This window comes from Mytilus galloprovincialis, chromosome 2 (assembly GCF_965363235.1).
Source record: "Mytilus galloprovincialis chromosome 2, xbMytGall1.hap1.1, whole genome shotgun sequence".
NCBI classification, from domain to species: domain Eukaryota; kingdom Metazoa; phylum Mollusca; class Bivalvia; order Mytilida; family Mytilidae; genus Mytilus; species Mytilus galloprovincialis.
In genome coordinates this window covers 59,016,369-59,295,097 of record NC_134839.1, presented here as the reverse complement: position 1 = coordinate 59,295,097, position 278,729 = coordinate 59,016,369, and the positions used below count along the sequence as shown (strand labels likewise).

General features: G+C 32.9%; 4 protein-coding genes, 8 long non-coding RNA genes and 158 other non-coding genes across 172 annotated transcripts in view; 85 read left to right on the top strand and 85 right to left on the bottom strand.

The window, feature by feature from the left end:
• The window catches only part of LOC143062329 (uncharacterized), a 10,684-nt gene extending 4,653 nt beyond the window's left edge, over nt 1-6,031 (bottom strand). The window contains exons 1-2 of the long non-coding RNA XR_012974691.1: nt 5,822-6,031; nt 2,207-2,252 (exon numbers count right to left, since the gene is read on the bottom strand). This is a non-coding gene — a long non-coding RNA (uncharacterized LOC143062329). The remainder of the gene's footprint in view (nt 1-2,206; nt 2,253-5,821) is intronic.
• Nucleotides 6,032-37,792: 31,761 nt separating this feature from the next.
• LOC143062328 (C-type lectin Cal-like) lies at nt 37,793-53,375 on the bottom strand. The gene is made up of 4 exons (XM_076234048.1): nt 53,032-53,375; nt 45,548-45,593; nt 39,632-39,713; nt 37,793-38,223 (listed from the first exon to the last, which is right to left on the bottom strand). Exons 1-4 carry the CDS (start codon nt 53,313-53,315, stop codon nt 37,997-37,999), a joined length of 639 nt encoding a protein of 212 aa, XP_076090163.1. The 5' UTR covers nt 53,316-53,375; the 3' UTR covers nt 37,793-37,996.
• An 11,691-nt stretch (nt 53,376-65,066) lies between these two features.
• On the bottom strand, nt 65,067-66,395 carry LOC143062327 (uncharacterized). Its single transcript, XR_012974690.1, has 3 exons — nt 66,315-66,395; nt 65,609-66,194; nt 65,067-65,232 (listed from the first exon to the last, which is right to left on the bottom strand). It is a non-coding gene; the product is annotated as an uncharacterized LOC143062327 (long non-coding RNA).
• Nucleotides 66,396-79,530: 13,135 nt separating this feature from the next.
• LOC143063985 (uncharacterized) lies at nt 79,531-89,920 on the bottom strand. The gene is made up of 2 exons (XR_012975153.1): nt 89,463-89,920; nt 79,531-81,773 (listed from the first exon to the last, which is right to left on the bottom strand). It is a non-coding gene; the product is annotated as an uncharacterized LOC143063985 (long non-coding RNA).
• A 5,280-nt stretch (nt 89,921-95,200) lies between these two features.
• Nucleotides 95,201-98,115, top strand: LOC143063986 (uncharacterized). The gene is made up of 2 exons (XR_012975154.1): nt 95,201-95,358; nt 97,364-98,115. It is a non-coding gene; the product is annotated as an uncharacterized LOC143063986 (long non-coding RNA).
• A 12,985-nt stretch (nt 98,116-111,100) lies between these two features.
• Nucleotides 111,101-111,182, top strand: Trnal-aag (transfer RNA leucine (anticodon AAG)). The gene has a single exon. It is a non-coding gene; the product is annotated as a tRNA-Leu (tRNA).
• Nucleotides 111,183-111,495: 313 nt separating this feature from the next.
• On the bottom strand, nt 111,496-111,586 carry Trnam-cau (transfer RNA methionine (anticodon CAU)). Its single transcript is given in 2 exon segments — nt 111,496-111,531; nt 111,550-111,586. It is a non-coding gene; the product is annotated as a tRNA-Met (tRNA).
• A 797-nt stretch (nt 111,587-112,383) lies between these two features.
• Trnal-aag (transfer RNA leucine (anticodon AAG)) lies at nt 112,384-112,465 on the top strand. The gene has a single exon. It is a non-coding gene; the product is annotated as a tRNA-Leu (tRNA).
• Nucleotides 112,466-112,778: 313 nt separating this feature from the next.
• Nucleotides 112,779-112,869, bottom strand: Trnam-cau (transfer RNA methionine (anticodon CAU)). Its single transcript is given in 2 exon segments — nt 112,779-112,814; nt 112,833-112,869. It is a non-coding gene; the product is annotated as a tRNA-Met (tRNA).
• Nucleotides 112,870-113,666: 797 nt separating this feature from the next.
• Trnal-aag (transfer RNA leucine (anticodon AAG)) lies at nt 113,667-113,748 on the top strand. Its single transcript has one exon. It is a non-coding gene; the product is annotated as a tRNA-Leu (tRNA).
• A 313-nt stretch (nt 113,749-114,061) lies between these two features.
• Trnam-cau (transfer RNA methionine (anticodon CAU)) lies at nt 114,062-114,152 on the bottom strand. Its single transcript is given in 2 exon segments — nt 114,062-114,097; nt 114,116-114,152. It is a non-coding gene; the product is annotated as a tRNA-Met (tRNA).
• A 797-nt stretch (nt 114,153-114,949) lies between these two features.
• Nucleotides 114,950-115,031, top strand: Trnal-aag (transfer RNA leucine (anticodon AAG)). The gene has a single exon. It is a non-coding gene; the product is annotated as a tRNA-Leu (tRNA).
• Nucleotides 115,032-115,344: 313 nt separating this feature from the next.
• On the bottom strand, nt 115,345-115,435 carry Trnam-cau (transfer RNA methionine (anticodon CAU)). Its single transcript is given in 2 exon segments — nt 115,345-115,380; nt 115,399-115,435. It is a non-coding gene; the product is annotated as a tRNA-Met (tRNA).
• A 797-nt stretch (nt 115,436-116,232) lies between these two features.
• Nucleotides 116,233-116,314, top strand: Trnal-aag (transfer RNA leucine (anticodon AAG)). The gene has a single exon. It is a non-coding gene; the product is annotated as a tRNA-Leu (tRNA).
• Nucleotides 116,315-116,627: 313 nt separating this feature from the next.
• Nucleotides 116,628-116,718, bottom strand: Trnam-cau (transfer RNA methionine (anticodon CAU)). The gene is given in 2 exon segments: nt 116,628-116,663; nt 116,682-116,718. It is a non-coding gene; the product is annotated as a tRNA-Met (tRNA).
• Nucleotides 116,719-117,515: 797 nt separating this feature from the next.
• On the top strand, nt 117,516-117,597 carry Trnal-aag (transfer RNA leucine (anticodon AAG)). The gene has a single exon. It is a non-coding gene; the product is annotated as a tRNA-Leu (tRNA).
• A 313-nt stretch (nt 117,598-117,910) lies between these two features.
• Trnam-cau (transfer RNA methionine (anticodon CAU)) lies at nt 117,911-118,001 on the bottom strand. The gene is given in 2 exon segments: nt 117,911-117,946; nt 117,965-118,001. It is a non-coding gene; the product is annotated as a tRNA-Met (tRNA).
• A 797-nt stretch (nt 118,002-118,798) lies between these two features.
• Nucleotides 118,799-118,880, top strand: Trnal-aag (transfer RNA leucine (anticodon AAG)). Its single transcript has one exon. It is a non-coding gene; the product is annotated as a tRNA-Leu (tRNA).
• Nucleotides 118,881-119,193: 313 nt separating this feature from the next.
• Nucleotides 119,194-119,284, bottom strand: Trnam-cau (transfer RNA methionine (anticodon CAU)). Its single transcript is given in 2 exon segments — nt 119,194-119,229; nt 119,248-119,284. It is a non-coding gene; the product is annotated as a tRNA-Met (tRNA).
• A 797-nt stretch (nt 119,285-120,081) lies between these two features.
• Nucleotides 120,082-120,163, top strand: Trnal-aag (transfer RNA leucine (anticodon AAG)). Its single transcript has one exon. It is a non-coding gene; the product is annotated as a tRNA-Leu (tRNA).
• Nucleotides 120,164-120,476: 313 nt separating this feature from the next.
• On the bottom strand, nt 120,477-120,567 carry Trnam-cau (transfer RNA methionine (anticodon CAU)). The gene is given in 2 exon segments: nt 120,477-120,512; nt 120,531-120,567. It is a non-coding gene; the product is annotated as a tRNA-Met (tRNA).
• A 797-nt stretch (nt 120,568-121,364) lies between these two features.
• Trnal-aag (transfer RNA leucine (anticodon AAG)) lies at nt 121,365-121,446 on the top strand. Its single transcript has one exon. It is a non-coding gene; the product is annotated as a tRNA-Leu (tRNA).
• A 313-nt stretch (nt 121,447-121,759) lies between these two features.
• Trnam-cau (transfer RNA methionine (anticodon CAU)) lies at nt 121,760-121,850 on the bottom strand. Its single transcript is given in 2 exon segments — nt 121,760-121,795; nt 121,814-121,850. It is a non-coding gene; the product is annotated as a tRNA-Met (tRNA).
• A 797-nt stretch (nt 121,851-122,647) lies between these two features.
• Nucleotides 122,648-122,729, top strand: Trnal-aag (transfer RNA leucine (anticodon AAG)). Its single transcript has one exon. It is a non-coding gene; the product is annotated as a tRNA-Leu (tRNA).
• A 313-nt stretch (nt 122,730-123,042) lies between these two features.
• Nucleotides 123,043-123,133, bottom strand: Trnam-cau (transfer RNA methionine (anticodon CAU)). The gene is given in 2 exon segments: nt 123,043-123,078; nt 123,097-123,133. It is a non-coding gene; the product is annotated as a tRNA-Met (tRNA).
• Nucleotides 123,134-123,930: 797 nt separating this feature from the next.
• Nucleotides 123,931-124,012, top strand: Trnal-aag (transfer RNA leucine (anticodon AAG)). The gene has a single exon. It is a non-coding gene; the product is annotated as a tRNA-Leu (tRNA).
• A 313-nt stretch (nt 124,013-124,325) lies between these two features.
• Nucleotides 124,326-124,416, bottom strand: Trnam-cau (transfer RNA methionine (anticodon CAU)). The gene is given in 2 exon segments: nt 124,326-124,361; nt 124,380-124,416. It is a non-coding gene; the product is annotated as a tRNA-Met (tRNA).
• A 797-nt stretch (nt 124,417-125,213) lies between these two features.
• Nucleotides 125,214-125,295, top strand: Trnal-aag (transfer RNA leucine (anticodon AAG)). Its single transcript has one exon. It is a non-coding gene; the product is annotated as a tRNA-Leu (tRNA).
• Nucleotides 125,296-125,608: 313 nt separating this feature from the next.
• Trnam-cau (transfer RNA methionine (anticodon CAU)) lies at nt 125,609-125,699 on the bottom strand. Its single transcript is given in 2 exon segments — nt 125,609-125,644; nt 125,663-125,699. It is a non-coding gene; the product is annotated as a tRNA-Met (tRNA).
• A 797-nt stretch (nt 125,700-126,496) lies between these two features.
• On the top strand, nt 126,497-126,578 carry Trnal-aag (transfer RNA leucine (anticodon AAG)). The gene has a single exon. It is a non-coding gene; the product is annotated as a tRNA-Leu (tRNA).
• A 313-nt stretch (nt 126,579-126,891) lies between these two features.
• Nucleotides 126,892-126,982, bottom strand: Trnam-cau (transfer RNA methionine (anticodon CAU)). The gene is given in 2 exon segments: nt 126,892-126,927; nt 126,946-126,982. It is a non-coding gene; the product is annotated as a tRNA-Met (tRNA).
• Nucleotides 126,983-127,779: 797 nt separating this feature from the next.
• Trnal-aag (transfer RNA leucine (anticodon AAG)) lies at nt 127,780-127,861 on the top strand. Its single transcript has one exon. It is a non-coding gene; the product is annotated as a tRNA-Leu (tRNA).
• A 313-nt stretch (nt 127,862-128,174) lies between these two features.
• On the bottom strand, nt 128,175-128,265 carry Trnam-cau (transfer RNA methionine (anticodon CAU)). The gene is given in 2 exon segments: nt 128,175-128,210; nt 128,229-128,265. It is a non-coding gene; the product is annotated as a tRNA-Met (tRNA).
• Nucleotides 128,266-129,063: 798 nt separating this feature from the next.
• Trnal-aag (transfer RNA leucine (anticodon AAG)) lies at nt 129,064-129,145 on the top strand. The gene has a single exon. It is a non-coding gene; the product is annotated as a tRNA-Leu (tRNA).
• Nucleotides 129,146-129,458: 313 nt separating this feature from the next.
• Nucleotides 129,459-129,549, bottom strand: Trnam-cau (transfer RNA methionine (anticodon CAU)). Its single transcript is given in 2 exon segments — nt 129,459-129,494; nt 129,513-129,549. It is a non-coding gene; the product is annotated as a tRNA-Met (tRNA).
• A 797-nt stretch (nt 129,550-130,346) lies between these two features.
• Nucleotides 130,347-130,428, top strand: Trnal-aag (transfer RNA leucine (anticodon AAG)). Its single transcript has one exon. It is a non-coding gene; the product is annotated as a tRNA-Leu (tRNA).
• A 313-nt stretch (nt 130,429-130,741) lies between these two features.
• Trnam-cau (transfer RNA methionine (anticodon CAU)) lies at nt 130,742-130,832 on the bottom strand. The gene is given in 2 exon segments: nt 130,742-130,777; nt 130,796-130,832. It is a non-coding gene; the product is annotated as a tRNA-Met (tRNA).
• Nucleotides 130,833-131,629: 797 nt separating this feature from the next.
• Nucleotides 131,630-131,711, top strand: Trnal-aag (transfer RNA leucine (anticodon AAG)). The gene has a single exon. It is a non-coding gene; the product is annotated as a tRNA-Leu (tRNA).
• Nucleotides 131,712-132,024: 313 nt separating this feature from the next.
• Trnam-cau (transfer RNA methionine (anticodon CAU)) lies at nt 132,025-132,115 on the bottom strand. Its single transcript is given in 2 exon segments — nt 132,025-132,060; nt 132,079-132,115. It is a non-coding gene; the product is annotated as a tRNA-Met (tRNA).
• A 797-nt stretch (nt 132,116-132,912) lies between these two features.
• Trnal-aag (transfer RNA leucine (anticodon AAG)) lies at nt 132,913-132,994 on the top strand. The gene has a single exon. It is a non-coding gene; the product is annotated as a tRNA-Leu (tRNA).
• A 313-nt stretch (nt 132,995-133,307) lies between these two features.
• Trnam-cau (transfer RNA methionine (anticodon CAU)) lies at nt 133,308-133,398 on the bottom strand. The gene is given in 2 exon segments: nt 133,308-133,343; nt 133,362-133,398. It is a non-coding gene; the product is annotated as a tRNA-Met (tRNA).
• A 797-nt stretch (nt 133,399-134,195) lies between these two features.
• On the top strand, nt 134,196-134,277 carry Trnal-aag (transfer RNA leucine (anticodon AAG)). The gene has a single exon. It is a non-coding gene; the product is annotated as a tRNA-Leu (tRNA).
• A 313-nt stretch (nt 134,278-134,590) lies between these two features.
• Nucleotides 134,591-134,681, bottom strand: Trnam-cau (transfer RNA methionine (anticodon CAU)). Its single transcript is given in 2 exon segments — nt 134,591-134,626; nt 134,645-134,681. It is a non-coding gene; the product is annotated as a tRNA-Met (tRNA).
• A 797-nt stretch (nt 134,682-135,478) lies between these two features.
• On the top strand, nt 135,479-135,560 carry Trnal-aag (transfer RNA leucine (anticodon AAG)). Its single transcript has one exon. It is a non-coding gene; the product is annotated as a tRNA-Leu (tRNA).
• Nucleotides 135,561-135,873: 313 nt separating this feature from the next.
• On the bottom strand, nt 135,874-135,964 carry Trnam-cau (transfer RNA methionine (anticodon CAU)). Its single transcript is given in 2 exon segments — nt 135,874-135,909; nt 135,928-135,964. It is a non-coding gene; the product is annotated as a tRNA-Met (tRNA).
• Nucleotides 135,965-136,761: 797 nt separating this feature from the next.
• Trnal-aag (transfer RNA leucine (anticodon AAG)) lies at nt 136,762-136,843 on the top strand. Its single transcript has one exon. It is a non-coding gene; the product is annotated as a tRNA-Leu (tRNA).
• A 313-nt stretch (nt 136,844-137,156) lies between these two features.
• On the bottom strand, nt 137,157-137,247 carry Trnam-cau (transfer RNA methionine (anticodon CAU)). Its single transcript is given in 2 exon segments — nt 137,157-137,192; nt 137,211-137,247. It is a non-coding gene; the product is annotated as a tRNA-Met (tRNA).
• A 797-nt stretch (nt 137,248-138,044) lies between these two features.
• Nucleotides 138,045-138,126, top strand: Trnal-aag (transfer RNA leucine (anticodon AAG)). The gene has a single exon. It is a non-coding gene; the product is annotated as a tRNA-Leu (tRNA).
• Nucleotides 138,127-138,439: 313 nt separating this feature from the next.
• Trnam-cau (transfer RNA methionine (anticodon CAU)) lies at nt 138,440-138,530 on the bottom strand. The gene is given in 2 exon segments: nt 138,440-138,475; nt 138,494-138,530. It is a non-coding gene; the product is annotated as a tRNA-Met (tRNA).
• Nucleotides 138,531-139,327: 797 nt separating this feature from the next.
• On the top strand, nt 139,328-139,409 carry Trnal-aag (transfer RNA leucine (anticodon AAG)). Its single transcript has one exon. It is a non-coding gene; the product is annotated as a tRNA-Leu (tRNA).
• Nucleotides 139,410-139,722: 313 nt separating this feature from the next.
• Nucleotides 139,723-139,813, bottom strand: Trnam-cau (transfer RNA methionine (anticodon CAU)). The gene is given in 2 exon segments: nt 139,723-139,758; nt 139,777-139,813. It is a non-coding gene; the product is annotated as a tRNA-Met (tRNA).
• A 797-nt stretch (nt 139,814-140,610) lies between these two features.
• Nucleotides 140,611-140,692, top strand: Trnal-aag (transfer RNA leucine (anticodon AAG)). Its single transcript has one exon. It is a non-coding gene; the product is annotated as a tRNA-Leu (tRNA).
• A 312-nt stretch (nt 140,693-141,004) lies between these two features.
• Trnam-cau (transfer RNA methionine (anticodon CAU)) lies at nt 141,005-141,095 on the bottom strand. The gene is given in 2 exon segments: nt 141,005-141,040; nt 141,059-141,095. It is a non-coding gene; the product is annotated as a tRNA-Met (tRNA).
• A 797-nt stretch (nt 141,096-141,892) lies between these two features.
• On the top strand, nt 141,893-141,974 carry Trnal-aag (transfer RNA leucine (anticodon AAG)). Its single transcript has one exon. It is a non-coding gene; the product is annotated as a tRNA-Leu (tRNA).
• A 313-nt stretch (nt 141,975-142,287) lies between these two features.
• Nucleotides 142,288-142,378, bottom strand: Trnam-cau (transfer RNA methionine (anticodon CAU)). Its single transcript is given in 2 exon segments — nt 142,288-142,323; nt 142,342-142,378. It is a non-coding gene; the product is annotated as a tRNA-Met (tRNA).
• A 797-nt stretch (nt 142,379-143,175) lies between these two features.
• On the top strand, nt 143,176-143,257 carry Trnal-aag (transfer RNA leucine (anticodon AAG)). The gene has a single exon. It is a non-coding gene; the product is annotated as a tRNA-Leu (tRNA).
• A 313-nt stretch (nt 143,258-143,570) lies between these two features.
• Trnam-cau (transfer RNA methionine (anticodon CAU)) lies at nt 143,571-143,661 on the bottom strand. The gene is given in 2 exon segments: nt 143,571-143,606; nt 143,625-143,661. It is a non-coding gene; the product is annotated as a tRNA-Met (tRNA).
• A 797-nt stretch (nt 143,662-144,458) lies between these two features.
• Trnal-aag (transfer RNA leucine (anticodon AAG)) lies at nt 144,459-144,540 on the top strand. Its single transcript has one exon. It is a non-coding gene; the product is annotated as a tRNA-Leu (tRNA).
• Nucleotides 144,541-144,853: 313 nt separating this feature from the next.
• Trnam-cau (transfer RNA methionine (anticodon CAU)) lies at nt 144,854-144,944 on the bottom strand. Its single transcript is given in 2 exon segments — nt 144,854-144,889; nt 144,908-144,944. It is a non-coding gene; the product is annotated as a tRNA-Met (tRNA).
• Nucleotides 144,945-145,741: 797 nt separating this feature from the next.
• Trnal-aag (transfer RNA leucine (anticodon AAG)) lies at nt 145,742-145,823 on the top strand. The gene has a single exon. It is a non-coding gene; the product is annotated as a tRNA-Leu (tRNA).
• A 313-nt stretch (nt 145,824-146,136) lies between these two features.
• Trnam-cau (transfer RNA methionine (anticodon CAU)) lies at nt 146,137-146,227 on the bottom strand. The gene is given in 2 exon segments: nt 146,137-146,172; nt 146,191-146,227. It is a non-coding gene; the product is annotated as a tRNA-Met (tRNA).
• Nucleotides 146,228-147,024: 797 nt separating this feature from the next.
• On the top strand, nt 147,025-147,106 carry Trnal-aag (transfer RNA leucine (anticodon AAG)). Its single transcript has one exon. It is a non-coding gene; the product is annotated as a tRNA-Leu (tRNA).
• A 313-nt stretch (nt 147,107-147,419) lies between these two features.
• On the bottom strand, nt 147,420-147,510 carry Trnam-cau (transfer RNA methionine (anticodon CAU)). The gene is given in 2 exon segments: nt 147,420-147,455; nt 147,474-147,510. It is a non-coding gene; the product is annotated as a tRNA-Met (tRNA).
• A 797-nt stretch (nt 147,511-148,307) lies between these two features.
• Trnal-aag (transfer RNA leucine (anticodon AAG)) lies at nt 148,308-148,389 on the top strand. The gene has a single exon. It is a non-coding gene; the product is annotated as a tRNA-Leu (tRNA).
• A 313-nt stretch (nt 148,390-148,702) lies between these two features.
• On the bottom strand, nt 148,703-148,793 carry Trnam-cau (transfer RNA methionine (anticodon CAU)). The gene is given in 2 exon segments: nt 148,703-148,738; nt 148,757-148,793. It is a non-coding gene; the product is annotated as a tRNA-Met (tRNA).
• A 797-nt stretch (nt 148,794-149,590) lies between these two features.
• Trnal-aag (transfer RNA leucine (anticodon AAG)) lies at nt 149,591-149,672 on the top strand. The gene has a single exon. It is a non-coding gene; the product is annotated as a tRNA-Leu (tRNA).
• Nucleotides 149,673-149,985: 313 nt separating this feature from the next.
• On the bottom strand, nt 149,986-150,076 carry Trnam-cau (transfer RNA methionine (anticodon CAU)). The gene is given in 2 exon segments: nt 149,986-150,021; nt 150,040-150,076. It is a non-coding gene; the product is annotated as a tRNA-Met (tRNA).
• Nucleotides 150,077-150,873: 797 nt separating this feature from the next.
• Nucleotides 150,874-150,955, top strand: Trnal-aag (transfer RNA leucine (anticodon AAG)). Its single transcript has one exon. It is a non-coding gene; the product is annotated as a tRNA-Leu (tRNA).
• Nucleotides 150,956-151,268: 313 nt separating this feature from the next.
• Nucleotides 151,269-151,359, bottom strand: Trnam-cau (transfer RNA methionine (anticodon CAU)). Its single transcript is given in 2 exon segments — nt 151,269-151,304; nt 151,323-151,359. It is a non-coding gene; the product is annotated as a tRNA-Met (tRNA).
• Nucleotides 151,360-152,156: 797 nt separating this feature from the next.
• Trnal-aag (transfer RNA leucine (anticodon AAG)) lies at nt 152,157-152,238 on the top strand. Its single transcript has one exon. It is a non-coding gene; the product is annotated as a tRNA-Leu (tRNA).
• A 313-nt stretch (nt 152,239-152,551) lies between these two features.
• Trnam-cau (transfer RNA methionine (anticodon CAU)) lies at nt 152,552-152,642 on the bottom strand. Its single transcript is given in 2 exon segments — nt 152,552-152,587; nt 152,606-152,642. It is a non-coding gene; the product is annotated as a tRNA-Met (tRNA).
• A 798-nt stretch (nt 152,643-153,440) lies between these two features.
• Nucleotides 153,441-153,522, top strand: Trnal-aag (transfer RNA leucine (anticodon AAG)). Its single transcript has one exon. It is a non-coding gene; the product is annotated as a tRNA-Leu (tRNA).
• A 313-nt stretch (nt 153,523-153,835) lies between these two features.
• On the bottom strand, nt 153,836-153,926 carry Trnam-cau (transfer RNA methionine (anticodon CAU)). Its single transcript is given in 2 exon segments — nt 153,836-153,871; nt 153,890-153,926. It is a non-coding gene; the product is annotated as a tRNA-Met (tRNA).
• Nucleotides 153,927-154,724: 798 nt separating this feature from the next.
• Trnal-aag (transfer RNA leucine (anticodon AAG)) lies at nt 154,725-154,806 on the top strand. Its single transcript has one exon. It is a non-coding gene; the product is annotated as a tRNA-Leu (tRNA).
• A 313-nt stretch (nt 154,807-155,119) lies between these two features.
• Nucleotides 155,120-155,210, bottom strand: Trnam-cau (transfer RNA methionine (anticodon CAU)). Its single transcript is given in 2 exon segments — nt 155,120-155,155; nt 155,174-155,210. It is a non-coding gene; the product is annotated as a tRNA-Met (tRNA).
• A 797-nt stretch (nt 155,211-156,007) lies between these two features.
• Nucleotides 156,008-156,089, top strand: Trnal-aag (transfer RNA leucine (anticodon AAG)). Its single transcript has one exon. It is a non-coding gene; the product is annotated as a tRNA-Leu (tRNA).
• Nucleotides 156,090-156,402: 313 nt separating this feature from the next.
• Nucleotides 156,403-156,493, bottom strand: Trnam-cau (transfer RNA methionine (anticodon CAU)). The gene is given in 2 exon segments: nt 156,403-156,438; nt 156,457-156,493. It is a non-coding gene; the product is annotated as a tRNA-Met (tRNA).
• Nucleotides 156,494-157,290: 797 nt separating this feature from the next.
• On the top strand, nt 157,291-157,372 carry Trnal-aag (transfer RNA leucine (anticodon AAG)). Its single transcript has one exon. It is a non-coding gene; the product is annotated as a tRNA-Leu (tRNA).
• Nucleotides 157,373-157,685: 313 nt separating this feature from the next.
• On the bottom strand, nt 157,686-157,776 carry Trnam-cau (transfer RNA methionine (anticodon CAU)). The gene is given in 2 exon segments: nt 157,686-157,721; nt 157,740-157,776. It is a non-coding gene; the product is annotated as a tRNA-Met (tRNA).
• Nucleotides 157,777-158,574: 798 nt separating this feature from the next.
• On the top strand, nt 158,575-158,656 carry Trnal-aag (transfer RNA leucine (anticodon AAG)). The gene has a single exon. It is a non-coding gene; the product is annotated as a tRNA-Leu (tRNA).
• Nucleotides 158,657-158,969: 313 nt separating this feature from the next.
• Trnam-cau (transfer RNA methionine (anticodon CAU)) lies at nt 158,970-159,060 on the bottom strand. Its single transcript is given in 2 exon segments — nt 158,970-159,005; nt 159,024-159,060. It is a non-coding gene; the product is annotated as a tRNA-Met (tRNA).
• A 797-nt stretch (nt 159,061-159,857) lies between these two features.
• Trnal-aag (transfer RNA leucine (anticodon AAG)) lies at nt 159,858-159,939 on the top strand. Its single transcript has one exon. It is a non-coding gene; the product is annotated as a tRNA-Leu (tRNA).
• Nucleotides 159,940-160,252: 313 nt separating this feature from the next.
• On the bottom strand, nt 160,253-160,343 carry Trnam-cau (transfer RNA methionine (anticodon CAU)). Its single transcript is given in 2 exon segments — nt 160,253-160,288; nt 160,307-160,343. It is a non-coding gene; the product is annotated as a tRNA-Met (tRNA).
• A 797-nt stretch (nt 160,344-161,140) lies between these two features.
• Trnal-aag (transfer RNA leucine (anticodon AAG)) lies at nt 161,141-161,222 on the top strand. Its single transcript has one exon. It is a non-coding gene; the product is annotated as a tRNA-Leu (tRNA).
• Nucleotides 161,223-161,535: 313 nt separating this feature from the next.
• Nucleotides 161,536-161,626, bottom strand: Trnam-cau (transfer RNA methionine (anticodon CAU)). The gene is given in 2 exon segments: nt 161,536-161,571; nt 161,590-161,626. It is a non-coding gene; the product is annotated as a tRNA-Met (tRNA).
• A 797-nt stretch (nt 161,627-162,423) lies between these two features.
• Trnal-aag (transfer RNA leucine (anticodon AAG)) lies at nt 162,424-162,505 on the top strand. Its single transcript has one exon. It is a non-coding gene; the product is annotated as a tRNA-Leu (tRNA).
• A 313-nt stretch (nt 162,506-162,818) lies between these two features.
• Trnam-cau (transfer RNA methionine (anticodon CAU)) lies at nt 162,819-162,909 on the bottom strand. Its single transcript is given in 2 exon segments — nt 162,819-162,854; nt 162,873-162,909. It is a non-coding gene; the product is annotated as a tRNA-Met (tRNA).
• Nucleotides 162,910-163,706: 797 nt separating this feature from the next.
• Nucleotides 163,707-163,788, top strand: Trnal-aag (transfer RNA leucine (anticodon AAG)). Its single transcript has one exon. It is a non-coding gene; the product is annotated as a tRNA-Leu (tRNA).
• Nucleotides 163,789-164,101: 313 nt separating this feature from the next.
• Nucleotides 164,102-164,192, bottom strand: Trnam-cau (transfer RNA methionine (anticodon CAU)). Its single transcript is given in 2 exon segments — nt 164,102-164,137; nt 164,156-164,192. It is a non-coding gene; the product is annotated as a tRNA-Met (tRNA).
• Nucleotides 164,193-164,989: 797 nt separating this feature from the next.
• On the top strand, nt 164,990-165,071 carry Trnal-aag (transfer RNA leucine (anticodon AAG)). Its single transcript has one exon. It is a non-coding gene; the product is annotated as a tRNA-Leu (tRNA).
• A 313-nt stretch (nt 165,072-165,384) lies between these two features.
• Nucleotides 165,385-165,475, bottom strand: Trnam-cau (transfer RNA methionine (anticodon CAU)). Its single transcript is given in 2 exon segments — nt 165,385-165,420; nt 165,439-165,475. It is a non-coding gene; the product is annotated as a tRNA-Met (tRNA).
• A 797-nt stretch (nt 165,476-166,272) lies between these two features.
• On the top strand, nt 166,273-166,354 carry Trnal-aag (transfer RNA leucine (anticodon AAG)). Its single transcript has one exon. It is a non-coding gene; the product is annotated as a tRNA-Leu (tRNA).
• Nucleotides 166,355-166,667: 313 nt separating this feature from the next.
• On the bottom strand, nt 166,668-166,758 carry Trnam-cau (transfer RNA methionine (anticodon CAU)). Its single transcript is given in 2 exon segments — nt 166,668-166,703; nt 166,722-166,758. It is a non-coding gene; the product is annotated as a tRNA-Met (tRNA).
• A 797-nt stretch (nt 166,759-167,555) lies between these two features.
• Nucleotides 167,556-167,637, top strand: Trnal-aag (transfer RNA leucine (anticodon AAG)). Its single transcript has one exon. It is a non-coding gene; the product is annotated as a tRNA-Leu (tRNA).
• Nucleotides 167,638-167,950: 313 nt separating this feature from the next.
• Nucleotides 167,951-168,041, bottom strand: Trnam-cau (transfer RNA methionine (anticodon CAU)). Its single transcript is given in 2 exon segments — nt 167,951-167,986; nt 168,005-168,041. It is a non-coding gene; the product is annotated as a tRNA-Met (tRNA).
• A 797-nt stretch (nt 168,042-168,838) lies between these two features.
• Nucleotides 168,839-168,920, top strand: Trnal-aag (transfer RNA leucine (anticodon AAG)). Its single transcript has one exon. It is a non-coding gene; the product is annotated as a tRNA-Leu (tRNA).
• Nucleotides 168,921-169,233: 313 nt separating this feature from the next.
• Trnam-cau (transfer RNA methionine (anticodon CAU)) lies at nt 169,234-169,324 on the bottom strand. The gene is given in 2 exon segments: nt 169,234-169,269; nt 169,288-169,324. It is a non-coding gene; the product is annotated as a tRNA-Met (tRNA).
• Nucleotides 169,325-170,121: 797 nt separating this feature from the next.
• Trnal-aag (transfer RNA leucine (anticodon AAG)) lies at nt 170,122-170,203 on the top strand. The gene has a single exon. It is a non-coding gene; the product is annotated as a tRNA-Leu (tRNA).
• Nucleotides 170,204-170,516: 313 nt separating this feature from the next.
• Nucleotides 170,517-170,607, bottom strand: Trnam-cau (transfer RNA methionine (anticodon CAU)). Its single transcript is given in 2 exon segments — nt 170,517-170,552; nt 170,571-170,607. It is a non-coding gene; the product is annotated as a tRNA-Met (tRNA).
• Nucleotides 170,608-171,404: 797 nt separating this feature from the next.
• Trnal-aag (transfer RNA leucine (anticodon AAG)) lies at nt 171,405-171,486 on the top strand. The gene has a single exon. It is a non-coding gene; the product is annotated as a tRNA-Leu (tRNA).
• Nucleotides 171,487-171,799: 313 nt separating this feature from the next.
• On the bottom strand, nt 171,800-171,890 carry Trnam-cau (transfer RNA methionine (anticodon CAU)). Its single transcript is given in 2 exon segments — nt 171,800-171,835; nt 171,854-171,890. It is a non-coding gene; the product is annotated as a tRNA-Met (tRNA).
• Nucleotides 171,891-172,687: 797 nt separating this feature from the next.
• On the top strand, nt 172,688-172,769 carry Trnal-aag (transfer RNA leucine (anticodon AAG)). Its single transcript has one exon. It is a non-coding gene; the product is annotated as a tRNA-Leu (tRNA).
• A 313-nt stretch (nt 172,770-173,082) lies between these two features.
• On the bottom strand, nt 173,083-173,173 carry Trnam-cau (transfer RNA methionine (anticodon CAU)). The gene is given in 2 exon segments: nt 173,083-173,118; nt 173,137-173,173. It is a non-coding gene; the product is annotated as a tRNA-Met (tRNA).
• A 797-nt stretch (nt 173,174-173,970) lies between these two features.
• Trnal-aag (transfer RNA leucine (anticodon AAG)) lies at nt 173,971-174,052 on the top strand. The gene has a single exon. It is a non-coding gene; the product is annotated as a tRNA-Leu (tRNA).
• A 313-nt stretch (nt 174,053-174,365) lies between these two features.
• On the bottom strand, nt 174,366-174,456 carry Trnam-cau (transfer RNA methionine (anticodon CAU)). The gene is given in 2 exon segments: nt 174,366-174,401; nt 174,420-174,456. It is a non-coding gene; the product is annotated as a tRNA-Met (tRNA).
• A 797-nt stretch (nt 174,457-175,253) lies between these two features.
• Nucleotides 175,254-175,335, top strand: Trnal-aag (transfer RNA leucine (anticodon AAG)). Its single transcript has one exon. It is a non-coding gene; the product is annotated as a tRNA-Leu (tRNA).
• A 6,819-nt stretch (nt 175,336-182,154) lies between these two features.
• Trnam-cau (transfer RNA methionine (anticodon CAU)) lies at nt 182,155-182,245 on the bottom strand. The gene is given in 2 exon segments: nt 182,155-182,190; nt 182,209-182,245. It is a non-coding gene; the product is annotated as a tRNA-Met (tRNA).
• A 797-nt stretch (nt 182,246-183,042) lies between these two features.
• Nucleotides 183,043-183,124, top strand: Trnal-aag (transfer RNA leucine (anticodon AAG)). The gene has a single exon. It is a non-coding gene; the product is annotated as a tRNA-Leu (tRNA).
• Nucleotides 183,125-183,437: 313 nt separating this feature from the next.
• Trnam-cau (transfer RNA methionine (anticodon CAU)) lies at nt 183,438-183,528 on the bottom strand. Its single transcript is given in 2 exon segments — nt 183,438-183,473; nt 183,492-183,528. It is a non-coding gene; the product is annotated as a tRNA-Met (tRNA).
• Nucleotides 183,529-184,325: 797 nt separating this feature from the next.
• On the top strand, nt 184,326-184,407 carry Trnal-aag (transfer RNA leucine (anticodon AAG)). Its single transcript has one exon. It is a non-coding gene; the product is annotated as a tRNA-Leu (tRNA).
• Nucleotides 184,408-184,720: 313 nt separating this feature from the next.
• Nucleotides 184,721-184,811, bottom strand: Trnam-cau (transfer RNA methionine (anticodon CAU)). Its single transcript is given in 2 exon segments — nt 184,721-184,756; nt 184,775-184,811. It is a non-coding gene; the product is annotated as a tRNA-Met (tRNA).
• A 797-nt stretch (nt 184,812-185,608) lies between these two features.
• Nucleotides 185,609-185,690, top strand: Trnal-aag (transfer RNA leucine (anticodon AAG)). Its single transcript has one exon. It is a non-coding gene; the product is annotated as a tRNA-Leu (tRNA).
• Nucleotides 185,691-186,003: 313 nt separating this feature from the next.
• On the bottom strand, nt 186,004-186,094 carry Trnam-cau (transfer RNA methionine (anticodon CAU)). Its single transcript is given in 2 exon segments — nt 186,004-186,039; nt 186,058-186,094. It is a non-coding gene; the product is annotated as a tRNA-Met (tRNA).
• A 797-nt stretch (nt 186,095-186,891) lies between these two features.
• Trnal-aag (transfer RNA leucine (anticodon AAG)) lies at nt 186,892-186,973 on the top strand. Its single transcript has one exon. It is a non-coding gene; the product is annotated as a tRNA-Leu (tRNA).
• A 313-nt stretch (nt 186,974-187,286) lies between these two features.
• Trnam-cau (transfer RNA methionine (anticodon CAU)) lies at nt 187,287-187,377 on the bottom strand. Its single transcript is given in 2 exon segments — nt 187,287-187,322; nt 187,341-187,377. It is a non-coding gene; the product is annotated as a tRNA-Met (tRNA).
• Nucleotides 187,378-188,174: 797 nt separating this feature from the next.
• Nucleotides 188,175-188,256, top strand: Trnal-aag (transfer RNA leucine (anticodon AAG)). The gene has a single exon. It is a non-coding gene; the product is annotated as a tRNA-Leu (tRNA).
• A 313-nt stretch (nt 188,257-188,569) lies between these two features.
• On the bottom strand, nt 188,570-188,660 carry Trnam-cau (transfer RNA methionine (anticodon CAU)). Its single transcript is given in 2 exon segments — nt 188,570-188,605; nt 188,624-188,660. It is a non-coding gene; the product is annotated as a tRNA-Met (tRNA).
• Nucleotides 188,661-189,457: 797 nt separating this feature from the next.
• Trnal-aag (transfer RNA leucine (anticodon AAG)) lies at nt 189,458-189,539 on the top strand. Its single transcript has one exon. It is a non-coding gene; the product is annotated as a tRNA-Leu (tRNA).
• A 313-nt stretch (nt 189,540-189,852) lies between these two features.
• Trnam-cau (transfer RNA methionine (anticodon CAU)) lies at nt 189,853-189,943 on the bottom strand. Its single transcript is given in 2 exon segments — nt 189,853-189,888; nt 189,907-189,943. It is a non-coding gene; the product is annotated as a tRNA-Met (tRNA).
• A 797-nt stretch (nt 189,944-190,740) lies between these two features.
• On the top strand, nt 190,741-190,822 carry Trnal-aag (transfer RNA leucine (anticodon AAG)). Its single transcript has one exon. It is a non-coding gene; the product is annotated as a tRNA-Leu (tRNA).
• A 313-nt stretch (nt 190,823-191,135) lies between these two features.
• Nucleotides 191,136-191,226, bottom strand: Trnam-cau (transfer RNA methionine (anticodon CAU)). Its single transcript is given in 2 exon segments — nt 191,136-191,171; nt 191,190-191,226. It is a non-coding gene; the product is annotated as a tRNA-Met (tRNA).
• A 797-nt stretch (nt 191,227-192,023) lies between these two features.
• Nucleotides 192,024-192,105, top strand: Trnal-aag (transfer RNA leucine (anticodon AAG)). Its single transcript has one exon. It is a non-coding gene; the product is annotated as a tRNA-Leu (tRNA).
• Nucleotides 192,106-192,418: 313 nt separating this feature from the next.
• On the bottom strand, nt 192,419-192,509 carry Trnam-cau (transfer RNA methionine (anticodon CAU)). Its single transcript is given in 2 exon segments — nt 192,419-192,454; nt 192,473-192,509. It is a non-coding gene; the product is annotated as a tRNA-Met (tRNA).
• Nucleotides 192,510-193,306: 797 nt separating this feature from the next.
• On the top strand, nt 193,307-193,388 carry Trnal-aag (transfer RNA leucine (anticodon AAG)). The gene has a single exon. It is a non-coding gene; the product is annotated as a tRNA-Leu (tRNA).
• A 313-nt stretch (nt 193,389-193,701) lies between these two features.
• Trnam-cau (transfer RNA methionine (anticodon CAU)) lies at nt 193,702-193,792 on the bottom strand. Its single transcript is given in 2 exon segments — nt 193,702-193,737; nt 193,756-193,792. It is a non-coding gene; the product is annotated as a tRNA-Met (tRNA).
• A 797-nt stretch (nt 193,793-194,589) lies between these two features.
• Trnal-aag (transfer RNA leucine (anticodon AAG)) lies at nt 194,590-194,671 on the top strand. The gene has a single exon. It is a non-coding gene; the product is annotated as a tRNA-Leu (tRNA).
• A 313-nt stretch (nt 194,672-194,984) lies between these two features.
• Trnam-cau (transfer RNA methionine (anticodon CAU)) lies at nt 194,985-195,075 on the bottom strand. The gene is given in 2 exon segments: nt 194,985-195,020; nt 195,039-195,075. It is a non-coding gene; the product is annotated as a tRNA-Met (tRNA).
• A 797-nt stretch (nt 195,076-195,872) lies between these two features.
• Trnal-aag (transfer RNA leucine (anticodon AAG)) lies at nt 195,873-195,954 on the top strand. The gene has a single exon. It is a non-coding gene; the product is annotated as a tRNA-Leu (tRNA).
• Nucleotides 195,955-196,267: 313 nt separating this feature from the next.
• Nucleotides 196,268-196,358, bottom strand: Trnam-cau (transfer RNA methionine (anticodon CAU)). The gene is given in 2 exon segments: nt 196,268-196,303; nt 196,322-196,358. It is a non-coding gene; the product is annotated as a tRNA-Met (tRNA).
• A 797-nt stretch (nt 196,359-197,155) lies between these two features.
• On the top strand, nt 197,156-197,237 carry Trnal-aag (transfer RNA leucine (anticodon AAG)). The gene has a single exon. It is a non-coding gene; the product is annotated as a tRNA-Leu (tRNA).
• A 313-nt stretch (nt 197,238-197,550) lies between these two features.
• On the bottom strand, nt 197,551-197,641 carry Trnam-cau (transfer RNA methionine (anticodon CAU)). The gene is given in 2 exon segments: nt 197,551-197,586; nt 197,605-197,641. It is a non-coding gene; the product is annotated as a tRNA-Met (tRNA).
• A 798-nt stretch (nt 197,642-198,439) lies between these two features.
• Nucleotides 198,440-198,521, top strand: Trnal-aag (transfer RNA leucine (anticodon AAG)). Its single transcript has one exon. It is a non-coding gene; the product is annotated as a tRNA-Leu (tRNA).
• Nucleotides 198,522-198,834: 313 nt separating this feature from the next.
• Nucleotides 198,835-198,925, bottom strand: Trnam-cau (transfer RNA methionine (anticodon CAU)). Its single transcript is given in 2 exon segments — nt 198,835-198,870; nt 198,889-198,925. It is a non-coding gene; the product is annotated as a tRNA-Met (tRNA).
• Nucleotides 198,926-199,722: 797 nt separating this feature from the next.
• On the top strand, nt 199,723-199,804 carry Trnal-aag (transfer RNA leucine (anticodon AAG)). The gene has a single exon. It is a non-coding gene; the product is annotated as a tRNA-Leu (tRNA).
• A 313-nt stretch (nt 199,805-200,117) lies between these two features.
• On the bottom strand, nt 200,118-200,208 carry Trnam-cau (transfer RNA methionine (anticodon CAU)). The gene is given in 2 exon segments: nt 200,118-200,153; nt 200,172-200,208. It is a non-coding gene; the product is annotated as a tRNA-Met (tRNA).
• Nucleotides 200,209-201,006: 798 nt separating this feature from the next.
• Nucleotides 201,007-201,088, top strand: Trnal-aag (transfer RNA leucine (anticodon AAG)). Its single transcript has one exon. It is a non-coding gene; the product is annotated as a tRNA-Leu (tRNA).
• Nucleotides 201,089-201,401: 313 nt separating this feature from the next.
• On the bottom strand, nt 201,402-201,492 carry Trnam-cau (transfer RNA methionine (anticodon CAU)). The gene is given in 2 exon segments: nt 201,402-201,437; nt 201,456-201,492. It is a non-coding gene; the product is annotated as a tRNA-Met (tRNA).
• Nucleotides 201,493-205,464: 3,972 nt separating this feature from the next.
• Trnal-aag (transfer RNA leucine (anticodon AAG)) lies at nt 205,465-205,546 on the top strand. The gene has a single exon. It is a non-coding gene; the product is annotated as a tRNA-Leu (tRNA).
• Nucleotides 205,547-205,859: 313 nt separating this feature from the next.
• On the bottom strand, nt 205,860-205,950 carry Trnam-cau (transfer RNA methionine (anticodon CAU)). The gene is given in 2 exon segments: nt 205,860-205,895; nt 205,914-205,950. It is a non-coding gene; the product is annotated as a tRNA-Met (tRNA).
• Nucleotides 205,951-206,747: 797 nt separating this feature from the next.
• Nucleotides 206,748-206,829, top strand: Trnal-aag (transfer RNA leucine (anticodon AAG)). Its single transcript has one exon. It is a non-coding gene; the product is annotated as a tRNA-Leu (tRNA).
• A 313-nt stretch (nt 206,830-207,142) lies between these two features.
• Nucleotides 207,143-207,233, bottom strand: Trnam-cau (transfer RNA methionine (anticodon CAU)). The gene is given in 2 exon segments: nt 207,143-207,178; nt 207,197-207,233. It is a non-coding gene; the product is annotated as a tRNA-Met (tRNA).
• Nucleotides 207,234-208,025: 792 nt separating this feature from the next.
• On the top strand, nt 208,026-208,107 carry Trnal-aag (transfer RNA leucine (anticodon AAG)). The gene has a single exon. It is a non-coding gene; the product is annotated as a tRNA-Leu (tRNA).
• A 313-nt stretch (nt 208,108-208,420) lies between these two features.
• Nucleotides 208,421-208,511, bottom strand: Trnam-cau (transfer RNA methionine (anticodon CAU)). The gene is given in 2 exon segments: nt 208,421-208,456; nt 208,475-208,511. It is a non-coding gene; the product is annotated as a tRNA-Met (tRNA).
• Nucleotides 208,512-209,303: 792 nt separating this feature from the next.
• Nucleotides 209,304-209,385, top strand: Trnal-aag (transfer RNA leucine (anticodon AAG)). Its single transcript has one exon. It is a non-coding gene; the product is annotated as a tRNA-Leu (tRNA).
• Nucleotides 209,386-209,698: 313 nt separating this feature from the next.
• Trnam-cau (transfer RNA methionine (anticodon CAU)) lies at nt 209,699-209,789 on the bottom strand. Its single transcript is given in 2 exon segments — nt 209,699-209,734; nt 209,753-209,789. It is a non-coding gene; the product is annotated as a tRNA-Met (tRNA).
• A 792-nt stretch (nt 209,790-210,581) lies between these two features.
• Nucleotides 210,582-210,663, top strand: Trnal-aag (transfer RNA leucine (anticodon AAG)). Its single transcript has one exon. It is a non-coding gene; the product is annotated as a tRNA-Leu (tRNA).
• Nucleotides 210,664-210,976: 313 nt separating this feature from the next.
• Trnam-cau (transfer RNA methionine (anticodon CAU)) lies at nt 210,977-211,067 on the bottom strand. The gene is given in 2 exon segments: nt 210,977-211,012; nt 211,031-211,067. It is a non-coding gene; the product is annotated as a tRNA-Met (tRNA).
• Nucleotides 211,068-211,859: 792 nt separating this feature from the next.
• Trnal-aag (transfer RNA leucine (anticodon AAG)) lies at nt 211,860-211,941 on the top strand. Its single transcript has one exon. It is a non-coding gene; the product is annotated as a tRNA-Leu (tRNA).
• Nucleotides 211,942-212,254: 313 nt separating this feature from the next.
• Nucleotides 212,255-212,345, bottom strand: Trnam-cau (transfer RNA methionine (anticodon CAU)). The gene is given in 2 exon segments: nt 212,255-212,290; nt 212,309-212,345. It is a non-coding gene; the product is annotated as a tRNA-Met (tRNA).
• A 798-nt stretch (nt 212,346-213,143) lies between these two features.
• Nucleotides 213,144-213,225, top strand: Trnal-aag (transfer RNA leucine (anticodon AAG)). The gene has a single exon. It is a non-coding gene; the product is annotated as a tRNA-Leu (tRNA).
• A 313-nt stretch (nt 213,226-213,538) lies between these two features.
• On the bottom strand, nt 213,539-213,629 carry Trnam-cau (transfer RNA methionine (anticodon CAU)). The gene is given in 2 exon segments: nt 213,539-213,574; nt 213,593-213,629. It is a non-coding gene; the product is annotated as a tRNA-Met (tRNA).
• A 792-nt stretch (nt 213,630-214,421) lies between these two features.
• Nucleotides 214,422-214,503, top strand: Trnal-aag (transfer RNA leucine (anticodon AAG)). The gene has a single exon. It is a non-coding gene; the product is annotated as a tRNA-Leu (tRNA).
• A 313-nt stretch (nt 214,504-214,816) lies between these two features.
• Trnam-cau (transfer RNA methionine (anticodon CAU)) lies at nt 214,817-214,907 on the bottom strand. Its single transcript is given in 2 exon segments — nt 214,817-214,852; nt 214,871-214,907. It is a non-coding gene; the product is annotated as a tRNA-Met (tRNA).
• A 798-nt stretch (nt 214,908-215,705) lies between these two features.
• Nucleotides 215,706-215,787, top strand: Trnal-aag (transfer RNA leucine (anticodon AAG)). Its single transcript has one exon. It is a non-coding gene; the product is annotated as a tRNA-Leu (tRNA).
• Nucleotides 215,788-216,100: 313 nt separating this feature from the next.
• Nucleotides 216,101-216,191, bottom strand: Trnam-cau (transfer RNA methionine (anticodon CAU)). The gene is given in 2 exon segments: nt 216,101-216,136; nt 216,155-216,191. It is a non-coding gene; the product is annotated as a tRNA-Met (tRNA).
• A 799-nt stretch (nt 216,192-216,990) lies between these two features.
• Nucleotides 216,991-217,072, top strand: Trnal-aag (transfer RNA leucine (anticodon AAG)). Its single transcript has one exon. It is a non-coding gene; the product is annotated as a tRNA-Leu (tRNA).
• A 313-nt stretch (nt 217,073-217,385) lies between these two features.
• Trnam-cau (transfer RNA methionine (anticodon CAU)) lies at nt 217,386-217,476 on the bottom strand. The gene is given in 2 exon segments: nt 217,386-217,421; nt 217,440-217,476. It is a non-coding gene; the product is annotated as a tRNA-Met (tRNA).
• Nucleotides 217,477-218,274: 798 nt separating this feature from the next.
• Nucleotides 218,275-218,356, top strand: Trnal-aag (transfer RNA leucine (anticodon AAG)). Its single transcript has one exon. It is a non-coding gene; the product is annotated as a tRNA-Leu (tRNA).
• A 313-nt stretch (nt 218,357-218,669) lies between these two features.
• Trnam-cau (transfer RNA methionine (anticodon CAU)) lies at nt 218,670-218,760 on the bottom strand. Its single transcript is given in 2 exon segments — nt 218,670-218,705; nt 218,724-218,760. It is a non-coding gene; the product is annotated as a tRNA-Met (tRNA).
• A 798-nt stretch (nt 218,761-219,558) lies between these two features.
• On the top strand, nt 219,559-219,640 carry Trnal-aag (transfer RNA leucine (anticodon AAG)). Its single transcript has one exon. It is a non-coding gene; the product is annotated as a tRNA-Leu (tRNA).
• A 313-nt stretch (nt 219,641-219,953) lies between these two features.
• Nucleotides 219,954-220,044, bottom strand: Trnam-cau (transfer RNA methionine (anticodon CAU)). The gene is given in 2 exon segments: nt 219,954-219,989; nt 220,008-220,044. It is a non-coding gene; the product is annotated as a tRNA-Met (tRNA).
• A 798-nt stretch (nt 220,045-220,842) lies between these two features.
• Trnal-aag (transfer RNA leucine (anticodon AAG)) lies at nt 220,843-220,924 on the top strand. The gene has a single exon. It is a non-coding gene; the product is annotated as a tRNA-Leu (tRNA).
• Nucleotides 220,925-221,237: 313 nt separating this feature from the next.
• Trnam-cau (transfer RNA methionine (anticodon CAU)) lies at nt 221,238-221,328 on the bottom strand. The gene is given in 2 exon segments: nt 221,238-221,273; nt 221,292-221,328. It is a non-coding gene; the product is annotated as a tRNA-Met (tRNA).
• Nucleotides 221,329-224,994: 3,666 nt separating this feature from the next.
• Nucleotides 224,995-229,833, top strand: LOC143062326 (cholecystokinin receptor type A-like). Its single transcript, XM_076234047.1, has 2 exons — nt 224,995-225,283; nt 228,471-229,833. Exons 1-2 carry the CDS (start codon nt 225,024-225,026, stop codon nt 229,240-229,242), a joined length of 1,032 nt encoding a protein of 343 aa, XP_076090162.1. The 5' UTR covers nt 224,995-225,023; the 3' UTR covers nt 229,243-229,833.
• A 1,825-nt stretch (nt 229,834-231,658) lies between these two features.
• Nucleotides 231,659-236,614, bottom strand: LOC143063982 (peptidoglycan recognition protein-like). 3 transcript variants are annotated; one of them, XM_076236461.1, is made up of 3 exons: nt 235,632-236,614; nt 233,460-233,654; nt 231,659-232,143 (listed from the first exon to the last, which is right to left on the bottom strand). In XM_076236461.1, exons 1-3 carry the CDS (start codon nt 236,521-236,523, stop codon nt 231,803-231,805), a joined length of 1,428 nt encoding a protein of 475 aa, XP_076092576.1. In that variant the 5' UTR covers nt 236,524-236,614; the 3' UTR covers nt 231,659-231,802. The 3 variants fall into 3 exon arrangements, with proteins under 3 accessions (XP_076092576.1, XP_076092579.1, XP_076092577.1); XM_076236464.1 differs by having other exon boundaries at nt 236,439-236,607; XM_076236462.1 differs by having other exon boundaries at nt 236,355-236,605.
• LOC143063984 (uncharacterized) lies at nt 236,607-244,626 on the top strand. Its single transcript, XR_012975152.1, has 3 exons — nt 236,607-236,719; nt 242,624-242,820; nt 243,783-244,626. It is a non-coding gene; the product is annotated as an uncharacterized LOC143063984 (long non-coding RNA).
• Nucleotides 242,489-249,884, bottom strand: LOC143063981 (uncharacterized). The gene is made up of 3 exons (XM_076236460.1): nt 248,121-249,884; nt 247,162-247,353; nt 242,489-242,908 (listed from the first exon to the last, which is right to left on the bottom strand). The coding sequence occupies exons 1-3, from the start codon at nt 249,079-249,081 to the stop codon at nt 242,586-242,588; spliced, it is 1,476 nt and encodes a 491-aa protein (XP_076092575.1). The 5' UTR covers nt 249,082-249,884; the 3' UTR covers nt 242,489-242,585.
• Nucleotides 249,885-250,900: 1,016 nt separating this feature from the next.
• LOC143063983 (uncharacterized) lies at nt 250,901-256,103 on the top strand. Its single transcript, XR_012975151.1, has 3 exons — nt 250,901-250,993; nt 254,009-254,130; nt 256,090-256,103. It is a non-coding gene; the product is annotated as an uncharacterized LOC143063983 (long non-coding RNA).
• Nucleotides 256,104-258,081: 1,978 nt separating this feature from the next.
• Nucleotides 258,082-261,519, top strand: LOC143062325 (uncharacterized). The gene is made up of 5 exons (XR_012974689.1): nt 258,082-258,236; nt 259,046-259,094; nt 259,538-259,659; nt 260,038-260,163; nt 261,365-261,519. It is a non-coding gene; the product is annotated as an uncharacterized LOC143062325 (long non-coding RNA).
• Nucleotides 261,520-270,336: 8,817 nt separating this feature from the next.
• On the top strand, nt 270,337-277,388 carry LOC143062324 (uncharacterized). The gene is made up of 5 exons (XR_012974688.1): nt 270,337-270,441; nt 271,481-271,603; nt 274,781-275,203; nt 275,849-276,169; nt 276,202-277,388. It is a non-coding gene; the product is annotated as an uncharacterized LOC143062324 (long non-coding RNA).
• The last annotated feature ends 1,341 nt before the right edge of the window (nt 277,389-278,729 follow it).

Sequence of the window (278,729 nt, the reverse complement as noted above, 5' to 3'; positions counted from 1 at the left end):
ACAATCTGGCATTATTGTTTATGATATTCTCGTATTATTGTCTTTCATGTTTGCTTATGTGCTTTGTCTTTATGTCTGTTGGTGTTTATTCGATACATCTAGCGTTGCTCTGTACTTATACATCCCGTAATTTGCTATTGTAAAAACTTGTTTGTTGCTTGTCTTTCATTTTTGCATTGTGCTTTGTCTAAATGCCGTTTTATGTTTTTTGTTACATATATGACGTGGCTCTATAGTTACATGTAGCTTATACATCCCGACATTGTGTTATTGTACAATGGTAAATTTGTGTATTCTTGTCTTTAATTTTTGCTTATATAGCTAAATATGCTATTTTGTGCTTCATTGTGTTTATTTTAGTGATTAAGGTTATAATGTTAACTGCTGAATATTTGACATTTTTACCTATGTCTTTGTTTTGTTCACGCATCGATGTCAATAGAATGGAATTAGATGCGACTGTCATACAAGTGAGATGTTAAGCTAGCTATAAAACCAATGGTTAAATCCACCATTTTCTACCTAAATGGCTATACTAAGTCAGGAATATGACAGTTGTTATACATTCGTTCTATGTGTTTGATTTTGCCATTTAATTAGGAAATTTTCCTTTTGAATTTTCCTCGGAGTTCAGTATTTTGTTTATTTTCCTTTTTTTTATGTGTTTAACCTTTTAATTTTGCCATTTGAATTTTTTTGTTGTTTTACCTTTTCCATTCTTTTATAAGATTAAATATTTTTATAAATTTTGTTGGCTGTTGCTATATGTCATTTTAAAAGAAATTTATTTTAACAGTTAAAAAAGTAGAGGTTTTTTGGTCTAGTATGGTTCAGACTGGTTGAGTATTGTTCAGACCTTTGGTTAAGTATGGTTAGACTGGAAAAAAAGGTCGAGTACATGTCGAGAATGGGTTAAGACTGTTTCAGACTGGTCGAGTAATAAGATAAGGGTCAAGTACGATTCAGTACAGTCAAGTATGGTTCAGACTGGGGTCGAGTAATGTCAAGTAAAAGTAAGACCAATTCAGACTGGTCGAGTAAAAATCAGTACAGTCGATTACAGATATAGGCCATTTCAGATTTTAATGGTTTGTAGTGATACATATATATGTATTTATTGCTTGTACATGTACAAATGTACATGCATTGCCATCACGAGGAGTAAAATTATTTAGCTTTGAATTACGGCATATTTTTAATTATATTTCTAGAGATCATTGGGTACTGATTTTATTCAAGTTCATCATGTTCATCTTCCAAATTTTTAAAAGACTGTCAAACACAAGCTAAATTCACGTTGCATGTTATGTTTTAAACTACTTCTAACAAACATATTAATAGGCCTGAAAATCATTTTAAGCATGACATTATTTCCGTTTGCCTTTTCCATCAAACACCAAATATCAATTTTACTAAACGTTAAAATTGGAAAGTTAAAGCGCTCTGTTTTATCAACTGAATTGCCAATTGAAATCCATAGATAATGAACAAATTAAGGTAAAACAATAAGAGATGGAGATACAAATGATAACAAACACCAAACATTTCCAACTGAAAAGTTGGGCAAAAAAATGCAAATAAAAACCGATATAGTGAAAAGAAGTGTTCCGGAAGGTTCCCATTACCAAATATTTTAACACAACAAATCATTTCCAAGACCGAAACTATAACCATTCAACAACATAATTTGATAATCTTATTACACGTATGTCTATAAAATATTAAGTTAAAACATAACAAATGGCCTTTAAGAATATAATTCATTGTACTATTTCATGACTCACTTTTTGGAATTTGAATTTGACCAACACCAAATACGATACTACTAACTAAAACCCCGATAAACATGCCTACGAAAATACAAAACATGACATAGTCGTATCAACATGTTTACACCAACTTAATGATGAAGTGCTACTTTGGTCTTCAAACAGCATCAATAATGTATGCTCCAAATTCTCAAGTGTCAAAGAAAAAAGGAAAGAAGGACAAGTTGAGACTACAGAAAATGGTCACGAAATATATAAATAGACACAATAATTCATTCATTTGTTCACAATTCCTTTTGGTGTGTAATTATAGTTATGTGCAATTTATTTGTATGTTATCATATAATTTATTTGTATGTTATCATATAATTTATTTGTATGTTATCATATAATTTATTTGTATGTTATCATATAATTTATTAAATATTATTCATCACCTCTGCATCTGGCCATGTTTTTAGTTCATTGACGAATACTTTGGATCTGAAAATAGAGTAAATTTAATATATAGTTTTGTATTTATCAGAGCTTTACATCTTTTGGTGTCTTGTGGACAGTTACCATACCGTCTTTATTTATATTTATACACATATAGCAAATAGAATTAACAATTTCAGTTCTTATTCTTTTAAACTTATCTAATCGAAATCTTGGCAAAAATAAAAACTTCGCAAATAAATTTTGAGTTTACAGTATTTGAATATTAATATTTAGTTAAAGAAATGAGAAACATGTATCATGCCTAAGATATAAATAAACTCATCATATAGATACCAGAACTAAATTTAATATATACGCCAGACGCGCATTTCGTCTACAAAAAATCCAAAAAAGTTAAAAAGACCCCAAAAAGTACGAAGTTGAAGAGCATTGAGGACCAAAACAATCGCACTCTGCCAATTATTTTACAAAAAGTATAAAATGATGGGATAAAAGTGAAATCTGAATTGAATCCGACTAAACATTTACAAATTGATCTTGTTTACTGAATAATATGTAACAAGATAAAGGACTATTTGGATATTATTGTTCACCAAAATGAAGGGGGAAAATGCACTATTGGTTAAATTTTCAGTATAATAATAAGTGATGTGGTAAGATTGCTAATGAAATAACTATCCACCAAAGTTCAAATTGAGTGGATGTAAGCAGTTATGGGCAACCGTGTGGCCTTCAATAAATAGAAAGCTAATACCATATAGTGGACTAAAAAAGGCCCGACTTAAAAAAATAATTTATTAAAACAGTTCAATTGAGGAAACTAACGGCTGGATTTATTACAACACAATTTACCAAAATCAAATTTAAGGACACGAACCAGTGAACTACAGACTACTAACTACTAACAGAATGAATGTTGCAGGTTTTAAGTTGTTAGTTTGCGCTCAACCCTCTCCTTAACCAGGGACATTGGTGTTACAAAAACATAAGATATACTACGTTTTAAACCAATATAAACATGTTTTGGTGTAGTTTTCCAAACTAAACTATAATCCTGAATGCATTGGATTCTGAAAATGCGAATTGAAATGTGTAAATCATACATCTTCTATGTCTGAACTTTATCTGTATCACACAGGGGATTCATTTTGAACAGCTTTCGCTGTATAAACACGATCAGAATGGGTTCGGTTGAATGAAATACAAAATATGGTGATTCGATACATTACAATCTTGAATCCCATCCCCTCCTAAATTTGTATTTTTTTCCTTTCAACATTAAATAGAAAACAAAATTAGTGTCTTTGATCTGCGAAAAAATGACTTCTCCTTGTATGACTGTATTCAAAACAACAACACAATACTAAAAAAAAACAAAACAATAGCAGACATTATATTCTATGTATTCGATCTTTTTTTTTGGTAATTGTAATATTGGCAAGCGAACAACATATACTTTTTTCTAGCCACTTGATAAAAATCAAGAGCTTATAGTTATGAGTCTACGGGTCCAAACAAGCTTTCTGTGTGAAATCTTTAGTTTTCCTTTTTGGATTTAAAAACTTATACCAATGGGAAAATTGAAAAGAAAACTATCCTATTGGTTTGGGGTAGATAGGTCATAGTTGAAGGTAACCGTTACTGAAAACTAAAACAAAATAGATAAATAAACACACAAGTTTCTTTCTTTTTTAAAATACAGCTTACACCAAATATATGATTTCAGGATGAGGAGGAACAAAGTTGGATTAAGGACCAATAGGCAAAGGTTCATTTTAGTAATGATCCTTTTTTTTGTTATTTGATTGTTGTTACTTAAAATACAAAACAAAAATAATAATGAATGCTTTCTCGATGAACACTGTCAATTTTTTTCAGGCCAAATATCTGCTCAATATAATTGATTGATTTTATATGTTCAACGTTCAGTGACAAATATAGTTTAAACTTGTACTTCAGGGTCTTAAAACTTTAATGTCTTTTGAATTTATCCTTAAGTATTCTAATCGAAATTCTGTCAAATTGTGGTGAGATTGCACTGTAAACTGCTCAGAGTCTGGAAAGACCAGATTTTGTGCTCGACAAGTATAATCAAGCACACATTTTACTCGACAAGTCTCGACATTGTTTCGACAGTACTTAACTGTACCCGACTATGGTCTCGATTTTACTTCATAAGTCTGATTCAGAACTTGATGTTCTTAGTGTAGTCTGAAATGGTCTCGACCTGTCTCGACTAGTCTCCATAACTATCTTGATTCAGTCTCGACCAGTCTCGACCAGTCCCGACTAGTCTTGATCTTCATTTTTGGTTTTGACTGGTCTAAATGAACCCATATAACTTAATTTAATATAGATCTAATGAAATTCCAGTTGATTTTGTAGTTTAGTACAAAGATATGAAATAACTCATTTGATTAATAGGCAAAAAAAGTATTAAATTCAGATAGTCAGCTTTACTTTTTTCTATAACTTTTTCAAATCAACTTGGATATTCATAAAACAATGCAGCTATACAAATTTTTCATCCAGCTCAAGCGTGTGTCTAGCGTATACCTGTACACTACAAGCACGTAATACATACACTACAAGCGCGTTGAAAACACTACAGACTAGATAAGTTTAAGACACGTTTAGGGCATGTTGAAATCGCTTCGGAGTCGTTCGGCTTTAACTAAAACGTATGCGAGTGTGTTTGTAACAAACACCCCATTATAAAACGTCCAAGATACGTCTGGAACGCGTCTCAAATACGTTAAAGACACTTGTTTCCTTCTTAGCGTGCATTCCATTTACGTAAGACAAACGCCAGGCAGACGCCCACATACGTTTCTTTAACGCTCGATAAACGCTTAGGTACGCTTCTCGTACGCCAAATACACGTAAAGCTCGTCGTGCACACGTTACAGATATGATTGACAGGTTGAATGCATCCAAAAATACTAGCGTATTGGCAGCGTACATGATTTTTTAACATGCCCGGCGTATGTCGGAGCTATACGCTGATGTGTGACGCCGGTATTACAGAATGCCAGGTGTTTAAGTAGTTTGATTTATTGTTGCAAATGGGTAAAAAGCTAGAATTTGCAGTTCGGACTAAATTCAGATAGTACACTTTAATCGTTTTATAACTTTTTCAAATTATTATCTAGTAAAATATGTACTCGATTTTACTGGTACAGCACAAACTCTGGTCTATTCAGACTCTGAGCAGTTTGAAGTGTTGGCACATGTATCTTGGAATTAGTAAGGAGACATTATTTCTAATCATATCACTATTATTTTTTTTTTTGAAAGCTTTTGGTTTAACCCAATCTTGAGTATGAACTCCTATATTACTTTGTACCTGTTTGGCTTTATAAATATTTTGATATATGAGCGTCACTGATGAGTCTTATGCAAACGAAACGCGCGTCTGGCTTACTAAATTATAATCCTGGTACCTTAGATAACTATTACCACATTCATAGTAAACAAGCTTTCTGAGATGACCAAGGAGTGTTGTCTATAAGTAGTGAATACAAGTCATTTATATAACAAAGAAAAAAACAACCTTAAATCAAAATAATTAAACAAATTAAAATGTGTAGATTTAGAAAAGTAACACTTACAATATCGTATGTAATACTTCCCAACCAGATGAGGCTTCTACGTCAAAATAACAATGTGTTACATTAAAATAGCATGCATTTGTCGCTCCATTATAACTTGCAGCACAACATTTTGTCTTCTGACATTGAAGAGCACATTCTAATTTTGATGTGGTAATGTATGTTGGATTTGATAAAGACGGTAATTTTGTGTCCTTTTTAATCATGAAATTCTCAACATTTTCGGCAAAACTATCAAATAAATATTCCATTAAAAGTTGAATACAAATGAAATAAAAATTCATTTTTTCTGTTCGTTTTTATCAAGCAACATTTCACAAATGTTTGACAACACGAGGAAACATATGAAGAAAACTTATCAATGTATTAATTATTGACAATAATTGAGACAAGTGTATTCAAAATCATTCATTTAAACACAGAACAACTGTTTTCAATTTAAATGGCGATCGAACACGTTGCTAAATAGTTGTTCTTGTCGATGCCAGGAAATGAAGTAGACACTATATAGTGGATTGTGGCTAAGTACAGTTCAATAAAATATAAAGGAGTTAACGTATGGTGCAACTTATGAACAGGTTTTCTACACTATATAGCCGTTCATATTGACCTGAACGTCTTCTAAATATATAGAGCGTTCGTAAGCATGAATTTGTATTTAAAAGCATTAAGTATTTCCGCTTCACTACGATGATTTCTACGTTTCTTATATAATGTATGGTATTGTATAACTAAATTAATTCTGTCTTTTGTACTTTGACTTTTTTAATTGAATTAAGTGCTGTTCAACTTGGATTTTCTTTGAAATTCTAGTCAAATATCTTATTTGTTTCTCACGGATTAAAATAACAAGAAACGTTTTGTGGGTAACGCTTTCGCTAAACTAGTTTAATCTTTTTGCTGAGATATTTCCTTTAAATTTGTTTTGTGTTTTCCTAATCAAGGGATTAACAAATTGCAATATGATTTACTATCAGCACTAGTCTGTTAAACTGAGTTGCTGTTTTTTTTTTTGCGTTAATCAAAGTGTTATGTTGAGGCAAACAAAAGCAAGAACGAAACTTAAAAAGCAGATTTCTAATTAAACTGGACAGGAAAACAGATAGTGTTGCACTAATTTAAAGAGGGGATGCTTTATCATATATGCTTTCATGAATCTACAACAAATTAAAGACAAAGAAGAACATGAAATTAAAATGAGTAGAACCATGCTTTCTCTAGATTATAAAAAAATGGTTCATTTATTAAATTAAATCAAATTTAAATATTTTTGATTACTAATTTTGTAATTTCAGGGGACAAATACTACCCCTTACTTTACTACCTGCTACTTTTCATCCCTTTTTTGGCACAATCTGAAAATTTTGGAAAAAAAATTATGATTTAGGTTTTTGAAGAGATGGTCGATGAACTAAATGTAATCAAAACCTATTGCTTGATATTAGCACCTCGTAAGTGATCCAAGACTGGTCACTAATTGTCCATGTACCTGAATGTATTACCAAAATAAGAAATTACTTCAGTTGTAATAGTTACTTAGAATGTGATTGACTCCAACGCACTTAGTTTTGGTACTATCAGTTTGACAGGACGAAATAAATATGCATGAGGTTAAAATATTAAAATTCATTATAAAATTTTACAAAGTGATCGCTAATTCATTATTAATGACATGAATTGCTAAGAAAAGTGCAAAACAATACACTGTATAATGGATTATATTGATACAGCAATTTATAAGTCAATGTGACTTTGTTTGCGGGGACTCATTTCTATAGGTAAAACCTTTATGTTCAAATATTTCAAGCATCAATTAATTTTGGTTTATTGTGATCATTTTATAAAACACAAAATACCACTTACTGGTTCGGTCAATGTTAATTATTGCGTAAGAATCGAATCAGCACAATATAAATTATGTCAGTTGTGAAATTCTTATATAACCTGAATCGATCACATGTTGTCTTTGTCGGTTTTCTAAGCTCTTTGCTCGTGGTTATTAAAGTTTTGTCGTGCAATCTTTTCACCCTGTATACAGTCGCCGTATCAAACTTACGTCTAGGCAGAATGTATTCTGTTTTCATTATATCTATTCTAGAATCATTGTTCGCATGGCACTAATTTCTTTTTCTTTGTATCGTGTGATGGCATGACAGATGGAATTACCATCACTTCTATAAAAATGAAATAAAGGTAAACATCAGCATGTTTTTGTCTCCCTTTCTATTGCATGTATTCAAGACCAAACTGGTAGGTGTTCAATGTATCAGAAATAACCTATAAATGAAACTCGGTGTGTCAGAACTACACGAATAGCACCGATCCACTAAAAGATATTCGAAAAATCTGCACTTTCAACAACACATGTGGACACAAACATGCATGGATAGTATTCACAAGTAATATCAAGCACTCAAGACAAATACTAGTTTAGTTTGATAAAATTCCTTGATCACTGGGTAGTAAAATTTAAACTATCAACAAAAAAAATTTGGATGTTCTTCAGATCTAACAACACGTGTTTAAACGACATAAAGTGGACATAGCGGAACGAAACATAAACCTGACCTGTAACTCATCATTGTATACCCACATATAAAAAATCAGCACAAAAGCTGAAGTCGTATAGAAAAAAGTCTGTATAACTGTGATTTTTGAAGTCCAAAACCTGTCATTTCGGCAAATATCAGTAGCGCAGAACGAAACTTACACTCCATCTGTAACACATCATGGTTAACTCACATACGAAAAAGGACAATTTTAAAATAATGTTTGTAAAGACATTTTACATGTCTTACATAAATATTAAATTTGTAGGCCTTATGTATCCTGGTAGTAAATTGGGTTGTAATCCGACCAACTTGACAAATTTGGACAAAATCTCTTATCTTCGCCTATTTGGGACGTAAAAATCAACTCTTAGAAATAAAAGTTTCACCCAACAAGTTCTATTTAACTAACATTTATCTTAAAACATGCTTTATCTTGTAGGAATGAACTTTATAAATCGTGGCCAAATGTGGTCCTTACAGAACTTACTCCTTTGGTCTACCTGTGGCACTTGTTGTTTTGCTAATGGTTAGTACAACTTCGCTGTTGAGCTAAAAAAAAAATCGTTGAAGAGCATTGAGGACCAAAACCATTGCACTCTGCCAATTATTTTACAAAAAGTATAAAATGATGGGATAAAAGTGAAATCTGAATTGAATCCGACTAAACATTTACAAATTGATCTTGTTTACTGAATAATATGTAACAAGATAAAGGACTATTTGGATATTATTGTTCACCAAAATGAAGGGGACAAATGCACCATTGGTTAAATTTTCAGTATAATAATAAGTGATGTTGTATGATTGTTAATGAAACAACTATCCACCAAAGTTCAAATTGAGTGGATGTAAGCAGTTATGAGCAACCGTGTGGCCTTCAATAAATAGAAAACTCATACCATATAGTGGACTAAAAAAGGCCCGACTTAAAAAAATAATTTATTAAAACAGTTCAATTGAGGAAACTAACGGCTGGATTTATTACAACACAATTTACCAAAATCAAATTTAAAGACACGAACCAGTGAACTACAGACTACTAACTACTAACAGAATGAATGTTGCAGGTTTTAAGTTGTTAGTTTGCGCTCAACCCTCTCCTTAACCAGGGACATTGGTGTTACAAAAACATAAGATATACTACGTTTTAAACCAATATAAACATGTTTTGGTGTAGTTTTTCAAACTAAACTATAATCCTGAATGCATTGGATTCTGAAAATGCGAATTGAAATGTGTAAATCATACATCTTCTATGTCTGAACTTTATCTGTATCACACAGGGGATTCATTTTGAACAGCTTTCGCTGTATAAACACGATCAGAAGGGGTTCGGTTGAATGAAATACAAAATATGGTGATTCGATACATTACAATCTTGAATCCCATCCCCTCCTAAATTTGTATTTTTTTCCTTTCAACATTAAATAGAAAACAAAATTAGTGTCTTTGATCTGCGAAAAAATGACTTCTCCTTATATGATTGTATTCAAGACAAAGACACAATACCAAAAGAAACAAAACAATAGCAGACATTATATTCTAGGTATTCGAACTTTTTTTTTGGTAATTGTAATATTGGCAAGCGAACAACATATACTTTTTTCCAGCCACTTGATAACAATTAAGAGCTTATAGTTATGAGTCTACGGGTCCAAACAAGCTTTCTGTGTGAAATCTTTAGTTTCCCTTTTTGGATTTAAAAACTTATACCAATGGGAAAATTGAAAAGAAAACTATCCTATTGGTTTGGGGTCGATAGGTCTTGGTTGAAGGTAACCGTTCTGAAAACTAAAACAAAATAGATAAATAAACACACCAGTTTCTTGCTTTTTTAGAATACAGCTTACACCCAATATATGATTTCAGGAAGAGGAGGAACAAAGTTGGATTAAGGACCAATAGGCAAGGGTTCATTTTAGTAATGATCCTTTTTTTTTTGTTATTTGATTGTTGTTACTTAAAATACAAAACAAAAATAATAATGAATGCTTTCTTGATGAACACTGTCAATTTTTTCAGGCCAAATATCTGCTCAATATAATTGATTGATTTGATATGTTTAACGTTCAGTGACAAATATAGTTTAAACTTGTACTTCAGGGTCTTAAAACTTTAATGTCTTTTGAATTTATCCTTAAGTATTCTAACCGAAATTCTGTCAAATTGTGGTGAGATTGCACTGCAAACTGCTCAGAGTCTGGAAAGACCAGATTTTGTGCTCGACCAGTATAATCAAGCACACATTTTACTCGACAAGTCTCGACATTGTCTTGAAAGTACTTAACTGTACCCGACTATGGTCTCGACTTTACTTCATAAGTCTTATTCAGGACTTGAAGTTCTAGGTGTAGTCTGAAATGGTCTCGACCTGTCTCGACTAGTCTCCATAACTATCTTGATTCAGTCTCGACCAGTCTCGACCAGTCCCGACTAGTCTTGATCTTCAATTTTGGTCTTGACTGGTCTAAATGAGCCCATATAACTTAATTCAATATAGATCTAATGAAATTCCAGTTGATTTTGTAGTTTAGTTCAAAGATATGAAATAACTCATTTGATTAATAGGCAAAAAAAATATTAAATTCAGATAGTCAGCTTTACTTATTTCTATAACTTTTTCAAATCAACTTTCATAAAACTATGCAGCTATAAAACTTTTCATCCAGCTCAAGCGTGTGTCTAGTGTATATCTGTACACTACAAGCACGTAATACATACACTACAATCGCGTTGAAAACGCTACAGATAAGTTTAATACACCTTTAGGGCACATTGAAATCGCTATGGAGTCGTTTCGGCTTTAACTAAAACGTATGCGGGTGTGTTTGTAACAAACACCCCATAATAAAACGTCCAAGATACTTCTGGAACGCGTCTCAAATACGTTAAAGAAACTTTTTTCCTTCTTAACGTGCATTCCATTTTACGTAAGATAAATAGGCAGACGCCAACATACGTTTCTTTAACGCTCGATAAACGCTTTGGTACGCTTCTCGTACGCCAAATACACGCTTAAAGCTCGTTGTGCACACGTTACAGATATGATTGACAGGTTAAATGCATCCACAAATACTAGCGCATTGGCAGCGTACATGATTTTTTAACATGCCCGGCGTATGTCGGAGCTATACGCTGATGTGTGACGCCGGTATTACAGAATGCCAGGTGTTTAAGTAGTTTGATTTATTGTTGCAAATGGGTAAAAAGCTAGAATTTGCAGTTCGGACTAAATTCAGATAGTACACTTTAATCGTTTTTATAACTTTTTCAAATTATTATCTAGTAAAATATGTGCTCAATTTAACTGGTACAGCACAAACTCTGGTCTATTCAGACTCTGCGCAGTTTGAATTGTTTGCACATGTATCTTGGAATTAGTAAGGAGACATTATTTCTAATCATATCACTATAATTTTACTTGAAAGCTTTTGGTTTAACCCAATCTTGAGTATGAACTCCTATATTACTTTGTACCTGTTTGGCTTTATAAATATTTTGATATGAGCGTCACTGATGAGTCTAATGCGGACGAAACCCGCATCTGGCTTTCTAAATTATAATCCTGGTACCTTTGATAGCTATTACCACATTCATAGTAAACAAGCTTTCTGAGATGACCAAGGAGTGTTGTCTATAAGTAGTGAATACAAGTCATTTATATAACAAAGAAAAAAACAACCTTAAATCAAAATAATCAAACTTAGACAAATTAAAATGTGTAGATTTAGAAAAGTAACACTTACACTATCGTATGTAATACTTCCCAACCAGGTGAGGCTTCTACGTCAAAATAACAATGTGTTACATTAAAATAGCATGCATTTGTCGCTCCATTATAACTTGCAGCACAACATTTTGTCTTCTGACATTGAAGAGCACATTCTAATTTTGATGTGGTAATGTATGTTGGATTTGATAAAGACGGTAATTTTGTGTCCTTTTTAATCATGAAATTTTCAACATTTTCGGCAAAACTATCAAATAAATACTCCATTAAAAGTTGAATACAAATGAAATAAAAATTCATTTTTTCTGTTCGTTTTTATCAAGCAAAATTTCACAAATGTTTGACAACACGAGGAAACATATGAAGCAAACTTATCAATGTATTAATTATTGACAATAATTGAGACAAGTGTATTCAAAATCATTCATTTAAACACAGAACAACTGTTTTCAATTTAAATGTCGATCGAACACATTGCTAAATAGTTGTTCTTGTCGATGCCAGGAAATGAAGTAGACACTATATAGTGGATTGTGGCTAAGTACAGTTCAATAAAATATAAAGGAGTTAACGTATGGTGCAACTTATGAAAAGTTTTTCTATTATATTGCCGTTCATATTGACCTGAACGTCTTCTAAATATATAGAGCGTTCGTAAGCATGAATTTGTATTTAAAAGCATTAAGTATTTCCGCTTCACTACGATGATTTCTACGTTTCTTATATAATGTATGGTATTGTATAACTAAATTAATTCTGTCCTTTGTACTTTGACTTTTTTAATTGAATTAAGTGGTGTTCAACTTGGATTTTGTTTGAAATTCTAGTCAAATATCTTATTTGTTTCTCACGGATTAAAATAACAAGAAACGTTTTGTGGGTAACGCATTCGCTAAAAAAGTTTAATCTTTTTGCTGAGATATTTCCTTTTACTTTGTTTTGTGTTTTCCTAATTAAGCGATTAACAAATTGCAATATGATTTACTATCAGCACTAGTCTGTTAAACTGAGTTGCTGGTTGTTTTTTTTTTTTTTTTGCGTTAATCAAAGTGTTATGTTGAGGCAAACAAAAGCAAGAACGAAACTTAAAAAGCAGATTTCTAATTAAACTGAACAGGAAAACAGATAGTGTTGCACTAATTTAAAGAGGGGATGCTTTATCATATATGCTTTCATGGATCTACAACAAATTAAAGACAAAGAAGAACATGAAATTAAAATGAGTAGAACCATGCTTTCTCTAGATTATAAAAAATGGTTCATTTATTAAATTAAATCAAATTTGAATATTTTTTATTACTAATTTTGTAATTTCAGGGGACAAATACTACCCCTTACTTTACTACCTGCTACTTTTCATCCCTTTTTTAACACAATCTGAAAATTTTGGAAAAAAAATTATGATTGAGGTTTTTGAAAAGATGATCGATGAACTTAATGTAATCAAAACCTATTGCTTGATATTAGCACCTCGTAAGTGACCCAAAACTGGTCACTAATTGTCCATGTACCTGAAGGTATTACCAAAATAAGAAATTACTTCAGTTGTAATAGTAACTTAGAATGTGATTGACTCTAACGTACTTAGTTTTGGTACTATAAGTTTGACAGGACGAAATAAATATGCATCAAGTTGAAATATTAAAATTCATTATAAAATTTTACAAAGTGATCGCTAATTCATTATTAATGACATGAATTGCTAAGAAAAGTGCAAAACAATACACTGTATAATGGATTATATTGATACAGCAATACTCAGTCAATGTGACTTTGTTTGCGAGGACTCATTTCTATAGGTAAAACCTTTACGTTCAAATAAATCAAGCATCAATTGATTTTGGTTTATTGTGATCATTTTATAAAACACAAAATACCACTTACTGGTTCGGTCAATGTTAATTATTGCGTAAGAATCGAATCAGCACAATATAAATTATGTCAGTTGTGAAATTCTTATATAACCTGAATCGATCACATGTTGTCTTTGTCGGTTTTCTAAGCTCTTTGCTCGTGGTTATTGAAGTTTTGTCGTGCAATCTTTTCACCCTGTGTACAGTTGCCGTCTCAAACTTACGTCTAGGCAGAATATATTCTGTTTTCATTATATCTATTCTAGAATCATTGTTCGCATGGCACTAATTTCATTTTCTTTGTATCGTGTGATAGCATGACAGATGGAATTACCATCACTTCTATAAAGAAAGAAATAAAGGTAAACATCAGCATGTTTTTTTTCATCCTTTCTATTGCATGTATTCAAGACCAAACTGGTAGGCGTTCAATGTATCAGAAATAATTTATAAATGAAACTCGGTGTGTCAGAACTACACGAATGGCACCGTTCCACTAAAAGATATTCGAAAAATCTGCACTTTCAACAACACATGTGGACACAAACATACATGGATAGTATTCACAAGTAATATGATGCACTCAAGACAAATACTAGTTTAGTTTGATAAAATTCCTTGATCACTGAGTAGTAAAATTTAAACTATCAACAAAAAAGAGTTGGAATTTCTTCAGATCTAACAACACGTGTTTAAACGATATAAAGTCGGCATAGCCAAACAAAACATAAACCTGACCTGTAACTCATCATTGTATACCCACAAATAAAAAATCAGCACACAATCTGAAGTCGTATAGAAAAAAGTCTGTATAACTGTGATTTTTGAAGTCCAAAACCTTTCATTTCGGCAAATATCAGTAGCGCAGAACGAAACTTACACTCCATCTGTAACACATCATGGTTAACTCACATACGAAGAAGGACAATCTTAAAATAATGTTTGTAAAGACATTTTACATGTAAGACATTTTACATGTCTTATATAAATATTAAATTTGTCGGCTCTTTGTATCTTGGTAGTAAATTGGGTTGAAATCCGACCAACTTGACAAATTTCGTCAAAATCTCTTATCTTCGGCTATTTGGGGTGTAAAAATCAACTCTTAGAAATAAAAGTTTCACCCAACAAGTTCTATTTAACTAACGTTTATCTTAAAACATGCTTTATCTTGTAACAATGAACTTTATAAATCGTGGCCAAATGTGGTCCTTACATAACTTACTCCTTTGGTCTACCTGTGGCGCTTGTTGTGTTGCTAATGGTTAGTACAACTTCGCTGTTGAGCTAAAACAAATCGTAGATTCAAAACTGTATAGTGGTATATTATCGCGGGGGGGGGGGGGTAAAGTTTCGCTTATTTTCGCGGATAGAACAAAATCGCAAAAATAAATTGCGCCAATTTAAAAGTGTACATACAAAGGTGTTGATAAAAATTATTTCATATACTTTTTACCGCGAAACTAACCCGCTATACGGTTTTTCCTATCTATCAACTGTATTTCATCTGCATTAGAATATGTGACATTGCTCGGAGTTCAGTATTTTAATGATTTTACTTTTTAATATACATTTATAAAAACAAGTTGTACAGGTAACCGATCTTTTTTTATTTATATACAGGTTCCCAAATTGTGTATGGATTATAAAAGAGAAAGCAATGTTAGGGAGAATTTTTTAACAGAATATTGCATAAGATAGCTCTTATAAAATGTTGTTTGTATTGCTATAATACAAAACAGAAAATTTTAACTATGCAATCCTTTACAAAATTTATTTATCCGAAGCAAAGTATTAAAACAAAAAATCTATATTTACACATTATATAGAATGACCAAATGAATGATGAAACAAAATCTTTGACAAATACGTGTCCAAGACTATTTTGTGATCCAAGATGGCGGAAATTCCATTCACCACTAAAGTATAACTGATTGAAGAACATGTAGTTCTATTTAGACAATATTCAAGAAATTTTGTTTGAATCTTTTAGTAAACCTATTTCCTTTCAGGCCATAATACTCAGATTCCGAGTCGACCAGACTTTGGTCTTACTCTAAATACTGTATGCGTAGCGAAGAAGCAGCAAGTACCAATTTTTAAGTCCTGATTTGACCAGATCGACTATCTAATACTTGACCTCTTGCACGTAAGCCGACTTTCTTTACTGACCTTATTTAGAAGCGAGTCGTCTTAAATGAATCCAAATGATGACTGACATGAACGAATCTTTCAAACCAGTTTGTCAGGGCATTTAAACGTCAACGCTGATGAACAATTAAACAATCTAACGCGGGATTAAACAAATGTCAGTTTATCTGATAGGATACATTACCGATAAACAATTGATATTATATGTTTAAACCATTGCAAAACATTTAGAACATCAAACTGTTCAAGCTATTATTGAGGTATTCCACTAAATATAACTAAATACGTTACTTTATACCGACAGACAAATAAGGTAGTACAAATTATATCTGATTTGATTTTACACTAGGTTTATTTGCGAAAAAGGTCTTTTTCAATCTCCAATAGATTTATATCTTCTTCTACAGATAATTACAAATTTGTATTGTATATATAAACATTATTATTAATTTTTTTGAAAGGCCTAAAATGCCAAATATTACTCTTTAAAAATTCACAAACAAAAATAAAATATTTGCAAAATTGTGTTGAAGTAAAACATGAAATTTTAAACAAATTCTAAAAAGACAAATAATGAAAATAGAACCCTTGATACTAGCAAAATTGAGTTGAAATTAATATTAAATTGTTATGAAAATAAAATAAGACTAAATTTCTAAAATTAATCACATAACAATACTTGAGAAAAAAAATACAAAAAAATGTTTCAATTTTGCAATTTGTTTTTTAATTTTTTTTTCTTCATTATTTTGTTGTATTAAATATGAAACAGACAAGCAACAGAATATACAAATATAACATACTTCAACAAAAACTTTTTTTAAATCAAATGTAATTTCATTCATAGGTAGCAACTTTCCAGTTGGACAGTGAACTATTTATTTACTTTGTTTTACGGGTAGTTTAGAAAATTCAAGTACTTTTATTCATTAAATATTGAGTTGTAAGTTTCTGTCCAAGTTTGGTACAAATCCAGGATAGTATAAGAAAGTTATTAAAATTTCAAAAACTTTAACAATAGAGTGAATGTATTGTATCCTGACAGAAAAACAGAGTCCTTTTAGAAGCAAAATACGGAACAAATGTTTTTTGTTTTTGTTTTACAAAGTTTACTTCTGGGTACTATTTTTATGATCATAAGCAAACTTCTATCCAAGTTTGGTAGAAATCAAGAATAGTTTAAGAAAGTTATTATCAAAATTTCAAAATAGTTTAAGAAAGTTTTTATTAAAAAGTTCAAAAACTTTTAACCACAGAGTGAATATCTGTGGACACCGCCATCGCAAACGCCGACGGAATGTAGTATCGCTATGTCTCGTTTTTTTTACTAATGGATAACAACATGACACCAGTTGCTTGTGCAAATGCAGCATCAATTCATATCTTATAGTATGACTTTGAGGCAATAATATAAGTGAAATTTGTCTTATTTTCTGAATGTGTTGGAATTAATAGTGAACATTTAAAATGTATATTTTACATGAGTCATTATCTATGAAATTCATGAGTTTCAATAGACTAGTGGTGTGTGCCATTGTATTTGAAGGAATCTATTTTACATAAAATTGAATACTTTTATCATATATTTCTATATTATTGCTGAAATAAAAATTCATAAAATCCTTTTCCCCCCATTATTTCATTAAACTAATTAAAACTTATTCCTGTATGAAATAGAGATCCTCAACACACACAATTACCTACATTTTCACTAGTACTTGTAAAAGAAATTGTATGTTGAGTAAACATCAACGCTAGGTTTAAATTGGTTGTAGATTGCTTAGCCCAAAATTAATTTATGTTTTTATAACAATTAACCTGTTACAAATTATTCAACCTATGCCAATATTTTTTCACACAACTTTATACCTAAATATCAAAATGTTGGCATAGGTTGAATGAACCTTAATAGTATAGATTCGCATATCAATCAAAATACAAATTTTTGAAAAACAAATGAATGGCTTCATTGATTATTAAGTTTATCTACTATATACATGTTATAAATTGATCTGATTTTAAAAGCAGCAGATTTTAATCTAATTTGATAAAACATAGAAGTTTTATCCGTGACATAAAACCGGTAACCCTTCTTAATTACAAAAACATAAATGCAAAAGGAATTTACTGATGTTCTAAAATTGATATCAAACATTTCTTTTTATTGTTCTGTTCAATATATTTTCCAGTTTTTGAAATGACTTGAATTGATCAAAAACAACTCGAAGCATTATAACCAACAAAGGGAAATACGAATCGGTTTGGATCTTGCGTTTGTGTGGACAAATCTTTAAACTATTTGCCTTGATATACATGTATATATATATATATATATATATATATATATATATATATATATATATATATATATATATATATATATTGATAAACAGTTGAAATGTTAATAAAGGTGAAATATGTGCTAAACAAATAGCAAAATATCCGTATCTAATGTACCTAAGTATACCAATGACACACTGTGACCAAGTCGCTAATTGTTTTCATTATAGTGTCGTTACCTTTTTGCACAAAAAATATAGTTACATTTAGTCATTAACCAAAGATGTGTCCCCATTACCTTTTACTTTTATCATCTTCTAAACTGCACTATGTGAAAAACCTATTACGCAACTAACGAAAGAAAAATTAAAGTCAGGGAATTATATTGGTTTAGTATCGCCCTTATTCTACTCTAGCTGTAGTTGACGAATCAAGTTGCGGCCATCGTTGTGCTTCAACTCAATATCTCAATTGTCTATATGCTTAACAACATTTTTATTTGAAGTCAAGAAGTTTAAAGCGTACTATCCGAATCATTTTGCATAAAATTCCGCCCAACCCGCGATAGAGACCGTTTTAAACTTGCTGTGAGGTGAACGTTTTGTTGACTTTAAGATGAAGCACAGCTATAAATACGTGGTTCCTGTGCTTTTTTTAGTGTTGTTTTGCTGTGCATGTTGTATTGTTCTAATTTTGTATCATGGATGTATACCCCACATCCTTTGTTTTTCTAATTTCTAAATTAAAAAGAAATTTAAATTTTCTTTGTTACTTCAAGTAAGTGCGCTTACCTCCAAATCAAACCAAAATATGATTAGAATTACTAGGTTTTGGTTTAGTATACTGTAGACGGACAAAACATGCATTAAACTTTATTGATAAATATATCCCATATCAAATTTTATGTTGAAAAATATAGATAACAGTAACTATGGAATATGTAATAAATATCGGGTATTACAAATTAAATTTCTACAGCCCATAAAATGCGATTTTTTTCAAACATTCACATATCACAGATAAAGTTGTATGTGTATGCACATTCACGATCATCCCATAGAAACCTAAGTGATACTGTGAATTTACAGTAGACCAAGCAATGTTGGTTTCCCTGATAGTTGTCTGGTCTTCCTTCTCCCCAGGGCCATTCCTTATCGGGGACCGAAATCTCCGTGGACGAGGTATTCCATATCCATTTCCCTGAATCAATATGGTGATAACCGCCAATCCAGACATAAGTACTGTTTATTCCTTAAATAGAAATGGTTAAACAAGCTATGTTTTAAAAGACAAGTTCAAGAAGTTGAAATGTTAAATGGTACAGGAAAAAACACATATCATATGTTCACTTAAAATGCTATTTTCTTATACTCAGTTATATGGTTTATCTATAATAATTCAAAATATTTCCAATGTAAAGGATGACTGAATTAATTTCAAAATGAAAATCTTAAATTACAAGACAACAATAATACTATAATAAAAAGCAAACGAATTTGATAAACTTTATTTTCCTTTGAATAAACGCCCATAATCTGCATCAACTGCGACATCGTCCCCGTTAAAACATAAGAATCTTGAACATTCTGAAACAATATCAATTTTCTCTTCTGATCGGATGAATGTACATTTTTGTCTGTTTTCTAATACATATATACGTATATACCTGATATCAAGTTCAGGATGTATTCATGTTCTGCAGTACTTTTCACCTCAGCAAGATTACCGCCTATAGTAATACAATGATTCTGTAATGATAATCGGATATATTTGAACAGACATTCGATGATAAATACTACCACTGACAAAGGTAAATTGTCATAATATTCTGCATTATAGAAACAGTTTGCAATTTTAATTTGAAGATGATATGCGTCTTTGTCACTGAAGTTTTCGAATTCAAGTTCTAATTGAAATATAATTTATTTAGAAGTTTATGAAGGTTTTTTTCTACAAAATATTGATATGAAAATGCGGTAGTATTGACAATGAGACAAGTATATCCAAAACAGACTCTTATTACAATCGTGTCTAATAGTTTTAAATTTGTGCACACAGGACCATATTCTATCCTACATAATATATGGGAAGCGAAAATTACTTCGCTTCATATAAAGTTCAGTTCAACAATTAAATTGAGTCGAATGCCATTTTAAATTGAGGTTATGTTTTAAAGAAGAAATATTTGTTCGTAAAAATAATTATGTTAACACTCTTTTTAAATACCGAAGTTAAAATAAAACCCTATTAAACATTAAGACACAGGTTTCCCTTAACCAGTCAAATCTTTTGTCCTGATGGAATGAGTATTTGCAAAATTAAACTGATTGAAAAATATCGTCAAATATACCAGGCTTATAATGTTGTACGTCAGCCAAGCGTTTCGCCTACACAACCCTCATCTTGACTATCAAATCAAAACAGTTTGAAGCCTGGTCAAATATGAAGTAGAATAGCATGAAAAACGAAATATTTCAAAATGTTGGTCCAGATAGGATTAAGCTATTTATATGTGAGGTAGGAAAACCTTTAAGAAGTGATTTGAACGATTTAACTAATTATTAAAAAAATAATATGAATGATCAAGGATATTTCATGTAAACACTAACATGCTGACTATTGGAGTGGTACATTTATAACAGAACCCTTAGGGATGAAACGACCACCAGTAGTTGACCAACGAAGAAACACATAAACTCGAAACATTTGAAAGCAACGTACTAATGCATAAATACTTTTAAAGGGCACTAGCTGTCAAATTCATGGTCACCGATTTGACTCAAATTCTTATATTTGATTATAACAATGTCAAACATTTATCCAAACTATCAAAAATTTGAAATAAACAGTTTACAGAGCATGGGGTAGATAATATATAGGTTTGTTTTGTATGTATTTTAGTCCAGACGCCATCTAATTACCTATCGATTTGAACCCAGATGACCATATAAGCGATGTAAACATACATAAAGATATGATTAGATTAAACCAACACGTGGAATTGGATTTTTATAGGTCTGTTTGATTTTATTTTATAGGCTAAAAATAGATGTTTCTCATTGTTTTTAACCGTATAAGAATGATTTCATGTGCATCGAATTAGAAATCAACTGATTTACTGTAGTTTCACTTTCATTGTTGACATTCGTTTTCTTTAGATAACCAGTACACGTACAATGCATGCGTTGTCAATCTCTAGCTAGGGGTTAAATTGAAGTTCACATGAATACGGATTTAAAGAGGTCGACTCATTCACTTGCAAGTGAATTAGTAATTATCAATGTTTCTTAGCGTAATTTGACAAAATTGACCCTTTTTGGCTGCAAAAAGCGAATTGTTATTTCACTATTTCACTTTCATTATTGATTGAACAGAAAAAAATCAAACTTTAGATTTTTTTATATATCTCGTAGCTAGTGCCCCTTTAAGATATTTAGATATTATATAACAGAAAAAACATTAAATAAAGAATAACCAAATTAATTGCAACTTAGGTCTACTTTATCTGAGTGAATTAAAACCCTATTTTCTTAAGAAATTTCTAAATTATAAACGTGTCATTTAGAAATGAAAATATCATTATTATTAATTGCTGCATCCAGAATTTTTTGTATGTACTTTCATCAGTAACGCTCAAATTTAAACATTGAAAGCAAAGGATGTTTAAGATCTAAACATGCGAAGAGCTATAAGCTCATATGACCAAAATGGAGCTAAAATAGCCAAATTCATCTAAGGCATATTTTTGACATTTTTCCCTTTTATGTTTGTTAGTTTTGTTCAACGTCACTGACAGAATAATGGAATTTTATGGGACTGTCATAAAAAAAAGTAAAACAAAAAAATACTGAACTCCAAGGAAAATTTAAAAAGTCTCTTATCAAATGGCAAAATAAAAAGCTCAAACACATCATGGATAACAACGGTCATATTCCTGACTTGGTACAGGCATTTTTTTTTTTATGTAAAAAATGATGGATTGAACCTGGTTAGCTAAACTTCTCACTTGTATGACAATTGCATCAAATTCCATTATATTGACAACTAGCATGAACTAAACAAACAGACATAATAGGTTAAAATGTCAAAAATAGGAGTACAGCAGTCAACATTCTGTTATCATCTTAATCACTATAAAAAACAAACAAATGTGACAAAGAAGCACTAAAAAGGCATCCATCTAATATAACAACCTCATTTTGTTTTTTTGATATACGATTTTATTTGTCTATGTTCAATCCACCTATCAAGAATAAAAAGATTTTAAGTACTGAGACCGAATCCTTACGCTGACAGACGTAGAATCGCGCGATGACGTCACACATGTGTATATAAAATAATCGTGTCGCTCCATGTATGACACGATGCATAAGTACAGAGTCTCGTCACATGTATATCAAAATCTGACTTTACAGTAACAGTAATATTAATAAAGACAAATAAAAGAATACTATGAAACGTTATTAAGTTCATAAACAACGTCAGTACGCAAAATCTTAAGTGAGAGGTTTAGCTACCTATAAAACCAGGTTTAATCCACCATTTTTTTACATAAAGAAATACCTGTACCAAGTCAGGAATATGAAATTTGTTTGATGTGTTTTTATCTATTAATTTTGCCAATTTAGATTAGGGACTTCTGTTTTGATTTTGTTTTTTAATTTTTCCTAAATATTTTATATTTTCAAAGAGAGTTACTTACCTTTGTGTCTTTCCACGACTTTTTGTCTTCAATGAGCACTTTTTTACTAAAACAAAAAATTGAAGTAAAGTGGTTTTCCTGAATAATATATCGTTTTATTTATATCTTAAGCTCTAAATATTTAAACAACATTTTTTTTTCTTTAATTTATCATAGCGACCACCTGTCAAAACGTTGTTAAAAAATGATATGATTAACACGTTAGAACCTAATATATATTTTATTTTGTTAGAAAAGATAAATAAGTTTCAACTTATATACCGACTATTCATATTATAAAGTAATATAGCATTTTTTTAGAATCACCCAAAAATGTATTGCCCCTTTATTTTACACACCAAATTTAACGATCGGGCTTAGAATTGTTTGTTTGCAATGTTTTAATAGTTTCGTTTTATGTTGCTCTAGCCTTGGATTTATTTTAATGTTCGATGGAAGTCGATACTTAACTAAAGTTTATATTCATAGTGATTTATGTAAAGCTTACCAGTAATATAAATTTTCTATTGATGTTTTTTTAATTAGATTTACCAAAGACGGTATTATCTACGTGTAGATATTTTAACAATATAAAAAGCCTTGTACATTTCGATTGTTATTGTCATACATCATAAGGATTTCTTCGATCAGAGTTCTAATGGAAAATAACGATTTGTTTTAGGTAGACGAAGCAATATAAACGAAAAATCGTTTTTAAACTGCCAAAAGAAACGGAAGTCCTTTGAACTACTTACGAAAGCCGTAACTTTCATGTTCATGTTTACTCTTCTAAAGAATTCAACTCAGCACTGCAGTGCTCATATTGGATATCAAAAATATTTCTTCTTGTTGTATAAGAAAGTCTACGATACATGCTATAAATAAATATGCATCCATGAAATGGAACACACATTAAAGATTTTACTTGCAGAAACTCCAGATCATGAAATCACACAATGAAGGCGTAGAAGAAACGAGAAACCTAGTGACAACGATGGAAGTCTGTCACCACCTTAAATGGCTATAAAGCTATGGACGGTTGGTAATCGAGTGTTGTAATTGTGCAACTTTATATACTCACCCACCAAGCGAAAAATCGTAAAGTATTTTCAAGATATCATTCATTTTCGATATCATCAAATAAAAAGATGTCATCCGATATAAAAATAACTGTGTAACCCTTTTCTTGTACAGCAAGCATGCATGTAGAGTACCCTTACAATTAAATGTAGACCGTTTTGTTCACACATCATCGTTAATATAATGGAATTGTTAGTAACTGTCATACAATTGATATAGGTTAAACTAGCTATCAAACCAGGTTTAATTCAGCATTTTCTACATAAGAAAATGCCTGCACCAAGTCAGGAATATAACAGTTTGGTGTGTTTGAGCTTTTGATTTTGTCATTTAATTATGGACTTTCCCATGTTAAATATCCTCGGAGTTTAGTATTTTTGTGATTTTATCTTTTACATAACTTACCAACGAAGAACTTGTTCCTATAAAGTAAAATAACAAACATACCGAAATCCGAGGAAAATTCTAAAGGGAAATTCCCTAAGAAGTATAACCATATAAAACACATCGATGTTTGGTTTGATGGGTGACGTTAAATAAATTCTCTGTGGAGATATAAATTTACTTGAGTAAACTCATGTATCGCTGCATATACAATGTTATAATCATTATCATCGGGTCTCTCATATTTTTGTTACCTCAATTTTTTTGGTGTTATGACTGTCTAAATATATTTAGTTCTGAATATTTCTTTGTTAATGGATATAACTTACATATGCATCTCTTCATTTTCCTTTTCATCAACGTGTTATGGGGAAGTCATTTTTTACTGAGTTTTCTTAATTTTACATTGTGGGAAGGTACATTGTGTTGATGTACTTATTACACTCCTTTCAGATGATTTGTATTAAAAAGTCAGATTAACCAAATGAATGCATGCAGTTATACGGAACTAAGTCCTGTGTGCACGTATTATTGACAAATGATATTTTAGTCAGTGATTGTCGATTTCAAAGTTATTAACTTTCAAGTTTGTTGCCGAAGTTTACAGGATCTTCCCATTGATAAACAATAAACACAGATCATGTGACAATGAGTGAACTAATAGAGCCATCCTATTTTATATTTTTTAAATATTTTCCATGCAATCCAATTTGTTAATTAAACAGTGTTCAGCCGATTTGTTGTACTAATATCAAATATTTTTGGAAAGGAATTACTAGTTATTTCTATTTACCTTTCAGTGCATGTTTGTTTTTATTCTTTCATCACGATTTTCCACTCCAACTTGCGCTTTCATCTGGCCGAAATTCTTAGGATAGGCATTGTAGTTAAACTCATTGCATGGTTGCAAATGTCGTAGTAGAACATTTATGACGATTTTAATAATATAAAGGATTTTCGTTTACAAGAAATTTCACGTAAACTTGTTTTATAGTAAACCATAGCTATTAAACATGATTGATCCACTTTTTAAAAAGTTTACATGATAAATGAATCTTAATTTTCTTACATTATCCCCGTCAAAGCAGTTTATTTCATAATTCAAAAGAAGGAAATCCTTAAATTTACCTCGTGCCTTTAAATTAAGAAACAGCAGTGGATTTTAATCTTTATATATTATTTACACATAGAGTGGTATGAAGCAGATACCTACTTTTTATGATACAAATTTTCAAAACTATTTCCTTATGTTTTATTCAAATTTCATTTATGGATTATTGATTAGCTGCTTATGAACCTAAGAATCTTGTTGGTTAAATAACCCGATCGTGTACTTAATAATCAATCGATAATTAACCATATAGTACTTAAAAGATATGTGAGTTGATAGAGCGATGTTAGTTGTTTTTATATTTATTTTCGTTGGGTTTCCAATTGCTAATTTTACATTATCGTAACAGTGTAAAATGAATAGGTAGAATAAATGATCTCTCTCAGAACCTATCAACCTTTCAGTGCACTCTTGTTTAAATCACGAGTTTTTCTTCGCACTTGCGCTGTGCGGTTCTAGAGTTCAGGCAAAAGGGCTATTGGTAAAAGTTACTACATTCGAAGATGGTATCGGCAAATAAAAGATCGGCAGATAAGAGTACGGAAAGGCAACAATTCAATAGCAGTATTTTTCTGTTAATTTTCATAAGATAAAGGATTTTCTTTTACAACTGAGTAAATATTCACTTATTCAATAGTAAAATCTAGCGAATCCTTACATCAACATATTATTTTTGGTTTGATTTGCAGCACCGTTTGATTTCAATGTCGTTAACTTCAGAAAATGCAAGTGATCTTTTGGAATAACCTTCGTATGATAAAACGCAGGTAAAACACTGAATGACCAATGAATACAGAGATATATCTTCCACAATTTGAAAAGAATCAGCACGTTACTACCTACCTTCATAGATGCAATCAAAGGTTCCTTTATTTGTTTTTATGTTTTAAGGGATTAACTTAAAAATTATGAGATTTTATTTTATTTCCTGAATTTCGTGCAAAACTACTACGGAGCCCCGCTAGGGACATGCAAAGAAAAAAAATATATTGTGCGCACAACTTAAATGAATTGTACACACAAAATAATATAGTGTGCGCACAAATTAATATATTGTGCGTTAAATTCTCTGACCTTTCCACATGGTACGGGGCTTCAATGTCTCCGTTTCAAAATGACAGAATGGAGAAATGCATAAGGTTTTATTTGAAATGGGGCTAGATTATATGGAAATACTCCAGCAAAAAACCATCACTGCATTTTTATCGACTCCTGACACGAATACTGAAGAAGTTACGTTTATTTCGTCTGAAACTTGGTTTACCAACAGATGCGTTGGAAACCTCCACTTTATATCTGAGCTTATTGGAATGGTTTGAAACCGACTGGGCAATAGAGCGAGGACACTATCGAACTTATGTAGACTTTGATAATATGGTTTTACCTGTTTTCTTGTAACAAATATTATAAAACTACTATTTGCACTTATGCATTATACTTTATGTCTGAAAATCTCAAGATTTTGTTTATGTTTATTGACACAAGATTGACATGTTTCTCAATTCACGACTTTGATTTTTTTATGCTCCGTCGACGATAGAGATGGTCATTATATTTAAAAGTCTTTACGTCCGTCCATCCGTCCGTCTCTGTTTATGGTAAATGTTTTCGTTACTGTTTATGATGAAGTTTTATTTTCATCAACTTAAATGAGTTATGTGGTTTCTCTAAAGATATCAAGTTTTTTATTTAATTAAAGATGACTAGTATGGTTGATCCTGATTAAGTACGGTTTTGACCCAAAATGTACTACTCGTTATTGAAATGTGACGGTGTGTTCAGTCTTAGAAATTCAACATGAAGTTGTGATCAAATATAGATAAAACTGAGTACAAAAATAACTCAGAAGATGCAATATGAGTGCCAATGAAACAGCTCTCCATACAAGTCATAATTTATTTAAAGTTAACAATTACTGTGGAATCTTTAATTTTCGTTGGTACCAATTTTTGGTGATTATGGAAACCTTGCATTTTCGTGGATATTTGATTTTGTGGTTCTGCCAAAGTCTGGATACAATTTTTAGTAGAAATATGTTTTTTGTTGAACATTTTAATTCGTGGTCTACCTGTACCCACGAAACCCACGAATATTGGTATCCAACGAATAATGATTAATCCACAGTATTGGTTATAGTACGGTCTTCATCACCGAGCGTTGGCTCACACCAAACAGCAAACTATAAAAGGCCCCAAATGGCTATAACAAAATGATAAAGAGATATGAACCACACCAATAAACGACAATCACTGAATAACAAGCTCCCGACATAGAACAGTAGGCTTATTATGATTTAAAATTTTTAAGAGTTGTGTACAATAGTTATCATCGGTACCAGGATTATGATTTGATACGCCAGACGCGCGTTTCGTCTACATAAGACTCATCAGTGACGCTCAGAGCAAAACAATTAAAAAGCAGAACAAGTTGTTCAGGTCAAGTTATAGTTTCATTTTGATTTTAATAGAAAAGAGTACAAGAGGTCACTTATGGTATCTATTTTTGATCGATTTCAATATACAATTTTACAGAATATTGTTCGTATACATTATGAAACTGAAATGTTACGAAGCAATTTACGAATAGTCAATGAAAATTTATTCCTCAGTGGAATATTTTGAAAACAAACGAAACAATTATGATTCTTTTTTTCCATATATGGTCCGTTAAGGGGTATCATTTATTAAAAAAACTTGTGGCGCGATTGATCGCGATCGATGCCATTGCCAATGAGACAACTCTATACATATATACTCCATAGCTCATACAAATACGGGTTATATTCTTCTCATATATTTTATGATGGTATGCTACTCAATCGCTAACGCGAAGAATTGTGCTTGATATTCATATGATTGAGACATAATCTTTCAATCAGTTTAATTGAGGTGTGGAGCTGGCAAGTCAGTAACTGCGAGTAGTCCTAAAGTTTGTTAATTTATCTGTCATTGTCATTTTGTTACCTATTCTGACATGGGACACGGACTTCTTTGAAAAGAGGGACGAAAGATACCAAAGGGACAGTCAAACTCATAAATCCAAAACAAACTGACAACGCCATGGCTAAAAATGAAAAAGACAAACAGAAAAACAATAGTACACACGACACAACATAGAAAACTAAAGAATAAACAACACGAACCCCACCAAAAACTAGGGGTGATCTCAGGTGCTCCGGAAGGGTAAGCAGATCCTGCTCCACATGTGGCACCCGTCGTGTTGCTTATGTGATTACAAATCCGGTAAATAGTCTAATTCGGTAGGTCATATTCATGAAAGGGAAAGGGGATTGTAGTTACGACGTAAGGAACATATCCGATATCATTTGTGAAACGGTTATTCCATAACGGTCAACCAACTCGTGATGACGTCCGTAAAATTTACGAAGGGATGATTTCAACTTCACCATTTGGAACTCTTGGTTTAATAGCTTCCTTGTGAGCAGCAAACCTCTATCAAGAAAATCATGATAGGAAATGCAAGCACGGGAATATCGTATCAATTGGGAGATATATACCCCGCATGCAGGTGCTGTTGGAATGTTGCTACTTAGAAATGGAAAGTTCACAATTGGAAAGCTGAAATCATCTCTTTTGTCGTAAAGTTTAGTTTTCAATCGACCCTCATTGTCAATTTCTAGATGTAAGTCAAGATATGAAGCCGACTTAACTGTATCTGTAGTATCCTTTATCTCTAGTTCGATTGGATAGATGCGTTCCACATAGTCACCAAATTTTGAATTGTTTAGTGAAAGAACATCATCTATATAGCGGAAAGTGGAGTTAAAGGATATTGCTAACTTCTGAGTTTTAATTTCGGTATTGGTACATATATGTTTGTTTTCTGTCTGCATTGGCTATAGGTATATAAGGAGGGTTGAGATCTCACAAAACACGTTTAACTCTGCCGCATTTTGTGCCTGTCTAACAGTCAGGTGCATTACTTAAACAAGTAACTTTTAAAATTACCAATATAAGTTATGTTGAAAACGAGGCTATTTTAAAAATTACTTATATAAGTAACTTTTCTAAATATTATTTTTATAGGTGACCAATTAAACAAATCTTAATAGTTTTAACAAATTATTACAGACATCTGGTTATTTTCCCCATTAAATATAAAATCACTGAAACACTAATTGCTTTTCTGACGCACTTATCTTTGAAATCGACGCTTCTTGGTCAAAGATTGGTCTCTTGGGACTATTAAAATATCGTTTTCCTTCAAAATCTTGAAGGTAGACAGATATGAATAGATAGAGACTTATGAATTAATTAAGACTTGAAGTTATTTATAATTTGGAACCCAAAACAATTACACCTGTTCCTTAAATAAGTGTTATTACTAATTCTTTCAAAGATGTACAAAATAACTTATTCAAGTAACATTTTTGTCATTATTTTAAAGTAACCCTTTATGTCTATTCTCCTTTCAAATTTTACAAATTCTTAAATTTTTGATATAAAATGATGTAAAAATTCATGAAAACTACATTTAGTCCCTGCTTTTATTGAAATTTAAAATAACTCTATTAAGTAATTTTATATTTTTTAAAAACAAAAATTACCTATATAAGTAACTAAAAAAAGTTACTTGTTTAAGTAACGCCCCTGACTGTCTAAGGTCAGGAGCCTCTGGCCTTTGTTGGTCTTGTATGGTTTTTAATTTTTGTTTCTTGTATATTATTGGTTAGATAAAGGAAGATGTTGTGTGAGACAACTCTCCATTCAAGTCACAATTTATAAAAGTAAACCATTATAGGTCTAGGGATGGTCTTCAACACGGAGCTTAGGCTCACACTGAACAGGAAGATATAAAGGGCCACCAAATTTAATGGTATAAAACCATTCAAATGGGAACACCCACGGTCTAATCTATATAAAATACTGAAACGAGAGACACTTATGAAGTTTAGTATGACGTCCATTATCACTGAACTAGTGCATATTTTTGTTAATACGCCAGCTGAAGCACGCCTTTGTGTGCGGGAATTTCTTGCTGCATTGAAAACCAAATGTATCTGAGAAACAAATCTAATACGACATGCGCGCCTTATAATTATTTTGTATGTTAAATACAGTTAAACTATATCTGTATTATCGTAACTGAAAAATAGGCCAACTCTTAGATATTTAACATTGTCCAATAAACTATGAAAATAAGGTAAACGTCAAATGATACCGACATGACAAATATATTTACATTACAATCATTCAATAAAACAAATATAATTCACTTATTCCTCATAGTATCTCAAAAACTGACCAAACAAGATTCAAATAACATAAACCAATGACCTATGGTCAGGTTAAAATTACTGCAAGATAGACAATTACACCATTCAAACATTCCATACATTTAATATATCTAACTAAATGCTTATAGTATCCGAGAAATACACCAAAACACAAAATTTTACTTTGCCAGACCACTCAACCCTGAACATGAGGTCAATGTCAGATGACACCTTTCAAGTGGACATTTAGACATTAAAATCGTTCCATAGACTCAAATATAGAAGAACTATTGAATTTGGTATCTGAGGTTTCGTCTAAAACATGATCACTAAACCTTGTTCAATGATCCATAAAAGGAGGTCATGGTCAAGTGTAAACTGTTTTCCCAATTTTGGGCGCACACCATATTAGTTTTGTGCGCATAATATATTATATTGTGCGCACAATATGTTTAAGTTGTGCGCACAATATATTAAAGTTGTGCGCACAAAATATTTAAATTGTGCGCACAATATATTATTTCGTGCGCACACTATATTATTTTGTGCGTACAATATATTTAAGTTGTGCGCACAATATATTTAAGTTGGGCGCACAATATATCTAAGTTGGGCGCACAATATATTATTTTGTGCGCACAATATATTTTTTTTCTTTGCATGTCCCTATCGGGGCTCCGTACAAAACACATCTTCGATATTCCAAATATTCCTTTTGAATTTGTTTTATAATTTATCATTTTATAATTGTCTTAGTTTAAGGAAGTACTTAGGTGATGTTTTGGCATTTATGTCAAATATTCGGACTCCTTGGTGTTTTTCCATACAATATAAGGTAACATATTTTGCCCCATAACACCCATTTATTTTTTCATACAAGATTTAATAGCTCATAAAAGATCATTTACCAACAGTATAGCAGATTGTTAATTTTCTTTCTTACCAATGCAAATATAAGGTAAAAGTCCGAGTCAGCCTTTTCCCGCCATATTTTAAATCTCAAATATCTCGAAAGGGAGGTCCATGACCTATCAATATTTTTTGCTTATTTTGATTCTTAATCCATGCTCTTTTGACTTATAGTATCAATTTTAAATTCTTTATTTTTTAATTTCACAAACCCTCACCTAAGTACATTCTTAAATAATTATATTTTATTGAGTTTAAAATTTCAAAACGAAACACATAGCTTTCTTGTAGATATTTTACTTTTAATTTTTGTGTAGGTGCATATCATTGAAATATTTGAAACATTGATAAGCCTTATAGCATTGTACACGACCATTTTTATGATAGGAGGAGAAAACATCACAAATAAGCTTATTTTTGTCATTAAGGTTCAATTGTCAAGCCGTTAAGTAAAAATATTTGGGTAAATATGTATTTATTAAAACTGTTTTTACAGAAATTAAAAATTTTTATTAGTACGAAATGGACAAGATAACATAAACGCCAACAATAAACAGAAACTTGAAGTCAACACTTACAAATTTGGAACAATCAGATCCCATTTTACCGTCCAGTTAGTATGATAAAAACAATTAACAATTTTTTTATAACATGTGTTTGTAACATTATTGTAACTAGCAGCACAACATTCATATATTTGGCATTGTGCAGCACATTGTTTTACTGATATTATGCTCAACTTCTTGTCTATAATTGAAGTGAATCTTTTATTCTGTTCTACTTTAAAATGACCCGTTTGTCTTTGTAGAAAGCTACCCGTTGTTAGCATTTTCAAAGACATAAGATAAAGATAAACTATGATCATCATATTAAAATTTCTCAAGATGAAATTTCTCAAGATGCACTGGCAAGGAATTCAATTGACAAGACAGTTGTATACTTATTATTATCGATCAAGGATGATAATTGGATGTATTATCAATGATTGAATAATTTGGAAAAATAATCAAATATTCGCAAATAGTTAAAGGAGAAGATACGATATAAAATTTACACTTCAAAATATATTTTGAAGAATGGTCCAAAATTCGCAGTCCAAATTACTCTGATTGCTTAAAAATATGAACTTCTTCAAAGGTTTGGAACTTATATTAATAAATATGAACGAACTCGTGTAACATGTCTAACCTTTACCTATTTTCAACCAGGTATATAAATATTAACGAAAGTATGATAGCACCGGTACTGTATGTAATTTTTCTAATACGTGTTTTAAACTTATTTTCATACTTTTTTTTATGATTTATTGATTGGTTGTATATTTTGTTTTATGCCGTATTTTGCACAAATTTTTGGTATTTCGGGTCATCAATGCTTTTCAACTTTGTACTTTTTTGGATTTCTAGCTATTTTGTTTTATCTTAGCTTCACTGTTTAGACTAATGTAGACTCATAAAGAAACGTACGTCTGGTGTTTTAAATTATAAGCCTGGTACGTTTGAGAACTATTTACACCACTTGGTCGATACCACTGCTGGTGAACGTTTCGTCACACAGAATGTCACCAGCCAAGTAGTTAGCACTTCGGTGTTGACATGATTATCAATTATATGGTCATTTTTAAAAATTTTCTGTTTGCAAAAGTATTAATTATTCGAAATACTAAGGATTTTCTTATCCAAGGCAAAGATAATCTAAGCCGTATTTTGCAAACCTTTTTGAATTTTGGGTCATCAATGCTCTTCAACTTTACACATGTTTGGCTATTTTGATCTGAGCGTCACTAGTGAGTCTTATGTTTACGAAACACACGTCTGGCGTATTAAATAATAAGCATAGTACCATTAATAACAATTTATTGACTATTAGTTAATATAAGATATAGATCTTTTCCTGTACATATTTTTACTGTTTGCTCTTTTAACACCGCTAAATATTCATGTGCAAAGACCTAGCTAGTCTTTTGTCATTATGAAAATTGATGTGTGCAGTAAAGCTAATTGTTATTCTGTTTTGAGATTCGATACGATCGGAAACAAGATAAACATGATATAGTAGACAGGATGTTGAGAGGTAGATGTATTTTGTTTTCTGTGTGTTCGGCTGCTATCACGTTGGCATATGCTTGATACTCTCATATATTTAAAAAAAAATGAATACGAAATTTTATGTTTATTTCATAAAGAACATTATATTAAATAATCTAACCTTTACAAGTTACAGATTCATATACTGATTCATATCATTCTCTTTTTAATATCTTGACAACTTGACGGTGATCAAAGGCAATCCAAATATTTTATTTGACTATGATACTACATGGAACAAACTAGAAAAAAACGTACAATGTAGATGGTTAATTTGAAACACATAGGGTATTTTACAACTACTGCTTGTCAATTCGTTTACACTTATTGCTTATTTTACTACATTTCCAAACAATAATAGGATATTTATAATTCCTTCTCTATAAGTAGTTATAGGAGAAATAAAAGTAATGTTATTTGTAAGTCCATGAATATCTATATTTTCTATTCGGAGACACTGATTGCATTTAAAGTAATACATTTGTAGAACAAGTATTTGAGTGATTCCACAAAAACTGCCACGTTACTTTTCTTTCCCAAATTCATGTATTTGGTTTTGATGTTATATTTGTTATTCTCATCGGATTTCGTCTAATGCTTAGTCTGTTTCTGTGTGTGTTACATTTTAATGTTGTGTCGTTATTCTCCTCTTAAGCCCCAGTCCCACTAGAGCACGATCGCACCACGCTCATCGCGATCTGAAATAAATTTAGATCGTGGTGAGGTCGCGGTATGAAAGGCATGAAAATGTTAATTTTCGTTGCTTTCACGATGCTACTTCGTCCTAATTACGATTCTACAACGATCCCGCTACGATTAAACCACGTTCTCACCGCGTTTTTTCTGCGACCTCACTACGCTTATAAAGATCTTTCTACGCTCTTCACGCTCTCACTACGACCATACCACGAGTTATCCGATTGCAACACGATCTTACTACGATTATAGCACGTTCTTACCACGATTATACTACGTTCATACCGCGATCTTACTACGTTATCAGCAATACCGTCAATATCGTGTTTCATATCAATATAGTTCCATTCCTTCTATTTCTGATTAAAACGGAGATTTCTCGGAAACAATACAGTCATGCCACCAAAATCTACTAGAACACGTGGGCGTGGTGGTAGGGGTTGATGTAGAGGCAGAGAGAGCAAAGTATGAACGCCATACTAAACTCCAAGAAACTAAAATTAAAAATAGTACAAAACTCCTCGTTGGGACAGGCGCAACATTAGTGGGGTTAAACATGTTTGTGAGATCTCACCCCCCCCCCCCCTATACCTCTAGCCAATGAAGAAAAGTAAACGCATAACAATAAGCACATTAAAATTCAGTTCAAGAGAAGTCCGAGTCTGATGTCAGAAGATGCGACTAAAGAAAATATTAAACAAAATGACAATAATACATAAATAACAACAGACTACTAGCAGTTAACTGGCATGTCAGCTCCAGACTCCAATTAAACTGATACTATACACATAAGTAGTATAATACTTGTCATCAAGAGATGACCAATCAAACCTAAATTACAACCTATTGCTGGTCCATAAAGCTCAAATGACGATATTTTAGTGAATGATAGCAAAGATGACACAGATGTGTCAATATATATAGAAAGATGTGGTATGAGTGCCAATGAGACAACTCTCCATCAACGTAAAAATCTATAAAAGTAAACCATTATAGGCCAAGATACGGCCTTCAATACGAAGCCTTGGCTCACACCGAACAGCACGCTATAAAGGGCCCAAAAAAATACTAATGTTTCCAAAAAACGAGAAGCATGGTTGAGCTGTTAGAGCAAATGGATAAATACATTCAGACAAACAAAATCTAGGGAGTTTTTTTCATATATTTTATGTGAAAATGACAATAAAAATGCATGTCGTAGTGTGAACGTAGTAAGGTCGTGAGAAGAGCGTGATAAGGACGGCAAGGGCGTTCTAGAATCGTACTATGGTCGTGAACAGCGTGGTAAAGTCGTAGTGGAAGCGTAGTTGGGTCGCGGTGAGAACGTGATGGTCGTAGTAAGGTCGTCATAACGTCGCTGTGAGATCGTAGCGCAATCTCTCCGAATAGAATCACTCTTTCGCTACGCTCTCGCTACGATTGTACAGCGACCTTTGCGATCTTACTACGATCTTAGAGCGTTCCCACTACGCTTCTACTACGACCTGATTTCGCCACGACCTCACCACGATTGTTTTGAACATGCTCAAAGTTGTCCACGCTCTTCACGATCTTGAAGACCTCACCACGACCGTGGTACGACCTTACTGCGACCTACACGATCGTACCACGATCATCAATATTTGCATTTTTTTCACAGATCGTAGTGCGATCGTGGCCTAGTGGGACTAGGGTATTATATTTAATGCGTTTCCCTCAGTTTTGGTTTGTTACCCCGATTTAGTTTTTGTCCATAGATTTACGAGTTTTGAACAGCGGTTTACTACTGTTGCCTTTATTGTCCATCATTTGACAAAATGACAATTAAATGCAACTAGATAACAAAACGTGCATGTTTCTCTACAGACAAAAAGATAAATAACATTCCTGATATTTTAATCACACAATGAATTGTTATTACTGGATAATACAATAATATGGTGTTTTCTGCAAATTTGATCATATATCCTTTCAGACAGATATACACGATCAGTTCAATTTCATTTTTTTTTTAATTTACGAATGAATCTTAGGAACGCGAGTTTTATCGAGCATCTGAACAGTTTCGTGTCGAATACATACAAGTTGTCTGACAATTGGTTTCATATTTTTATACTGTAGCTAAATATTGCTTCAGTTGTTAAAATGGAAATGATAACACAAAAATGTTACTTAAATTATTCAAACAAATGAATTATTGTACGAAAACATTACGTGAAAAGAAATCAAAATAACACGTAATAGTCTTTTGTTAACATAGTTGGTAGATAACTGCAGGACAAAAATTATACAAATGTCCTAGATTTCAACCAAGTTTAAATAATTAGAATTTATAAAGAAATGAACTATTTAGTAGTTTCTTAACAGTGCACATAAAAGCAATCGCATTAAGGATATTTGATACGTGCGACAGATCACAAGTTGTTAATTATACAGCTCCTGTTGAAGAATCGATAAATTCGATTTTCGTAATTGTAATACGGTGACTTATAGATGTTATAGTTGTTTACATCTGCATGCGTTGTTGTCTGTGAAGGATAGTCGTCTCAATTGGAGTCATACCATATCGCCTTATTTTAATATATTTTTTTCGTTTGACAGAACATGCATAATTTTCCTGTGTTTAATCATCAAGTGAAAAATTTAAACAAGTAGAATTTGCATTTCAAACTTTCAAGGTTTTCATTGTCTCCATTTTGTTATTTACTTTGCATATGCACTTTTATTTTAATTCGTTTCTATGTACAAATTCTGCATACATATTTTCTTCATGTTTGTAAAACATTGTTTTTGGTTTGCGTTCATAAAATTTAACGCAAAAACAAAGCGGATGATATTACAGTGTACAAAAACCTTTCTGTTTTGAACAAGAACTACCCCATTCAAGCACTGGGTGCGACTTGTTATTTACTGTTTAAATATATTTTTACTTTACATAAATAATTATTTACATGACGCAATGAATGATAACGTAAGTATACATTATTCTTCTTGGAATACCTATCATCAGCTAGTTGTGCCAGTTTCGATTTTTAAATAAAAATAAGTTTACTAATTTTTAACAAGCAGCCATTTACCGTATATTTGCAAATGGTCAATTAAAATTTAAATTAAAATAACAAAAATGCCGAACTCTGAGGAAAACTCAAACTGGAAAGTTCTTGTGAGCTTTATTATAGATTCTACTAGTGAATCAAGTGCCATACACTTTTATCCACTCAAGACAGTTCAATTTTCTATAATATGTAAACTAATAGCTTGTACTATTAAATTATATATATATTTATTGTTTTTTTAGACAATGTATTTTGTTAAAGTCTTTTGTTTCAATTAAAAATGACGATGATGATAGTGTGATGTATAGTCAAGGCATTCCAACATAGATTCATAATAAGTAAAGATGTCTGTTATACCAAAATTCTATCTTCGAAATTGTGACAAATAAATCATATGTCACAAATAAATGGATAGTCATTATCAGTACATTCTTTGTCGTCCCATAGATATTCACCATTGAAATAACGGTAAATCATACAGTCCTGACCACCACCGAAATTATCAGGTCTGTGAGGACCCCAATAATCAAGTAAAATAGTCTCCATTGGGTTATTCCATGTCCAGTTGCCCTCTTTTCCTTCATCAGAACCGTCGATCCAAACATAATTAACCCCTGCTGAAAGCAGAAATATAAGTTAAATATAGAAATCATTGTTTTTAAATAAATTTGGTTTGGCGTATTACATTTATAAATTTGATTGCACATGATACAAAGAAATAAGGTATAAGACGAGTCATGATCATTTATACGTCACGGTGTAAGCACGAGAATGAAAAATAAACCATTGATATCTAAATAATCTAATGTCCATACATTTTGCTCGCTTAGCAATTTCTGAATGAACTATTTGTGTGTATAACTAAATTCTATATGTTAGTGCAGGGATTGAGTTTCCTGTCATGATTTCCTTGATGACGAATTGACCGATAAAAAATTATTATATCACTCTAATGGATGACCAATCATCAAAACGGTCATTTGCAGTATTAAATCCATTCCTCTTTCTCAGAAATGGAATAATGACCGAAGTTTGAGATTAAATGCTAAGAAAGACCAGTGCAGTTATTTGAACCGTAACATCTTACCATTCTGGATATTCCTAGGTTTATTGATGTGTTTCCATCGGTTTTAGTTTGTAACCCGGATTTGTTTTCTCTCAATCGATTTTTGACTTTTGAACAAGGGTATACATGTTGTTCTTCTGTGACCTTATTTATGTTGTTCGGCCTTTAATGTCAGTGTTGTATTTTGTGGAATGCTGTTACGTTTTTCTTTTCAATAATGCCCTCTGCTTTGCTATGACTAATTGTCTTTAATTGCCCCTTTATATATATTATAACTTATAACTATTTATGAACTGTGGTGACTAACGTTCTTAGATAACAGAATACCGTAAATTGGGTTATTTTGATTGTAGTTTTATTTTGGTTTATTTGGTGCCTCCAGTGAAAGTGCAAAATTAAACACACAAGAATAGTAGTCTAATCTATTAGTTCACCGATCGTGTACTTATTCGGATCATGACATTTTGACTGAGTGTAGAAACGTATGGCAGATGAAGCACGAGTAGACTGTGACGCTTAACCAGTTGTGCTCCTTTCAGAGTTAATGTGATTCATCGATTTCATGCTTGTTACCTTGATTTGTATATTACTTGATTAATGTGATTTGAACATCAGTGAACTACTACCGTCTTAATTTACTTAAAAGAACTCATTACGACTTTATTTTGGTAAATATTGCATTAAGACAAGAGCATAATATAAGTGGAGCTTCCTTAGTTTTGAAATTTATGAGAGTCCTTAAATGTCTTTGCAAATACATTGTATATTGAAATAAAATTGCTACTAGTCGGAAAAATATTTGGTGTATTCAAAATGTCATAAAATTAATGTTACCACAACGGTAAGTATTTGTATTTCTATATTTATACACTTTGGTTGTTAAGAATTAGGCAATATTTTTTGCCACAAACCTGTTTATTTATGAGTAGTATAGTAGTAATATTTCGAAAAACACCTACCTGGTATGAGACCTTTAATGAACTCATCATCAGCAGGTTTCAAAACCTTGGCAAGGTGTCCTCCAAAGGAAATACAGTGTGCCTATATGTACGACAAAAAGAAGAATTTCATTGAAAACTGCAGTAAAATCATATCAATTGGTAATGCGTTTAAATTATCCCAATTATTTATCCATACTGTATATACAACATACATTTTGAATAAAAGAAGGTTTAAACATGATGTTAAATTGACACAACTACAACCTGTTTTTGGTATAAATTCCCCGTGAACCGTTTTTGGTGTAATGGTGTATATTACAATCGTGTTTGTTGCAATTGGTAACAACTCTGTAGGGTCTTTTGGATAATTTGAAGAAAAAAAAATCTTGAAAGTTGTTGAAATGATGCATTATTTGATTCCATCGTTTGAAAATTACTAAATTATAATCCTGGTACCTTTGATAACTATTTACACCACTGGGTCGATGCCACTGCTGGTGGACGTTTCGTTCCCGAGGATATTACCAGCCGAGTAGTCAACACTTGTGTTTACATGAATATCAATAATGTGGTCATTGTTTTAAATTTCCTGTTTACAAAACTTTGAATTTTTTCGAAAAACTAAGGATTTTCTTATCCCAGCTATAGATTACCTAAACCGTATTTGGCTCAATATTTTGGAATTTTGAATCCTCAATGCTCTTCAACTTTGTACTTGTTTGGCTTTATAAATATTTTGATATGAGCGTCACTAATGAGTCTTATGTAGACGAAACGCGCGTCTGACGTACTAAATTGTTATCCTGGTACCTTTGATAACTATTTACACCACTGGGTCGATGCCACTACTGGTGGACAGTTCGTCCCTGAGGGTATCACCAGCCCAGTATTAAACGCTTCGATGTTGACATGAATATCAATAATGTGGTCATTTTTATGAATTTCCTGTTTACAAAACTTTTTATTTTTCGAAAAACTAAGGATTTTCTTATCCAAGCCATAGATTACCTTAGCCGTATTTGGCCCAATTTTTTGGAATTTTGAATCCTCAATGCTCTTTAACTTTGTACTTGTATGGCTTTATTAATATTTTGATATGAGCGTCACTGATGAGTCTTATGTAGACGAAACGCGCGTCTGTCGTACTAAATTATAATCTTGGTACCTTTGATAACTATTGAAAGCCTAACAAGGAAGATAGAATTATTTGTTTTATACAAGCAGAAATATGATAGTTATAAAATATAGGAAAATATATGCCGTTACTAACTCACCAATATCGACTGATGATAAAAAGCCTGACCGGTCAGACGTCCTTATGAGTGAAAAACAGAATTATTTGATCCTCCAACTCATTGAGCTAAAACCCATTGAAATCAAAAGTTTAGAGACTTCCAAATTTCAGTACACTACTCACTTTATTCTCTAGAAATATGATAGTTGTTTTCCAATTGTTTGATGTGTTTAAGCTCTTAATTTTGCCCTTTGAATTTTCCTTAAAATTGTATGTTTTCGTTATTTTGCATTTTACAATTAGGATCTCCTAATTTCAAACTCCAAAGCATAAACTAGAATTATTACCAAATATCAAAAAATATTTGCAGGATAACTGTACAAGTATATATATAAAAAAAAGATAATTTTTATTTTCTTTATAGACGTTCAATAATGATTTATCAATTACTATTTCCAGTTTTCGTTCGTACATTTTTAGCTTTAATGCACGACCAAAATTTAAAAAGAACTCGATTTGAGGAGAAAAAAACCTACTATGTTGCATGTTCATAAAAAGGGAAACCAAATCAAACAATTAAAAAAAAATAACAGTTTTTATTTTCATGTTGCTTTGTTCAATCAGTTGATACCGAATTTATGATAATTGAACAACCTGGACAAACTTAAACCTTTCAATGGTGACCTCGTTGCCTATTATTTGGAAAAAAAGAAAAGTTTGATGCTCTATATATATTTTTAAAATCATTTTTATTCCTAGAAAACAAATGTGGATTTTTTATTACTATAATACTATAGTTGTAGCTTTTTAAAAATATGATTGAATTTTGGACACAATTTTTGCACCGATTTTTTCCTGACCCTGGAACTGATTTTCAGTATTAAAGACTTTTTAACCTATCTGATCTGTACTTGAATTGAAACTTTCAATAACTTGCACTATTTGGGGTGTCATTCATGATTTCATTTCAATACAGCATATAACATAAACATTTTAGAGAACTTTTGCCATTATTATATAAAAGAAATGCATCTCATTTTGCACTTTTCAAGTTACGATTGTGATAGCAGATAATGGTTATTCTTTAATTAAATTCAGTCTTTTTAACAAGATTTTGTGATATTTATATTGTAAGTTAATCACAGGGCCTTCTTGCACACGATGAGATATATTTGAGTACACAGTGTACTCAATTTTATAGACCACACAAGTTTTGAAGAGTTTTTTTTTAAGTTATTGTTATATTGAATTGGATATTGTCTAATCGAAAATTAGTATCTAGATATAAAGCCAATACGACAACCAATTTCCTAACTTTATTAACCTTTCAGTGACCTTCAGTTATAGGGAATTTAATGTCCTACATATAATATATTGTTTTACTTTTTCTCCTTTATTCCTGTATTGAACTTTTATTAAGAAGCTAAGGTTTCAATTCCATCAAGCAAAGTTGATTTTAGATGAATTTGGCTATTTATTATAGGTTCTTATGACATATAGCTCTTCAACGGTTTCAGTACTTATACATCCTTGGATTTCAAATGTTTGGCTTTGAGCGTTCCTGATGAAGGTAAATCCAGAAAAGCACTTCGGACGCAATAAATTATTAAACGTATTGTTTTCAATTTTTCACATCACTGGGTCGATATCTCTGCTGATGGACTATTAGTCCCCGAGGGTATCATCAGCTCAGTAGTCAGTATTTCGGTACTGACATAATTTAACAAACCTTTCTAAAATTGTCCGTTGATAAATTTTGAAATTATTAAGAAACTAAGGTTTCAACTCCCTCAGGCAAAGTTGACTTTAGACGAATTTGGCTATGTATTCTAGTTTTATTTGCATATAGCTCTTCAACGGTTTCGGGACTTATACATCCTCGGATTTCAAATGTTTGGCTTTTAGCGTTCCTGATGAAATTAAATCCAGAAAAGCGCTTTGGACGCATTAAATTATTAAACGTGTTGTTTTCAATTTTTCACATCACTGGGTCGATACCTCTGCTGATGGACTATTAATCCCCGAGGGTATCATCAGCTCAGTAGTCAATATTTCGGTACTGACATAATTTAACAAACCTTTCTAAAATTGTTCATTGATAAATTTTGAAATTATTAAGAAACTAAGGTTTCAACTTCCTCAGGCAAAGTTGACTTTAGACTAATTTGGTTTTTTTATTTAGGTATATTTGACATATAGCTCTTCAACGGTTTCGGTACTGATACATTCTCGTATTTCAAATGTTTTGCTTTGAGCGTTCCTGATGAAGGTAAATCCAGAAAAGCGATTCGGACGCATTAAATTATTAAACGTGTTGTTTTCAATTTGTGTTTGCAGACTCATTGAATCTAAACATGTAAGCTCGTTTCAATAAATCCTAACTTCACGGCACAAATCAACGATTAATCTGAATACACTTATCTAATCGAAACTTTTTACCAAAAAAATTGGTCAGTTCATATTTTTCCTCAAAGAGAAATGGTCTAATAAATTGCATGACTTTTTGGTCACAAAATGAACTATTTGTGGGTCCATCTGATCTACGACCGCGAAGATGTCTGCTTTCTGAGCTGCTAAAGTGTCCCCTAACTTTTTTCATAAGGTCAATAAAGAAAATCAATGCTGCAGTCAAAAAAGACATATGATTTATTTAACTAAAATAAAAACATGGTTTCATTCAGAGGAGATAATGAAAATGAAAATTTATCAAAACTCCAAGCAAAAATTAAACAAAGAGAAATGGTGGATTAAACCTGGTTTTATAGCGCTTAACTTCTCATTTGAATGACAGTCGCATCAAATTCCATCACATTTACAACGACGCGTGAACAAAAGAAACACAATAGGTAATATTGTCAAAACATTGGTACAGCAGTCATCACTGTGTCACATCTCAAAACAAACAAACATTTAACAAAAAAGCACAAAAAACTACAAGCAAACTAAACAGCCACATTCATTGCATAGCGAATTGGACATTCTCTCATTTAGGAACCTATTCAACATGTCATCTTCTTTGTCTCCTGTGTCTTCATTGTGCATTAAATGAAATCAGTATTCACTGAATGTGGCAGTTTAACTTTAAAATCTTGACCCAGTTAAAAAAATGTCTTTAGACGACATTTCGTTCATTGTATATGGAAACTAAAATTCTTATCAAGATTTTAATGGTTACCTATTTCATCAATAAAATAGAAGAAACAATGGAACAACGTTATCTGATTTACATGATCAGTAATCTCCGTGCTAGTTCCACGATTTTTTTTACATTGGATTATAAGGAAAACCAAGAGAAGACGTTTATTTTGGAGAATGCCGAAAATTTTAAATAAACTAAAAAGATTGAAACAGGTCCAAATGACTGGTCTAGGCAGCATCAAACAAAAAACACTTTGGGAATCCCTACTCCTACGCAAATGCTTGACAATCGAAAAGTGTAATTAACCTTTTTATATTTGCTTTATTTCTATTAGCAAATGTATTGAGACCTATATACATGTTGTGTATTAGTAATCAGAACTGATGAGGTTTTAATCTTATAAAGATTTGTTAAGTACGAAGCTGGATAAATTGAATGGCCTTGTGTAACGGGACAATCACTTAAACTCCTGTGCCAGTGCTCATGTGTATTTGTCTCTAATTTATAACGTCTGATAGACACATATTGTGACAGAAACTACATTTCTTTCAAGGATGTACACAAAGTCGGATCATTTGAAGTTATATTGCATTTTAGCTATGTCTTATCAATCACTACATTTGGCTCGAGTAAAACATCACATACATTGCGGAATCATTTGTAGCGGGCATAAGGGTATTAGTTGCTAGATTCTTTAACTCTGAATCACGATTGTTACAGGCCTTGGAAGAGTTGACGAAACCAAGTCCACCCACCGTCCTTTCGTCGTCTGCAAATCATTTAAAAAACAGGAAAACCCCAAGTCAATATTCTTGTTAATTCTATCGTTGCATTTATCGACACCATACATAATCATTGTTTTTTGAACAGAGTAGCGATCTTCCTTTACATCATTGGATGTAAGGGTGTTGCATTGTGCGATGGTGTCAATAGCAATATCAAATGCATTCGACATTTTCTTCGTAGTATTATAACCAATTTAACAAAAGACTATTATATTATACATGTAGTAACATTGCAATAGTTGATTTTGAAAAAAAATACTGTTTTGTATTTATTACTTGTACATGTACAAATGTACATACATTGCCATCACGAGGTGTAAAATTAAATAATTGATGCAAGCTATACTTTATTGTAGTTTTAACATGGATGGGCATTATATTCGTGATTATTTTTGCCCGAGCGATAATGAGGGCTAAAATAACACAAATATAATGCCTACCATGTTAAAACTACAATAAAGTATAGCTTGCATCAATTATTTCGATTCTGAATAGGACAATTAAGGTAATTTCTATGTCCAATAAGTATAAGTGTAAAAGCGTTTGCATAGGCTCTTCCATGAACCTCCTTTGTTTGTTTGTAAAGAAGCAAACGGCTGGCACTGTGAGTTTCCAGAGAAGGGGAGTTTGAGCAGCCAGCATGAACGGTTGTCGTATCTAGGTTAAATATGTCAATTTTGGAATGCAACACATTACAGTCATAATAGATGAATTAGTAACAACATGTGCAACTTATTTTTATGTTATCATATAATTTTTTAAACATTACTCATTACCTCTGCATCTGGCCATGTTTTTAGCTCATTGACGAATACTTTGGATCTGAAAAGAGAGTTAATTTATATATATGGTTTTCCGTTTTCAATAAATATATCACGTAAAACAATATGAAATTGGAGATAACTCAATATTTAATATAGAAAGTAGCATTTACAAAGACATCGGGACTTTTGACTATAATCATACATTACCTGCTTATGGGACCGTTCATGCATATGTATGATGTATTTGTATACCTCTCAAAGAAAGTCTTGCAACACTTCCATTGAGATAAATGGGAATTAAAATTTAAAAGCTCATCTTTCCTGTTTAAAAGGATGTTGTGATTTCAGATATAATATACTTGTATCTTTAAATTAAGATATGTTTTTCAATTTAAAAATATAGACCAGAAATGAGAGATTGATTAGTATGAATGCTTCATGAAAAAAAATAAGGCGATGCTTTTTTTCATTTGAGTTGTTTTACATTTGTCATTTTTGGTTCTTTAATGGCGTTCGTTGCTTAGAGGGTTTTGTATTTATTTTGTGATTTATTCTTGATACAAAGTCGTTTCTTATTTATATTTCTATTATTACATGTATAAATGTGCATTCATTTGACAGATCTTCAAATTTAGTAAGTTTATATAGTAATTTTAGCAGTTAAAAAACAGAATTAACTCATAATTTTTTCATGATTTTGTTGTATTACAAAATATTAAAAAGATTTAAATAAAAGTGATTGTTTCCAATTAAAACTAGAGGCTCTAAAGAGCCTGTGTCGCTCACCTTGGTCTATGTGAATATTAAAGGAAGCAGATGGATTCATGACAAAATTGTGTTTTGGTGATGGTAATGTGTTTGTACATCTTACTTTACTGAACATTCTTGCTGCTTAAAATTATCTGTATCTATAATGAACTTGGCCCATTAGTTTCAGTGGAAAATGTTAGTAAAAATTTACAAATTTTATGAAAATTGTTAAAAATTGACTATAAAGAATAATAACTCCTAAGGGGGTCAATTGACCATTTCGGTCATGTTGACTTATTTGTAAATCTTACTTTGCTGAACATTAATGTTGTTTACAGTTTATCTCTATCAATAATAATATTCAAGATAATGACCAAAAACAGCAAAATTTCCTTAAAACTAACAATTTAGGGTCAGCAACCCAACAACGGGTTGTCCGATTCATCTAAAAATTTCAGAGCAGATAAATGTTGACCTGATAAACAATTTTACTCCATGTCAGATTTGCTCTAAATGCTTTGGGTTTTGAGTTATAAGCCCAAAACTGCATTTTACCCCATGTTCTATTTTTAGCCATGACGGCCATCTTGGTTGGATGGCTGGGTCACCGGACACATTTTTCAAATTACTAACCCAAAAGATGATTGTGGCCAAGTTTGGATTAATTTGGCCAAGTAGTTTCAGAGGAAAAGATTTTTGTAAAAGATTACTAAGATTTACGAAAAATGGTTAAAAATTGACTATAAAGGGCAATAACTCCTAAAGGGGTCAACTGAACATTTCAGTCATGTTGACTTATTTGTAAATCTTACTTTGCTGAACATTATTGCTGTTTATAGTTTATCTCTATCTATAATAATATTCAAGATAATAACCAAAAAGAGCAAAATTTCCTTAAAATTACTAATTCAGGGCCAGCAACCCAACAACGGGTTGTCCGATTCATCTTAAAATTTCAGGGCAGATAGATCTTGAACTGATAAATAATTTTACCCCATGTCAGATTTGCTCTAAATGCTTTGGGTTTTGAGTTATAAGCCAAAAACTGCATTTTACCCCATGTTCTATTTTTAGCCATGGCAGCCATCTTGGTTTGATGACCGGGTCACCGGACACAATTTTCAAACTACTAACCCAAAAGATGATTGTGGCCAAGTTTGGATTAATTTGGCCCAGTAGTTTCAGAGGAGAAGATTTTTTGTAAAATATTACTAAGATTTACGAAAAATGGTTAAAAATTGACTATAAAGGGCAATAACTCCTAAAGGGGTCAACTGACCATTTCAGTCATGTTGACTTATTTGTAAATCTTACTTTGCTGAACATTATTGATGTTTACTGTTTATCTCTATCTATAATAATATTCAAGATAATAACCAAAAACAGCAAAATTTCCTTAAAATTACTAATTCAGGGGCAGCAACCCAACAACGGGTTATCCGATTCATCTGAAAATTTCAGGGCAGATAGATCTTCACCTGTTTAACAATTCTACCCCTTGTCAGATTTGCTCTTAATGCTTTGGTTTTTGAGTTATAAGCCAAAAACTGCATTTTACCCCTATGTTCTATTTTTAGCCATGGTGGCCATCTTGGATGGTTGGCCGGGTCACCGGACACATTTTTTAAACTAGATACCCCAATGATGATTGTGGCCAAGTTTGGTTTAATTTGGCCAATTAGTTTCAGAGGAGAAGATTTTTGTAAAAGTTAACGACGGACGACGACGACGGACGCCGGACGCCGGACGACGGACGCCAAGTGATGAGAAAAGCTCACTTGGCCTTTTAGGCCAGGTGAGCTAAAAAGTGGAGAGATTCTATAGAATAATTATAATATTTATTTGAATATTTTTACACTTCACTAGTTGAGCTGGTTTGAACCTGTCAAAAGTAGACAAAATTAAGATTATTTTTTTTTGCTCACACCATTTTCCAATTTTTTTTTTTTTTATTGAATAAGTAATTTTTCTTTGTTAACAGCCACACAACTTGTGATAGCAAAATGACACATTTCTGTCAAGTTTCATATCTTTAAATTATTTTTTGATGCCTTTTAATATAAATAACATATTTTATTAGTGATTTTATTTCTGGTCACTTGTGGAGAGTTGACTCATTTGGCAATCATACCACATCTTCTTTTTTTAAATGTACCCTGTAGTTTTGTATCTGTAAAATTCGAATTTCTTCTCTAGCTCATATTCACAGTATGTTTTTTGCAGTAATAAAATAAAATAGTTGAAGTACTCAGTATTTTATTGAAAGATGCACAAGATTTGCCTTCGAACTTTTAAGGAGGCTCGAGGGTATAAAAATTTCAGAAAAAAACAAACATTTGTTTTTCATTACAAATTTTATTTATTTCCTTTTGTAGTTGTTTCTTTATCATATGGTGCAAAAATCATTCAAAACAATCAATTCGTGTTGGCTCCAGATGACTTTCAAAATGCATATATCATTGAAAAAGTTCCAAATTATCTCCCTTTGGTTGAAAAATGTCATTTTTTGGCTCTAAAATTGAAATATCTTTTTCGACTCATCGGTGACCTATCTTTTTTAATATAATTTCCATATAAGCTGTACTTAAACTAAATTATTGTAAAATTTTAGCGATTTTTGTAATAAATTTCTTATTTTATTTCGATATTGCCTTTATTTATCCTATTACTTCAACAGAAAAAAACCACCTTTACAAAAATGCATGCTTCTTTCGAAGGCAGATTGTGAGCGCAAATGAACGGTGACCCCACTTTTTTATTTTATTTTTCTATTACCTATAAGATAAAGTTCATTTATAGAAAAATATAGAGAAATCCTATATAAATGATTAAGACCCGCGAACCCCCTTAAGTATGAAACTGTGACACTTCCAATTCAGCTCCCTCAAGCATATAATGATTTTACCGATTACATATTCAATTTTAACTATTAACAATTAGTTTGTTGAATTCTGATATAAAACGTAATTATATTTTTTTTACTTATGTTTTGTTTAAATGTATAATATCAAAATTATTTATTACCTTTAATTTAAAACTAATAATTATTTTCTAATAATTAATCACTTTATAAATCAAAGTTGTTGATACTAGGTTCCATTATTTTCATTTGCTATTTTCTTTTACGCCAATACTTAGGACAACGGTTAGGACATCATAGCTTAGATAATCCTAAGGTAGCTTCGATGTGCATGCTGAGACATGTCGTCTGTCGGTCCTAACTTTATCATAATTTCTATCCTAAGAATCTCTTATAGGACCGATGTTAGGACAGTTTCTATAAACAGGCCCCTGTTCTTACAATGTTATTATGTAACAAAAATATTTGTATTTGAATGAATAAATGTCTTTTATTTATATTTTAGGCATTAAGCTTAATGCCTGCACACATTTTTCAGGATTTAAGCTTAACTCCTAGGATTTAAGACTAATGCCTAACATCATTTAGGCAATAGACTTACTGCCTAGGCGTTAGCTTATTGCCTAGGATTTAAGCTTAATGCCTAATTTCACTTATTGCCGCTAACATATACACATATTGCAAATAGAATTAACGATTTCAGTTCTTATTCTTCTTAACTTATCTCATCGCAATCTTCGCAATAATAAAAACTTCGCAAAAAAATTCGGAGTTTACAGTATTTGAATATTAATATTTAGTTAAAGAAAATGGGAAACATATATCATGCCTCAGATATAAAACGGTTGCACTCTGCCCATTATTTTACAAATAGTATAAAACGATGAAAAAAAGTGAAATCTGAATTGAATCCGACTGAAACATTCACAAATTGGTCTTATTTACTGAATAATATGTAACAAGCTAAAGGACTATTTGGATATTATTGTTTGTTCACCAAAATAAAGGGGGAAAAGATGCGCCATTGGTTAAATTTCCAGTATAAAAATAAGTAGATGTGGTATGATTGCCAATGAAACAACTATCTACCAAAATTCAAATTGAGTGGATGAAAGCAGTTATGGGCAACCGTGTGGCCTTCAATAATACGAAAACTCATACCAAATAGTGGGTTAAAAAGGCCCCGACTTAAAAAAAAAATACATTGAAACAGTTCAATTGAGGAAACTAACGGCTGGATTTATTACAACACAATTTACCAAAATCAAATTTAAAGACACGAACCAGTGAACTACAGACTACTAACTACTAACAGAATGAATGTTGCAGGTTTTAAGTTGTTAGTTTGCGCTCAACCCTCTCCTTAACCAGGGACATTGGTGTTACAAAAACATAAGATATACTACGTTTTAAACCAATATAAACATGTTTTGGTGTAGTTTTTCAAACTAAACTATAATCCTGAATGCATTGGATTCTGAAAATGCGAATTGAAATGTGTAAATCATACATCTTCTATGTCTGAACTTTATCTGTATCACACAGGGGATTCATTTTGAACAGCTTTCGCTGTATAAACACGATCAGAAGGGATTCGGTTGAATGAAATACAAAACATGGTGATTCGATACATTACAATCTTGAATCCCATCCCCTCCTAAATTTGTATTTTTTCCTTTCAACATTAGAAAGAAAACAAAATTAGTGTCTTAGATCTGCGAAAAAAGGACTTCTCCTTGTATGATTGTATTCAAGACAAAGACACAATACTAAAAGAAACAAAACAAAAGCAGATATTATGTTCTAGGTATTCGATCTTTTTTTTTGGTAATTGTAATATTGGCAAGCGAACAACATATACTTTTTTCCAGCCACTTGATAAAAATCAAGAGCTAATAGTTATGAGTCTACGGGTCCAAACAAGCTTTCTGTGTGAAATCTTTAGTTTCCCTTTTTGGATTTATAAAAACTTATACCAATGGGAAAAGTGAAAAAAAAACTATCCTATTGGTTTGGGTCAATATGTCATAGTTGAAGGTAACCGTTACTGAAAACTAAAACAAAATAGATAAATAAACACATAAGTTTTGCTTTTTTAGAATACAGCTTACACCAAATATATGATTTCAGGAAGAGGAGGAACAAAGTTGGATTAAGGACCAATAGGCAAAGGTTCATTTTAGTAATGATCCTTTTTTTTTGTTATTTGATTGTTGTTACTTAAAATACAAAACAAAAATAATAACGAATGCTTTCTTGATGAACACTGTCAATTTTGTCAGGCCAAATATCTGCTCAATATAATTGATTTTATATGTTTAACGTTCAGTGACAAATATAGTTTAAACTTGTACTTCAGGGTCTTAAAACTTATTGTCTTTTGAATTTATCCTTAAGTATTCTAACCGAAATTCTGTCAAATTGTGGTGAGATTGCACTGCAAACTACTCAGAGTCTTGAAAGACCAGATTTTGTGCTCGACCAATATAATCGAGCACACATTTTACTCGACAAGTCTCGACATTGTCTCGACAGTACTTAACTGTACCCGACTATGGTCTAGACTTTACTTCATAAGTCTGATTCAGGACTTGATGTTCTTAGTGTAGTCTGAAATGGTCTCGACCTGTCTCGACTAGTCTCCACAACTATCTTGACTCAGTCTCGACCAGTCTCGACCAGTCCCGACTAGTCTTGATCTTCAATTTTGGTCTTGACTGGTCTAAATGAGCCCATATAACTTAATTTAATATAGATCTAATGAAATTCCAGTTGATTTTGTAGTTTAGTTCAAAGATGTGAAATAACTCATAAATTTGATTAATATGCAAAAAAAATTATTAAATTCAGATAGTCAGCTTTACTTATTTCTATAACTTTTTCAAATCAACTTAGATATTCATAAAACTATGCAGCTATACAAAATTTTTCATCCAGCTCAAGCGTGTGTCTAGCGTATACCTTTACACTACAAGCACGTAATACATACACTACAAGCGCATTGAAAACGCTACAGATAAGTTTAAGACACGTTTAAGGCACGTTGAAATCGCTTCGGGGTCGTTCGGCTTTAACTAAAACGTATGCGAGTGTGTTTGTAACAAACACCCCATAATAGAACGTCCAAGATACGCCTGGCACGCGTCTCAAATACGTTAGAGAAACTTTTTTTTCTTCTTAGATATGATTGACAGGTTGAATGCACCCAAAAACACTAGCGTATTGGCAGCGTACATGATTTTTTAACATGCCCGGCGTACGTCGGAGCTAAGCTATACGCTGATGGGTGACGCCGGTATTACAGAATGCCAGGTGTTTAAGTAGTTTGATTTATTGTTGCAAATGGGTAAAAAGCTAGAATTTGCTGTTGGGACTAAATTCAGATAGTACACTTTAATCGTTTATATAACTTTTTCAAATTATTATTATTAGTAAAATATGTGCTCGATTTTACTGGTCCAGCACAAACTCTGGTGTTTTCAGACTCTGAGCAGTTTGAAGTGTTGGCACATGTATCTTGGAATTAGTAAGGAGACATTATTTCTAATCATATCACTATAATTTTACTTGAAAGCTTTTGGTTTAACCCAATCTTGAGTATGAACTCCTATATTACTTTGTACCTGTTTGGCTTTATAAATATTTTGATATTAGCGTCACTGATGAGTCTTATGCAGACGAAACGCGCGTCTGGCGTACTAAATTATAATCCTGATACCTTGATAACTATTACCACATTCATAGTAAACAAGCTTTCTGAGATGACCAAGGAGTCTATAAGTAGTAAATACAAGTCATTTATATAACAAAGAAAAAAACAACCTTAAATCAAAATAATCAAACTTAGACAAATTAAAATGTGTAGATTTAGAAAAGTAACACTTACAATATAGTATGTAATACTTCCCAACCAGGTGAGGCTTCTACGTCAAAATAACAATGTGTTACATTAAAATAGCATGCATTTGTCGCTCCATTATAACTTGCAGCACAACATTTTGTCTTCTGACATTGAAGAGCACATTCCAATTTTGAAGTGGTAATGTATGTTGGATTTGATAAAGACGGAAATTTTGTGTCCTTTTTAATCATGAAATTCTCAACATTTTCGGCAAAACTATCAAATAAATACTCCATTAAAAGTTGAATACAAATGAAATAAAAATTCATTTCTTTCTGTTCGTTTTTATCAAGCAAAATTTCACAAATGTTTGACAACACGAGGAAACATATGAAGCAAACTTATCAATGTATTAATTATTGACAATAATTGAGACAAGTGTATTCAAAATCATTCATTTAAACACAGAACAACTGTTTTCAATTTAAATAGCGATCGACCACGTTGCTAAATAGTTGTTCTTGTCGAAGCCAGGAAATGAAGTAGACACTATATAGTGGATTGTGGCTAAGTACAGTTCAATAAAATATAAAAGGGTTAACGTATGGTGCAACTTATGAACAGTTTTTCTACACTATTTAGCCTTCATATTGACCTGAACGTCTTCTAAATATATAGAGCGTTCGTAAGCATGAATATGTATTTAAAAGCATTAAGTATTTCCGCTTCATTGCGATGATTTCTACGTTTCTTATATAATGTATGGTATTGTATAACTAAATTAATTCTGTCCTTTGTCCTTTTTTGTATTATATATTCAATGACTTTTTTTAATTGAATTAAGTGCTGTTCAACTTAGATTTTCTTGTGAAATTCTAGTCAAATATCTTATTTGTTTCTCACGGATTAAAATAACGAGAAACGTTTTGTGGGTAACACATTCGCTAAACTAGTTTAATTATTTTGCTGAGATATTTCCTCTAACTTTTTTTTGTGTTTTCCTAATCAAGCGATTAACAAATTGCAATATGATTTACTATCAGCACTAGCTTGTTAAACTGAGTTGCTGTTTTTTGCGTTAATCAAAGCGCTATGTTAAGGGCAAACAAAAGCAAGAACGCAACTTAACAAGCGGATTTCTAATTAAACAGGTCAGGAAAACAGATAGTGTTGCACTAATTTAAAGAGGGGGTGCTTTATTATATATGCTTTCATGGAACTACAACAAATTAAAGACAAAGAAGAACATGAAAATAAAATGAGTAGAACCATGCTTTCTCTAGATTATAAAAAAAAGGTTCATTTATTAATTAAATGAAATTTAAATATTTTTGATTACTAATTTTGTAATTTCAGGGGACAAATACTACCCCTTACTTTAATACCTGCTACTTTTCAGCACTTTTTTGGCACAATCTGAAAATTTTGGAAAAATTTATGACTGAGGTTTTTGAAGAGATGGTCGATGAACTTAATGTAATCGAAACCTATTGCTTGATATTAGCACCTCGTAAGTGATCCAAAACTGGTCACTAATTGTTCATGTACCTGAATGTATTACCAAAATAAGAAATTACATCAGTTGTAATTTTTACTTAGAATGTGATTGGTTCCAACGCACTTAGTTTCGGTACTAAAAGTTTGACAGGACGAAATAAATATGCATGAAGTTAAAATATTAAAATTCATTATAAAATTTTACAAAGTAATCGGTAATTCATTATCAATGACATTAATTGCTAAGAAAAGTGCAAAACAATCACTGTATAATGGATTATATTGATACAGTAATACTCAGGCAATGTGACTTTGTTTGCGGGGATTCATTTCTATAGGTAAAACCTTTACGTTCAAATATTTGAAGCCTCAATTGATTTTGGTTTATCGTGATCATTTTATAAAACACAAAATACCACTTACTGGTTCGGTCAATGTTAATTATTGCGTAAGAATCGAATCAGCACAATATAAATTATGTCAGTTGTGAAATTCTTATATAACCTGAATCGATCACACGTTAACTTTGTCGGTTTTCTAAGCCCTTTGCTCGTGGTTATTGAAGTTTTGTCGTGCAATCTTTTCACCCTGTATACAGTTGCCGTCTCAAACCTACGTCTAGGCAGAATATATTCTGTTTTCATTATATCTATTCTAGAATCATTGTTCGCATGGCACTAATTTCTTTTTCTTTGTATCGTGTGATGGCATGACAGATGGAATTACCATCACTTCTATAAAAATGAAATAAAGGTTAACATCAGCATGTTTTTTTTTCTCCCTTTCTATTGCATGTATTCAAGATCAAACTGGTAGGCGTTCAATGTATCAAAAATAACCTATAAATGAAACTCGGTGTGTCAGAACTATACGAATAGCACCGTTCCACTAAAAGATATTCGAAAAATCTGCACTTTCAACAACACATGTGGACACAAACATGCATGGATAGTATCTACATAGTAATATCAAGCACTCAAGACAAATGCTAGTTTAGTTTGATAAAATTCCTTGATCACTGAGAAGTAAAATTCAAACTATCAACAAAAAAGATTTGGATGTTCTTCAGATCTAACAACACGTGTTTAAACGACATAAAAATCGGCATAGCGGAACGAAAAAATAACCTGATCTGTAACTCATCATTGTATACCCACATATAAAAAATCAGCACAAAATCTGAAGTCGTATAGAAAAAAGTCTGTATAACTGTGATTTTTGAAGTCCAAAACCTGTCATTTTGGCAAATATCAGTAGCGCAGAACGAAACTTACACTCCATCTGTAACACATCATGGTTAACTCACATACGAAAAAGGACAATTTTAAAATAATGTTTGTAAAGACATTTTACATGTCTTACATGCATATTAAATTTGTCGGCTCTATATATCCTGGTAGTAAATTGGATTGAAATCCGACCAACTTGACAAATTTCGTCAAAATCTCTTATCTTCGGCTATTTGAGATGTAAAAATCACCGCTTAGAAATAAAAGTTTCACCTATCAAGTTCTATTTAACTTACATTTATCAGAAAACAGGCTTTATCTTGTAACAATGAACTTTATAAATCGTGGTCAAATGTGGTCCTTACAGAACTTACTCCTTTGGTCTACCTGTGGCACCTGTTGTGTTGCTAATGGTTAGTACAACTTCGCTGTTGAGCTAAAAAAAATCGTAGATTAAAAACTGTAGAGCGGTATATTATCGCGGGGCGTAATTTTTCGCTTATTTTCGCGGATAGAACAAAATCGCAAAAATAAATTCCGCCAATTTAAAAGTGTACATGCAAAGGTGTTGATAAAAATTATTTCCTATACCTTTTTCTAAAAAAATCGCGAAAATAACCCGCTATACGGTTTTTCCTATCTATCAACTGTATTTCATCTGCATCAGAATATGTGACATTCCTCGGAGTTCAGTATTTTAGTGATTTTACTTTTTAATATGAGGATTGTTGGATATCAAACATATCTTGGTGATAGTTTTCAATAGGAAAAACATTTATATCATATTATATTTACACTTATAAAAACATATTGTACAGATAACCTTTTTTTTAAATTATATACAGGTTGCCAAATTGTGTATGGATTATAAACGAGAAAGCAATATCATGGAGAATTTTTTTTAACAGAATACTGCATCAGATACAAATGTAGCTTTATAAAATGTTGTTTGTATTGCTATAATACAAAACAGAAAATTTAACTATGCAATCCTTTACAAAATTTAATTATCCGAAGCAAAGTATTAAAACAAAAAATCTATATTTACACATTATATAGAATGACCAAATGTATGATGAGACAAAATCTTTGACAAATACGTGTCCAAGACTATTTTGTGATCCAAGATGGCGGAAATGCCATTCATCACTAATGTATAACTGATTAAAGAACATGTAGTTCTATTTAGTCAAGAAATTTTGTTTGAATCTTTTAGTAAACCCATTTCCTTTCAAGCCACAATACTCTGATTCCGAGTCGACCAGACTTTGGTCTTACCCTAAATTTTGTATGCGTAGCGAAGAAGCAGCAAGTGCAAATTTTCAAGTCTTGATTTGACCAGATCGTCTATCTAATCCTTGACCTCTTGCACGTAAGCCGACTTTCTTTACTGACCTCATTTAGAAGCGAGTCGTCTTAAATGAATCCAAATAATGACTGACGCGAACGAATCTTTCAATCCAGTTTGTCAGGGCATTTAGACGTCAAAGCTGATCAATAATTTACCAATCTAACTAGGGATTAAACAAATGTCAGTTTATCGGATAGGATACATTACCGATAAACAATTGATATGGTATATGTAAACCATTGCAAAACATTTGAACAACAAAATGTTCAAGCTATTATTGAGGTATTCCACTAAATATAACTAATTACGTTACTTTATACCGAAAGACCAATAAGGTAGTACAAATTATATCTGATTTGATTTTACACTAGGTTTATTTTCGAAAAGGTCTTTTTCAATCTCCACTAGATTTATATCTTCTTCTACAGATAATTACAAATTTGTATTGTATATATGAACATTATTATTCATTGAAATTGTTAAAGAGTTTTACCTTTCGAGTATTTGCCAAAGAATCAGAAGGACATTTTTATGAATATTTCATTGAAGGTTTAGTTATGTGTTATCCACAGGTTACAAAATCATAACATTAACAACTTTTCAAACAGCATCAATTTTGGAAATGAAAGTATTACACTGAACACTTGCTTGATTTATGGATGCATGGATGATTGTTTCAAAATCCTTTAATATAGTCTCTAAAGTGTTATACAATTGAAATAGTATTACTAATATGTCAAGTTCAGTATAGTGTATATTCCTGATAATAGTTTTGATCATTCTTATGTCCATTGACCAGGACTACATGCAGGATGGTTGAAACTGAAATAAAAATGGAACAATATAGATCATTGAATTCAAGTCCCGTTTTGCAAGACGTTTTTAAAATTGTTTGGATGTAGTTAGCTATAAAGAGAGAAAATCATACACATTCGGTATTACCATTTTGACCATATTACCTTTTCGGAAGAACAAAGTCACATTTGTTTGAAATCAATGCACTACTTCTCTTTTTAAAAATGTATTCGAACGATTTTTGTTATTACACATTTAAGTTACATAATAGTACTATTGAAATCATTTGAGTTATCATGATCAACCTTACAAAATACACATAAAAAATTTGAAAGTTTTTACAAGTTACAACTAAACTGGTTTTAATAACAAATAAAACAGATGTCAGTAAATCCTAATAAGCCAACACCCATACCATTTTCATATCTCGGGGGGGGGGGGGGGGGTCCGTCCTGGGATTATTTTGAAAAATATATTTTGATGGACTAGCTGACCGAAATGTTTTAAGATTTTGCACTGTAGCTGGGAAAAAAAATTATGCTGTCACCTGCTTGAAAACAAAAATTTGCACTGCTGAATTTGAGAATGTTGAAACTATTTATAACAGACGAGACAGTGAAACAGCAGATTATAAACATCTGTCCAGTCTTAAGATTAAGATAAGATTTCTATTTATACCTTATCATTTTGTATGTTCCTGTTATAGTGTTTGATCCAGAAATATTTAAAAGCATCCCGAATCTCCAGCATGATATGACATTTAGACCATACTTAAAACTGCAACTCTTATAAACATCTCCTGTTTCCAACTATGATAATTGACATTCCATTGAAAAAGAATGATACAAACGGAAAATACTATCCGTATACAAGTCTGTGTCATACATCAGGGCTACTTTAAAAGACTGCTTATGAAACCATATCTGACGGTCATAAAATGACCATTTCAACAAATATTCTTTGTCTTAAAAATATGGAATAACCAAGACAAAATTCAAAATGCTGGAAAGATAAAAAATACCAAAAAACTAAATAATAAAATCTATTAAAGAATTCAAATGAATTTTATGAAAATTTTATGGAAATTTTTCAATTTCTGTTCCACATGATAAGAAATTTTTTTTGCAGTCTTTTTCATAAGAAAAAAAATATTTAAACGGAGGAAGGTTCTGAAAAAAAATCATGAACACAATGAAAATCATTTTTTTATTTTTTTTCTGTAGAAGGCCAAATTCAGTTAAAAAGTATTTCTTTGTTTACCTCTCTTAACCTAGGTTTGTTAAGGTATACTGATGTTTCCAAATAAATTTTAGTCATTGTTTGCGCTTTCACAATTTTTAAATTCCATTTTTCTGTTTATTGCAATTGCCTTGTAACTGATATTTTCCCTTAAATGTTACTGGTGTAAACCTTTGTTGCATGGTTGAGATTAAACCCCATATTTAAAAAGAGAAATAGAAAAACAACAAGAATTTCTTTTTTTTTTACACAAACAAAACAAAAAACAAATCCCAAGACTTGATTCGCATTAATGGTGACGTCATTCCCGTATTCTCTTGTTTATTATTATACAATTTGACCTTAAAATTTCCGATTGCGATAAATTCGTTTTACCGTTGTTTATAGAGGGTAAGTAAAATCCATAAGGGTTACGGCTCCTGACCTTACCTCCCATGGGTTTAACTTATTTTCTATGGATTCGTAGGGGCCAGTATCACACCATATCACTTATTATATCTACAGCCGTGTATGTGTATACTAAGGCATGAGAATCTACACTGCTACTTGTTGACTCTGAACTTGTAACCATCAACCAGAATGTGCAATTTTCTTTCAAGTATAAAAATAAAAAGTTGCTACTCTTGAAACTACAGTGGTATGGTTTGAATCCTAGACTAGACGGTATGCACAAGAGTAGTATGCTATAATTGTCAAACTAGAAAGTTACCATTGCAAGCCCAAGTTAATAGGTGGGTCTCATTGGGGTCTAAGCGTGAAGCGGGATTGCCGATTTTTTGTAAGCGTGACACGTGAAAATCAAATTATTGTGTCGTCAAAACGGGAAATGAGGTCTAGAGGGACTCGGGAAATGACCGAAAAAATGAGAATTGCTTACGTACATAGTGTAAGCGGGATACGGGAATCTGACAAAATAGTAAGCGGGATCCGGGATCGGAATCCCCCCAATGAGACTTGTAATCATAGAGTACTGCGACGTCGTCCATTGTATTGGAATTGGTAGTGGTTGACAAAAGCACAGACTCCTACGACCAGACGTCAGTATAATGATGCAACTGTGAAGCTTCACTGCTTTTTTCAAAGTATACAATGTACTCTAGGGTGGGCAGGTCTACATAAGATTTAAAGATATAACCAGTAAAAAATAGTTATTTAATTATTAATGGATCGTACAAACTTTCTAAAATCAAGGGTTCAATAAAATGAAGAAATATATATATTGTAACCTGTAATTCTACCGTTTCGACTATAAAACCCGTGCAAATTGGAGTTTCTCTTTGTCTCAGTGGGTTATAACTACGCAGCCATGTCCGATTCGAATTTGGAATTTAAATCCGATGCCCCGTATTGAGAGAGTGGCACGTTCCCTGCACATTGAAAAACCATTGCAACAACTACTTGTGTGTCTTTCAGTGACTTGTTGCAAGCCTATCTTCCTATCCATAAAAACCATCCTTAATTCCTGTCCGCCTACCTTCTAGATCGCATCTAATGTATTTATTGTTAATGCGGTTTCATAACATCAATATGCATGCGATAATTGCCACTGGATTATCAAGAATAAACTATCAATCAAAACATTTTACATAAGTATATGTAAGTAGTTATGTAACTTCCAGGTACTTCAATACGGAAGCACATTAGTAATACAAAGCAAAACTCGCATAATTCGTATTATATAACCAGAATATATAAAACTTATACACTCAGACCTCCTATCACTTTTTCAATCAATTTTATGACATTGAAACTGGTCACTGATAATAAGATGATAATACAAATTTGATAATATTTCAAGAGGATTTATGAAATAAATAAAGTGAAAGGAGAGGTTAAGAATGATTTTGTTTAACAAATTAAGAATAAACTCATATAAAATATCAGGATTAATTTTCTTTTACACCAGACTCGCGTTTCGTCTTTACAAGACTCATCAGTGACGCTCGAGTCTAAGTGTTAAACAGGCTAAAAACAAGTACAAAATAGAACAACGTTGATAACCATCAATTTCAAAATTGCCAAATATAGCTAAGATAATCTATTCGTTGGGTAGAAATCTCCAAGTAAAATTTAAAGTTTAATAAACAGTTAATTTATAATATGAGCATCTCGATGTTACTTCATGTAAACAAAAAAATGCCGAACTTCGTACTTTATTTGGTCTTTTTAACTTTTTCGGATTCGAGCGTCACTGATGAGTCTTTTGTAGACGAAACGCGCGTCTGGCGTGTATACGGAATTTAGTCCTGGTATCTATGATGAGTTGATCTACTAGGTTGATAATTAGATTTTTACAAACAATAACCATCCTATGATAAAGTATTTAACAAATAACGTGTATTGCGACCATGTATTGTGGATTGTTCAATTTAAACCTTACCATCAGTTTTAAAAATCGGTAATTGTCACGAAAAAATGATACGTGGAATCGAATGATTTTTCAGACAAAAAAAGTTCTGTTACGTTCCTTTTTTTGTTGTTGTGAATGCACTGATTTAGTTTCAATAACTTATACTGCTTTTCCTTTGTTTTTTCTATGAAGAGTTTCGAGCTGCTTTTCCCTAATTAACATTATCGTAGGTCAAAGGATCAAGTTAGAATTGTTTAATCCTTAAAAGAAATACGATTTGCTGCGTTGTCGTTTTTGGATTGATGATCTGTTCATATGTAAAGTTTGTTTAACAGTTTTTCTATAAACAATATAAAGCAATTCTCATGATCTTAAGAATGAGATCATTTAACTAAAGGTTTTTTCTTACAAAAAAATTAAAATAGCACAAGATAAAGCGCTGAATTCTGGATTCTCCTTGATTAGGAACGCTGAAATCCGAATGTTTTGATAGTCATGGGTGGATAAGAACCGAACATGTTAATGAGCCTTATGACAAGAAAATGAATCTTAAATCATTGTCAAATACATCGCACAATAACTTTGTCTGGGGGAGCTTTAGCTACATTTCTTAAAAGTTAATGAATTCATACACGTATGATATGGAATTTAATAAGCAGCTATCGAACCAATAGTTTAGAACGTTACGTTAAATAAATGTTTTCCTTGATAGTTTTACGGACGTCATCATCATTTGAACGATTGTATGTAATATCTGTGAATATAAGATGGCTACGGATACTTTCCACTTTTTACGGCAATAATCTGGTTCTCGAATCCAGCACACGGAGATGTATTTAATTTATAGCTGCTTTTGATGAATTTTACTATTTGCTTATGGACTTTCCGTTTAGAAATTTCCTCGGAGTTCGGTATTTTTGTAATTTACCTTTTTACCACTTCTAAATAAAATTGAGAATGGAATCGGGAATGTGTCAAAGAGACAGGTTTTTCAATTTGTTTATGGATTTTTCGTTTAGACATTTCCTCGAAGTTCGATATTTTTGTTATTTTACTTTTTGCAACTTCTAAATAAAATTGCCGTATGAAATGATGATCTTTTGAATGTTTGGTCCTCAATACTCTTCAACTTTGTACTTTATTTGGCCTTTTAAACATTTTTTTATTCGATCGTCACTGACGAGTCTTTTGTAGACGAAACGCGCGTCTGGCGTAAATATAATTTTTTTATCCTGGTATCTATGATGAGTTTATTTGAATAGAGAAAGAAAGATTGCCACAAAGCAGGTCACCTACGGACTCATCAAAGAGTTGATGTAGTGGTTCTTGTATTCTAGTGAAAATAGTGTGTCACTCTTTTAACACTAGGCATCGAATTTATGTCTCCATTGCGACTGTAAGTGACTGTGAATTTACAAATCCAGCACAGCAAAAGGGAAACCTCACTTTGGCAAGGATTGTACTGTCGTCTGGAAGAAGACGAAAAGATTACCATTCTTCTTTATCATCTTTCAGTTATCCTTTGGAGTAGAAGGATCTAAGAAGCTAATCAAATTATATTATGCAAAGGTTGGTAAATATTTTGGAATTTATAACCTAAGATAAAGTCATATAAACGTGATTTTGACATGCATTATGCGAATGAATAATGTCCATGACAGGCTTACTTGCCAAAAACATTAATTATGAGTTTACATAATGTAAAAGTAAAAGGCTATGTGCATCATATAGCACTGACTATAAGACGACTATTTCTTATGTTTCTTTTAAGATTTCTCTGTCTTCCTTGTCATTACTATTTATATTTTCGGTCAAGAACATAAGTCCAGATTATTTGCATAAGCAAGCATATGAGTCGTAATCATAAAACAAGATGGCGTGAATTCGATTTCCGGCCCATTCATACACTCGATTTTGGTATTTGCTACTTCTTTGTCAATCAACCGCCATTTAAAAACAGGAGTAAATACGGAACGACTAGTGGTGCAAATGATAAGCCCGCTTTTAGCAGCTCATGGAATATGCATAAAAATTTTGTGTTTGTAAAAAAATGAAAACAATATGTTTAATAATTGCATGCATCCGAAGCGTTTTTCTGGATTTACCTTCATCGGGAATGCTCAAAGCCAAACATTTGAAATCTGATGATGTACCGAAATAGTTAAAGAGCTATATAACAAAATACCTAAAATAAATAGCCAAAATTCACCTAAAATCAACTTTGCCTGAGAGAGTTGAAACTTTACTGTACACTACATTACTGTATATATGCAAACTTTAAATTTCATTCGTGTGTCACTATCCTTGTATGCTGAACAGAATCATGTTCACACATTGTGTTTGCTTATTCTCTTCAATCGCCTAAAATATGTATCAAATATCGATTACGGGATTTATTAGAAATACAACACCGATAACGCATTATTTCTTTTAAAGAGTTTATTTTTTGTTATTTTTTTTTAAGAGTCTAACATTTTAAATGAATACTAGTATGCAATAAAAAGAATTCCAACACTCCCATCAAATTACACTCCCAGCCGCTCTAACATGATTGATAGCTTTGTGTTTATTAAACGTCAAGTTGCGAATGAAAGGTAAAACTATGTACAAATGCTATACGTTTTGAATTGAGTAGCTAATTAAATAACAAAAACCTTAACGAAATAAACATAAAAGAATCAACTATTGGTTATCGATTGTGCAACGATACTATGGATATTTGGCTTTGTCGGATATAAAAATACGTAGAAACCTCCGATCAGATTTAGATGTGTAGTGTCATGATCTGTTGACTTTATGAACTCTTCCAACAACTCTTCTTTGAAGTATGCTATTGGATAACTTAATTTCTGTCCATCTCAAATATAACATAATTTTCCAGTCGCGGTTCAAATTTTTGGGGTTTTCCTTATTACAGGACTTACCTATTGCGTTTATTATTTTGATTTTTGTCCGAAAAATGAATGAAATATTGTCCAAGGTACCTTGCGAAACATCAATCAATCATTTAAATTCCATTTTAGATGAGAAGTTTTGTATGGCATAGCTAGGTACTGCAAAATTTGTATTTGTAGAGGCAAATGATTGTAAGGTTGTGGATTCTCTAATATTTATAGGATCATGTATGATATTATTCACATGCCAGATGGAAGTGTTGTCTATACCGTTTCTTTTTACTCAGCAGAGAGAAAAGTCTACCGACTCTCCGACATATGTCGAACTATGTATTTGTTGGACAAATGGGGTGTTGGACCAAGGTGTCTGAATAGAGGTCGATTCTTTTTTCAACCTCAACTAGAATTAACGATATATTCTATTCTAGATAATAACAACATGGATTTGTATAATTATAATATTTTTTTAAAAAATAAAAAAAAAATTTTAAGGCACAAAATGCTTAAAGCTGTAGTTTTGAAAGATTTTGGCTTTTGAGTATTTATTGAAACACCGAACGAGATGGAGATTCCTAACCTATATTCTATCGGAGGGTAAGTTATGTAGATTCTACAAAATACAAAAGATTTTAAATACATAAACAACTTTCATAACAAATCAAGATTGTCTTTGAAAGAAAAGAATTGCACTGAACGTGTGTTTAATTTAAAAGATGCATGAACAATAGTATGTATATTGTTTTAATGTAAAAGCGGATTTTTTTTTTAATGATAATGCATAAGTTTTCTGTGTAAATATGTTAAGTTCCGTAGACTGTGTATTACTGGTAATAGCTTTGATCATTCATACTTTATGTCCATTGTCCGGGATTACATACAGGATGGTTGAAACTGAAATATAAAAAGAACAATAATAGATCATTTAAGTAAAGCCTCAGTTGTTTTTTTTTTTTTTAAACCTTTTTAACGTGTACTGCTGTGCTGTATAGCTATCGACTACAACATTTTTATTTTTATTGTTTTCCTTATTTTTTTCAAAAAATACAGTCACATTGAATTAAAATCAAGGCATTAATATATTGTTAAAATGGATTTCTACGATGATTATTAAATTACTATTGAAAAATATATTTATGTTGATCGAAATTAAAAGAATATTTTAATGAAAATTCATGACAAACATTTCGAGATATCTGAAATGGATTATACACATGTAAAACACCAGTATCATGCTTACTTAAAACAACTCAATTACACATGTACATACCCTAGGTTTCTTAATAAATCACAGTTTATAATCTGTTGTCCTAATTTACCAACACCGGGAGTGTTTTCTGTTGTGACGACCACCGAGTGCTGTATTACAGAAGATCTTCTAGGTTTTATACGTACTGCTTGGTGTGTATTTGTCCTTTCACTACTAACTGTGTCGTTGATTTCAGATATTATGCTTGTTAACAGTGTCTCTGTCATTGTATTTTGACTGATTGTTTCTGTCTGATATTTCCATGTAGACTGTGGAATCACATTCATGTATGACCTAGTTTTGTTGTCAATCCATCGAGCTGTCATGGTTTGGTAAATATTTGCTGGTATATTTTCTGTAGAATGTATCGTATTTGAAAGCATACTCGTCGTCAAAAGTTTGTTCCCATCATATAAGGACGAACTCGTAGTCGGTGTTATACTGTTCATGTAACTATTGTTCAGACGTAGTTTTGTGGTATATTCACCATTTCTTTCATGTTCGGTAGTATTACCATTTCTGCTGCCGAGAAGAAGCAGTGTTCTAGATTTTGTAACGCAAGATATTAACAAGATTAATGAAAAAATCATCTTTTATCTTGACGAACCTGATCAAAATACAAATAGAAAATATTAAAGCAATATAAATAGCTTTAACAAATATGCTAATTACAAATACTAAGTAAAACAGTTATAGCAGCAAATCTTGATAATATTAAATAACTTACCTTCAAAAGATTAAGAGAGAAATTTAAACAATGCTATAAAAGGTGTACATTTATTTGTTTTTCATGTAAAATTTGTTTATACTTATGTGATGAATTCTTTTACATTCGTTAAACATTGACCTATCATTAATCGTGTTGTATATGTTCTACATAAAGCCCGTAACAGAGAAGTGATCGAATTGATGTTTCTTTACCGTCAAAATTAGCTACGTTATCGACAAACTTAATTGAGTAGTGACCGAACTATTGGTACTTTAACGTTAAAAAGATTGACAATGCTGACAAACTTTCATGCGTCTATAACCAAGTTTAATACCGATAATATTGAAAATAATTCTAATAATATGAAACAAAATATGTCCATGCACCATTTCGATTGGGCGAAAAGTAGTCATTTCTTCAAAGTCAGAACAGAAAAAAAAAAGATTTATGGAAGGACGTCTTGATAATATTATTTCCTTTACAATTTTACCCAAAACTTAAAGAAATATACTAGTAAACAATTAAAAAGGTGTTTGATAGGAATGAAGTCCTTTATTTTTTCGGACTACAATGTGTACCGTATGTGTGATGGATTTGAATTCAATCGATAACTTTGAAATGTTTTCTCATATGTATACACAAAAGGGAGGACTGGTATTTGTACTTCTGTTAGAATATGTCGTCGTCCGTTTCACATGCCAATTTTTTTTCTAGTAAAGTTTAAACGGGAAAATTTTGTTGAGAATTTGTTTTAATATGACAAAATACCGAGCAAAACTATTTCTTTCAATGGCACACACAGAGAACATTTCCGTACATTAAATCTTTAAATCTTAGGACGGTCAGAACATTTTAAGGACGCAACAGATCGACGTACAATTTTAAGTAGTACATAGATGTGCAATAATTCAGCTTCCTGTACATGTTCATGAAGTTTTAAATTCTTTAAAAAACACCATTTTTTTACAATAAAAAATCTCAAAATATCCGTTAAAAATGAAAAAGTTTGACCATGAAAAATCACATATCTAAGAAAAGCAGTCGTTTAATTGATTATAAGAAAGTTTTAAATTCTTTAAAAAACACCATTTTTTTTTACAATAAAAAATCTCAAAATATCCGTTAAAAATGAAAAAGTTTGACCATGAAAAATCACATATCTAAGAAAAGCAGTCGTTTAATTGATTATAAGAAAGTTTCAGTATATCATATCAAATTTCTTTAATTTGAGAGTTTTCCTTTAGTTACAAATGTAGCTCCATGTCTGATGGTGAAATAAAAAATGAATGTCTCAGAAAGTGGTGAATTAGTTTCCATAAATGACAGATGAATCTGGCCAAGCTTAGTAACTTACAGTAAACAGACTACTGTAACATTGACGCACTCGTCGAACTGTTTAAAAGATTTGTGTTTATGACCAAAAATTAATACACAACTTCATTTATAAATTAATCTGAATTTTATAGCGCGTCGTCACAATAATGAAAGTTATAAAACAAAATCTATAACCAGTAGATCTATACTTCTATAAAGAAAGTATTCTTGTACAAAAGGGTATTTTTTATAAAATGGTATTAACTATAGAATAGATAGTTTACCACAGAAATCTTAAACGGAAGTTTCGACAATTTTAAACAGAAGAGATTTGAAAATAAATTTAACTTTAAACACTGAAATAATTTTAATACCTCGAAGGTGTAAAGAATAAACCAACAATCTCAATCTTTAAAAGTGTCTTCATTGCACTAACCGACGAGTTCATGTTTACAGTAGAAACAGTGGATGTGACTCCAATAAATTCATTACCATTGTAGTCATGAATATTTATCGCTTATATTAAATTGATAAAGATTTTATCGAGGTCGCACCAACTGTTTCTACAGCTAAGATCAGTTACATGTAACATGATCTCGTCGATTCGCACGACGAAGCCATTGTCTATGACAGAACACACATTCTAGATTATGTATTTTTGTTTTCGTCAGTTCGAAAGTATTTGATCACTTCAACTCCTGGCCACAGACCACAATTAAATTCTCTATTAGTTCTTTATAACGTTTTGTTGAATTAAAAAAATGCACCTAATCTTTTTGTCAATTTGTGTGTGTGTGTGTAAAGTACAGTTGTAGTCCAAAAATGTATCCAACATTCAGAAAGATTGCTCTGCTGTATTTTACAAATTTAGCCAATACACATCCATACCCCTATGGACAAGTCAAGAGATGTTCCGAAAACTGTAAATATCACCTTTTTGCACCTTGCCTAATCACTCTTTCCATATTAAAATCAGTTAAAATAAAACATCCAAAAGTTTATTTCAGCTCTCTTCTTTCATTTCCAACCCAGAAAAACTAAAAAATATATGAGAAATGGAAAGAAAAAAAATAAAGAAAAAATACACTGTAATTAAAGGGAACTATAACGAAAAGCGGGGTCATTAATTGTGGTCTTGGGCCTCCTTTGTATTTCATAATATGTGTCATGAACAAAAACATATGTTCGATTGAATAATGATTTCCTCGTAACAAATGATAGAAATTTCGGAGATCCCGTATTTGATCCTTTACCGTTAAAATGAAAATGCCCGCAATGACAGAGGTTGGTTATAAAAAATGTTTTACTGTGTTAAAAAAACTTCGACTTAAACAATGAAAACTTACACGTTGGACATGAAATATTTTGTCGATGAAGAAAATAGAATTATGTCACTTCTGAAATAAGTTTGTCGATAACGTAACTTATTCTGACGGTAAAGAAACGCGAATTCGATCACTACTCTGTTACGGGCTGTAGCACACAATCCTACATTTCATAGTTGAACGAGATATACATTTGTGAAAATAATGATAAGGATCATTTTCTGTGTTTATACTTTAGAATATCAAACTGTATAGCCAGCCACAATAGTAGTATGCTTCAACTGTGAAACTAATTAAACCGAGCCCGGAAATTTAGAAACGATCTGGGTAAACTTATCAATACTTTAAATATACTTATTCGAAAAGGTTACCTTAAAAAAATCATTGAATATAGCTTTAAATGGTAACTACGTTTATTGATTTTGTCCGTTAGGTTGTTAGTTTTCTCTAATGAATTGTTTTATATTTTTTTATGTTGGGCTCTTTTAAAGACGACCATACGGTATGTTTTTTTTATTCATTGTTAAAAGACGTTCGGTTACCTATATGTTCTTACATTTACTTCATTTGAACTTTGATTTATAGTTAACTCATAGGCAATCATAACAAGTATACCAATTTTTGTATAAATAGTTACTACTTCACGCAAAGGTATCAAGGACGCTAATACAGATGGTTGACTCCTACGTAAGTATCAAGATGCAAAACTTGAAGTTAAAATTGGCTATTTTTTCGAAGTGTCGAAGGAACATTAAGGTATGTAGGTCTAAATGAGATCTCCCAAAAATGGGATAATTAAATCTTTTAAAATCGAAGGGTTGACTTGAGACTGGGATGTACAATATAGTCACCTGGAACTTTCTTGTGCAAGCTATAACCACTTGCGACATAAGGACGTCATTTTGGCTGTGTGGATGTATACCTAGTCTCGTAAGGTCGGAATGCTGAGGTTAAATCCAATCCGAGGTAGAGAGACATATCCATGTTCTTTTCAGATTACAGAACTCTCGTAGCACCTTTTGAGGTATCTATAAATTGCCTTATTGTTAAAAGAATAATTCTCTGCGCACAACAAATCCGTCCTTCCCTCCGGTTGGCCTTTCATACTTCTTTTTTTAATATATTGTACTAGATGGTTTCTCGTCCAGAATATGCATGAGGTAATTGACACTGGATGTCAAGGAAGGAACAACCAATCAAAACCTGCAAAATGTTCAGATATCCAGACGTTCGAATACGGAAGTATTTAGGTATTCTAAATGACACGTATGTTTCGTATTGTCTCACCGGAAAACATTTCTTTTAGATATTCAAACCACCCGTCGGTTTTTCAAATGCCTTTTCTGGCAATGAAAGTCGACATTGGAAATAACATCGCAATAAAAATCCGATAATTGCTAAAAATAGTTTCTTACATAAATGAAGGGAATGCAAGAGGAAAACAACGGGTCAAAAAATAAAGAAAAGTAACAAACGCCCACTCTGCGATTAAGTATTAAACAAATTAATGTTCTTGCTAATATATATCTTGAGAGTTTGTTAACTTCAAACCTTGCTGACAGGAGTTTTGATAATTGAAAATGGTCAGTTGAAAAGAACACAGAGAAAAAAACTTATTTTTTTTTCAGATAAAAGAAGAGTTTCTAAAGTTTTTCACATATCGTAGGCCAAAGAATCGAGTTTATTCTTTTAAAAATTTGTTTAATTCTGTGAGGAAGTACTATGTCCTAGTACTTTCTCCTTTGTGCATGTAGTAGATCGCACTATTTCAGTCCATACAAAAATCCTTTCAATCTAAGTTACAAATGTCAGTTATATTGCTCCAGTTGATGCTACAATGTTTGACTTGCATTTGTTTCTGGTTTGTTTAACAGACACAAAGAATGTCCGAATAATTGTCGAAAAGATATCAATTTCATTGTAAAAATTGTAACCATGTAAATGAGAGTCTGGATGGGAGGATTTTGTTCTGTTCTTATTTTCTCTTATTATCTTTTCTGTAAACCAAATCCAGACTATCGAGTATTCGATTAAAGACTCAATTTTAAATGGAATGATACCTAAGTATCCACCTCAACCGAGTGATTTTTTTTTAAATATTTCTTCCAACACATCAAGTGATTAAATCCCACAGTAATTATTAATATATAATAATTCATCTTCGCTAGCACGGGGTTACGATCCATTACCTGCGATGGAGTGGATCGTAACCCCCTCAAGCGAAGATGTAGTATATATTCCAGATCCAAAGAAGAAAACCAACTATTATTATAGGCGCGTAAAATAAGAATCACTAAACAACTAGCATCGTCCATTTTTCTTCACATTTGAATAAGGTAAAATTTGTGATATATCATCTCGATATGAATTAATAATATATAATGAGTTATCGTCCTTTGGTCAGCAGAATTTTTTAAGAATAGAAATGAAATAACAAGTGGGACAAAATATGTGAAAATAGAAACAACAAAATTTTAGAAGGAAAATAACAAGAGCCGATTGGGTAAGCGGACATTAAGAAATACCAATTAAATGCCCTTTTATCCGTCTCCTATCCCTTGGTACAGATAAGTAACTCCTCCCCTTTGTCAATATATAATGGGCTTTCTATCAAATAACTGATATTTTATTATTTTTATTATCGATATTTTTATGAATTAATAATACATTATAAATGGCATATTGGGAACATATTCAATTTTTTACATAAGAAAATGTCTGTACAAAATCAGGAATTGACCATCCTTTTCGATTAGTTTGATGTGTTTGAGCTTTTTGATTGGATACAGGACTTTTTGTTTTGAATTTTCCTTGGAGTTCGGTGTTTTTGGATACTATTCATTTTGTTCTGATATTATTTAAAAAAAAAATAATAAACATGAAGTCCCGATCTTTACCGGTGCTATGAAAAAATCTGTAAAGGATATTGCAGAAAAATTTAAAATAATAAATAAAAAATATAATCCTTTAACAATAGAAGTAAGTCTTTCATGCCAAAACGAAGTATTTCAAGAACAATTCCCAAACTTGTTTGATTTATGAATATGAATAGTATCACCGTTAAAAGATGGGTGTTTAATACCTTTTTGTATTATATTCCTGCTTTTACAATGCATACATGTAAAATTATACGTTATCTCTCAATTTCTATATATTTCCGATAATAGCAACTTAATGTTCATTTTGATCAGTTCATGATATCTAAATAGACTCATCATAAATACCAGGATCAAAATTGTGTTCGCCAGCTGACGCGCGTTTCGTCTACGAAAGATAACTAAAGGATACGATGTAATAATTTTATTAACCAAGGAAATAAACTCATCAGAGACACCAGGATTAAATTTTGTATTTACGCCAGACGCGCGTCTCGTCTACAAAAGACTCATCAGTGACGCTCGAATCCAAAAAATTATAAAAAAAAAGCCAAATAAAGTACGAAGTTATAGAGTATAGAGGACCAAAATTCCATGCCAAATACAGCTAAGGTAATATGTTCCCGAGTTAAAAAAGCCTTAGGATTACAAAAAATTCAAAAGTTTTGTAAACAGTTAATTTATAAATATGACCATATCAATGATAACTCATGTAAGCACAGAAGTGATGACTACTGGGCTGGTGATACTCTCGGGGAATTAAACCTCCACCAGCAGTGGCAGGTACCCTTGAATGGTAGATTAATAACATTCAATGTAATTATTCAAAACATAATGAAGAAACTCAACAATAAAACTATTCAGATATTAGAAAAACAACTGTATTATTGTATAAACAAAACTTTTAGCTTACAGAATGTAATCACGTCATTTTGTATGTATATGTACCGAATATTTACCTGGATTTGGACAAAGAGAGATAACTCCATCGTTCTCATATTTCAAATGTAGGTTTGATTGAGTAATGAATCCCGATTTTCTGTAAGATCAGATATCATATTTGAATTGAGTTGTATAACATGATACCTATTTTCAGTAGTCAAAAGATTCATTACTGGCTGTCGTTGAAACTGTTTAACATCTTGCCAAGTTATTGTCTTTTCACTCGTATATTTAAGTAACAACGGAACATTGCGTAATCGGCGGGAACATCGGATTCGAATAAATGTCTGAAAGGTAGGGTTCAGGTAATAGTTAAATAACGATCATTTAAAGACTCTTATATCATCGGTGGATGTCGTTGTCATTTACTGTACTGTCTTTCTTGATTTCGTGATTATTCTTATGTGATCTCTAGATCTATTTAATTAAAAAAAAAACTGGAATAACAGTTACTAAGAGTCAATTCTACGCCCAGCTTCAATTCTTCGTCCATTTATCAAATGCTTGCGTCACAGTTATCGCAAATTATTATCCTTTCTTTCCTCAAATCAGTGTTTTTAATCACCAATTGAAGCCCTTTATACAATTGCATTACAAATTAGGGTCTGGATTAGGGTCAATCATTGGTGTATTCTTATTTTTTTCACGCGATTCTCCTCTATTTATTATACGGTTTGTCCATCCTTCTTCATTGTTTATATTTTAGCACTACATAATTCTATATGCTATTTATTTTTGCCCATCATTCTCTATGCTGTAAATCCCCATCTATACCCTCACAAATTTTGAAAATATGAATCCTTTGTAACCATGTATATGCCCAACTTCAATTGCTGTGTTTGGTCATAATTTTGACTAACAAAAGTATGGTGGATCTGTTGCGTTTCATTAATTGTGGTTGAAGATCAACATTCTGCTTGATTATAAAGATATGTTGATAATGGGTAAACTTACATTTGCCATTTCGAGGCCTTTTATAGCTGGTACTGATAAAGGTATAATTATTTTTGCGTATTGATGAAGGTCGTGTGGTGACCTGTTGTCGCAAATTTTTATAAGTCATTTGATCTCTGGTAGATAAATGTAGCTTTGACAATCATAAATGTACCATTAACTCTTAATTTTTATAATCCACTGGACATAAGTCCTTCGATAAATATATATTAAGGTAAGGCATGATTATATATGCATACATACATGTATCAGACATGTATGCATATATATTCATGCCTTACATTTATCAGACAGTCTGTCCTTTCATGGGAAACAATGATAAGCCCAGTAACTGAGACAGACAAAATATATATAAATGACCCGTGAAAAGGAGGCAGAACTAATACAATGATCTCTAGGTATCAGAATTATTTTTTATTCTATCAGAACGATGACATAGAATTACCCTGCTTTACACGGGACTGGTTTTCAATTCAATATATTGGCTAACAAGGGCTGAGTACGTACAAATAAATAACCTGCTTGTATACGTTATTCTGACTGCCATCCGAAAAATATAATATTTGCTCTTAATAAATATGCCTGGTAATAAGATAAGTAGAAAATGCCAATTTTATTCACTTTGTAATTTGCCAATTGTCATATGTAGTTATTTCTATAAGACTTTTTTGGTAGCCTTTTTGGTAGCTCTTCAACTTTGTAACTGTTTGGCTTTATAAATATTTTGATATGAGCGTCACTGATGAGACTTATGTAGACGAAACGCGCGTCTGGCGTACTAAATTAGAATCCTGGTAAATATTTCTATAGTATCAACAATTGTGGAGTGTTAGTTAACTTTGTTTTGATTTTCTATCATTCAAAAAGGATGTGTTCGTTCATTCAACGTTAACGGAGAAATCACATAGTTCATTATTCGTGATCTTAAACATTATTTATTCATACAGACATAGACATTTCAAACTGTTTCAATGAAATAAATGAACAATATTCAGAAATGGGGTTATTAGAGCATAGTCTTTATCCCCCTACAGAAATTAATTTCCGGTCAATAAACTTGTTCTTAGCCTAAACTTCATGAATGAGTTTTGAATCGTGAATTACAACGGATAAACTTTATATGAAGAATAAATTTGCATTAAGTATGATAATAAACAACATACATACTATTATTCTTTTGTCACCCAATGTGTTAACATATTATATGTAACATAAGTTTATAGATTGCAATAAAAATTATACTAAAGAGTCCGATATCAATACTTTAAAAGATAATGTAAACAAATGTAGATTTCGACGATAGCGCATAAAAAAAAAGAAAGAACAAGAGGTGCGCCGCCTACTTGGTGTAAATTAAATATTATTAGATTTGTGCTCAACGATGTCAAAATTAAATTCATGGTGTGCAACATAATAGACACTATCCCATTAACATTATTCTAAAAGATAAGCGCAAGATACACAAGAGATATAGACCTTAACACTCATGTCGAAAATAAACTGACAACGCCATGGCTATAATAGAAAACGATGAACAGACAATCAATAGTACACAAAACACAACACAGAAAACTAAAGACGGAGAACCAAAAACTGGAGCTGATCTCAGGTGCTTCGGAAGGATAAGCAGATCCTGCTCCACATGTGTCACCTGTCGTGATGCTGATTCTAACTTGCATGGATAACTAGTTTAAAACTTTTGCTATTTCTTGTGCATTATTGAATGATATCTGTTGTCATATCTGAAGGCTATTTTCATTAATGGGGATTTGGTATTGCTGGCAATTTTTTTAATAAGCCTGTGTTTACTCATAACATATCTTGATTCGGGGTGTTTTGTTGGTTCAACTCTTATAATTTGAATCTTCGGAACATACATCAAGGGCTGATAAGATACCTTCTTTTTGTTTTAACTGCAACAGTATTCAACAAACAACTGTTTCTACCTACGCTGGCTTACAGTTGTAGCGACCCCAACCCTCCACAAATACCCAATGACAACTACAACAACTAAAAAACCAAACAACAACAACAACAACAATACAAAATAAAAACAAAAACAAAGCGGATTCAGCCAAAACAGCACAGTGGGGTCTATAATAACTCGTCACTTTTTGGGCTGTAGTGTAACTAAATATAAAGTAATATTACAATTATCTGAATGAACTTACATTACTCTTCAATCAAGCCGCTATTCTACAAAATTATTTAAGTATATTCTAATTTCAGATTTTGATGGTCATTTGGACGAATTACAACATAACTACCCAGTATGACATCTGTCAATGTCTGTCTCATAAAACTTTAAATCTTACAATTTAAATATGTTTTACAATTTTCATTTTAAAATGAAACTTAAGAATAAAGTTAACAATTGAAATGTACAAAATTTGTTGTCTACTTTGTATATCTTTTTGTCAAAAATATATGTACAAAAACAAAAACTTTGTCCGCTTTTGTAATAAATTTTGTGATAAAAATTTTAAGGTGTCTACTACACATGTACATGGACAATCTTTAAAATCAAATTGAATTGTGTAAAACAATTGACAATTTTCTTCGATTGAATATGGATAACACATTATGTTAACCTTGTCACCTATAATGGCAATCGCTCGAATGAATCAGAAAAGATTTGGATTAGATGATTCATTTCAATGGCGAATAAGATAGCTATACTCAGTGTATTGTCACTAATGAGACTGTTTAACAAAATGACACATAATATATGTGTATTGTGCATTGGCAATTGAAGAAAGCTTATTTTTCCTAAGAAATATAATGTACTGGCTACCCCTGGCACTACAAACCATTAAAAGTCTGAAATGGCCTATATCTGTACTCGACTGTACTGATTTTTACTCGACCAGTCTGAATTCGTCTGAGATTTACTTAATAATACTCGACTGTAGCCTGAACTATACTTAACAGTCTGAATGTGTACTTGACCAGTACTTAACCGTTTTTTACAAGTCTGAACTGTACTCGACCTAGTCTGAACCGTACTCGACCTAGTCTGAACCGTACTCGACCTAGTCTGAACCATACTTGACCTAGTCTGAACCATACTCGACCAAGTCTTAACCAAACTAGACCTATTCTTTGTATCTATTAACTGAATTTTATCAATTTAGGAATTTTTTTTATAAAAATGAAATTTAAACAACAACTTGAAATTAAAAATGTATTCAATACAGTATTGAAATTAAATTTCACAATAATCAATCATAATATAACTTCAACTCAATATTAATCAACATTTACATAATAATATATATCAACTTTTAAAATATAAATAAAACAAGCTGATCAAATAATCTAAAAAAATGAATTGTGACTAATATTTTCAATATTATTCAAATTTTAATAATATTTCTAAAGTATTTTATGGTAATTGGACTATTTTCACCATGAACTTAAGCCAAGGATTTGTATTTACTATACAAATCCTTGATAACCTTTTTAAAAAAGGGAATGTATTCCAAAGTAACAGTAAAAATTTTAAATTAATTTAAGTATTTTTTGTCAAATTAACGGCATACATAAAGCACTTTAATATTGTTCTAATTAACTCAGTACATTTGTTTTTTACAGGTAAAAAGGAAGCCCTATTTTCTTAATTCGTGTATTACTTATCTACTACATACATGTATATTCGAAAGGCCTTGTTATTTAATTTAAACAGGATGTTGCAATTTTGAATCAATGTTATTTAGAATTTAATACCTCTGACCAGGTGTGATCTTATTTATGAGATTGTCCCAAGCAGAGGTTATACTTTATATTTCACCACTAATCAGAAAAATAATTTTATTCATTTATTTAATTTTATCCCTTTTTGATATAAGTTATATATAATATATTTTTTTTATCCTAAATATAATCGGAGATATATTTCTTTTATAAGGTTAAAATCTTTTATAAATTTTGTTGGTTGTTGTTATATACATGTATGTCAGTTAAAAAGAAATTTATTTAAACAGTTAAAAAAGTAGAGGGTTTTTGGTCTAGTATGGTTCAGACTGGTCGAGTATTGTTCTGACTTTTGGTTAAGTATGGTTTAGACTGGAACAATAGGTCGAGTACATGTCAAGAATGGGTTAAGACTGTTTCAGACTGGTCGAGTAATAGTTCAGACTATTTTCAACGGCAAAGATAAGGGTCAAGTACGATTCAGTACAGTCAAGTATGGTTCAGACTGGGATCGAGTAATGTCAAGTAAAAGTCAGACCAATTCAGACTGGTCGAGTAAAAATCAGTACAGTCGAGTACAGATATAGGCCATTTCAGACTTTAATGGTTTGTAGTGTGGTATAAGGCTATTTTAAATAACACCGACATTATTTTGTTAACGCTGAACAATGAAAGATATCCGTGCCAAATAGAGACATATATCAAGTTCTGTCTTAGGTGATAAGAACTTATACATCGATGTCACAATGTATGCATTGACCCTTCTTGAAAAACTTCGTACACCGTTTGCTCGAGTCCAACAATTACATAAAAATGAAAAAAATCTTCTTTTTTTTTTAGAACTTATAAAACCAAGTTACTTTTAAACATAAATATACAGTTTGACGTCTCCGATTTAGACTTAATTACCGAATTTGTACTTTAAGGACGATGAGCAATTGGATGGTGTCACACGTCTAGCAGAATCTTATTACCCTTCCAGATCACCTGAAATCACCTTCAAGTTTGTGATATGGGTCCTGACGCTGCATTTTGTAAGTCTTCAATTGTCTATGTTGTTTTTTGAAGAGTTCAATACTGTTGTTTTTCTTTCGTTAGTTAGTGTTGTTTTTTGAAGAGTTCAATACTGTTGTTTTTCTTTCGTTAGTTAGTGTTCTGTCATGGCTTTTTCCATGTGTTTGTCTCCGACTTATAATAGTTTGACTACCCCTTTGATATCTTGCGATTTATTTTACACTATATAAAATGAAATAATAAAAAGTTTACTTTAAGTTGCCTTGATTCAAAGGGTTAACACTTTCGATACTACGAAGAAAATGTCAAAGAAGTTTATAATGTGTCGATTAAACTGACAAGTCTGGCCTCATTTTTTCATTGTGCACATTAACATAAGGATTACTGTTCCGTAGAAGACTTATTACAATATAATACATTATTGATAAGATGTAGAATGAACTAAATGTAAAATGCAGATTAACTTTCTATGTAATATTTTAATTTTTATCGCTGCTTTGTGCTTTTATTAAAAGGTTAATATTTAATGATACAGCAATTCTACCATAGACTCGTTAAGTCATTCCGATAAATGAACTTAAAATCTATAACAATGAAAATATCAAATATATTAACTTCACCACTTTGAAATATGATTTACAAATTACGTACTGTGAAGATATATAATATGTTTTAAAAAGATGTTTCAATTATTTGGAAGGGGAATGTCATTTCATCTAGGATGAGAAGGTACCTTAACCTTTTCAAATCTTACTTCTTGACCTTGTTAGATCTACCATACATATCTATTCAAGGCAAATTTTATATTCTTGGTTGTCAAAAAAGATTCAAACTAATAGCAGTACATTTACCACTGAATTTCACACTTAAATACTTGAAATATAAACGTTTGTTCCTAGCAGCTGCTACATTTATCAACTATTTGTACTAGCAAATGTCCATATACAACGGAGAAGACAAAATAGTAATTCCAAAGTTGCTTCAATATCTAACCACGATTTCTTGTCAAAAATGGTTTTGGTTGCTGGCATTTTGTTTAAAGTGGTATTGGTTGTACATTGACAGAAAAATATAACAAATGGATTTTATGAAAAGCATAAATGATAAACTCAATAATACAGGGTATTTTTATATTTCATTATTGGACATGATATGAATCACATTTTCTTGGGATACATGGATTCATCCCTCTTCAATATAGAATATGAATCATATAAAACATCAAATTAAGACAAATTAAAATGAAATGAATTATGCATAACATCATCAAATATGAGACAGTTAAATATACAATGTACATGTAGTAATTTCATAATTCTGTTCACAGTAAGTCATTTTCATATACATTTTGATATAATTGTATATTTTTTTTTATTAAGCACTATATTATTATTTAAAGCACTGAAATAAAAGCACATTGATGCAATAGAAAAATTAAATGTAAACTAGAAATTAAGTAACTATTCTTGAAAGTAGAAAAAACTTGTACAGAAATTTTATTTTTCCTCTTAGAAAAAAGAAACCTTGAAACCTGGAATAAGTTTATAGCGTTCTGCTTCTTATTTCTAAATTACATATTAACTGTATACAATATCTAAACTATGTATAGTGGGACCAAGAAAATTGCACTGATACTGTCGTGTTCAGTTATAATATATTAAAAAACAATACAATATTTTTCATGATTTATGTAGGATCTGATGGTCATATTAATGTATTCACTGGTAAAATTACAATATAACGCACTCATGATATTGACTTGGGAGAATGTAAGCAGTGAAAACCAATAAAACAAAAACAACATCAAAACAAGATTCTCTTTCTCCTTTAGAGGGACGTAGACAACCATTGAACTATTATCTAAAACGTCACCAACTGGATAATGAGTGCGTTTGTTTGGTTCCTTACATTAACTCATCTCTTTCGTTTATTTTCACACTAGGTGCCGAGATCATAGTCGTATTTGAACATTTCAAAAAAGGGTACTGAACAAAATTTTCATCAAATACTAAAACCTTTTTGTATAATATGTATACAATATACGCAATGTACTGTTACAGCTGGATAGATAATAATGACAACGTCTGAAAAAAAAATAACTTGAAAGGTATTATAAAAAGACGGATCTATCTGTTCGTTTTAAAAAGCTTTTGTTTTGTTTCGGTACTGTTAACTTGTTTATCATGTCCCACATGCTCAATTGTTCAGGTGACGCATGTCATGTGTAATGAAGTTTTTACCAATACATGAACTTTTTCTATATAAAGTACATATTAAACATATCTGTAGACTTGTTACAAAACCAGGATCATGATACAATATTCTATGAGAAATGACATTAAAAATGAAAAAGCAAGTACTTGATTTGAATATAATAATTTCAATCATATTTGATGCGTTTTGTTCTTGCACTTGAAAAACACCCTTAGGTCAAAATTCTCTTGTAAAACTATGTGTGAACTATTCCTTATTAGTTTTCATATCCTGTAATATTGAAATTTTTACAATACATTGGATTAAAATGGGATATTTCAACTAATCTTACTAACACCAATTGAATGGTAGAAAGGGCAATGCATGTTCTTGAAATCAAGTTTACCAAGCGGATAACATCAGAATACATAACACATAATTATTGAAGCAATGCATTTTGTAGTTAAGTACTGTATACTTTTCAGTTAAGATTTGCCCTGTACTAAAATATTTTCTTTAAGGCGAAATTGGCCTTTTATTCTAAACGTATTAACACTAACGCAAATAATAGTATATAAATAATCACAGATGAATAATAGAAATTCTAACTCTCAACCACACACAACTTTGGTCTTTAACAGACATTTCTATGTTCACAAAAATGTGTCAATCATAAGGCACTGATATGCTTGAAAAACATACAAACTATCGCTACACCATTTGGGGTCGTGGAGCGTTTCTTGTGGACACTTGGGATACTTGTCGCATGTCTCGGCACGTATTTTTTGGAGATTGTCCTGTTTGAAAATTTGATGAGTTTGGTGTATTTTGAGAACCATTTTTGTCACTATTGTCTGTTTCAGCGCCATAGAATTCCGGTTTATCTAGAATTCCACCTCTTTCTCGTTTCTTTTGTTTGAATCTACCTGATCTTGATATAGACAATGTATGTTTTAATCTTTGTTTTTCTCTCTCTGCATCAGTTTGGGCGTCCGCCAAGCGGAGTGATTCGGATCGACGGAACTCTTTCTTATATTCCTCTTCTTTCGACTTCGACGTTTTTTTCCAAAATTTGAACCAAGACATCTTGAAAATATTCCAAAATATCAAAATAATGTGTTATGATCTGTTATGTTATAATCTGCAGTCAGTCCATTGCACATAGTCTGTAAAAAGAGAAACAAAATAATTAATTAGCAATCCAAAATTGTTGTCCAAGATATCTTTATAGAAAAATACCAATACAGTTTCGGTTTCAAATCTAACTATATTTTATTTTTAAGAGAAAAAAAAACCATAAAGGAACACATTCGCTTGATTTGGTACGTACACGCATATAAAGGTACTATATTGTATCGACTTTCCAAGTCTTTGAACGATATAATTTTTATATTTTTGAAATTGTTTCATTTACGGATAGGCTATATATGCAATATAAATGTTCTACATTTCTTGTGCGTGTTTTGTAAAAGTAACGAAAGCAATGTTTTTCGGGGCGGGATAAGAATAGATAATTCGCGTGTCTTGCAGTATTTTAACTCTTTTCTTTGCTTTTTAAGACAATTAGGGATTTAAAACCTTTTGTCCTTTTAACCCCATCAATTTGAAATATTGTTTTTGTATGTTGACCAAGGGCTTAGGGCAACAAAAACACATAACCTAAACATACGAATCGTCGTAAGACGTTGGGTCTATAACGTGCAAACTGTGTCGAACATCATCATTTTGATTGTGTATTTTCGGTGTACATTTTAAAATAACAATTCTCCCCTCATAGTATTTTTTCTGTCCATTTCAAGGTCTTGGCTGCTAACGTGACACAATTTTCAGACAAGAACTATAATAATACTGTATAAATGGAAAACATATTAACTTGGTGGCCCAAAACAATTTGTTGAGTATTTGAACAATTGGTTGTTTCAATGTTTGATCAAATTTCAATAAGAGAGTTTTTATTTTTAAAGGAAACCCGGGCCCACAAAGTATAAAATTTCAAATGCTAGTAAATACATCTTGACCAAAATCTGTTATCCGGTTAGACTTTGAAAAAGACTTCATCGGTTATGGCAAATCATAACTTTTTCGAAAATAAATTGGGAATTTGTAATGTAAGTTTTCATTTTGCTACACAAGAAGATCAACTTACAGTGAAGGGAATTATTTAAAAACGATTAAAAAATAGCAAGAAGATTACAACTCTTTTAACAATGATTCGTTTTTACGTTTGGAAGTACGTGGTAGATTGTATCTTCGTTGATGTAAGGGGCATTAAATCGCCAACAAAGACATAAGCAAAACCCTACCTCTTTCAAAAAAGATTATCGGTAAATACGATTAAACAAAAGACAAAACTAGAACAATACATTTGATACACAGATTAAATCTGTCAAAACAGATTAGTTCTTTACGGATTAGTAATGTTACACGAGATAAATCTCAGTTCATTCAGTTTTTAAAATTATGTAGGCCAAGAGCTTATGGTAAACCAAATGAAGGTGTGTAGAATTTAAGTTCGGTGGGAACATGTAGCATATACAATTCATATGTTATTCTCAATATCATACAATGAGAGCACGTTAGTGTATGTCTATCTTATTTTGACCATTTTGAACAGATAATCAGATAAGTAAATTCCTATTAATTTGCATGCGGCCTATATTGAAACTGGGAACACCATAGTTTTTTTTATTATGGTTTGGGATTTGTAAGCAAACATCGATTGAAAACAGATAAACGAACGAGAAATCCTGTTTTAGTATTCCCATATATTCATGTGTATTCCGCAAGCGGTTGGGAATGGACTTCCCTTTTTGATCTATTCAAAGTAAAATGTCGTTAATGATTTTGGTATTTTGATTTATTTCCCCCTTATATTTACTTTAATTCTTGGTATTAAATGTATTAAAAAGGGGGTCATAATAAGAAATATCAGAATGGCTAACTAAATTGCAAGTACATTCAACTATCATTTATTTATTTTGGATAATCATGAACCGGACGGAACACTTTACATTTCAGATGACATGTAGACATTTAGCAACCTTTAGTTATACCATATAAATGCATCGATGATAAGATTAAATAAATATATGTTTTCTAAATATCAGCTATTCTATTTGCACTTTTGATAAGAATAAACAATTCTTTTCAAAACATTGTATTGTTTCTAAGATTTCGTTATATTTTAAAAAGGTGTAAACATGCAGTACTATGATGTAACTATTTGCATTTGTATTACCAAATGTCACATACAATTTAAATGACAAAATTTTATCTACTGATTTAAGAACTTTGGTTATTTACAGTTGTGTTAAATCAATACAAAATGTTTGACAAATATACCTGATATATATACGTCTTTCTTAAATCTTATCTCCAGACACTGTACAAGGACAACTGAGTTCTTTTTAAATTAAAACTCCAAAACCATGTGAAGATTTATAAGTGTTTAGAGATTTGTACAAATAAATAATATATTGGATAGTACTAGTGTATTATAATTAGTCTTTCTTATTTTATTATCATTATTATTATTATTATTATACAGGTTTTTAGCCAGTTTACATTAAGACATGTTGAACCTATTGCTTTCCTACCAAATGTGTGCCTTTTTTCGTCTTTTTTGGGTAATTGATTCTTTTAAGCCTATCGAGCCTCACTTTTGAAATTCATTCGTTTTAAATAAAAATGTTTGGTGATTTGATTTCTTTCATAGACTTTTATTGGTCTTTTATTTGAAATTAATTAAGTGGTATCCCTCTCGCCGCGGACATGGGTAATCTCCGGTTCGGACCACTGGTCAGGTTAAATGTTAACTCGGTTTTGGTATCTTTTACCCTATGACCCTAGACATGTCTTTATGCAGACGTTTACCTTGCAAGCTAGTACAATGTGTACAGTGGCGGATCCGGGGGGGGGGGGGGGGGGGGTTCCGGGGGTGCGCACCCCCCTTTATTTTTGCCGATCAATGCATTTGTATCGGGACATATGTTTTGCACCCCCCCTTTGCCCTGGGTGCCCTGGGTTAGCACCCCCCCTTTCGAAAATTCCTGCATCCGCCCCTGGTGTATTCGTACAGTACTAGATCGACATGTTGAGAAAAATCTGCTATTCAGTTGTTGTAAAATCTGATGATACAGATTTTTGTTCAGAATTTTGTGTTTTTGAATTAAATTCGTGCATTTTATAAACAGATTTTCGAAGCCTACTTTTTATTCAATTCTCAAATAAATATATACAGTCTACACCAAAACCTTGTCTACTGTAGTTGGTTAATCTTTTGCAAAGTTATCTTATATATCACATTTTATATGACAGGGTCGTTTAATACACTTGCATTAGCCCATAAAAAAACAAATTAGATAAAACGCAAATTTAATTACCCATTAAAGGATCCTCTGTGAGATTTTCCGTCAATTTTTTATCTCTGTTGTCACCTGATATTTCATTAATACTTTCATACGATTTTACAGTTAATAACTCAGAATAGGAAACCAATTGTTGCGGAAATTTTAATGTTTTCCTGTTATAAACTTTATTCTATTTGTAGTGTATTACATGTACTTATACACGGTGTGAATTACATGAGAAATGATATATAAAAACATTGCACCACGTTTACCTTATACAAAACGTATAAACAAATGTAAACATATGGGTAAATATCGAATAACAGCGGTAAAACTTTTTTCAAGGATTATCTTAGTTAAGTTCTAATTCTTTAAATGTATATTTAAAGGCTGAATGGATGGATGTTTACCCGAGTATTTTTTTAAAACATATTCAGAACTATCTTCCGAGACGACGATTAAAAAAAGTATCAAATTTTACTGTTTCTGAATACAGAATTCGTGAATGAAAAAATGGGCTTTTGATGCTGTGATTATTTGACATACCCGTAATTCATCTTTAAAACGCTTGTACCAAAACCGCAAAATCAAGATTGGTTTGCACGATAATTCAAAATTGTACTTTCATCTTGTAAAATAAGGTAAATGGGGCTGTATTTTGTGTATCGTTACCTTTTGTTTCACATGTAAGATTGAGAATGGACCAAAGAGAAGAAAACAGCCATAAGCCATCAATGTGTCTTCAAAAATAAATGGGAAATGTGTCCATGGGACACAGATGATGCCCCCGCTTCCATATTAAATACAATCATAAAGGCACATAACTGAAGAACGATTATATATTAACTCTAGAACGGTAAAAGTAAGAACACCAAAATTGAAACTTGATCTGTATTTTGTAGCAAAAATTAAAGCATTATATATAAGTTTCATAACCTTTGGTTGAGGCAAACGGAAGTCAGACAAAAATTTTGCATTTTTTTTCCATTTGTAAAGGGGCATTACTCGAGAACGGTCATAGTGATGCCAACAAAGTTCAAACTTGATCTGTGTTTTTGTAGTAAAAAGCATTGGGACGTATGTACGTACAGACGGACAATAAATTTTAATTTCCCTTCCGCTACGGCAGGGGCATAAAACAATACAAGACTCTTGACTTGGGACTGGAGCAAAATTTGTTTTATGAGATCTCAACCCTCCCCTATACCTTTAGCCAATGCTGAATAAACAAACGCACAGTAGAACAGTTTAATTAAAGAAGTGTGAGTAAGTAAATAAAGTTTTTAATGTTTAAACTCTATCATTTTGCAACTTCTTAACAATATGTAACGATTGTTTCTTTTTTTTTCAATTTATTGTACTAGTATCTAATTTGAAGTAAATGTTACGTGCGTATCTTGTATTTATATAAAAACATACTTTTTACGAATTTCAAAAATTCTGAAAGAAAAATATACAGATTGATTACGTATTTCCTGTTATGTTTTCGTTGTCTGGGGATTCGGAAATTGGTAACTGAGCTAATACACAAATATTGTCCATGTATATGTCTAATGAAATATATTACGAGTATCGCAAGATTTGTTTGCTATTGTACAGTAAAACTGCCTAATGCATGGTGGTCTTTACATGGATTATCGTGCAAGTTTATGAATGAAACCAAAGATATAACATGTTTTATAACGATTTAGCTAGTTGTACATATATCTATTCTGCAAGGTTAGGACAAATTCAATAGTAAGGACTCTCAAGTAACCTGAATATATATACTATACAAGACCATGCGACACTTTCAATAAACTGGTCCCTGGTCCCTTCTTCGTCACTGGGGCAAGTTTAGTTTAAACATATTTATTTATTATAGTGGATTGGGAAACAATTGCAACTTATATTAATCCCTTTCCACTTTGCGGGTGAGATTGCTGTAGCGGCATTAGTCTGCTCTTTTTCGAAATCTACAATCTTGCAATATGAATAAGCCTCAACAAATTAAACATTTAGATACATAGATAGAACGGCAATTCATGCAATGTATACATGATTTTCTTTGATGTTTTTATATATACTTATTTGTATGTGAATGTTACATAATCGCCAAATATGTCAACTTAAGTTTTGGCATCATATCACATCCCGATTGGTTACCTTTGATGTGCTATTAAAATCAAAGCTCTCTGAATAAATTTAATACATTTTTTATTTTATAAATTATTTCCGATGTCTGCTAAATATTTTGAATATAGATAATTATGCATTGTATAAGGAAACAAAACGGACAAATGCAAGGGGAGGAGGCAACTCCTTTGCTATAGAAGGGAAGCAGACACACCAGTTACAATTCGTCAATTGTCCAACAAACGCCCATTGAGTCACTGATCTTTTTTTTTTTAAAGAAACGCATCTGAGTCCAATATCGTTGATAAATTTCAAAGCTGTATCATGCATATTTAACTGATGTTTCCTTCGAATGCCAGTTGACGTTCGCTTCTGTACACGTTGAAGATATACATGTATATCTAAATAGTTTGAAATATATTTGTTGCGTCCAAATAGGATTTTGAATTTCTCTTTTGATAATAATGTCAGTACTTTGAATACATTAGGGGAAATTTATAGCAATGTTCATTGTTATTTTTTGCGAAATTTTCAACGCGAGATGAATAATGCGTGCTAGTTATAGCACTAAACCCATATAATAATCAATCAATAAACAAACCAACCAACCAATTGAAATAATCTTTAGTAGATACTGATCCCGCATAATTAATTTCTCGTCAATATATGAAATGGCTTTCAGAGCATTCAATTTTATAATGTACAATTGAGAAACATCTGCAACTCTTCAGTAAATAATGTCAAACAACATGCTGCTTTTGTAAAATAGTTTTAAGTTTTCTAAATCATTAATTATTGTACATCTGTTGCCAAAAGAACAAATGATAATCATTTTAAAACGCATGATCGATGTAAAATATATACACAAACGTAACTGTCAATACAACGAAATAAATATATGCAAATTTCAAAATATTCAAATCAATCTTAATGGGAAAAGATGTTAACAAAATTTGAAGGAAGCAGTAACTAAATGGTAAAATATTTCCAAACTTCACAAAAAGATGAGAACTTTTATTTCTGGTACCATACATTAAAATTGAGAATGGAAATGGGGAATGTGTCAAAGAGACAACAACCCGACCAAATAAAAAACAACAGCAGAGGGTCACCAACAGGTCTTCAATGTAGCGAGAAATTCCCGCACCCGGAGGTGTGCTTCAGCTGGCCCCTAAACAAATATATACTAGTCCAGTGATAATGAACGCCATACTAATTTCCAAATTGTACACAAGAAACTAAAATTAAAATAATACAAGACTAACAAAGGCCAGAGGCTCCTGACTTGGGACAGGCGCAAAAATGCGACGGGGTTAAACATGTTTGTGAGATCTCAACCCTCCCCCTATACCTCTAACCAATGTAGAAAAGTAAACGTATAACAATACGCAAATTAAAATTCAGTTCAAGAGAAGTCCGAGTCTGATGTCAGAAGATGTAACCAAAGAAAATAAACAAAATGACAATAATACATAAATAACAACAGACTACTAGCAGTTAACTGACATGCCAGCTCCAGACTTTAATTAAACTGGCTGAAAGATTATGATTTCATCATATGAACATCAGGCACAATCCTTCCCGTTAGGGGTTTAGTATCATACCATCATAACATATATGAGAAGAACATAACCATGTTTGCTTAATTCTTGTTCTGAAATGTTTTAAATATGTCAAAACTGTAGGTTTTCAGCAACAGTAAAGACTTTTTGCAATATCAGATTCGCCAAAATACTTTATTATGTGCCAGACAAGGAAACATCTATATTCTTTTTTCCAAAACTAAAAAAAAAAAAATCTGCGTTTTACAATATCAAAAGCATAAAGCGAATTTCACGACCGCTAAATAATGTATAAAACAGAAATCCAATGTCGTCTCAGGTGTTCCACCTTTTACCATTATGCAGTTTATTAACTGACTCTAGTATGCATCTCATTTCAGACTTAAAAACGACTCTGACGAGAAAAGAGAGGACAGTCGAGATAACTTAAGACGGTGCCGTAAGCTGTACAATCACAGACAGTATATCAACTTCCACTCAATGTTATTTCATTTTAGAACTAATAGAAACAGCGGAACGTAAGCAGAAAGTCACTTTGAATGCAAGCAAGATAACTTTAGATGATGCCTGAAACTATCCAATCAAAGAATAAAAAATGTATAATACAATATAATTAATTCTGTCCTATAACTTCACATATTGTTTACCAACGCCTGTAAGCATTGTATTGTTATTTGCCTGTTACTAGTAATCAAATGCGCTGGAACCAACTCAAACGTTTCTCAATCGCTGTATATATACATACGCACAATAACAACTACTGCACTCACAGGAAGAGCTGTAAAAAGTGAAAAATATTGAAATTGAGGATTTTTAACAGAAAACTTACCCTTCAGTTAAATTTCATTGAAATTCAAAATATCAACGTCAGTTATTATCAATGGTATTGACACATGTGTTTAATGTTTATATTATTCCAAGTTCTAATAATCCCTCTGTTCTTGCATCTTAATACCAAACTCCTTTCAGAAAAATTGTAAATCTTTTAAACTAATAAATTTCAAATTTTAACTTTTGAATTGTTGTAATGTGATAAACAAAACGAATACTAACAAATCAACGGTCTTATTATAGTTCTATTGAACCTCACTCAATCTTCAATACAATAAAATGCACAGGTAATCTTTTCACACGGATAATACTTATATCAACACAGGTATTTTTTTGCTATGAATGCGTATTTCTTGGTGCGTGAACAGGTCATGGGTTATTTTATTAAATCCCTTTGGTAGGTAGATTGGGTAAATTTTAATTTCAGACCAAATCACAAAATCGATAGTAAAATGACTTCACTGCATACAGGACAAAGACAACCTGACAAATGTTCTAATTATAACAATATGATTCAATAATGAAAATCAATGTTTGTTTTATAACAAAGTAATGAAATGTTTACACTATCATGTGTTTTCTGTTCCTAAAATGAATTACTTGTTATTCCTTTTTTTGTAATGCCGATAATGAACAAATAATGAAAATGACTAAAAATCTAAAAGTATGCATTTTTACTGAACGTATTTTAAAGTTTCGAGATAAAAAAAAGTTTAACACAAGATTCTACCTTTCTCCAATAACTTATGTTTTCATAGAATCCTTGGTATCTTCTGTACTGCGGCTTCCATTGTACACTTTAAACTAATATGACTTAACCCCCAACAGGTCAAATCTAGATCTACCATTCCCAAGTCTTGATAAAGGAGAATGGACAGTCTTGGAAAACAAAAGTCCAATTGTCCAGAAGAAAAAACACAAGCGTCTCTCGCAGCATCCAACACATTTGTTTTGACTTGAAGACTGGATAAATACAATATATTGTAAGTTATTCTTTTTCTTAGGATGTACATTAAAGTTAACTTTTCAGAGTAGGATTAAATAAAAAAAAACTTTCACCTTTCATTTTTCTTTTCTATGCATCTCTTACCATTTTTCATTAGTTTAATTTGTTTTTATTTACTCTCTTCAAATGCGCATACTATGCATGAAGCAAAAATAGTTTACCGATGATCAGATATCCTTGATCAAATCTGTGTGTAAATTGCATGAACCCCAAAAAGGGCTAGCTTGGCTGCGTCGACACGCTGTTGTTTCCCGCCATACGTGCACAATTCGCCATTCGAATCCACCGAGCAAAACAGAAATGAAAAGTGTTTGTAAAGAAAGTTCTTTCTCACATTGTACCAGAAAATGCAAATTTAAACAAAAAACAACGTGTCATACATCTTAAAAAGTTATCCTAAAGTTTGCTGATTGTATAATAGTACTTGACTGCGACACAGATCGTATACACAAACAATACATGCTCTTGTTTGGTTGTAAAAACCATAAAAAGTACTGTTTGTTCAAACATACCTCTGCATTAAACTAAAACTTCAAACAACTCGTATAGTTTACAAATCATATAGGGAATTGTATAGTTGTTTGAAATAATTTATTTTAATATTTCGTCTGGCTGTATTAAGTGTGTAATACTGTGTACCGGGAGATGAAAAACTGTTGTGTTGTGGGTGTTTTAGAATATATTTTTTTTTTCTCTTTGACTATACCTATGTATTGATTACTGATCATCAATCTTACATTGAATGTGTTGAACAATCATTGCCATTTTATGATGTTGTTGTAACAAGTAATAATTTTGTCCACACCATTCCAATGAATTGATTGATTGCCAATGGGTGTTATACGAAGAAAATTGTACTGCCCCAAAATTATTACTGAAACATTCATTGCCTCTAAATAAAATATTACATGTAATTACAGTTTTAAGTTTATGCGATTTTTTATTCCAAAATTCGTCAATTTGTTTTTTAGAAATATTCATACAATTACCTTCCTAATAACACATGCATCTATTGAAAGGATTTCCGTGTGCAAGTAACTTTTTTTTTTAATTTGAGGTCAAATCTTACGAATTGAAAGCGAAAACAAAAGAATATCTTGGATCATAAACCAAGTAAAAAGGACCAAAAACATAACCCAGCCCAAACTGTCTACAACCAGCTAGTGTGGGTGGAGTTGAATTCTATGTTTTCATATTAGTACGTTATTTGTGAGCTGTGTAAAACTGAAAAAAAGGTATCCTAATACAAAAGGAACCTAGGGAACTGGGGAAAAAATGATATAAAAAGTAGGAATAATTACTCCTACAGATTGTCTCCCAAGTAATTCTTACAGAATAGTTCAAATCTTTATTTTTTTAATTTTTTTTTTAAACCCATACAAATATAAATGAAACCCGAAACCAAAAAAGAATAAAATTTATATTCGAGAGACTCTTTGAAACTATGCAATTTTCTACTTTAAATGCAATTCCGACAAAGAATGGAACTAGTTAAGTATTGCCTCACAACCCCACACTTGGCATACGAGGAAATTGACATTTTGTAGACGTGTTGATGATTGGTTTTTAGTTTACAATGTTCAACTAACATGAAACTATTTTCGAAAATTTATTTAAAAAAAATCCGCTTTAAGACAAATGTATGCATTTACGAGATTACATGTTAAAAGTATAAGAGAAAATGATACATTTTATATGACTCTATTAAGACACAACATTTTACAGTACATAAATAATCTATTGTATGAATGTTAGATGTCATTATAATTCTCGTCTATCATAGCTTAAATGGTTGTACTATTAAAGTATAGTGTTTCATAACAAAGTATTATGTTATTGATAGCGGAACAATCCTTTAACATGTTAACATGCTTTGTAAACTAAAGACCTTACAGACGATTAAAAGTTAAATAACAACGGTCGATTAATTTTTGGTTGAGCTGGTCAAACTGACCAACATCGTAGGTATAATAGGTAAAATTAATAAATGTGAAATGTAATAAAGACTATTGAAAAAAAATCGCCGATTATATATAAATGAGTTCATTATTTAGAGTAAAGAAATCCGTATTTGATGCTTTACTGCGTATCATGGATTGATCAATTGATATAACACATGTGATATTCAATCTTAATATACTATTATAGATATCCGGCACTGGTGTTATTTATCAATACAACTAGCTTCAATTGTACGTAGAAGACTGCTACAGAAACGCCTAGGACAATACGTAAAACACTAAACAAAACACTGAAGAGGCTGTATAATATACCTGGAAAATATATATGCAACTCTGAAATTGTGTAACCTTTAATTACAATCGGTAATATAACACATTTGTAGATCTTATGCAGCTGACCATTTTCGCTGTTTCCCTACATATATTATAGATTTTCAAGAAAATATAAAAAAATCAAAATGTGTACAATTTATTGTTCAAAGATACACCGTAAATACATCCTACATAGTTTCAATTGACGATGTTGATCATTATTGGTATAATTTATCTTGCTTATACTATAACGTTTGCTTCTCACAATACAGAAAATGTGCCAATACTCATGCAACTGCATATCGAGTATCATTGACCTACTAGTAGTGGTTCCCTATAAACTGACATTATTAATGGCACACTAATACATGTAATCTAAGCAAAAGTTAGCAAAATTCAATAGTATTCAAAAGGATGACTGAGAATGCTGACCAAATCAATGTGAAAAATTCTGCTTGGTGACTAACCACCAGAAGGTCCCAACCACAAACTAATACCGTGTTGGCACCGCCGCCGTAAACAGAACGCATAGAACTCACCTTTTCGACTTCATCGAGGCGAGAAATAAAAAATCAACTCTGATTTTTTTCCAAATTTTCCTGTTTGCATCAAGCCTTTTGACTACAACTCGATCATTAGAAAGAAGTGTTTATCATATTATTTATAGTGGTCCTACATAGTATAAGTGTGCATGTTATGGACGGTCGCTTAGATTTGAGGTAAACCTCGATCATTAAAGCGTTTCTTGTATGTTACATTTTCAATTGTTCACAAAGGATATAAGATTTATTATATCTCCTTATGTGTTTTAAGTAGAAATTACAAGCACTGAGTTGAAAACACTAAAAACAAGGCATAAATCTAAACTTGGAACCCACATAGAGATAATTTTTTTATGTTTGTGTATGTGTGTGTTTGTTTTTTGTTTTTTGTTTTTAAATTATTTTTTTATTTGTATCTCTGGTTGTATTGATAGAAAACAATTTGACATCTTAATATTTCCATGATGTAAATTCTAATAATTTTTCGTATAAATCCTTTTAGCATAAAAATATTCTAAGTTCTAAAATCAAGGTCGGTCAGTTTACAAATTTATATTTCACAATTTCTTTAATCGGCAGAAAGACGATATAAACTTAACAAACACACGGCCGAGTGTTCCTAAACAACAAAAATATTCGCCCATTTAATAACAAAACAAGAGTATTTACTTTCTAATGCTAGTTATGAAAGTGAATTATGTTATCTATTTACGTTAAGACTACCGGATTTCGGAATCAATTGCCATAATAAAGAACATTGAATATGTCGGCAGCTTTTCTTATATAGAATATTCAACAAATTAATCATTCTACATACAATAAATATCATTGATGCGGTCACTTTCTGTAAATTTACTGTTCACAAAATATAAGGGCGAAAACTATTGGGGTTTGGAGTTGGTTTGGTGTGGAGTTTGGTGTGGAGAGGGGTGTCTGAGGATCTTTATGCTCTGTATATTCGTAGTGTGTTTGTGCTCCGTCTGTTTGATTAGAGAGCCATTTCTGAGTCTTATGAAAACGACACGCTTGCACGTCTGGTGTTATAAATGATATAGAGCCTGATGTTTATTTTGATGATTTTCTACTTTTTCTACTTTAAAGAAAACGAAAGGCATTGTTTACGTTGCCAATACAGGTTCTTCCTGGGTAAAGTGTTCCAGACAGATATATCAGAGTTTCTCCAGAATTATCATAACTACCACATGTATGTTGTCCACATTCATATTAAGTATAAAAGCATATGTTGATTTCAATTGAAAAAAGTATTGGTCTCTTGAAGTTGAATGGCCGAATTTTAACACTCAACCAAATATGTCGTAAATTTCAGTTATAAAATATATAATATTAAGTGAAATTTGTACACCATGAACATTGTATATTAGTTATACGAGACAGGTTTATTACATCTTAACGTATTTGACAATGAACCCGCACCTGCTTAACACAACGAACTTTAAAAAAAATATTCTGGAATCAAGCTACTCATGGCAATATGGTCAATGTTTCATCTGTAGCGTAGCTTGGGATTGTCGAAATAATCATTTTGACATAAAGGTATTACTCAATACATTAAATACAGAAAGGACAAACATACACGATATGATTACATATTTTTTTTTCTTTTAACTTATCGGGTTTGTTAAGACTATGATTTCACAGGACTTTACTCGCTCGCTCTGTTCAAATGGGAACCCATAATAATAAAATCGACACTTTTCAGTTCTGCCTAATATACAACATGTTGAATATTTCAGATTGTTATTTATATACATTTAAGATATGGACACTAAGATCCCAGACTATATCATTAATAAATAATCATAAAGATGTTTTAATAGTCAGTATGCCATCAATCAGAACCTGTCGATTTCCTAATAACCTGTCATAAGACAATAAAACCTGTTTGATTCCGTGTTATCGTTGTTTTCTCAATAATCACACGGAAAAATATGTAGATTATGACTTTTACAATTGTTCTCTACCCCATTCAAAAATGAATATACTTTATATGCAATATCAAAAATAAATTTGAGAATATAAACTGTGTTAGGAACCGTAAGGCTATCGAATATGGTAAGTACTAGTTTTCATTTCTTTTAATCATTTTATGAAAATATAAAACACTTTCATAACAAATTGTTTTTGCAATTATCAAATATTGTGAATTATATAATATATGGAAATGCGCATGCTTTCGTTTCAACAGCAACATATATACTTTCTTTTATTAGAGAATGCTCTTTAGCAGTTCGAAGTTATTTCCGTACCTTTAAATCATTCAAAAATTGGACCACAGAACCAAACATAATTATCAATACGTAGGCATAAAAGAGGTTTTTTTCTTATTCTTAAATCTTACCTTGATACGTATTTTTCGTAATATTCACTTGTTTTAGGAGCCCTCCATTTTACAGGAAAATGAAAATTAAATAAGAAACTATTATACCAGGTTAACAAATCTTATCTCAAACTTGTCAACACAAGTAATATATAACTAAGGTATTATACTTTGACAAAAACACTAATCGGTCACCTGGATGTAATGTCCTATCAATCATTGATTGATTACTTGGGGTCAACGGGTCAAAAGATAATTATACCGTATTGGTGTGATCGGTATGTATGTACAATCTTTTTCAAGGAAAACACTTTTTTGGCAAACCGCTGATTCAGGAAACATTTTAGGGAAATTTTCTTTCTATCGATTTGTAAGTGCGTAATCTTAAAGTGTTCTCTTTTTTTATTGTCTCATAATAGTGTTTTAAATTACATTTAAGTATACAAGAAGGTGCATGATTGCCAATGAAACAACTCCTTACCTGAGACCAAAATGGTATAGAAGACAACAACTTTAGGTCACCACACGACCTTTAAAAATGAGCAAAACTTCATACCGCATAGTGAGTTATACTTATTATGTCGACTAACAGGGAGGCAGACACGCCACATTACTTATGTTATCTTGTGTTTCATCGTCCATATTACTTCAATAGAAGAGGGAAAGAAAACCTGTTCTGGCAGTAAAACATTCATTTTGTAATCTTACAACGATAAACAAAACATGAAAAGTTAGGAAAGAAAGATATAAAGAAAATGTCAGTTAACTTGAAATTGGTTGATGGAAATTGTAGGTAGCTTGAGTCCGTTAAAAGCTTTTCGAAAACACACTGTGGAAAATCAAATTAGATGTGTGGATTATATATTTTGAATCCAAACACAAAACTAAAAAAAAACTAACTTTCCTCCTTGTAAGCGTCTTGTTTATACTAAGTTATTGGTATTATTATAATTTCCGGAAAAAAATGAAATATAACAGACTCTACTACTATTTTTTGTTCTTGTTATAAGACATCATTAAAAAATGACTTGTATGTTACCATCTGTGTAAATTTAAATTCAAAGTATTAAAAGCGAGATAATCATTATAAACGTTGTGTTTTTCAATGAAATGTTCATCGAGATGAGTTATGTTTTGTACGTAAATCAGGATCATGCATTTTAGTTTTGTGTATGGATTCAAAATATATAATCCACACATCTAATTTGATTTTCCACAGTGTGTTTTCGGAAAGCTTAAAGTTTTAGCGGACTCAAGCTACCTACAATTTCCAGCAACCAATTAAGCTAGTTAGTGGTTTTCCGTTTGAATGGTTTTACACTAGTATATTTTTGGAGCCTTTTATAGCTTGCTGTTCGGTTTGAGCCAAGGCTCCGTGTTGAAGACCATACCTTGACCTGTAATGGTTTACTTTTATAAATTGTGACTTGGATGGAGAGTTGTCTAATTGGCACTCATACCACAATAACTCGTCATTTTTCATTCATTCAGCAAAGACAGTGATTTTTCAATGTATTAAGTTGCATTTTAAGCCATAATTATGTGTAACAGAATGAACATCTTTTATTATTTCAGAGCGATTTCTTTCTAACAGAATAGCGCGATACGTTGTTATTATGAAAAACATATCAATGATATATTTTTTCATAGAATGGCAATATATTTTTTGTAAGAAAACAATTTCGACAATATTGCCATATGTGTTACAAACAAAAATAAAACACCATTCGTTCATTTCAGGTAAGGTGGAATAGGCAAAATATGATCGCTGACACTGATATCCCCTACATGATTTGAAATGAGTAAATGGAGTGAGATTGGCAATAAAATAACGAGTCCACATAGTCCAAACAACGCGATTGACTTTAATTTTTATAGCAAAAACCAAACCGTATACAGTCAGCTATGAAAGAACTCGAAGTTACAAAAAAGTGAAACGATTAAAAAAAAACCAAAAAAACAACGGTCTGATTTATGAAACAAAAAACGAAAAACGGATATAACAGATAACAACTAACGACACTCACTGCATTACATGCTCATGGATTGTGACACGTACGTAAAAAAAACCGGCGGGATTAAAAATGTTTGAGAGCCTTAACCATCACAGTACTAAGGACTTAGGAGTATCGGCGAAACATAAGAACAACCTGTAAAGAAGAAATAGCTTAACTCATCAGATCAACGCGAACAATAGTAAACGAATTTTGTTCTGAAACGGTAATTTTGATCTGCACAACTCTCAAAAGACTGAATATGTCTTTCAGTAAATTTAATTTGCAGTTATTTTCCCTCAGGTAAGATCAGAACTGACAATTCACTTTCAATCAATTATGAAATATTCAGTCTTACATACTAGTATCATAATTACATAGTTTATACGTAATGGCCATGCATGAAATCTGAATATTTTGTCACATTATTTCTAAGAAACTACAAATAAAGGCTTTCTGAAATTTGGAATCAACTTTCATGTGAGCACGCTAACAGTACATGAATCAAATTGGTGTTTTCGTTCTTCTATAACGTCATGGATATATATATATTCTTGACTCATCAGTTGATGAGTCAAGAATATGTTTAAGAACGTCTTGCTTCCAAAAAAGTTCATTGGAAGATACCAATACCTTGTTGATAAATATTCCATATCAGCTTCAGAAGTAATACACGTGGTCTTGAACTATAGATTCTAGGTACTGACGTTGTTTATCATTTTGATTACGTATCCCTTTTTGTCCATGTATATTTTAAACCTTGACTGTTTATCCATTTTTATTATACCGTATAGCGGGTTACTTTTGCGAGTATACGATTTCGCTATTTTCATTGAACAAGATATTTGAAATATTTTGGCGGATTCAAAACTGTAATACATTTGTATGTACACTTTTAAATTTAGGAATTTGTTTGGGCGATTTTGTTCTATCCGCGAAAATAAGCAAAAATTGACACCCCGGGAAAATAACCCGCTACACGGTATACTTATGACTTGGATTAGTACTTATATATCTCCCCACAGTGTTATTATGCTTCGAGCATGGCAATAAATAAAACTGGATACCAGCATCAAATTTAGCAAACTGCATTACTCCATATTTTTTTTAATGTGATGTTACTATGATCATTTAATTTATTTTCTTCTTCGTTAATTTTTTTATATTCAACCTTAAATTTATGATTAATAGGCATGTTGTGCATTATAATCTACATTATTAAATAAATTACAAACACTTGATAGTATGACTGAACCTTTTCATATTATCATGATGCAAGTATGGACTAAGTTAACGTTAGTTGCCTTCGTCCATTCCTGCATGGAATAAGCTTAGTTCTCAAGTTTTTCATGTTTACATAATATGAAAAGGTTCAGTCATGCTATCAAGGGTTTGAAATTTATTTGACAAGGTAATTTATAATGCACAATATGCCTTTAAATCATAAATCTTAAGTTGAATATCAGTTCAAAAATAATAATAATCAAACTTAAATCATTTTAACAATAAAGCGGTAAGGAGAAAACCCGGTTTTCTCTACTTGTTGTTCATTTCCAACCTTGTTTTTGGTCAATTTTGAATTCTTGGCTTTCGTTTTTCTTCATATACTTGGTCTGAATGCCATTTTGAGTTTCTTTGTTTACACAGTTGTTTGTTTTATAGTGATTGAGATTATATTACAAAGTCGACTGCTGTACCCAAATTTTGACGTTTTTACACTTTGCTGTCAGTATAATCGAAGTCTATGCGACTGTCATACAAATGAGAGGTTTAGCTAGCTATAAAACCAGGTTGAAGCCACCATTTTCGAGATAAGAAATTACCTGTACCAAGTCAGTTGTTTCCATTCGTTAGATATGTTTGAGCTTTTAATTTAGAAATTTTTATAAAGGTCTTTCAGATTTGAATTTCCCTTGGATTTTGGCAATTTTACGTTTTATTTATAGCTCATCAACTTTAATTCTCATTTACATACAGTAGGGTTCCTGGTTAGATTACCGTTCCGAGATGAAAATTTCAGGGGACTTAATTGTCGGCTCTCCCTTGACACCATTTGCGAGTATAATCTTGAAGAAACAATGATAGTCCGTCGGAAGGAGACGATAAATGGTTGACCCATGTTAAGTGCGAGCCATATCTCTTGCACGTTAAAGACACCATTGTAGACTTCAAAAAAAGAGCAGGCTAACGCTGCTACAAGGCAGAACTCGCACCCGCAAAGTGGAAAGGGATTAATATAAATTTCAAAAATTGTTTCCCAATCCATTATAAATAAATATGTTTAAACTAACTAAACTACAGTAGGGATATCTTTATGTGCAATTGGTCACAGTAAAACTTGTTCAAGCATTAACGAATTTTAGCTTGTTATTGGATATGTAGTCAGAGTCGAAATTAAAATATATGACTCGTAAACCTATTGACACATACATGACAAATTGATAACATCTTATTGGAATTATTTAATCAATTTATAAACTGTTAAGGGCTTTAACATTCTTTATTACATTTATAATTTATATGTTAGTAATTGCATATGAGACAGCATCAGAACACTTGGTAGCTTCTTTTCAGTTTGTGATTTCAATAATGGTTATCATCAAACATGACAGTCATGGCCATAACATAACATATGGATAAACTTTAATAGAAAGGGAAAAACTGTAAACAGGATCAATAATCAGCCATAGAAAATCTATAAAAATGCCAAATTTACAAGATTTAAAAAGACATGATATTGATATGAAAAGGTTGGTTGACAAATGAACTGTTGAAATTTTCAGTCCTGCATTTGTTTATTATTTAAAAACTGTAATGAATTATGCGAAAAAACAACTTTGTAAGATGGTTAGTACTTTGAACTGTTAAACCGAAGGGAATGAATCTTATTAAATAAAAATTATAAAAAAATAATAGAAATCTATTTTGCTATTTCCGGTTGGCGGCCTTAGCAGCCTTAAAAAAAAACGATAGAACCAAAGGAAATGAGTCGTATTAATGTACCAATTGGTAAATCAATTTAAGTATTAAAAAGAAAATTCTCATTGCCATATAAAAATCAGCTAGAACATGGATGAATGATACTTTAGAAGGGATAATTGTAGAGTTAATTTTCAATTGAATTCTTAATGTATGTGTTATATCAATTGTCCATATTATAAGAGTAATCAAAATTGTGCAAACTAATCTGCTAATCTTTATGCAGAAATTAAGCAAATAATAGTAATTGTAATGGTTTAGAAAAATGTATACCAATCAAATTCAGAAGAAACAAATATTTGTAAAATTTGTGTCGTGTCGAAAATTGTTCTCAAATCTTATTCCCAGAGGATTTCGAATTTCCTTTGGTTCATTGAAAGAAAAGAGGGACGAAATATACCAGAGGGACAGTCAAACTCATAAATCGAAAATAAACTGACAACGCCATGGCTAAAAACAGACAAACAATAGTAAACATGACACAACATAGACAACTACAGAATAAGCAAGAATAAGAATAAGAACCCCACCAGAAACTAGGGGTGATCTCAGGTGCTCCGAAAGGGTAAGCATATCCTGCTCCACATGTGGCACTCGTCGTGTTGCTTATGGGATAACAAATCCGGTAAATAGTCTAATTCGGTAGGTCACGTTCATGAAAGGGAAGGGAATTGTAATTACGATGTAAGGAACATATCCGATATCATTTGTGAAACAGTTATTCCATAACGGTCAACCAACTCGTGATGGCGTCCGTTAAATTTACGAAGGAATGATTTCAACCTCACCATTTGGAACTCTTTTTTAATAGCTTCCTTGTGAGCAGCAACCCTCTATCAAGAAAATCATGATAGGAAATGCATGTAAGCATACAAATTTTAAAAGACAATTTTCTGTTCATTTTCGTAGAAAGTTAGCATGCAAAAGAATTTTAGTTTATACTATTAAAGGTAATTTTATTTTGTGAATTGATATCCCTTGAAGAAATACGTTTTTCCTTTAAGTAAATTTGTGAACAAAAAGAGGCATAGCTCTTCCAACAGTGGTGCTAAACCAAAAACAATTAAGACAAATACCAGGGGATAAATACCATGTTAGTACATTTATTTTCCTGTATCGACAAATTGAGATGTCACCTTTTTCCATGAGGCGAAATAGCAAACTTGTCCCAACATTAAGTTTTCTCTTCCAACTGTGCAGTTATTTACCTGTTCATATAAACACCATACTAAGTTGTCTCAAAAGCTAATAAACGGTAATTGATTAACTGTAACCAAATTATCTGAACAGTACTGCACCAACAGCACTGGATAAGTCTGAAAATTGAATGAAAAACTAAATGTGTCTGAATTATAGATCAATCAGGCTTTTAAAATGATGTTCAGATCAAAATGATTATTTCAGATAAAATTTGGTTTACTGCAATTCAAAAGATAGAATACTAAAATGAAGATGACAAAAGACACACAGTACTGATATAAGAAATTTCGCAGGTATTGTATTTTAAAGTTAAAAGGTAATAACAACTTTTTAATAAATCATGCTCCCCAGACCAAAGTTTCAATAAGTGCATATCCAATCGATTTATTGATTATAAGTGTTAAGACTTCATAAAAAGTTTGTGAAAAGCGTGAATTTGTGAATTCCTGAACATAAATGTAATACTTTGACAGGATGTAGGACAAAACTATATTCGAATATCTTTCTACGGCGCTAAATCGAAAGGATCAATCAGTTTACATGGATCGTCATATAAGAATTTTACAGGTACATCGACATCAATTACGACTTGTATCTAAGAAAGAATTTAGTGAAAGTTTAGGTAATTTGTGGTAACCAAAAGCCGAACTTCAATTAACAATATACTAACTTTTAAAAAGGTGCAAATGTTTAATATATCTTTAATATCTTATCTTACTTTGAAATATATAAATATACAAAACATTTCTTTTTCTTTCAAATCTCCAGAAATGTATTGATATTTTAAGGTTTTTCTTTAAGTATATCACCGAGGGTGTCATGATTGATCAAACGAAAGACCGACCGTATGGAGGTCTTTCTCTGGGCAATCATAAAACCCGAGGTATGTTATACAAGAAAACCCTTAACATATGCATTATGTGACTCATACCGTCTACAAAATAATATTAGTTTCTGCAAAAATTTACATTATTTCAATCATATTTTACCGGCCACAATAAAGTTTGATATTCTTTGCTGATGATGTGTTTAGGTTTAAATACACCCTATGGCCCTTTTGTCAGGTGTAGTAAAACTCCCTTATTAATCTAGATATATGAACTTTAGAAATAAATGTCCAGTTTCAATAGAAATATTGCTTTAACTGCATGAAGCAAGACACAATTGAATTATTATGGTGTTAAAAAAATGCAAGTCACTTAACTGTTTACCAAACTTTGAATTTTGAAAGAAGAAGGCTTTTATACCTCATAGATTAGAATAAACGCGCGTCTAGAACAAACATAAAATTTTAATCCTGGTATCTATGATGAATTTAGTTTTTGTAATTAATTTAATGTATCAACTTTGTTTATGAAGGAGGGATGCTATTTTTGTTTGTTTATATACATGAAATTTTTAACGTTGAAAAGCAGATAACAAATTTTTAAACGAACAATTTAGAAGAATTGTTTTCACTCTTTTGTCTGGTAATACCATTTTTTTTTTATAAAACGCAGAAGTCAGGATTAAATAGTATATCCCCTTCCCATTTTACAGTTCGTGGATGTTATTCTGTAGAAAATAAGTATATTAAATAATGAGGACTATGTGAAAACAATTTCTAATTTGATAACTAATTATAAAAATAAAAGTATAAATTATCCCGATCTCGACCTACTATGGGATAACTTTAAAACTGAGGTAAGAGATATTTCAATTAATTATTGCAAATCTAAAGCTAAGGAAAAAAGAGATAATATAAACATTTTAGAAAAAGACTTACAAAGACTTGATATCCTAGCTGATTCCAGCTTTTTAGTTAAATTTTATACGGTTTTCGTGTTAAACGAAAGTGGCCGCATTCGTGTTCATCCTTAATATTGAAAGTAAGTTGTATTTTATGATAATACATAACATATATAAAGGTTGAGGATGAACACGGATGCGGCCACTTTTATTTTTGGCATATTTGGTGGATTATTCATATTTGAGCTTGAATCGGATCGTTTTTAATGACTAAATCAGTTAAAATCTTTCACATAAACTAATTGATTTAAATGAAATAGACACTTAAGTGTTTAAAAAGTGGTCAAAATCTTTCGTCAGATGAACCTTAAATTTGTGGCCAAAATCGGTCCTTACCGGACCTACTCCTTTTGGTATTTCAGTCCAATAAACAGAGGAAAGGATTATTTCTGCCTTAAACCTGCGATATATGGTGAATAAAGAAATAAACTGTTATCACAGAGATATGTTTCGCTTTTTTGTAATTTTGATTATGCAAATGTTGAAATTAAAATAGCAATACTTAACATGTTATATAAGTGGGGGAAAAAATGTAGTTAATGAACCATGACTGAGGTACATGGCTTAACAATCTCCATGTAAATGAGATGTACCAATGCTAATACAACTGCATACCATATATCATTGACTAATGATAAGTCGTTCCCTTTAAACAAACCAAAACACAAACATTATTTTGTAAACCATGTAAAAGTTTCAAAGTCAATGAACCATGGAGAGGGGGTGGAGCTATATAATCTCCATATCATGGAAATGATACTTGCAAATGCCTATAAATTTGAATACCAAATATCATTGACTTAACATTAGCAGTTCATCTTAAACTGATATAATCACAAACTAATACATGTAAACTAAACAAAAGTTGGAAAGTCAATCGACCTTGACTAAGGGGGCGGGGCCAAATATTCTACATGGAAATGAGATTCTTTAATGCTTATACAACTAGTTAACAATTAATATTGGCCTACCACTAATAATCCCCTTCAACTGAGCCCATCACAAACTTATACATGTTAACTCTGCAAAATTTACAAAGTCAATAGGCCTTGACTAAGAGGACGGGCCCAAATAATCTCCATAGAAATGAGATATGCCAATGCTTATACAACTACATACCAAATAGCATTGACGTACCGCTGGTGGTTCCTCATAAACTGACATTTTTCACAAACCAATACGTTTAAAATGAGCATAAGTTTCAAAGTCAATGGACCATGACTCAGGGAACAGGCCCAAATAATCTCCATGGAAATGAGTGTGATTTGCCAATGGTTAGACGATTGCATAGTAAATATGATTGAGCTACCACTTGGGGTTCACCATAAACTATACCTAATCACAAACTAATACATTGTTGACACCGCCGTCGCCTGAAACAGCATACGTATATATCGCTTTTTGAACCTCAATTGGCAACAACACATGATAGTTTTCAAACGAATTAAATATAAAAAAAAAAGATGTAGTATGATTGCCAATGAGACAACTGTCTACAAGAGACCAAAATGACACAGACATTAACAACTATAGGTCAATGTACGGCCTTCAACAATGACCAAAGCCCATACCGCATAGTCATCTATAAAAGGCCCCGATATGACAATGTAAAACAATTCAAACGAGAAAAACTAACGGCATTGAATAACCAAAATGAACGAAAAACAAACATGTAACACATAAACAAACGACAACCAATGAATTACAGCCTCCTGACTTGGGACAGACACATGCATAAAAAATGTGGCGGGGTTAAACATGTTAGCGGGATTTCAACCCTCCCCTAACCTGGGACAGTGGTATAACTGTGGTATAAGAACGAACTATAAAAATCAGTTGAAAAAGGGCTTAACTCATCAGATGGACAAAAATACAAGTGGAATGTTTATGAGAAGTAAATTAAAGTGTATTTTAATAAAGGAAATAATGATCTTATACAGGTCCTTATTGTGTGCCTTGAAGCAAATATTATTGAAACTTGGTATTGTCTGGGTCGATTTTTCGAAAAAATAACATATCGTTCTGAAAAAATAACATTACACCATGTAGGTATATAACTACTCTAATTGACGAACAGATTAACCTAACAAAAAAATGGCACAATAATATCTATACAGCACATCGATTCTGTAAAAAAAAAACAGTTAATACACCAAACAATTCAACAACTATTATGACAAAGTTTAATTGGAAAATGGGTAAGCATGGATAATATGAATAAAAGAACTATTCATCGCTTTATCATTTCACTTATTTTTCATGCGCTCTATTATTCTTTTGTTTCACGCTTATACATATTAGGTAACTAAAAGTAAACTTTAGTTGGCAAGCAAAAAGACGAACATTATTAGCAGCCAAAATTAACAATCAACATAGTATATATATTTTGTTGATTATACGCAACAATTTATTGGTGTATAAACTCGACCAATTCACTCAAAAACAAATAAAATTCCGAAGGACTTGGTCCAGTTTATACACTAATAATTCCTTTAAAAAGGCGTTTAATCCTTATAATTCTTTAAAATTGGAGATACGGAATATATTTTTTCACACTCGCTACCTCTATTATACTTTAATGGTATATTTATGTCATTGAATAATCTAGGCGCATGAATATATTTGTTGGTTAACGCAAAAAATATATAGTCAAAGAATTTGCTATCTGATGAAAAAAAAACCGCAAAAAGTCTCATTATCATTGAAACGAATAATTTGGTGTTTATTATTTAATTAACCGATTAACTTGCTGTGAAATTGAATTTTGTAAGCGTCAGTGTTATTATCGCAGCCATTTGTTACCAAAAAAAGTTCGGTCAACCTCGTTTATCGAAAAAATAACCAACGGCAAGATCATTTACCGGAAGTCCTCTCGGCCAATCAAATCAACGTATTCCATAATATGCAAATCATATAAGACATTTCCAGTACGTTATATAAGCTAGGAAGCAAGGATAAAAATTAGTAAATTTAGGAGGCTAAATTTAAATTGTTTTTCTGTACATTGCTACAGCATCTAATGGTCAATTGGTATTTAAGTTCATAATCTTCATACCTTGCCAGTGTTGATAAGTGGTATATTTGGTATGTTGCTATTAACTTATGTTACTGATTCGCATTTCAGTATGAAGGTTTTCTGTCAATATTATCAGCTGAATAATGTGAACTCTGGGACACCTTAATAGTTTAACTTCGGATACTGGTTATATCTAGTTAAACAAACAAAAAACTGACAAAGATAACGACATCTTTTTTTTATATTTTGCCATATAAGGGTAGATAGCTCAGATATAAGGGGAGATAATTCGATAAAGTAACTTTTATAATAGAATGTGTTGTGAATTTACCTATTTTATAATGTAGCAAGAACACACTTTCCGTAACTATTATTTCTTTTTCTTATCCTAAAGTAATTATTAGAGCTATATTTTATCTTACAATTCTATGGAATAATTTTATTCTTATCACCCCAATTTGGGTTTTCCATGCATGAACTATACAAAATCTGACAATTATGCTCCACCTTTAGTATAAAAAAGCCCTACCGTGACCCATGCTTTTTATTATATTTTTGAAAAAACGCATAGTATAAACTACATTTTGACAAATTATCAAAATATTATTTGGATTTAAATTAAGACTCACCATCTACCTTAATGATATCCGTTGGTATTCGGAGTCGAGCGTATCAGCATTGTCTATTACCGAAGTTAAAATTTGGCCAATATAATTCAGATATTTTTATAATCAGTTTTTAAGGTTCGTGTGAGCTATTGGAAATAATAATTTTTAATAAAATAATAATGCTACAAAGGTAAAATAATACACGGAACTTTTTTTCAGAAACTGACGACTTTTCAAGTTTAAGAATTCTTGCGTAGTTTTATAATATTACTACATTCGAGTTTTCAACGTCTTATAGACAAGTCACCAATTTATCCTATTTGTTTTTATATTTTAAAGTTAGCGTTTCGTTTAATTCAACATTGAAATACCACTACTTCGTGTTACTAGAAAAGATAAAAACAAATGTTTGTGTCTTAAATTTATGGTAATATCAGTACAGAAGTAAGTATTTTAGATACAGTATACATCCCCTAACGTGTAACTCAAATTTGATGCCTGGATAAATGGTCACATTGGTATTAAAAAAGTCACAAAAATGTTTTGGTCTTGTTTTTCAGTGGCTAAAATTGTAAGAATTACAGACATCATACTTACACAATGTAAAATAATCACCGGTACCCTTTTTGCAAATGTAAGCTAAGCCCTTCCCCTTTTTGCGAATGTGAGCCCTTCCCCTTTTTGCGAATGTGTCCTGCCGAGTTAGACTTAATGCCGGGTTTGTTATTTCTATTTAATCCAAAGATTTCAGTTGTTGGTTGTAGCCTTTCTGCATAATAATGTATGTTACATGTTAGCGACAGAGCAATAAAAATTTTATCATTTTGTCAGTTTTGCATTTTCAGTTGCATTAATTGCAGTTTCAAAGTGCAGACGTGCCAATGTATTAAAAGAAGCGGAAGATACCAAGAGGACATTAAAAGTCTACAAAAAATACGGCGAAAGACATACCACACTCTACAAAACAAACGGCGAAAGACACACCACACTCTACAAAACACTTCATAGGAAACTGAAGACTTAGAAACACGAATTATACCCAAACAAGACATGCTGAACTCATATGCACTAGAACGGTAAGCAGTTTCTGTTTCACGTGTGACATCTGTCGTGATTGATATGTGGAGGTGATGCAAACGAAATATTTTACTGTCGATTCTGCAAAGGAAAAATAAGATTGTGTTACTAAACCTAGATCATGAAATTTCAAAAATGTCAGGCTGTTTAAAATCATTTGAAAGTATACTGTTCTGCTTCTAGATATAGAAACTATTTGAAAAATAGTTTTTGAGAATCTAAAATTCAGATTGTGTTTTAAGTTATAACCATAAAGCAAAAAGTTGATTTCCGCAGAGGCTTGACCGAATAATGCTTTAAAAAAGTTCAATAAACATACCCCTTGTATATTTCATAGTGTTTCGTTTCAAAATCTATAGATTATCAATTACATAGAGAATAATACATGGCAAAATCCGTATCATATGTCGTATCATCCCGAGACATCAATATCAGCCCAAGGGCCTTTAGGCCCGAGGGATGATATTGGTCGAGGGTGATACGGCATGTGATACGGATTTTGCCATGTATTATACGCTTTATCATATATTTCAACAGAATTATATGAACTGTTTTCTGATCCCGATAGATTAGCACTGGGTTACCTTCAATTCTGCTTTTGTCTTGGTTCAAAACCTTAAAATAACTGCTTATACAAAGCACCTGGGTTACCTTACCATTTGCCTGCTGCTGTTTTAAAAATATTTTGTTTATTATTGTATTTATTTGAGTGTTTTGTATTTTTTATAGTTGCATTTAGTGTGCCAAAAAATATGCAAACTTGATGTTCGTGACGTCACATACAATATGAAAACTTGACGTTCGTGACGTTACATACCAAACAATGACGTCATTAAAAAAATGACCTATTTTGAGGAAATTTTTTCTTAAGCAAAAAAAAAAACAAAAAACTTTATGTAAAAAAAAAAAAAAAAAAAAAAAAAAGGTATGCGATACGGGTTTTACCATGCGATACGGGGTATGCGATACGGGTTTAGCTATGCGATACGGGGTATGCGATACAGGGTAGGTGATACAGACTGGAAAAACAACCTTTATTAGATATACAAAATAGCTGTATTTTGTACTAAATATATGATAAAAAAAAATAATTTATTTTTAAGAGATGTGTCTTTTATCTGATTTAGTTTGGCAGATAACTATTAAGGCGTGATATGTTATATAGTATTGATACATAAATAAATATAGCCCAATTCTACTGTCTTTATAATATACTTGCATTAGTGTTTAAACGATTTTAGATTCATTTTACATATTTTTATGAACTTAAATTGCTATTTAGCTCAATGTATTGCTGTTCGAAATTGAAAATCAACATGTAGTTTTCTAGACTTTATTTTAGTAAAAACAAGAATGATTTTAGTGTGATTGTGATTTGAGCTGATATTTTAAGTCGGGCGACTTCGTCTCCCCAAACAATTAGATCACACGCCTAAACATTATATTTTATAATATCCGTTAAATAAGATATGTGTGCTACTATTCTTAATAACCATTTGGAACATAGTGTAATTGTGTTATTTTCGTTCAAACAGACTATCAAAATTTTAGTGAAACTAATGTATATTAATTTGTATCCAAAACATGACAAATGTGATCCTAAAAATGTCCAACACTTTTTTCGTTGTGATGCTTTACGTGTGTTAATTTTCATGAAGTAGAATTTAAGATTAAAAGTTTGACGTTAACAGTGACATTTAATCAAACATCTTATCTACTTTTTATAATCTCATTTACAGAGAACGTAGGAAGTGGTCTCTAAAGTAGGCAGATATTTTGACTGAACTGTTAACAAGAATATTAAAGACATGGCAACATTGATGTCGTCGATTCCTGTGTTGACAAATAAAAGGTTACTGATAGAAAACTGATATGCTGCTTCTTTTCAGATGCCAACTTCTCTGGAAAGTCTGTCATGTGTAAAATCCGAGGTATCAGCTTTAACTGTGTACTGATTTTGAATGGGGATTTTTATATTGGTTTGTTTTGTTCAAATATAACTTGTATAATATAGAAAATGAAGTTTCGAAACAGGAATACATACAGATTCATTTGGATGAGATGACTATACCAAGTAGTTTCTTTTAAAATGATAGATGATTACTCAAAAAATCATGATATGAATGTGATTGGTGCATAGAAATCGATTAATGGATTTAAATTTTAGTCACATTCACCTAGCTGCAGGAAGGACTTCATATAATATATTTACTGTCAATGATGTCATTGCAACCATAGGTAGTCGCAGTTCTTAGTTTTTCGACTCCAGTAGTCTTTCTCTGTTCAATGGAGAGGTGCTGGCTGCATAGTTCAAGCTTATTACTCCTTTTGGCATATATATTAAATGATGCTAACTTGCATAGAAAGGACTAGATAGAATGCACAGACTATTTTTTTAAATATAGTAAATTATGATAAATAGATACCGGACTATGTCATAATTTTCTCAACGTCCTATTTTTATTTCTGGTTAAGGTTTTTATGTTTTCCTGTACTCCAGATTAATTATGCAATTACAACAAAATGTAAGTCGTAAGGCTGCAAATAATAATCCGGCCTTTGTCGGCTTTTTAGAAAGGTTATACTTGTTATAAATATAGCACAAGGTTTCACTTCCGGTTCGGCATCCTGTAAAGTAGTACATATTTAACACAAAATAGTTCCTACGCATGAGTGTAACTTTCAAAATATGTACATTATTTAGGTTTTTTTGTATCAAATAAAAGCTGAATGACTGGTGATAATTTAATAACACTTTATGACTTATAATTTTGAATATAAAAAAGATCTTGATTTAGCTCAACTATAAAGCGTCGGTAGCGTGGCCGAGCGGTCTAAGGCGCTGGTTTAAGGCACCAGTCTCCTCGGAGGCGTGGGTTCGAATCCCACCGCTGCCAAGTGATTTTTTTAGTAAGTTAGAAAATTAATTTATCGATTTTTGCATAAATTGACAAAATATGAAATGGATAAAAAGTTAATACACAGAAGATATTAAAATTGTTGTAATACTTAATAGAAAAGAATTATTCTGTTTAATCCAAGATCACATATATTTCAAATGCTGAACGCTATCTCAATGCAGTTTAAAATGCATGACATGCATGACAAACATTGCAGAAAATAACATATTACAGGTACAAATGTATAACACAAGTTTTCAGAACTATCAGAAATGCTTTGAAAACAAGAGTTACGGGTAGAAAAAAACTATGCCCCGGGTGAGGATCGAACTCACGACCTTCAGATCGCTCTGTCATTTGTGATTATGAGACTGACGCGCTACCTACTGCGCTACCGAGGCCATGATTCTAAAACTCCAATTTAAGGTGTAAATACTTCATAACATTACCATTAACATTGTAGTTACTTGTCAAGGTGAGTGTAGGGCAGAAAGAAACATATTTATCTTAAAGAAAACACATTGCCAAACATAATGAGCTGTGTTGGTTGTTCATTTTTATAGCTCTTTACTATTTGAAATACTTTTAATTGTTTTGAAATTATTTTTTTTTTCATTTTCTTTTCTCCAAAGGGGAATTGAGTAGTGCTGATAGAAACTCGTTAGAATAATAACCTGCGAAGGCAATTTGTTGCTAACGACAAAAAAAGTTTGCTATCCAATTTGCCCGTTTTGCACGTGCATTTATTACGTTTCGATGAGCCGACAGCGACCTAGCGTTCAAGCGTTATAATTTCTTCTCATGACTAGAAGCTTCGATCGCGCCCTCAACCGAATGTACAATATAGATTACATGGTTCCGTCCAATGTGAAATGGTGAAAACCGCCCCTCCTGTATGAAGTTACTTGTGAGTATCAAATGCTCAGCCAACTTGAGCTATGCATGTTACCATATATAGACATTCCAAAAAATGTGAACTAAGCAAATAATGGATAACTCTGTTCAGAGAGAGAAGCGAAATATGTAATTTGATTGCATGCATTTAGTATTAAGAAAGAATTTGAGTTTGATTTTGGAAAACCAAAAAGAAACATATTTCTACGTAATATTTCGTAATGTATGCCTATAAGACATATTTTTATCAGTTGTAAATGTTGTAAACGAATGATATCTTGATTTAGCTCAACTATAAAGCGTCGGTAGCGTGGCCGAGCGGTCTAAGGCGCTGGTTTAAGGCACCAGTCTCCTCGGAGGCGTGGGTTCGAATCCCACCGCTGCCAAGTGATTTTTTTAGTAAGTTAGAAAATTAATTTATCGATTTTTGCATAAATTGACAAAATATGAAATGGATAAAAAGTTAATACACAGAAGATATTAAAATTGTTGTAATACTTAATAGAAAAGAATTATTCTGTTTAATCCAAGATCACATATATTTCAAATGCTGAACGCTATCTCAATGCAGTTTAAAATGCATGACATGCATGACAAACATTGCAGAAAATAACATATTACAGGTACAAATGTATAACACAAGTTTTCAGAACTATCAGAAATGCTTTGAAAACAAGAGTTACGGGTAGAAAAAAACTATGCCCCGGGTGAGGATCGAACTCACGACCTTCAGATCGCTCTGTCATTTGTGATTATGAGACTGACGCGCTACCTACTGCGCTACCGAGGCCATGATTCTAAAACTCCAATTTAAGGTGTAAATACTTCATAACATTACCATTAACATTGTAGTTACTTGTCAAGGTGAGTGTAGGGCAGAAAGAAACATATTTATCTTAAAGAAAACACATTGCCAAACATAATGAGCTGTGTTGGTTGTTCATTTTTATAGCTCTTTACTATTTGAAATACTTTTAATTGTTTTGAAATTATTTTTTTTTTCATTTTCTTTTCTCCAAAGGGGAATTGAGTAGTGCTGATAGAAACTCGTTAGAATAATAACCTGCGAAGGCAATTTGTTGCTAACGACAAAAAAAGTTTGCTATCCAATTTGCCCGTTTTGCACGTGCATTTATTACGTTTCGATGAGCCGACAGCGACCTAGCGTTCAAGCGTTATAATTTCTTCTCATGACTAGAAGCTTCGATCGCGCCCTCAACCGAATGTACAATATAGATTACATGGTTCCGTCCAATGTGAAATGGTGAAAACCGCCCCTCCTGTATGAAGTTACTTGTGAGTATCAAATGCTCAGCCAACTTGAGCTATGCATGTTACCATATATAGACATTCCAAAAAATGTGAACTAAGCAAATAATGGATAACTCTGTTCAGAGAGAGAAGCGAAATATGTAATTTGATTGCATGCATTTAGTATTAAGAAAGAATTTGAGTTTGATTTTGGAAAACCAAAAAGAAACATATTTCTACGTAATATTTCGTAATGTATGCCTATAAGACATATTTTTATCAGTTGTAAATGTTGTAAACGAATGATATCTTGATTTAGCTCAACTATAAAGCGTCGGTAGCGTGGCCGAGCGGTCTAAGGCGCTGGTTTAAGGCACCAGTCTCCTCGGAGGCGTGGGTTCGAATCCCACCGCTGCCAAGTGATTTTTTTAGTAAGTTAGAAAATTAATTTATCGATTTTTGCATAAATTGACAAAATATGAAATGGATAAAAAGTTAATACACAGAAGATATTAAAATTGTTGTAATACTTAATAGAAAAGAATTATTCTGTTTAATCCAAGATCACATATATTTCAAATGCTGAACGCTATCTCAATGCAGTTTAAAATGCATGACATGCATGACAAACATTGCAGAAAATAACATATTACAGGTACAAATGTATAACACAAGTTTTCAGAACTATCAGAAATGCTTTGAAAACAAGAGTTACGGGTAGAAAAAAACTATGCCCCGGGTGAGGATCGAACTCACGACCTTCAGATCGCTCTGTCATTTGTGATTATGAGACTGACGCGCTACCTACTGCGCTACCGAGGCCATGATTCTAAAACTCCAATTTAAGGTGTAAATACTTCATAACATTACCATTAACATTGTAGTTACTTGTCAAGGTGAGTGTAGGGCAGAAAGAAACATATTTATCTTAAAGAAAACACATTGCCAAACATAATGAGCTGTGTTGGTTGTTCATTTTTATAGCTCTTTACTATTTGAAATACTTTTAATTGTTTTGAAATTATTTTTTTTTTCATTTTCTTTTCTCCAAAGGGGAATTGAGTAGTGCTGATAGAAACTCGTTAGAATAATAACCTGCGAAGGCAATTTGTTGCTAACGACAAAAAAAGTTTGCTATCCAATTTGCCCGTTTTGCACGTGCATTTATTACGTTTCGATGAGCCGACAGCGACCTAGCGTTCAAGCGTTATAATTTCTTCTCATGACTAGAAGCTTCGATCGCGCCCTCAACCGAATGTACAATATAGATTACATGGTTCCGTCCAATGTGAAATGGTGAAAACCGCCCCTCCTGTATGAAGTTACTTGTGAGTATCAAATGCTCAGCCAACTTGAGCTATGCATGTTACCATATATAGACATTCCAAAAAATGTGAACTAAGCAAATAATGGATAACTCTGTTCAGAGAGAGAAGCGAAATATGTAATTTGATTGCATGCATTTAGTATTAAGAAAGAATTTGAGTTTGATTTTGGAAAACCAAAAAGAAACATATTTCTACGTAATATTTCGTAATGTATGCCTATAAGACATATTTTTATCAGTTGTAAATGTTGTAAACGAATGATATCTTGATTTAGCTCAACTATAAAGCGTCGGTAGCGTGGCCGAGCGGTCTAAGGCGCTGGTTTAAGGCACCAGTCTCCTCGGAGGCGTGGGTTCGAATCCCACCGCTGCCAAGTGATTTTTTTAGTAAGTTAGAAAATTAATTTATCGATTTTTGCATAAATTGACAAAATATGAAATGGATAAAAAGTTAATACACAGAAGATATTAAAATTGTTGTAATACTTAATAGAAAAGAATTATTCTGTTTAATCCAAGATCACATATATTTCAAATGCTGAACGCTATCTCAATGCAGTTTAAAATGCATGACATGCATGACAAACATTGCAGAAAATAACATATTACAGGTACAAATGTATAACACAAGTTTTCAGAACTATCAGAAATGCTTTGAAAACAAGAGTTACGGGTAGAAAAAAACTATGCCCCGGGTGAGGATCGAACTCACGACCTTCAGATCGCTCTGTCATTTGTGATTATGAGACTGACGCGCTACCTACTGCGCTACCGAGGCCATGATTCTAAAACTCCAATTTAAGGTGTAAATACTTCATAACATTACCATTAACATTGTAGTTACTTGTCAAGGTGAGTGTAGGGCAGAAAGAAACATATTTATCTTAAAGAAAACACATTGCCAAACATAATGAGCTGTGTTGGTTGTTCATTTTTATAGCTCTTTACTATTTGAAATACTTTTAATTGTTTTGAAATTATTTTTTTTTTCATTTTCTTTTCTCCAAAGGGGAATTGAGTAGTGCTGATAGAAACTCGTTAGAATAATAACCTGCGAAGGCAATTTGTTGCTAACGACAAAAAAAGTTTGCTATCCAATTTGCCCGTTTTGCACGTGCATTTATTACGTTTCGATGAGCCGACAGCGACCTAGCGTTCAAGCGTTATAATTTCTTCTCATGACTAGAAGCTTCGATCGCGCCCTCAACCGAATGTACAATATAGATTACATGGTTCCGTCCAATGTGAAATGGTGAAAACCGCCCCTCCTGTATGAAGTTACTTGTGAGTATCAAATGCTCAGCCAACTTGAGCTATGCATGTTACCATATATAGACATTCCAAAAAATGTGAACTAAGCAAATAATGGATAACTCTGTTCAGAGAGAGAAGCGAAATATGTAATTTGATTGCATGCATTTAGTATTAAGAAAGAATTTGAGTTTGATTTTGGAAAACCAAAAAGAAACATATTTCTACGTAATATTTCGTAATGTATGCCTATAAGACATATTTTTATCAGTTGTAAATGTTGTAAACGAATGATATCTTGATTTAGCTCAACTATAAAGCGTCGGTAGCGTGGCCGAGCGGTCTAAGGCGCTGGTTTAAGGCACCAGTCTCCTCGGAGGCGTGGGTTCGAATCCCACCGCTGCCAAGTGATTTTTTTAGTAAGTTAGAAAATTAATTTATCGATTTTTGCATAAATTGACAAAATATGAAATGGATAAAAAGTTAATACACAGAAGATATTAAAATTGTTGTAATACTTAATAGAAAAGAATTATTCTGTTTAATCCAAGATCACATATATTTCAAATGCTGAACGCTATCTCAATGCAGTTTAAAATGCATGACATGCATGACAAACATTGCAGAAAATAACATATTACAGGTACAAATGTATAACACAAGTTTTCAGAACTATCAGAAATGCTTTGAAAACAAGAGTTACGGGTAGAAAAAAACTATGCCCCGGGTGAGGATCGAACTCACGACCTTCAGATCGCTCTGTCATTTGTGATTATGAGACTGACGCGCTACCTACTGCGCTACCGAGGCCATGATTCTAAAACTCCAATTTAAGGTGTAAATACTTCATAACATTACCATTAACATTGTAGTTACTTGTCAAGGTGAGTGTAGGGCAGAAAGAAACATATTTATCTTAAAGAAAACACATTGCCAAACATAATGAGCTGTGTTGGTTGTTCATTTTTATAGCTCTTTACTATTTGAAATACTTTTAATTGTTTTGAAATTATTTTTTTTTTCATTTTCTTTTCTCCAAAGGGGAATTGAGTAGTGCTGATAGAAACTCGTTAGAATAATAACCTGCGAAGGCAATTTGTTGCTAACGACAAAAAAAGTTTGCTATCCAATTTGCCCGTTTTGCACGTGCATTTATTACGTTTCGATGAGCCGACAGCGACCTAGCGTTCAAGCGTTATAATTTCTTCTCATGACTAGAAGCTTCGATCGCGCCCTCAACCGAATGTACAATATAGATTACATGGTTCCGTCCAATGTGAAATGGTGAAAACCGCCCCTCCTGTATGAAGTTACTTGTGAGTATCAAATGCTCAGCCAACTTGAGCTATGCATGTTACCATATATAGACATTCCAAAAAATGTGAACTAAGCAAATAATGGATAACTCTGTTCAGAGAGAGAAGCGAAATATGTAATTTGATTGCATGCATTTAGTATTAAGAAAGAATTTGAGTTTGATTTTGGAAAACCAAAAAGAAACATATTTCTACGTAATATTTCGTAATGTATGCCTATAAGACATATTTTTATCAGTTGTAAATGTTGTAAACGAATGATATCTTGATTTAGCTCAACTATAAAGCGTCGGTAGCGTGGCCGAGCGGTCTAAGGCGCTGGTTTAAGGCACCAGTCTCCTCGGAGGCGTGGGTTCGAATCCCACCGCTGCCAAGTGATTTTTTTAGTAAGTTAGAAAATTAATTTATCGATTTTTGCATAAATTGACAAAATATGAAATGGATAAAAAGTTAATACACAGAAGATATTAAAATTGTTGTAATACTTAATAGAAAAGAATTATTCTGTTTAATCCAAGATCACATATATTTCAAATGCTGAACGCTATCTCAATGCAGTTTAAAATGCATGACATGCATGACAAACATTGCAGAAAATAACATATTACAGGTACAAATGTATAACACAAGTTTTCAGAACTATCAGAAATGCTTTGAAAACAAGAGTTACGGGTAGAAAAAAACTATGCCCCGGGTGAGGATCGAACTCACGACCTTCAGATCGCTCTGTCATTTGTGATTATGAGACTGACGCGCTACCTACTGCGCTACCGAGGCCATGATTCTAAAACTCCAATTTAAGGTGTAAATACTTCATAACATTACCATTAACATTGTAGTTACTTGTCAAGGTGAGTGTAGGGCAGAAAGAAACATATTTATCTTAAAGAAAACACATTGCCAAACATAATGAGCTGTGTTGGTTGTTCATTTTTATAGCTCTTTACTATTTGAAATACTTTTAATTGTTTTGAAATTATTTTTTTTTTCATTTTCTTTTCTCCAAAGGGGAATTGAGTAGTGCTGATAGAAACTCGTTAGAATAATAACCTGCGAAGGCAATTTGTTGCTAACGACAAAAAAAGTTTGCTATCCAATTTGCCCGTTTTGCACGTGCATTTATTACGTTTCGATGAGCCGACAGCGACCTAGCGTTCAAGCGTTATAATTTCTTCTCATGACTAGAAGCTTCGATCGCGCCCTCAACCGAATGTACAATATAGATTACATGGTTCCGTCCAATGTGAAATGGTGAAAACCGCCCCTCCTGTATGAAGTTACTTGTGAGTATCAAATGCTCAGCCAACTTGAGCTATGCATGTTACCATATATAGACATTCCAAAAAATGTGAACTAAGCAAATAATGGATAACTCTGTTCAGAGAGAGAAGCGAAATATGTAATTTGATTGCATGCATTTAGTATTAAGAAAGAATTTGAGTTTGATTTTGGAAAACCAAAAAGAAACATATTTCTACGTAATATTTCGTAATGTATGCCTATAAGACATATTTTTATCAGTTGTAAATGTTGTAAACGAATGATATCTTGATTTAGCTCAACTATAAAGCGTCGGTAGCGTGGCCGAGCGGTCTAAGGCGCTGGTTTAAGGCACCAGTCTCCTCGGAGGCGTGGGTTCGAATCCCACCGCTGCCAAGTGATTTTTTTAGTAAGTTAGAAAATTAATTTATCGATTTTTGCATAAATTGACAAAATATGAAATGGATAAAAAGTTAATACACAGAAGATATTAAAATTGTTGTAATACTTAATAGAAAAGAATTATTCTGTTTAATCCAAGATCACATATATTTCAAATGCTGAACGCTATCTCAATGCAGTTTAAAATGCATGACATGCATGACAAACATTGCAGAAAATAACATATTACAGGTACAAATGTATAACACAAGTTTTCAGAACTATCAGAAATGCTTTGAAAACAAGAGTTACGGGTAGAAAAAAACTATGCCCCGGGTGAGGATCGAACTCACGACCTTCAGATCGCTCTGTCATTTGTGATTATGAGACTGACGCGCTACCTACTGCGCTACCGAGGCCATGATTCTAAAACTCCAATTTAAGGTGTAAATACTTCATAACATTACCATTAACATTGTAGTTACTTGTCAAGGTGAGTGTAGGGCAGAAAGAAACATATTTATCTTAAAGAAAACACATTGCCAAACATAATGAGCTGTGTTGGTTGTTCATTTTTATAGCTCTTTACTATTTGAAATACTTTTAATTGTTTTGAAATTATTTTTTTTTTCATTTTCTTTTCTCCAAAGGGGAATTGAGTAGTGCTGATAGAAACTCGTTAGAATAATAACCTGCGAAGGCAATTTGTTGCTAACGACAAAAAAAGTTTGCTATCCAATTTGCCCGTTTTGCACGTGCATTTATTACGTTTCGATGAGCCGACAGCGACCTAGCGTTCAAGCGTTATAATTTCTTCTCATGACTAGAAGCTTCGATCGCGCCCTCAACCGAATGTACAATATAGATTACATGGTTCCGTCCAATGTGAAATGGTGAAAACCGCCCCTCCTGTATGAAGTTACTTGTGAGTATCAAATGCTCAGCCAACTTGAGCTATGCATGTTACCATATATAGACATTCCAAAAAATGTGAACTAAGCAAATAATGGATAACTCTGTTCAGAGAGAGAAGCGAAATATGTAATTTGATTGCATGCATTTAGTATTAAGAAAGAATTTGAGTTTGATTTTGGAAAACCAAAAAGAAACATATTTCTACGTAATATTTCGTAATGTATGCCTATAAGACATATTTTTATCAGTTGTAAATGTTGTAAACGAATGATATCTTGATTTAGCTCAACTATAAAGCGTCGGTAGCGTGGCCGAGCGGTCTAAGGCGCTGGTTTAAGGCACCAGTCTCCTCGGAGGCGTGGGTTCGAATCCCACCGCTGCCAAGTGATTTTTTTAGTAAGTTAGAAAATTAATTTATCGATTTTTGCATAAATTGACAAAATATGAAATGGATAAAAAGTTAATACACAGAAGATATTAAAATTGTTGTAATACTTAATAGAAAAGAATTATTCTGTTTAATCCAAGATCACATATATTTCAAATGCTGAACGCTATCTCAATGCAGTTTAAAATGCATGACATGCATGACAAACATTGCAGAAAATAACATATTACAGGTACAAATGTATAACACAAGTTTTCAGAACTATCAGAAATGCTTTGAAAACAAGAGTTACGGGTAGAAAAAAACTATGCCCCGGGTGAGGATCGAACTCACGACCTTCAGATCGCTCTGTCATTTGTGATTATGAGACTGACGCGCTACCTACTGCGCTACCGAGGCCATGATTCTAAAACTCCAATTTAAGGTGTAAATACTTCATAACATTACCATTAACATTGTAGTTACTTGTCAAGGTGAGTGTAGGGCAGAAAGAAACATATTTATCTTAAAGAAAACACATTGCCAAACATAATGAGCTGTGTTGGTTGTTCATTTTTATAGCTCTTTACTATTTGAAATACTTTTAATTGTTTTGAAATTATTTTTTTTTTCATTTTCTTTTCTCCAAAGGGGAATTGAGTAGTGCTGATAGAAACTCGTTAGAATAATAACCTGCGAAGGCAATTTGTTGCTAACGACAAAAAAAGTTTGCTATCCAATTTGCCCGTTTTGCACGTGCATTTATTACGTTTCGATGAGCCGACAGCGACCTAGCGTTCAAGCGTTATAATTTCTTCTCATGACTAGAAGCTTCGATCGCGCCCTCAACCGAATGTACAATATAGATTACATGGTTCCGTCCAATGTGAAATGGTGAAAACCGCCCCTCCTGTATGAAGTTACTTGTGAGTATCAAATGCTCAGCCAACTTGAGCTATGCATGTTACCATATATAGACATTCCAAAAAATGTGAACTAAGCAAATAATGGATAACTCTGTTCAGAGAGAGAAGCGAAATATGTAATTTGATTGCATGCATTTAGTATTAAGAAAGAATTTGAGTTTGATTTTGGAAAACCAAAAAGAAACATATTTCTACGTAATATTTCGTAATGTATGCCTATAAGACATATTTTTATCAGTTGTAAATGTTGTAAACGAATGATATCTTGATTTAGCTCAACTATAAAGCGTCGGTAGCGTGGCCGAGCGGTCTAAGGCGCTGGTTTAAGGCACCAGTCTCCTCGGAGGCGTGGGTTCGAATCCCACCGCTGCCAAGTGATTTTTTTAGTAAGTTAGAAAATTAATTTATCGATTTTTGCATAAATTGACAAAATATGAAATGGATAAAAAGTTAATACACAGAAGATATTAAAATTGTTGTAATACTTAATAGAAAAGAATTATTCTGTTTAATCCAAGATCACATATATTTCAAATGCTGAACGCTATCTCAATGCAGTTTAAAATGCATGACATGCATGACAAACATTGCAGAAAATAACATATTACAGGTACAAATGTATAACACAAGTTTTCAGAACTATCAGAAATGCTTTGAAAACAAGAGTTACGGGTAGAAAAAAACTATGCCCCGGGTGAGGATCGAACTCACGACCTTCAGATCGCTCTGTCATTTGTGATTATGAGACTGACGCGCTACCTACTGCGCTACCGAGGCCATGATTCTAAAACTCCAATTTAAGGTGTAAATACTTCATAACATTACCATTAACATTGTAGTTACTTGTCAAGGTGAGTGTAGGGCAGAAAGAAACATATTTATCTTAAAGAAAACACATTGCCAAACATAATGAGCTGTGTTGGTTGTTCATTTTTATAGCTCTTTACTATTTGAAATACTTTTAATTGTTTTGAAATTATTTTTTTTTTCATTTTCTTTTCTCCAAAGGGGAATTGAGTAGTGCTGATAGAAACTCGTTAGAATAATAACCTGCGAAGGCAATTTGTTGCTAACGACAAAAAAAGTTTGCTATCCAATTTGCCCGTTTTGCACGTGCATTTATTACGTTTCGATGAGCCGACAGCGACCTAGCGTTCAAGCGTTATAATTTCTTCTCATGACTAGAAGCTTCGATCGCGCCCTCAACCGAATGTACAATATAGATTACATGGTTCCGTCCAATGTGAAATGGTGAAAACCGCCCCTCCTGTATGAAGTTACTTGTGAGTATCAAATGCTCAGCCAACTTGAGCTATGCATGTTACCATATATAGACATTCCAAAAAATGTGAACTAAGCAAATAATGGATAACTCTGTTCAGAGAGAGAAGCGAAATATGTAATTTGATTGCATGCATTTAGTATTAAGAAAGAATTTGAGTTTGATTTTGGAAAACCAAAAAGAAACATATTTCTACGTAATATTTCGTAATGTATGCCTATAAGACATATTTTTATCAGTTGTAAATGTTGTAAACGAATGATATCTTGATTTAGCTCAACTATAAAGCGTCGGTAGCGTGGCCGAGCGGTCTAAGGCGCTGGTTTAAGGCACCAGTCTCCTCGGAGGCGTGGGTTCGAATCCCACCGCTGCCAAGTGATTTTTTTAGTAAGTTAGAAAATTAATTTATCGATTTTTGCATAAATTGACAAAATATGAAATGGATAAAAAGTTAATACACAGAAGATATTAAAATTGTTGTAATACTTAATAGAAAAGAATTATTCTGTTTAATCCAAGATCACATATATTTCAAATGCTGAACGCTATCTCAATGCAGTTTAAAATGCATGACATGCATGACAAACATTGCAGAAAATAACATATTACAGGTACAAATGTATAACACAAGTTTTCAGAACTATCAGAAATGCTTTGAAAACAAGAGTTACGGGTAGAAAAAAACTATGCCCCGGGTGAGGATCGAACTCACGACCTTCAGATCGCTCTGTCATTTGTGATTATGAGACTGACGCGCTACCTACTGCGCTACCGAGGCCATGATTCTAAAACTCCAATTTAAGGTGTAAATACTTCATAACATTACCATTAACATTGTAGTTACTTGTCAAGGTGAGTGTAGGGCAGAAAGAAACATATTTATCTTAAAGAAAACACATTGCCAAACATAATGAGCTGTGTTGGTTGTTCATTTTTATAGCTCTTTACTATTTGAAATACTTTTAATTGTTTTGAAATTATTTTTTTTTTCATTTTCTTTTCTCCAAAGGGGAATTGAGTAGTGCTGATAGAAACTCGTTAGAATAATAACCTGCGAAGGCAATTTGTTGCTAACGACAAAAAAAGTTTGCTATCCAATTTGCCCGTTTTGCACGTGCATTTATTACGTTTCGATGAGCCGACAGCGACCTAGCGTTCAAGCGTTATAATTTCTTCTCATGACTAGAAGCTTCGATCGCGCCCTCAACCGAATGTACAATATAGATTACATGGTTCCGTCCAATGTGAAATGGTGAAAACCGCCCCTCCTGTATGAAGTTACTTGTGAGTATCAAATGCTCAGCCAACTTGAGCTATGCATGTTACCATATATAGACATTCCAAAAAATGTGAACTAAGCAAATAATGGATAACTCTGTTCAGAGAGAGAAGCGAAATATGTAATTTGATTGCATGCATTTAGTATTAAGAAAGAATTTGAGTTTGATTTTGGAAAACCAAAAAGAAACATATTTCTACGTAATATTTCGTAATGTATGCCTATAAGACATATTTTTATCAGTTGTAAATGTTGTAAACGAATGATATCTTGATTTAGCTCAACTATAAAGCGTCGGTAGCGTGGCCGAGCGGTCTAAGGCGCTGGTTTAAGGCACCAGTCTCCTCGGAGGCGTGGGTTCGAATCCCACCGCTGCCAAGTGATTTTTTTAGTAAGTTAGAAAATTAATTTATCGATTTTTGCATAAATTGACAAAATATGAAATGGATAAAAAGTTAATACACAGAAGATATTAAAATTGTTGTAATACTTAATAGAAAAGAATTATTCTGTTTAATCCAAGATCACATATATTTCAAATGCTGAACGCTATCTCAATGCAGTTTAAAATGCATGACATGCATGACAAACATTGCAGAAAATAACATATTACAGGTACAAATGTATAACACAAGTTTTCAGAACTATCAGAAATGCTTTGAAAACAAGAGTTACGGGTAGAAAAAAACTATGCCCCGGGTGAGGATCGAACTCACGACCTTCAGATCGCTCTGTCATTTGTGATTATGAGACTGACGCGCTACCTACTGCGCTACCGAGGCCATGATTCTAAAACTCCAATTTAAGGTGTAAATACTTCATAACATTACCATTAACATTGTAGTTACTTGTCAAGGTGAGTGTAGGGCAGAAAGAAACATATTTATCTTAAAGAAAACACATTGCCAAACATAATGAGCTGTGTTGGTTGTTCATTTTTATAGCTCTTTACTATTTGAAATACTTTTAATTGTTTTGAAATTATTTTTTTTTTCATTTTCTTTTCTCCAAAGGGGAATTGAGTAGTGCTGATAGAAACTCGTTAGAATAATAACCTGCGAAGGCAATTTGTTGCTAACGACAAAAAAAGTTTGCTATCCAATTTGCCCGTTTTGCACGTGCATTTATTACGTTTCGATGAGCCGACAGCGACCTAGCGTTCAAGCGTTATAATTTCTTCTCATGACTAGAAGCTTCGATCGCGCCCTCAACCGAATGTACAATATAGATTACATGGTTCCGTCCAATGTGAAATGGTGAAAACCGCCCCTCCTGTATGAAGTTACTTGTGAGTATCAAATGCTCAGCCAACTTGAGCTATGCATGTTACCATATATAGACATTCCAAAAAATGTGAACTAAGCAAATAATGGATAACTCTGTTCAGAGAGAGAAGCGAAATATGTAATTTGATTGCATGCATTTAGTATTAAGAAAGAATTTGAGTTTGATTTTGGAAAACCAAAAAGAAACATATTTCTACGTAATATTTCGTAATGTATGCCTATAAGACATATTTTTATCAGTTGTAAATGTTGTAAACGAATGATATCTTGATTTAGCTCAACTATAAAGCGTCGGTAGCGTGGCCGAGCGGTCTAAGGCGCTGGTTTAAGGCACCAGTCTCCTCGGAGGCGTGGGTTCGAATCCCACCGCTGCCAAGTGATTTTTTTAGTAAGTTAGAAAATTAATTTATCGATTTTTGCATAAATTGACAAAATATGAAATGGATAAAAAGTTAATACACAGAAGATATTAAAATTGTTGTAATACTTAATAGAAAAGAATTATTCTGTTTAATCCAAGATCACATATATTTCAAATGCTGAACGCTATCTCAATGCAGTTTAAAATGCATGACATGCATGACAAACATTGCAGAAAATAACATATTACAGGTACAAATGTATAACACAAGTTTTCAGAACTATCAGAAATGCTTTGAAAACAAGAGTTACGGGTAGAAAAAAACTATGCCCCGGGTGAGGATCGAACTCACGACCTTCAGATCGCTCTGTCATTTGTGATTATGAGACTGACGCGCTACCTACTGCGCTACCGAGGCCATGATTCTAAAACTCCAATTTAAGGTGTAAATACTTCATAACATTACCATTAACATTGTAGTTACTTGTCAAGGTGAGTGTAGGGCAGAAAGAAACATATTTATCTTAAAGAAAACACATTGCCAAACATAATGAGCTGTGTTGGTTGTTCATTTTTATAGCTCTTTACTATTTGAAATACTTTTAATTGTTTTGAAATTATTTTTTTTTTCATTTTCTTTTCTCCAAAGGGGAATTGAGTAGTGCTGATAGAAACTCGTTAGAATAATAACCTGCGAAGGCAATTTGTTGCTAACGACAAAAAAAGTTTGCTATCCAATTTGCCCGTTTTGCACGTGCATTTATTACGTTTCGATGAGCCGACAGCGACCTAGCGTTCAAGCGTTATAATTTCTTCTCATGACTAGAAGCTTCGATCGCGCCCTCAACCGAATGTACAATATAGATTACATGGTTCCGTCCAATGTGAAATGGTGAAAACCGCCCCTCCTGTATGAAGTTACTTGTGAGTATCAAATGCTCAGCCAACTTGAGCTATGCATGTTACCATATATAGACATTCCAAAAAATGTGAACTAAGCAAATAATGGATAACTCTGTTCAGAGAGAGAAGCGAAATATGTAATTTGATTGCATGCATTTAGTATTAAGAAAGAATTTGAGTTTGATTTTGGAAAACCAAAAAGAAACATATTTCTACGTAATATTTCGTAATGTATGCCTATAAGACATATTTTTATCAGTTGTAAATGTTGTAAACGAATGATATCTTGATTTAGCTCAACTATAAAGCGTCGGTAGCGTGGCCGAGCGGTCTAAGGCGCTGGTTTAAGGCACCAGTCTCCTCGGAGGCGTGGGTTCGAATCCCACCGCTGCCAAGTGATTTTTTTAGTAAGTTAGAAAATTAATTTATCGATTTTTGCATAAATTGACAAAATATGAAATGGATAAAAAGTTAATACACAGAAGATATTAAAATTGTTGTAATACTTAATAGAAAAGAATTATTCTGTTTAATCCAAGATCACATATATTTCAAATGCTGAACGCTATCTCAATGCAGTTTAAAATGCATGACATGCATGACAAACATTGCAGAAAATAACATATTACAGGTACAAATGTATAACACAAGTTTTCAGAACTATCAGAAATGCTTTGAAAACAAGAGTTACGGGTAGAAAAAAACTATGCCCCGGGTGAGGATCGAACTCACGACCTTCAGATCGCTCTGTCATTTGTGATTATGAGACTGACGCGCTACCTACTGCGCTACCGAGGCCATGATTCTAAAACTCCAATTTAAGGTGTAAATACTTCATAACATTACCATTAACATTGTAGTTACTTGTCAAGGTGAGTGTAGGGCAGAAAGAAACATATTTATCTTAAAGAAAACACATTGCCAAACATAATGAGCTGTGTTGGTTGTTCATTTTTATAGCTCTTTACTATTTGAAATACTTTTAATTGTTTTGAAATTATTTTTTTTTTCATTTTCTTTTCTCCAAAGGGGAATTGAGTAGTGCTGATAGAAACTCGTTAGAATAATAACCTGCGAAGGCAATTTGTTGCTAACGACAAAAAAAGTTTGCTATCCAATTTGCCCGTTTTGCACGTGCATTTATTACGTTTCGATGAGCCGACAGCGACCTAGCGTTCAAGCGTTATAATTTCTTCTCATGACTAGAAGCTTCGATCGCGCCCTCAACCGAATGTACAATATAGATTACATGGTTCCGTCCAATGTGAAATGGTGAAAACCGCCCCTCCTGTATGAAGTTACTTGTGAGTATCAAATGCTCAGCCAACTTGAGCTATGCATGTTACCATATATAGACATTCCAAAAAATGTGAACTAAGCAAATAATGGATAACTCTGTTCAGAGAGAGAAGCGAAATATGTAATTTGATTGCATGCATTTAGTATTAAGAAAGAATTTGAGTTTGATTTTGGAAAACCAAAAAGAAACATATTTCTACGTAATATTTCGTAATGTATGCCTATAAGACATATTTTTATCAGTTGTAAATGTTGTAAACGAATGATATCTTGATTTAGCTCAACTATAAAGCGTCGGTAGCGTGGCCGAGCGGTCTAAGGCGCTGGTTTAAGGCACCAGTCTCCTCGGAGGCGTGGGTTCGAATCCCACCGCTGCCAAGTGATTTTTTTAGTAAGTTAGAAAATTAATTTATCGATTTTTGCATAAATTGACAAAATATGAAATGGATAAAAAGTTAATACACAGAAGATATTAAAATTGTTGTAATACTTAATAGAAAAGAATTATTCTGTTTAATCCAAGATCACATATATTTCAAATGCTGAACGCTATCTCAATGCAGTTTAAAATGCATGACATGCATGACAAACATTGCAGAAAATAACATATTACAGGTACAAATGTATAACACAAGTTTTCAGAACTATCAGAAATGCTTTGAAAACAAGAGTTACGGGTAGAAAAAAACTATGCCCCGGGTGCGGATCGAACTCACGACCTTCAGATCGCTCTGTCATTTGTGATTATGAGACTGACGCGCTACCTACTGCGCTACCGAGGCCATGATTCTAAAACTCCAATTTAAGGTGTAAATACTTCATAACATTACCATTAACATTGTAGTTACTTGTCAAGGTGAGTGTAGGGCAGAAAGAAACATATTTATCTTAAAGAAAACACATTGCCAAACATAATGAGCTGTGTTGGTTGTTCATTTTTATAGCTCTTTACTATTTGAAATACTTTTAATTGTTTTGAAATTATTTTTTTTTTTCATTTTCTTTTCTCCAAAGGGGAATTGAGTAGTGCTGATAGAAACTCGTTAGAATAATAACCTGCGAAGGCAATTTGTTGCTAACGACAAAAAAAGTTTGCTATCCAATTTGCCCGTTTTGCACGTGCATTTATTACGTTTCGATGAGCCGACAGCGACCTAGCGTTCAAGCGTTATAATTTCTTCTCATGACTAGAAGCTTCGATCGCGCCCTCAACCGAATGTACAATATAGATTACATGGTTCCGTCCAATGTGAAATGGTGAAAACCGCCCCTCCTGTATGAAGTTACTTGTGAGTATCAAATGCTCAGCCAACTTGAGCTATGCATGTTACCATATATAGACATTCCAAAAAATGTGAACTAAGCAAATAATGGATAACTCTGTTCAGAGAGAGAAGCGAAATATGTAATTTGATTGCATGCATTTAGTATTAAGAAAGAATTTGAGTTTGATTTTGGAAAACCAAAAAGAAACATATTTCTACGTAATATTTCGTAATGTATGCCTATAAGACATATTTTTATCAGTTGTAAATGTTGTAAACGAATGATATCTTGATTTAGCTCAACTATAAAGCGTCGGTAGCGTGGCCGAGCGGTCTAAGGCGCTGGTTTAAGGCACCAGTCTCCTCGGAGGCGTGGGTTCGAATCCCACCGCTGCCAAGTGATTTTTTTAGTAAGTTAGAAAATTAATTTATCGATTTTTGCATAAATTGACAAAATATGAAATGGATAAAAAGTTAATACACAGAAGATATTAAAATTGTTGTAATACTTAATAGAAAAGAATTATTCTGTTTAATCCAAGATCACATATATTTCAAATGCTGAACGCTATCTCAATGCAGTTTAAAATGCATGACATGCATGACAAACATTGCAGAAAATAACATATTACAGGTACAAATGTATAACACAAGTTTTCAGAACTATCAGAAATGCTTTGAAAACAAGAGTTACGGGTAGAAAAAAACTATGCCCCGGGTGAGGATCGAACTCACGACCTTCAGATCGCTCTGTCATTTGTGATTATGAGACTGACGCGCTACCTACTGCGCTACCGAGGCCATGATTCTAAAACTCCAATTTAAGGTGTAAATACTTCATAACATTACCATTAACATTGTAGTTACTTGTCAAGGTGAGTGTAGGGCAGAAAGAAACATATTTATCTTAAAGAAAACACATTGCCAAACATAATGAGCTGTGTTGGTTGTTCATTTTTATAGCTCTTTACTATTTGAAATACTTTTAATTGTTTTGAAATTATTTTTTTTTTCATTTTCTTTTCTCCAAAGGGGAATTGAGTAGTGCTGATAGAAACTCGTTAGAATAATAACCTGCGAAGGCAATTTGTTGCTAACGACAAAAAAAGTTTGCTATCCAATTTGCCCGTTTTGCACGTGCATTTATTACGTTTCGATGAGCCGACAGCGACCTAGCGTTCAAGCGTTATAATTTCTTCTCATGACTAGAAGCTTCGATCGCGCCCTCAACCGAATGTACAATATAGATTACATGGTTCCGTCCAATGTGAAATGGTGAAAACCGCCCCTCCTGTATGAAGTTACTTGTGAGTATCAAATGCTCAGCCAACTTGAGCTATGCATGTTACCATATATAGACATTCCAAAAAATGTGAACTAAGCAAATAATGGATAACTCTGTTCAGAGAGAGAAGCGAAATATGTAATTTGATTGCATGCATTTAGTATTAAGAAAGAATTTGAGTTTGATTTTGGAAAACCAAAAAGAAACATATTTCTACGTAATATTTCGTAATGTATGCCTATAAGACATATTTTTATCAGTTGTAAATGTTGTAAACGAATGATATCTTGATTTAGCTCAACTATAAAGCGTCGGTAGCGTGGCCGAGCGGTCTAAGGCGCTGGTTTAAGGCACCAGTCTCCTCGGAGGCGTGGGTTCGAATCCCACCGCTGCCAAGTGATTTTTTTAGTAAGTTAGAAAATTAATTTATCGATTTTTGCATAAATTGACAAAATATGAAATGGATAAAAAGTTAATACACAGAAGATATTAAAATTGTTGTAATACTTAATAGAAAAGAATTATTCTGTTTAATCCAAGATCACATATATTTCAAATGCTGAACGCTATCTCAATGCAGTTTAAAATGCATGACATGCATGACAAACATTGCAGAAAATAACATATTACAGGTACAAATGTATAACACAAGTTTTCAGAACTATCAGAAATGCTTTGAAAACAAGAGTTACGGGTAGAAAAAAACTATGCCCCGGGTGAGGATCGAACTCACGACCTTCAGATCGCTCTGTCATTTGTGATTATGAGACTGACGCGCTACCTACTGCGCTACCGAGGCCATGATTCTAAAACTCCAATTTAAGGTGTAAATACTTCATAACATTACCATTAACATTGTAGTTACTTGTCAAGGTGAGTGTAGGGCAGAAAGAAACATATTTATCTTAAAGAAAACACATTGCCAAACATAATGAGCTGTGTTGGTTGTTCATTTTTATAGCTCTTTACTATTTGAAATACTTTTAATTGTTTTGAAATTATTTTTTTTTTCATTTTCTTTTCTCCAAAGGGGAATTGAGTAGTGCTGATAGAAACTCGTTAGAATAATAACCTGCGAAGGCAATTTGTTGCTAACGACAAAAAAAGTTTGCTATCCAATTTGCCCGTTTTGCACGTGCATTTATTACGTTTCGATGAGCCGACAGCGACCTAGCGTTCAAGCGTTATAATTTCTTCTCATGACTAGAAGCTTCGATCGCGCCCTCAACCGAATGTACAATATAGATTACATGGTTCCGTCCAATGTGAAATGGTGAAAACCGCCCCTCCTGTATGAAGTTACTTGTGAGTATCAAATGCTCAGCCAACTTGAGCTATGCATGTTACCATATATAGACATTCCAAAAAATGTGAACTAAGCAAATAATGGATAACTCTGTTCAGAGAGAGAAGCGAAATATGTAATTTGATTGCATGCATTTAGTATTAAGAAAGAATTTGAGTTTGATTTTGGAAAACCAAAAAGAAACATATTTCTACGTAATATTTCGTAATGTATGCCTATAAGACATATTTTTATCAGTTGTAAATGTTGTAAACGAATGATATCTTGATTTAGCTCAACTATAAAGCGTCGGTAGCGTGGCCGAGCGGTCTAAGGCGCTGGTTTAAGGCACCAGTCTCCTCGGAGGCGTGGGTTCGAATCCCACCGCTGCCAAGTGATTTTTTTAGTAAGTTAGAAAATTAATTTATCGATTTTTGCATAAATTGACAAAATATGAAATGGATAAAAAGTTAATACACAGAAGATATTAAAATTGTTGTAATACTTAATAGAAAAGAATTATTCTGTTTAATCCAAGATCACATATATTTCAAATGCTGAACGCTATCTCAATGCAGTTTAAAATGCATGACATGCATGACAAACATTGCAGAAAATAACATATTACAGGTACAAATGTATAACACAAGTTTTCAGAACTATCAGAAATGCTTTGAAAACAAGAGTTACGGGTAGAAAAAAACTATGCCCCGGGTGAGGATCGAACTCACGACCTTCAGATCGCTCTGTCATTTGTGATTATGAGACTGACGCGCTACCTACTGCGCTACCGAGGCCATGATTCTAAAACTCCAATTTAAGGTGTAAATACTTCATAACATTACCATTAACATTGTAGTTACTTGTCAAGGTGAGTGTAGGGCAGAAAGAAACATATTTATCTTAAAGAAAACACATTGCCAAACATAATGAGCTGTGTTGGTTGTTCATTTTTATAGCTCTTTACTATTTGAAATACTTTTAATTGTTTTGAAATTATTTTTTTTTTCATTTTCTTTTCTCCAAAGGGGAATTGAGTAGTGCTGATAGAAACTCGTTAGAATAATAACCTGCGAAGGCAATTTGTTGCTAACGACAAAAAAAGTTTGCTATCCAATTTGCCCGTTTTGCACGTGCATTTATTACGTTTCGATGAGCCGACAGCGACCTAGCGTTCAAGCGTTATAATTTCTTCTCATGACTAGAAGCTTCGATCGCGCCCTCAACCGAATGTACAATATAGATTACATGGTTCCGTCCAATGTGAAATGGTGAAAACCGCCCCTCCTGTATGAAGTTACTTGTGAGTATCAAATGCTCAGCCAACTTGAGCTATGCATGTTACCATATATAGACATTCCAAAAAATGTGAACTAAGCAAATAATGGATAACTCTGTTCAGAGAGAGAAGCGAAATATGTAATTTGATTGCATGCATTTAGTATTAAGAAAGAATTTGAGTTTGATTTTGGAAAACCAAAAAGAAACATATTTCTACGTAATATTTCGTAATGTATGCCTATAAGACATATTTTTATCAGTTGTAAATGTTGTAAACGAATGATATCTTGATTTAGCTCAACTATAAAGCGTCGGTAGCGTGGCCGAGCGGTCTAAGGCGCTGGTTTAAGGCACCAGTCTCCTCGGAGGCGTGGGTTCGAATCCCACCGCTGCCAAGTGATTTTTTTAGTAAGTTAGAAAATTAATTTATCGATTTTTGCATAAATTGACAAAATATGAAATGGATAAAAAGTTAATACACAGAAGATATTAAAATTGTTGTAATACTTAATAGAAAAGAATTATTCTGTTTAATCCAAGATCACATATATTTCAAATGCTGAACGCTATCTCAATGCAGTTTAAAATGCATGACATGCATGACAAACATTGCAGAAAATAACATATTACAGGTACAAATGTATAACACAAGTTTTCAGAACTATCAGAAATGCTTTGAAAACAAGAGTTACGGGTAGAAAAAAACTATGCCCCGGGTGAGGATCGAACTCACGACCTTCAGATCGCTCTGTCATTTGTGATTATGAGACTGACGCGCTACCTACTGCGCTACCGAGGCCATGATTCTAAAACTCCAATTTAAGGTGTAAATACTTCATAACATTACCATTAACATTGTAGTTACTTGTCAAGGTGAGTGTAGGGCAGAAAGAAACATATTTATCTTAAAGAAAACACATTGCCAAACATAATGAGCTGTGTTGGTTGTTCATTTTTATAGCTCTTTACTATTTGAAATACTTTTAATTGTTTTGAAATTATTTTTTTTTTCATTTTCTTTTCTCCAAAGGGGAATTGAGTAGTGCTGATAGAAACTCGTTAGAATAATAACCTGCGAAGGCAATTTGTTGCTAACGACAAAAAAAGTTTGCTATCCAATTTGCCCGTTTTGCACGTGCATTTATTACGTTTCGATGAGCCGACAGCGACCTAGCGTTCAAGCGTTATAATTTCTTCTCATGACTAGAAGCTTCGATCGCGCCCTCAACCGAATGTACAATATAGATTACATGGTTCCGTCCAATGTGAAATGGTGAAAACCGCCCCTCCTGTATGAAGTTACTTGTGAGTATCAAATGCTCAGCCAACTTGAGCTATGCATGTTACCATATATAGACATTCCAAAAAATGTGAACTAAGCAAATAATGGATAACTCTGTTCAGAGAGAGAAGCGAAATATGTAATTTGATTGCATGCATTTAGTATTAAGAAAGAATTTGAGTTTGATTTTGGAAAACCAAAAAGAAACATATTTCTACGTAATATTTCGTAATGTATGCCTATAAGACATATTTTTATCAGTTGTAAATGTTGTAAACGAATGATATCTTGATTTAGCTCAACTATAAAGCGTCGGTAGCGTGGCCGAGCGGTCTAAGGCGCTGGTTTAAGGCACCAGTCTCCTCGGAGGCGTGGGTTCGAATCCCACCGCTGCCAAGTGATTTTTTTAGTAAGTTAGAAAATTAATTTATCGATTTTTGCATAAATTGACAAAATATGAAATGGATAAAAAGTTAATACACAGAAGATATTAAAATTGTTGTAATACTTAATAGAAAAGAATTATTCTGTTTAATCCAAGATCACATATATTTCAAATGCTGAACGCTATCTCAATGCAGTTTAAAATGCATGACATGCATGACAAACATTGCAGAAAATAACATATTACAGGTACAAATGTATAACACAAGTTTTCAGAACTATCAGAAATGCTTTGAAAACAAGAGTTACGGGTAGAAAAAAACTATGCCCCGGGTGAGGATCGAACTCACGACCTTCAGATCGCTCTGTCATTTGTGATTATGAGACTGACGCGCTACCTACTGCGCTACCGAGGCCATGATTCTAAAACTCCAATTTAAGGTGTAAATACTTCATAACATTACCATTAACATTGTAGTTACTTGTCAAGGTGAGTGTAGGGCAGAAAGAAACATATTTATCTTAAAGAAAACACATTGCCAAACATAATGAGCTGTGTTGGTTGTTCATTTTTATAGCTCTTTACTATTTGAAATACTTTTAATTGTTTTGAAATTATTTTTTTTTTCATTTTCTTTTCTCCAAAGGGGAATTGAGTAGTGCTGATAGAAACTCGTTAGAATAATAACCTGCGAAGGCAATTTGTTGCTAACGACAAAAAAAGTTTGCTATCCAATTTGCCCGTTTTGCACGTGCATTTATTACGTTTCGATGAGCCGACAGCGACCTAGCGTTCAAGCGTTATAATTTCTTCTCATGACTAGAAGCTTCGATCGCGCCCTCAACCGAATGTACAATATAGATTACATGGTTCCGTCCAATGTGAAATGGTGAAAACCGCCCCTCCTGTATGAAGTTACTTGTGAGTATCAAATGCTCAGCCAACTTGAGCTATGCATGTTACCATATATAGACATTCCAAAAAATGTGAACTAAGCAAATAATGGATAACTCTGTTCAGAGAGAGAAGCGAAATATGTAATTTGATTGCATGCATTTAGTATTAAGAAAGAATTTGAGTTTGATTTTGGAAAACCAAAAAGAAACATATTTCTACGTAATATTTCGTAATGTATGCCTATAAGACATATTTTTATCAGTTGTAAATGTTGTAAACGAATGATATCTTGATTTAGCTCAACTATAAAGCGTCGGTAGCGTGGCCGAGCGGTCTAAGGCGCTGGTTTAAGGCACCAGTCTCCTCGGAGGCGTGGGTTCGAATCCCACCGCTGCCAAGTGATTTTTTTAGTAAGTTAGAAAATTAATTTATCGATTTTTGCATAAATTGACAAAATATGAAATGGATAAAAAGTTAATACACAGAAGATATTAAAATTGTTGTAATACTTAATAGAAAAGAATTATTCTGTTTAATCCAAGATCACATATATTTCAAATGCTGAACGCTATCTCAATGCAGTTTAAAATGCATGACATGCATGACAAACATTGCAGAAAATAACATATTACAGGTACAAATGTATAACACAAGTTTTCAGAACTATCAGAAATGCTTTGAAAACAAGAGTTACGGGTAGAAAAAAACTATGCCCCGGGTGAGGATCGAACTCACGACCTTCAGATCGCTCTGTCATTTGTGATTATGAGACTGACGCGCTACCTACTGCGCTACCGAGGCCATGATTCTAAAACTCCAATTTAAGGTGTAAATACTTCATAACATTACCATTAACATTGTAGTTACTTGTCAAGGTGAGTGTAGGGCAGAAAGAAACATATTTATCTTAAAGAAAACACATTGCCAAACATAATGAGCTGTGTTGGTTGTTCATTTTTATAGCTCTTTACTATTTGAAATACTTTTAATTGTTTTGAAATTATTTTTTTTTTCATTTTCTTTTCTCCAAAGGGGAATTGAGTAGTGCTGATAGAAACTCGTTAGAATAATAACCTGCGAAGGCAATTTGTTGCTAACGACAAAAAAAGTTTGCTATCCAATTTGCCCGTTTTGCACGTGCATTTATTACGTTTCGATGAGCCGACAGCGACCTAGCGTTCAAGCGTTATAATTTCTTCTCATGACTAGAAGCTTCGATCGCGCCCTCAACCGAATGTACAATATAGATTACATGGTTCCGTCCAATGTGAAATGGTGAAAACCGCCCCTCCTGTATGAAGTTACTTGTGAGTATCAAATGCTCAGCCAACTTGAGCTATGCATGTTACCATATATAGACATTCCAAAAAATGTGAACTAAGCAAATAATGGATAACTCTGTTCAGAGAGAGAAGCGAAATATGTAATTTGATTGCATGCATTTAGTATTAAGAAAGAATTTGAGTTTGATTTTGGAAAACCAAAAAGAAACATATTTCTACGTAATATTTCGTAATGTATGCCTATAAGACATATTTTTATCAGTTGTAAATGTTGTAAACGAATGATATCTTGATTTAGCTCAACTATAAAGCGTCGGTAGCGTGGCCGAGCGGTCTAAGGCGCTGGTTTAAGGCACCAGTCTCCTCGGAGGCGTGGGTTCGAATCCCACCGCTGCCAAGTGATTTTTTTAGTAAGTTAGAAAATTAATTTATCGATTTTTGCATAAATTGACAAAATATGAAATGGATAAAAAGTTAATACACAGAAGATATTAAAATTGTTGTAATACTTAATAGAAAAGAATTATTCTGTTTAATCCAAGATCACATATATTTCAAATGCTGAACGCTATCTCAATGCAGTTTAAAATGCATGACATGCATGACAAACATTGCAGAAAATAACATATTACAGGTACAAATGTATAACACAAGTTTTCAGAACTATCAGAAATGCTTTGAAAACAAGAGTTACGGGTAGAAAAAAACTATGCCCCGGGTGAGGATCGAACTCACGACCTTCAGATCGCTCTGTCATTTGTGATTATGAGACTGACGCGCTACCTACTGCGCTACCGAGGCCATGATTCTAAAACTCCAATTTAAGGTGTAAATACTTCATAACATTACCATTAACATTGTAGTTACTTGTCAAGGTGAGTGTAGGGCAGAAAGAAACATATTTATCTTAAAGAAAACACATTGCCAAACATAATGAGCTGTGTTGGTTGTTCATTTTTATAGCTCTTTACTATTTGAAATACTTTTAATTGTTTTGAAATTATTTTTTTTTTCATTTTCTTTTCTCCAAAGGGGAATTGAGTAGTGCTGATAGAAACTCGTTAGAATAATAACCTGCGAAGGCAATTTGTTGCTAACGACAAAAAAAGTTTGCTATCCAATTTGCCCGTTTTGCACGTGCATTTATTACGTTTCGATGAGCCGACAGCGACCTAGCGTTCAAGCGTTATAATTTCTTCTCATGACTAGAAGCTTCGATCGCGCCCTCAACCGAATGTACAATATAGATTACATGGTTCCGTCCAATGTGAAATGGTGAAAACCGCCCCTCCTGTATGAAGTTACTTGTGAGTATCAAATGCTCAGCCAACTTGAGCTATGCATGTTACCATATATAGACATTCCAAAAAATGTGAACTAAGCAAATAATGGATAACTCTGTTCAGAGAGAGAAGCGAAATATGTAATTTGATTGCATGCATTTAGTATTAAGAAAGAATTTGAGTTTGATTTTGGAAAACCAAAAAGAAACATATTTCTACGTAATATTTCGTAATGTATGCCTATAAGACATATTTTTATCAGTTGTAAATGTTGTAAACGAATGATATCTTGATTTAGCTCAACTATAAAGCGTCGGTAGCGTGGCCGAGCGGTCTAAGGCGCTGGTTTAAGGCACCAGTCTCCTCGGAGGCGTGGGTTCGAATCCCACCGCTGCCAAGTGATTTTTTTAGTAAGTTAGAAAATTAATTTATCGATTTTTGCATAAATTGACAAAATATGAAATGGATAAAAAGTTAATACACAGAAGATATTAAAATTGTTGTAATACTTAATAGAAAAGAATTATTCTGTTTAATCCAAGATCACATATATTTCAAATGCTGAACGCTATCTCAATGCAGTTTAAAATGCATGACATGCATGACAAACATTGCAGAAAATAACATATTACAGGTACAAATGTATAACACAAGTTTTCAGAACTATCAGAAATGCTTTGAAAACAAGAGTTACGGGTAGAAAAAAACTATGCCCCGGGTGAGGATCGAACTCACGACCTTCAGATCGCTCTGTCATTTGTGATTATGAGACTGACGCGCTACCTACTGCGCTACCGAGGCCATGATTCTAAAACTCCAATTTAAGGTGTAAATACTTCATAACATTACCATTAACATTGTAGTTACTTGTCAAGGTGAGTGTAGGGCAGAAAGAAACATATTTATCTTAAAGAAAACACATTGCCAAACATAATGAGCTGTGTTGGTTGTTCATTTTTATAGCTCTTTACTATTTGAAATACTTTTAATTGTTTTGAAATTATTTTTTTTTTCATTTTCTTTTCTCCAAAGGGGAATTGAGTAGTGCTGATAGAAACTCGTTAGAATAATAACCTGCGAAGGCAATTTGTTGCTAACGACAAAAAAAGTTTGCTATCCAATTTGCCCGTTTTGCACGTGCATTTATTACGTTTCGATGAGCCGACAGCGACCTAGCGTTCAAGCGTTATAATTTCTTCTCATGACTAGAAGCTTCGATCGCGCCCTCAACCGAATGTACAATATAGATTACATGGTTCCGTCCAATGTGAAATGGTGAAAACCGCCCCTCCTGTATGAAGTTACTTGTGAGTATCAAATGCTCAGCCAACTTGAGCTATGCATGTTACCATATATAGACATTCCAAAAAATGTGAACTAAGCAAATAATGGATAACTCTGTTCAGAGAGAGAAGCGAAATATGTAATTTGATTGCATGCATTTAGTATTAAGAAAGAATTTGAGTTTGATTTTGGAAAACCAAAAAGAAACATATTTCTACGTAATATTTCGTAATGTATGCCTATAAGACATATTTTTATCAGTTGTAAATGTTGTAAACGAATGATATCTTGATTTAGCTCAACTATAAAGCGTCGGTAGCGTGGCCGAGCGGTCTAAGGCGCTGGTTTAAGGCACCAGTCTCCTCGGAGGCGTGGGTTCGAATCCCACCGCTGCCAAGTGATTTTTTTAGTAAGTTAGAAAATTAATTTATCGATTTTTGCATAAATTGACAAAATATGAAATGGATAAAAAGTTAATACACAGAAGATATTAAAATTGTTGTAATACTTAATAGAAAAGAATTATTCTGTTTAATCCAAGATCACATATATTTCAAATGCTGAACGCTATCTCAATGCAGTTTAAAATGCATGACATGCATGACAAACATTGCAGAAAATAACATATTACAGGTACAAATGTATAACACAAGTTTTCAGAACTATCAGAAATGCTTTGAAAACAAGAGTTACGGGTAGAAAAAAACTATGCCCCGGGTGAGGATCGAACTCACGACCTTCAGATCGCTCTGTCATTTGTGATTATGAGACTGACGCGCTACCTACTGCGCTACCGAGGCCATGATTCTAAAACTCCAATTTAAGGTGTAAATACTTCATAACATTACCATTAACATTGTAGTTACTTGTCAAGGTGAGTGTAGGGCAGAAAGAAACATATTTATCTTAAAGAAAACACATTGCCAAACATAATGAGCTGTGTTGGTTGTTCATTTTTATAGCTCTTTACTATTTGAAATACTTTTAATTGTTTTGAAATTATTTTTTTTTTCATTTTCTTTTCTCCAAAGGGGAATTGAGTAGTGCTGATAGAAACTCGTTAGAATAATAACCTGCGAAGGCAATTTGTTGCTAACGACAAAAAAAGTTTGCTATCCAATTTGCCCGTTTTGCACGTGCATTTATTACGTTTCGATGAGCCGACAGCGACCTAGCGTTCAAGCGTTATAATTTCTTCTCATGACTAGAAGCTTCGATCGCGCCCTCAACCGAATGTACAATATAGATTACATGGTTCCGTCCAATGTGAAATGGTGAAAACCGCCCCTCCTGTATGAAGTTACTTGTGAGTATCAAATGCTCAGCCAACTTGAGCTATGCATGTTACCATATATAGACATTCCAAAAAATGTGAACTAAGCAAATAATGGATAACTCTGTTCAGAGAGAGAAGCGAAATATGTAATTTGATTGCATGCATTTAGTATTAAGAAAGAATTTGAGTTTGATTTTGGAAAACCAAAAAGAAACATATTTCTACGTAATATTTCGTAATGTATGCCTATAAGACATATTTTTATCAGTTGTAAATGTTGTAAACGAATGATATCTTGATTTAGCTCAACTATAAAGCGTCGGTAGCGTGGCCGAGCGGTCTAAGGCGCTGGTTTAAGGCACCAGTCTCCTCGGAGGCGTGGGTTCGAATCCCACCGCTGCCAAGTGATTTTTTTAGTAAGTTAGAAAATTAATTTATCGATTTTTGCATAAATTGACAAAATATGAAATGGATAAAAAGTTAATACACAGAAGATATTAAAATTGTTGTAATACTTAATAGAAAAGAATTATTCTGTTTAATCCAAGATCACATATATTTCAAATGCTGAACGCTATCTCAATGCAGTTTAAAATGCATGACATGCATGACAAACATTGCAGAAAATAACATATTACAGGTACAAATGTATAACACAAGTTTTCAGAACTATCAGAAATGCTTTGAAAACAAGAGTTACGGGTAGAAAAAACTATGCCCCGGGTGAGGATCGAACTCACGACCTTCAGATCGCTCTGTCATTTGTGATTATGAGACTGACGCGCTACCTACTGCGCTACCGAGGCCATGATTCTAAAACTCCAATTTAAGGTGTAAATACTTCATAACATTACCATTAACATTGTAGTTACTTGTCAAGGTGAGTGTAGGGCAGAAAGAAACATATTTATCTTAAAGAAAACACATTGCCAAACATAATGAGCTGTGTTGGTTGTTCATTTTTATAGCTCTTTACTATTTGAAATACTTTTAATTGTTTTGAAATTATTTTTTTTTTCATTTTCTTTTCTCCAAAGGGGAATTGAGTAGTGCTGATAGAAACTCGTTAGAATAATAACCTGCGAAGGCAATTTGTTGCTAACGACAAAAAAAGTTTGCTATCCAATTTGCCCGTTTTGCACGTGCATTTATTACGTTTCGATGAGCCGACAGCGACCTAGCGTTCAAGCGTTATAATTTCTTCTCATGACTAGAAGCTTCGATCGCGCCCTCAACCGAATGTACAATATAGATTACATGGTTCCGTCCAATGTGAAATGGTGAAAACCGCCCCTCCTGTATGAAGTTACTTGTGAGTATCAAATGCTCAGCCAACTTGAGCTATGCATGTTACCATATATAGACATTCCAAAAAATGTGAACTAAGCAAATAATGGATAACTCTGTTCAGAGAGAGAAGCGAAATATGTAATTTGATTGCATGCATTTAGTATTAAGAAAGAATTTGAGTTTGATTTTGGAAAACCAAAAAGAAACATATTTCTACGTAATATTTCGTAATGTATGCCTATAAGACATATTTTTATCAGTTGTAAATGTTGTAAACGAATGATATCTTGATTTAGCTCAACTATTAAGCGTCGGTAGCGTGGCCGAGCGGTCTAAGGCGCTGGTTTAAGGCACCAGTCTCCTCGGAGGCGTGGGTTCGAATCCCACCGCTGCCAAGTGATTTTTTTAGTAAGTTAGAAAATTAATTTATCGATTTTTGCATAAATTGACAAAATATGAAATGGATAAAAAGTTAATACACAGAAGATATTAAAATTGTTGTAATACTTAATAGAAAAGAATTATTCTGTTTAATCCAAGATCACATATATTTCAAATGCTGAACGCTATCTCAATGCAGTTTAAAATGCATGACATGCATGACAAACATTGCAGAAAATAACATATTACAGGTACAAATGTATAACACAAGTTTTCAGAACTATCAGAAATGCTTTGAAAACAAGAGTTACGGGTAGAAAAAAACTATGCCCCGGGTGAGGATCGAACTCACGACCTTCAGATCGCTCTGTCATTTGTGATTATGAGACTGACGCGCTACCTACTGCGCTACCGAGGCCATGATTCTAAAACTCCAATTTAAGGTGTAAATACTTCATAACATTACCATTAACATTGTAGTTACTTGTCAAGGTGAGTGTAGGGCAGAAAGAAACATATTTATCTTAAAGAAAACACATTGCCAAACATAATGAGCTGTGTTGGTTGTTCATTTTTATAGCTCTTTACTATTTGAAATACTTTTAATTGTTTTGAAATTATTTTTTTTTTCATTTTCTTTTCTCCAAAGGGGAATTGAGTAGTGCTGATAGAAACTCGTTAGAATAATAACCTGCGAAGGCAATTTGTTGCTAACGACAAAAAAAGTTTGCTATCCAATTTGCCCGTTTTGCACGTGCATTTATTACGTTTCGATGAGCCGACAGCGACCTAGCGTTCAAGCGTTATAATTTCTTCTCATGACTAGAAGCTTCGATCGCGCCCTCAACCGAATGTACAATATAGATTACATGGTTCCGTCCAATGTGAAATGGTGAAAACCGCCCCTCCTGTATGAAGTTACTTGTGAGTATCAAATGCTCAGCCAACTTGAGCTATGCATGTTACCATATATAGACATTCCAAAAAATGTGAACTAAGCAAATAATGGATAACTCTGTTCAGAGAGAGAAGCGAAATATGTAATTTGATTGCATGCATTTAGTATTAAGAAAGAATTTGAGTTTGATTTTGGAAAACCAAAAAGAAACATATTTCTACGTAATATTTCGTAATGTATGCCTATAAGACATATTTTTATCAGTTGTAAATGTTGTAAACGAATGATATCTTGATTTAGCTCAACTATAAAGCGTCGGTAGCGTGGCCGAGCGGTCTAAGGCGCTGGTTTAAGGCACCAGTCTCCTCGGAGGCGTGGGTTCGAATCCCACCGCTGCCAAGTGATTTTTTTAGTAAGTTAGAAAATTAATTTATCGATTTTTGCATAAATTGACAAAATATGAAATGGATAAAAAGTTAATACACAGAAGATATTAAAATTGTTGTAATACTTAATAGAAAAGAATTATTCTGTTTAATCCAAGATCACATATATTTCAAATGCTGAACGCTATCTCAATGCAGTTTAAAATGCATGACATGCATGACAAACATTGCAGAAAATAACATATTACAGGTACAAATGTATAACACAAGTTTTCAGAACTATCAGAAATGCTTTGAAAACAAGAGTTACGGGTAGAAAAAAACTATGCCCCGGGTGAGGATCGAACTCACGACCTTCAGATCGCTCTGTCATTTGTGATTATGAGACTGACGCGCTACCTACTGCGCTACCGAGGCCATGATTCTAAAACTCCAATTTAAGGTGTAAATACTTCATAACATTACCATTAACATTGTAGTTACTTGTCAAGGTGAGTGTAGGGCAGAAAGAAACATATTTATCTTAAAGAAAACACATTGCCAAACATAATGAGCTGTGTTGGTTGTTCATTTTTATAGCTCTTTACTATTTGAAATACTTTTAATTGTTTTGAAATTATTTTTTTTTTCATTTTCTTTTCTCCAAAGGGGAATTGAGTAGTGCTGATAGAAACTCGTTAGAATAATAACCTGCGAAGGCAATTTGTTGCTAACGACAAAAAAAGTTTGCTATCCAATTTGCCCGTTTTGCACGTGCATTTATTACGTTTCGATGAGCCGACAGCGACCTAGCGTTCAAGCGTTATAATTTCTTCTCATGACTAGAAGCTTCGATCGCGCCCTCAACCGAATGTACAATATAGATTACATGGTTCCGTCCAATGTGAAATGGTGAAAACCGCCCCTCCTGTATGAAGTTACTTGTGAGTATCAAATGCTCAGCCAACTTGAGCTATGCATGTTACCATATATAGACATTCCAAAAAATGTGAACTAAGCAAATAATGGATAACTCTGTTCAGAGAGAGAAGCGAAATATGTAATTTGATTGCATGCATTTAGTATTAAGAAAGAATTTGAGTTTGATTTTGGAAAACCAAAAAGAAACATATTTCTACGTAATATTTCGTAATGTATGCCTATAAGACATATTTTTATCAGTTGTAAATGTTGTAAACGAATGATATCTTGATTTAGCTCAACTATAAAGCGTCGGTAGCGTGGCCGAGCGGTCTAAGGCGCTGGTTTAAGGCACCAGTCTCCTCGGAGGCGTGGGTTCGAATCCCACCGCTGCCAAGTGATTTTTTTAGTAAGTTAGAAAATTAATTTATCGATTTTTGCATAAATTGACAAAATATGAAATGGATAAAAAGTTAATACACAGAAGATATTAAAATTGTTGTAATACTTAATAGAAAAGAATTATTCTGTTTAATCCAAGATCACATATATTTCAAATGCTGAACGCTATCTCAATGCAGTTTAAAATGCATGACATGCATGACAAACATTGCAGAAAATAACATATTACAGGTACAAATGTATAACACAAGTTTTCAGAACTATCAGAAATGCTTTGAAAACAAGAGTTACGGGTAGAAAAAAACTATGCCCCGGGTGAGGATCGAACTCACGACCTTCAGATCGCTCTGTCATTTGTGATTATGAGACTGACGCGCTACCTACTGCGCTACCGAGGCCATGATTCTAAAACTCCAATTTAAGGTGTAAATACTTCATAACATTACCATTAACATTGTAGTTACTTGTCAAGGTGAGTGTAGGGCAGAAAGAAACATATTTATCTTAAAGAAAACACATTGCCAAACATAATGAGCTGTGTTGGTTGTTCATTTTTATAGCTCTTTACTATTTGAAATACTTTTAATTGTTTTGAAATTATTTTTTTTTTCATTTTCTTTTCTCCAAAGGGGAATTGAGTAGTGCTGATAGAAACTCGTTAGAATAATAACCTGCGAAGGCAATTTGTTGCTAACGACAAAAAAAGTTTGCTATCCAATTTGCCCGTTTTGCACGTGCATTTATTACGTTTCGATGAGCCGACAGCGACCTAGCGTTCAAGCGTTATAATTTCTTCTCATGACTAGAAGCTTCGATCGCGCCCTCAACCGAATGTACAATATAGATTACATGGTTCCGTCCAATGTGAAATGGTGAAAACCGCCCCTCCTGTATGAAGTTACTTGTGAGTATCAAATGCTCAGCCAACTTGAGCTATGCATGTTACCATATATAGACATTCCAAAAAATGTGAACTAAGCAAATAATGGATAACTCTGTTCAGAGAGAGAAGCGAAATATGTAATTTGATTGCATGCATTTAGTATTAAGAAAGAATTTGAGTTTGATTTTGGAAAACCAAAAAGAAACATATTTCTACGTAATATTTCGTAATGTATGCCTATAAGACATATTTTTATCAGTTGTAAATGTTGTAAACGAATGATATCTTGATTTAGCTCAACTATAAAGCGTCGGTAGCGTGGCCGAGCGGTCTAAGGCGCTGGTTTAAGGCACCAGTCTCCTCGGAGGCGTGGGTTCGAATCCCACCGCTGCCAAGTGATTTTTTTAGTAAGTTAGAAAATTAATTTATCGATTTTTGCATAAATTGACAAAATATGAAATGGATAAAAAGTTAATACACAGAAGATATTAAAATTGTTGTAATACTTAATAGAAAAGAATTATTCTGTTTAATCCAAGATCACATATATTTCAAATGCTGAACGCTATCTCAATGCAGTTTAAAATGCATGACATGCATGACAAACATTGCAGAAAATAACATATTACAGGTACAAATGTATAACACAAGTTTTCAGAACTATCAGAAATGCTTTGAAAACAAGAGTTACGGGTAGAAAAAAACTATGCCCCGGGTGAGGATCGAACTCACGACCTTCAGATCGCTCTGTCATTTGTGATTATGAGACTGACGCGCTACCTACTGCGCTACCGAGGCCATGATTCTAAAACTCCAATTTAAGGTGTAAATACTTCATAACATTACCATTAACATTGTAGTTACTTGTCAAGGTGAGTGTAGGGCAGAAAGAAACATATTTATCTTAAAGAAAACACATTGCCAAACATAATGAGCTGTGTTGGTTGTTCATTTTTATAGCTCTTTACTATTTGAAATACTTTTAATTGTTTTGAAATTATTTTTTTTTTCATTTTCTTTTCTCCAAAGGGGAATTGAGTAGTGCTGATAGAAACTCGTTAGAATAATAACCTGCGAAGGCAATTTGTTGCTAACGACAAAAAAAGTTTGCTATCCAATTTGCCCGTTTTGCACGTGCATTTATTACGTTTCGATGAGCCGACAGCGACCTAGCGTTCAAGCGTTATAATTTCTTCTCATGACTAGAAGCTTCGATCGCGCCCTCAACCGAATGTACAATATAGATTACATGGTTCCGTCCAATGTGAAATGGTGAAAACCGCCCCTCCTGTATGAAGTTACTTGTGAGTATCAAATGCTCAGCCAACTTGAGCTATGCATGTTACCATATATAGACATTCCAAAAAATGTGAACTAAGCAAATAATGGATAACTCTGTTCAGAGAGAGAAGCGAAATATGTAATTTGATTGCATGCATTTAGTATTAAGAAAGAATTTGAGTTTGATTTTGGAAAACCAAAAAGAAACATATTTCTACGTAATATTTCGTAATGTATGCCTATAAGACATATTTTTATCAGTTGTAAATGTTGTAAACGAATGATATCTTGATTTAGCTCAACTATAAAGCGTCGGTAGCGTGGCCGAGCGGTCTAAGGCGCTGGTTTAAGGCACCAGTCTCCTCGGAGGCGTGGGTTCGAATCCCACCGCTGCCAAGTGATTTTTTTAGTAAGTTAGAAAATTAATTTATCGATTTTTGCATAAATTGACAAAATATGAAATGGATAAAAAGTTAATACACAGAAGATATTAAAATTGTTGTAATACTTAATAGAAAAGAATTATTCTGTTTAATCCAAGATCACATATATTTCAAATGCTGAACGCTATCTCAATGCAGTTTAAAATGCATGACATGCATGACAAACATTGCAGAAAATAACATATTACAGGTACAAATGTATAACACAAGTTTTCAGAACTATCAGAAATGCTTTGAAAACAAGAGTTACGGGTAGAAAAAAACTATGCCCCGGGTGAGGATCGAACTCACGACCTTCAGATCGCTCTGTCATTTGTGATTATGAGACTGACGCGCTACCTACTGCGCTACCGAGGCCATGATTCTAAAACTCCAATTTAAGGTGTAAATACTTCATAACATTACCATTAACATTGTAGTTACTTGTCAAGGTGAGTGTAGGGCAGAAAGAAACATATTTATCTTAAAGAAAACACATTGCCAAACATAATAAGCTGTGTTGGTTGTTCATTTTTATAGCTCTTTACTATTTGAAATACTTTTAATTGTTTTGAAATTATTTTTTTTTTCATTTTCTTTTCTCCAAAGGGGAATTGAGTAGTGCTGATAGAAACTCGTTAGAATAATAACCTGCGAAGGCAATTTGTTGCTAACGACAAAAAAAGTTTGCTATCCAATTTGCCCGTTTTGCACGTGCATTTATTACGTTTCGATGAGCCGACAGCGACCTAGCGTTCAAGCGTTATAATTTCTTCTCATGACTAGAAGCTTCGATCGCGCCCTCAACCGAATGTACAATATAGATTACATGGTTCCGTCCAATGTGAAATGGTGAAAACCGCCCCTCCTGTATGAAGTTACTTGTGAGTATCAAATGCTCAGCCAACTTGAGCTATGCATGTTACCATATATAGACATTCCAAAAAATGTGAACTAAGCAAATAATGGATAACTCTGTTCAGAGAGAGAAGCGAAATATGTAATTTGATTGCATGCATTTAGTATTAAGAAAGAATTTGAGTTTGATTTTGGAAAACCAAAAAGAAACATATTTCTACGTAATATTTCGTAATGTATGCCTATAAGACATATTTTTATCAGTTGTAAATGTTGTAAACGAATGATATCTTGATTTAGCTCAACTATAAAGCGTCGGTAGCGTGGCCGAGCGGTCTAAGGCGCTGGTTTAAGGCACCAGTCTCCTCGGAGGCGTGGGTTCGAATCCCACCGCTGCCAAGTGATTTTTTTAGTAAGTTAGAAAATTAATTTATCGATTTTTGCATAAATTGACAAAATATGAAATGGATAAAAAGTTAATACACAGAAGATATTAAAATTGTTGTAATACTTAATAGAAAAGAATTATTCTGTTTAATCCAAGATCACATATATTTCAAATGCTGAACGCTATCTCAATGCAGTTTAAAATGCATGACATGCATGACAAACATTGCAGAAAATAACATATTACAGGTACAAATGTATAACACAAGTTTTCAGAACTATCAGAAATGCTTTGAAAACAAGAGTTACGGGTAGAAAAAAACTATGCCCCGGGTGAGGATCGAACTCACGACCTTCAGATCGCTCTATCATTTGTGATTATGAGACTGACGCGCTACCTACTGCGCTACCGAGGCCATGATTCTAAAACTCCAATTTAAGGTGTAAATACTTCATAACATTACCATTAACATTGTAGTTACTTGTCAAGGTGAGTGTAGGGCAGAAAGAAACATATTTATCTTAAAGAAAACACATTGCCAAACATAATGAGCTGTGTTGGTTGTTCATTTTTATAGCTCTTTACTATTTGAAATACTTTTAATTGTTTTGAAATTATTTTTTTTTTCATTTTCTTTTCTCCAAAGGGGAATTGAGTAGTGCTGATAGAAACTCGTTAGAATAATAACCTGCGAAGGCAATTTGTTGCTAACGACAAAAAAAGTTTGCTATCCAATTTGCCCGTTTTGCACGTGCATTTATTACGTTTCGATGAGCCGACAGCGACCTAGCGTTCAAGCGTTATAATTTCTTCTCATGACTAGAAGCTTCGATCGCGCCCTCAACCGAATGTACAATATAGATTACATGGTTCCGTCCAATGTGAAATGGTGAAAACCGCCCCTCCTGTATGAAGTTACTTGTGAGTATCAAATGCTCAGCCAACTTGAGCTATGCATGTTACCATATATAGACATTCCAAAAAATGTGAACTAAGCAAATAATGGATAACTCTGTTCAGAGAGAGAAGCGAAATATGTAATTTGATTGCATGCATTTAGTATTAAGAAAGAATTTGAGTTTGATTTTGGAAAACCAAAAAGAAACATATTTCTACGTAATATTTCGTAATGTATGCCTATAAGACATATTTTTATCAGTTGTAAATGTTGTAAACGAATGATATCTTGATTTAGCTCAACTATAAAGCGTCGGTAGCGTGGCCGAGCGGTCTAAGGCGCTGGTTTAAGGCACCAGTCTCCTCGGAGGCGTGGGTTCGAATCCCACCGCTGCCAAGTGATTTTTTTAGTAAGTTAGAAAATTAATTTATCGATTTTTGCATAAATTGACAAAATATGAAATGGATAAAAAGTTAATACACAGAAGATATTAAAATTGTTGTAATACTTAATAGAAAAGAATTATTCTGTTTAATCCAAGATCACATATATTTCAAATGCTGAACGCTATCTCAATGCAGTTTAAAATGCATGACATGCATGACAAACATTGCAGAAAATAACATATTACAGGTACAAATGTATAACACAAGTTTTCAGAACTATCAGAAATGCTTTGAAAACAAGAGTTACGGGTAGAAAAAAACTATGCCCCGGGTGAGGATCGAACTCACGACCTTCAGATCGCTCTATCATTTGTGATTATGAGACTGACGCGCTACCTACTGCGCTACCGAGGCCATGATTCTAAAACTCCAATTTAAGGTGTAAATACTTCATAACATTACCATTAACATTGTAGTTACTTGTCAAGGTGAGTGTAGGGCAGAAAGAAACATATTTATCTTAAAGAAAACACATTGCCAAACATAATGAGCTGTGTTGGTTGTTCATTTTTATAGCTCTTTACTATTTGAAATACTTTTAATTGTTTTGAAATTATTTTTTTTTTCATTTTCTTTTCTCCAAAGGGGAATTGAGTAGTGCTGATAGAAACTCGTTAGAATAATAACCTGCGAAGGCAATTTGTTGCTAACGACAAAAAAAGTTTGCTATCCAATTTGCCCGTTTTGCACGTGCATTTATTACGTTTCGATGAGCCGACAGCGACCTAGCGTTCAAGCGTTATAATTTCTTCTCATGACTAGAAGCTTCGATCGCGCCCTCAACCGAATGTACAATATAGATTACATGGTTCCGTCCAATGTGAAATGGTGAAAACCGCCCCTCCTGTATGAAGTTACTTGTGAGTATCAAATGCTCAGCCAACTTGAGCTATGCATGTTACCATATATAGACATTCCAAAAAATGTGAACTAAGCAAATAATGGATAACTCTGTTCAGAGAGAGAAGCGAAATATGTAATTTGATTGCATGCATTTAGTATTAAGAAAGAATTTGAGTTTGATTTTGGAAAACCAAAAAGAAACATATTTCTACGTAATATTTCGTAATGTATGCCTATAAGACATATTTTTATCAGTTGTAAATGTTGTAAACGAATGATATCTTGATTTAGCTCAACTATAAAGCGTCGGTAGCGTGGCCGAGCGGTCTAAGGCGCTGGTTTAAGGCACCAGTCTCCTCGGAGGCGTGGGTTCGAATCCCACCGCTGCCAAGTGATTTTTTTAGTAAGTTAGAAAATTAATTTATCGATTTTTGCATAAATTGACAAAATATGAAATGGATAAAAAGTTAATACACAGAAGATATTAAAATTGTTGTAATACTTAATAGAAAAGAATTATTCTGTTTAATCCAAGATCACATATATTTCAAATGCTGAACGCTATCTCAATGCAGTTTAAAATGCATGACATGCATGACAAACATTGCAGAAAATAACATATTACAGGTACAAATGTATAACACAAGTTTTCAGAACTATCAGAAATGCTTTGAAAACAAGAGTTACGGGTAGAAAAAAACTATGCCCCGGGTGAGGATCGAACTCACGACCTTCAGATCGCTCTGTCATTTGTGATTATGAGACTGACGCGCTACCTACTGCGCTACCGAGGCCATGATTCTAAAACTCCAATTTAAGGTGTAAATACTTCATAACATTACCATTAACATTGTAGTTACTTGTCAAGGTGAGTGTAGGGCAGAAAGAAACATATTTATCTTAAAGAAAACACATTGCCAAACATAATGAGCTGTGTTGGTTGTTCATTTTTATAGCTCTTTACTATTTGAAATACTTTTAATTGTTTTGAAATTATTTTTTTTTTCATTTTCTTTTCTCCAAAGGGGAATTGAGTAGTGCTGATAGAAACTCGTTAGAATAATAACCTGCGAAGGCAATTTGTTGCTAACGACAAAAAAAGTTTGCTATCCAATTTGCCCGTTTTGCACGTGCATTTATTACGTTTCGATGAGCCGACAGCGACCTAGCGTTCAAGCGTTATAATTTCTTCTCATGACTAGAAGCTTCGATCGCGCCCTCAACCGAATGTACAATATAGATTACATGGTTCCGTCCAATGTGAAATGGTGAAAACCGCCCCTCCTGTATGAAGTTACTTGTGAGTATCAAATGCTCAGCCAACTTGAGCTATGCATGTTACCATATATAGACATTCCAAAAAATGTGAACTAAGCAAATAATGGATAACTCTGTTCAGAGAGAGAAGCGAAATATGTAATTTGATTGCATGCATTTAGTATTAAGAAAGAATTTGAGTTTGATTTTGGAAAACCAAAAAGAAACATATTTCTACGTAATATTTCGTAATGTATGCCTATAAGACATATTTTTATCAGTTGTAAATGTTGTAAACGAATGATATCTTGATTTAGCTCAACTATAAAGCGTCGGTAGCGTGGCCGAGCGGTCTAAGGCGCTGGTTTAAGGCACCAGTCTCCTCGGAGGCGTGGGTTCGAATCCCACCGCTGCCAAGTGATTTTTTTAGTAAGTTAGAAAATTAATTTATCGATTTTTGCATAAATTGACAAAATATGAAATGGATAAAAAGTTAATACACAGAAGATATTAAAATTGTTGTAATACTTAATAGAAAAGAATTATTCTGTTTAATCCAAGATCACATATATTTCAAATGCTGAACGCTATCTCAATGCAGTTTAAAATGCATGACATGCATGACAAACATTGCAGAAAATAACATATTACAGGTACAAATGTATAACACAAGTTTTCAGAACTATCAGAAATGCTTTGAAAACAAGAGTTACGGGTAGAAAAAAACTATGCCCCGGGTGAGGATCGAACTCACGACCTTCAGATCGCTCTGTCATTTGTGATTATGAGACTGACGCGCTACCTACTGCGCTACCGAGGCCATGATTCTAAAACTCCAATTTAAGGTGTAAATACTTCATAACATTACCATTAACATTGTAGTTACTTGTCAAGGTGAGTGTAGGGCAGAAAGAAACATATTTATCTTAAAGAAAACACATTGCCAAACATAATGAGCTGTGTTGGTTGTTCATTTTTATAGCTCTTTACTATTTGAAATACTTTTAATTGTTTTGAAATTATTTTTTTTTTTCATTTTCTTTTCTCCAAAGGGGAATTGAGTAGTGCTGATAGAAACTCGTTAGAATAATAACCTGCGAAGGCAATTTGTTGCTAACGACAAAAAAAGTTTGCTATCCAATTTGCCCGTTTTGCACGTGCATTTATTACGTTTCGATGAGCCGACAGCGACCTAGCGTTCAAGCGTTATAATTTCTTCTCATGACTAGAAGCTTCGATCGCGCCCTCAACCGAATGTACAATATAGATTACATGGTTCCGTCCAATGTGAAATGGTGAAAACCGCCCCTCCTGTATGAAGTTACTTGTGAGTATCAAATGCTCAGCCAACTTGAGCTATGCATGTTACCATATATAGACATTCCAAAAAATGTGAACTAAGCAAATAATGGATAACTCTGTTCAGAGAGAGAAGCGAAATATGTAATTTGATTGCATGCATTTAGTATTAAGAAAGAATTTGAGTTTGATTTTGGAAAACCAAAAAGAAACATATTTCTACGTAATATTTCGTAATGTATGCCTATAAGACATATTTTTATCAGTTGTAAATGTTGTAAACGAATGATATCTTGATTTAGCTCAACTATAAAGCGTCGGTAGCGTGGCCGAGCGGTCTAAGCCGCTGGTTTAAGGCACCAGTCTCCTCGGAGGCGTGGGTTCGAATCCCACCGCTGCCAAGTGATTTTTTTAGTAAGTTAGAAAATTAATTTATCGATTTTTGCATAAATTGACAAAATATGAAATGGATAAAAAGTTAATACACAGAAGATATTAAAATTGTTGTAATACTTAATAGAAAAGAATTATTCTGTTTAATCCAAGATCACATATATTTCAAATGCTGAACGCTATCTCAATGCAGTTTAAAATGCATGACATGCATGACAAACATTGCAGAAAATAACATATTACAGGTACAAATGTATAACACAAGTTTTCAGAACTATCAGAAATGCTTTGAAAACAAGAGTTACGGGTAGAAAAAAACTATGCCCCGGGTGAGGATCGAACTCACGACCTTCAGATCGCTCTGTCATTTGTGATTATGAGACTGACGCGCTACCTACTGCGCTACCGAGGCCATGATTCTAAAACTCCAATTTAAGGTGTAAATACTTCATAACATTACCATTAACATTGTAGTTACTTGTCAAGGTGAGTGTAGGGCAGAAAGAAACATATTTATCTTAAAGAAAACACATTGCCAAACATAATGAGCTGTGTTGGTTGTTCATTTTTATAGCTCTTTACTATTTGAAATACTTTTAATTGTTTTGAAATTATTTTTTTTTTTCATTTTCTTTTCTCCAAAGGGGAATTGAGTAGTGCTGATAGAAACTCGTTAGAATAATAACCTGCGAAGGCAATTTGTTGCTAACGACAAAAAAAGTTTGCTATCCAATTTGCCCGTTTTGCACGTGCATTTATTACGTTTCGATGAGCCGACAGCGACCTAGCGTTCAAGCGTTATAATTTCTTCTCATGACTAGAAGCTTCGATCGCGCCCTCAACCGAATGTACAATATAGATTACATGGTTCCGTCCAATGTGAAATGGTGAAAACCGCCCCTCCTGTATGAAGTTACTTGTGAGTATCAAATGCTCAGCCAACTTGAGCTATGCATGTTACCATATATAGACATTCCAAAAAATGTGAACTAAGCAAATAATGGATAACTCTGTTCAGAGAGAGAAGCGAAATATGTAATTTGATTGCATGCATTTAGTATTAAGAAAGAATTTGAGTTTGATTTTGGAAAACCAAAAAGAAACATATTTCTACGTAATATTTCGTAATGTATGCCTATAAGACATATTTTTATCAGTTGTAAATGTTGTAAACGAATGATATCTTGATTTAGCTCAACTATAAAGCGTCGGTAGCGTGGCCGAGCGGTCTAAGGCGCTGGTTTAAGGCACCAGTCTCCTCGGAGGCGTGGGTTCGAATCCCACCGCTGCCAAGTGATTTTTTTAGTAAGTTAGAAAATTAATTTATCGATTTTTGCATAAATTGACAAAATATGAAATGGATAAAAAGTTAATACACAGAAGATATTAAAATTGTTGTAATACTTAATAGAAAAGAATTATTCTGTTTAATCCAAGATCACATATATTTCAAATGCTGAACGCTATCTCAATGCAGTTTAAAATGCATGACATGCATGACAAACATTGCAGAAAATAACATATTACAGGTACAAATGTATAACACAAGTTTTCAGAACTATCAGAAATGCTTTGAAAACAAGAGTTACGGGTAGAAAAAAACTATGCCCCGGGTGAGGATCGAACTCACGACCTTCAGATCGCTCTGTCATTTGTGATTATGAGACTGACGCGCTACCTACTGCGCTACCGAGGCCATGATTCTAAAACTCCAATTTAAGGTGTAAATACTTCATAACATTACCATTAACATTGTAGTTACTTGTCAAGGTGAGTGTAGGGCAGAAAGAAACATATTTATCTTAAAGAAAACACATTGCCAAACATAATGAGCTGTGTTGGTTGTTCATTTTTATAGCTCTTTACTATTTGAAATACTTTTAATTGTTTTGAAATTATTTTTTTTTTCATTTTCTTTTCTCCAAAGGGGAATTGAGTAGTGCTGATAGAAACTCGTTAGAATAATAACCTGCGAAGGCAATTTGTTGCTAACGACAAAAAAAGTTTGCTATCCAATTTGCCCGTTTTGCACGTGCATTTATTACGTTTCGATGAGCCGACAGCGACCTAGCGTTCAAGCGTTATAATTTCTTCTCATGACTAGAAGCTTCGATCGCGCCCTCAACCGAATGTACAATATAGATTACATGGTTCCGTCCAATGTGAAATGGTGAAAACCGCCCCTCCTGTATGAAGTTACTTGTGAGTATCAAATGCTCAGCCAACTTGAGCTATGCATGTTACCATATATAGACATTCCAAAAAATGTGAACTAAGCAAATAATGGATAACTCTGTTCAGAGAGAGAAGCGAAATATGTAATTTGATTGCATGCATTTAGTATTAAGCAAGAATTTGAGTTTGATTTTGGAAAACCAAAAAGAAACATATTTCTACGTAATATTTCGTAATGTATGCCTATAAGACATATTTTTATCAGTTGTAAATGTTGTAAACGAATGATATCTTGATTTAGCTCAACTATAAAGCGTCGGTAGCGTGGCCGAGCGGTCTAAGGCGCTGGTTTAAGGCACCAGTCTCCTCGGAGGCGTGGGTTCGAATCCCACCGCTGCCAAGTGATTTTTTTAGTAAGTTAGAAAATTAATTTATCGATTTTTGCATAAATTGACAAAATATGAAATGGATAAAAAGTTAATACACAGAAGATATTAAAATTGTTGTAATACTTAATAGAAAAGAATTATTCTGTTTAATCCAAGATCACATATATTTCAAATGCTGAACGCTATCTCAATGCAGTTTAAAATGCATGACATGCATGACAAACATTGCAGAAAATAACATATTACAGGTACAAATGTATAACACAAGTTTTCAGAACTATCAGAAATGCTTTGAAAACAAGAGTTACGGGTAGAAAAAAACTATGCCCCGGGTGAGGATCGAACTCACGACCTTCAGATCGCTCTGTCATTTGTGATTATGAGACTGACGCGCTACCTACTGCGCTACCGAGGCCATGATTCTAAAACTCCAATTTAAGGTGTAAATACTTCATAACATTACCATTAACATTGTAGTTACTTGTCAAGGTGAGTGTAGGGCAGAAAGAAACATATTTATCTTAAAGAAAACACATTGCCAAACATAATGAGCTGTGTTGGTTGTTCATTTTTATAGCTCTTTACTATTTGAAATACTTTTAATTGTTTTGAAATTATTTTTTTTTTCATTTTCTTTTCTCCAAAGGGGAATTGAGTAGTGCTGATAGAAACTCGTTAGAATAATAACCTGCGAAGGCAATTTGTTGCTAACGACAAAAAAAGTTTGCTATCCAATTTGCCCGTTTTGCACGTGCATTTATTACGTTTCGATGAGCCGACAGCGACCTAGCGTTCAAGCGTTATAATTTCTTCTCATGACTAGAAGCTTCGATCGCGCCCTCAACCGAATGTACAATATAGATTACATGGTTCCGTCCAATGTGAAATGGTGAAAACCGCCCCTCCTGTATGAAGTTACTTGTGAGTATCAAATGCTCAGCCAACTTGAGCTATGCATGTTACCATATATAGACATTCCAAAAAATGTGAACTAAGCAAATAATGGATAACTCTGTTCAGAGAGAGAAGCGAAATATGTAATTTGATTGCATGCATTTAGTATTAAGAAAGAATTTGAGTTTGATTTTGGAAAACCAAAAAGAAACATATTTCTACGTAATATTTCGTAATGTATGCCTATAAGACATATTTTTATCAGTTGTAAATGTTGTAAACGAATGATATCTTGATTTAGCTCAACTATAAAGCGTCGGTAGCGTGGCCGAGCGGTCTAAGCCGCTGGTTTAAGGCACCAGTCTCCTCGGAGGCGTGGGTTCGAATCCCACCGCTGCCAAGTGATTTTTTTAGTAAGTTAGAAAATTAATTTATCGATTTTTGCATAAATTGACAAAATATGAAATGGATAAAAAGTTAATACACAGAAGATATTAAAATTGTTGTAATACTTAATAGAAAAGAATTATTCTGTTTAATCCAAGATCACATATATTTCAAATGCTGAACGCTATCTCAATGCAGTTTAAAATGCATGACATGCATGACAAACATTGCAGAAAATAACATATTACAGGTACAAATGTATAACACAAGTTTTCAGAACTATCAGAAATGCTTTGAAAACAAGAGTTACGGGTAGAAAAAAACTATGCCCCGGGTGAGGATCGAACTCACGACCTTCAGATCGCTCTGTCATTTGTGATTATGAGACTGACGCGCTACCTACTGCGCTACCGAGGCCATGATTCTAAAACTCCAATTTAAGGTGTAAATACTTCATAACATTACCATTAACATTGTAGTTACTTGTCAAGGTGAGTGTAGGGCAGAAAGAAACATATTTATCTTAAAGAAAACACATTGCCAAACATAATGAGCTGTGTTGGTTGTTCATTTTTATAGCTCTTTACTATTTGAAATACTTTTAATTGTTTTGAAATTATTTTTTTTTTTCATTTTCTTTTCTCCAAAGGGGAATTGAGTAGTGCTGATAGAAACTCGTTAGAATAATAACCTGCGAAGGCAATTTGTTGCTAACGACAAAAAAAGTTTGCTATCCAATTTGCCCGTTTTGCACGTGCATTTATTACGTTTCGATGAGCCGACAGCGACCTAGCGTTCAAGCGTTATAATTTCTTCTCATGACTAGAAGCTTCGATCGCGCCCTCAACCGAATGTACAATATAGATTACATGGTTCCGTCCAATGTGAAATGGTGAAAACCGCCCCTCCTGTATGAAGTTACTTGTGAGTATCAAATGCTCAGCCAACTTGAGCTATGCATGTTACCATATATAGACATTCCAAAAAATGTGAACTAAGCAAATAATGGATAACTCTGTTCAGAGAGAGAAGCGAAATATGTAATTTGATTGCATGCATTTAGTATTAAGAAAGAATTTGAGTTTGATTTTGGAAAACCAAAAAGAAACATATTTCTACGTAATATTTCGTAATGTATGCCTATAAGACATATTTTTATCAGTTGTAAATGTTGTAAACGAATGATATCTTGATTTAGCTCAACTATAAAGCGTCGGTAGCGTGGCCGAGCGGTCTAAGGCGCTGGTTTAAGGCACCAGTCTCCTCGGAGGCGTGGGTTCGAATCCCACCGCTGCCAAGTGATTTTTTTAGTAAGTTAGAAAATTAATTTATCGATTTTTGCATAAATTGACAAAATATGAAATGGATAAAAAGTTAATACACAGAAGATATTAAAATTGTTGTAATACTTAATAGAAAAGAATTATTCTGTTTAATCCAAGATCACATATATTTCAAATGCTGAACGCTATCTCAATGCAGTTTAAAATGCATGACATGCATGACAAACATTGCAGAAAATAACATATTACAGGTACAAATGTATAACACAAGTTTTCAGAACTATCAGAAATGCTTTGAAAACAAGAGTTACGGGTAGAAAAAAACTATGCCCCGGGTGAGGATCGAACTCACGACCTTCAGATCGCTCTGTCATTTGTGATTATGAGACTGACGCGCTACCTACTGCGCTACCGAGGCCATGATTCTAAAACTCCAATTTAAGGTGTAAATACTTCATAACATTACCATTAACATTGTAGTTACTTGTCAAGGTGAGTGTAGGGCAGAAAGAAACATATTTATCTTAAAGAAAACACATTGCCAAACATAATGAGCTGTGTTGGTTGTTCATTTTTATAGCTCTTTACTATTTGAAATACTTTTAATTGTTTTGAAATTATTTTTTTTTTCATTTTCTTTTCTCCAAAGGGGAATTGAGTAGTGCTGATAGAAACTCGTTAGAATAATAACCTGCGAAGGCAATTTGTTGCTAACGACAAAAAAAGTTTGCTATCCAATTTGCCCGTTTTGCACGTGCATTTATTACGTTTCGATGAGCCGACAGCGACCTAGCGTTCAAGCGTTATAATTTCTTCTCATGACTAGAAGCTTCGATCGCGCCCTCAACCGAATGTACAATATAGATTACATGGTTCCGTCCAATGTGAAATGGTGAAAACCGCCCCTCCTGTATGAAGTTACTTGTGAGTATCAAATGCTCAGCCAACTTGAGCTATGCATGTTACCATATATAGACATTCCAAAAAATGTGAACTAAGCAAATAATGGATAACTCTGTTCAGAGAGAGAAGCGAAATATGTAATTTGATTGCATGCATTTAGTATTAAGCAAGAATTTGAGTTTGATTTTGGAAAACCAAAAAGAAACATATTTCTACGTAATATTTCGTAATGTATGCCTATAAGACATATTTTTATCAGTTGTAAATGTTGTAAACGAATGATATCTTGATTTAGCTCAACTATAAAGCGTCGGTAGCGTGGCCGAGCGGTCTAAGGCGCTGGTTTAAGGCACCAGTCTCCTCGGAGGCGTGGGTTCGAATCCCACCGCTGCCAAGTGATTTTTTTAGTAAGTTAGAAAATTAATTTATCGATTTTTGCATAAATTGACAAAATATGAAATGGATAAAAAGTTAATACACAGAAGATATTAAAATTGTTGTAATACTTAATAGAAAAGAATTATTCTGTTTAATCCAAGATCACATATATTTCAAATGCTGAACGCTATCTCAATGCAGTTTAAAATGCATGACATGCATGACAAACATTGCAGAAAATAACATATTACAGGTACAAATGTATAACACAAGTTTTCAGAACTATCAGAAATGCTTTGAAAACAAGAGTTACGGGTAGAAAAAAACTATGCCCCGGGTGAGGATCGAACTCACGACCTTCAGATCGCTCTGTCATTTGTGATTATGAGACTGACGCGCTACCTACTGCGCTACCGAGGCCATGATTCTAAAACTCCAATTTAAGGTGTAAATACTTCATAACATTACCATTAACATTGTAGTTACTTGTCAAGGTGAGTGTAGGGCAGAAAGAAACATATTTATCTTAAAGAAAACACATTGCCAAACATAATGAGCTGTGTTGGTTGTTCATTTTTATAGCTCTTTACTATTTGAAATACTTTTAATTGTTTTGAAATTATTTTTTTTTTCATTTTCTTTTCTCCAAAGGGGAATTGAGTAGTGCTGATAGAAACTCGTTAGAATAATAACCTGCGAAGGCAATTTGTTGCTAACGACAAAAAAAGTTTGCTATCCAATTTGCCCGTTTTGCACGTGCATTTATTACGTTTCGATGAGCCGACAGCGACCTAGCGTTCAAGCGTTATAATTTCTTCTCATGACTAGAAGCTTCGATCGCGCCCTCAACCGAATGTACAATATAGATTACATGGTTCCGTCCAATGTGAAATGGTGAAAACCGCCCCTCCTGTATGAAGTTACTTGTGAGTATCAAATGCTCAGCCAACTTGAGCTATGCATGTTACCATATATAGACATTCCAAAAAATGTGAACTAAGCAAATAATGGATAACTCTGTTCAGAGAGAGAAGCGAAATATGTAATTTGATTGCATGCATTTAGTATTAAGAAAGAATTTGAGTTTGATTTTGGAAAACCAAAAAGAAACATATTTCTACGTAATATTTCGTAATGTATGCCTATAAGACATATTTTTATCAGTTGTAAATGTTGTAAACGAATGATATCTTGATTTAGCTCAACTATAAAGCGTCGGTAGCGTGGCCGAGCGGTCTAAGGCGCTGGTTTAAGGCACCAGTCTCCTCGGAGGCGTGGGTTCGAATCCCACCGCTGCCAAGTGATTTTTTTAGTAAGTTAGAAAATTAATTTATCGATTTTTGCATAAATTGACAAAATATGAAATGGATAAAAAGTTAATACACAGAAGATATTAAAATTGTTGTAATACTTAATAGAAAAGAATTATTCTGTTTAATCCAAGATCACATATATTTCAAATGCTGAACGCTATCTCAATGCAGTTTAAAATGCATGACATGCATGACAAACATTGCAGAAAATAACATATTACAGGTACAAATGTATAACACAAGTTTTCAGAACTATCAGAAATGCTTTGAAAACAAGAGTTACGGGTAGAAAAAAACTATGCCCCGGGTGAGGATCGAACTCACGACCTTCAGATCGCTCTGTCATTTGTGATTATGAGACTGACGCGCTACCTACTGCGCTACCGAGGCCATGATTCTAAAACTCCAATTTAAGGTGTAAATACTTCATAACATTACCATTAACATTGTAGTTACTTGTCAAGGTGAGTGTAGGGCAGAAAGAAACATATTTATCTTAAAGAAAACACATTGCCAAACATAATGAGCTGTGTTGGTTGTTCATTTTTATAGCTCTTTACTATTTGAAATACTTTTAATTGTTTTGAAATTATTTTTTTTTTCATTTTCTTTTCTCCAAAGGGGAATTGAGTAGTGCTGATAGAAACTCGTTAGAATAATAACCTGCGAAGGCAATTTGTTGCTAACGACAAAAAAAGTTTGCTATCCAATTTGCCCGTTTTGCACGTGCATTTATTACGTTTCGATGAGCCGACAGCGACCTAGCGTTCAAGCGTTATAATTTCTTCTCATGACTAGAAGCTTCGATCGCGCCCTCAACCGAATGTACAATATAGATTACATGGTTCCGTCCAATGTGAAATGGTGAAAACCGCCCCTCCTGTATGAAGTTACTTGTGAGTATCAAATGCTCAGCCAACTTGAGCTATGCATGTTACCATATATAGACATTCCAAAAAATGTGAACTAAGCAAATAATGGATAACTCTGTTCAGAGAGAGAAGCGAAATATGTAATTTGATTGCATGCATTTAGTATTAAGCAAGAATTTGAGTTTGATTTTGGAAAACCAAAAAGAAACATATTTCTACGTAATATTTCGTAATGTATGCCTATAAGACATATTTTTATCAGTTGTAAATGTTGTAAACGAATGATATCTTGATTTAGCTCAACTATAAAGCGTCGGTAGCGTGGCCGAGCGGTCTAAGGCGCTGGTTTAAGGCACCAGTCTCCTCGGAGGCGTGGGTTCGAATCCCACCGCTGCCAAGTGATTTTTTTAGTAAGTTAGAAAATTAATTTATCGATTTTTGCATAAATTGACAAAATATGAAATGGATAAAAAGTTAATACACAGAAGATATTAAAATTGTTGTAATACTTAATAGAAAAGAATTATTCTGTTTAATCCAAGATCACATATATTTCAAATGCTGAACGCTATCTCAATGCAGTTTAAAATGCATGACATGCATGACAAACATTGCAGAAAATAACATATTACAGGTACAAATGTATAACACAAGTTTTCAGAACTATCAGAAATGCTTTGAAAACAAGAGTTACGGGTAGAAAAAAACTATGCCCCGGGTGAGGATCGAACTCACGACCTTCAGATCGCTCTGTCATTTGTGATTATGAGACTGACGCGCTACCTACTGCGCTACCGAGGCCATGATTCTAAAACTCCAATTTAAGGTGTAAATACTTCATAACATTACCATTAACATTGTAGTTACTTGTCAAGGTGAGTGTAGGGCAGAAAGAAACATATTTATCTTAAAGAAAACACATTGCCAAACATAATGAGCTGTGTTGGTTGTTCATTTTTATAGCTCTTTACTATTTGAAATACTTTTAATTGTTTTGAAATTATTTTTTTTTTCATTTTCTTTTCTCCAAAGGGGAATTGAGTAGTGCTGATAGAAACTCGTTAGAATAATAACCTGCGAAGGCAATTTGTTGCTAACGACAAAAAAAGTTTGCTATCCAATTTGCCCGTTTTGCACGTGCATTTATTACGTTTCGATGAGCCGACAGCGACCTAGCGTTCAAGCGTTATAATTTCTTCTCATGACTAGAAGCTTCGATCGCGCCCTCAACCGAATGTACAATATAGATTACATGGTTCCGTCCAATGTGAAATGGTGAAAACCGCCCCTCCTGTATGAAGTTACTTGTGAGTATCAAATGCTCAGCCAACTTGAGCTATGCATGTTACCATATATAGACATTCCAAAAAATGTGAACTAAGCAAATAATGGATAACTCTGTTCAGAGAGAGAAGCGAAATATGTAATTTGATTGCATGCATTTAGTATTAAGAAAGAATTTGAGTTTGATTTTGGAAAACCAAAAAGAAACATATTTCTACGTAATATTTCGTAATGTATGCCTATAAGACATATTTTTATCAGTTGTAAATGTTGTAAACGAATGATATCTTGATTTAGCTCAACTATAAAGCGTCGGTAGCGTGGCCGAGCGGTCTAAGGCGCTGGTTTAAGGCACCAGTCTCCTCGGAGGCGTGGGTTCGAATCCCACCGCTGCCAAGTGATTTTTTTAGTAAGTTAGAAAATTAATTTATCGATTTTTGCATAAATTGACAAAATATGAAATGGATAAAAAGTTAATACACAGAAGATATTAAAATTGTTGTAATACTTAATAGAAAAGAATTATTCTGTTTAATCCAAGATCACATATATTTCAAATGCTGAACGCTATCTCAATGCAGTTTAAAATGCATGACATGCATGACAAACATTGCAGAAAATAACATATTACAGGTACAAATGTATAACACAAGTTTTCAGAACTATCAGAAATGCTTTGAAAACAAGAGTTACGGGTAGAAAAAAACTATGCCCCGGGTGAGGATCGAACTCACGACCTTCAGATCGCTCTGTCATTTGTGATTATGAGACTGACGCGCTACCTACTGCGCTACCGAGGCCATGATTCTAAAACTCCAATTTAAGGTGTAAATACTTCATAACATTACCATTAACATTGTAGTTACTTGTCAAGGTGAGTGTAGGGCAGAAAGAAACATATTTATCTTAAAGAAAACACATTGCCAAACATAATGAGCTGTGTTGGTTGTTCATTTTTATAGCTCTTTACTATTTGAAATACTTTTAATTGTTTTGAAATTATTTTTTTTTTCATTTTCTTTTCTCCAAAGGGGAATTGAGTAGTGCTGATAGAAACTCGTTAGAATAATAACCTGCGAAGGCAATTTGTTGCTAACGACAAAAAAAGTTTGCTATCCAATTTGCCCGTTTTGCACGTGCATTTATTACGTTTCGATGAGCCGACAGCGACCTAGCGTTCAAGCGTTATAATTTCTTCTCATGACTAGAAGCTTCGATCGCGCCCTCAACCGAATGTACAATATAGATTACATGGTTCCGTCCAATGTGAAATGGTGAAAACCGCCCCTCCTGTATGAAGTTACTTGTGAGTATCAAATGCTCAGCCAACTTGAGCTATGCATGTTACCATATATAGACATTCCAAAAAATGTGAACTAAGCAAATAATGGATAACTCTGTTCAGAGAGAGAAGCGAAATATGTAATTTGATTGCATGCATTTAGTATTAAGAAAGAATTTGAGTTTGATTTTGGAAAACCAAAAAGAAACATATTTCTACGTAATATTTCGTAATGTATGCCTATAAGACATATTTTTATCAGTTGTAAATGTTGTAAACGAATGATATCTTGATTTAGCTCAACTATAAAGCGTCGGTAGCGTGGCCGAGCGGTCTAAGGCGCTGGTTTAAGGCACCAGTCTCCTCGGAGGCGTGGGTTCGAATCCCACCGCTGCCAAGTGATTTTTTTAGTAAGTTAGAAAATTAATTTATCGATTTTTGCATAAATTGACAAAATATGAAATGGATAAAAAGTTAATACACAGAAGATATTAAAATTGTTGTAATACTTAATAGAAAAGAATTATTCTGTTTAATCCAAGATCACATATATTTCAAATGCTGAACGCTATCTCAATGCAGTTTAAAATGCATGACATGCATGACAAACATTGCAGAAAATAACATATTACAGGTACAAATGTATAACACAAGTTTTCAGAACTATCAGAAATGCTTTGAAAACAAGAGTTACGGGTAGAAAAAAACTATGCCCCGGGTGAGGATCGAACTCACGACCTTCAGATCGCTCTGTCATTTGTGATTATGAGACTGACGCGCTACCTACTGCGCTACCGAGGCCATGATTCTAAAACTCCAATTTAAGGTGTAAATACTTCATAACATTACCATTAACATTGTAGTTACTTGTCAAGGTGAGTGTAGGGCAGAAAGAAACATATTTATCTTAAAGAAAACACATTGCCAAACATAATGAGCTGTGTTGGTTGTTCATTTTTATAGCTCTTTACTATTTGAAATACTTTTAATTGTTTTGAAATTATTTTTTTTTTCATTTTCTTTTCTCCAAAGGGGAATTGAGTAGTGCTGATAGAAACTCGTTAGAATAATAACCTGCGAAGGCAATTTGTTGCTAACGACAAAAAAAGTTTGCTATCCAATTTGCCCGTTTTGCACGTGCATTTATTACGTTTCGATGAGCCGACAGCGACCTAGCGTTCAAGCGTTATAATTTCTTCTCATGACTAGAAGCTTCGATCGCGCCCTCAACCGAATGTACAATATAGATTACATGGTTCCGTCCAATGTGAAATGGTGAAAACCGCCCCTCCTGTATGAAGTTACTTGTGAGTATCAAATGCTCAGCCAACTTGAGCTATGCATGTTACCATATATAGACATTCCAAAAAATGTGAACTAAGCAAATAATGGATAACTCTGTTCAGAGAGAGAAGCGAAATATGTAATTTGATTGCATGCATTTAGTATTAAGAAAGAATTTGAGTTTGATTTTGGAAAACCAAAAAGAAACATATTTCTACGTAATATTTCGTAATGTATGCCTATAAGACATATTTTTATCAGTTGTAAATGTTGTAAACGAATGATATCTTGATTTAGCTCAACTATAAAGCGTCGGTAGCGTGGCCGAGCGGTCTAAGGCGCTGGTTTAAGGCACCAGTCTCCTCGGAGGCGTGGGTTCGAATCCCACCGCTGCCAAGTGATTTTTTTAGTAAGTTAGAAAATTAATTTATCGATTTTTGCATAAATTGACAAAATATGAAATGGATAAAAAGTTAATACACAGAAGATATTAAAATTGTTGTAATACTTAATAGAAAAGAATTATTCTGTTTAATCCAAGATCACATATATTTCAAATGCTGAACGCTATCTCAATGCAGTTTAAAATGCATGACATGCATGACAAACATTGCAGAAAATAACATATTACAGGTACAAATGTATAACACAAGTTTTCAGAACTATCAGAAATGCTTTGAAAACAAGAGTTACGGGTAGAAAAAAACTATGCCCCGGGTGAGGATCGAACTCACGACCTTCAGATCGCTCTGTCATTTGTGATTATGAGACTGACGCGCTACCTACTGCGCTACCGAGGTCATGATTCTAAAACTCCAATTTAAGGTGTAAATACTTCATAACATTACCATTAACATTGTAGTTACTTGTCAAGGTGAGTGTAGGGCAGAAAGAAACATATTTATCTTAAAGAAAACACATTGCCAAACATAATGAGCTGTGTTGGTTGTTCATTTTTATAGCTCTTTACTATTTGAAATACTTTTAATTGTTTTGAAATTATTTTTTTTTTCATTTTCTTTTCTCCAAAGGGGAATTGAGTAGTGCTGATAGAAACTCGTTAGAATAATAACCTGCGAAGGCAATTTGTTGCTAACGACAAAAAAAGTTTGCTATCCAATTTGCCCGTTTTGCACGTGCATTTATTACGTTTCGATGAGCCGACAGCGACCTAGCGTTCAAGCGTTATAATTTCTTCTCATGACTAGAAGCTTCGATCGCGCCCTCAACCGAATGTACAATATAGATTACATGGTTCCGTCCAATGTGAAATGGTGAAAACCGCCCCTCCTGTATGAAGTTACTTGTGAGTATCAAATGCTCAGCCAACTTGAGCTATGCATGTTACCATATATAGACATTCCAAAAAATGTGAACTAAGCAAATAATGGATAACTCTGTTCAGAGAGAGAAGCGAAATATGTAATTTGATTGCATGCATTTAGTATTAAGAAAGAATTTGAGTTTGATTTTGGAAAACCAAAAAGAAACATATTTCTACGTAATATTTCGTAATGTATGCCTATAAGACATATTTTTATCAGTTGTAAATGTTGTAAACGAATGATATCTTGATTTAGCTCAACTATAAAGCGTCGGTAGCGTGGCCGAGCGGTCTAAGGCGCTGGTTTAAGGCACCAGTCTCCTCGGAGGCGTGGGTTCGAATCCCACCGCTGCCAAGTGATTTTTTTAGTAAGTTAGAAAATTAATTTATCGATTTTTGCATAAATTGACAAAATATGAAATGGATAAAAAGTTAATACACAGAAGATATTAAAATTGTTGTAATACTTAATAGAAAAGAATTATTCTGTTTAATCCAAGATCACATATATTTCAAATGCTGAACGCTATCTCAATGCAGTTTAAAATGCATGACATGCATGACAAACATTGCAGAAAATAACATATTACAGGTACAAATGTATAACACAAGTTTTCAGAACTATCAGAAATGCTTTGAAAACAAGAGTTACGGGTAGAAAAAAACTATGCCCCGGGTGAGGATCGAACTCACGACCTTCAGATCGCTCTGTCATTTGTGATTATGAGACTGACGCGCTACCTACTGCGCTACCGAGGTCATGATTCTAAAACTCCAATTTAAGGTGTAAATACTTCATAACATTACCATTAACATTGTAGTTACTTGTCAAGGTGAGTGTAGGGCAGAAAGAAACATATTTATCTTAAAGAAAACACATTGCCAAACATAATGAGCTGTGTTGGTTGTTCATTTTTATAGCTCTTTACTATTTGAAATACTTTTAATTGTTTTGAAATTATTTTTTTTTTCATTTTCTTTTCTCCAAAGGGGAATTGAGTAGTGCTGATAGAAACTCGTTAGAATAATAACCTGCGAAGGCAATTTGTTGCTAACGACAAAAAAAGTTTGCTATCCAATTTGCCCGTTTTGCACGTGCATTTATTACGTTTCGATGAGCCGACAGCGACCTAGCGTTCAAGCGTTATAATTTCTTCTCATGACTAGAAGCTTCGATCGCGCCCTCAACCGAATGTACAATATAGATTACATGGTTCCGTCCAATGTGAAATGGTGAAAACCGCCCCTCCTGTATGAAGTTACTTGTGAGTATCAAATGCTCAGCCAACTTGAGCTATGCATGTTACCATATATAGACATTCCAAAAAATGTGAACTAAGCAAATAATGGATAACTCTGTTCAGAGAGAGAAGCGAAATATGTAATTTGATTGCATGCATTTAGTATTAAGAAAGAATTTGAGTTTGATTTTGGAAAACCAAAAAGAAACATATTTCTACGTAATATTTCGTAATGTATGCCTATAAGACATATTTTTATCAGTTGTAAATGTTGTAAACGAATGATATCTTGATTTAGCTCAACTATAAAGCGTCGGTAGCGTGGCCGAGCGGTCTAAGGCGCTGGTTTAAGGCACCAGTCTCCTCGGAGGCGTGGGTTCGAATCCCACCGCTGCCAAGTGATTTTTTTAGTAAGTTAGAAAATTAATTTATCGATTTTTGCATAAATTGACAAAATATGAAATGGATAAAAAGTTAATACACAGAAGATATTAAAATTGTTCTAATACTTAATAGAAAAGAATTATTCTGTTTAATCCAAGATCACATATATTTCAAATGCTGAACGCTATCTCAATGCAGTTTAAAATGCATGACATGCATGACAAACATTGCAGAAAATAACATATTACAGGTACAAATGTATAACACAAGTTTTCAGAACTATCAGAAATGCTTTGAAAACAAGAGTTACGGGTAGAAAAAAACTATGCCCCGGGTGAGGATCGAACTCACGACCTTCAGATCGCTCTGTCATTTGTGATTATGAGACTGACGCGCTACCTACTGCGCTACCGAGGCCATGATTCTAAAACTCCAATTTAAGGTGTAAATACTTCATAACATTACCATTAACATTGTAGTTACTTGTCAAGGTGAGTGTAGGGCAGAAAGAAACATATTTATCTTAAAGAAAACACATTGCCAAACATAATGAGCTGTGTTGGTTGTTCATTTTTATAGCTCTTTACTATTTGAAATACTTTTAATTGTTTTGAAATTATTTTTTTTTTCATTTTCTTTTCTCCAAAGGGGAATTGAGTAGTGCTGATAGAAACTCGTTAGAATAATAACCTGCGAAGGCAATTTGTTGCTAACGACAAAAAAAGTTTGCTATCCAATTTGCCCGTTTTGCACGTGCATTTATTACGTTTCGATGAGCCGACAGCGACCTAGCGTTCAAGCGTTATAATTTCTTCTCATGACTAGAAGCTTCGATCGCGCCCTCAACCGAATGTACAATATAGATTACATGGTTCCGTCCAATGTGAAATGGTGAAAACCGCCCCTCCTGTATGAAGTTACTTGTGAGTATCAAATGCTCAGCCAACTTGAGCTATGCATGTTACCATATATAGACATTCCAAAAAATGTGAACTAAGCAAATAATGGATAACTCTGTTCAGAGAGAGAAGCGAAATATGTAATTTGATTGCATGCATTTAGTATTAAGAAAGAATTTGAGTTTGATTTTGGAAAACCAAAAAGAAACATATTTCTACGTAATATTTCGTAATGTATGCCTATAAGACATATTTTTATCAGTTGTAAATGTTGTAAACGAATGATATCTTGATTTAGCTCAACTATAAAGCGTCGGTAGCGTGGCCGAGCGGTCTAAGGCGCTGGTTTAAGGCACCAGTCTCCTCGGAGGCGTGGGTTCGAATCCCACCGCTGCCAAGTGATTTTTTTAGTAAGTTAGAAAATTAATTTATCGATTTTTGCATAAATTGACAAAATATGAAATGGATAAAAAGTTAATACACAGAAGATATTAAAATTGTTGTAATACTTAATAGAAAAGAATTATTCTGTTTAATCCAAGATCACATATATTTCAAATGCTGAACGCTATCTCAATGCAGTTTAAAATGCATGACATGCATGACAAACATTGCAGAAAATAACATATTACAGGTACAAATGTATAACACAAGTTTTCAGAACTATCAGAAATGCTTTGAAAACAAGAGTTACGGGTAGAAAAAAACTATGCCCCGGGTGAGGATCGAACTCACGACCTTCAGATCGCTCTGTCATTTGTGATTATGAGACTGACGCGCTACCTACTGCGCTACCGAGGCCATGATTCTAAAACTCCAATTTAAGGTGTAAATACTTCATAACATTACCATTAACATTGTAGTTACTTGTCAAGGTGAGTGTAGGGCAGAAAGAAACATATTTATCTTAAAGAAAACACATTGCCAAACATAATGAGCTGTGTTGGTTGTTCATTTTTATAGCTCTTTACTATTTGAAATACTTTTAATTGTTTTGAAATTATTTTTTTTTTCATTTTCTTTTCTCCAAAGGGGAATTGAGTAGTGCTGATAGAAACTCGTTAGAATAATAACCTGCGAAGGCAATTTGTTGCTAACGACAAAAAAAGTTTGCTATCCAATTTGCCCGTTTTGCACGTGCATTTATTACGTTTCGATGAGCCGACAGCGACCTAGCGTTCAAGCGTTATAATTTCTTCTCATGACTAGAAGCTTCGATCGCGCCCTCAACCGAATGTACAATATAGATTACATGGTTCCGTCCAATGTGAAATGGTGAAAACCGCCCCTCCTGTATGAAGTTACTTGTGAGTATCAAATGCTCAGCCAACTTGAGCTATGCATGTTACCATATATAGACATTCCAAAAAATGTGAACTAAGCAAATAATGGATAACTCTGTTCAGAGAGAGAAGCGAAATATGTAATTTGATTGCATGCATTTAGTATTAAGAAAGAATTTGAGTTTGATTTTGGAAAACCAAAAAGAAACATATTTCTACGTAATATTTCGTAATGTATGCCTATAAGACATATTTTTATCAGTTGTAAATGTTGTAAACGAATGATATCTTGATTTAGCTCAACTATAAAGCGTCGGTAGCGTGGCCGAGCGGTCTAAGGCGCTGGTTTAAGGCACCAGTCTCCTCGGAGGCGTGGGTTCGAATCCCACCGCTGCCAAGTGATTTTTTTAGTAAGTTAGAAAATTAATTTATCGATTTTTGCATAAATTGACAAAATATGAAATGGATAAAAAGTTAATACACAGAAGATATTAAAATTGTTGTAATACTTAATAGAAAAGAATAATTCTGTTTAATCCAAGATCACATATATTTCAAATGCTGAACGCTATCTCAATGCAGTTTAAAATGCATGACATGCATGACAAACATTGCAGAAAATAACATATTACAGGTACAAATGTATAACACAAGTTTTCAGAACTATCAGAAATGCTTTGAAAACAAGAGTTACGGGTAGAAAAAAACTATGCCCCGGGTGAGGATCGAACTCACGACCTTCAGATCGCTCTGTCATTTGTGATTATGAGACTGACGCGCTACCTACTGCGCTACCGAGGCCATGATTCTAAAACTCCAATTTAAGGTGTAAATACTTCATAACATTACCATTAACATTGTAGTTACTTGTCAAGGTGAGTGTAGGGCAGAAAGAAACATATTTATCTTAAAGAAAACACATTGCCAAACATAATGAGCTGTGTTGGTTGTTCATTTTTATAGCTCTTTACTATTTGAAATACTTTTAATTGTTTTGAAATTATTTTTTTTTTCATTTTCTTTTCTCCAAAGGGGAATTGAGTAGTGCTGATAGAAACTCGTTAGAATAATAACCTGCGAAGGCAATTTGTTGCTAACGACAAAAAAAGTTTGCTATCCAATTTGCCCGTTTTGCACGTGCATTTATTACGTTTCGATGAGCCGACAGCGACCTAGCGTTCAAGCGTTATAATTTCTTCTCATGACTAGAAGCTTCGATCGCGCCCTCAACCGAATGTACAATATAGATTACATGGTTCCGTCCAATGTGAAATGGTGAAAACCGCCCCTCCTGTATGAAGTTACTTGTGAGTATCAAATGCTCAGCCAACTTGAGCTATGCATGTTACCATATATAGACATTCCAAAAAATGTGAACTAAGCAAATAATGGATAACTCTGTTCAGAGAGAGAAGCGAAATATGTAATTTGATTGCATGCATTTAGTATTAAGAAAGAATTTGAGTTTGATTTTGGAAAACCAAAAAGAAACATATTTCTACGTAATATTTCGTAATGTATGCCTATAAGACATATTTTTATCAGTTGTAAATGTTGTAAACGAATGATATCTTGATTTAGCTCAACTATAAAGCGTCGGTAGCGTGGCCGAGCGGTCTAAGGCGCTGGTTTAAGGCACCAGTCTCCTCGGAGGCGTGGGTTCGAATCCCACCGCTGCCAAGTGATTTTTTTAGTAAGTTAGAAAATTAATTTATCGATTTTTGCATAAATTGACAAAATATGAAATGGATAAAAAGTTAATACACAGAAGATATTAAAATTGTTGTAATACTTAATAGAAAAGAATTATTCTGTTTAATCCAAGATCACATATATTTCAAATGCTGAACGCTATCTCAATGCAGTTTAAAATGCATGACATGCATGACAAACATTGCAGAAAATAACATATTACAGGTACAAATGTATAACACAAGTTTTCAGAACTATCAGAAATGCTTTGAAAACAAGAGTTACGGGTAGAAAAAAACTATGCCCCGGGTGAGGATCGAACTCACGACCTTCAGATCGCTCTGTCATTTGTGATTATGAGACTGACGCGCTACCTACTGCGCTACCGAGGCCATGATTCTAAAACTCCAATTTAAGGTGTAAATACTTCATAACATTACCATTAACATTGTAGTTACTTGTCAAGGTGAGTGTAGGGCAGAAAGAAACATATTTATCTTAAAGAAAACACATTGCCAAACATAATGAGCTGTGTTGGTTGTTCATTTTTATAGCTCTTTACTATTTGAAATACTTTTAATTGTTTTGAAATTATTTTTTTTTTCATTTTCTTTTCTCCAAAGGGGAATTGAGTAGTGCTGATAGAAACTCGTTAGAATAATAACCTGCGAAGGCAATTTGTTGCTAACGACAAAAAAAGTTTGCTATCCAATTTGCCCGTTTTGCACGTGCATTTATTACGTTTCGATGAGCCGACAGCGACCTAGCGTTCAAGCGTTATAATTTCTTCTCATGACTAGAAGCTTCGATCGCGCCCTCAACCGAATGTACAATATAGATTACATGGTTCCGTCCAATGTGAAATGGTGAAAACCGCCCCTCCTGTATGAAGTTACTTGTGAGTATCAAATGCTCAGCCAACTTGAGCTATGCATGTTACCATATATAGACATTCCAAAAAATGTGAACTAAGCAAATAATGGATAACTCTGTTCAGAGAGAGAAGCGAAATATGTAATTTGATTGCATGCATTTAGTATTAAGAAAGAATTTGAGTTTGATTTTGGAAAACCAAAAAGAAACATATTTCTACGTAATATTTCGTAATGTATGCCTATAAGACATATTTTTATCAGTTGTAAATGTTGTAAACGAATGATATCTTGATTTAGCTCAACTATAAAGCGTCGGTAGCGTGGCCGAGCGGTCTAAGGCGCTGGTTTAAGGCACCAGTCTCCTCGGAGGCGTGGGTTCGAATCCCACCGCTGCCAAGTGATTTTTTTAGTAAGTTAGAAAATTAATTTATCGATTTTTGCATAAATTGACAAAATATGAAATGGATAAAAAGTTAATACACAGAAGATATTAAAATTGTTGTAATACTTAATAGAAAAGAATTATTCTGTTTAATCCAAGATCACATATATTTCAAATGCTGAACGCTATCTCAATGCAGTTTAAAATGCATGACATGCATGACAAACATTGCAGAAAATAACATATTACAGGTACAAATGTATAACACAAGTTTTCAGAACTATCAGAAATGCTTTGAAAACAAGAGTTACGGGTAGAAAAAAACTATGCCCCGGGTGAGGATCGAACTCACGACCTTCAGATCGCTCTGTCATTTGTGATTATGAGACTGACGCGCTACCTACTGCGCTACCGAGGCCATGATTCTAAAACTCCAATTTAAGGTGTAAATACTTCATAACATTACCATTAACATTGTAGTTACTTGTCAAGGTGAGTGTAGGGCAGAAAGAAACATATTTATCTTAAAGAAAACACATTGCCAAACATAATGAGCTGTGTTGGTTGTTCATTTTTATAGCTCTTTACTATTTGAAATACTTTTAATTGTTTTGAAATTATTTTTTTTTTCATTTTCTTTTCTCCAAAGGGGAATTGAGTAGTGCTGATAGAAACTCGTTAGAATAATAACCTGCGAAGGCAATTTGTTGCTAACGACAAAAAAAGTTTGCTATCCAATTTGCCCGTTTTGCACGTGCATTTATTACGTTTCGATGAGCCGACAGCGACCTAGCGTTCAAGCGTTATAATTTCTTCTCATGACTAGAAGCTTCGATCGCGCCCTCAACCGAATGTACAATATAGATTACATGGTTCCGTCCAATGTGAAATGGTGAAAACCGCCCCTCCTGTATGAAGTTACTTGTGAGTATCAAATGCTCAGCCAACTTGAGCTATGCATGTTACCATATATAGACATTCCAAAAAATGTGAACTAAGCAAATAATGGATAACTCTGTTCAGAGAGAGAAGCGAAATATGTAATTTGATTGCATGCATTTAGTATTAAGAAAGAATTTGAGTTTGATTTTGGAAAACCAAAAAGAAACATATTTCTACGTAATATTTCGTAATGTATGCCTATAAGACATATTTTTATCAGTTGTAAATGTTGTAAACGAATGATATCTTGATTTAGCTCAACTATAAAGCGTCGGTAGCGTGGCCGAGCGGTCTAAGGCGCTGGTTTAAGGCACCAGTCTCCTCGGAGGCGTGGGTTCGAATCCCACCGCTGCCAAGTGATTTTTTTAGTAAGTTAGAAAATTAATTTATCGATTTTTGCATAAATTGACAAAATATGAAATGGATAAAAAGTTAATACACAGAAGATATTAAAATTGTTGTAATACTTAATAGAAAAGAATTATTCTGTTTAATCCAAGATCACATATATTTCAAATGCTGAACGCTATCTCAATGCAGTTTAAAATGCATGACATGGGGATTTTCGAACGCACTAATCAATAGGATGTTTACATTGTGAGGTCCGGGAATTTTTTCTATTTTGGTGAGTTAAAAGCCAAATTGTTGATGAAAAACTTGTACAATATCTTTATTTTGTGACATTGATGTGTAAAATATAAGGAATTAGTTGAAATACAGACTTTTTAACCCCTTATTCCTGCTTTTGTTGTGCAGGATAAGGGGGGTGTTTCGGTGCGCCTGACTTTGACATTAGGGTTTAACCTATAACCAATCAGTTGTAAAGGGTGCGTTCTGATAAACACCTATAGTGATAATGCAGAATAATAAATTAAAACAGAGTTCAGAAAGGACAAAAGATGTATCAGGAGGACAAAAAAAGTCGCTACGATATGTTCATAGACTCGATAGACATTATAAGAAAGAATGTACTCTTCATGTACATGACATACCAAACACATCTTTTAATGCTGAAACTGTGATAGAGACAGTGGAAAAGATATGTGGAGAGAACACAGTTTTAGCTGTTGTTCCAGTTGATAACAATAATGGTTATGAAATAACAACAGATTCGGAAGAGAGTGCTTGGCAACTGACAAATGGACTTAAGATTGATAATGAAAATTTTGAATGTACATTGCAATTTAATCAAATTGTAGTTGTGTCATTTATTTACTTACCTGCTTATATTGAAGATCAAGATATCATTGACGCTCTAGAAATTAGAAATTGTGAGATAAAATCGAGTGTTTTCAGGCATGTTCATCCTAAAACACAAGTAGCCGATGGTACGAGGTATGTGCATGTAAAATTTCCACCTACGCTTGTATCTTTACCATGGAGTATGAAATTCAAAACTGTTAGCGGAGATAGATACTTTAGAGTGATGCATGATAAACAAAAGTCACTTTGTAATAAGTGTGGATCGCCTTATCACAAATACAGAAAATGTCCACAGTTAGTGTGTGATGGGTGTGACGAACAAGGTCACAAAATGAAGGAATGCAAGGCGCCCAAATGTGAAACTTGTCGGAGTCTGCCTTCGAAATGTTGGTGTGGAAAAATTGACAAAATTTGTCCATATTGTAGAAAAGAACCGTGCGTTTGTGCTTGTGAAGGATGTAAGTTAGCCTTCAATCTCTGCAAATGCGGCACTGACAACACGGATAGAGATTTGACGAAAGAAACGACAGACACTAATGAAAATGGGACTGATAAAGAAAGTGATATGAATGTGGGTAAAAAGAAGGAAAATGTTGAGCGGAAAAAAAGAAAATCAGAAAATGTCGATGAAAATGTGAAGCAGGCTAAAATTAAAACTGTGGAAGCAGATAACAACGACCATACTAGTAATGAGGATGATGAAATCGTCGAGGTTAATGGAGATGACAATGATCAGATGATGAGTGAAAACAATAAAGATGGTGATACTGACATTTTAAACTTAGAAGAAAACACTTGTGAAGAGGATGATAACGTGGTGAATGGTGACGTGGTGGATGGTGACGCAGTGAATGATGACAAAGCGAATAGTGACGTGGTGAATGGTGAAGTAGTGAATGGAGGAATTGAGAATGGTGAAGTTGTGAATGATGAAGTGGTTAATGGTAAAGTGGTAAATGGTAAAGTGGTGAATGGTGAAGTGGTGAATGGTGAAGTGGTAAATGGTAAAGTGGTAAATGGTAAAGTGGTAAATGGTAAAGCGGTGAATGGTAAATTGGTGAATGGTGAAGTGGTAAATGGTAAATTGGTAAATGGTAAAGTGGTGAATGGTGATGTTTCGAAGGCTGCGGACTCGGATGAAGACATAGTGGTAGATGAAAGAGATGATGAAAAGAAAGAAAACAGTCAAGATACTTCTGATAATATGACAATTACAAATGAACAAAATGATAAAATTGTTAAACAAACTATTGTACATGAAAATCAAAACAAGCATGATTCTACTCAGATTCAAACTGAAGTTATTATACATGAACATAATGTTGCTGATTCCTCTTCTGGTGGTGATGTCACCAGAACTGGAATCGGAGATTTAGATAATATCTCGCCTGTTGGTGCCTCAGGTACTGATGGACAAGATCACGAGATAGAAGTTTTAATGGATGTGTCTGAGGGGGGCGATGGGCTTTCTCAGACACAATCCCAAAAGTCATCAGTAAAGAGAAGGAATAAAACTAAGCATACTCCTAATGTGAATAGTGCTAAAATGAGAGTAAGATCGACGCCCTATGAAAAAAATGTTAATAATGGATCATCATAAAACATGTATTTTTTTACTTACAATGATGGTTCTACTTGTAAGTCACAACTGTAATGGTATTAGAAATATAGACAAATTTAAAAAGTATGTGTCTATTATGTCTGAAAAAAATGTTGATTTTATGTTATTTCAAGAAACGTTTTGGGATGACCAACTTGTACAAAATGTTAAACATTTATATAATGGTGATATTTATCACAGTGATGGGACAAATAATAGGCAAGGTGTTGCCATATTAGTGAAGTCAAACTTGTGTGCAAATGTTAAACAAATATATAAAGATAACAATGGTAGATTTTTACATTTACAGTTTGAATATGATGATAGTATTTATAATATAATGAATGTCTATGCGCCTAATATTGTAAATGAAAAGGCGGATTTTTTTGATTTTTTAAATGATTATATGAAATTATTTGAAAATACCATTATTGCTGGTGACTGGAATACATCATTGTCTGGCAAAGACAGGTGTAGTAGAACTGTGCACAAAAATGATGTATCGGTCAAAAAGTTAAATGATATTATGCTTAATCATAATGTATACGATATATGGAGATTTAGAAATCCAGATAAACTTGTATTTTCAAGAAAAATGGTTTACAATGGTGAACTCAAACAATCAAGAATAGATTATTTTTTATTGAACAGGAATTTGACATTCTTTGAACAGAGTGTATATCATTTTGATACTACAATTAGTGATCACTGTTTTGTTGAAATGAAAATGAATTTTGAAAAAATTGAAAGAGGTCCAGGTTTATGGATTTTAAACAATACATTTTTGAAAAATGAAGAATATATTTCAAAAATTAGAAATATCATTGAGGAAGAAAAACAAAGCACACTTTTTAATTCAGAGTTTCTCATTTGGTGGGATAATTTGAAATATAAAATCAAGAAATTTAGTCAAGTATTTGGAAAAAGAATTCAAAAAGAAAAGAATGCAGAATATTTTTTACTGCAAAATAAGTTGAAAAGAATATCAGAGAGAATTGCTCTAGGAGAAGTTATAGATGTGGCTCAGTATGAAAATTTGAAATTAGATTTGTCAGTGTATGAAGAACAAAAATGTAAAGGAGCAATCCTGCGTTCTAAGGCTTTTTGGGCTACTGAGAGTGATAAATGCACTAAATATTTTTTACAAATGGAAAAGCAAAAGCAAGAGTCACATTGCATTAAGGAACTATTGAATGAAAACAATGAGAGTGTTACTAATACTGAAGGTATCTTAGATACACAGTATGATTTTTATAATAAATTGTATTCTTCTGTTAAAACAGATGATGAGGTTATGAAAGAATTTTTAAAAAATGTAAATACTAAAATAAATCAGGAGGATGTAGATCTATGTGATAATGATATAACAGTAAAAGAAATTGAATTTGCATTACAGAAAATGGCTAGAAATAAAAGTCCTGGCTCTGATGGTCTTACAGTTGAATTCTATTGTACTTTTTTTAGTTCACTGAAAGACATTCTATTGAAATTGTTTGAAGAAATTGAAAAATATTCAAAGCTTTCTCGGTCTATGAGATGTGGAATTATTAGTTTAATATTTAAGAAAAAAGGAGATAAAAGATTTTTGAAAAATTATAGACCTATTTCACTCCTTCAGGTAGATTATAAAATATTAGCCAAAGTGATGGCTAATAGATTTAAACAAGTTTTATGTAAAATTGTATCAAAATGTCAGTCTTGTTGTATACCTGGTAGAGATATTGCTGATACTATTGCTAATATAAGAGATGTACTTGACCTTATAGAAAGTGAAGAATTGGAGGGTTATTTACTTAAAATGGATCAGGAGAAAGCATTCGATAAAGTTGGGCATACTTATTTAAGGGAGGTTCTTAAAAAGTATGGATTTGGTGATAGATTTGTAAATTGGGTAGGGATTTTTTATACAGACATTCAAAGTTCTGTTAAAAGTAATGGGTTTCTTACAAAATATTTTAAAATTAAAAATGGGATTAGACAGGGATGTCCCATTAGTGCTCTTTTGTACGTGCTTTCTGCCGAACCTTTGCAGTGTGCAATTAGAAATAATTTAAACATTGAAGGTATTAATATACCTAATTGTGATGAAAAAGCTGTTATTTTTCAACATGCTGATGACACTACTCTCACATTATGTAATAAAGAGTCTATCAATGAAACATTGAATATTTTTGAAATTTATGGAAAAGCATCAGGTTCAAAGATAAATATGTCAAAATCGGAGATTATGTGTATTGGTAAAGCAAAAATTAATGTATCAGAAATACAGCAAATAGGGTTGAAATATTCTGTAGATTGTATACAGATATTAGGTGTGTATGTAGGCAAAAATAAATTATTTTGTGATGATCTTAATTGGAAAGATAAAATTAGTAAAATTAAAATGTTAGTTAATTTATGGAAGCAGAGACGATTGACATTATCTGGTAGAGCTACTGTGATATCCTCACTATTGATGTCTAGGTTATGGTACACAATAGCAGTGTGTTCCATTCCTGATTGGGCTTTACAGTCAATCAAGAAGATATGTTTAGATTTTTTATGGAATAATGGATCGCATTTGATCAAATATAGAACGATAATAGGAGCCAAAACTGATGGAGGGTTAAAATACCCTGATATTTATTTAAAACTATTAGCATTTAGATTAAAATTTTTGACAAGATTTTTAGATAAGGATTTTCATGCTATATGGAAATACACTATGACATATTTTTTGAACAAGATACACAATACAAATCTAGGTGTACATTGTTTATTTTTATTGCTACAAAAGAAAGACTGTACAAACATACCTGTGTTTTATAGGGAAATCATTGATGCATGGCAATATTTTAAACCTTATGTTGATATTGATATACGATCGGTTGATATTTTTAATCAACCAATATTTTTGAATGAATCCATCAAGGTGAATGGTAAATGCATACTTTGGAAACAGTTTTTATTAGCTGGAATTACCAAATTGAAACATGTAGCATATGAAGTGGTTCCAGGTTTTTTACCTTTTAATGCTATTTATGAAATGATTGAAAATGTTGATGACAATGTAGATTGTAATAAACTAAGACAGCAATATAATAGTTTGCTAGAATGTATTCCAAATGAATGGAAAAAGGTGATATTAAATGAAACAAAACCAGTTAACTGTGATGAGGTTCCATTGTTTATTGTAAATTATAATAACAAAACAAAAGATTTTGTATGTTGTAAAACAAAAGATTTTTATGGTATATTAGTAGATAAATGTTATATTGAACCTGATGCTCATCAATATTGGTTAGAAAGTTTTAATGTCCAATATGTTCCTTTTAAGTTCGTATGGACAAGTGTTCATTGTTATTGGAAATCGCCAGACTGTGTGCAATTAGATTTTAAAATTGTTCACAATAGAATATTTACAAATTTAAAACTAAAAAGAATAAAACTTTCTGACTCAGACATTTGTGATAGTTGTAAATCTGAAGTAGAAGATTTGTTTCACTTATTTTTGAAATGTCATGATCTAGATGTTTTTCATAGCTATATGTTTAGTTTTTTATGTGAGCTTCTAGAGAAATGTAAAATTGATGTCTTGGTAAATCAAGGATATAGACAGATGTTTTTGCTTGGTATGACAAGTACTTATACTGATGTAAATACATATTTTGTTAATTTTGTTCTTTCTGTTGCAAGACTTTGTGTTTTCAAAAGGAGACAAATGATCAAAAATGATGTCAAGAAAATAGATCTTACGAGATTTTTCAGGTATACACTGAAACATTATATTTCTTATTTTCATGTATATTGTAAGATGGTTAACAAGATGAACACTTTTGAAAGGACCTTTCTAAAGAATAATTGTAAAATCATTGAAATAGATGGTGTTTTGATATTTAACTTTTAATGACGTTAGAAATACTGTGATACTCTATTGAATATTTTATTCTTTTATTATCAATGTGAATTGTGATTTTATATGTTTTATTGAATAAAGATAAAAAAAAAAAAAAAAAATAAGGCGCTGGTTTAAGGCACCAGTCTCCTCGGAGGCGTGGGTTCGAATCCCACCGCTGCCAAGTGATTTTTTTAGTAAGTTAGAAAATTAATTTATCGATTTTTGCATAAATTGACAAAATATGAAATGGATAAAAAGTTAATACACAGAAGATATTAAAATTGTTGTAATACTTAATAGAAAAGAATTATTCTGTTTAATCCAAGATCACATATATTTCAAATGCTGAACGCTATCTCAATGCAGTTTAAAATGCATGACATGCATGACAAACATTGCAGAAAATAACATATTACAGGTACAAATGTATAACACAAGTTTTCAGAACTATCAGAAATGCTTTGAAAACAAGAGTTACGGGTAGAAAAAAACTATGCCCCGGGTGAGGATCGAACTCACGACCTTCAGATCGCTCTGTCATTTGTGATTATGAGACTGACGCGCTACCTACTGCGCTACCGAGGCCATGATTCTAAAACTCCAATTTAAGGTGTAAATACTTCATAACATTACCATTAACATTGTAGTTACTTGTCAAGGTGAGTGTAGGGCAGAAAGAAACATATTTATCTTAAAGAAAACACATTGCCAAACATAATGAGCTGTGTTGGTTGTTCATTTTTATAGCTCTTTACTATTTGAAATACTTTTAATTGTTTTGAAATTATTTTTTTTTTCATTTTCTTTTCTCCAAAGGGGAATTGAGTAGTGCTGATAGAAACTCGTTAGAATAATAACCTGCGAAGGCAATTTGTTGCTAACGACAAAAAAAGTTTGCTATCCAATTTGCCCGTTTTGCACGTGCATTTATTACGTTTCGATGAGCCGACAGCGACCTAGCGTTCAAGCGTTATAATTTCTTCTCATGACTAGAAGCTTCGATCGCGCCCTCAACCGAATGTACAATATAGATTACATGGTTCCGTCCAATGTGAAATGGTGAAAACCGCCCCTCCTGTATGAAGTTACTTGTGAGTATCAAATGCTCAGCCAACTTGAGCTATGCATGTTACCATATATAGACATTCCAAAAAATGTGAACTAAGCAAATAATGGATAACTCTGTTCAGAGAGAGAAGCGAAATATGTAATTTGATTGCATGCATTTAGTATTAAGAAAGAATTTGAGTTTGATTTTGGAAAACCAAAAAGAAACATATTTCTACGTAATATTTCGTAATGTATGCCTATAAGACATATTTTTATCAGTTGTAAATGTTGTAAACGAATGATATCTTGATTTAGCTCAACTATAAAGCGTCGGTAGCGTGGCCGAGCGGTCTAAGGCGCTGGTTTAAGGCACCAGTCTCCTCGGAGGCGTGGGTTCGAATCCCACCGCTGCCAAGTGATTTTTTTAGTAAGTTAGAAAATTAATTTATCGATTTTTGCATAAATTGACAAAATATGAAATGGATAAAAAGTTAATACACAGAAGATATTAAAATTGTTGTAATACTTAATAGAAAAGAATTATTCTGTTTAATCCAAGATCACATATATTTCAAATGCTGAACGCTATCTCAATGCAGTTTAAAATGCATGACATGCATGACAAACATTGCAGAAAATAACATATTACAGGTACAAATGTATAACACAAGTTTTCAGAACTATCAGAAATGCTTTGAAAACAAGAGTTACGGGTAGAAAAAAACTATGCCCCGGGTGAGGATCGAACTCACGACCTTCAGATCGCTCTGTCATTTGTGATTATGAGACTGACGCGCTACCTACTGCGCTACCGAGGCCATGATTCTAAAACTCCAATTTAAGGTGTAAATACTTCATAACATTACCATTAACATTGTAGTTACTTGTCAAGGTGAGTGTAGGGCAGAAAGAAACATATTTATCTTAAAGAAAACACATTGCCAAACATAATGAGCTGTGTTGGTTGTTCATTTTTATAGCTCTTTACTATTTGAAATACTTTTAATTGTTTTGAAATTATTTTTTTTTTCATTTTCTTTTCTCCAAAGGGGAATTGAGTAGTGCTGATAGAAACTCGTTAGAATAATAACCTGCGAAGGCAATTTGTTGCTAACGACAAAAAAAGTTTGCTATCCAATTTGCCCGTTTTGCACGTGCATTTATTACGTTTCGATGAGCCGACAGCGACCTAGCGTTCAAGCGTTATAATTTCTTCTCATGACTAGAAGCTTCGATCGCGCCCTCAACCGAATGTACAATATAGATTACATGGTTCCGTCCAATGTGAAATGGTGAAAACCGCCCCTCCTGTATGAAGTTACTTGTGAGTATCAAATGCTCAGCCAACTTGAGCTATGCATGTTACCATATATAGACATTCCAAAAAATGTGAACTAAGCAAATAATGGATAACTCTGTTCAGAGAGAGAAGCGAAATATGTAATTTGATTGCATGCATTTAGTATTAAGAAAGAATTTGAGTTTGATTTTGGAAAACCAAAAAGAAACATATTTCTACGTAATATTTCGTAATGTATGCCTATAAGACATATTTTTATCAGTTGTAAATGTTGTAAACGAATGATATCTTGATTTAGCTCAACTATAAAGCGTCGGTAGCGTGGCCGAGCGGTCTAAGGCGCTGGTTTAAGGCACCAGTCTCCTCGGAGGCGTGGGTTCGAATCCCACCGCTGCCAAGTGATTTTTTTAGTAAGTTAGAAAATTAATTTATCGATTTTTGCATAAATTGACAAAATATGAAATGGATAAAAAGTTAATACACAGAAGATATTAAAATTGTTGTAATACTTAATAGAAAAGAATTATTCTGTTTAATCCAAGATCACATATATTTCAAATGCTGAACGCTATCTCAATGCAGTTTAAAATGCATGACATGCATGACAAACATTGCAGAAAATAACATATTACAGGTACAAATGTATAACACAAGTTTTCAGAACTATCAGAAATGCTTTGAAAACAAGAGTTACGGGTAGAAAAAAACTATGCCCCGGGTGAGGATCGAACTCACGACCTTCAGATCGCTCTGTCATTTGTGATTATGAGACTGACGCGCTACCTACTGCGCTACCGAGGCCATGATTCTATTACTCCAATTTAAGGTGTAAATACTTCATAACATTACCATTAACATTGTAGTTACTTGTCAAGGTGAGTGTAGGGCAGAAAGAAACATATTTATCTTAAAGAAAACACATTGCCAAACATAATGAGCTGTGTTGGTTGTTCATTTTTATAGCTCTTTACTATTTGAAATACTTTTAATTGTTTTGAAATTATTTTTTTTTTCATTTTCTTTTCTCCAAAGGGGAATTGAGTAGTGCTGATAGAAACTCGTTAGAATAATAACCTGCGAAGGCAATTTGTTGCTAACGACAAAAAAAGTTTGCTATCCAATTTGCCCGTTTTGCACGTGCATTTATTACGTTTCGATGAGCCGACAGCGACCTAGCGTTCAAGCGTTATAATTTCTTCTCATGACTAGAAGCTTCGATCGCGCCCTCAACCGAATGTACAATATAGATTACATGGTTCCGTCCAATGTGAAATGGTGAAAACCGCCCCTCCTGTATGAAGTTACTTGTGAGTATCAAATGCTCAGCCAACTTGAGCTATGCATGTTACCATATATAGACATTCCAAAAAATGTGAACTAAGCAAATAATGGATAACTCTGTTCAGAGAGAGAAGCGAAATATGTAATTTGATTGCATGCATTTAGTATTAAGAAAGAATTTGAGTTTGATTTTGGAAAACCAAAAAGAAACATATTTCTACGTAATATTTCGTAATGTATGCCTATAAGACATATTTTTATCAGTTGTAAATGTTGTAAACGAATGATATCTTGATTTAGCTCAACTATAAAGCGTCGGTAGCGTGGCCGAGCGGTCTAAGGCGCTGGTTTAAGGCACCAGTCTCCTCGGAGGCGTGGGTTCGAATCCCACCGCTGCCAAGTGATTTTTTTAGTAAGTTAGAAAATTAATTTATCGATTTTTGCATAAATTGACAAAATATGAAATGGATAAAAAGTTAATACACAGAAGATATTAAAATTGTTGTAATTCTTAATAGAAAAGAATTATTCTGTTTAATCCAAGATCACATATATTTCAAATGCTGAACGCTATCTCAATGCAGTTTAAAATGCATGACATGCATGACAAACATTGCAGAAAATAACATATTACAGGTACAAATGTATAACACAAGTTTTCAGAACTATCAGAAATGCTTTGAAAACAAGAGTTACGGGTAGAAAAAAACTATGCCCCGGGTGAGGATCGAACTCACGACCTTCAGATCGCTCTGTCATTTGTGATTATGAGACTGACGCGCTACCTACTGCGCTACCGAGGCCATGATTCTAAAACTCCAATTTAAGGTGTAAATACTTCATAACATTACCATTAACATTGTAGTTACTTGTCAAGGTGAGTGTAGGGCAGAAAGAAACATATTTATCTTAAAGAAAACACATTGCCAAACATAATGAGCTGTGTTGGTTGTTCATTTTTATAGCTCTTTACTATTTGAAATACTTTTAATTGTTTTGAAATTATTTTTTTTTTCATTTTCTTTTCTCCAAAGGGGAATTGAGTAGTGCTGATAGAAACTCGTTAGAATAATAACCTGCGAAGGCAATTTGTTGCTAACGACAAAAAAAGTTTGCTATCCAATTTGCCCGTTTTGCACGTGCATTTATTACGTTTCGATGAGCCGACAGCGACCTAGCGTTCAAGCGTTATAATTTCTTCTCATGACTAGAAGCTTCGATCGCGCCCTCAACCGAATGTACAATATAGATTACATGGTTCCGTCCAATGTGAAATGGTGAAAACCGCCCCTCCTGTATGAAGTTACTTGTGAGTATCAAATGCTCAGCCAACTTGAGCTATGCATGTTACCATATATAGACATTCCAAAAAATGTGAACTAAGCAAATAATGGATAACTCTGTTCAGAGAGAGAAGCGAAATATGTAATTTGATTGCATGCATTTAGTATTAAGAAAGAATTTGAGTTTGATTTTGGAAAACCAAAAAGAAACATATTTCTACGTAATATTTCGTAATGTATGCCTATAAGACATATTTTTATCAGTTGTAAATGTTGTAAACGAATGATATCTTGATTTAGCTCAACTATAAAGCGTCGGTAGCGTGGCCGAGCGGTCTAAGGCGCTGGTTTAAGGCACCAGTCTCCTCGGAGGCGTGGGTTCGAATCCCACCGCTGCCAAGTGATTTTTTTAGTAAGTTAGAAAATTAATTTATCGATTTTTGCATAAATTGACAAAATATGAAATGGATAAAAAGTTAATACACAGAAGATATTAAAATTGTTGTAATACTTAATAGAAAAGAATTATTCTGTTTAATCCAAGATCACATATATTTCAAATGCTGAACGCTATCTCAATGCAGTTTAAAATGCATGACATGCATGACAAACATTGCAGAAAATAACATATTACAGGTACAAATGTATAACACAAGTTTTCAGAACTATCAGAAATGCTTTGAAAACAAGAGTTACGGGTAGAAAAAAACTATGCCCCGGGTGAGGATCGAACTCACGACCTTCAGATCGCTCTGTCATTTGTGATTATGAGACTGACGCGCTACCTACTGCGCTACCGAGGCCATGATTCTAAAACTCCAATTTAAGGTGTAAATACTTCATAACATTACCATTAACATTGTAGTTACTTGTCAAGGTGAGTGTAGGGCAGAAAGAAACATATTTATCTTAAAGAAAACACATTGCCAAACATAATGAGCTGTGTTGGTTGTTCATTTTTATAGCTCTTTACTATTTGAAATACTTTTAATTGTTTTGAAATTATTTTTTTTTTCATTTTCTTTTCTCCAAAGGGGAATTGAGTAGTGCTGATAGAAACTCGTTAGAATAATAACCTGCGAAGGCAATTTGTTGCTAACGACAAAAAAAGTTTGCTATCCAATTTGCCCGTTTTGCACGTGCATTTATTACGTTTCGATGAGCCGACAGCGACCTAGCGTTCAAGCGTTATAATTTCTTCTCATGACTAGAAGCTTCGATCGCGCCCTCAACCGAATGTACAATATAGATTACATGGTTCCGTCCAATGTGAAATGGTGAAAACCGCCCCTCCTGTATGAAGTTACTTGTGAGTATCAAATGCTCAGCCAACTTGAGCTATGCATGTTACCATATATAGACATTCCAAAAAATGTGAACTAAGCAAATAATGGATAACTCTGTTCAGAGAGAGAAGCGAAATATGTAATTTGATTGCATGCATTTAGTATTAAGAAAGAATTTGAGTTTGATTTTGGAAAACCAAAAAGAAACATATTTCTACGTAATATTTCGTAATGTATGCCTATAAGACATATTTTTATCAGTTGTAAATGTTGTAAACGAATGATATCTTGATTTAGCTCAACTATAAAGCGTCGGTAGCGTGGCCGAGCGGTCTAAGGCGCTGGTTTAAGGCACCAGTCTCCTCGGAGGCGTGGGTTCGAATCCCACCGCTGCCAAGTGATTTTTTTAGTAAGTTAGAAAATTAATTTATCGATTTTTGCATAAATTGACAAAATATGAAATGGATAAAAAGTTAATACACAGAAGATATTAAAATTGTTGTAATACTTAATAGAAAAGAATTATTCTGTTTAATCCAAGATCACATATATTTCAAATGCTGAACGCTATCTCAATGCAGTTTAAAATGCATGACATGCATGACAAACATTGCAGAAAATAACATATTACAGGTACAAATGTATAACACAAGTTTTCAGAACTATCAGAAATGCTTTGAAAACAAGAGTTACGGGTAGAAAAAAACTATGCCCCGGGTGAGGATCGAACTCACGACCTTCAGATCGCTCTGTCATTTGTGATTATGAGACTGACGCGCTACCTACTGCGCTACCGAGGCCATGATTCTAAAACTCCAATTTAAGGTGTAAATACTTCATAACATTACCATTAACATTGTAGTTACTTGTCAAGGTGAGTGTAGGGCAGAAAGAAACATATTTATCTTAAAGAAAACACATTGCCAAACATAATGAGCTGTGTTGGTTGTTCATTTTTATAGCTCTTTACTATTTGAAATACTTTTAATTGTTTTGAAATTATTTTTTTTTTCATTTTCTTTTCTCCAAAGGGGAATTGAGTAGTGCTGATAGAAACTCGTTAGAATAATAACCTGCGAAGGCAATTTGTTGCTAACGACAAAAAAAGTTTGCTATCCAATTTGCCCGTTTTGCACGTGCATTTATTACGTTTCGATGAGCCGACAGCGACCTAGCGTTCAAGCGTTATAATTTCTTCTCATGACTAGAAGCTTCGATCGCGCCCTCAACCGAATGTACAATATAGATTACATGGTTCCGTCCAATGTGAAATGGTGAAAACCGCCCCTCCTGTATGAAGTTACTTGTGAGTATCAAATGCTCAGCCAACTTGAGCTATGCATGTTACCATATATAGACATTCCAAAAAATGTGAACTAAGCAAATAATGGATAACTCTGTTCAGAGAGAGAAGCGAAATATGTAATTTGATTGCATGCATTTAGTATTAAGAAAGAATTTGAGTTTGATTTTGGAAAACCAAAAAGAAACATATTTCTACGTAATATTTCGTAATGTATGCCTATAAGACATATTTTTATCAGTTGTAAATGTTGTAAACGAATGATATCTTGATTTAGCTCAACTATAAAGCGTCGGTAGCGTGGCCGAGCGGTCTAAGGCGCTGGTTTAAGGCACCAGTCTCCTCGGAGGCGTGGGTTCGAATCCCACCGCTGCCAAGTGATTTTTTTAGTAAGTTAGAAAATTAATTTATCGATTTTTGCATAAATTGACAAAATATGAAATGGATAAAAAGTTAATACACAGAAGATATTAAAATTGTTGTAATACTTAATAGAAAAGAATTATTCTGTTTAATCCAAGATCACATATATTTCAAATGCTGAACGCTATCTCAATGCAGTTTAAAATGCATGACATGCATGACAAACATTGCAGAAAATAACATATTACAGGTACAAATGTATAACACAAGTTTTCAGAACTATCAGAAATGCTTTGAAAACAAGAGTTACGGGTAGAAAAAAACTATGCCCCGGGTGAGGATCGAACTCACGACCTTCAGATCGCTCTGTCATTTGTGATTATGAGACTGACGCGCTACCTACTGCGCTACCGAGGCCATGATTCTAAAACTCCAATTTAAGGTGTAAATACTTCATAACATTACCATTAACATTGTAGTTACTTGTCAAGGTGAGTGTAGGGCAGAAAGAAACATATTTATCTTAAAGAAAACACATTGCCAAACATAATGAGCTGTGTTGGTTGTTCATTTTTATAGCTCTTTACTATTTGAAATACTTTTAATTGTTTTGAAATTATTTTTTTTTTCATTTTCTTTTCTCCAAAGGGGAATTGAGTAGTGCTGATAGAAACTCGTTAGAATAATAACCTGCGAAGGCAATTTGTTGCTAACGACAAAAAAAGTTTGCTATCCAATTTGCCCGTTTTGCACGTGCATTTATTACGTTTCGATGAGCCGACAGCGACCTAGCGTTCAAGCGTTATAATTTCTTCTCATGACTAGAAGCTTCGATCGCGCCCTCAACCGAATGTACAATATAGATTACATGGTTCCGTCCAATGTGAAATGGTGAAAACCGCCCCTCCTGTATGAAGTTACTTGTGAGTATCAAATGCTCAGCCAACTTGAGCTATGCATGTTACCATATATAGACATTCCAAAAAATGTGAACTAAGCAAATAATGGATAACTCTGTTCAGAGAGAGAAGCGAAATATGTAATTTGATTGCATGCATTTAGTATTAAGAAAGAATTTGAGTTTGATTTTGGAAAACCAAAAAGAAACATATTTCTACGTAATATTTCGTAATGTATGCCTATAAGACATATTTTTATCAGTTGTAAATGTTGTAAACGAATGATATCTTGATTTAGCTCAACTATAAAGCGTCGGTAGCGTGGCCGAGCGGTCTAAGGCGCTGGTTTAAGGCACCAGTCTCCTCGGAGGCGTGGGTTCGAATCCCACCGCTGCCAAGTGATTTTTTTAGTAAGTTAGAAAATTAATTTATCGATTTTTGCATAAATTGACAAAATATGAAATGGATAAAAAGTTAATACACAGAAGATATTAAAATTGTTGTAATACTTAATAGAAAAGAATTATTCTGTTTAATCCAAGATCACATATATTTCAAATGCTGAACGCTATCTCAATGCAGTTTAAAATGCATGACATGCATGACAAACATTGCAGAAAATAACATATTACAGGTACAAATGTATAACACAAGTTTTCAGAACTATCAGAAATGCTTTGAAAACAAGAGTTACGGGTAGAAAAAAACTATGCCCCGGGTGAGGATCGAACTCACGACCTTCAGATCGCTCTGTCATTTGTGATTATGAGACTGACGCGCTACCTACTGCGCTACCGAGGCCATGATTCTAAAACTCCAATTTAAGGTGTAAATACTTCATAACATTACCATTAACATTGTAGTTACTTGTCAAGGTGAGTGTAGGGCAGAAAGAAACATATTTATCTTAAAGAAAACACATTGCCAAACATAATGAGCTGTGTTGGTTGTTCATTTTTATAGCTCTTTACTATTTGAAATACTTTTAATTGTTTTGAAATTATTTTTTTTTTCATTTTCTTTTCTCCAAAGGGGAATTGAGTAGTGCTGATAGAAACTCGTTAGAATAATAACCTGCGAAGGCAATTTGTTGCTAACGACAAAAAAAGTTTGCTATCCAATTTGCCCGTTTTGCACGTGCATTTATTACGTTTCGATGAGCCGACAGCGACCTAGCGTTCAAGCGTTATAATTTCTTCTCATGACTAGAAGCTTCGATCGCGCCCTCAACCGAATGTACAATATAGATTACATGGTTCCGTCCAATGTGAAATGGTGAAAACCGCCCCTCCTGTATGAAGTTACTTGTGAGTATCAAATGCTCAGCCAACTTGAGCTATGCATGTTACCATATATAGACATTCCAAAAAATGTGAACTAAGCAAATAATGGATAACTCTGTTCAGAGAGAGAAGCGAAATATGTAATTTGATTGCATGCATTTAGTATTAAGAAAGAATTTGAGTTTGATTTTGGAAAACCAAAAAGAAACATATTTCTACGTAATATTTCGTAATGTATGCCTATAAGACATATTTTTATCAGTTGTAAATGTTGTAAACGAATGATATCTTGATTTAGCTCAACTATAAAGCGTCGGTAGCGTGGCCGAGCGGTCTAAGGCGCTGGTTTAAGGCACCAGTCTCCTCGGAGGCGTGGGTTCGAATCCCACCGCTGCCAAGTGATTTTTTTAGTAAGTTAGAAAATTAATTTATCGATTTTTGCATAAATTGACAAAATATGAAATGGATAAAAAGTTAATACACAGAAGATATTAAAATTGTTGTAATACTTAATAGAAAAGAATTATTCTGTTTAATCCAAGATCACATATATTTCAAATGCTGAACGCTATCTCAATGCAGTTTAAAATGCATGACATGCATGACAAACATTGCAGAAAATAACATATTACAGGTACAAATGTATAACACAAGTTTTCAGAACTATCAGAAATGCTTTGAAAACAAGAGTTACGGGTAGAAAAAAACTATGCCCCGGGTGAGGATCGAACTCACGACCTTCAGATCGCTCTGTCATTTGTGATTATGAGACTGACGCGCTACCTACTGCGCTACCGAGGCCATGATTCTAAAACTCCAATTTAAGGTGTAAATACTTCATAACATTACCATTAACATTGTAGTTACTTGTCAAGGTGAGTGTAGGGCAGAAAGAAACATATTTATCTTAAAGAAAACACATTGCCAAACATAATGAGCTGTGTTGGTTGTTCATTTTTATAGCTCTTTACTATTTGAAATACTTTTAATTGTTTTGAAATTATTTTTTTTTTCATTTTCTTTTCTCCAAAGGGGAATTGAGTAGTGCTGATAGAAACTCGTTAGAATAATAACCTGCGAAGGCAATGTGTTGCTAACGACAAAAAAAGTTTGCTATCCAATTTGCCCGTTTTGCACGTGCATTTATTACGTTTCGATGAGCCGACAGCGACCTAGCGTTCAAGCGTTATAATTTCTTCTCATGACTAGAAGCTTCGATCGCGCCCTCAACCGAATGTACAATATAGATTACATGGTTCCGTCCAATGTGAAATGGTGAAAACCGCCCCTCCTGTATGAAGTTACTTGTGAGTATCAAATTCTCAGCCAACTTGAGCTATGCATGTTACCATATATAGACATTCCAAAAAATGTGAACTAAGCAAATAATGGATAACTCTGTTCAGAGAGAGAAGCGAAATATGTAATTTGATTGCATGCATTTAGTATTAAGAAAGAATTTGAGTTTGATTTTGGAAAACCAAAAAGAAACATATTTCTACGTAATATTTCGTAATGTATGCCTATAAGACATATTTTTATCAGTTGTAAATGTTGTAAACGAATGATATCTTGATTTAGCTCAACTATAAAGCGTCGGTAGCGTGGCCGAGCGGTCTAAGGCGCTGGTTTAAGGCACCAGTCTCCTCGGAGGCGTGGGTTCGAATCCCACCGCTGCCAAGTGATTTTTTTAGTAAGTTAGAAAATTAATTTATCGATTTTTGCATAAATTGACAAAATATGAAATGGATAAAAAGTTAATACACAGAAGATATTAAAATTGTTGTAATACTTAATAGAAAAGAATTATTCTGTTTAATCCAAGATCACATATATTTCAAATGCTGAACGCTATCTCAATGCAGTTTAAAATGCATGACATGCATGACAAACATTGCAGAAAATAACATATTACAGGTACAAATGTATAACACAAGTTTTCAGAACTATCAGAAATGCTTTGAAAACAAGAGTTACGGGTAGAAAAAAACTATGCCCCGGGTGAGGATCGAACTCACGACCTTCAGATCGCTCTGTCATTTGTGATTATGAGACTGACGCGCTACCTACTGCGCTACCGAGGCCATGATTCTAAAACTCCAATTTAAGGTGTAAATACTTCATAACATTACCATTAACATTGTAGTTACTTGTCAAGGTGAGTGTAGGGCAGAAAGAAACATATTTATCTTAAAGAAAACACATTGCCAAACATAATGAGCTGTGTTGGTTGTTCATTTTTATAGCTCTTTACTATTTGAAATACTTTTAATTGTTTTGAAATTATTTTTTTTTTCATTTTCTTTTCTCCAAAGGGGAATTGAGTAGTGCTGATAGAAACTCGTTAGAATAATAACCTGCGAAGGCAATTTGTTGCTAACGACAAAAAAAGTTTGCTATCCAATTTGCCCGTTTTGCACGTGCATTTATTACGTTTCGATGAGCCGACAGCGACCTAGCGTTCAAGCGTTATAATTTCTTCTCATGACTAGAAGCTTCGATCGCGCCCTCAACCGAATGTACAATATAGATTACATGGTTCCGTCCAATGTGAAATGGTGAAAACCGCCCCTCCTGTATGAAGTTACTTGTGAGTATCAAATGCTCAGCCAACTTGAGCTATGCATGTTACCATATATAGACATTCCAAAAAATGTGAACTAAGCAAATAATGGATAACTCTGTTCAGAGAGAGAAGCGAAATATGTAATTTGATTGCATGCATTTAGTATTAAGAAAGAATTTGAGTTTGATTTTGGAAAACCAAAAAGAAACATATTTCTACGTAATATTTCGTAATGTATGCCTATAAGACATATTTTTATCAGTTGTAAATGTTGTAAACGAATGATATCTTGATTTAGCTCAACTATAAAGCGTCGGTAGCGTGGCCGAGCGGTCTAAGGCGCTGGTTTAAGGCACCAGTCTCCTCGGAGGCGTGGGTTCGAATCCCACCGCTGCCAAGTGATTTTTTTAGTAAGTTAGAAAATTAATTTATCGATTTTTGCATAAATTGACAAAATATGAAATGGATAAAAAGTTAATACACAGAAGATATTAAAATTGTTGTAATACTTAATAGAAAAGAATTATTCTGTTTAATCCAAGATCACATATATTTCAAATGCTGAACGCTATCTCAATGCAGTTTAAAATGCATGACATGCATGACAAACATTGCAGAAAATAACATATTACAGGTACAAATGTATAACACAAGTTTTCAGAACTATCAGAAATGCTTTGAAAACAAGAGTTACGGGTAGAAAAAAACTATGCCCCGGGTGAGGATCGAACTCACGACCTTCAGATCGCTCTGTCATTTGTGATTATGAGACTGACGCGCTACCTACTGCGCTACCGAGGCCATGATTCTAAAACTCCAATTTAAGGTGTAAATACTTCATAACATTACCATTAACATTGTAGTTACTTGTCAAGGTGAGTGTAGGGCAGAAAGAAACATATTTATCTTAAAGAAAACACATTGCCAAACATAATGAGCTGTGTTGGTTGTTCATTTTTATAGCTCTTTACTATTTGAAATACTTTTAATTGTTTTGAAATTATTTTTTTTTTCATTTTCTTTTCTCCAAAGGGGAATTGAGTAGTGCTGATAGAAACTCGTTAGAATAATAACCTGCGAAGGCAATTTGTTGCTAACGACAAAAAAAGTTTGCTATCCAATTTGCCCGTTTTGCACGTGCATTTATTACGTTTCGATGAGCCGACAGCGACCTAGCGTTCAAGCGTTATAATTTCTTCTCATGACTAGAAGCTTCGATCGCGCCCTCAACCGAATGTACAATATAGATTACATGGTTCCGTCCAATGTGAAATGGTGAAAACCGCCCCTCCTGTATGAAGTTACTTGTGAGTATCAAATGCTCAGCCAACTTGAGCTATGCATGTTACCATATATAGACATTCCAAAAAATGTGAACTAAGCAAATAATGGATAACTCTGTTCAGAGAGAGAAGCGAAATATGTAATTTGATTGCATGCATTTAGTATTAAGAAAGAATTTGAGTTTGATTTTGGAAAACCAAAAAGAAACATATTTCTACGTAATATTTCGTAATGTATGCCTATAAGACATATTTTTATCAGTTGTAAATGTTGTAAACGAATGATATCTTGATTTAGCTCAACTATAAAGCGTCGGTAGCGTGGCCGAGCGGTCTAAGGCGCTGGTTTAAGGCACCAGTCTCCTCGGAGGCGTGGGTTCGAATCCCACCGCTGCCAAGTGATTTTTTTAGTAAGTTAGAAAATTAATTTATCGATTTTTGCATAAATTGACAAAATATGAAATGGATAAAAAGTTAATACACAGAAGATATTAAAATTGTTGTAATACTTAATAGAAAAGAATTATTCTGTTTAATCCAAGATCACATATATTTCAAATGCTGAACGCTATCTCAATGCAGTTTAAAATGCATGACATGCATGACAAACATTGCAGAAAATAACATATTACAGGTACAAATGTATAACACAAGTTTTCAGAACTATCAGAAATGCTTTGAAAACAAGAGTTACGGGTAGAAAAAAACTATGCCCCGGGTGAGGATCGAACTCACGACCTTCAGATCGCTCTGTCATTTGTGATTATGAGACTGACGCGCTACCTACTGCGCTACCGAGGCCATGATTCTAAAACTCCAATTTAAGGTGTAAATACTTCATAACATTACCATTAACATTGTAGTTACTTGTCAAGGTGAGTGTAGGGCAGAAAGAAACATATTTATCTTAAAGAAAACACATTGCCAAACATAATGAGCTGTGTTGGTTGTTCATTTTTATAGCTCTTTACTATTTGAAATACTTTTAATTGTTTTGAAATTATTTTTTTTTTCATTTTCTTTTCTCCAAAGGGGAATTGAGTAGTGCTGATAGAAACTCGTTAGAATAATAACCTGCGAAGGCAATTTGTTGCTAACGACAAAAAAAGTTTGCTATCCAATTTGCCCGTTTTGCACGTGCATTTATTACGTTTCGATGAGCCGACAGCGACCTAGCGTTCAAGCGTTATAATTTCTTCTCATGACTAGAAGCTTCGATCGCGCCCTCAACCGAATGTACAATATAGATTACATGGTTCCGTCCAATGTGAAATGGTGAAAACCGCCCCTCCTGTATGAAGTTACTTGTGAGTATCAAATGCTCAGCCAACTTGAGCTATGCATGTTACCATATATAGACATTCCAAAAAATGTGAACTAAGCAAATAATGGATAACTCTGTTCAGAGAGAGAAGCGAAATATGTAATTTGATTGCATGCATTTAGTATTAAGAAAGAATTTGAGTTTGATTTTGGAAAACCAAAAAGAAACATATTTCTACGTAATATTTCGTAATGTATGCCTATAAGACATATTTTTATCAGTTGTAAATGTTGTAAACGAATGATACCTTGATTTAGCTCAACTATAAAGCGTCGGTAGCGTGGCCGAGCGGTCTAAGGCGCTGGTTTAAGGCACCAGTCTCCTCGGAGGCGTGGGTTCGAATCCCACCGCTGCCAAGTGATTTTTTTAGTAAGTTAGAAAATAAATTTATCGATTTTTGCATAAATTGACAAAATATGAAATGGATAAAAAGTTAATACACAGAAGATATTAAAATTGTTGTAATACTTAATAGAAAAGAATTATTCTGTTTAATCCAAGATCACATATATTTCAAATGCTGAACGCTATCTCAATGCAGTTTAAAATGCATGACATGCATGACAAACATTGCAGAAAATAACATATTACAGGTACAAATGTATAACACAAGTTTTCAGAACTATCAGAAATGCTTTGAAAACAAGAGTTACGGGTAGAAAAAAACTATGCCCCGGGTGAGGATCGAACTCACGACCTTCAGATCGCTCTGTCATTTGTGATTATGAGACTGACGCGCTACCTACTGCGCTACCGAGGCCATGATTCTAAAACTCCAATTTAAGGTGTAAATACTTCATAACATTACCATTAACATTGTAGTTACTTGTCAAGGTGAGTGTAGGGCAGAAAGAAACATATTTATCTTAAAGGAAACACATTGCCAAACATAATGAGCTGTGTTGGTTGTTCATTTTTATAGCTCTTTACTATTTGAAATACTTTTAATTGTTTTGAAATTTTTTTTTTTTTTCATTTTCTTTTCTCCAAAGGGGAATTGAGTAGTGCTGATAGAAACTCGTTAGAATAATAACCTGCGAAGGCAATTTGTTGCTAACGACAAAAAAAGTTTGCTATCCAATTTGCCCGTTTTGCACGTGCATTTATTACGTTTCGATGAGCCGACAGCGACCTAGCGTTCAAGCGTTATAATTTCTTCTCATGACTAGAAGCTTCGATCGCGCCCTCAACCGAATGTACAATATAGATTACATGGTTCCGTCCAATGTGAAATGGTGAAAACCGCCCCTCCTGTATGAAGTTACTTGTGAGTATCAAATGCTCAGCCAACTTGAGCTATGCATGTTACCATATATAGACATTCCAAAAAATGTGAACTAAGCAAATAATGGATAACTCTGTTCAGAGAGAGAAGCGAAATATGTAATTTGATTGCATGCATTTAGTATTAAGAAAGAATTTGAGTTTGATTTTGGAAAACCAAAAAGAAACATATTTCTACGTAATATTTCGTAATGTATGCCTATAAGACATATTTTTATCAGTTGTAAATGTTGTAAACGAATGATATCTTGATTTAGCTCAACTATAAAGCGTCGGTAGCGTGGCCGAGCGGTCTAAGGCGCTGGTTTAAGGCACCAGTCTCCTCGGAGGCGTGGGTTCGAATCCCACCGCTGCCAAGTGATTTTTTTAGTAAGTTAGAAAATTAATTTATCGATTTTTGCATAAATTGACAAAATATGAAATGGATAAAAAGTTAATACACAGAAGATATTAAAATTGTTGTAATACTTAATAGAAAAGAATTATTCTGTTTAATCCAAGATCACATATATTTCAAATGCTGAACGCTATCTCAATGCAGTTTAAAATGCATGACATGCATGACAAACATTGCAGAAAATAACATATTACAGGTACAAATGTATAACACAAGTTTTCAGAACTATCAGAAATGCTTTGAAAACAAGAGTTACGGGTAGAAAAAAACTATGCCCCGGGTGAGGATCGAACTCACGACCTTCAGATCGCTCTGTCATTTGTGATTATGAGACTGACGCGCTACCTACTGCGCTACCGAGGCCATGATTCTAAAACTCCAATTTAAGGTGTAAATACTTCATAACATTACCATTAACATTGTAGTTACTTGTCAAGGTGAGTGTAGGGCAGAAAGAAACATATTTATCTTAAAGAAAACACATTGCCAAACATAATGAGCTGTGTTGGTTGTTCATTTTTATAGCTCTTTACTATTTGAAATACTTTTAATTGTTTTGAAATTATTTTTTTTTTCATTTTCTTTTCTCCAAAGGGGAATTGAGTAGTGCTGATAGAAACTCGTTAGAATAATAACCTGCGAAGGCAATTTGTTGCTAACGACAAAAAAAGTTTGCTATCCAATTTGCCCGTTTTGCACGTGCATTTATTACGTTTCGATGAGCCGACAGCGACCTAGCGTTCAAGCGTTATAATTTCTTCTCATGACTAGAAGCTTCGATCGCGCCCTCAACCGAATGTACAATATAGATTACATGGTTCCGTCCAATGTGAAATGGTGAAAACCGCCCCTCCTGTATGAAGTTACTTGTGAGTATCAAATGCTCAGCCAACTTGAGCTATGCATGTTACCATATATAGACATTCCAAAAAATGTGAACTAAGCAAATAATGGATAACTCTGTTCAGAGAGAGAAGCGAAATATGTAATTTGATTGCATGCATTTAGTATTAAGAAAGAATTTGAGTTTGATTTTGGAAAACCAAAAAGAAACATATTTCTACGTAATATTTCGTAATGTATGCCTATAAGACATATTTTTATCAGTTGTAAATGTTGTAAACGAATGATATCTTGATTTAGCTCAACTATAAAGCGTCGGTAGCGTGGCCGAGCGGTCTAAGGCGCTGGTTTAAGGCACCAGTCTCCTCGGAGGCGTGGGTTCGAATCCCACCGCTGCCAAGTGATTTTTTTAGTAAGTTAGAAAATTAATTTATCGATTTTTGCATAAATTGACAAAATATGAAATGGATAAAAAGTTAATACACAGAAGATATTAAAATTGTTGTAATACTTAATAGAAAAGAATTATTCTGTTTAATCCAAGATCACATATATTTCAAATGCTGAACGCTATCTCAATGCAGTTTAAAATGCATGACATGCATGACAAACATTGCAGAAAATAACATATTACAGGTACAAATGTATAACACAAGTTTTCAGAACTATCAGAAATGCTTTGAAAACAAGAGTTACGGGTAGAAAAAAACTATGCCCCGGGTGAGGATCGAACTCACGACCTTCAGATCGCTCTGTCATTTGTGATTATGAGACTGACGCGCTACCTACTGCGCTACCGAGGCCATGATTCTAAAACTCCAATTTAAGGTGTAAATACTTCATAACATTACCATTAACATTGTAGTTACTTGTCAAGGTGAGTGTAGGGCAGAAAGAAACATATTTATCTTAAAGGAAACACATTGCCAAACATAATGAGCTGTGTTGGTTGTTCATTTTTATAGCTCTTTACTATTTGAAATACTTTTAATTGTTTTGAAATTTTTTTTTTTTTTCATTTTCTTTTCTCCAAAGGGGAATTGAGTAGTGCTGATAGAAACTCGTTAGAATAATAACCTGCGAAGGCAATTTGTTGCTAACGACAAAAAAAGTTTGCTATCCAATTTGCCCGTTTTGCACGTGCATTTATTACGTTTCGATGAGCCGACAGCGACCTAGCGTTCAAGCGTTATAATTTCTTCTCATGACTAGAAGCTTCGATCGTGCCCTCAACCGAATGTACAATATAGATTACATGGTTCCGTCCAATGTGAAATGGTGAAAACCGCCCCTCCTGTATGAAGTTACTTGTGAGTATCAAATGCTCAGCCAACTTGAGCTATGCATGTTACCATATATAGACATTCCAAAAAATGTGAACTAAGCAAATAATGGATAACTCTGTTCAGAGAGAGAAGCGAAATATGTAATTTGATTGCATGCATTTAGTATTAAGAAAGAATTTGAGTTTGATTTTGGAAAACCAAAAAGAAACATATTTCTACGTAATATTTCGTAATGTATGCCTATAAGACATATTTTTATCAGTTGTAAATGTTGTAAACGAATGATATCTTGATTTAGCTCAACTATAAAGCGTCGGTAGCGTGGCCGAGCGGTCTAAGGCGCTGGTTTAAGGCACCAGTCTCCTCGGAGGCGTGGGTTCGAATCCCACCGCTGCCAAGTGATTTTTTTAGTAAGTTAGAAAATTAATTTATCGATTTTTGCATAAATTGACAAAATATGAAATGGATAAAAAGTTAATACACAGAAGATATTAAAATTGTTGTAATACTTAATAGAAAAGAATTATTCTGTTTAATCCAAGATCACATATATTTCAAATGCTGAACGCTATCTCAATGCAGTTTAAAATGCATGACATGCATGACAAACATTGCAGAAAATAACATATTACAGGTACAAATGTATAACACAAGTTTTCAGAACTATCAGAAATGCTTTGAAAACAAGAGTTACGGGTAGAAAAAAACTATGCCCCGGGTGAGGATCGAACTCACGACCTTCAGATCGCTCTGTCATTTGTGATTATGAGACTGACGCGCTACCTACTGCGCTACCGAGGCCATGATTCTAAAACTCCAATTTAAGGTGTAAATACTTCATAACATTACCATTAACATTGTAGTTACTTGTCAAGGTGAGTGTAGGGCAGAAAGAAACATATTTATCTTAAAGGAAACACATTGCCAAACATAATGAGCTGTGTTGGTTGTTCATTTTTATAGCTCTTTACTATTTGAAATACTTTTAATTGTTTTGAAATTTTTTTTTTTTTTCATTTTCTTTTCTCCAAAGGGGAATTGAGTAGTGCTGATAGAAACTCGTTAGAATAATAACCTGCGAAGGCAATTTGTTGCTAACGACAAAAAAAGTTTGCTATCCAATTTGCCCGTTTTGCACGTGCATTTATTACGTTTCGATGAGCCGACAGCGACCTAGCGTTCAAGCGTTATAATTTCTTCTCATGACTAGAAGCTTCGATCGCGCCCTCAACCGAATGTACAATATAGATTACATGGTTCCGTCCAATGTGAAATCAAGGCCGTAACTAGGCATCTTATCTTAGTGAGGCAAAATAATTGAGCCGAAAATTTTTTTTTTGGAGAGTATGAATTGAATGATGCAAAATCCTGCATTCTAGGCATTTTTAGAGAGTTTGATAATGTTTTGAATTTGGACACTTTTTATATAAATTTTTCATATTTTAAGACTTTTACTAACACCAAATTTTTAACAACTTTATTTAAATTAATATGTAAGATAATCATCCAAATATCACTGATTTGAATCTGCTGCCAGAACATAGAACATACATCGATTCAGTAGAGTTTTCAAAATTTTTCTATGAACGGTTCAATCAGGGCAGTCTGTGTTTCAAAAGGTAGCACATCATCATCAACACAATGATCAATGTCTTCTTCCAATTCCTTCTCTATCAGCAATTCGGTAGCAGCATCGGTAGTAACAGTTTTGTTTGCAAGAGGGAATTAAGCTTTCCTGTAAGCACCATCATACGTGGTATTTTAGTTCCAGAATCTATAAATTTAGGGGTAAGGGTTTGGGGGTGTCCGATTCCGAAACCCCGAATATAAAGAAATGAAATTCCGTAGTCCCGAATAAGTAAAGACAAAATCCCTGTGTTAAAGGTTCTTCGATTCCTCAATAATATCAAATTGGAATATGGGATATTCTTTCAACTTTTAAGGTTAAAGAAACATGGATAAAAACTAATCCATGCATTCATGTTTCATATTATTTATATTTCATTTATCTGTAAAGAGAAATTCTAATATGACGTGCTTCTTAAGCTTTGTAAAGAAACCATACTTTATTATCCAATAAAATTAGTTTGCACATGCGTATATTGACTACGGCAGAAAAATGAATTTCGTCAAATTGATATGCATTTAATGTATTTCCTTAAATTAAACCACTTTCAAACACTAAAATGATACACATTTTGTTCCTTATACTTTTACAATGACAACAATGTGTTACAATTCGTAATTGATATATTTGACCTAGATACCGCATCGTTCATGTTGGCTGTTCTAACTTCAAAACCCCTCCCTCTGAAAAACACGTTTCATCTCTCCTTTTAAAAAGGCATGTCATTGTATAGAATAATTTCATTGAAACATATGTTCCGATGATAAAATATAAAATCAAGTATAGGTTATTATTACTGTTGTACTGAAATGACAAAATTGTTTCATATATTTCTGATAAAATGGATTGACCCTAGCAGGGAATCGAACCCCATTCTCCTATAAAAAAAAAATAGGCGTAATTACCAATATACCACCAAGGTTTCCAATCCATTTTACAAATGCAACAAGATTGTCACCCAGTATTAATTTTAATCATCATGTAATACAGCATTTGAAATCGTCAGATGCACAAAGGCGTGCCCTTTGATCAACTTTACAAGATGTAGCCACCGCAAGTATAAATGGATCTCTGTAAAAGGGCCCCTCCTTCCAAGTCTCAAATGTCAGCACAACTTTATCAAGGAATCCTCTATCAAATATAAACATATTTACCAATGCTACACTATTAACCGGCGAAATATTTACGATTAATTTAGTAAAATAAAGACCTACCCGATTCTCCTTGTGCGTCCACCGCCATTGACAACTGACTTGAAAATGTGCGTGTCAGAAATTGACCTCAAAGGAAAAGACTGTTGTAATATAAATTTTCTGTTATATTGTGACTCAAATATTGTTTTAGTAAGGCAGATAAATTAATTTGTTAATTTCTGTTTCAATTTTGAATTTTAGAAACCTACAACTTTGCGAAATTAAACTGGTTTGAACTAGTTGGATAAAAATCGACAGCGAGGTCGATGGAAGAGCCTACACGAAGATCGTACACTTATACACAGCGAACATAGAAATTACCGTAATTGTCCTAATCAGAATCGAAATAATTGATGCCAGCTATACTTTATTTTAGTTTTAACATGGGTAGGCATTATATTCGTGTTATCGCTCTGGCAAAAATAATCACGAATATAATGCCTACCCATGTTAAAACTACAATAAAGTATAGCTGGCATCAATTATTTCTTAATTAATTTTGACCGGCGTCTATAGAAATAATTTACAATGACATCATAAAAACTGGAAACACAGGTTACAAATATTTAACGAGAGCAACCAATTTTTAGTTTTAGCAGTCAGTTTCAATGACTGGCAGGCAAAAACTTAAAGTTTTGAGAACTTTGACATACTTCACCAACTGGGTTAATTTAAACTTGCTTTCATTTTCACAGCTTCTTTGTAAACGTTAAGCTTTTATTATAATGTCCCTTTCTTAGATACTGTAATACATTAACTACATTTGTTGAATAAGATGATAAAAGGCTTACAAGTCTCTCTCACAGTATTAAATGTGTTTAATCCTTATAATTCTTCAGCCAAACATTTGCGATATTTAATAAACATTTTTTTTTATGATGGCTACTATATATATTACCATCAAAAGCACAATGGCAAGTCGTAACTAAGGAGTACGCCGCCATCTTGACTTTCTAAAAACCATAAATGTCAGATAAATACAACGGAATCTTAAATAAAATAGCACCTACCTCAAAAACTTCATTTTAATTAAATGTTATTTGAATTTGAAGCGTACACGTAACGAAATAATCTTTCCCTTGAAAATTTCTATTCGTATGACGTCGTGTTTTGCCATGACGTAAATTCGCCAAATCCTTCATGAAATTTCGCGGAATTTTATTAAATTTTATTTTTATACATTTTCGAATCTTAGTGAATTAAATTTATTTCTTTTTTTTTTTTTGGTTATATATGCACTAGAATAGTCACAACTGTTATGCAATTGTTTTTAAATCTCAAATTGCTGAAAATCCTGGGATCACTGCAAGCTTGTGTATCGCGCATGAATAGATTAATAGATTACAAAAGTAGTTTCGGGAACATGGTTTATCGAAGTGTAAACTTAGAGAAAAATTCTAATTGACCAATCCAATTCAAGTATTTATAGATATGCAAATCATATAAGAATTATATACAGGAAGAATAGTTTAAAAGGAATGATGACAAGTTATAGAAATTAAAGTTGAGACAGAACAACAAATGACTATTATATTTATATATATATGTATTAAAAAAAAATAATCATTGTCGAAATTTTAGTGAGGCAATTGCCTCACTTGCCTCAAGGGTAGTTACGGCCTTGGAAATGGTGAAAACCGCCCCTCCTGTATGAAGTTACTTGTGAGTATCAAATGCTCAGCCAACTTGAGCTATGCATGTTACCATATATAGACATTCCAAAAAATGTGAACTAAGCAAATAATGGATAACTCTGTTCAGAGAGAGAAGCGAAATATGTAATTTGATTGCATGCATTTAGTATTAAGAAAGAATTTGAGTTTGATTTTGGAAAACCAAAAAGAAACATATTTCTACGTAATATTTCGTAATGTATGCCTATAAGACATATTTTTATCAGTTGTAAATGTTGTAAACGAATGATACCTTGATTTAGCTCAACTATAAAGCGTCGGTAGCGTGGCCGAGCGGTCTAAGGCGCTGGTTGAAGGCACCAGTCTCCTCGGAGGCGTGGGTTCGAATCCCACCGCTGCCAAGTGATTTTTTTAGTAAGTTAGAAAATAAATTTATCGATTTTTGCATAAATTGACAAAATATGAAATGGATAAAAAGTTAATACACAGAAGATATTAAAATTGTTGTAATACTTAATAGAAAAGAATTATTCTGTTTAATCCAAGATCACATATATTTCAAATGCTGAACGCTATCTCAATGCAGTTTAAAATGCATGACATGCATGACAAACATTGCAGAAAATAACATATTACAGGTACAAATGTATAACACAAGTTTTCAGAACTATCAGAAATGCTTTGAAAACAAGAGTTACGGGTAGAAAAAAACTATGCCCCGGGTGAGGATCGAACTCACGACCTTCAGATCGCTCTGTCATTTGTGATTATGAGACTGACGCGCTACCTACTGCGCTACCGAGGCCATGATTCTAAAACTCCAATTTAAGGTGTAAATACTTCATAACATTACCATTAACATTGTAGTTACTTGTCAAGGTGAGTGTAGGGCAGAAAGAAACATATTTATCTTAAAGAAAACACATTGCCAAACATAATGAGCTGTGTTGGTTGTTCATTTTTATAGCTCTTTACTATTTGAAATACTTTTAATTGTTTTGAAATTATTTTTTTTTTCATTTTCTTTTCTCCAAAGGGGAATTGAGTAGTGCTGATAGAAACTCGTTAGAATAATAACCTGCGAAGGCAATTTGTTGCTAACGACAAAAAAAGTTTGCTATCCAATTTGCCCGTTTTGCACGTGCATTTATTACGTTTCGATGAGCCGACAGCGACCTAGCGTTCAAGCGTTATAATTTCTTCTCATGACTAGAAGCTTCGATCGCGCCCTCAACCGAATGTACAATATAGATTACATGGTTCCGTCCAATGTGAAATGGTGAAAACCGCCCCTCCTGTATGAAGTTACTTGTGAGTATCAAATGCTCAGCCAACTTGAGCTATGCATGTTACCATATATAGACATTCCAAAAAATGTGAACTAAGCAAATAATGGATAACTCTGTTCAGAGAGAGAAGCGAAATATGTAATTTGATTGCATGCATTTAGTATTAAGAAAGAATTTGAGTTTGATTTTGGAAAACCAAAAAGAAACATATTTCTACGTAATATTTCGTAATGTATGCCTATAAGACATATTTTTATCAGTTGTAAATGTTGTAAACGAATGATATCTTGATTTAGCTCAACTATAAAGCGTCGGTAGCGTGGCCGAGCGGTCTAAGGCGCTGGTTTAAGGCACCAGTCTCCTCGGAGGCGTGGGTTCGAATCCCACCGCTGCCAAGTGATTTTTTTAGTAAGTTAGAAAATTAATTTATCGATTTTTGCATAAATTGACAAAATATGAAATGGATAAAAAGTTAATACACAGAAGATATTAAAATTGTTGTAATACTTAATAGAAAAGAATTATTCTGTTTAATCCAAGATCACATATATTTCAAATGCTGAACGCTATCTCAATGCAGTTTAAAATGCATGACATGCATGACAAACATTGCAGAAAATAACATATTACAGGTACAAATGTATAACACAAGTTTTCAGAACTATCAGAAATGCTTTGAAAACAAGAGTTACGGGTAGAAAAAAACTATGCCCCGGGTGAGGATCGAACTCACGACCTTCAGATCGCTCTGTCATTTGTGATTATGAGACTGACGCGCTACCTACTGCGCTACCGAGGCCATGATTCTAAAACTCCAATTTAAGGTGTAAATACTTCATAACATTACCATTAACATTGTAGTTACTTGTCAAGGTGAGTGTAGGGCAGAAAGAAACATATTTATCTTAAAGAAAACACATTGCCAAACATAATGAGCTGTGTTGGTTGTTCATTTTTATAGCTCTTTACTATTTGAAATACTTTTAATTGTTTTGAAATTTTTTTTTTTTTTCATTTTCTTTTCTCCAAAGGGGAATTGAGTAGTGCTGATAGAAACTCGTTAGAATAATAACCTGCGAAGGCAATTTGTTGCTAACGACAAAAAAAGTTTGCTATCCAATTTGCCCGTTTTGCACGTGCATTTATTACGTTTCGATGAGCCGACGGCGACCTAGCGTTCAAGCGTTATAATTTCTTCTCATGACTAGAAGCTTCGATCGTGCCCTCAACCGAATGTACAATATAGATTACATGGCCAATGTGAAATGGTGAAAACCGCCCCTCCTGTATGAAGTTACTTGTGAGTATCAAATGCTCAGCCAACTTGAGCTATGCATGTTACCATATATAGACATTCCAAAAAATGTGAACTAAGCAAATAATGGATAACTCTGTTCAGAGAGAGAAGCGAAATATGTAATTTGATTGCATGCATTTAGTATTAAGAAAGAATTTGAGTTTGATTTTGGAAAACCAAAAAGAAACATATTTCTACGTAATATTTCGTAATGTATGCCTATAAGACATATTTTTATCAGTTGTAAATGTTGTAAACGAATGATATCTTGATTTAGCTCAACTATAAAGCGTCGGTAGCGTGGCCGAGCGGTCTAAGGCGCTGGTTTAAGGCACCAGTCTCCTCGGAGGCGTGGGTTCGAATCCCACCGCTGCCAAGTGATTTTTTTAGTAAGTTAGAAAATTAATTTATCGATTTTTGCATAAATTGACAAAATATGAAATGGATAAAAAGTTAATACACAGAAGATATTAAAATTGTTGTAATACTTAATAGAAAAGAATTATTCTGTTTAATCCAAGATCACATATATTTCAAATGCTGAACGCTATCTCAATGCAGTTTAAAATGCATGACATGCATGACAAACATTGCAGAAAATAACATATTACAGGTACAAATGTATAACACAAGTTTTCAGAACTATCAGAAATGCTTTGAAAACAAGAGTTACGGGTAGAAAAAAACTATGCCCCGGGTGAGGATCGAACTCACGACCTTCAGATCGCTCTGTCATTTGTGATTATGAGACTGACGCGCTACCTACTGCGCTACCGAGGCCATGATTCTAAAACTCCAATTTAAGGTGTAAATACTTCATAACATTACCATTAACATTGTAGTTACTTGTCAAGGTGAGTGTAGGGCAGAAAGAAACATATTTATCTTAAAGAAAACACATTGCCAAACATAATGAGCTGTGTTGGTTGTTCATTTTTATAGCTCTTTACTATTTGAAATACTTTTAATTGTTTTGAAATTTTTTTTTTTTTTCATTTTCTTTTCTCCAAAGGGGAATTGAGTAGTGCTGATAGAAACTCGTTAGAATAATAACCTGCGAAGGCAATTTGTTGCTAACGACAAAAAAAGTTTGCTATCCAATTTGCCCGTTTTGCACGTGCATTTATTACGTTTCGATGAGCCGACGGCGACCTAGCGTTCAAGCGTTATAATTTCTTCTCATGACTAGAAGCTTCGATCGTGCCCTCAACCGAATGTACAATATAGATTACATGGCCAATGTGAAATGGTGAAAACCGCCCCTCCTGTATGAAGTTACTTGTGAGTATCAAATGCTCAGCCAACTTGAGCTATGCATGTTACCATATATAGACATTCCAAAAAATGTGAACTAAGCAAATAATGGATAACTCTGTTCAGAGAGAGAAGCGAAATATGTAATTTGATTGCATGCATTTAGTATTAAGAAAGAATTTGAGTTTGATTTTGGAAAACCAAAAAGAAACATATTTCTACGTAATATTTCGTAATGTATGCCTATAAGACATATTTTTATCAGTTGTAAATGTTGTAAACGAATGATATCTTGATTTAGCTCAACTATAAAGCGTCGGTAGCGTGGCCGAGCGGTCTAAGGCGCTGGTTTAAGGCACCAGTCTCCTCGGAGGCGTGGGTTCGAATCCCACCGCTGCCAAGTGATTTTTTTAGTAAGTTAGAAAATTAATTTATCGATTTTTGCATAAATTGACAAAATATGAAATGGATAAAAAGTTAATACACAGAAGATATTAAAATTGTTGTAATACTTAATAGAAAAGAATTATTCTGTTTAATCCAAGATCACATATATTTCAAATGCTGAACGCTATCTCAATGCAGTTTAAAATGCATGACATGCATGACAAACATTGCAGAAAATAACATATTACAGGTACAAATGTATAACACAAGTTTTCAGAACTATCAGAAATGCTTTGAAAACAAGAGTTACGGGTAGAAAAAAACTATGCCCCGGGTGAGGATCGAACTCACGACCTTCAGATCGCTCTGTCATTTGTGATTATGAGACTGACGCGCTACCTACTGCGCTACCGAGGCCATGATTCTAAAACTCCAATTTAAGGTGTAAATACTTCATAACATTACCATTAACATTGTAGTTACTTGTCAAGGTGAGTGTAGGGCAGAAAGAAACATATTTATCTTAAAGAAAACACATTGCCAAACATAATGAGCTGTGTTGGTTGTTCATTTTTATAGCTCTTTACTATTTGAAATACTTTTAATTGTTTTGAAATTTTTTTTTTTTTTCATTTTCTTTTCTCCAAAGGGGAATTGAGTAGTGCTGATAGAAACTCGTTAGAATAATAACCTGCGAAGGCAATTTGTTGCTAACGACAAAAAAAGTTTGCTATCCAATTTGCCCGTTTTGCACGTGCATTTATTACGTTTCGATGAGCCGACGGCGACCTAGCGTTCAAGCGTTATAATTTCTTCTCATGACTAGAAGCTTCGATCGTGCCCTCAACCGAATGTACAATATAGATTACATGGCCAATGTGAAATGGTGAAAACCGCCCCTCCTGTATGAAGTTACTTGTGAGTATCAAATGCTCAGCCAACTTGAGCTATGCATGTTACCATATATAGACATTCCAAAAAATGTGAACTAAGCAAATAATGGATAACTCTGTTCAGAGAGAGAAGCGAAATATGTAATTTGATTGCATGCATTTAGTATTAAGAAAGAATTTGAGTTTGATTTTGGAAAACCAAAAAGAAACATATTTCTACGTAATATTTCGTAATGTATGCCTATAAGACATATTTTTATCAGTTGTAAATGTTGTAAACGAATGATATCTTGATTTAGCTCAACTATAAAGCGTCGGTAGCGTGGCCGAGCGGTCTAAGGCGCTGGTTTAAGGCACCAGTCTCCTCGGAGGCGTGGGTTCGAATCCCACCGCTGCCAAGTGATTTTTTTAGTAAGTTAGAAAATTAATTTATCGATTTTTGCATAAATTGACAAAATATGAAATGGATAAAAAGTTAATACACAGAAGATATTAAAATTGTTGTAATACTTAATAGAAAAGAATTATTCTGTTTAATCCAAGATCACATATATTTCAAATGCTGAACGCTATCTCAATGCAGTTTAAAATGCATGACATGCATGACAAACATTGCAGAAAATAACATATTACAGGTACAAATGTATAACACAAGTTTTCAGAACTATCAGAAATGCTTTGAAAACAAGAGTTACGGGTAGAAAAAAACTATGCCCCGGGTGAGGATCGAACTCACGACCTTCAGATCGCTCTGTCATTTGTGATTATGAGACTGACGCGCTACCTACTGCGCTACCGAGGCCATGATTCTAAAACTCCAATTTAAGGTGTAAATACTTCATAACATTACCATTAACATTGTAGTTACTTGTCAAGGTGAGTGTAGGGCAGAAAGAAACATATTTATCTTAAAGAAAACACATTGCCAAACATAATGAGCTGTGTTGGTTGTTCATTTTTATAGCTCTTTACTATTTGAAATACTTTTAATTGTTTTGAAATTTTTTTTTTTTTTCATTTTCTTTTCTCCAAAGGGGAATTGAGTAGTGCTGATAGAAACTCGTTAGAATAATAACCTGCGAAGGCAATTTGTTGCTAACGACAAAAAAAGTTTGCTATCCAATTTGCCCGTTTTGCACGTGCATTTATTACGTTTCGATGAGCCGACGGCGACCTAGCGTTCAAGCGTTATAATTTCTTCTCATGACTAGAAGCTTCGATCGTGCCCTCAACCGAATGTACAATATAGATTACATGGCCAATGTGAAATGGTGAAAACCGCCCCTCCTGTATGAAGTTACTTGTGAGTATCAAATGCTCAGCCAACTTGAGCTATGCATGTTACCATATATAGACATTCCAAAAAATGTGAACTAAGCAAATAATGGATAACTCTGTTCAGAGAGAGAAGCGAAATATGTAATTTGATTGCATGCATTTAGTATTAAGAAAGAATTTGAGTTTGATTTTGGAAAACCAAAAAGAAACATATTTCTACGTAATATTTCGTAATGTATGCCTATAAGACATATTTTTATCAGTTGTAAATGTTGTAAACGAATGATATCTTGATTTAGCTCAACTATAAAGCGTCGGTAGCGTGGCCGAGCGGTCTAAGGCGCTGGTTTAAGGCACCAGTCTCCTCGGAGGCGTGGGTTCGAATCCCACCGCTGCCAAGTGATTTTTTTAGTAAGTTAGAAAATTAATTTATCGATTTTTGCATAAATTGACAAAATATGAAATGGATAAAAAGTTAATACACAGAAGATATTAAAATTGTTGTAATACTTAATAGAAAAGAATTATTCTGTTTAATCCAAGATCACATATATTTCAAATGCTGAACGCTATCTCAATGCAGTTTAAAATGCATGACATGCATGACAAACATTGCAGAAAATAACATATTACAGGTACAAATGTATAACACAAGTTTTCAGAACTATCAGAAATGCTTTGAAAACAAGAGTTACGGGTAGAAAAAAACTATGCCCCGGGTGAGGATCGAACTCACGACCTTCAGATCGCTCTGTCATTTGTGATTATGAGACTGACGCGCTACCTACTGCGCTACCGAGGCCATGATTCTAAAACTCCAATTTAAGGTGTAAATACTTCATAACATTACCATTAACATTGTAGTTACTTGTCAAGGTGAGTGTAGGGCAGAAAGAAACATATTTATCTTAAAGGAAACACATTGCCAAACATAATGAGCTGTGTTGGTTGTTCATTTTTATAGCTCTTTACTATTTGAAATACTTTTAATTGTTTTGAAATTTTTTTTTTTTTTCATTTTCTTTTCTCCAAAGGGGAATTGAGTAGTGCTGATAGAAACTCGTTAGAATAATAACCTGCGAAGGCAATTTGTTGCTAACGACAAAAAAAGTTTGCTATCCAATTTGCCCGTTTTGCACGTGCATTTATTACGTTTCGATGAGCCGACAGCGACCTAGCGTTCAAGCGTTATAATTTCTTCTCATGACTAGAAGCTTCGATCGCGCCCTCAACCGAATGTACAATATAGATTACATGGTTCCGTCCAATGTGAAATGGTGAAAACCGCCCCTCCTGTATGAAGTTACTTGTGAGTATCAAATGCTCAGCCAACTTGAGCTATGCATGTTACCATATATAGACATTCCAAAAAATGTGAACTAAGCAAATAATGGATAACTCTGTTCAGAGAGAGAAGCGAAATATGTAATTTGATTGCATGCATTTAGTATTAAGAAAGAATTTGAGTTTGATTTTGGAAAACCAAAAAGAAACATATTTCTACGTAATATTTCGTAATGTATGCCTATAAGACATATTTTTATCAGTTGTAAATGTTGTAAACGAATGATATCTTGATTTAGCTCAACTATAAAGCGTCGGTAGCGTGGCCGAGCGGTCTAAGGCGCTGGTTTAAGGCACCAGTCTCCTCGGAGGCGTGGGTTCGAATCCCACCGCTGCCAAGTGATTTTTTTAGTAAGTTAGAAAATTAATTTATCGATTTTTGCATAAATTGACAAAATATGAAATGGATAAAAAGTTAATACACAGAAGATATTAAAATTGTTGTAATACTTAATAGAAAAGAATTATTCTGTTTAATCCAAGATCACATATATTTCAAATGCTGAACGCTATCTCAATGCAGTTTAAAATGCATGACATGCATGACAAACATTGCAGAAAATAACATATTACAGGTACAAATGTATAACACAAGTTTTCAGAACTATCAGAAATGCTTTGAAAACAAGAGTTACGGGTAGAAAAAAACTATGCCCCGGGTGAGGATCGAACTCACGACCTTCAGATCGCTCTGTCATTTGTGATTATGAGACTGACGCGCTACCTACTGCGCTACCGAGGCCATGATTCTAAAACTCCAATTTAAGGTGTAAATACTTCATAACATTACCATTAACATTGTAGTTACTTGTCAAGGTGAGTGTAGGGCAGAAAGAAACATATTTATCTTAAAGAAAACACATTGCCAAACATAATGAGCTGTGTTGGTTGTTCATTTTTATAGCTCTTTACTATTTGAAATACTTTTAATTGTTTTGAAATTTTTTTTTTTTTTCATTTTCTTTTCTCCAAAGGGGAATTGAGTAGTGCTGATAGAAACTCGTTAGAATAATAACCTGCGAAGGCAATTTGTTGCTAACGACAAAAAAAGTTTGCTATCCAATTTGCCCGTTTTGCACGTGCATTTATTACGTTTCGATGAGCCGACGGCGACCTAGCGTTCAAGCGTTATAATTTCTTCTCATGACTAGAAGCTTCGATCGTGCCCTCAACCGAATGTACAATATAGATTACATGGCCAATGTGAAATGGTGAAAACCGCCCCTCCTGTATGAAGTTACTTGTGAGTATCAAATGCTCAGCCAACTTGAGCTATGCATGTTACCATATATAGACATTCCAAAAAATGTGAACTAAGCAAATAATGGATAACTCTGTTCAGAGAGAGAAGCGAAATATGTAATTTGATTGCATGCATTTAGTATTAAGAAAGAATTTGAGTTTGATTTTGGAAAACCAAAAAGAAACATATTTCTACGTAATATTTCGTAATGTATGCCTATAAGACATATTTTTATCAGTTGTAAATGTTGTAAACGAATGATATCTTGATTTAGCTCAACTATAAAGCGTCGGTAGCGTGGCCGAGCGGTCTAAGGCGCTGGTTTAAGGCACCAGTCTCCTCGGAGGCGTGGGTTCGAATCCCACCGCTGCCAAGTGATTTTTTTAGTAAGTTAGAAAATTAATTTATCGATTTTTGCATAAATTGACAAAATATGAAATGGATAAAAAGTTAATACACAGAAGATATTAAAATTGTTGTAATACTTAATAGAAAAGAATTATTCTGTTTAATCCAAGATCACATATATTTCAAATGCTGAACGCTATCTCAATGCAGTTTAAAATGCATGACATGCATGACAAACATTGCAGAAAATAACATATTACAGGTACAAATGTATAACACAAGTTTTCAGAACTATCAGAAATGCTTTGAAAACAAGAGTTACGGGTAGAAAAAAACTATGCCCCGGGTGAGGATCGAACTCACGACCTTCAGATCGCTCTGTCATTTGTGATTATGAGACTGACGCGCTACCTACTGCGCTACCGAGGCCATGATTCTAAAACTCCAATTTAAGGTGTAAATACTTCATAACATTACCATTAACATTGTAGTTACTTGTCAAGGTGAGTGTAGGGCAGAAAGAAACATATTTATCTTAAAGGAAACACATTGCCAAACATAATGAGCTGTGTTGGTTGTTCATTTTTATAGCTCTTTACTATTTGAAATACTTTTAATTGTTTTGAAATTTTTTTTTTTTTTCATTTTCTTTTCTCCAAAGGGGAATTGAGTAGTGCTGATAGAAACTCGTTAGAATAATAACCTGCGAAGGCAATTTGTTGCTAACGACAAAAAAAGTTTGCTATCCAATTTGCCCGTTTTGCACGTGCATTTATTACGTTTCGATGAGCCGACAGCGACCTAGCGTTCAAGCGTTATAATTTCTTCTCATGACTAGAAGCTTCGATCGCGCCCTCAACCGAATGTACAATATAGATTACATGGTTCCGTCCAATGTGAAATGGTGAAAACCGCCCCTCCTGTATGAAGTTACTTGTGAGTATCAAATGCTCAGCCAACTTGAGCTATGCATGTTACCATATATAGACATTCCAAAAAATGTGAACTAAGCAAATAATGGATAACTCTGTTCAGAGAGAGAAGCGAAATATGTAATTTGATTGCATGCATTTAGTATTAAGAAAGAATTTGAGTTTGATTTTGGAAAACCAAAAAGAAACATATTTCTACGTAATATTTCGTAATGTATGCCTATAAGACATATTTTTATCAGTTGTAAATGTTGTAAACGAATGATATCTTGATTTAGCTCAACTATAAAGCGTCGGTAGCGTGGCCGAGCGGTCTAAGGCGCTGGTTTAAGGCACCAGTCTCCTCGGAGGCGTGGGTTCGAATCCCACCGCTGCCAAGTGATTTTTTTAGTAAGTTAGAAAATTAATTTATCGATTTTTGCATAAATTGACAAAATATGAAATGGATAAAAAGTTAATACACAGAAGATATTAAAATTGTTGTAATACTTAATAGAAAAGAATTATTCTGTTTAATCCAAGATCACATATATTTCAAATGCTGAACGCTATCTCAATGCAGTTTAAAATGCATGACATGCATGACAAACATTGCAGAAAATAACATATTACAGGTACAAATGTATAACACAAGTTTTCAGAACTATCAGAAATGCTTTGAAAACAAGAGTTACGGGTAGAAAAAAACTATGCCCCGGGTGAGGATCGAACTCACGACCTTCAGATCGCTCTGTCATTTGTGATTATGAGACTGACGCGCTACCTACTGCGCTACCGAGGCCATGATTCTAAAACTCCAATTTAAGGTGTAAATACTTCATAACATTACCATTAACATTGTAGTTACTTGTCAAGGTGAGTGTAGGGCAGAAAGAAACATATTTATCTTAAAGGAAACACATTGCCAAACATAATGAGCTGTGTTGGTTGTTCATTTTTATAGCTCTTTACTATTTGAAATACTTTTAATTGTTTTGAAATTTTTTTTTTTTTTTCATTTTCTTTTCTCCAAAGGGGAATTGAGTAGTGCTGATAGAAACTCGTTAGAATAATAACCTGCGAAGGCAATTTGTTGCTAACGACAAAAAAAGTTTGCTATCCAATTTGCCCGTTTTGCACGTGCATTTATTACGTTTCGATGAGCCGACAGCGACCTAGCGTTCAAGCGTTATAATTTCTTCTCATGACTAGAAGCTTCGATCGTGCCCTCAACCGAATGTACAATATAGATTACATGGTTCCGTCCAATGTGAAATGGTGAAAACCGCCCCTCCTGTATGAAGTTACTTGTGAGTATCAAATGCTCAGCCAACTTGAGCTATGCATGTTACCATATATAGACATTCCAAAAAATGTGAACTAAGCAAATAATGGATAACTCTGTTCAGAGAGAGAAGCGAAATATGTAATTTGATTGCATGCATTTAGTATTAAGAAAGAATTTGAGTTTGATTTTGGAAAACCAAAAAGAAACATATTTCTACGTAATATTTCGTAATGTATGCCTATAAGACATATTTTTATCAGTTGTAAATGTTGTAAACGAATGATATCTTGATTTAGCTCAACTATAAAGCGTCGGTAGCGTGGCCGAGCGGTCTAAGGCGCTGGTTTAAGGCACCAGTCTCCTCGGAGGCGTGGGTTCGAATCCCACCGCTGCCAAGTGATTTTTTTAGTAAGTTAGAAAATTAATTTATCGATTTTTGCATAAATTGACAAAATATGAAATGGATAAAAAGTTAATACACAGAAGATATTAAAATTGTTGTAATACTTAATAGAAAAGAATTATTCTGTTTAATCCAAGATCACATATATTTCAAATGCTGAACGCTATCTCAATGCAGTTTAAAATGCATGACATGCATGACAAACATTGCAGAAAATAACATATTACAGGTACAAATGTATAACACAAGTTTTCAGAACTATCAGAAATGCTTTGAAAACAAGAGTTACGGGTAGAAAAAAACTATGCCCCGGGTGAGGATCGAACTCACGACCTTCAGATCGCTCTGTCATTTGTGATTATGAGACTGACGCGCTACCTACTGCGCTACCGAGGCCATGATTCTAAAACTCCAATTTAAGGTGTAAATACTTCATAACATTACCATTAACATTGTAGTTACTTGTCAAGGTGAGTGTAGGGCAGAAAGAAACATATTTATCTTAAAGGAAACACATTGCCAAACATAATGAGCTGTGTTGGTTGTTCATTTTTATAGCTCTTTACTATTTGAAATACTTTTAATTGTTTTGAAATTTTTTTTTTTTTTCATTTTCTTTTCTCCAAAGGGGAATTGAGTAGTGCTGATAGAAACTCGTTAGAATAATAACCTGCGAAGGCAATTTGTTGCTAACGACAAAAAAAGTTTGCTATCCAATTTGCCCGTTTTGCACGTGCATTTATTACGTTTCGATGAGCCGACAGCGACCTAGCGTTCAAGCGTTATAATTTCTTCTCATGACTAGAAGCTTCGATCGCGCCCTCAACCGAATGTACAATATAGATTACATGGTTCCGTCCAATGTGAAATGGTGAAAACCGCCCCTCCTGTATGAAGTTACTTGTGAGTATCAAATGCTCAGCCAACTTGAGCTATGCATGTTACCATATATAGACATTCCAAAAAATGTGAACTAAGCAAATAATGGATAACTCTGTTCAGAGAGAGAAGCGAAATATGTAATTTGATTGCATGCATTTAGTATTAAGAAAGAATTTGAGTTTGATTTTGGAAAACCAAAAAGAAACATATTTCTACGTAATATTTCGTAATGTATGCCTATAAGACATATTTTTATCAGTTGTAAATGTTGTAAACGAATGATATCTTGATTTAGCTCAACTATAAAGCGTCGGTAGCGTGGCCGAGCGGTCTAAGGCGCTGGTTTAAGGCACCAGTCTCCTCGGAGGCGTGGGTTCGAATCCCACCGCTGCCAAGTGATTTTTTTAGTAAGTTAGAAAATTAATTTATCGATTTTTGCATAAATTGACAAAATATGAAATGGATAAAAAGTTAATACACAGAAGATATTAAAATTGTTGTAATACTTAATAGAAAAGAATTATTCTGTTTAATCCAAGATCACATATATTTCAAATGCTGAACGCTATCTCAATGCAGTTTAAAATGCATGACATGCATGACAAACATTGCAGAAAATAACACATTACAGGTACAAATGTATAACACAAGTTTTCAGAACTATCAGAAATGCTTTGAAAACAAGAGTTACGGGTAGAAAAAAACTATGCCCCGGGTGAGGATCGAACTCACGACCTTCAGATCGCTCTGTCATTTGTGATTATGAGACTGACGCGCTACCTACTGCGCTACCGAGGCCATGATTCTAAAACTCCAATTTAAGGTGTAAATACTTCATAACATTACCATTAACATTGTAGTTACTTGTCAAGGTGAGTGTAGGGCAGAAAGAAACATATTTATCTTAAAGGAAACACATTGCCAAACATAATGAGCTGTGTTGGTTGTTCATTTTTATAGCTCTTTACTATTTGAAATACTTTTAATTGTTTTGAAATTTTTTTTTTTTTTCATTTTCTTTTCTCCAAAGGGGAATTGAGTAGTGCTGATAGAAACTCGTTAGAATAATAACCTGCGAAGGCAATTTGTTGCTAACGACAAAAAAAGTTTGCTATCCAATTTGCCCGTTTTGCACGTGCATTTATTACGTTTCGATGAGCCGACAGCGACCTAGCGTTCAAGCGTTATAATTTCTTCTCATGACTAGAAGCTTCGATCGCGCCCTCAACCGAATGTACAATATAGATTACATGGTTCCGTCCAATGTGAAATGGTGAAAACCGCCCCTCCTGTATGAAGTTACTTGTGAGTATCAAATGCTCAGCCAACTTGAGCTATGCATGTTACCATATATAGACATTCCAAAAAATGTGAACTAAGCAAATAATGGATAACTCTGTTCAGAGAGAGAAGCGAAATATGTAATTTGATTGCATGCATTTAGTATTAAGAAAGAATTTGAGTTTGATTTTGGAAAACCAAAAAGAAACATATTTCTACGTAATATTTCGTAATGTATGCCTATAAGACATATTTTTATCAGTTGTAAATGTTGTAAACGAATGATATCTTGATTTAGCTCAACTATAAAGCGTCGGTAGCGTGGCCGAGCGGTCTAAGGCGCTGGTTTAAGGCACCAGTCTCCTCGGAGGCGTGGGTTCGAATCCCACCGCTGCCAAGTGATTTTTTTAGTAAGTTAGAAAATTAATTTATCGATTTTTGCATAAATTGACAAAATATGAAATGGATAAAAAGTTAATACACAGAAGATATTAAAATTGTTGTAATACTTAATAGAAAAGAATTATTCTGTTTAATCCAAGATCACATATATTTCAAATGCTGAACGCTATCTCAATGCAGTTTAAAATGCATGACATGCATGACAAACATTGCAGAAAATAACACATTACAGGTACAAATGTATAACACAAGTTTTCAGAACTATCAGAAATGCTTTGAAAACAAGAGTTACGGGTAGAAAAAAACTATGCCCCGGGTGAGGATCGAACTCACGACCTTCAGATCGCTCTGTCATTTGTGATTATGAGACTGACGCGCTACCTACTGCGCTACCGAGGCCATGATTCTAAAACTCCAATTTAAGGTGTAAATACTTCATAACATTACCATTAACATTGTAGTTACTTGTCAAGGTGAGTGTAGGGCAGAAAGAAACATATTTATCTTAAAGGAAACACATTGCCAAACATAATGAGCTGTGTTGGTTGTTCATTTTTATAGCTCTTTACTATTTGAAATACTTTTAATTGTTTTGAAATTTTTTTTTTTTTTCATTTTCTTTTCTCCAAAGGGGAATTGAGTAGTGCTGATAGAAACTCGTTAGAATAATAACCTGCGAAGGCAATTTGTTGCTAACGACAAAAAAAGTTTGCTATCCAATTTGCCCGTTTTGCACGTGCATTTATTACGTTTCGATGAGCCGACAGCGACCTAGCGTTCAAGCGTTATAATTTCTTCTCATGACTAGAAGCTTCGATCGCGCCCTCAACCGAATGTACAATATAGATTACATGGTTCCGTCCAATGTGAAATGGTGAAAACCGCCCCTCCTGTATGAAGTTACTTGTGAGTATCAAATGCTCAGCCAACTTGAGCTATGCATGTTACCATATATAGACATTCCAAAAAATGTGAACTAAGCAAATAATGGATAACTCTGTTCAGAGAGAGAAGCGAAATATGTAATTTGATTGCATGCATTTAGTATTAAGAAAGAATTTGAGTTTGATTTTGGAAAACCAAAAAGAAACATATTTCTACGTAATATTTCGTAATGTATGCCTATAAGACATATTTTTATCAGTTGTAAATGTTGTAAACGAATGATATCTTGATTTAGCTCAACTATAAAGCGTCGGTAGCGGGGCCGAGCGGTCTAAGGCGCTGGTTTAAGGCACCAGTCTCCTCGGAGGCGTGGGTTCGAATCCCACCGCTGCCAAGTGATTTTTTTAGTAAGTTAGAAAATTAATTTATCGATTTTTGCATAAATTGACAAAATATGAAATGGATAAAAAGTTAATACACAGAAGATATTAAAATTGTTGTAATACTTAATAGAAAAGAATTATTCTGTTTAATCCAAGATCACATATATTTCAAATGCTGAACGCTATCTCAATGCAGTTTAAAATGCATGACATGCATGACAAACATTGCAGAAAATAACATATTACAGGTACAAATGTATAACACAAGTTTTCAGAACTATCAGAAATGCTTTGAAAACAAGAGTTACGGGTAGAAAAAAACTATGCCCCGGGTGAGGATCGAACTCACGACCTTCAGATCGCTCTGATCGTTGTGATTATGAGACTGACGCGCTACCTACTGCGCTACCGAGGCCATGATTCTAAAACTCCAATTTAAGGTGTAAATACTTCATAACATTACCATTAACATTGTAGTTACTTGTCAAGGTGAGTGTAGGGCAGAAAGAAACATATTTATCTTAAAGGAAACACATTGCCAAACATAATGAGCTGTGTTGGTTGTTCATTTTTATAGCTCTTTACTATTTGAAATACTTTTAATTGTTTTGAAATTTTTTTTTTTTTTCATTTTCTTTTCTCCAAAGGGGAATTGAGTAGTGCTGATAGAAACTCGTTAGAATAATAACCTGCGAAGGCAATTTGTTGCTAACGACAAAAAAAGTTTGCTATCCAATTTGCCCGTTTTGCACGTGCATTTATTACGTTTCGATGAGCCGACAGCGACCTAGCGTTCAAGCGTTATAATTTCTTCTCATGACTAGAAGCTTCGATCGCGCCCTCAACCGAATGTACAATATAGATTACATGGTTCCGTCCAATGTGAAATGGTGAAAACCGCCCCTCCTGTATGAAGTTACTTGTGAGTATCAAATGTTTAGTTACTTGTCAACCTTGTAAATGTTGTCGGTCGGTATTTTGCGCTGGTTTTAGGCACCAGTCTTTTTGGAGGCGAGAGTTCGAAAAAAAACCAATATGACCCGAGTGAGAACACTTTTTTTTTTTACAGTAACAGACAAATTAAGATATAATAATAATACTTTGTCTCAGATAAACTGTGGACACTTTAATAGCTCACATAACATTTACTAAGTTTTATCATCCGCGATATAAGGACATCATTCGTAAATATAGCTCAACATGCAGACTTCTTATACGTTCAGGTATTTCACATCAAATTTTTTATGGAAATATTCTTTATAAAGCACAACAACAAAAAAGCACCTCAGAAGCTAACAAAACCTTTAAATAGACTTATTAAGAAGGGTTATAGTTACGATATTGTTTCCAGGTCATCAAAGATTGCATTTTTTGGCGTTAATATTCATTTGATTCACTTATAGGGTCTTTGCATCGGAACTAAACACATTTACTTAAAAACCAGTTGTTGGCATGACACGGGTTATGTTCTCATATATATGTTATGATGGTATGATACTAAACTCCTAACGGGAAGGATTGTGCCTGATATTCATTTGATGAAGACATAATCTTTCAATCAGTTTAATTGAAGTCTGGAGCTGGCATGTCAGTTAACTGCTAGTATTCTGTTGTTATTTATGTATTATTGTCATTTTGCTTATTTTCTTTGGTTACATCTCTTGACATCAGACTCGGACTTCTTTTGAACTGAATTTAAATGTACGTATCATTATGCGTTTACTTTACTACATTGGCTAGAGGTATAGGGGAGGGTTGAGATCTCATAAACATGTTTAACCCTGCCACATTTTTGCGCCTGTCCCAAGTCAGGAGCCTCTGGCCTTTGTTAGTCTTGTATTATTTTTAATTTTAGTTTCTTGTGTACAATTTGGAGTTTAGTATGGCGTTCATTATCACTGAACTAGTATATATATTTGTTTAGGGGCCAGCTGAAGGACGCCTCCGGGTGCGGGAATTTCTCGCTGCATTGAAGACCTGTTAAGGACCTTCTGCTGTTGTCTGTTCTATGGTCGGGTTGTTGTCTCTTTGACACATTCCCCATTTACATTCTCAATTTTATCTGTTAATAGATATACGAAATGACATAATATAATATGAATTGAACTATAAATATCCATAGCCTTAGGAGAATTTAAGTTTGAGAAAAAAACATGTCTAAGTAATATTTCGTATTGTATGTCTTGAAGACATATTTTTTATAGTTGTTAATGTTGATGCCGTGTTTAAGCTACAATATCAAACTTCGGTAGCGTGATTAAGACAAGCAGTTATTTATTCATGCCAAACATCAAAGTAGGAAAAACAGGTAACACTTTGAAATATAGGTTTTCAAAATTGTTCAAATAGTGTAAAATTACTTCCTTACATAACAAGTAACACGATTGTGAGTGTAGGGCAGAATGAAACATCTTTGTCTTATAGGAAACACAGGTAAAACATGATGAGCTTTGTTGGTTGTTTTTAGATCATCAGATTTAATAATATTTTTTAATAATTTAATTTTGGATGTAACGCGTCTTCTGATTGGCTGACGTTATTTCGTTATGAGCCCATAGACATAATTTAGTCATGTGACCGTTACGTCATCAACGTTTTTTCATGGTTTTCTACGGTTTAAAATGGAATTTAGAATTAAATTATAAGAAATGACTGTAATATTTTTTCTGTCTATTCGAAATAACATAAAAAATGTGATGCACACTGTTAAATAATCCGATACGCGCGTTATTCAGTGTGCACCAAATTTTTAATGTTATTTCTTCATAGACAGAAAAAATATTACAGTCATTCCTTAATTATTTTAATTTTGAAATGTGTACTAGTTTTGTGAAAATGGACGTCATACTTAACTCCAAAACATATAAATGAACTAATTAAAAGTTAAAAATTAAAACACATACAAGACTTACAAAGGCCAGAGGACAGGCGCAAATGTGCGACGTGGTTAAACATGTTTTATGAGTTCTGAGATGTACATATCCACACGGTTTTTTAATCAGTTGATTTTTTAGGGAATTATAATTCTTTGAAATCAGAAATCTGGTAAGATTTTGTTTACCCAGTGCCAATGTGAAAGGGTGGGATATTCTTGAGCCTATATCGCGAAGTATCTTTAACTATATACAATAGACATAGAAAAAGAGATATCAAGGTTATGCCCTTTTAAAAGGGAATAATTATAGCAGATGTGGTGGCAGCATAGAGATAATAATTCAGGAATTACACCTACAATGGAAAGTTTCGATCATAACTTTGCCACAATTTGAGCAAGTTAATATCTTTTTTGGTGTAAGGTAAAAAAAAAACTTTAATGTTATTGTCATTCCAACATAAGCAAACGTCAAAAAAACTTTCCTTGTGATTAATCTGACTATTTTCCCCTATTGTTATGTGGCTCTCATGCAGAAATTATATCTTGCTTTCCAAACTTTGCTATACCTTCGTGTTTGAGTGTTATCCTGGAATATGTTATCTGAAAGAACTACCTGTCTATACTTTTTTATTTGATATTACGATATCATCTTGTGACAATCCCAGTCATATTTGGAAATATATAAAACAGATCAAAAAGATGTACTTCGATGTTCCTCCAAATGGACGCATGCCATTATGTATCGTGTAATAATTATTTTGGAAAATATACATTCTCACTCATGATACGGGAACCTCTTCGCGGTGTCGAACCCCATTATAGGCAAATATGTTTCGCTTGAGGCAAAAGACGAAAACTTGTTACTTATAAAAAAAAAAACTAATAAAAAAAATTAGCTTGACAACAATTTTAAATAAAACTAGTAAAATGATTCAGTTCAAGATGTACCTTTATAAAGTTAACCTAGAGCTCTAAAAGTTGTTTATTTCAAGACATTTTCCTCTTGGTGGTTTGACTGATCTATATCACGCGATATTTAACTTTCCAGAAATATCAATTGTTATAGCAATTAATGAAGATCGAAGCAGTGCAGTAGCATTAATACTCAACATAGCATTATTGATGAATTTACTAGAAGACAACAACACGATATGTACATCGATAAGGAACTCGAAAGTCTGAATTATGAAAAGGTTAAACAAAACATAGGTGGAATATTTTTCGTATCCATCGCTATGGTGATCGGAATAACTGGGAATCTTCATGTTCTTTTTGTGTACAGTTTTCGTATGAAACAGTCAAATCCCAGAATTTTTATTTTGTTTTTAGCTGCGTTGGATTTTATAACATGTGCAGTCGGAATGCCATTTATCATCATTGATTTGACAAATCCACTGACTTTTTATGCAGTGACCGCTTGCAAAGTGTTAAGATTCGTGAATTATTTCATATGCCTCTCATCGGCATTCATTTTGCTTATCATTGCCATTGACAGGTATGTTTTTCTGATAATTATTCTGTACCTTTTTTTCTCCTCGTTTCTGATGCAACTGCACCTTCATCAGTAGCATGGCCCATGTCCTGTTATGAGATGTTAGATCAGAATTAATTAAGACAACAGCGATATAGACGTGTTATAAATATGTATATATAGAGCATTACTGTAAAGCGACTTAATAAGTTTTATTGAGATTGACGCCCACTTAATAGAAAAATGACGGCAATTTGCGACCAAGTGTCATTTCACGAAAAAGCAAAAACCAAGTACATTTAGCTATTCCTACAGTAAGATATAAAGACCATGGATAATAATAAAATAACTAACGGTTGGTCTACTTGGAAAGTCTGTCTATGTTCTATTTCTCTAGAGAAAACCTTGTGTTATATGAAGGTATATACGTAACAATATCTAAGACAAAAAAAAAGAAATAGTTTACTCACTCGTTTTTTTTTAATAAATGTATTTATATTATTTGCTTGTAGAACCTTATTACTCTTATGCTGAGTTCACACGTAATTCGAATTCGATTCGCATTAACTAATTCGAATTAGTTTAATTCGCATTCGAAACGTTTTACGTCCTAACGTCAATTCTAATTCGAATTGCAATGCGCGTCAAATTCGCTTTACTGTCCAAACGACGTTAACTTTTAATTAAGGAATGACTGTAATATTTGTTCTGTCTATGAAGAAATGACATAAAAAATTAGGTGAACACTGAATAACGCGCGTAGCGGGTTATTTAACAGTGTACACCACATTTTTTATGTTATTTCGAAAAGACAGAAAAAATATTACATTCATCTCTTATAATTTAATTCTAAATTACATTTTAAACCGTAGAAAACCATGAAAAAACGTTGATGACATCACGGTCACATTACAAAATCATGTCTTACTATGCCGGGGCTAATAACAAAATAACGTCAGCCAATCAGAGGACGCGTTACATCCAAAATCAAATAATTTCGTATTAACAAAAACGTATTTCTAATGCGAATTGACTCATTCGAATTATAAAAGAAGAGTGTGTGAACGCGATTAGCGAATTCGATTCGCTTTCGATTCGAATTCAATTCGAATTAAATGTCCGTGTGAACGAGGCATTAGTTATAAAATCGATTTCAAATATTTTCAGTAAGCGGACGTTCCATTCAGCGTTCTGCATTAAGAAAAAAACATGAAAAATATCTCTTTACTCAAACTAATCAAACAATTTCACATTTGCAATTTTAATAGATATCTGATCTTAATTACTGAAACGGGAAATAGTTCTGTGTTTGCAGAAGAAGTAATTTTTATTACCGTTACTTTGTATGCAAATAAACCAGAACAGACAAACAGACAAATACCATTCCCTCAATTAATAAATTAATTGATAACTTAATTGTTGTCAACAAAAAATACAAATTGTCCCAACAATCAAATGATACAGACGACAATCACTTGAAACAGATGGCAACATATTTCATAGTACAATTTAGTTGACAATTTAATATTGCGTGGTTAAAACACATTGATTATGTCGCTTTAGGTTCAAATGCTTCTTCCTGTTTATTCAGGAAACAAAGCCATAGTATCTTTGTGTAAAACATTAATGCTTCCTGACAATTTTACTCTCGTCTGCAGCTGCCTGTCTTACACCGAGTCCAACTTTCATTTGGAGGAAATCATTCCGTAATTGATTATTTTTAAATTCATGTCAGAATATATTCTTATAGTTTTTTTTTCAAATGACCAATTGCCATCTGCATATCGTCCAGCTAGAATTATTATTGTCAGGACATGAAATGGCATGATTGCACTTTTGTTTTAGGAATGTTTGAAACATATGAATTGATGATATCTTAGATTTTGTTTAGGTTTACTTTTTAATTCTGTTTGATTTTGATAGAATCTCTTAATCGTGACACACGTTGTCAATTTATTATCTTTGAATGATAAGGTGTACGTTCCAGTGTATATAAAGTGCGAATCCAGCTAGTTCATTTCCACTATCATATGCGAGTATGTCTATAATTGTAGAATAAAGGATCATGGGAAAACTGTATTTGTTTACGTTTCGAAAATACCAAAATAATTGATTTGAAGTTAAGTTTCAACATATTTTCGTTGTGATATGTCTTTTTATGTATTTCGGTATATATTTCACAGCTGGATGGCTTTAGGCGCGATAAAACCCCGTTCGCATCTCTTACATTGTCTTACTAGTATTATTTATTTCTAAACATATACATTTTAACTCATTTTCTTCATTTTCTTCAAAAATTAAAAAAAAAAATCGTCTGTTTATTTATCATTCTACATCAGAAATGTATGGCATATACAGTGAAAATGATATTTTATGATCCGCACTTTACATACACTGGTGTTCGATGGATTACATCTGTCTGCATTCAAGTTCCACATTCATAAATCTTACAAACAGCAAAATTATCCGCACCATTAAGCGTAAAGTTCTGTGTCCAGAAGATTTATAGGTCTTTCAAATACAAAGTCCTTTCACGATATTTGCACAGATAAGTAATGTGACTTCCATGTAAAATATACTAAGTTAAACGGAATCCATGATAAATGATTCAATAAATCTCCTATGTTCTTTCATTTATATCGTTCAATTTAAGGTTAATGAATCCATTGTTTGAACAGGCTTGTTTATGTTTGGTATATAACATATATGCAATAAATGACCATGCAATTTTCATGTAAATATATTTATGTTTTTGTAGAGTTTTGTTTGACCGACACTCTTATATGTATATAGTGAAATCCATATTGTGGTGGAAATATAGGCATGGAGAAAAGTGGCTGTTAATATACGTATTGGCATTGATTCAAAATTTCCCTGAGGAATGAGATAATGCCAGGTCTTCCCCCCTTAGAAAAAACTGGCATGGGGAAATGGCTATATGTATACAGTATATGTATACAGTATATATATATATACATGTAATAACTAACATATGTTATGATTTGGTCTTACGACACGCCCTAACCCTAAAACTGAACCCATTAACAGGCCCTGACACCAGCTCTTTGAGAATAAAAAGATAATTCTATAAAGACGAGTTCACTGTTTTAAGCAGAAGTAAACACGTCAAAACCAGTGCTGCAAGATAAAATATTTGCGTGATTTTGAGTCGATTTTTTTCGCTAAATGAACGTTTTTGTCTATTTTACAGATATAGAAAGGTTTGTGTTCCACTAAGACAGCAGATTTCTCAAAGGAAAGCAGTATACTGTTGCTTTGGTGCATTTGGTGTGTGTTTGGTGTTTACATGGCCTGCTCCTGTTCTGTATGGTTATAGTACTGTTAATACGACAAATCCGAATGTCACTGGAATTCGATGTTTTACCGAAGACATATATAAAGACACAGACTATCAAGCATACTTCAATGTAATTTTGATTCTAGTTATGTTTGGGATGTTTGTTGTACTGGTAGTTCTATATGCCTTGATAGCAAAGACTATTTTAGAAAATGATAAAAACAGGAATTCATTTCAGACAAACAAATTAATGACGAAAGTGACTAACGTCGGTAACAAGAATCCCGTTCCAGAAGAAAGAATGCTTAAACAATTAGATACACCTAAGACAGCTGAATTAATAACTGGTTCAAATAGGTCAACCGATGATAAAAGAATAGATTTTAACCGCCGATCTGTAATGCAATATAAAAGAGTTAAAACAACGACTCTTATCATGTTCCTAATTACTGTATTATTTTTTATCAGTTATTTCCCGCATCTTATTCTCCAAATCATTACTTATATCGACAAAGACTTCGTACAAAGAATGAATATTGAACAAAAAGTTATTTATAATACTTTTCTTTGGTGCTTTTTTCTCAATAGCTTTGCAAATTGTTTTATTTATGGGTTCTGTGATGTTGGATTTAGAAGACAGCTAAAGCGATTTTACAACAATTTTATATGTTGGATTTGGTATTAAAATCCTTCTTATTTCCGAGGTGTCTTCTCAATTTTACATATATATTAAAAAAGAAAGATTAATGGAATGTGTGGAATAGATTTGAAAAAAGAGAGGAAATGATTTTGCATATGCTTTCTTCGATTTGAATAAGAAATAAAATCTTGTTCAACGAATTAAGTATTTAATCCTTTTTTTTTCCAGTTTTGCATATAATTATTTGGAAAATGGAATATCATTTCAGTGTTTTATAAACATTTTCAATTATTTAGAACTCTTTGAACTGCATATGGATATATAAGAAATGATAATTTTATTGTATTATTCATGTAGCATTTATACACTTAAAATTTGCCAAAATGTTTTTCTATTATTTATACTTGTATAGATATAGAGGGGAGAGCTACATTTGCGCGAAATTAGTATGACAAGAATTACGTTTGCGAGAGGAAATGGTATAACGTTTGCGCGAATTTGCCTGCAATTCATCCAGGTTTTTATCTTGGATTCAATTCAGAGAATAACCTGAATTTTACGTTTTTGTTTTAAGAAAAAGAATAATGTCGTTGAGCAAATATATTCTTTCTTTTTTTATATCAATAAAAATGTTTTGCAGAAGTTTTTCTTTATTTATGTAAGAAGATGTGGTATAAGTGCCAATGAGACAACTCTCCACCCAAGTCACACTGAGAAAAGACTAAACCATTACAGGTTAAAAAGTACGGTCTTCAACACAGAGCCTTGGCCACCGTGTATCATCAGTACAGCGGATATAGGTACTTACCAAGCGGGCGTGATCGATTTTGACCTCACACGGTAACGAAAATCTTTGTTTTGTTCACATAAGATCAATGTGTACCTCAATCTAAACATAACTGTTGTTTTAAGAAATCATTTGGTCGTAGATTGATGATGAGAGATGTCTCATTATTTTCCCAAAACAAGAACGATTACTAAAAACATGTCCAAATACTTATCAAAGAAGTTGGCACTCGTCTCATCCGACATAATTCTATATTCATTGCAATTCTTTTTCTGAAAGGAGGCCACTGTGCGAGTGTAAAAAGTATAGTTGTATCCATAATTGGCATTGAAATCTTTCATGCATGTGTTTTTTCGATATTTTATTCAAAAAAGAAGCGTTGTGTACGATGTTTAGCTGACCACATAAATCTTTCTGTACGGTGCATAGTTAAGTTGCAGTACACCGCACACAAAAACAAAATTTTTATACTCGTTTATTACCCCAAAAAAAGTTTCAAGGAATGAGTAATCACAGGTAGGTTTATGATTGGTAACTATTACTTTTGCCCTGTATTATCTTTCTTCAGGTAAAACATGTAAATGACTCGACAATTGTATCGACATTGAAAGTTGGTGTTGACATTCACAACTATTTGCGCATTTACAAGTTAATTGTTCTTATTAGAATATAAAATATGTCTTATAAATAGGAAAAATCGATGCGAAAATTATTTTGGAGCAGGAATTTCAGATGTTGAGAAATGTACACTGAATGTTGATAAAAGAAAACAAAGATTTTCGTTACCGTGTCAGTTCAAAATCGACCATGCCCGCTTGGTTAGTACCTATATCTGCTGTACAATGATACAAGGTGTTTGCTCACATCAAACAGCAAGCTATAAAGGGCTCCAAAAATGACTAGTGTTGAACAGTCTAATCTATATAAAAACAAGAATGTGCCCACAGTACACGGATGCCCCACTCGCACTATCCTTTTCTATGTTCAGTGGACCGTGAAAGTGGGATAAAACTCTAATAATGTGTTATTTTTATTATTTTAGTTCATTTATATGTATTGGAGTTAAGTGTGATGTCCATTTTACTTGAACTAGTACATATTTTGTTCAGAGGCCAGCTTAAGGCCGCCTCCGGAGGCGGGATTTTCTCGCTGTTTTGATGACCCGTTGTTGGCGTCGGCTGTTTTCTGCATTGGTCGGGTTGTTGTCTCTTTGACACTACATTGCCAATTTTCATTCTCATTCATTCGTGTTTTTCTTTGCATATAATTAATGACAAGACAAACGTATCAATCAATCAATCAATCAAATATGTGCACGTTCTATTTAGTGTTCGTGGTTCATTTTTGTAAGTGTTGAGTTAATATAAAATAATTATCTCGAATTTGAATGTTTTCATTGTCGAGAGATATTGAAAAGAAACTCTAAGAGACTGAGTTCTCATCCCCTGGGGTAAGATTTTTAACTATAATAAATGATATTAAAACATCCTCTTGAAGAAAAAATCGTATCCCATGAGGCTCATTCGTTGAACAAACTATTTACTAAAGATCAAACATCATTTAAAAAAAATAATCGGATTATATGCTCGTTGGTTGCACTTTATTTGGAATCTAAGAATCGTTTCCCTGTCAGTGAACAATCTCCTATAAGCTTTACAGCTAACAAAAAAGTCATAATGATTTGGATTTATTAAAAATAATATTTAAATGAAAAAAGATTCGGTGTACCAAAACATGACATGTTCTTTTGTATTTCACATTGTTTCTTACGGTACTAAATTCTTAATGTTCTCCCGTGATATTCTAATGTTTGCATTATCATTGTTTATGTTTCTCTGGTTTATTATGAAAATGTTTGAAATATCTAATTTCAGCGTAAAGATGATGTCCTGGGCTATCTGTTGGACGCTTGTCCCTGTGTCCATAAAGCGTGTAATGCGGAGAAATTTTACCGTCTTTCATTCCACAAGAGATTATATTTTGCAATGCTTCCAATGCAATTGGTTTCGGTTTTCTGTCATTAAAATTTCCAAAAAAAGCAAAAGCTATTGAATTTTTGTTCCATCCTAAAGTATGAGCGCCAACTTTATCCCATCCTCTGCCTTCGTATACTCGTCCATCTTCTCCAATCATGAAATTATACGCAATATCATCCCAGTCTGTGAAATAAATAGAACTACTTTATAGCGACTTTAATTAGGTTAAAATTACTTTATTCAAGTACATGTAAAAGTAGAGTTGAAGGGTAGGATTATTAAATACCTATTTTTGTTATACGTACGAATTTGAAGAATATAAATAAATGCAAATATCACTATATTTTTCTGTGAGATGTAATTTAAAGAATTAAAAGAAAATGCGCTAAAAACAATGATGACCCCTCATCGAATTTGGTTCATTTTTTTCAAACTGTGCACATTTAATGAAAGTAAATGTAGATAGACAGAGAAGGAAGGCATCTTAAAGGCGGCTGTAAGAATAGTCGTTTTTTTGTACCGAAAAATTTGAATTGGACAAACATTTTTTTTTATAATAATACTCAATATTGGCCAGATTCTTTTAATCAGCGTGTTAATGTGTCGTGATAAAATCAATGCTGTTGTATTAGTCGTATATTTTTCGTATATTTAAGAATTGAATGAGTTTTTTTATTGGGATGTAAAAGCGTTGAACGGAGTACATTATGTTTGCGCGGAAGCACTCCATTCTGAAAATGTACGCACGGTCTACGCTTTTACAATATCAAATTACTAAAAGAAGCATGCTAGGATCATGAAAACCAAAATTTCTATCAATAGTAAATTATATTAAAAAATAAATAATTGAAAATAGCAGCATCTTTTATCTAAATAAAGTGAGTCAATATGAAAATAAATGTCTCATAATAAATATTGGTTCGCACACAAGACTAGTAAAAAAAAAACGTTACACAAGACAAACTCAGTGTTTCATTTATGTCGTACCCATTCTTTTATGTATGTCAACTCTTTAGAGAGGAAACATAAGTATTGACAGAATTCGAGGGAATTTCCCGAAGAAAAAAATAATAGATTGATTATAGACATTCATATGTTTTCCCTTGCAGAAATGTGTCTCCCATCAAAAGTGTTTAACCGTTTAAAAAGGAAATGAGGACATCTTCATTAATAATGGAGTGCATCTTCTGTATCTTTTTTATTTATGATTTTGCTTTTCCAATAAATAAAGCATAATAATTAACTTACAGCCGATATTTTCGTTATACGTAAGTGTTAATCTAACTAAAAACCATATAGTATACCAGGGACTTTCTATACGCAAATAACTACTAGCATCGTATATCAGAGATCCGAAACTAAGCTTATTGTTGGGTGGTTGCTTTAAACAGGCGGCTTAGTAATCAGTTAAAATCAATATAGACGAGTCCTGTTAGTATATAAAGTCCCTGAGTATACGTGTATCTTTTAAAGTTTACTAGTTTATAAGATAGACATACTGTTTCCGTCCATATGGAAATTTTGAATAGCTCTGGCAGTCTGTGCACATTCCGTCTGTTGTTCACAATGGTGTCCTGCTGTGTTATGTATGAAGACATTCATGACGGGAATCGATTGCAGCTCTGTTTTCCGTGGAGGCCTAGCACCCCATTCATTTCGTGTAACCAGGGAAGTATTGTCACATACTATCACCTCTGAATAAAACAAAAAAACAAACATGTCTTTATGATAAAGGAATCAATTAGTCTAAGAGTTCATTTTAATCTCTCCAAAATCAAAACTCTAATTAGCTGCGTTAGTTTGACGATGATTTCAAATTAACGTTTTCCATGTTCAAGCAAGTTTATACATATACTTAATAGCATTTAAACTGAAAACAATTGAATAAGAAATACATTCGAGCACATTTATCAGTTTTATTATTTGCCATTCTTCTTAAAATCACGTACTAGTATATATAGGGAGCGTCCGTACTTGTTTAAAAATTTACCATCCTACAATATACCCTAAAGTTAGGACCATCTTAAAAAATATTTAAGCCACATACGATAGTGTCCTAAACTTAGGATATTTCCAAAGTTATCGGACACATTTGATAAACCCATTTGGGACGGGCGCATTACGTTTGCGCGCATTTCGGGATTGAAATGTTTTACGTTTGCGTGCAGTTTTGGGTTACATTTGTGTGCATTTCGTTTACATGTGGACTCCGGTAGAAAATAGGTAATATAAATAAAAATTGATATAAAAATTTAATAATCAAGACTATACTTTGTTTATTTTCATAAAAGACACTACCTGACTACTATAATAGATTATTCATTTATTTCAAATCAAAATTCTAATTATAGGTTAGACAATACTTGTTCATGTTTTATGAAGATTTTAAGCCCAAGGCGAAGCCGAGGGCTTAAATCTTCATAAAACATGACCAAGTATTGTCTGACAAATTTAGAACATATTCACACTTTCGAGTGACCTTACAAAATTAGCTTTCCCATTGTAATATTCAAACCTTAATAAGAGTTCACTTTTTATAATTAACCAAATGTAAAACATAGGTAATCATCATTTCAATGGATGGAATGAAATAGCACTGACATAGTTTGTGAGGACCGAATGGATAAATTGTTTTTCTTCTGCTTCAGGTAAATTTAATACTTATATATCTTGAGATTATTTTATTTTAAAAAGCAACACAATGTTATATAAATGCCCTTTTTGATTTTTTTTTATAAATATAAAACTCTGTATAAGCATTTAAATTCAGACCGTTCAGCGTTAAATGCTTACTTTTTATTGATAATTTTATATGTATTGTGTTTCTCCGTAAAAAAATCCTTTGCTTTATATATCAGCAGCCTGAAATTGTTTTCTTGAAAGAAAAAAAAAATCCCTCAAATGCCCAGTTTATGATAAATAAATATTATTTTACCTACACCCTTACTCCCATATTGTTTTTGTTTATTCTATATATATGTGTACCATTAGAAAATTAAAAATTTGTAAAATTCAAAATGTTTTGTTTTAATCTTTGCTCTTTCATCTTTAATCAGTAGGCTCTTTTCCCATGGAAAATGCCTCAGGGGATTGTACACTTCATTAGTGCAGTTATTAAGAGTTAACTTTCATAATACACTGACAATGAAAAGTCATTCATGTATAGCATTTCAAAGTGCATGGAGAACCATGTACTATGAAAATTAGAGGGGAAAAACTGACTTTTCATTGGACGAGAAGGGGTGAGTATGTTCTAACACCAAATATAAAGTTATCGTTAAAGATTAAGGCATTCATGTAACTTCATTGCGAATATTCCAGAGTGAATCGTGATTCACCGAATAGTGATCGCTTTTAAATTAGTAAATAATATTATTACTAGTTTATACTTGACTGATACAAAAGCAGTAATGAGTAGAAGTCAAAAAGAGAAAGCAGATTATTTTATGGAGCACTTCAGAAAATACCAGGATGGTACAAATATACAATATGTCACAAGATGGTCCTGATCCTAAAATATGTTCGATAAACAGACCCCATGTGTCCTAGGTTACGTTAAGCTTTAAACATTCTCATTTTATTCTCGTCAGTGTAATAATTCCTTTTTATGAAATGAAAAAAAAATATTTGCAGAAAACACAGAAAATGAAAGTAATGAAATACATATATACCTTCAAATCTATTCCCCAAAAGTATTTTTTCCATATAAGTAACAAAATATATGTGGTACTGAGTTTTCGCTAGTTCTTGGAAGCCTAAATAAACCACGGGTATTAGAATGGCTAAAACTAATACCAAAACTGATACCACCATTGCTATTGAAATATTGTGACATGATAATCCATGCGATGATATCCTTTTCTCCATTTTGTTTATTTCCTGTTCTTCAATTATATTGTCTTTAATAATGTCGATATATTTTTTTTCTTTAAATATCTGAATTTTAACATAAGCGTCTTTCGCCTCTTTATACGACCAAACGCAGGGAGTTTTTAGAAAATCAAGCATATCTTGACAGTATTGTTCTTTTTCATCTGTTTTTACATCCCTTAAATTATGAAATACTTTGTTGCGGATGTCATTTATTCTCTCTGGACCTACTCTGTAGTTTTGGAATAACGCGTTTATATCGGTGCAATTCATTTGTTTTCCAACAAGTACAGAGATATCGTTGGGATTTGGACTTGAACCTTTCATACTACTGCACCAATTAGGGTTGTAGCATTTTTCAACTTCTTTTGAATCAGTTGGCCATTCTGAAGAATTTATCTTAGACCAATCAGGGTTTATCCAAGACCTATTATGCGAAGATAGTATATTTGTCCTCCATTTCAAACACGTTTCGCACCAGTTTCGTAGATCTTTTTTTAATAGTATACTACAAGACACTGTACCTGTACAAGGAGGTAGATTCATATGATTTAGCATGGTCACAAGTCTTATATGATGCAGTTTAAATTCATCTTCTGTAAATTTACTTATTCCATCGACCACATATTCCAGAGAAAATAATACTGACATCATATTTTGTTTCTTTATATCGTCAAACTGCATTTGCGCCATTTTGATGAATAAATTACAATTCCAAAAGTATATTACAAGTGTACATGGTGTAGATACATTTACCGGAAATACGAGCTTGTCTAACACACAGTGACAACGACAGACGTAAATAATCAATACTATTTATGTAAATGTTTACTATTTATAGTGTATTATAATACATACTGTTTAACCAGGCATATAAAATACTGTAAAGGTAGGTCAATACTTTAAATATGATTTATTATGAAATTTTGTGAGAGTGGCCTTGCCCGACCACTTAACTTCGTATCACTTGACCAACCAATTTAGCACATAATGTTTTGATTAATCTAATTAACCTTTGCTGACATGTGTTTTCCAGTCTTTTTATAGAGACGGCAGAAATAAGTAAAATACTTTCAGTCATTTTTCTCAAATGAAGACCGGTGTTGTCACAATAAAGATGATGAGTAGCTCATGACAGCAACGGGCTGCATTTGAAAAAAATGACTGAAAAGGTTTTACGTTATTTCTGCCGTCGTCATATTGGGATCGTCGTAATTCCCGTTACGATTATGAACAGATACATTATGTTATGGAGGGATATTTGCGGGAAAAAAACAGTCAAGGGACTGTAAAATTTCCCGAGTTGCTAGGCGGGGGAAATTCGGTCCCAAGACTGGTATTTTTCGCAAATACCCCTCCATAACATGATATATCTGTTTAATTACACCGAATAGAAATCGATTCAAACTCTATGTACAGGTAAAGTTAAATCTTGTTTTTTACTTGTAGGCTGAAATTCATAAACATGTTTACAAAACCTTTGAATAGACTTATTAAGAAGGGATATAATTACGATACTGTTGTCAAGTCATTAAAGATTGCATATTTTGGCGTTAATATTGAGTCACTGATAAGGTCTTTGCATCGGAACTAAACACATTATTTTTAAAAACAGTTGTTGGCATGACACGGGTTATGTTCTTCTCGTATATGTTATGATGGTATGATACTAAACCCCTAACGGGAAGGATTGTGCCTGATGTTCATATGATGAAATCATAATCTTTCAGTCAGTTTAATTGAAGTCTGGAGCTGGCATGTCAGTTAACTGCTAGTAGTCTGTTGTTATTTATGTATTATTGTCATTTTGTTTATTTTCTTTGGTTACATCTTCTGACATCAGACTCGGATTTCTCTTGATCTGAATTGTAATGTGCGTATTGTTATGCGTTTACTTTACTACATTGGTTAGAGGTATAGGGGGAGGGTTGAGATCTCACAAACATGTTTAACCCCGCCGCATTTTTGCGCCTGTCCCAAGTCAGGAGCCTCTGGCCGTTGTTAGTCTTGTATTATTTTAATTTTAGTTTCTTGTGTACAATTTGGAAATTAGTATGGCGTTCATTATCACTGGACTAGTATATATTTGTTTAGGGGCCAGCTGAAGGACGCCTCCGGGTGCGGGAATTTCTCGCTACATTGAAGACCTGTTGGTGACCCTCTGCTGTTGTTTTTTATTTGGTCGGGTTGTTGTCTCTTTGACACATTCCCCATTTCCATTCTCAATTTTATTATGCATAATTTTGATGATGAATATTTAAAGTGGATATTAGCATAGAACCGAGGATATTATACATGTATTTATACGTGTCATATCCGAAAAATTTGGCGCGAATATTCTCGCGAGTGTAAACTAGAGGCTCTAAAGCAATTTCCGGCGCAGAGATTACATATCCGTTCCGTTCAATACTGCAGTATTGCGGAGCATGTATTGAACGGACATGAACTCTGCACCGGAGATGGGCTCTATAGAGCATGTGTCGCTCATCTTGGTCTATGTGCATAATATTATAAACAAAGGACACAGATGGATTCATGACAAAAATGTGTTTTGGTGATGGTGATGTGTTTGTAGATATTACTTACTGAACACTCTTGCTGTTAAAAATATATCTATCTATAATGCTCTTTGCCCAGTAGTTAGAGAGAAAACATTTTGTAAAAGTTTACCAAAATTTAAAATTTACCAAAATTTATGAAAATTGTAAAATTGAAAAATTGACAATAAAGGGAAATTACTCTTTAAGGGGTCTATTGACCATTTTGCTCATGCTGACTTATTTGTAGATCTTACTTTGCTGAACATAATTGCTGTTTTAAGTTTATCTCTATCGATAATAATATTCACGATACTAACTTAAAACGGCAAAATTTCCTTAAAATTACCAATTCAGGGGCGGCAACCCAATAACCGGTTGTCCTATTCATCTGAAAATTTCAAGGCAGATATATCTTGATTTGATAAACAATTTTACCCATGTCAGATGTAAAAGTTAACAGACGATGACGGACGACGGACGACAAGTGATGAGAAAAGCTCACTTGGCCTTATGGGCCAGGTGAGCTAAAAAGTAATATCCAAAATGGCAAATACCATGGTATTTGAGGCATATTCACCGGCAGTGGTGAAAAAAAGGCAAATTCGTTTGAAATAAGGAAAAATGTTCGAATATGCGAAAAATACACTGGCTACCAACCGATCAAAATCTGGCATTCTTATATAAGGTGTATTTATCAGTTTAACACCATTTTTAGGGGTTATCTTTTAGAGAATGTAACTGAGTTTTAGGGTTTCTCGAAAAAAAACGAATGATTGGTATATCATAGTTCCCTTACTTTTCTGCAGTTTTGTTTTAAAATACAGAGCTTTGGTTTACAAGGTTGATACAGACGCGGTGTGGGAACTTTAAGATTTATCAATCATTTAATGTCATTCAAATATTAAACAATTATTAATATACATGTATTCAAAGAGCTAATAACTCGATCTAGAATGAATAACTAAAATCTGTTTGTGACCCATGTATTTTTGTGATAAATATGTGTCATAGTTTTGTATGTCAAGAGGATATATTGGTACAAAGACAGCCACATAAAGTTTCGTTTCAATGATATAAAAAATTTAAAATAGAACTTATCCACCAACCGCCCCGTTCCGCAAACCTCCAAATATCAAATGAAGATGAAGCGCCTTTTGGTCAGACACGATCTGTTAATATGATAAATGTTTGAATGTTTAGACCAAAATGGTTTTTTTCTTGAGTACTCAGGAGGGTATCGTACACTACGAGCAATAGCTCATATAGAAGAAGAAGAAGATGCGTTGTTTCCATAAAATGGGCTCACAAGGAGCATAATATAATATCATTATAATATTATTAATTTACAAATATAATAAACAATACAGTATACATAGTTACAATCACAAATAAGAAACGACAGTTTTCATACATAGATATAGGAGTATATATAAAACAAGTCTAAATTGAAAACTACGTTCAAACCTATGATTGCGTTGGATAAAAACCGCAATTTTTATACGTGTGCATGTAAAACAAATTTCGTTGTAGAAGGGTCTAAATACAGCACAAACAACATTTTCCAAAAGACCAAAAAAGTGAAAATGTATATTTAAACAAATCGCATTTGACTAACAGGTCGAACTACTGTTGTTCTATAACCCTGCTGACTGCCATTGGCGATTGCCAAATACAATTGATCTCAAGATGTAACAAAATGGATCTTAATATAAATCTAATACTAAACAGAAAACAATAAACTTGTGGCCAAGATGTTATGCCACAAACATGAGGTGTCAAATTTTTAGTACACCAGATCCGGATTTCGACAATAAATGTCTCTTCAGTAATGTTAGGGATCGAAACGGTATTTGGAAGGCCATATAATTTACCCTCAATTTTAGACAGTCTCTTGATTTTTTTTTTAAAAGAGTCAATATAGGAAGAACGGATCATATAAATCGGAGGGAAAATATGATACAAGACCAAACGAAAAAATATAAACAAGTCTAAATTGAAAACTACGTTCAAACCTTTGATTGCGTTGGATAAAAACCGCAATTTTTAAACGTGTGCATGTAAAACAAATTTCGTTGTAGAAGGGTCTAAATACAGCACAAACAACATTTTCCAAAAGACCAAAAAAGTGAAAAAGTATATTTAAACAATAGGAGTATATGCGGGACGGCTGCAGTGCAGGCGATTTGGTGTCACGATATCACAGTAGCATGGGTTCGAATCCCGGCGAGGGAAGAACCAAAAATTTGCGAAAGCAAATTTACAGATCTAACATTGTTGGGTTGATGTTTAGACGAGTTGTATATACATTATGTACACAGCCATGTATCACCATCATTGATGGCGATCCGATGGATACATCTGTTGTAGAGTTGTCACTGACTCAGACGTACTTATACATAAATATAATTATTTTCTGTGACTGTATATTACATTAATTTGTAGGATCCTTTACTATAGATAATTTAGCTGATCTGTAACAATAACATCTTCATGCCTTATATATCATGTACTGCAGTACGCCGCTAGATTAAAACTGACGTGGAAAGGTAACACACGGCCAGCGAAAGCTCTTTTTTGAGAGCCCAGGTGGTCGTGTGGTCTAGCGGGACGGCTGCAGTGCAGGCGATTTGGTGTCACGATATCACAGTAGCATGGGTTCGAATCCCGGCGAGGGAAGAACCAAAAATTTGCGAAAGCAAATTTACAGATCTAACATTGTTGGATTGATGTTTAGACGAGTTGTATATATATATATATATATATATATATATATAACTCGTCTAAACATCAACCCAACAATATATATATAACTCGTCTAAACATCAACCCATCAATGTTAGATCTGTAAATTTGCTTTCGCAAATGTTTGGTTCTTCCCTCGCCGGGATTCGAACCCATGCTACTGTGATATCGTGACACCGAATCGCCTGCACTGCAGCCGTCCCGCTAGACCACACGACCACCTGGGCTCTCAAAAAAAGAGCTTTCGCTGGCCGTGTGTTACCTTTCCTCGTCAGTTTTAATCTAGCGGCGTACTACAGTACATGATATATAAGGCATGAAGATGTTATTGTTACAGATCAGCTAAATTATCTATAGTAAAAGATCCTACAAATTAATGTAATATACATGTATCACCATCATTGATGGCGATCCGATGGATACATCTGTTGTAGAGTTGTCACTGACTCAGACATACTTATAAATATAATTATTTTCTGTGACTGTATATTACATTAATTTGTAGGATCCTTTACTATAGATAATTTAGCTGATCTGTAACAATAACATCTTCATGCCTTATATATCATGTACTGTAGTACGCCGCTAGATTAAAACTGACGAGGAAAGGTAACACACGGCCAGCGAAAGCTCTTTTTTTGAGAGCCCAGGTGGTCGTGTGGTCTAGCGGGACGGCTGTAGTGCAGGCGATTTGGTGTCACGATATCACAGTAGCATGGGTTCGAATACCGGGGAGGGAAGAACCAAAAATTTGCGAAAGCAAATTTACAGAACTAGCATTGTTGGGTTGATGTTTAGACGAGTTGTATATACATTATGTACACAGCCATGTATCACCATCATTGATATATCGGGACATTAATGATATGGTAAGATATTGTAAGAAGTTGCACATAACTGGTATGTCATCCTCGTGTCTGGTGCAGAGGAGTCAGTACTATTTAAAATGACACAATTGCAAGATGCACCAAGGGACAATGCTAATATATACTGATATGTGCGGCTAGCTTGGGCACAGTATTTTAGCGACTAATTATTAATTAAACATTTTCTGTTATGTCACACGACTTTATCGGCATCTAACATGTTAAAAATCACACAAGTAATTTTAAAGCCATACCGTTGTGTATTTAAGTGAAATATTAAACGTATAGTCTAATTATACTATTCCCTTCTATGGGTAAAACACTTCTAAGTATCCGAATTCAGTCGATGACTTGCTCATCTGCTAACTACGGCGCTTTACGTCACTATATATTATATTAAACTTATTTCACTGAGATAACTTACTCGGTTCAGAGGGAAATATTTTCAACTTGCTTTCAATTTTTAATGGTTTTTTTTTATGTCAAATGTTTGATGGGCAAGAAATGATATAACTAGCATTGCTATTTTATTTTAAAACATAAAAACTTAACTCAGAAATAATGAGATTGTTTCAGATAAAATCAGCAGGAAGTGTTCATATGTTACTCAATTATGGTGATAATGTTTGAAATTTCTGATTTCAGCATACAGATAGTTTCCTGGACTATTAGTTGGGCGTTTGTCTCTATGTCCATAAAGTGTATAGTATGGTGAAATATGTCCATTTTTGATACCATAGGAAATTGCACCTCTCAAAGCCTTCAACGCTAGTGGTTTTGGTCTTCTATCATTGTAATTTCCCAGAAACGCAAAAGCAACTGAATTTTTATTCCATCCTAAGGTATGGGCACCAACTTTATTCCAGCCTCTTCCCTCGTACACACATCCATCTTCTCCAATCAAAAAGTTATAACCAACATCATCCCATTCTAAAATATGTATTCGAAATATATAATAAAGAAAATAAAACAACAACATCACTATACTAGTTCTTTAAATGGTTCCAGAAATAAAAATAAAAAGAACAAACGGGGTAACTGTACTTTTTGCTTGCCATATAACAGTATAGAAAATTTCACAGTACATATCATCTTGAAAAAAAATACTATCTGAGTGATCTTCCCTCAGGAAGCAGTAGTGTTAGAATTGTTGAATCAATTAAGATATATTCTATTTTCATTCCTTTCTTGATTTGGCATATAAATATTTGCATACGCATAGAGTAATTAGGTTTCCTTACAAATAAACTCATCCTAGATACCAGGATTAAAATTTTATGTAAACGCCAGACGTGCGTTTCGTCTACAAAAGACTCATCAGTGACGCTCGAATTAAAAACATGTTAACCTGAGGTAGAAAAGCCTTAGTATTTCAAAAAATCAAAGTTTTGTTAACAGTTAATTTAGAATTATGAACATATAAATGATAACTCAAGTCAACACAAAAGTACTGACTACTGGGCTGGTGATACACTCGGGGAAATATAAATCTCCACCAGCAGTGGCATCGACCCAGTGGTTGCAAATAAACTAATCATAGAGACCAGGATTAAAATTCTATATATACGGCAGACGCGCGTTTCGTCTACAACAGACTTGTGTCCGTGACGCTCGAATCAAAACATGTTAAATATTTCGAGCCTTTCTCTCTTAATTACCGACCGTGCAATGGGTGTATAGCCAGTAAAGATAGTTTAAAGCTTCCATCGTCGTTTCTCTAGTGGAGAAAAGTTCACCTATCAGATCGACACGTATATTTTGCATTCATTATCATTTTTCTGATTGAACATTTTTGTATTTGTAGATTATGTACCATTTATTCGGAGCTTTGGAGACCATGTTTACAGAATTGGCATGTTTATCATTAAACTGATCAGTGCAATCTCTAATCCCATATTGCTATTTTGTTTTATTTACACATGATTAAGACAAACTATATGTTCGAAAGAACATAGCGAAGTAGAACATAAATACAATTATAAGTATTAACTAATTAAGATAAAGACATATAGTTTTCATCATACAATCATGTAAAAGATGTAGCTATATGTCAATATATTTTGGGTGCTTTGGGGTTTTTTTTAAGGTTTTTATATGCTTGGTAACTTTTGGTTTGATTAGTAAGCCCTTTTTTATTCATTGCATATTTCAAGTTCTGTAACACCACTGACCACCTTTTTTGGGATAAAAAGTTGGCGCCTACAAACGTTAATTTACTCCGCCGCATTCTGTATGTGTCTGTACCAAGTCAGGAACCTGTAATTTAGTGGTTGTTGTTTGTTCATGTTTACTGTTTTAACTGTTTTAAACATGAATTATGCCGTTTGGTTTTCACTTCTGAATTGTTTTACATTTGTTATTTCAAGGCCTTTATTACTTACTAATGCGGTATGAGTTTTGCTCAGGCAGTACGATAACCTAACTTTTATGTCATTTGGTCTCGTTAAGAGAGTTGTTGATATATACCAATTACTGAAAACGACGAATATACCAACACATGTAAAACGGTAAACTTAAAAAACAGTTATTAAACAGTTTTAACTGATGATTTGTGCATTTTGCCATACACGTGGAGATTGAATGTGAAAGGAAATATTGGTCTAAATATCAACAATTGTTATATCATTATGAGTAAACTGTTATTTTTCGTCTTTTACTTTTTTACTTTTACAACCTTTTAATGAATAAGCACTAGATGTTTAAACTTTAAAGTTTGATATTGCCAGATTAAATTTGAAGTTTCAGAATTTATTTCTTCAACACACATATTAGATAATGACCTAAGAGCAACTGTAAAGCTACATATGCATCTATTGACAAGACACTTGTAAAAATGGATACAAATGAAATAAACGAAGTTTTAGTAAACACGTTGTAGATAGATAAAAGGATCAGAGTATGGATGAATTTTCAAATGCTGAGTATTGTTGCGAGATGATCTAGGCAAAATATACACTTGAATAAAATGGTTGCAAAGTAAGCATATTAAGAGGAAAATAATATGACTAAACATAAACATATGAAGATATTAACTAAGCGAAACAAAAAACCTGATTTTGAACCAATATTGTTGATATTGACAATTGATTCAAATTAATACAAAGTTATGAATCAAAACAACATATAAAGGCAACAGTAAACCGTTGTTCGATAACAAGGGAAAATTTATATGTCGATATCGAATCAATGTTGTGAATATCGACTATATAGACTTTAGCGTAAGATAAATACAACGTAAAATCTTTACAAGGTAAAGTGTGAATACTACACATTACAAGGAAATTTAAATATCGATATCGACGATATCAACAACATAGTCACAGGAGAAATTGTGTATTCAAATAAATAAAATGCATTGAAATTAATAGTATAGAATTAATGTTTCATATTATTATGAGGGAAAATCTAAATGTCAATATCGATTCGAACACTAGTTTAAAATGCACACAACGTATGTTATCGCACCGCTGGTAAAATATAACGTTGCACGATTGATTAAGCGCCGTCACGTGGTGACCTCTTATGAGACCGTAGGGGTTAGTAAATTTCATAGGGGGTTTATGACGCATTAATGGTGACGTCATCTATTAATGTTGTTGTGTTTCGTTGTTGATTTTTCAACAAAACGCAGCAGAGAAGTCCAGCGTGCGATAAATTCGTTATACGGTTAACTACTGACCCCCTACGGATCCATAGAGGGTGAATAAAATCGATAGGGGATTCGGCCTCCCCCTATGGATTTTACTAACCCTCTATGGATCGGTAGGGGGTCAGTAGCGAACCATATAACTTATAAGATTCATAGCAACAAATGACTATGGAAAATGAAATGATATCGACGATATTAATATTCAAAAGCATAGAACCCAATTATGCTTAGAGTAAATGTAATTAATAGTCGAAATCGATTCGATATCGACACCTACAGATGAACAAGCATAATTTTCTGTCATTCATGAAGTAGATAAATTGGGTTCAATAGTTATTATGTGAACATCGGTATCGATACAATATTGACACATACTGAAGAACAAGAGCAATCGTGAAGTATTTGTAATGGGTATATAATGATCAAGTTATATGAATATATATGTTAAATGATTTCCAATATCGTAACTACATCGTGTCTTGGACATACCTCTCACCATATGAATGAAACGTAACCCATAGGAATTCCGTGAATCATCTAAATGATTTATTTCATTAAAAAACTAGAAAGCGAAAATTATCATGCGACCATGTCAGATTCCTTTTTGTATTTGATGCTGCTAAACAGACTGTAGCAGTAGTAAATCCAAGAACATTTTAATACACAAGATTTTGACAATAAACATATGTGCTTGTACTCACGATAATTTTCACCAGGAACGCTCAAGGTTTAAAATGTTGAAAATGTCACATATACATGACAAGCATTACTTAATGAATGGCTATTATTTATTTTTAATTTATTGAACCAAACAATTAATTTTTGACTCTTCACATTGAATGATCCGCTTCGCGAATTATGTAAAATGTGAAGAGTCAAAAATTGATTTTATGGTTCAATAAATTCAAAATAAATTATTGCCATTCATTATAAATAAATTTCTATCAAAAATAAAGCTCAAAGAACTTTTTATATTATTTATATCAACAATAACAACGCACACACATGAATACACAACGTCAGCGGAGTGGACGTGTCGCCATAGAAATTGACAACATTGAAAATAAAACTAATAATTTGAACCAATCAGAAGACAGTAAATACACCAAATTTATTTATAATCAAATGTGTCTAAATAAATCATCAAAAACCGTCGAAGGTCAGCTTTGCATGATGACATGTCAATATGAGTCTAAAGATCCCTTAATCATTTCTGAACTAGAATTTTTACAAACATAACCATTTAGGCAATGTTCCATTTGGTGACCGATATTGACCAACACCAGTAATGACAAGTTATTGTAACAAATATTGGGTTTCTATGAGCAAAACACGAGTATTGCTAACCAAAAGGTTTGAAAAAGCATTTTTTTATTGGAAGCATGATTAATTGTCATAACCAAACGTATATCAAAATGATACGTTTTTTGTTAAATAATTACAACGAGATGACTCAATAGTAATATTCTTCTTCCTCATTAATATCTATCAACGAATCAACAAGAAGCATTAATCAAAAGGGAAATAAACCTACTATTATCGTCCATATGCAAGTTCTGAATACTTCTTACAATCTGAGAACACATTTGTGTGTCTTCCCCGTGTAATCCAGCAGTATGGTGAACAAGGACATTCATCACAGGTTTTTCCATGAACTCGATACTTTTTGGTAATCTTGCTCTCCATTCGCCTCTTGTGACCATAGAAATGTCTCCGCAAATTTCATCTGAGTAATACAATAGAAATGGAATGTTGTATGGTTTTTTACATTCAAGAATATATTACAGAAATGAAAAGAGATTATTACATTTAGTTACTGCTTATACTGACAAAGTCTTGTATTTCTAACAAAACAAGGCCAAGATGAAGGAAACATTTATTTGGAAGACTAAATGAATATACCAAAGTCGTTATTTATATTTGCTAATTTGAGCACTTTTACTTGATATAATAAATTGGGTAAAATTTATATATTTTTACTGGTACTTATGAAAAATTACTCTGTATTGGACTACAGTATTGACAATGTTCATGTTCAAACCTATAAATTTGGGATATAGTAGGTGATAGAGAAAATTATATATATGATGACAAAAATAGTTATAATTTTGGGTGAATGTCCTTTACCCCTCTTTTCGTTCGACCAATCTTGTAAAAAAAAAAGCAGCTAGAAAAACGTGTGTAAAAATGTTTGATACGAAAGAAACGAGAATCCTTTGTCATATTAGTAAGAGGTTAAGATAAAACCAGGTTTTAATCCACCATTTTCTACATGTCTTTTCAAAGTCTGGAATATTACAGTTGTTATCCATTCGTTTGATGTGTTTCAGCTTTTGATAATGCCATTTGCTAAGTGACTTTCTGAATTTTCCTAGGAGCTCGATAATTTTGTTATTTTACTTTTTGCTTAACAAAAAAGTTCGTGCCTGTTTTTGTGCGTGTGTGTTTTATAAGGTACCTTATATAAGGTTGGTAAAATGAAGTAACAATTACCTTCAAGATGTTCTACAAAAAGTAATCGGTCCATAAAAATGACAACGTACGCATACAGTTGTGATTTCGTGATTTGTAAGAATCCTAAGTAAATCGTCGGTAGTAGCAAAGCTCCAAGTAATAAGCATACAGATACGATAGACACTCTGTAACATGTTCTTTCAAATCCAACGTAAATCAGGGATACTGCTAAAATTCCAATTAAGACCAAGGTAGATATCCTGGATAGGTTATACACCCTAGTTGTACGTGCTTTTATTCTTTCTTTTAATTTATTCAGCTCATGGTCCTCTATAGTTTTATTTTTGATTAGTTCTATATAATCATATCTCATGAATAATTGAATTTTGCTATATGCATCTTTCGCCTCTTGGTAAAGCCAAACTTCAGGTGTCCGCAGAAAGTCCAGCATTTGTTGACAGTATTGTTTTTTCTCGGCAGGTGATATTTCACCTGAATTATGAACAATCTTATTTCGAATCACTCTGATGCAGTCTGGGTCTACAGTGTTTGCAAATAATGATCGAATATCACTGCAGTTTATCAATTTTCCAATCAATATTGAAATATCACCTGCGTTTGGACCTGTCATTGTTATAGACCAATCTGGTTGGTAACATCTCTCTACCTCTGTTGCACCTGTTGGCCATTTTGAAGAATCTATTTTAGACCAATCAGATCCCTTTTTTCCTATTGAAGACCGATTTTTATGTGAACTGAGTATTGTTGTTCTCCACCCAGAACATGTTCTGCACCATGATTGTTCATTTTTCGATATTTTGCTGCAAGACCTTGCGCAAGGAGAATAATTCAAATGTTGCATCATTTTGACCAGTCTATTGTGATGGTTTTGAAATTCATCGGCTGCAAACTTATTCATTCCTTCTGACAAATATTCAAGAGCAAACAAGACTGAAATCCTATTTTGCTTCTTAACGTTGTCAAATTCCATTTTGGTCATTAATTTGTAGAGTTTACAAAATTTTATTTATTAAAATGAAGTGTCTTTCTGTAAAAATATTTCATTAAGTCTACTGTGAAAATTGTAGATATGAAAACATCAGTGCTTGAAAATAAGTGATATATCTTATTTCCGTAATATGAATCAAATGGTTAAATACATTCAGTATACAGTGTCTGAATGAATGTGCACTCACAGAATTGAATACTTTCCATATGCTGTAAAGCAGTTATGAGTAGCCTGAAAACACTTTTCTGACTTCTTATGAATAATGACGCAGGTTCGTACTATACACAAAGTAATTACATTCCGATTGCAAATTTTATGAAGAAAAATTGAGTCCTGTTTATTTCTGCATGTTAGTTATTTAAATAAAACATGTACATAAAACAGCTATAATTCCGTATATCGATTGTTCAGAGTAGAGTTTTGAATATCAATTTTTAATGCAGAGCTGTTGTATCAATTACGCTGTTAAATCCTATTTAGGTTCCTGTTAACGACATAAATGATAATTCCAGATTGAATTTATCGTGATTCAGATTTCAGCATGATTTGCCTGGTTCTAGAACATAAACAAAGAAACTTATTCGACATATCATGTGACACAGGACCATAGCTTTAGCCTTATCGACAATTGTTTAACAACAAGTTGTTTCTACGCAGTTGAAACGTTCGCTGATAAATATTTAAGTTGCCAAAAATTAAAGAATATACCTTTAGTGCTATTTCACACGGATCCGTAATTCGATCGTTCCAATTATACGCATATAGCATAAAAGAATACGATTAAAAAAGTTAAATCGCCAATATTTGATAGGAGTAGATAATAAGTGCGTATATGTTAACCTATTATAATACAAAAATAATGGTGTTTACACTAGTAACAGTAATTTTAGATACGTTTTAAAGAAGTTCAATGTCATTTAAATTATTTATCAGTCTATTTAAAAATAAAATGATGCAAGCAAAGAACAATTAGGAATTTCCGACTAAATGTCTTTCGTTTCCTTTCCAAAAAATCAAATAGAAGAAGTACTTGGTGTTTCTTCTTACCGATACTTAGCTGATTAAAATTACTTACTAATATTTTTAAAAACCATAAGAATAAGAAAACAAGACACTAATATAGGCGTTTGCTTCATCTTTAATTCGATCAGTATACCAGTAAATATGTTTGCGTTCCTTTTCTTTTCTCTTAAAGTTATTGTATTTGGATTATTGTTTATGATGAACGAATGTTTACATATCCTACAATTTGTAAACAAAATACTTTTTTGTCTGCATGTCTACGCTTAATGCGTACATGAGATATTTCAAAATAAAAAAAGACGCAGGCCTACTTCCCTTATATCTTATTTCATGGTAGGCCTTTTTCAAATTAAAATTATTCGATCTTTATCGAGTGCCAAAGCTTCAAATGTGTATCTTGAATTTGCAAAAGTTCCTTAAGATTGCCCAAAACAGCAATTTAAAAAAAAAGAAGAGGAAGATAAATCGTATATCATATGAATGTAATAGAGATTATTTAACTTTTTCAGAAAATAATTGAATATATTGTGATTATAGATATACTTTTATGTTAAAGAGGTATAACGGCACTGTCGCATAACATCAACAGTCTAGCAACAACTAGTTTCCCGAGATCTCGATCTCGAAGAAGTCGGAAGTCAAAGAAAAGAATGGACGAGTACTGTTTAAATAACATTTAATGTAATTGACATATACTTAATATTATTGTTATAAACATATGCACACTTATAGTTCTATAATCTGTCGAAGATAAGAAATGAACTTACATGGCTAATCTGATATAAAATTGAACACTGATTGTCACGTTTGTTTCATATGAAAAAGACCTTCAAATACTAGATATCTGTAAAGGTGCTACGACCTCTGAGATAACTTGAAGGTATGTTCAGAATTACACTGAAGTATATGTCTAATTAAAACCCATAATAGAAACTATTATCAGTGTAGCTTATAAATGAAAATGTATATAAGTTCGGTGTGTCTTCTCCGACAATAGAAAACCGCCGTCATGATAAAGCTAAGGTCGCTGAAAATGACGTTAGATAACAATTTAAAAACAAACAAACAAAATCTAAATAGTTCGGGGTTTCCTATAGGTTCCCTTATCGCTTTTGAATATCAAATGGACAACTATACATCTTTATAAAGATTATATTTATAATTAGATTTTGATTTTGTAGTAGAGTTTTTATTCCCTCATTCTCTATTATCAATTTCAGCTGTAGCTTTAAAATACTAAATACACATTTTTTCCTTTAAAAATGCCCTGTACCAAGTCAGGAATATGGCCATTGTTATATTATAGTTCGTTTCTGTGTGTATTACATTATAACGTTGTGTCGTTTGTTTTCTCTTATTTTTGAGTGTAAATTCACATTGCGATAAGACGTGTCACGGTACTTGTCTATCCCAAATTCATGTATTTGGTTTTGATGTTATATATATATATGTTATATTTGTTATTCTCGTGGGATTTTGTCTATGTGTGTTACATTTTAGTGTTATGTCGTTGCTCTCCTCTTATATTTAATGCGTTTCCCTCGGTTTTAGTTTGTTACCCCGATTTTGTTTTTTGTCCATGCATTTATGAGTTTTGAACAGCGGTATACTTCTGTTGCCTTTATTTGATACTTATCTTCATATATAGTAGAACTAATACGAATCAAATTTTGTTTATCTAATAAAATGATGTCATGTAATAGTGGAATGGATGACTTCATGTTTTATTCAAAAAGTGTTTGTATGAACTCATTCAACAAATTCCAATACTATCAAAGTAAAAAAGCGATATATTTTTTAAACCCCACAAAATCACGAAAGCAGTCATATAACATTTTCCTTATTTTGAAATGGTCATAATCATGAAAAAACTGTTTACAATACTATGAATACTTATGTTTTTCTATCCCAGGAAATACTAAATCCCAAAAATACTGAACTCCGAGGAAAACCCAAAACGGGAAGTCTCTTATCAAATGGCAAAACCAAAAGCTCAAACCCATCAAATAAATAAATTACAACTGTCATATTCCTGACTTGGTTTGGACCTTTTTGTTAGAAAATAGTCGATTGAACCTGGTTTCATAGCTAGTCAAACCTCTCACTTGTATGACAGTCAAATCAAATTCCATTATATTGACAACGATTTGAGAACAAAACAAACAGACATAATTTGTCAAAATATCCAAAATAGGGGCACAGCAGTCAACATTGTGTTATAATCATAATGTTATGATCTAATCACTTTAAAAACAATCAAATATGTAACAAAGAAGCACAAAAAGGCATATTTACAAAGCACATTAGCAAATATAAAAGGCAAGAATACAACAACTTAATAGCACAATACCACAATGGCAGGATGTATCAAAGAAACACAAAAAGTCATATAGACAAAGCACATCAGCATAAATGAAAGACAGGAATACTAAAATTATTATAGAACAATAACACAATACCGGGATGTATAGGTACAGAGTCACGTCAAAAGGATATCACCCAAAAACTAATAGATTACCTTGACTGTATTTGACAAATCCTATCGGAATGTTTGGTTTTCTATGCTCTTTAACATAGAACTGTATTTTATGTTATTTGAGTGTCACTGATTATTTTTTTTAGAAGAAATGCGCTTCTGTTGTACAAAATTTTAAGCCTCAAACAAATAATTTGCAATTACATTAATGTACGTATTGAATTACATTATAAAGAATGAAATGTACATTGAGGCTCACATTTCAACACTTAAAATTCACTTTTTGTTAAACATGTAATTAATGGATACATAACTCCAACATTTTTTCAATAACCATTTATGATTCCAGATGCTGACTAAATTCATACTTGCGGTGTGCATTTCTGTTGCTGTTTCAGGTAACAATTATTGTATACAAATTATCTGTCTCAATTGGATTCCATTTTAAACGATATGATTAGAACATTATCTGTTTACCTCATTTTATGAAATATATTATTTTATCAATAAAGTGAGATACATGTAGATAAACTCATCATAGTATTGAGGACCAAAAATTCCTAAACGTTTTGCCAAATACAGCTAAGGTAATCTATTCCTGAATTAGAAAAACCTTAGTATAAAAAAAAATCAAAGTAGGAAGTTAGCGTCAATGAGGTAGCTATAGCAAACTTAAAACTACATTAACAAAAATATATGTAGATGCATTAAACAGTATTCAATAACAGACCGGTGTCCATAAATTATGCTCAGCTTAGACTCAATATATGGAATTATATACAACAATCATAATTTTTAAAGCAGAAAATATGAGATTGTCTTTTGTTGTGTACCTTCAATTGCAAAACGAAAAATATTTATATAACATTGATGAATTACGAATTGTCAAGTTCAAACTTCCTCATTTAAAATTAACCAGTTTGATGAATTTGGCGATTCTTTTAAGTCCTATTGGTCATATAGCGTCAGATTTTGCTACATTTTTGTACAACCCTGGTTTTCAAATCTTAAGTTAGAGCGTTTTGATGAATTAGACTATTTACCGGATTTGTTATGACATAAGCAACACGACGGGTGCCACATGTGGAGCAGGATCTGCTTACCCTTCCGGAGCACCTGAGATCACCCCTAGTTTTTTGTTGGGGTTCGTGTTGTTTATTCTTTAGTTTTCTATGTTGTGTCATGCGTGCGGTTGTTTGTTTGTCTTTTTCATTTTCAGCCATGGCGTTGTCAGTTTGTTTTAGATTTATGAGTTTGACTGTCCCTTTGGTATCTTTCGTCCCTCTTTGATGAAGATAAATCTACAAAAGCGCTATAAACAAAAAATATTTATAAAAGTGGATATATCAATTTTACAACAACCTTTGTATATTTATTAGCAAGTGATAGGAAGTACAGACTTAATCTTAAATTTTGTAGAAACAATTGACTGTACTGGACAACATCGATACAGCGCCACTGGCACGGGATATTACCCAGCTGATGATCCAATCGAAGGAGGATTTTTAGACAGACAAGGACATCCATTACATACACTTCAAGTAGGTTACGAATGTTTGCATAACCATTTTTAATCTCACTAAAACTTTGAGATAGTTAACTGATATAAATGTAAGTTTTTTAAATAAAATTATAATTGTCAAAACACCTCTTTGTTCAGCAAAATTATTTACACGTTTCTTAGTATTTTACCTTAAATTTAACTCCAATTAAGTAAGAGCCATATATATCCTGGGTGTTATACATGTATCACCTCTCTATATGTCGATTTTTAAATTAGTACTCTATACATGCTACATGTCAATTTTAAACAACTTACTACTTTAATTTGTAATGTGGTTTTCAGAAAATAAAACTTTATCGAGTATACTATACATAGCACATTACACCTAAAATGCAAAAAAAATTAGGTGTAATGTGCTATGTATAGTACACTCGATAAAGTTTTATTTTCTGAAAACCACATTACAAATTAAAGTAGTAAGTTGTTTAAAATTGACATGTTTAAAAATGTAGCAATGCGGATAAGTGAGTTTGAGCTCAAAATAGTACATTGATGCTTGGAACTTCCTTTTTATACAAATCTTTTGAGCAGCTGATTGATAGATCATTGCAATCGAAAACTAATATTTTTAACGTTTATAGAATTATATGTTATGAATATGAAATATATACTTTATTATCTGTGCGTGCATTTTCTAATTTAAAAAAAAATCAGTTTAACATAAAAACCGAACTCTAAAGAAACTCAAAAGGGGGTAATTACATAATAATTAACAAAATCAAAAGCTATCAACCAATAAAGCGACTGAAAAACAGCTGTCATATTTATCAATGAGACATAGCCATGTAGAACATGAATTTAATAATAACAACAACAAAAAAACAACAACATACAGTACTATAGACCAATACTCAACATTCGAAAAACAGAAGTAGCGAATACAAATTACAACGAATGAAACATGGCCCAGGCAGCCTGTCTTGATACAAGCACAAAAGACGAAAAGGTATCAATTTCTGTTGACGTTAATGGAAAAGGATATGATAATGGGATAGAAAGTACAGATATTCAAAACATATTAACTTTTAATATATTGCGACAGGATTAATATGCTTATCCTCCTTCACAATACAAGATTTCTGTTGTATGTGTCATCCTTTTACAGAACTTTGTAAACTATCATAATAAAATGATATCATAACCTTTTTCAAATTCAATAAAATTCCTGTTTTATGCATTGGTACATAAAAATTCTGCATATTACACCTAAAACGACAATTCACACAAAAGTAAGTCCTATGCTTTTAATTTTATCTTTAAAAGAGAATGTTGTTTTTCCCTTAAATATATGCTTGGCTATTGTAATCTTGATTAGATATTTGTTCTTGTTATGCTTGATCATTAGAATATAATAGAATTAGAACAGTAATTTCAAATCTTCTTTTGTATGTATCACTTGACGTGAATTTTCTACATATGCAAACCTGTTATTTTTAATTATGATAACATTAAGGATGCCAATTTTCCTGCACCAGATGCGCATTTTGACAAAACATGTCTCTTCATTGATGCTCGTGGCCAAAATACTTAATTCAAAGCTTATATAAAAGGTGATGAGCTATAATCCAAAATGTCCAAAAAGAATAGCCAAATCCGTGAAAGGAATCAGAGCTGTGCATGAGGGAGATACATTCCTTAATTTATAATAATTTCTTACATTTTGTAACAGCATATTTTAATAACACAAAAAATCCGTATGTTCATGCCCGTACCGAAGTACTGGCTACTGGGCTGATGATACCCTCGGGGTCATCGCGTCATCGTCACTGAAATTGTTATTAAATTCTATGAAACACATTGCACGTTAATAACTCTTTAAGCATGCATGTGAAATCAACATGTTACGAGAAAATAAAAATTTCAGTTATCGTAAATTGATTACTAGTTAGTGGCACTTATAAGATGATTATGCAACAGTACATATTTGTAATTGAAGGACTTCCTTGATGGCAAAGCGTCTTGGGTCAGTGTTGCAATGGATAGATACCTACATTTACCTTATGGAACGCATGTTTGCATCCCAGAATTGAACCATAAATATCACAGAGTTATTCCTTTCAGGGTGAGTTCTTCTCTGGTCGTCTTACTAGCAAATAAGAACAGATAAATGTTTCTTCTTTTTTGTTGTTGATATATTGAATCATTACTCATAGTATTACATGCTTAACAACTGTTTCGTTTATTATATTGTATTACCAATAACATAATAATTTCCGTTAGGGGGTAATGTTTTTTGACAATAGAAAGTCGGTATATACCATCTTCTTTATTTTTGTTCTGTTTTTTTTTTTTTTTTTTTATTTAACAAAAATATTACACCTGCTATTAAATAATATCTTCATTGGTACAGCTATTCCAGTGAAGATCTCTGTATATCGTGTTTTTTACTTATGTAGGTTGTTGACACAGGGTCTGCATTCAGTCATAAAGGATACGGAAGAATTGATATTTGTACCAGATCACAACATGATTCATACGACAACACAATCAATGGGCACATAACATTGGTATTCCATTGACCTACTAAATAAAGTGTAATGGAGCGACAGTTTTTTTTTTTTTATTTTTTGTCCATTGGTTCGGTCTAAATTGTATCAATAGATATTCAATCAATTATATTTAGATCTTTGAATTTTTTGATACTCAACTTTGATTTATGCGCCTTTGATTGAAATGAAGTTTCCTAAACATATTTAATGTCACAAACCAGATGTGATTGTCTTTCAAGCATTATTTGGGTCAATCGGGGGGAAAGTGAGGCTGCTTAGAACACCATTTCAGAACTCCAAACTGGTAAACTGATTTCCATATTTTTACTGAAACAAATTGTTATCAAGAGAAGCTATACGATAAAAATATCATATCCTAAATTTATTCAGTTCCCCGGTAAGATTTTCCCCTTCTGGAGCAATTGAGATCACTTCCAGTTTTTGGTAGGGCTATGTTGTTTAGTCTTTGTGTTGTATTTATGTAGACTTGTTTGTCTGTCGTGTTCTTTATTTAGCCATGGCTTATAAGGTTTTCAATTTATGAGTTTGAGTGTCCCTCTGGTATCTCCCCCCCCCTTTTAACAAAAGTGGAGACCAGTCAACCTGCACAATACGTATAAAACATGTAATTTCGTTGAGTCTAGGCATACCAGATACAGGGCTCCTGTTGGCGAAAGACCTTAGAGTAATTTTTGAGTGGTCAAGAACAATAGTTAAACCCGACATTTGTGCATGCGGCTGAGTCTAAAGTCAGGGAAGACCCTCGTCTGTGATAATATTTTACAGAGATCTTTGGGTCCTAGGTTTTAAATAGGATACCCGTTGCCTGTGTAGGGCTTTACTGACTGACTTTTCGTAGTCTGTCGTATTTTAACAACTGCAGATTATAATAAATCTGATGTGATACGAAACGAATATTACAATCAAACCAAATCTTGAAGCAAGCTACGCTATAATCACAGCAAAAACCATCACCTTCCACTTCCGATAAAAAGAAGTCCATTGCATCGTCCCATTCAAGTTTTTGTAACGGGGTATCGGATCTCTGAAGGAGTTGATGAATTGAAAACAAATTATGCAGGCAAATCTAAAAATGAACAAAAAGCCATTACTTTGTGGTTGACCCTAAATCTGCATTAAAAATGCAGTCGTGTAACAATTGTTCTTTGGGATTTAAAAAAATTATAAAATCATACCATAAATCATGATATTTAACAAATAGAAACGTACTTTTTTAGAAGCATATTTAATGTACAAATTAGTATATGCATGCATATTTTAAACTCAACATGTATTTGAAATGGCATCACAAGGTTCCACGTATGTCGAGACTGAAATAATCCTTAAGATATAAATATATATATATAAATACCAAACTTTATAACTCATATCTTAACTGGAATTATGTTACAGTTTAACTTATTCATGTGATAATAATGATTTGATACAGTCTGAATTATCTTTGCCAAAGATAGAGTCTGAACTTATAACCTGATAACAATTACCAAGGTTTACTGTGATTGTCACGTTTGTTCCACGATAAGCAGATATATCAACAAATTGTGTGAATTCGAAGATCTCAGACAACGTTATGGTATGTTCAGGACTACTTTTGTTTCGACGTTTCACTCTAAATGATAATCTGTATTATAATCTATTCAAACAAGTTATCATATAAATATTATGGCACTGACAGAAATTTACATTGATAAAAAAAACCACATTATAATCCTTCAAAGTTAATCTGCTTATGAGTTTGACGTTAGTAGATCATACAATGCTTATTAGAAATAAACAGATCTACAGCTGAAGGACATTCATATAATCCAATTGTAAAGAAACATTTGAAAACCTTAGTATAAATTTTATGTTGTTGCAGCGTTTATCAAAAGTATTTGGATAATTGTATTTTTATACTTTTACCATTCTTTTAAATTGCATTTACGAATAAAAAAAGTCGCTTCTCTAATTCATAAACATCATTTTGGTAAATAAATAATTTTATTGTTATATGAATGTATCTGTCAAAAACGCCTATATCCAATTCAAAATCATTTTGCAGCATTGTTTTGAATATATTGATAATTTTATTGTGTTGAATGATTTATAATATCAAATTTGCTGGCCTCGACAATACATTGCTTGTTCACCTGGTGCATTAAAATTTGTTTATTTTATGCTTTTAAACAAACGTTATTCGAAATATTTTTTCTACATTAGATCGCAATAAATAGCAGAACAGAGTTACAGTTTGAAAATAAGTTCTCTTATCATTATAGCATGCACACTGTTATTCATTTCTGCATTATAGACTACATCTTTCTAATCTAACCTGACATTGTATTGATATCCTCAGTTAATTTATTGTATCTGTTTGCTATGTTTGATTTAATTTTACTTCAGATGCTGACAAAAATACTTTTAGCAGTGTGTTTCTCTGTTGTTGCGTCAGGTATAGTTTTTATGAATGAAAATAACACTTTCTTAGTTTCGTATGTCTTAGATGATTTCTGAAACTATGTTTTTTTAATTACCTTGACTGGCTATAAAGCCCTCCCACGTTTGCTTTCCATTATCACCTTCACCTTAACCTGCTTTAGAACAGTTTCTCTGACTACAATTCAATAAGAAAAGTTCAAATAAAAATGCATTGAAAGATGTATAAATATTATGTAGTTGACCAAACTAAGATGATGTAAACATGGTAAACGGCTAAAGCATATTTGCTAAAAATGTAGTTGACAAGTATGCATGTGATGAAAGCAAGAAAACTGTATACAGTGTGGTACCTAATTAACAATATAAAATATAAATTACAATATATTACAATATCAAGGAGTTTAACGCTATTCGTGTGTATCTTTAAGGAAATGTTTGTTTATTGCATTTATATAGATACACTTGATTGCTCTGGGAGACACAGATATAGTTCCCACGGTACTGGATATTATCCGGCTGCCGATGCAATAGGAGGTGGATTTTATGACAGACTTGGTCATCCATTACATACCCTTCAAGTACGTTGATTGGAGCTTATTAAAACTGTCAAATCAATTATTTTTATCCTTTTTATCTAACGACCAGAAGTCAGTTGTAATGTTATGTTTTGTTTTGTTTGGTTTTTTTTTTTGTCTATTTTTACTAATTATGTTTACAGCGATTATGATGTTCATTTGGATAGACGATTCTATAGTTACCTCACACAAAATTAGACTGTATAATACATTTAGTTTTCATTCCTTCTTATAGTCATTTCTACATTTTAAATTATTAGTTCATCAATTTTCAAAACGACAGTGATTTTTTAATATCTGAATGATTCAATACACTAACAACTATTTAGCCAGTTATTTCAACGAAATCAGCTATTTACTGGATTTGATTTTTCATTCAAGGATTTTCTCGAAGGTAAAGCTCAATGGGTCAGTGTGGCAATGGATAGATACGCGCATATTCTTTATGGTAAAAGTCTTTGTATCCCACAGTTAAACCATAAATACAATAGAGTCATTCCCTTCAAGGTAAGAGCTGTAAATAAGTGTCTTAAATTATCTTAAAGAAATACAATAACTACAAATAAGGATTTGATAATAATTGAATTTATAATATATACATATCTGTACTGGTACTAAAACTATAATTATTTATATCGTCATCATTTCGTCTTTGGTGGATTTATTTTCATTGGCAATTATTCAACATCTTTTCTTTTTAGTAATAGTATACAAACTTATCAATGTATCAAACATACTATCAAATCAACTATTTAGTGACGGTTTCAACCGTTTTCCGTCTTAAAAACTGGTTTGAAGCATTTGCTGTGTATTAACACATTAATTGAGATATGTAAAAAGTTAAATAACAAAGATACCGAACTCCAAGGAAATTTTAAAACGGAAGTTCCTTTTCAAAATTTAAAATCAAAACATCGTATGGATTAAATGGCAAACGCAATAGTATAGAGCGGAGTGTATGTTACTGCAGAGAAAGTTGGGAAGTTGATAATTTGAGAGTTAAAATCATCACTGTGTCATACATTCTATCTTGAAGTTGACCATCCATTTTAATATCGTTCAAAAGATCAATATATGAAGCAGACTTTAAGTATAATACTTCATCCAAAGTTCACTGTAATATATGGGGATACACCTCCTTTAAATGTTAGTTACTGAGTTATATTACATTATCAATATATTTGAATGTGAAATTAATGAAGTGTGCAAGATATATTTTCTATTTGTATATAACAACAAAATTCTGTATGAATTGTGAGTCAAAGGATTACACAAATACGTATCTAATAACATGTATAAGGATACTTTTATTTACTCTGGCCCTAGGGAGGGAAAAATATCTGAAAATCAAAAACGTATAGCCCTTAAACGCCACCTAAATATATTGTAAAGTGTGAAGATAAAAATATATAGGAAAATGTACCTGCCTAATTTTATTTATATGTACAGTAAAGAAACGAAAGAAGATTACCCAGTATGGTATAACGTTTCCTCAGTAGCATTTGAATGTGACACGTTAAACCAATGCAATAAAACATAATAAATGAACAACTTAACAGTAGACATAACAATAGTTCAATTATTTTTTTTATACCAGAAGCATAAAAAAAGAGTTGTTTTTGATTTTAACCCGTTCGTGAAATAAAAAAGTAAATACATTTAGTTTTTTTACAAAAAATATATGAAAAGTTTTGTTGTTGTTTTACAGGTAGTAGATTCGGGATCAGCTGTTGATCATAAAGGATACGGAAGAATTGATATCTGCACCCGATCGCAGCATGATTCATACGACAGCACAATCAATGGACCTTTAACGTTGGTGTTTCGTATTTGATTCATTTAATAAAAGTGTATGTAAGATCATCCAACTTCAGCTCTATGTTTTTGAGTCCACACACATAAACTTACCCATATAAATGCTCAACAGTCTCAGTATAAAGACATTGTACTTAATAAAGGATGGTATCTAACAGATAGTTGCTTGTAGCACATTATGTAAACAGAAAATTTATAAACGGACCTCTGGCGCTGAAAAATCAACAATACAAAGTGTAGAAAGAATACAGAATATTATCACTTATAATACAACAAGTAATATGTGTACAAACATATGTATGTGTGGATATTGGTAGGCTGCAGATAAAACATTCTACCAGTTTCAGGGAAAAAAACAACCCGATAGCCAAAGGACTGAAAAGAGCATATCGGGGAGTCAATGATAACATACGTGTCAAAATATCCATCCTGCGTACAAAAGTGGACTGAACGGAGAACACCCCCCCCCCCCCTCTGTTTACACAAACCTCTGCAAAACATGTCTCTCCGATTTTTCATATCCAAACAACCTGAATTACGTGTAATGCGGAGATTACACCTCCCTTTTAATACCAATAGTTGAGGGAATTCCTACGACGACAAGAGTGAACCCTACGCAATCATTTCATACCCTCCACTATATAGCTGGTAGTGAAGATATCTGTGCCAGAGGGGGACAGTTCTAAGTCCTTTTATTGTCTCCATGAACTGCCCCCTAAACGATATGCGATATCTCAGTTTTGGAGTTACCGAAAGATGATCCTTAATTCAAAAGTTTCAGATTCATAAAAGTATTAAGTCTGATTAAAACGAGGAGAAAGTTAAAAACTGCTAATGTCTTAACAACTACGACAAATTAAAAGTCAACTATAAACTGACATTGTCTTATCAGCATTAAAAGGAATAAAACTGTCTTTTTAACAATTTATTGACACGTTAAAATTAATCTTTCCTCCAATTCTTCTCAGTAAACAAAATCCATCGATTCATCAACATCTGTCACACAGTGTGAAGTTGAAAAATACAAGAAACTGGCACAGCAGTATCGTTCAAATAAATGCATTCACTACAATCAAATATGAAACATAAGTAATAATTAAAATATTTACAATGGATCTATGAGAAGGCCTGGGTGGTATATTTTGTACATGTTTGTATGAAGCTAAATGGATGCTATGTAAGAACGTTTTAACGTGCTTTACACTCTTGAAAATAAAACGCACGTATTAGTAATCATTCAAAACAAAAAGAGGCGTTCTTGTATGTAAGCAAGTGTAAGCAGACAAACACATTATTATTCAGACAAAAACAACATACGCCAGTAGCCTAAATAATTCATAAATGATAAATAATAATTGCTACTATTTAAGAAAGAGAGTAAATTTTACGATTGTGCATAAAATGCCTTATTGCGACTGTAAAGTTAAACTGTTTATTTTGTTCACTTTGAACAAGATGAGAAAACACAAACAGTTGCATCGGTTAGGTTAAATCAAGTCCCCTCATAATGACAAAAACATAAAATTTTAATCCAAAACATTACATAATAACTCAAAATTATCAATATCACGACACCTACCAACTAGTGGCAAACTACAGAGCTGCAGAGAGGATAACTATTTAGTTTAATTTTAAAACAAAAATCTCGATTAGAATAAGAGACACAGATCTTGTTTAACAAAGTGCATTATGCGAAATGTTTTGTGGATTAGGCAAAGCGTCGCCTGTTGAAATGGTCGGTTGTACTTTGCGTTTATATCATCTGAGCTAATAATAATGTAGTTATTTGTAAAATTTAATTATAGATACAAGACTTTTAATATGGTACGCCAGATGCGCGTTTTGTCTACATAAGACCTTCCAGAGCGCTCAAATAGACATTCTGGATCCTTAATATTAGCATTAGAGGTAAAAAAAAAAATCAACTGACAACACACGAACGAGATAAACCAACACAAACAAGAAAAAATATTTGTTAGCAAAAGACTTACCGGATTTGTTATCTCATAAGCAACACGACGGGTGCCACATATGGAGCAGGATCTGCATACCCACGGGGGGTAACTTCGATATATTTTTGGTAGGGGTGTGCCATTTTTGCCTAAAAAACGTACCCATTTTAATAAAACATTCACTGAAATTCAGTACCTATAGTTATATAAATATTTAAGAAAGAATGACCTATACTTATATACAATATTTAAAATATGACCCATGCTTATACATTTTGTTTTATATAAGCACAAACTCATCATCACTCAAAATTAATAAATATACCAGCTACCCTTAAGTTTTTATTTATGAATTGACATCGTTTGGTGCATATTTATATATGATATGTAGATCATACCCCAAATCAATATACAGTTATCAAACGTAAATGCATTTTAATATAGAATGTCTTTAAAAAGGAGGGTCATTTTTATATAAAATCTCGCAAAATTATGACCCATATTTTTGGCACATCCCCGTATACCCAATAATAGGAAGTTACCCCCCCCCCCCCCCCCGTGTGCATACCCATCCGGAGTACCTGAGATCACCCTTAGTTTATGGTGGGGTTTGTGTTGTTTATTCTTTAGTTTTCTATGTTGTGTCATGTGTACTATTGTTTGTCTGTTTGTCCTTTTCTTTTTTAGCCATGGCGTTGTCTGTTTATTTTCGATTTATGAGTTTGACTGTCCCTCTGGTATCTTTCGTCCCTCTTTTATAAAACTCAACCTATTAGCAATTATGATTCCTATCAAATCTGGGGGTTATTATATGTCAGAAGGTAATTTATTCATTCTATTCATTAAATTTTCATTAACAGTGGTATAATTATTAAATATTTGTAAAATTTGGGGTTAGGTGTAAGGCATTTTTAACAAGTATTTATCAATATTCTTAATTTTGAGCTAAGGTGAGTTTGCTCATTATTTACGTCGACGTCACAAATCAAATGTATTATTGATAACTTTTTTTATTCGAAATACCTCCCAAAAAAATATTAGATTTTAGTAGTTTTTAGATGTTTTGAACAAAGTCTTGAAAACAAAACCCTCTTTCAAAAAATCAAAATAGAATGGATGTATCATGGATAAACGGAGCAGCTGAGAGAAACCATTATGATGGAAAAGTTGTGATAATTACGACAACCGAGAACACTCATTTGGTTCAATTCAGTCTTGGTAGTTTGTTTTCCTTCGAGATGACTAAAATTTACATTTGGTGTATTTGTTGACGCATACTATTAAGTAATTCTTTCTCTACTTAAATTTCAAGCTGATCTTGAAATTTCCTTCAGAAAGTTGATTGATATTTCTTGTGTTGAAAATAATTAGATTTTATCCGGTTACATGTTTGAACCCAGCATGTTTTTCGTTTCTCGTTTTTATAAAGATAAGGCCGTTGGTTTCCCCGTTTGAATGGTTTACGCACTTATTTTTTGGGCCCTTTATAGCTTGCTGTCCGGTGTGAGTCAAGGCTCCATGTTGAAGGCTGTACCTTGACCTTAAATGGTTTACTTTTAATAATTGTTATTTTAATAGAGAGTTGTCTCATTCGCAATCATACCACATCTTCCTATATCTATGAATCTGATACCGGATGGAAGGTCGAGCGTTGATACCGGAAAACATAATGATCCCAACAACTATCGTTGTCGAATCATAAATGATAGATTGAGTGCACTGTCAGTAATATTTCATTAATCAAATTGTTCATTATCGTTAGTTAGATTTAAGTGAGATGGGAAATATTACAAAGTTAAATGAAAAGTAAAGCCAAATACAGGGGTAAAAAAAAAATACCTAACTTTTTAATACTGTAACTCTAACATAAAAAAAACTCTAAATTTACAGAAAATGCTCACTTCTAACTCAACTAATAGAACATCATTTCAACATTTGGTAAACTTTTTTGTCATGTTATTACTTTACACAAAGTATGTTTAACGATAAGAATATCATACTATGATGAACAATGAATGTTTAATGGTCATTCAACGAATGCCAAATATTTAAAGCATTGATCAGTGTACAATCCAACAAAAAAGAAAAATATATGACCGGTGTACTGGAAATAGAAAGGACTTCATATACATCACTATAAATGGACCGTTAACACATATCTTTAACTGACAAACCCTGCCTATACTTTTCTTGTAAGTAATTGTACTTCTTCACAGAAATAAAAATTGAACTAGTTTCTTGAAACGTGTATATAGTTAGTACCTATATTGAACCGCAGATAAAATGTTACTTTTCCTCAAACTCAGTGTATTTGTCAGTTAAATATTATCAAGTTATAAAAACATTGTTGTTGTAAAACTTCCAGCTTTATTTGTACATTTTATTAAACAAAAGATATTCCTTTTTTAAATCTATTGTGCAAGGTTATTATTCTACCACAATTAAAATATGTTGCTTTGATAAAACTACAAACCACTCTCGGTTTCTCTCAACGTTGTTTTGGGGTTTATTTCCGTAAATGCAATCATCAAAATCAACTAAATGAAATGTATAGTGTTGTTTTTTTTATGGAACAACCACAGAAAACGAAAAAGAATGATACTTTGCTTACATTTAGTGACAAATATTTCATAATTAACACAAGTTCAAACTTAACAATAAACCGTGAAAGCTGTTTCTCTTTTTAAGAAAGCACGTTTTGGCTAACAGTAGAAAACAGGATGAAAGTTTGTCTTGAACCAGATCCACCAACGAACTCCCACATTTCATATCATTACAAATGCGTAAAGAATGTGGAATTGTCCCAATTCAAAGCGTCGGCTTGACTTTATATATCATACCCAAAGGGTCATTTATTTTTTGTTGATTTACTATTTATATTGATGTTGTGATAATATAGGTTTTATTCATTTTTTTTTATCCTACTGGACTCATAAAAAAAACAATGATCAATTTCAATGTTTTTTTTTTTATTTATGGCTCTAAAATATATACATTTTCAACAAGTTTCATGTAATTATACATAAATATATAAAGAAACAGTGCTTACTAATTATCAGTAGTCCAGAGCAACATCGGCAACTTTATTGAAATCCTCAAATCTGTATTTATTTCAGTATTATGAAAGCAAACATTCTACTTATTTATTGGTAAAGATAAAAACTAGCCATATGTCAATTTATATGTAAACACTCTTAAAAAATGATATTTTGTACGATTAACTTTTACAAAGCACATGTTTTTAAAACACTTATAACATTTACGTGACAAAACAAACGGTTAATCTCTCCCACTGAGTTAATATCAATTAAACAAGGTCAAAACAAATATATATATGACAGTCTAATAGAAAAAAATATGTTTCTATCTTTTTTTCTGTTTGGCTTTTTTTCCAATATAAAAGTTAGTTTCAATTGCTTTAATGACACCTTTGTTTCATTATTGTTAAATTTGGGCATGATTGATAAGTAATTAATCGTTTTGTATTAACGTTCATTTTTCTCAGTTAATGAAATCTATAAGGTTGACACTACTATGATGAACTATTGACAAATACTTTGTAACAGTTAACATCAACACTACGAGTGTCACATGTGGAGCAGGATCTTCTTACCCTTCCGGAGCACCTGATATCACCCCTAGTTTTTGGTGGGGTTCGTGTTGTTTATACTTTAGTTTTCTATGTCGTGTCATGTGTACTATTGTTTGTCTGTTTGCACTTTTCATTTTTAGCCATGGCGTTGTCAGTTTATTCTAGATTTATGAGTTTGACTGTCCCACTGGTATTTTTCGTCCCTCTTTTTTAACATCAACACATATGTGTGATAATTTATGAATTTCAGTTTATTTGCCGGCTTGATGCTTTTGACATACTTAAGAATTAAATTCATAGCTTGCAAGTTTCATTCGTTTCAGCAGCGGGTTTTGACATCCTTTATGGGGATCTTACTCATCAATGACAATGCATGTCACCTTTTAAATCTTGTTAATAGAGACCAATCAACAATATAGACATTATAAACATAAAACTTCAATAATGGAGCGTCTATTTTTTTATCATTTAACTGCTGATAATATAGCATAATATGTTGCTAATTTTTTTTTAAAGCGTTTTGAATCCGGAAACATGTCTTTTTTTTTCTAATTCAAGTGTGATGCTTATCAATCAAAAGAACCGTATGCAAACGATATACCTTTTTTCATATTAATGACAAAGACTTGCTGTATGATCATGAATTGTCTGTACATTAAAGTCATATGAAACAAGTGACCGGTGAAAATTAATGTTTATCTAATTCTTGAACAATTGCATAACTATGTCATAAACTTAGTCTTCTGTGCACGATTTTTATCATTTTTAACGCATTCATTTCGTATAACCGTCACAATATAATTTCAATCGGTTAGTGTTGTTGTAAAAATATGGCAGCTAATAAGTGGTCGTATTTTGAATCAGAAGTTTACCGATTGTCATCTTTGTGAACATTCAACCAAGAAGCATGCATATTCGGGTAAGCACATGTAGAACATGTACTATAAGAATAGTTTATTTTGATGACGGAGCGATGTTTACGTTTTGTTTTAGCCTTCGCATTTGCGTATTGCGATCATCGAATCATTTACAAGAAAGGTCACGCTGGAGTAACTACATACGGAAAACGTGTCGGCGAATTGTTTGCTGGAAGGGAAATATTACAAAGCGACAACAACCTGACCAAAGCGCAGACAACAGCCGAAGGCCACTAATGGGTCTTCAACACAGCGAGAAAATTCAGCACCCGGCGGTGGCCCTCACCTGGTCCTTAAAATGCCATTTACCGGTTAATGGATTTTAAAGACTATTTACTGGGTAAGACCTATTTACTTGAAGCAAACATTATCCCATACATTTAATATAATAAAACACTTTTGTTTATGGCTATTCGAACAATGCCAAGTTTATTTTACCACTCATCACACAACTACTTCCATTTCGATTATCGATTATCGATTTCTCGGGGACAAAAAAACTTAATATTGTCCTCATAACCAGTAAATAAGTGTATACTTTTTCTGTGTTATACATGTATACATTCAGGTCTGTATAACACAATGAATTATTACATACTGAGTACTCTTAAGGGCATACGATACAGTTTTGATCCCGTATTTACACTTTGATAAAAATTTCCATATAGACTATTTTTTACCTGATTAAATCAAATATGTAATAAAAAATATACCTTCATGTGCTACTTTTTGAGTTAAATGCGGTCGAAATTTGGTATATTTGCTCAAAATTCGGATTTGTGGCCGTATTTTCTCTTTCGAAAGAAAGGCATAACTTTTTTGTTTCAAAAGATAAAGACAAATTGTTTTTTGTTAAATAATTTGTAATTTCTGTTTTTTATAAGTATCCTCAATATTTATGCATTTTTAATTCAAACATAACTCATATTTATCAAATGGTCATGGAATGAGAAAAAAAGGTCATTTTTGCTGTACATTCATGAAATTAAAAAAATTGCACTATTTATTGTTTTATAAAATTTGGTCCACATAATCTCCTTGCAAAATGAAACAAAATGTCGTTTTAAAAAATAGGGGTCCATGCACTCGTTTTCAAATTAAATCAGTTTGAATGATAAAAATCAGTCGAAAAATGCATCTTTTCCCGATATGTCACAGTTTGACGTCGCTAAAATAACATTTTACGTTAGCAACGTCATTACTTCCCCTGTAACTGTATCGTATGCCCGTAATTTAGAGAAAAATTACATGTTTGATATCATTTTTTTCGGATGTTTGTGCCAATGAAATCGAAAATATATGCTTGACACTTGCCAATATAAATAAATGGTTGCTTTGCATCATTTCACTGTAAATAAAAAGTTTCGAAAGACATGTAATGGCATTCACTCCTGACGTTTAAACTATGGTCTATATACAGGCCAATTTAATCATAATATGTTTACATGGTTGAGTGGCTGCTAATCACTTTTGAAATGACCTTGACCACTTAAGATTGATCTTTAAACAAATAAGTGGCTTCAATCGTGCTAAACATATTATCGCATATCGTATGTTTCTTTCTAAATATAAAATATTCTACAAAAACAAATAATATACACCAGGTTAAAGTGCAAGGTCATCGAAGAGTTTTGACCTATGTTCAATTCCAAGGTAATTTAATGTGCAATTGTATACAGATCATATGCATTCAAGATAAGTAACTGTTGATGTGTTATCTCAACACGGTCAAGTTTCTGAAGTAGAAAAAAAAATAAAGTGACACATTTTGGTTGCCATAACAACCAATATAGCTCACTGAATCCCAAAATTTTGTTGTAATTGTTTTGACAAAAACATTGATGCTTTCATATTTATCGAGGTGAAGGTAAAACATTTATTTTTTGTCCTTGCAAAATGTATATAATTGACCTTCACAAATACAATTAAAAATGAATCTATTTTTTATGTTATGATAATGTTGAGACAAAATATACCCTTGCTGTTTAGTTTGTAAGGCATTATGTTTCTGAACGTTATAAACATATGTCATTAAAAATGTCTGGTTATGATTAAATTGACAGCAAAGTAGCTGTTTGTTTTCAATGCGGAATTCCACAAAATGTTAGGAAATATATTGACTTAATTGGTATAGCAACCATGGCATTGCAACATTTGTTTTTACATTTATTTTACTTTTTCGTGTGATAATTTTGTTCAGCTTACTTTCAGAAATATCGATGACTATGCGTGCCAACCCCCTAATTAGATAGGTTGGTAGTTACCTAGAAATTATCTGACCTTACATAAAATCATCGATTTTCCATTGAAAAGCTTATGACTGACATCGTTGAATTTAAATTGCTGCAGAATTGATAAAAATGTAATTCGTATGTTATGTAAATGTTGATTAGACCTCGCTGTTATATTCTGATCCATCACTATCTAATCTAAATATATTGAAATACCATGAGAGTTGTATCCGCATGTTGGATTTATTTAATATGTCGTCTATTTCACGTAGAATGTGGTGAGTTAAATTCTTAGAGTTATACCTTGAGTTTTGAAAACTTGTCATTTTCTTATACTTGTATATGATATGTTAGTTGAAATATCTCCATATTTTTTTTATCTGGATTTAACTTCATCAGAACTCTCAAACCCGTAGATTTGAAAGCCACTTGAACACTCAAGAAGCTATATGTATATATGACCGAAAAGGAAAAAAAACACAGTCAAATCTATCAAATGTCATTTTCGTCTGAGAGAAATTATACTGTAGTTTCTTAGTTATATCATACCAATTTTGACAAGGAAATTTAAGAAAAAGGTATGTTATGAATTACACAAGTGCCGACTACTGGGGTGATGATCCCCTCGGAGACTGATAATTTGTATGTAACTAATTTTTTTTATATTTCTAAATCGTAATTGTTTTTGCTTTGAAACTATTATAAATTGAAACAAAAATCATTGAAAATTATACAACATCTTCTTACTTTTATATTAATTTGTTTAAACAGTTCGCCACCATCAAAATCATTTACTGTAAATTATTTAATTATTGGGTGTATTTGATAATAAGATTTTGGAAGTCTGAATAAAAATGCGAGATTTATTATTACAATTTCATTAAATGCAGCGGCATGGAACGGTTGCGCTTTCTCATAGGACATTTGCACTTTTTTCATAGGACATTAGCGCTTGCTTTTATATCGTCATTTGGACTTAAACAATATGTGCTTTTTGATGACTTCAATCCTCTTCGATTTGGCCTCATGAACTGTCGGTTTCACTTGGCATAATTTTCTTAATGGTAACAAGTTCAATAGGCATTGCGAAGTACATTCGTGTTCAAAAGACGTTGCATAGAACATTGGTAAAGTTATATTTTCAACTAAAAGCAAAGACATACAAGACACGTTTAGTCTTAACAAGTAAGTTTTTGCTTGATATCTGAAACCCAAGAAATGAACAAATTCAGCTCTAGTAACCTGTTCTGACTGGTATCTCAACCGTATTTCAAATACATATCCAAGCTCTTGACTGAGGTGCTTTTTACTTTTCAGTATCTTCACCAAACTGCAAGGACAGCAGAAATGATTGTTCTCAAATATATCCCATCAAACAAATACAATGTATTCCAAGAACTGCGAAGATGTGGTGTAAGAAATACTGTGGTGTTTGTCAAGGTAATACAATATATTTAATGGCAAAGACTTGCAACAATGAATCAAAATTGGGTCCGTAACCAATAATTAGCACATGTCATATGTAAAATCTCTTTGTTTTACTGTGTTATATAATTGGACGACATACTACAATGGTGTAAAGTATATATCTGAAATATATCGCATATTTTATGTTTACAGGTGAAAACATTCTGTATAAAAATTGAAACTGTTCTTTATTTGTCTGAATGAAATAATTATTTTTCAGGTTTACATCCATTGATCAGTACCAAATTGGATAAAAAAAAAAATCATATTTTGGGGCAAAAACACATGATAATTATCAAAAGACCATTGAATATTGATTGATCTATGTTTTGTTTCATCAATGAAAAATCTTAAATTCAGATACCTCTAATATAGTTCGTCAGACCTGTACCAATTCTACCAATTTTACAGGTTCAAAAAATATCGAGATAAAATATCGAACGTTAAAACTGTTCATACGCAAAATAGAACTGGTATTATTTACGATATTAAGAGATTAGGTGTAGTGTTTAAATTTCAAAAATAAAAATCCAGTGTTGTTTGAAGGTAGCATATGCAAATATTGTTATAGAGATGATGCTCGAATTTTCCATTTCCTTGTTTTTCCTTCGGAGAGCGTCTTATTCTTAACTATTAGGATTTATTTGAACAATTGAAATTCAAACATCAGTGTATCCAAGTCAAGTCAGATAATTCAGAAAGAAAAACTATATTATCAAATTCAACAATTTAAGTTATCTCTGAACTAGTATATATATATTTTATTTATGAGCCAGCTGAAGGACGCCTCCGGTTGGGGAATTTCTCGCTGCATTGAAGACCTGTTGGTGACCTTCTGCTGTTGTCTATTTTATGGTCGGGTTGTTGTCTCTTTGACACATTCCCCATTTCCATTCTCATTTTAATAACTTATTTTGACCTTAAACATATGCAATCTTGTGTAATGCTTATGTCGATATTGACTATAAGCTGTCGCATTGACATATCATAACACATCTCCTTTATTGTTATATCATGTATAATGATATTTTTAAACACTACATTATTTGTTATTTTAAAAAAAAATACGCAGAAAACAATCTTTATTTTGACTTAAAATTTCAGAGTCTAATCTAAAAGGTTTGACGAAGACAACACCCTCCCAAGCACAAAAGAAACAACAATATCTATGATTGAATCCTGCACAATAACTTAAGTCTGCATTTCTGTGTTGACATTGACATGCATTATCATTCAAAAGGTCATGGTTATAGATAAACTGTTTATAAAACTTTTTCGATATACAAAGGATTTATATCTCGGGATCATATTACATTAGCTGTACTTGGCAACACTTTTCGGTTTTCTTCATTGCTTTTCAACGTTATTTGGCCTTTTCAACTTTTTTACTATATTCGAGTTCATTTAGCACCATGTTACATCCTTTTTAACACCAAAATAAAGGAAATTATGTTATCGAATCCTGCAGAAAAATATAAGCGCCATGTTAGGCACTCCTTTACACAAAAGTAAAGAAAATGTCTATACTCGATATTGAATTCAGCAGAACAATATTAGCACCATGTTTCGTCCTCCTAATCATTATAGGAAAGAAAAGTCCAGAGTCGAATCCAACAGAATATAATATTAGCACCAATTTCTCTCTCACAAACACGAATGAAAAGTACAGGTCCAGATTTGAATCTTGCAGATTATTTTAAGCACCATGTAATACATTCCTTAGCACAAAATGTCATAAAATGTCCTCACTCGAATCCTAATATTAACACCATGTACAAACAAACATGGGAACACAAGTATGAACACTGACCAATAAGTCAATACCGTAAATGAAATCAGTTCTTTCAAAAGGCAAACTTAATTACATACCATCCCCTTCTTCATCCATCCTGAGATTTTATACTCTGAATATTTTGCATTCTATCCTGATATTACATACCTGTTAGTTGATACATGCCTGCTACGACCAAAATCTAACATGTATTTATTATAGGGATTAACATATCAAAATGTTTCACTTTTTAGGGAAATTCTCCTGTTTAAAACACTTTGAAACCTACGTCCCATTTCAGATATAAACAGGATGAAATGTGCACACAGATTTCAATGGATGTAAACTGTTCCGGATATCTGGTGTAGTTAATAAACGCATAAGAAGTGAATTGTTGACGTTCTAATCCTTTATTAACATCGATGTGTGTGTGTGTTTGTGATTTGTAATTTTTTTAATACTTAGATGCAACGTTCTTTAAGATTAGTAATTCAATATTATTCTCGCGTTTCGTTTAGCTAAGACTCATCAGGAATGATCGATTCAGGCCAGTTGAAAAACAGAATCGAATACAAAGGTATGGTGTCCAAACAAATGTCCCATAAACGACTATGACAATTAACACCTGTGTTAGATAAGCTATTAGCAAAATTTAAAACAGCATTTTTTTAAATAAGCAGTAGCGCCAGCATTCGCACACGATTATTGTTGCTGAGCGATTTTTTAAATGCCATATTCTTTACTTTTTAACACAAATTTCAATTGGACAGGTTGGCGGCACATATATTAATTATGAACACAGTTGAAAATATTTAGGAAAATGGATATAAAATATTTTACTATTTTGAGCTTATATCGTTATAAATAGCCAGCAGATATACAACATTTTATTATTATACTTTCAATTTTCATACATTTAGTATTACATGCATATTAGTAAAATATAACCAGTTCACAAGCCCGTTTGTATTGGTTTTGGCTCCATTCCTTTGATCAAGAAGTCTGCATTTTGGATATAGACTATGTTTAGACTGAGTCAAATTTGAATTTGACCGTCCAATTTTTAAAATTATTTGAACAATGAAGCGTTCATATTATAAATTATCATTTTAATAAAACTTATTGTTTAACCATTTTATCATACTCTAGTCCACTTTTTAAAAAGGGAACTTATATTCGAAACAGAATCAAACACTACATTTATAGAGGTAGATAATTTAAACAACACATACAATAAGAATAAAAACATTAGCATCGTTTTTAACTCAAAACAGATATTCTGAAATTCGGCTTCTTGACATGTACAAATTCAGCTTAAGGAATGAATATTTTTATTTCACTTTTTCATTCCATTAAAAAAGTTAACTATTCGTATACAGATCCAGTGATTCAAGCTTCATCCTTCAGAGAAACAACAACTTTATCCCAAAACATTTTAAAAGAGGCGACAACGTTGAAACAAGACGTGATGACATCAGAGACAATATCAGATTTTCCAATAACACATGTAATATCTACATCGTATGCAGTTGACATAGCAGAAACAACGACAATATATGTATCAACAACACAGATTCTACCGACAACCGTTGATCAAATTATTGAATCGTCGGCAGATTATAATTCAAAACATTTCAGTCAATACCTAAAGCCATCATCGTCTTACATTTCATTAGTAACATCGAGTTTATCCAAACGACTGAATACGTCACAATCGCAAACCACCGATCAAACCGATATATCAACATTTACAGGAATCAATATACCTACAAATACAGCAACACCAGTTCAGCGTATATATGGTATGTTATCATTTTTATCATTTACAGTTCCAATTTTTTTTTTTTTTTTTTTACTCTGTAATTTCTCAACAAAATAATTCCATGTTTGAGAAACATTTGCATGAAACAATTAAATTTCGAAAGGATGTGCTTTCTATTTCATGCAAAATTTGCCTGGGATGCCATTATGTACTAACAGAACTTAGAAATTACAAAATGGCTGCCATGGGCATTAAAGCAAGGGGAAAGTTTAACATTGTTCCTATGGAAAAAAAGATTCAAGCAGTATTTTCAGAAAAAACATTAGATCAAACAAAAGAAACTTCGTGAATATATAACACGGTATAGGTCTATTTTGCAACTGTTGTTAGAATTTTAGAAATAAACTCAGTAACCAAGGAAACAGCAAACATTTTCAAACATTTTCAAAAAGGCCCAACATTAATGAAACTTAAAGTTATGTTAACTGGTAAGTTAAGATTACAGTTTTGACATCGTAATTTCCGCTGTTGCCATGGACACTGTAAACATGTAAAATGATTGTAAAAAGCTACACAATTCAACAAAATTGACAGACAGAGCAATTGTGATGTAACTATGTGCATTAAATGTTAACAATTCAAACTCAAATTATCTATAAAATACCATACAATACATCTTTTTCAGGACATTGCCAACACGGATTTAACTGGACAGCATTAGGTACATATTCAGAAAGACAAGGCCTTCGAATAAAGCTAAAAGGAAAACTGCAAGAGGCAGAAAGAGATCTAAAAATGGAAAAGAAAACACTATCAGCCTACGTGAGATCAAAGACATCAGCAAGAGATAATAGAAAATCCTCAGTTGTCATGGGAACTGTAGGATCTATCGTCATTTGTTCAGTAGTATTTTTCATTATATTCTTAGATCTTTTTCCTAGATATAAACCCACAAGGAATAGGACGACATCTTTGTGAAGAATAATCGATATTAACCGATTATCAGGTTGTCTGTATGTTGATATTGTAAAATATCAGGTTGTCTGCATGTTGATATTGTAAAATATCAGCTGCGAGTCACAATGTGAAGCTTTTTGTCGAGTGAGCGCTGCTTTTTTTACGAGCAGCTGATATTTTACAATATCAATACGCAGATAACCTGATAATCGATTTATCGGGCGGTATTTGCGTCTTTTTAAAGTGTTTTCTAAGTTTCAACAGCAAACGGAAGTTGACTTGATAAGTTCGGGTCAAACTTATCAACGTAGTTCAAACATTATGACGTCGCTGATATGTCCGCGTCAAAGTTATTAAGGCCGGGTCAAAGTATTTGACGTCACGAAGCCTTGATACGGAATAATATCAAGAGCTGAGCAGAGTGATATAGGCAGTGAGACGACCGATAAATTATTTATATCCGACCCTTGCTATACTGACAAAGGGATTTTTTTTATACTGTGTATGCCTTATTATTGGTTGGGTACCGACTTTCGTGGGTAAGTAAATAAAGATAAACCTAAATTGTTTAGATTCAACGAAGCATCCGCTTGAATGCAGACTTAACAATATAAACGACGAAATCAAATATCTACGAAAATAAGTTTTTCAATCCAGAAAAATTTGTACATGTACAATAGAAAATAAATGAAACAGGATTTTAAAAAGTAATTTCTGTGTAGTTCTTCTTCTTTTTGTGTTAATATACTTCCAGAAAATAAATAAAAAAATCAGGTTTCTTATCAAAATGAATATGATTTTATTCCAAAATATCAAATAGACAAATTTTTGTAAATACTTTTAGTTGAAGGCGATTTATTTTTCGAAACTTTCGAGTGTAATAACCAATAAAGTAGTTTCTTCAAACACGTATATAGTTAGTGAATAAAGGGAATCACAGATGTTACTTGTATAAATTCATTACATTTATTCCCGTGGAAAAAGACTATACAAGTTTGATTAACTTGTGTCTCGTCCCTTTTTGCATATAGAAACCAAAAAAAATATGTTTAAACAGATATTTAATAAACTATAGATATTCATTTTTGTATTTATTGTGTAAGGATATTATTCGTTCCACATATAAAATCTTTTGTATTTTAAAACTACCAATCACTCTTAGTCTCTCTCAAAGTTGTTTTTGATCACATTGTCATAAAAGCAATCATCAAAATAAATGAATTATAATATATAGATTGTTATTTTTATGGAACAAATGCAGAACACGATATCAAAATGATTCTTTGCCTACATCTAATGTCAAATATTTAGTATTTGATTCACGTTCAAACTTAACAATTAACCAGGAAAACTGTTTCTATTTTGAAATTAAAACAGAAAGTTTTGACTAACAGTAGAAAACAGGATGAGATGGATCAGGATTGAAGTTTGTCTTGTAACAGATCAACCAACGAATCCCTCCGTTACAAAACATAACAAATGCGTAAAGAATGTGGAATTATCAAACAGGGACTCTCCACTGGAATGCTGGGCTAGTGAAATATATTATTAACAGCAGAAAGTGTAATTTGTTGCTGAATAAAAAAAATATATAAAAAAATGAGGAATTATCCCATATCGTCGGATCTAATTCTTCTTTTACCATCCTACTTGACATTATATATTATAACCTACGGGTCTTTTAATGAATGCAACAGATAAGTTTGACTGCTTCTTTTGTTGATTCACTATGTATATAAATATTGTCTCATTTATAAAAAAAATCCTGGACCTTCGTGTCATGCTCTGTGTTCATTTTAACATGGGTAGGCATTACATTTATCACAGAGGGTTAGTGAGATGTAAAACATGGTAAAATATAATGCCTACCCATGTAAAAATGAGCGCAGAACATGACATGAAGGAATTATTTCTATTCTAATAGGACAAATATAGTTTTTTATAGGTCGAAGCGTACGAAAATACCTTTTAAATAAAGGCAACAGTAGTATACCGCTGTTCAAGAGTCATAAATCGATTGAGGGAAAACAAATCCGGGTTGCAAACTGAAACCGAAGGAAACACATCAATTTAAATCATTGGCTGTTCTTGTTTCCTCACCGTGTAATCTGTACATTACATTTTCATATTTAATAAATTTGAAAACAAAAAGCAGGATATATATATGTTGTTTGATAAACAATATATAATAAAACTTTATTTAAGTTGCGAAAATGTTTAAATTTTATTACAATAGCATTGAAAATAACGAAAATGTAAACAGTAAATTTGTGCGCATGTAACAAACATATTTTGTGATAATTAGAACGCGTAACAAGGACGTCATATTATAATAAAGGTTTTAGTTATTTTTATCTACTTGACTATAATAAAAAAAAATGATCGATTTTCAATGCTTATTATTTTTTGCTCTAGGAAACATTTCAAAAACTTTCATGTAATTATTCACAAGTATATAAAAAAAAAACAGCATAGGTAATTACCAGTAGTCCAGAGCAACATCGGTAAACTTTATGAATTCATCAAATTTATATTTATTTCCGTATTATGAATGCAAACATTCTACGTATATATTGTTAAAGATAAAATAAGCCATATGTCAAATTTAA

Coding starts and splice junctions, on each gene's coding strand:
- LOC143063981 (XM_076236460.1), bottom strand. CDS start 249,081: ATGACCAAAATGGAATTTGACAACGTTAAGAAGCAAAATAGGATTTCA. Junction 247,354..248,120: donor TTTTGTAGAACATCTTGAAG/GTAATTGTTACT, acceptor TGTATTACTCAG/ATGAAATTTGCGGAGACATT. Junction 242,909..247,161: donor CTTGCATATGGACGATAATA/GTAGGTTTATTT, acceptor TACATATTTTAG/AATGGGATGATGTTGGTTAT.
- LOC143062328 (XM_076234048.1), bottom strand. CDS start 53,315: ATGAATTTTTATTTCATTTGTATTCAACTTTTAATGGAGTATTTATTT. Junction 45,594..53,031: donor GAAGTATTACATACTATATT/GTAAGTGTTACT, acceptor CTCTCTTTTCAG/ATCCAAAGTATTCGTCAATG. Junction 38,224..39,631: donor CATTAAAGGTCTCATACCAG/GTAGGTGTTTTT, acceptor TTCTGCTTTCAG/CAGGGGTTAATTATGTTTGG.
- LOC143062326 (XM_076234047.1), top strand. CDS start 225,024: ATGGTGATCGGAATAACTGGGAATCTTCATGTTCTTTTTGTGTACAGT. Junction 225,284..228,470: donor CTTATCATTGCCATTGACAG/GTATGTTTTTCT, acceptor TCTATTTTACAG/ATATAGAAAGGTTTGTGTTC.
- LOC143063982 (XM_076236461.1), bottom strand. CDS start 236,523: ATGGCGCAAATGCAGTTTGACGATATAAAGAAACAAAATATGATGTCA. Junction 233,655..235,631: donor TTTGGGGAATAGATTTGAAG/GTATATATGTAT, acceptor TGTTTTATTCAG/AGGTGATAGTATGTGACAAT. Junction 232,144..233,459: donor TTTCCATATGGACGGAAACA/GTATGTCTATCT, acceptor TTTATTTCACAG/ACTGGGATGATATTGCGTAT.